The sequence below is a fragment of the Natrix helvetica genome, assembly GCF_964273705.1.
Source record: "Natrix helvetica genome assembly, chromosome: 1".
Taxonomy (NCBI): domain Eukaryota; kingdom Metazoa; phylum Chordata; class Lepidosauria; order Squamata; family Natricidae; genus Natrix; species Natrix helvetica.
This window is the reverse complement of record NC_138548.1, coordinates 239,690,791-239,946,258: the sequence shown is the minus strand read 5'-3', so window position 1 is coordinate 239,946,258 and position 255,468 is coordinate 239,690,791. Positions and strand designations below refer to the sequence as shown.

General features: G+C 42.7%; 5 protein-coding genes and 1 long non-coding RNA gene across 13 annotated transcripts in view; 2 read left to right on the top strand and 4 right to left on the bottom strand.

Moving 5' to 3' along the window:
• Positions 1 to 9,692, bottom strand: part of AATK (apoptosis associated tyrosine kinase) — a 103,840-nt gene extending 94,148 nt beyond the window's left edge. Inside the window, exon 1 of the mRNA XM_081935621.1 lies at positions 9,570 to 9,692. Within this exon, the coding sequence (XP_081791747.1) occupies positions 9,570 to 9,657 (88 nt within the window). The 5' untranslated portion in view covers positions 9,658 to 9,692. The remainder of the gene's footprint in view (positions 1 to 9,569) is intronic.
• A 31,269-nt stretch (positions 9,693 to 40,961) lies between these two features.
• Positions 40,962 to 48,843, top strand: PVALEF (parvalbumin like EF-hand containing; the record flags this gene model as incomplete). The annotated part of the gene is made up of 4 exons (XM_081936579.1): positions 40,962 to 41,067; positions 42,166 to 42,301; positions 47,070 to 47,185; positions 48,784 to 48,843. 4 exons carry the CDS (start codon positions 40,962 to 40,964, stop codon positions 48,828 to 48,830), a joined length of 405 nt encoding a protein of 134 aa, XP_081792705.1. The 3' UTR covers positions 48,831 to 48,843.
• An 11,000-nt stretch (positions 48,844 to 59,843) lies between these two features.
• Positions 59,844 to 95,874, bottom strand: CEP131 (centrosomal protein 131). Of its 5 annotated transcripts, none has more exons than XM_081968107.1 (27): positions 95,472 to 95,874; positions 91,888 to 92,084; positions 87,048 to 87,142; positions 86,385 to 86,502; positions 84,864 to 84,967; positions 83,149 to 83,262; positions 82,000 to 82,161; positions 81,391 to 81,508; positions 81,065 to 81,184; positions 80,738 to 80,906; positions 80,174 to 80,274; positions 79,750 to 79,944; positions 79,142 to 79,333; positions 77,707 to 77,844; positions 77,250 to 77,375; positions 76,813 to 76,929; positions 76,116 to 76,145; positions 73,126 to 73,228; positions 72,317 to 72,518; positions 71,386 to 71,493; positions 67,401 to 67,518; positions 66,210 to 66,284; positions 63,867 to 64,009; positions 62,737 to 62,914; positions 62,167 to 62,363; positions 61,263 to 61,323; positions 59,844 to 60,199 (listed from the first exon to the last, which is right to left on the bottom strand). In XM_081968107.1, the coding sequence occupies exons 2-27, from the start codon at positions 92,065 to 92,067 to the stop codon at positions 60,125 to 60,127; spliced, it is 3,339 nt and encodes a 1,112-aa protein (XP_081824233.1). In that variant the 5' UTR covers positions 92,068 to 92,084; positions 95,472 to 95,874; the 3' UTR covers positions 59,844 to 60,124. The 5 variants fall into 5 exon arrangements, with proteins under 5 accessions (XP_081824233.1, XP_081824234.1, XP_081824237.1 ...); XM_081968108.1 differs by having other exon boundaries at positions 86,385 to 86,499; XM_081968111.1 differs by lacking the exon at positions 76,116 to 76,145 and having other exon boundaries at positions 86,385 to 86,499; positions 95,472 to 95,873.
• A 10,325-nt stretch (positions 95,875 to 106,199) lies between these two features.
• On the bottom strand, positions 106,200 to 119,202 carry TEPSIN (TEPSIN adaptor related protein complex 4 accessory protein). 4 transcript variants are annotated; one of them, XM_081935622.1, is made up of 13 exons: positions 119,093 to 119,202; positions 117,814 to 117,886; positions 117,614 to 117,705; positions 117,377 to 117,470; positions 116,174 to 116,241; positions 115,984 to 116,062; positions 115,147 to 115,212; positions 113,778 to 113,981; positions 111,683 to 111,854; positions 111,050 to 111,163; positions 110,492 to 110,570; positions 109,313 to 109,447; positions 106,200 to 107,428 (listed from the first exon to the last, which is right to left on the bottom strand). In XM_081935622.1, the coding sequence occupies exons 1-13, from the start codon at positions 119,135 to 119,137 to the stop codon at positions 106,898 to 106,900; spliced, it is 1,752 nt and encodes a 583-aa protein (XP_081791748.1). In that variant the 5' UTR covers positions 119,138 to 119,202; the 3' UTR covers positions 106,200 to 106,897. The 4 variants fall into 4 exon arrangements, with proteins under 4 accessions (XP_081791748.1, XP_081791749.1, XP_081791750.1 ...); XM_081935623.1 differs by lacking the exon at positions 119,093 to 119,202 and having other exon boundaries at positions 117,614 to 117,714; positions 117,815 to 117,849; XM_081935624.1 differs by lacking the exons at positions 117,377 to 117,470; positions 119,093 to 119,202.
• Positions 119,203 to 119,311: 109 nt separating this feature from the next.
• On the top strand, positions 119,312 to 124,982 carry LOC309399518. The gene is made up of 2 exons (XR_014176537.1): positions 119,312 to 119,631; positions 124,458 to 124,982. It is a non-coding gene; the product is annotated as an uncharacterized lncRNA (long non-coding RNA).
• A 1,185-nt stretch (positions 124,983 to 126,167) lies between these two features.
• Positions 126,168 to 228,696, bottom strand: SLC38A10 (solute carrier family 38 member 10). Its single transcript, XM_081967392.1, has 16 exons — positions 228,456 to 228,696; positions 213,879 to 213,996; positions 207,310 to 207,355; positions 203,891 to 203,984; positions 201,724 to 201,867; positions 198,415 to 198,539; positions 192,618 to 192,720; positions 188,997 to 189,179; positions 187,740 to 187,851; positions 185,733 to 185,839; positions 152,861 to 153,011; positions 134,960 to 135,127; positions 134,335 to 134,751; positions 133,282 to 133,383; positions 129,975 to 130,151; positions 126,168 to 129,579 (listed from the first exon to the last, which is right to left on the bottom strand). The coding sequence occupies exons 1-16, from the start codon at positions 228,558 to 228,560 to the stop codon at positions 128,483 to 128,485; spliced, it is 3,249 nt and encodes a 1,082-aa protein (XP_081823518.1). The 5' UTR covers positions 228,561 to 228,696; the 3' UTR covers positions 126,168 to 128,482.
• Between the last annotated feature and the right edge of the window lie 26,772 nt (positions 228,697 to 255,468).

The following is a 255,468-nucleotide window of genomic DNA, read 5'->3' as shown; positions in this document are numbered from 1 at the left end:
ATAGCATTTTTTGTCAATTTGGGGAAGGTAAGGTTGTAATGCAGTTCATCCCTGTTATCATTATTGGCCATTTCTCTCCACACCAATACACTGAAATTGCAATATTTCTGTATGCAGAGAAACTGTATGAAGATCACTTAATTCTTATCCATATCAAAGACCCTCCTGTAAAGACCTGCTTAAGGTAAGTTGTATGTCAGACATGTTGCTTCAAACCTTTCCTGAGATAATCAACGCATTAGTGACATCCTTGTGTTTCAACTTTTAGCCCCTTCTAAGAATAACAAGGAAGTCTTGAAAAACATTATTTTTAAAGGCCTAAATCAAGCTAGACGGTAAATTTTCAAGGTAATCAAACAGAAAAACACTAAGCAAATCCCATTGCTATTAATACATCAAACTTCCTGCCTGGAAAAAGTACAGACATTGTGTCCTTATCTTAATAAGGACTGTGCAAACTCTCTATAGCTTAAAGCACATAATACAAGTTTTTCCAAGCTTAGTCCATCTCAAGTCTACCACCCGTATTTTAGAAATCTTTCTCAACCTACAATCTTTCTTTTTACCTGTTTTACTAATTGCTCTGGTCCATCTTATCCTATTGTCTCTGGGGAAAAAAAACTCTGATCAGATTTTAAAGACCATACATATAGTCCTCGATTTAAGACCACAATTGAGCCCAAATTTTCCATTGCTAAGCAAGACAGTTGTTAAACCAATTTTTGCCCCATTTTACAGCCTTTCTTGCCACAGCTGTTAAGTGAATCTCTGCAGTTAAGAGTTGTTAAGTTAGCAACGCAGTTGTTTAGTGAATCTGGCTTCCCCATTGACTTTGCTGCTCAGAAAACTGCAAAAAGTGATCACATGATCTCAGGACACTGCAACCGTCATAAATACATGCCACTTCCCAAGCATCCGAATTTTGATCACATGACTGTGGGGATGCTGCAATGGTCCTAAATGTGAAAAATGGTGATAAATTACTTTTTTCCATGCCATCGTAAACTTGGTTGTAAGCCAAGGACTACCTGTAGAACCACAGCACCAACCCTTATAAGTTCATAAAAATCAGTAAGATTGCCTAGCCAACCTATCCAGATCAGAATAATTCCTCCACAATCATCAGAACATCGAATTTGCTAATATTGCCTTTCTGGGCACCACATAACCATGATTCTCTCGAATCATCAGAATCTTTCATCATCTGGTGATTATGAATGAATATGGAATGAATATCGAAAAGACATTTAACTCCTTGGAAAAATGGTTATACAAATAACCAAGAAAATCCTCCAAAGGAATCAACTCTGGTCTGATGCTCTCTAACATTTTAAACCGTAACTCCCATAATCCCCCAAGCATCATAGACATGGAACAATAATTTTAACAGCTGCTTTTCATATATCCAAAAATGTGAAATTCCACATCACTTATTTTTTCACACTAAGCCTTGATAAAGTCTTTCAGTGCTTATACTCTTACTCTGACTTGTCTTTCTCAGGCTTTCATATTCCATGTAAATCAGTAATTTAACAGCAGACATAATTTTGATGTATCATTATTATTATACTATACTGTATGATAAAGATGCATACAGTTTCACAACTGCCTAAGGCAGGTATTACCTTAATATGATTTATTTCTATGGCCAGCCCATGCCCGCCTGTCTCTTACAGAAGACACAACAGGCCTATCATGACAGGCAATATATTAAGCATGCTCAGACTTGTAGGGCCCTTAGGCAATCTGTATCTTAGCCTTCAGTTCTATATTATTGGCCAAATTTGGAGAAAAGTAGGTATTACCTTTCAAAACTATTCTGCATTAGATGTATAGAGATAGAGTCTTTTGTAGCCTCAGTTTGGGACAGAAAACTAATAAGAAACAGAAGACTGCCTTCTGAAGCAATCTTTACCTGACCCCAGGTGGAATTAACATGCTTAAATCAGGGTACACTTTTGCTTGTAAAGTCAAAATTCAGGCAAACTTGAGATGAGGCAGATAATTATATAATATTGTTAAGTTGGTTAAACATCACCTTCCTCCCTCTCCCTCCCCTCCAAAAAAAAACCCTCTGCAAAGAATAACTGCTTTGCATTTGAAGTAAGAAATATGGTTGAGCAACTTTCTCAGCCTTGAGTTCTTAAAATATGTAGAGGCTAGAGTTCTAAATCAAAAGGTAAGCTGGATAGGAAGTCTAGGAGCTTTAGCCTTAACATAACTGCAGGGTTCAATGAGAGGTAGGTTTTGGTGGTGAACTGTCTATAGTCAACTAAAAGGCTACACAAAGGACAAAATGTATAACTTAATGTGATTGGTAGGAGGTAGAGATTCTTTGGTGAGAGACTCATCCATATTGACATGTTAGAAGAAAACAAGACTATGAAAAATGCAATGCATTTGAAATGCAAACATTTGGTTGACTCAGCCTTCCAGCCTTCCAAGGTCGGTAAAATGAGGACCCAGATTGTTGGGGACAATATGCTGACTCTGTAAACTGCTTAGAGAGGGCTGTCAAGTACTGTGAAGTGGTATATAAGTCTAAGTGCCATTGCTATTCCATATCTAAGCATCACAGCACATTGAGGAAAACTACCATTCACGACAAAACAATATCAAAATCCCCTGCCCCCCACCCAAAATCAAAACATCAACAAATTAAGAACACACAGGAGGATGGATAAGTAAAGTTACCCAATATTGAATATCTACTGTGTTGAAATAAGCTCCACCTGTCTAAACTGTTTTCTCATCCGGTCACACTGCCGTTGACTCAATGGTCAAAACCGAAGGGAGCAGAAACTAATGCTACAGACTACAATATGGTAACATTTGAACAATGAGGTTCTCTGAGAATTAACTTCATGAGCAAAGAGAACTTGGTGCCCCTACAACTCCAACTCAGTTCTTAATGGCTCCTAATGAATTAAGGGCTGAAGCTAAAGACCAATTTTGGCAGGTTTCCTCTCACAGGCTCTCACTGGCCAATCAAATCAAGTATTTCTTGGTTCTGGCAGGGATGAAGTGGCATGTAGCAGAAGAGAAGGCTTGTGAATTTTTCCAGAGACACTCCCTTTGCGACAGAAAGAATCCTAAATGAATGACCAGAGAAGGAGCTGATGACTCATGCTGAATCCATTAGTATCCTGTAGTCATCCTGGCCTGTGCAGCAGCTGCCATTATAACTAAAGAAAGAAAACAATCAACTGCCCCTCACCTGGGGGCCTGACAATGCTGCTTGATATAGCTAGTTTGGGAGAAAGAGCAAAATCAACCTCCAGACTTAATCTGCAGGTTTTGAGAATCTTTGCAGTCTTCCAAGTTTAATTCTTTTTTTTTTTACTATTTTCTTAGATACTACTACTGCTGTAGTGTCACATCATTACTGGTTGATGTTACATCACTACTGTTCTGCTCTCCATAAGTGCTCTCTGAAATGACTTAACATGGTTCAGATCTTTCATCCATTGAGTCAATTCAGTTGTCTACATAAACCTTCAGCACCCACAGAAATTGTGAAGAAGTACTATTAACATATAAAATGGTGCCCAGCAGTTTATTCCTTTACTGTGTGCTTGAAAGGGACTCAGGACTCCTGAGTCAGGAGCCTAGATTAAACTGAAACCCTCTCCATATAAGCCAGGTAGTTAAAATATGAAACCTAACCAATAAGGAAATGAATGTTTGGAGTTCACATAAACATGTAGATATGTAGAATTTTTTGTTGTCGTCCCCAAATGGAAAGGTAAACTGTCACAGTTCCTATGACATTAAGGCCACACAATATTCTACCAGGATAAGTTATCATTTAAACGTACCAAAAACAACCACAAGAATCTCCAAAGTCAGTAACTATGGACTACAGTTGCTAAGCAAGACAGTTGTCAAGTGACGGGTTTTTTAACGACTTTTCTTGCCATGATGGTTAAGTAAATCACTTCAGTTATTAAGTTATTGACACAGTTGTTAAGCGAATCTGGATTCCCTATTGACTCTGCTTGTCAGAAGGTCTCAAAAAGTGATCACATGACCCCAAGACACTGCAACCATAATAAATACAGTCTATGCCAGGGGTGTCCAAACTTGGGAACTTTAAGACTTGTGGACTGGGGAATTCTGGGAGTTGAAGTCCACAAGTCTTAAAGTTCCCAAGTTTGGACACCCCTGGTCTATGCCAATTGCCAAGTGTGACCATAGGGATGCTGCAATGGTCATACGAGTAAAGAACGGCCATAAGTCACTTTTTTCAGTGCCACTGTAACTTCAAACAGTCATTAAACGAATGGTTGTAATTTTAGGACTAACTGTACACTGTATAAAGTTGGACACACTATAGAGGCAATTCCATATTTTCATTAAGCAGGTTGATGTTGATTAAATCATGTACTTTCCTCTCCCCTTCCCACATGCTTTTTTCTTTTGACTTGTATCTTTTCCTGTGGTTGTTGTTGGCCTGGCATACTCTCCACTATTGTATGAATCTGGAACCACCAACCAGTATTCCTAATAATAGCATGGACTATGCATTGGGCATATCTATGTATTTCATTGGATTTATGCACACTATATGTGCACAATGGTAACTATTCAGTCCGGTGCAATTATTTTACACTGTTTCCTCTTTTTGTTTCCCTCATGTTACATCACTAATGAGAAGTGGTTGATCACAGCCCCTTAAAAAAACAGCAGCCTTCCAAGAGTGCTATGCCCCTGAAAAAGCATACACAATCAAGGAAAGAATCAACCTAGAACCAAGAAGAAATTTCCTGACAGTGCGAACAATTAATCAGAGGAATGGCTTGCCTGCAGAACCTGTGGATACTCCATCATTGGAGATTTTTAAGAAGAGATTGGACAGCCATTTGTCTGAACTGGTATAGTGTCTCTTGCCTGAACAGAGGGTTGGACTAGAAGACCTCCAAGGTCCATTCCAACTCTATTATTATCTTTCCTATCAATCATCTCTGATTTATCACACATGTGTCCTCCACCCCTTATCTCAATTGAGGGGACTGAAATCCTTTAGGAAATTATTGTGTTGTTCATAAATATATTAACAGTATATGCATGTATGTCTGCAAGGAATCCAGTCACAATTTGGTTCTAGGGTTCTGAAGATTCTTAGATAAAATATTCCTAGTGGTTCCGATCGCAAATTTTCTAAAGCAGTCCCATTTCCCTCCCCACTTCTGTTCACCTGCTTTTCTTTCTGTGGCACCCAACTTATAAAAGTCCTTTAATAAGGAAATTGGGGTTTTATCTTTACTCATTTATTAGAAAGTATAGATGAATCCGTAGAAAGAGAATGAAAAAGAGAAGTAACAGGATCAAAAATTCTAGAATTTAATTTGGGATCCTTTAAGAATCCCAAATCTCATCAAATGCCTCAGTTAGTCCTGATACCAACTTTAACTGGAGATTTATAAGAACATAAACATAATTGCGTTGCATCAAACTAATATGCAAAGGCCAATGTATCTGCCCCAATATCAACCGGAAGTTTTAATGAACCAAGGAAATGGTCCGTGTCTTGCCATACACATCTAGAAAAGATCTACATACAGTTTGCTAATCAGTTCTTTTTACGTACTTTGTAATAAAACTAAACTGTTTACACAGTTTGTGCAAACTTGTCACGGGTTTTTTAAGAGTTAGGGGCACCTAAACGTTCAGTAGTGTTACTATTATTACCATATCCTGCACTAAACCTGTAGAGATTTTGCTCAAGAGTGCTATGAATCCAAAAATCTACCAAGTCTAGCCACTTTTCTATGAAGTGGGCCAATCCACATATCAAGCAATTTTCTTTTCTGGTCCTATCATAATCAAGGTTATATTGTGTGCTATAATCACAGAATAGCAGCTCAGTGAAAAATATATCCAGATGACTCAGGCAAGAAACTCAAATCACACTCAAAAAAAAACAAAAACAGGAATCATTAGCTCAAGATGTTTTCTTAGCAATGAAGACAACTTGTCTACTCCAACGATGGCAATGGGTCAAGTTTGAAGAATGTTACTTACCATATTTCCTTGTATGATATTTAACACAGGAGAAGCGTCAATAGCATTGAAGAACTGTTCCACACATTTGCCCCATATCTCCCCCAATAATGATGAAGCATGGAAAAATACAAGGTAACGCTGTTCATGGTGTTTTATAAAAATCAGGAAAATTATGTTGTCCACAACGTGATACATTTTCTAAAACTGTAAGATAATACAGAACTGATATTACAACTAATCCAGAACACATTACAGTTTCTAATAGGCAGATCACCTGTATGTTGGTGCATGGCCTAAATAAAGTTAATTTGCAGAAAATCCAATACAAACTCAGTCTGGCCATTCAGTTACTAATATTGACTAAATTTTAATATAGAATAGGTTATGCGTTAGGGATAAAGTTCTAAAGTAACTTCTTGACTTATGTTTCTTTGAAGGATTATATATAATTAAGTAATTCTTTCCTATTTTTTTTATTTACGTGTTAAAAAATGAAAACAAGTCTCTTTCTCTCACTTCCTAATATAGTAAACGTTCCATTTTCCAAGGTGATTTTTTTTAAAAGCATCCAAAGTTTTATTTATTATTCAAGAAGCAAGCAGAGATCATACTAAGGGGAAAAGCATAACTAAAGTATCTATTCTTATCGTTTCTATATGGCCTTTCCCCTTTTTTTCTCATCATCCTTACAATGTTTGCCATTTAATGGTTACATACAATGAACAAATGTTTCCTGGATACTTTTTATAAATTATGCCAATATATTTTTCTTCTCCTTGAATATGAAAGTCCACAATATAGAAAAATAATGTAATATAATAATGTTTCTCCTTAACGTGCATCTCCTGTTATGAAAGATTGAATATTTATATTGCTTTTAGCAAAGAGCTCTCCAAAGACATTTTGAAACTCCAGTTGACCCTTATGTTTAGAATTCATGAGAGATGGGAAGCAAAAACATAATTTCACACTCAATTTGTCAACTTCCTTTGGTAGCTAGATGGATGGAGCATAATTCTGAAATGCACTCAGCCGTCGTAATATACGTAAGTAAGGAAAGAGTTCCATTTTTATATGCGGTCCGTTCTACATATTTAACACAAAACCTGAAGTATACAACACAAAGTTTTTCTCTCTTGCCTTCATGATGGACCTGCATACTCTTAGAAGTTCACCCTATATTTTATCCAATGGCCTTCTCACAGATTCTCAGTAAAGATAATACCAAGCAAAGTATGGTTCAAAAGTGGTCAGAGGAAATACATGTTTAATAAACTTAATGACCCCATCAGATCCTGGTTTGGAGGTTAAGGAGGCATTGGAACTGGGACCATCCAACAAGGATGGTGCATCTCCCTTGGAATGTTTGGACAGACCAGGGGCTGAGGATGATGCTGTCCACTGGCCCCTCAGACATTGGGGGAGGTAGTCAACCGGACCTACCCGCAGAGGCACAGGGAAGGATCGGGTGCAGAAGGCAATGGTATTGAGAGGCAGCAGATGCCCTCTGATGAGGAACAGCTGCCTTCCCCGATCCGAGGGCAGGTAGAGTAGAGAGGAGGCAAGCTCAAAGAAGTTCTGTGAGGGAGAAGGACGCCCCACCCCTCCTCACAAGGAACACTTGCCTTGGGTTGACTTAAGCAGAGGCCAGGAGAGATTGTCTTTGTCAGGAACAATTGTTTGCTTTGGCATGCACTCCCCTGGCTTTGGTGGAGGAAAAACAACTCAGCCTTGACTTATGTTTCTGTGGACTTGTCTTTGCCCCATGGACTTGCCTTGCCCTCTGGACTTTGACTCTGGACCTTGCCCAGTGAGCTTGCACCTTGTCTTTGGGTTTCCTCTCTGCCTTTGCAAATTGGTTTTGTTGCTTACTGGCTTTTGTTGTGAGACTTTGGGTGGCTACCTTCATGGAAGTGTGGGGTGGAGGTGTGGGATGAAGCCTTACTCGTCGTTGTGTGCTCTAGAGCCATTCATTGTGGAATTTAACAGAGCAATAAAGGACTCAAATCAAATCAGAACAAAAAAAATCAAAGTCAAATAAAGTGTTATTTGTTTATAATTCCTTCACCCCACCCCCCCAAATATACACCCATTTTTAATACCCAATCAATGACTTTAAGGAGATCTTTCAATCCATAATAGAGCCCAAAACCTCACTCCAGGCCTGCCAGATACAACTGCAATGGAATCTAGAAAAATGTGCCAAAATCTTTTAACCACAGCAGAACAAGGCAGTTTGTTTTCACTTTAAGATTGCACTGGAGGGTAGAAAAGTGACATTTGAGGGTGTTAAAAACCAAATTCATCTTTTATTCACACCCGTTTCTAAGCCAGTTGAACAGTTTATACGGATAAGGTCTATGGAAGCAACGAATCAGTGAAGAGAGATGAAGAGCCAAGGTATGAGGGTGGGAGGCAGTGATATGAAAACCCAGAACCTTGAAGTTTATTTCAACAATCATAAGCAAAAAGAATTCAGACAATAGGTACAAAACCCCTCTAGGAAGAAACTGGGAGATTGAAGAAATTATACGTTTGTACCTTTGAGTATTATCTGGCTAAGGAGAAAGCAGAGAAACCCACCCCCAGAAGATATAAGTCTCTCAGGGACTGCAACACAACTTGGTCTTTGCCAAGACAACATACTGCTTTCCCACAAATCAAGGGCTACCAATTACCCAGCCAAAAGGTTGATGGCTGACTAAGGTAAATCAATCATTCCACCAGGGGGGATATTAATTCAGTCTAACATCCACCACAGAGGAGGCCCAATCCCAGGTGAATAACTACCCTTTTCCTTATTTTTCTTAACTTTATTCAAAGCAATCATTTTGAGAATGCAGAGACACATCTCTGACCTCAAACCTGTCTACAATTCTACCTCTTTGAAATTCAAAGCAACTTTCCAGGCAAGAAAAAGGCAATTCACAGCTTGTTACCCAAAACCATCTATGTTTAAACAGCTGATATGGTCAACATCTTGTTACATACTGCACATCTATCAGGAACAATTAGGACTCCATGTCTACTTACTTCCTACCGAAATGCCCAAGAATTCTTTTTACATACTCTCAATTGCCAAAAAGGCCAGTGAGAAGGAAAGGGTGTAATAGCTGATTATTGGTGATGTAACTTTGCAGGAAGGAGCTGTTCTTCTGGAACCTTTCTAAAATCATTACACCCAAGACAAAAGCAGTGTGTGAGGATTTTGTTGTTTGCTCCCTTTAGTTGCCAGCCTGCCATCAACTATTATATAAGCTGCAACAGTTTCAGCAAAGGGTTAAAACAATGCAAAGAAGTGCCGCAAGGACCAGGGCTTGGGGGGGGGGGGGAGGTAACCTGCAAGACGAGGGAATAACATGCTACAAAATTCAACTCCTTTTTGGTAGCAGAGATGGAAAGCAAGGATAGGAAAACCAAATCCTGAGAGAGAAAAATAGGAAGGCCAGTAGAACATAGTAATTTTGCAAAGTGAAAAAAAGTCATCTGAGCATCTGGGGAGGGGGGGATTTTCTTTTTCTTTTTTATTTTTACTCCAAAGCTCCAAAAGTAAATCAACTTACCAGGGTCGAAGTGCGAACTGAAGGCAAAGCTGGGGTTGAAAAATGAAGCCGACATGACAATAGCCAAGAGATTTGCCACCATTCCCATGGCAAAAGCAGAAAAGTGGGGAGGGAGGTTTGTGGGAAGTACGAAGACCAGAGAACGAAAAGTAGATTTAAAAAAAAACAAATAAATAAATAAATAGCAAAGGCGGTGGGCACAGGCAGCTGAGGGCAGTGGGATGCGGGGATGAGATTAAAAGCTCTCACAACTCCAGAAGTTGCACGGGTGTCACATTAAAAATCACCATCTCCTCTCTTCTTGACAGCACAGGCAGGGTATTCAAGACTGCAGCTCCTCCTCTTCCTCCATGTTATTATCCCGATGCGTCTCCTTCAGGTATCCACGGGATGAAGTGGGCTCGGCTAGATATTGCCACACTTGCAAAGGGTAGCATTAGAGAGAGTCACTTAAAGAACCACCACCACCAACGGCGATAAGCACTGGTGTGTGTGTGTGTGTGTGTGTGTGTGTGTGTTTGAGGGAAAAAACAATGCAGTCACCCTACTATTCGGGGCTGCAGCGCCCAATGAAAACAAAAGGCGATGCCAACAGCAAAATAAAATTGTGCCGGGTCGGACTGCTCGCTGTCACCCGAAGAATGCACACAGCCTCGCCAGCGCCTGCAAGAGCCCAAAATACGGTCTCACACTCCGCTCAACCCCCGTTCCTTCCTCCCCCCCACCAACCCCCAAGGTCCGGCTGCCACAGAGAGGGGAGCTTTGCACCAAAACAGGAGCCCTTCAACACGGTAGCGAAGAAGCTAGAGCGGCGAGACGAAACGACAGCAATAACGCTCGGGCGGGGAAAAAAGAAGCTTCCGAGCGACTGCAGAACTTCAGAGCCGCGGTGGCCGGCGCTAATGGGAAAGCAAAGGCGGGAGCTGTTCCAGTGCTGACCCTGGGAGAAACTGCAACAGCAGCAACGCCATCTTGGTCCAGATCTGCCCTCCCCCCCACAACACTGCAGTAAGCAGCAGGAAAGGAACGGGGCCGGGCGGGCGGTGCGGGGGGGGGGGAGTGTGCGGGAGCGCGAGGAGAGGCGGCCGAGCAGCGCTTGCACAGGTGCCACGGTGTGGCGCGCGCCGGGGCGAAGAAGGGGCGTCCCGGCTGAGCTCTCTCTCTCTCTCTCTCTCTCTCTCTCTCTCTCCCTCTCCCGCGCGCGTGCACGCCTTTCATTCCAACCACGAGCGGGGCCCCGGCAGCGGGCGCACGCTGCCCGATTCACGCCGGGCGGCCAAAGGCAAAGCGAGCCTCACTTCCCCCCATCCCCCCTCACGCGCTCCTCATTCCCGGACGCGATAGCCGCGGCGGTCTTTACGCTTCGTTCGAACCGCCTGGACCGGGGCCACGGCACGTCCGCTTGGGCGCTTTCAGGCGTTTTGGAGCCTGAGTTGGCGCCCTTGACTGAGGATGCTGGACTCGCCCGAACGGGTGGTGGTTTTTTCGGGCAACGTTGGCCTAAGCGGGCGATTTTTAAAAGATATATATACCTGCCTGAAAATATTTGGAACACAGCAGCAGCCATGAGGTGACCACGCTTGCCACTTCTGCACCTCAAAAAGAATAATACTTCGAAAATAAGGCCAAGTGCTTATTTCAGGGGTCAAAAGAAAATAAGACGCTGTCTTATTTTCGGGGGAAACATGGCAGTACACAGTCACTAGGTTGAGGCGGCCCTCTTGCTATTAATTTTTATGGTGTGAGAAACTCCCCCCTCCCCCCAAGCTTTGACCCAATGTACATCCACAGGAGCAAATGGTGTCAGATGGCAATTTTCGCCCTCAGGTCTGGCACACACCAAACCTTTTCCAGACTGATGTATCAGAATCCATCTCCCATTGCTGGCAGCCAACATCGGGTCGAAGCTGGCTAGGGATTATGGGAAGTTCACCAGGTTAAGAAAAGCAGGCATATATGTCCTACTCAGAGTAGGCAGCTCGAGGTTTTAACATGATATCACAATGTAGAATGTTCAGTGATGCTTTAATTGCACTGCTTTTGACACATTTTTAAAATCTTTATCTTATCGGGCATCTTGCATGCCTACTTGGACCGAGAAACAGCATAGTAATGGAATAAATCAATAACAACATAGAGTGTTTAGACCATCAGGATAGCATAAGGAGGGAGAAGAAAGCACACAATACACAGAAAATCCAAAAATAGCATTGAAAAAGACAAGCAATTCCCCTACCCCCAGTGTCCCTGGAAACACTACCCAGGCGCACCAATCAGCACGAGAGTTTTTCAGCAGTAGACAGTTCAAATAATTCCTAGCATTCACACATGCAGCAAAAGGGAGAAGGAGCAGAGATCTGCAGCCTTTCTATTTTGTAACATGAAATTCCTTCCCCTTTACTAACCTCTATGGATGAGCTTCGCCCAGGGACGAAAGTGGAACTGCCTGGAGGCCCAAGGCAAAGTGCTTGTTGGAGTCCTAAGCAGGAAGATGTTAGAAATTTATTCAATGTATCATGTATATTGAAAAGCCGGGCTTATTTTGCACAAAACACTGTCTTCTTCTACAAAGTCCCTTTCCCCATTGTTATTCCCATCAGAAATAGATGGCAGGGAGCAAGTATTACACAATATTATACCAGTGGCCAGGAATTTACGTACAGGTGCTAAGACATGGTATGATAGTGAAGTCCAGCAACCTGGATTCTGATCCAAGTAGGGCAGTTCTGAATTTGTAGGCAATTTAAAAAGAAAACAAAAAGGGTTTCCATGTGAAGTAATTCTATCTTCGCCAATAACCCAGTAATAAGGCTTAGAAATACTGAAGATTGCCAATGACCTTCAAGATAGAAAGGATTTAAACACAAATCACCACATACAGCTGCATCCACTACGTGCTACCATAAGTCAGATTCTGAAATCCAAGGGTTTTTTGTTCCATAAGATGTTAACAATAGGTAAAGGTAAAGTTTCCCCTCACACATATTTGCTAGTCATTCCCAACTCTAGGGGGCGGTGCTCATCTCCGTTTCAAAGCCAAAGAACCAGCGCTGTCAGTAGACGTCTCCGTGGTCATGTGGCCGGTTGGCATGACTAAACACCGAAGGTACAAGGAACGCTATTACCTTCCCACCAAAGGTGGTTTCTATTTTTCTGTTTGTATTTTTATGTGCTTTCGAACTGCTAGGTTGGCAGAAGCTGGGACAAGTAACAGGAGTTTACTCCGTTACACGGCACTAGGGATTCGAACCACTGAACTGCCAACCTTTCTGATCAACAAGCTCAGTGTCTTTTTTTAAAAAAAAAATTCTTTTTGAATAAACATAAATGCAACACAAAGAATCCTCTTTCTTTACATACTATAGAAAGTGTGTCAATTGGTTACAAAAAGCTTTTGTGCATCTCTTCCACAGTCATATCCTATAATACATATCAAATCATATATTTTAAATCAAATATATTTATAGATATTACTATCATCATACCTCAATTTTCATTTGACCACGATTGTTTTAACGTCCTTTTGTATAAAGTATTCCCGAGTTTAAAGCATAACCACATAATGGCATTTTGTTAGCTATTTCCAAGATCATACAATAACATTAAATCCTTATAACCTATTCTAAATAAAAATCAATAATATTTTTTTTTCAGGCAGTCTCTTTTAATACAGTAAAGTTTCCTCACCAGCTGTACACACTTTCTCTTTCCATTTCCTTACGTTCCGGAGCTGTCCCAACTTCATCAGCTTGTGGCTGCGCTTTTGTCGCCGGCTAGAAGAACGTCTCTTAGATCAATCAGGGACTTTGCAGGGTCCCTGAGATCAGCAAGACATATTATTCCTGATCACGATCTCTGTGGGACGGTTTATGTCCATACGGACCGTCCAGCGACAAAAGTATCAACTGCGATCTTGGGACTTCGAGATCGCAGGTCGTGTCATCGCGACATCAGCTCCTCCCTCCTCAGTGTCTTAGCCACTGAGCTACCATGTTCCTTGTTGTTAACATACAACACTTCTAATTTACCAAAGTTTTGAATTTCCCATGAAGAATCTGTCCTAATGGCAGATTCCATGGAAGTTACGATGAACATACATTCTGGCTACTTATCTTTGTGGATGACAGTATTATGTTGATCTAAAAGTAGAATTGCAGAGAACTGGATGTACTCAGATGAAAAGAGAAATGATCAGTACAGAAAATGACGGCTCAATATACACTTAAAATAGTTACAAAAGCTGATTAAGAGTTGTCAGTCTTGAGAGCTACTTTAATTAAAGCCCAATGCCAAAATGTTTTCAGCAAAGTATACATCATATGCTGAAAATGTGATGAAATCTAGCAAGAAAGCTGTATCTTCTCACAGTCTGTTTTAATTTTTAAAGTTTGGGCTCCTAGTATATACTATTAATTTTTCAGAGGATTAGGCTCGCAAAGAACATGATGCTGCCGATGTCATCGTACCATAAATAGATCTTACGTTAGGTGGGGGGAATAAAGGTCTCCTTGTGAACAAATGTTCTCTGAAAGGCTACCCCTGACGCTTTTCAAACTTACTCTTTTTTCCTTCCTGGGGTACAAGATAATATTGCATTGTATGGAGCTACAATTCCCACTTGTAAAAAATCAGAATGCAGAACTCTTAATGGGTGGTTATTGAAGCAGTTTGCTTGAGTGGGAGCAGAAATGCTTAGAACAGAATCTGCTTTTAAATAATATTCCTTTTCATCAGTAAGAAGGCAGCTGCCTCTTCAAAGTTAAGAAAAACAAATTTTATTCTTCTTTGGAGACCCCCAAGGAAAAAAAGGGAGAATGAATCCCAGAAAACTATTGACAACTTCAGAGAAAGCTAGATTCTTAATTTGGTTTATTGAGCTGTCTTCTGTTGTCTATAAGGATTTCTTGAGGGACCTTGAATTCTACAGCCTCCATCTCCAGCTGGTTAATAATGGAACTTTATGTCCCTAAGCCTGTTCCATTGGGGGCGTTTCCAAATAGTGTGGATAAAATAAGGGGTATTCCTTTTCCCCATGCTGGCTGGGGAATTCTGGGAGTTGAAGTCCACAAGTCTTAAAGTTCCCAAGTTTGGACAACCCTGCCTTAGACCATATCAAAGTGCAAAGTTCCAGAAACAAATTATTACTACAATTTGATAAAAGCAATATAAAATGGAATTTGATAAAATACAATTTAAAATGAAATTGGAATACAATACAATAATTTAAGATATGGATAAAATATGATAAAATTATATATAGGTGTCACCCCTGCAATCTACCCCAATGAATCCCACATATGCAGATCTCAACCAAACCATTTTGTTTAAGTACTGTGCTGTGTTAAATGTTATTATCTCCCACTATGGGGGCTGAGGGGGAGGATACAACTTATAACCAAAATTGAGCCCACAATTTCTGTTTTGAGTTTTGTTAAATGAGTTTTGGCACATTTTACAATCTTTCTTGCCACTGTTGTTGAGTAAATCACTGCAGTTGTTAAATTAGTAACACAGTTGTTAAGTGAATCTGGCTTCCCCCATCGACTTTGCTTGTCAGAAGGTCACAAAAGCTGGTGATATGTCCCTCCAGATACTGCAACAGTCACAAATATGAGTCAGTTGCCAAGCATCTGAATTTTGATCACATGACCATGAGGATGCTGCATTGGTCATAAGTGTGAAAATGGTCATAAGTCACTTCTTTCAATGCTGTTGTAACTTTGAATTGTCATTAGATGAACTGTTGTAAATCAAAGACTACCTGTGATGATTCCATGTTCTGTCCTGACAAGCACAATCAACAGCACCTAAAGCTCTTTGTCACACTATCATTATGATTATTATGATTCTTGACGAATGTATCTTGTCTTTTTATGTACCCTGAGAGCATATGCACTAAAGACAAATCCCTTGTGTGTCCAATCACACTTGGCCAATAAAGAATTCTATTCTATTCTACATCTCTCTGAGCATGACCTGAAAATACACCATAAACATGTTTAAATATCATGTCTTTATGACTTTTTCATTTCATCTCCAGGCCATTGCGAAGGTTCATTAGAGTCATTATTTTGCAGTTTGAATTTTAAAGACTAGTTTTCCTATCTCAGCCAACAACATTTTTGCACTTGACATACTCTAGGATAGAGTACTTTGGATGATGATATCTTGATCTATCCAACTTTTATTGGCTACTTTAGGCTAGTCGCGGGGGAACATCCCCTTCGCTTTGGTTGCTGAGCATTTCCTCAACAGCAATTTTGGCTCACACTATAGGAAAGTTGGAATTACTGCATCAGAGGCATCTGCCATGTATCCTTCAATTACCGGTATGCAGGTTTAGCACCATTTTGAAGGAGCACCTAATCTCAAGTCCATTGCAGCAACTGATAGATCAGAGACACAGAAGGAGGAGCTGTGATGGAAAGGAGAGCTATCTTGGTATACACTCCACTCCGAACCCAGCCACCCCCCAAAAATATACTCCACAGATCTCCATCCTGTCAATCAGATTACTTTTGGATTAGGAATGAAGCCAAAAGACTGCAACACATCCCCTGTAGCAGCCCTCGTTCAGGTAAGAAGGGATCAGCACAAGACAAACTATCAGGAAGAAAACAGTAATGAAGGAACCTGCTTCTTCCAATGAAGGAATTGACACCTCCACCAAAACTGGCAGGGGAAGTTACTGCGTATAAAGAGGCAGCAAATCCCTCACTCACTCACACTGATGATGTTACCTACCAGTTGGTTAATACAGATTGATACAGATTATCAGAGTTGGAAGGGACCTTGTAGGTCATCTAGTCCAACCTCCTGCCCAAGCAGGAGATCCTACACCATTGCTGATAAATGGCAGTCCAATCTCTTCTTGAAAGCCTCCAGTGGTGAAGCTCCCACAACTTCCGAAGGAAACATGAAATACTGCAAGAAAAACATCATACTCAGAGAGCACCAAGGTTCCATAGTTAAACCTGAGCTGCAGATAGTTTCTTCTACTGGAGCACCTCCACTGCTTAAGAATTGGTCTGTATATTTTATACAAGCACAAACCCTGTTCTAGATACAGCAGTAGCGTGTCATGTTCTAACAGCAGAGTTGGCTCCCATCCAGCTGAGTAGGCAGCTGTTTCAGGCAGCCTCTTTTGGGTGTCACAAAAAAATGGTGGTTTTAATCCCAGGAAAACAGAGTGTATTTGCATGCATGTTGTCTCCAAATAACCTGAATCCTCTTAGGAATTATGATATGGAAAGGAAAACCTTTTGCTGTTCCGGCTGAGACAGCACCCTCCCCGGGGCATCAGTGCTGCATACAAAAGCAGAGGGCAGGTTGTTGCAAGGGGAAAATATAGTTTCTCTTACGTATATGTGAAGGAAGTGGTGTACTGAATTGGAGCAAGAATTTGGAACCAAGGTGAATAAAATGATCAAATGGTGAGGCACTACTGCAAAGGAAAGTGTGTCTGTTTTTTTTTTTTTCATCTATTCAATCCTGTCCAATTCAAGTCTGCAGGTTTTTTTTTTTGGCAAGGCTTTTTCAAAGTGATTTGCCATTGCTTCCTTTCTAGGGCTGAGAGAAAGTGGCTGGACCAAGAGCACCTAACTGGCTTCATGCCCAGGCAGGACTAGAACTTCTAGTCTCCCAGTTTCTACCCTGATACCTTAACTGCTACAACAAGCTGGTTCTTGCAAAGGAAATCGGTGTAGTTTTAATAACATTTAACTTCTTCGTTTACCTTCTCTTTTCTGCCCTGAAAACAGCTTATAAATATTGTCCCTCTGGATTAGTAGAGAAATAGCCACACAGTCTTTAAGCAAATAATTAATAACATAATAATAATGTTCAAAGTTCACATGTTTTGTCTGAGCAAGTTATTGTCCGTAATACTAATGTAACCCGTATTTCCAATCTCTCCCCAAACCACAAAAAAGACGTGCTAATGGCTTTGGCATCAATATGTTCCCTTTGGTACCCAATTCATTCTCTTGAAGAAAAACGAATGCGTGCATTTTGTCAATACGGCAGGCACAAGCAAAGATAGCCTCTATTTTAGGTTGTTGCCCTGGATATTCGGCATGCCTGTAAAATCTATATCTATCAAGTCTGCATGCATCAATTTACCAGCTTCGCGTGCAACACAGAAAGAGATCTTATATGTGTTTACTTGCAATTTGTTCTGGATTTTACCCACACTCACAGTACACAGGCTGCTTTCCACATGCAAAATACACATCCCCACAAAGGAGAGTTCTGTTTCATATTATGGATACTTCAGCCCCTCCCTTTATTCTATGGGTAGAAAATTGATTCCTTAAAAAAAACAAGCAGAACTGGGAAATTAAATAAGATGGGAAACGAAGCTGGGAAAAGACAAGACTAACATCATTTCATATAGCCTCTGAATAAAGTTTGAACCCGTCAGAAATCTGGAAGACAGCCAGATCATTGATCCAGATGGAACATTGGTTCTCAAGAAAATTATCATTTTAGACCAATAGCTAAAAAGTCTAGCTAGGGATATGTATTAGGATGATTTTCTTTTTCTCAACTATGTGCTGATATGATTCCCTATTTCTCTATATAAATGAGAACATAGGCATTATAATCTGGGCCTTGCATTCCTGACTTCAGGTTGGTGGGGAAAATATTATTCTGGTAGTCTTTAAACTGCAACATTAGGAATGGGAAAGAATGAGAAGAATGGATGTAGAATGAGTTTTTTATGTTCTGTTTTGCAAAAAGCTTAATAAAAAATATTAATCAGGAAAAAGATAAACTGTAACATTGTCTGTCTCTTTTATAACAGACCAGCATCATCCTGTGGCTGGCTTGGATCACAGCAATCTCTTTTTTAAAAAATTTACAGACTTTTATCTCCAATTATATTTTCAAAATAAAATTTGATTTTGTTAACTCTGGTGAGTTTGATCTCTTTTCTATAAGGGCAAGAAGAGCTGAAACTCCTAATCACATACCTATATGCTAATAGCCAGGAAATTGCATTATAGAAATCATCATCATCATCATTATTATATACATAACAAAGTGAAATCAAAACTGCCCGTTCTTTAGCTGGTGTTGGCCTTCATACACATCAAGTTCTTCCCAAGAACCTTGGATGTCATAAAATATGAATGTGGTATATGTGCAGGATCAAAGCAGTATTGCTGTTTGTAATTTACACATTATCTAAGAACCATACAAGATTTTTTTGGTATGGTCCAGTGTACCAATAAACACAGATCAGCAGAGTCAGTTTATGCCATAATCTTTCAATTTCAATTTTTAGATCTTGATACTTTCTGGGTTTTTCTGGTTCTTTCTTTTCTATTCTACTATCTCCTGCTATTGCCCTATCCATTATTTACATTCTTCTCTTAAACCATAGTTACTGTGATGTGTTATGAGCCAAAACTTTATCAGTTTGTATTCAGAAGTCCCACAATATTTTAACCTGTTCACATTTTTAATTACTTTTTCAGCTCCATGTTCCCACTAATTTTTCAATTTATCGGCACATGATAATTTCTACAGAAGTTCCAGAAAATCATTTTGGCAACTGTGTCATGTCATTGTTTATAAACAGTTTGTGAAATTTTCTAGGCTGACCTGAGTACTGTATTTTTTGGACTATAAGACGTACCAGTGTATAAGACGCACCAAGATTTCAAAGAGGTAAGTCAGAAAAAACGGTGTTTGTCCTCCCTGGTCCCCCGGAGCACTCTGAAGACTTCAGCAAGGCTGGGGGAAGGCAAAAAAGCCCCAATTTTTCACCAAAATGGGGGCATTTTTGCCTTCCCCCAGCCCTGCTGAAGCCTGCAGAGTGCTTCTGGGGGGTGGGAGAAGGCAAAAACGCCCCTGTTTTTGTGAAAAATGGCCCGTTTTTCACCCATTTTTCACAAAAATGGGATGTGGAGGTGGGGCTTCAAGAGGCCAAAAATAGCTGTATTTGGTGTATAAGATGCACCAACATTTCCACACTATTTTAGGGGAGGAAAAAGTGTGTCTTATACTCTGAAAAATATGGTATATAATCTACTATGCAAGGGGATTATTATTATTATGGTTTTCACATAATTAGCCAGTTGTTCATATTGGACTTGATACATCCATCCACCCATTGATTCCTTCCCAAGGACATGAAATAGGTAGATGTTTTTGTTTGATGATGTTAAACTGTTCCAAGTAAAAGTGCCTTTTGCGATTGACTGATAGGGATTTTTCATTGCCAGTTCAGACTGGATCTGGCACCCCCATCCACCCACTGAGTCCTTCCCAAAGACATGGACAGTGAAGCTGATCCAAGTAAAACTGATTTTTGCAGTTGACTGATGGGGGTTTTGTCACTGCAAATAGACTTTAAAGTAGTGCTCCAGATGTTTTGGAATTGCATTCAAGACACCATTGATACTATCTTTTCTTTCTATCACCACGGTCATTCTACTTCTTTTTGCAGATATTTGTATTTTCTGATTTTCTCTAATTCTTTCTCTTCTCTCTTGCTGTCTCATATACTACAATTTCCACTATCCAGACTTTTTTGTCTTTCATATCAACATTTGTTGTACATAAATGGCGAAGAGGTGGAGAGGGTTGGCAGTTTTAAATGTCTGGGCATTTATATCTCTAAGGTGACCAACTTTTTTACAATGAAAAAGAGGACAAAACACGTTCTATTGTCCAAAATGTTAAGGTGACCAACTTTTTTACAATGAAAAGGAGGACAAATAAATTGGAAAAAATATATCGTAAATAAAAGAAATATTTTATTCATTGCAACAATAATACACTAAAATATGATATATGCATAATAAAAACATTTGCAACATTTTATATTGTAATTATGCTTACATGCCTGTTAATTATTATTTAAATGAGTACTTTTCCATTGAATTAATATTTTTTGTCAATGTATCATCTTCTAACAATATATTGGAAATATCTGAACAAAAAATATCCTTCATATTGAATTTTACGGCAAGTGCTGCAGCTAGAGTATCAACATTCAATCTCGATTTATCACTTGTCGAAAAATCATTGGCAATTGAAAAAAACTCTTTCAACTGCTGCATTAGTTCCAGGGCAGCACAATGTAAATTGAACAAGTATAAATAAATGTTCACATGGAATATGTTCATTTTTGAAATGGCTGAAAATATCCACCCATCTTTTATCAATTTCAGCATGTTGATTTTCCCATTGTATTAATTTTTCAGAATTTAAATATACATTCAGTCTTCAAATTTCTTCAAAGAGACAATTGTCGTCAATTTTAATGTCTAGCATTTCTTTAGATAAAAATTCAACACAAGATTCAATATCTGTTCAATAACTTTATTCAATTTAACTTAACTTTATTCAATTTCTAGACCGCCCCTCTCTCAGAAGAGACTCGGGGCGGTGTACAGTCATATTAAAACAATAGAACAATAAATATACATAGTATAAATATAGAATAAATATAGGGCTGGAGGAGGTAACGGTAGTTCACTGTACAAATTTAGTTTAAGTTAGATTAGAATTTTAAAAATTTTAAATACATTAACCCTTAAAAACTATCCCAGATAAAATATCCGCCAGGAGGTAAAATGGTCGATGGTATCAAAAGCCGCTGATAGATCTAATAGGACCAGGATAGAGGAACAACCCCTATTTCTGGCCCTCAAGAGATCATCAACCAACGCGACCAAGGCCGTCTCCGTGCTGTGACCGGGTCGGAAACCGGACTGGCGCAGGTCTAGATAGTCGGTTTCTTCCAGGTGTCGTGGGAACTGCTGAGCCACCACATTCTCTACAACCTTCGCTAGAAAGGGAAGGTTGGAGACAGGATGATAATTAGCTAGTTCTGTCGGGTCCAGGGAAGGCCTCTTGAGTAAGGGCCTCACCACCGCCTCTTTCAAGGCGGCCGGTAAGGACCCCTCACCCAATGAAGCGTTCACTAGGCCCAGGAGCCAGCCTCATGTCACTTCCCAGGATGCCAGTACCAGCCAGGAGGGACACGGGTCCAATAAACATGTAGTGGCTCGCAGCCGCCCACGTAACCTGTCCAAATCCTCGGGGGCAACAGAATCAAACTCCTCCCAGAATGGTCTCTCAAGACTCGCTGTTGATGACTCCTCCGGTCCACTGAAGGGGGCCCATCCACTCCGGATCTGAGCGATTTTGTCCTGCAGATATTCCCCAAACTCCTCTGCTCTGCCCTGTAAAGGGGCTTCCCGCGGCCTCTGTGATAAGAGGGAGCGGGTCACCCGAAACAGGGCAGCAGGGCAGTTATCGGCGGATGCAATAAGAGCGGCACAATGTCTACGTTTGGCCGCTCTTAATGCTACAAGGTAGGTCCGTGAATAGGCTCTTGCCTGTGTTCGATCAGATTCGGAGCGCGAGGACCTCCACCTGTTCTCTAGGAGTCTCCTATGGCGCTTCATCACCCTTAGGTCCTCGGTAAACCAAGGAGCCAGGGTGGTTCGCTGCCGTAGGAGAGGCCGCAAAGGCACAACCCGGTCCAAGGCCCCAGCAGCCGCCCTATTCCAGGCGGCCACTAGGTCCTCCGACCGAGAGCGGGTCAGGGCTACAGGAAGTGGCCCAAGCTCCATCTGGAATCTATCCGGTTCCATCAGGCGCCTGGGGCGGTACCAACTTGGACAGTCTGGTTCCGCCTCCCCGCGGTGGGGGGTAGCGCCAGGGAAGTCGAGCCGGAGAGATGAGTGATCTGACCATGACAGGGGGGTAACAACCAAATCCCCAATATACTTGCGATGAAGTAAAAAAAAACACCATTAAAAACTGTTTAATAAAACGTGAATTGTACTTACCTCTGTATAATTGAATATTCACTGAGAAAGAAATAATTACCATGAGTCATGCAATTGCCGACGTGCCGTGAGTCTACTGCGTGCGTATGTGCCGTGTTGTGTTTCGGTAAGAAGTAAACAAAGCCACTTGCACGCGGCGCTCTCTCTCAAGGTCTCCCGTGCATCTCCTAATCGCGTCTTATACCACACTATACCGAGTCTTGACGAATTGTCATGTCAAATACAAATGCGTCACATAACGCGCAACAGATTAGTCTTCAAATATCGAAAAAGAGCACATGTAGGAGGACACTTTTCGAGGGAGGACAGAACTTACAAAAGAAGGACTGTCTTCCCTAAAGGAGGACGGTTGGTCACCTTAATATCTCGGAGGACCTCTCGTGGACCATGAATGCTAACATGGTTGTGAAGAAGGCACAGAAGAGGCTGTACTTCCTGAGAATACTAAGGAAGATAAATCTATCTCAGCATCTACTTCTGTCCTACTATCGCAGCACTATGAGAGCGTCCTGACATACGGCATTCTTGCATGGTATGGGAGCAGCTCTGCAGCAGAGAAAAAAGCTCTACAGAGAATCATTAAAACTGCCCAGAATATCACCGGGCTCCAGCTACCAGCCCTGGATGACATCTTCGCATCTCACTGTTTGAGGAAGTTGCACAACATTCTCAGAGACTCCTCCCATCCTGCTTACAATCTTTTTAGATTGTTGCCTTCTGGCAGAAGATACAGAACAATTAAAACTAGGACCACACGTCTTCTGAATAGCTTTTATCCCAGGCCTATAATTGCACTCAACAATGAACTACTTGGTCTGTTGTGTGGATGCGTGGGAGGTTTAGGGGCAGGGGATTTTTTGGGGTGGGTGGGGGGGTGTTTGGGGATTGTTATGTCTGTTGGGCCTGGTCTCTGGGTGTTATGTGAATTTCGTTGTATGTGTAAACTGTGTATCCACGTACAATGACAATAAAGTAAAGTAAAGTCTAGATTGTTATGTGCCTGTTTGAATTCTAAATACCCAGAGTACTTTAGTTTTCTTCATTTTCTATTACTTTGTCCACTTCAGGGGTGTCAAACTCACATCATCACGGTGGCATCATATGACATATCAGGACTTTCCCCCCCCCCCCCTTTCGCTAAACTGGGCATGGGCGTGGCCAGTCCGTGATGCATCTGGCCCACCGGCCAGAAGTTTGATAGCCCTGGTCTACGTTATAGTTCTAGCAGTTCTTGCTTGCAGGCAAGCAGTATTCCTTACAGATATTCCAATGCTACTTTGCATGCAGTTTCTTGTCATATATCATTGTTGTTACTTTGTCATTTCGCTGTTTGTAGTCAGACTGTGCAGTTCTTGCAGCAACTAGGTGATCTATTGTTTCTTCAGCTTCTTTACAAAGGTAGCATTTACTATCTGTTATTGCATTCTCAGTTCTCGTCTTGTATGCATGTTCTCAAGCCTTGGTCTTAAGAACAGACCAAGTCAGAAGGGCTAATTCTGATCAGCCCGTCTTTTTTAAAAAAAAACTTTCCTGCTCTTAGCCATTGCCAGATCTTATTATCTGCTTTGCCTACTAGATTTTTTTTAATGTACTAGCCATGTAATACTTTGCCTTGCCATGTTTCTTTTCTAGTCTTCATTTAGTCTTTCTTGTAGGCCAGTTTGGTCTCTTCAGCATTCAGTAAGCCTTCCTGATATACTAGCTTCAGTGCATCTTCTTCACTGTCCTCCTGACATTCTTCCAAGCCCTTTTTTCCTTCTTCAAGTGTCTGATGTACTCGCAATATTCCACTCTCACCTATTTTTCCTTGATAAGTAAAATCTGTCAACGTTGCTACATAGATACATTTATTTTTATCATTATTTATATGCCACCCAGCTCCCAATGACTCTTATCATTCAATAGGCATGTCAAGGCCAACACTGCTGGGCAAATCAAGAAAGCAAAGACCACTTACACTTCGTTAAGGTGTTTTTAATGACAGCCATAAGATAAATAAAACAAAAATCTCGGAAACTGTAGGAGATAACTCCAACCTTCACTTATAGACAAATTCTATTTTATTTATTTATATTTATTTATTTATTTATTTTATCAAGCATGTATTAGATAACATATATAGGTATCAACATGATTTTGGATACATGAAATGAATACGAATAAAAAGAAACATTAGGACAGGGACGGTAGGCACATTGGTGCACTTATGCACGCCCCCTTACAGACCTCTTAGGAATGGGGTGAGGTCAACAGTAGACAGTCTAAGGTTAAAGTTTTGGGGGTTTGGGGAAGAAACCACAGAGTCAGGTAGTGCATTCCAGGCATTGACCACTCTGTTGCTGAAGTCATATGTGTGCTGGTGTATTGTGGTTGAAGCTGAAGTAGTCATTGACAGGTAGGACATTGTAGCAGATAATTTTATGTGCTACGCTTAGGTCAGACCAAAGGCAGCGTAGTTCTAAGTTGTCTAATCCCAAAATTTCAAGTCTGGTGGTATAAGGTATTCTGTTGTGAGCAGAGGAGTGGAGGACTTTTCTCGTGAAATATCTCTGGACTTGCTCAATTGTATTAATGTCCAATATGCAGTGCTGGTTCCAGACAGATGAGCTGTATTCAAGAATTGGTCTAGCAAATGTTTTGTATGCTCTGGTTAACAGAGTGAATGATTTGAAATGTTTCTACTCAGGTACCGTGTTTTCCCGAAAATACGACATGTCCTCATAATACAGCCATGCAACATTTTTCTGTTGGGCAAAAATATAAGCCACCCCCTGCATATAAGCCCCCTAGACAACCTCCCACCTCCAGCCAGGCAGAGCACCGCTCACCAACCTAGCAGTATCCCGAAGGTGCCAAGCCGCAGGAACCTGGGGGAGGCAAAGGTGATTGCGTTGCTTGGCGCCTTTGGGATACCACTAGGTTGGTGAGCACCGCTGTGCCGAGCTGAAGAGGGGGGTTTGCCGGGCGGCTGCTCTCTTGCGAGCGGACCCCCAAAGAGCCGGGCACAGCTTCATGGGCGAATGGCTGTGTTGTGCTGTCGCAGCAGCGCAACACAACAGCCATGAAGCGACCACGCTCACACGCAGCCACTTGGCAAACCCCCTTTGCAGCCTGGCACAGCACCATTCACTGACATAGGGGTATCGCCAAGTCACCTGAGCGCCTATTCGTTGCCGCCCGGCTCCTGTGGCTTGGCACCTTCGAAATGCCAGTGAATGGTGCTCTGCATGGCTGGAGAGGGAGGGTGCATGAGCAGATCTTCACCTTCCCATGTCCGCTTCAGACATAGCCCCTATCCTAGCCTACGCTATTAACGCTGTCCGCCGGGGATGGCCTTCCTCCTCCAGTGAGCCCCAATTCCTGCCCTATTTCCTCCGCCGCATGGAGCTGTCAGTCCTTCAGGACTGTCTTCTCTGGGGCAACCGTGTTGTTATCCCTGCTTCCCTTCGCCATGCTGTCCTGACTCGCCTCCATGACAGCCACCCAGGCATCATCCGGATGAAAAGCCTGGGCCGTGGCTATGTCTGGTGGCCGTCCATGGATGCTGACATCACTGCCTGGGTGCAGCGTTGCCTGCCCTGTCAAACCGCACGGCCAGCGCCTCCCGCCACACCGTCCAGGGACTGGGAACGGCCCATGGCCCCATGGAGTCGTCTCCACATCGACTTCATAGGCCCCATGGCCGGTCTCACCTTCTTCATCGTCGTTGACACATGGTCCAAGTGGGTCGAGCTTTTCCCTATGAAAAGCACGACCTCAGGGGCCACCATCCAGGTGCTTGACTCCCTATTCACCACCCACGGCCTTCTGGACGTGCTTGTGTCCGACAACGGCCCTCAATTCACCTCTGTGGAATTTCAACAATACCTCTCTGAATCGGGCATTCGCCATGCCCCCGTCTCCCCCTTCCACCCTGCGGGGAACGGCTTGGCTGAACGTGCTGTCTGTTCTGCCAAGGAGGCCCTCACCCGAATGCCCCCCCTTCCCTGGCCCTCCTGGCTGTCCACCTACCTACGTTCTCAGCACACCACTCCTTGCCCTGTCTTGGGGAAAAGCCCTGCAAAATTGTTGATGGGCAGGAGGCTCCATACCACCCTTGACCGTCTTCACCCTCTCTACACCCCCGCTTCCTTTCAGCCTTCTCGACCCCTTAGGTCCTTTCTTTTTGGGAAGGGGGTCCTTGCCCGCAATTTCGCGGATGACCCAAAATGGGTACCCGGGCACGTTACTGAGATAACAGGGCCCTGTTCCTACAGGGTCCTCCTCGACGATGGGAGATATTGGCGGCGGCATATAGACCAGCTGCGACGGCGACCACCGGAGAGGCCTGTGGACAGACCAACCGTTCCAGAACAACCAGGCCCTACCAACACCGCCTGCCGGCCCAACAACCACAACCCCACTATCCAATTCCAGTTAGAAAGATTGGAGCTTGAAGTGGTTAAGGTAGAAGGACAGGTTCTCCTACTTAAGTCTACAAAACAATAGTGTGTGTGTGTTTGTGTACATAATAGGAATAGCAGTAACATCTCAATTAGATCAATCCAATTTTCAAAAATATTTCATCAGCCATATCTTTGTTGACTGTCTGAGGTCATTCTCGGTTTACTGTATTTTTCTCAAGACATGAAACTTCCTTGTTTAAAAAGACAATCTTTTCATATAGATTTCTATTATTATTTAGCTTAGTCCTTTACAGTCAGTATACTTTTAATATACACATAGAACTGAACCAATAAATTAATAGTACTAAAAATCTATTAAACATACAGCTAAAATAACAATAAAAAATGCAGATTATAAATTCATGAGATAGATCTATATGATGGGTTGGGATGGTTTTATATCTATCTATTTCTATCTTTCTCTATGTCATAGGTAGGCAAGCATATTTTATCTATCTATCTATCATCTATCTATCTATCTATCTATCTATCTATCTATCTATCAGTGACGTGCAGTCAGGGGAGGCAGGGGAGGCGGAACCTCACCACTCTCGTCATGAAAATAAAAAAGAATTACTCCAGGAAGCCGTGAAAGTGGCTGGGAGAGGTGCGCGGCTTGGTTTAGCCTCCCTGGACATCTCAGCAGCAGCCCCAAGTGTGCCGATCTCGCCATTTTTTACATCGGGCGAGCCCAGGATCCTTGCAAGGGGAATGGGACGTGTGCAGGAGGCTCCTCAGCTCCAGCCTCAATCAGCGCAGCCGTGGTCCCCTTCATCTTGCCTCAGGAAGGAGGGGAATGGGACCACGTGTGCAGGGGAAGGGGATCGCGGCTCTGCTAATCTGAGGCTGTGTGCTGAGGAGCCGCCTGCACACGTGGTCCCATTCCCCTTGCAAGGATCCCGGGCTCACCCAATGCAAAAAATGCCTAGGTACCATGTTTCCCCGAAAATACAACCTGTCCCGCGCTCACTGACCTAGCGTTATCCCGAAAGCACCAAGTTACAGGAGCCAGGGGTGGGGGGAGCGCTCATGTTGCTTGCCGCCTTCAGTATACCGCTAGGTTGGGGAGTGGCGTTCTGTCCGGCCAGAGGGGAGAGTTGCCGGGCGGCTGCTCTCTTGTGAACTGGCTCCCGAAGAGCCGGGCACAGCCTCAGGGGTGAAGCAGCCATGAGGTAACTATGCTCACGAGCAGCCGCCCGGAAAATCCCCTCTCCAGCCGGGAAAAGCGCCATTCACTGACCTCAGCAGCAGCCCCGCAAATCCCCTCTCCAGCCGGGAAAAGCGCCATTCACCAAGCCCTTGCGCAGCTCTCCCAGGCCACCGCCGCTGGCTGCTGCTGCCCGCCGCCGCCCGCTGCCACCCCGCTCCGCTCGGCGCATAACTTCCAAACTCCAAAACTTCCAGCATCGGCCGCTCTAGGAGTGCTCTCTATGGTGGGCCGGCTGCTGGAAGACTGTCCGGAAAACTCTCTGTCCAGCAGCCGGCCCACCATAGAGAGCACTCCTAGAGCGGCTGATGCTGGAAGTTTTGGAGTTTGGAAGTTATGCACGGAGCGGAGCGGAGCGGCGGCGGCGGGCGGCGGCGGGCAGCAGCAGCCAGCGGCGGTGGCCTGGAAGAGCTGCGCAAGGGCTTGGTGAATGGCGCTTTTCCCGGCTGGAGAGGGGATTTGCGGGGCGGCTGCTCAGGTCAGTGAATGGCGCTTTTCCCGGCTGGAGAGGGGATTTGCGGGGCGGCTGCTGAGGTCAGTGAATGGCGCTTTTCCCAGCTGGAGAGGGGATTTGCGGGGCGGCTGCTCAGGTCAGTGAATGGCGCTTTTCCCGGCTGGAGAGGGGATTTGCGGGGCGGCTGCTGAGGTCAGTGAATGCCGCTTTTCCCGGCTGGAGAGGGGATTTGCGGGGCGGCTGCTCAGGTCAGTGAATGGCGCTTTTCCTGGCTGGAGAGTTTCCCGGCAACTCTCCCCTCTGGCCGGACAGAACGCCACTCCCCAACCTAGCGGTATACCGAAGGCGGCAAGCAACGTGAGCGCTCCCCCCACCCCCGGCTCCTGTAACTTGGCGCTTTCGGGATAACACTAGGTCAGTGAGCACAGGACAGGTTGTATTTTTGGGGAAACATGGTACCCAGGCATTTTTTGCATCGGGCAAGCCCGGGATCCTTGCAAGGGGAATGGGACCACGTGTGCAGGTGGCTCCTCAGCGCACAGCCTCAGATTAGCAGAGCCGCAATCCCCTTCCCCTGCACATGTGGTCCCATTCCCATCCTTCCTGAGGCAAGATGAAGGGGACCACGGCTGCGCTGATTGAGGCTGGAGCTGAAGAAACTTCTCCGTTTGGGCTGCGCCCCTGCGATTGGAGCAACCACGTGGTTTGATGACGTCACCAGCCTCACCAGTCATAAACATCACCGCACGTCACTGCTATCTGTCTATCTATCTATCTATCTATCTATCTATCTATCTATCTATCTATCTATCTATCTATCTATCAGACCGTTTTGAACTCATATAAATTTACATAGGCTTCAATGCTATTTCAACCTATTTGACTCTGAGCAGTTAGTAATTCCCCTGTGTAGTATTTAAGATAAGAAAAAACATGTACAATATCACACAAACTCAATATTCCATACAACAATGAACCCGCATCAATTCAATCTTTCATGTTCCTATATAAAAAGGCATGAAAGTGGCTCGTAATTTTGACAAGCTGCAAGTTTTTAAAAATTTGCTTGCTTTCAGAAGCAATGATAAGGCACATCCTTTAATATATATTTTATGATGCTTGTCTTTAGTGAAATAGGCCCGACATGTATGAATATGTGGCTGAGCCTGTGAAACCCAAAATTTCTATTGGGTTCTTCCCAAATAGAAGAATGGAAATATTCCCAAATTCTAAGAATATTTTTCCAGAAAATGCCTTTAACATTAATAAGGGAGGATTTTTGTTCTGAATCTAGAGCTGTTTCATCATGCTTACCTATTGTCACATATTAAATAGTGAAGCCCAACAACTAGTGTCAACTTTCCAACTTGGGAAACTTTGGAATATACATATATAGCACCTTTGGTTGGATAGCTAATATTAGGGCTAAAATACCCTAGAACTCTCATATCTCATAATTACACCAGTCTTTAAAAAAAACCCACAGAATGTAATGCCTAATAAAAGAAGATTTGACCTCTTTTCCCATGCTAAATTGATTTTATGAGGAAACCCAATTTTAAATTTAGGAAACAGATGGTGATATGGAAAAAAATGGATGGAGTTGGATATATTAACCTTGGACCAACTGATAAGACAATAAAGATGAATTTTAACATATGCTGTGTTAAGAGATGAGTATCATCCATCAGATGTAACCCAATGGGAATATTTATAGCTACAACATTTGTCAACAATATTGTGTGGACCAGCAACAATTTCAACATAAGATATCCAAGATACTGGAACAACTTGTTAAATCCTTTAAAACTCAAAAAAGCATACTATTTTTTTGACTACTGTTTGGACCATTGATAGATGTTTGCTATCAATAAATCAATTTGATATGCAGATGCTAGGAAATGAGTGGAATAAAGAATTAGAGGTTCCTTATTGCTTAGACAATGAGAGCATCTTAATTTCAATGGCAATAATGGACCTCAATCTACCCTGTTTCCTTGAAAATAAGACCTTCCCAGATAATAAACCCAATTGGGCTTTTGAGCACATGTGCTAAAATAAGCCTCCCTCAAAAATAAGTCCTCCTGAAAATATTGCAACACAGTAGCAGCCATGAAGTGATCACACTCACCACCTCCTGCACCTCAAAAATAATAAGACCTCCCCGAAAATAAGGCCAAGTGCTTATTTCAGGGGTCAAAAGAAAATAAGACCCTGTCTTATTTTTGGGGAAACACGGTACAACTTCTACAACAAAAAATACTTAGCATTAATTGAACTCCATATAAAAAAGGACTAAGATAGCATTATGTTGGAAGTGTAATAAGGATAATACTTCTTCTTTACTTCCTCTTTTATCACATCAGGTGTCAAGGGATTTTTAAATATATTAAAATTTAAATTAATTTTGAAATTAAATCCTTCTTCAAAATATGTATTTTTACAATTTTCTGTAGTTACTAGGTTTTAGTAGTGGACAATATAAATATAGAGATTCCCAGACTTTTTCCTTCCTTATCCAAAACTGCTTATCAGAAAGTCTTATTAAACTTAAGGAACTGCTTATAAATTCCTTCCTTCATTACTGTTGTAACTTCAAACAGTTGATGAACGAATGGCTGTAACTTGAGGATTACCTATATAATAAAAATAATATCATCAAATGATCTTTATGTCATTTCAACAAATACATTTTTGTCTTAATACGAATACTTTGGGAGATATTCGAATACGTTTTATTACCCGTTACCGGGTAGTTATATAAATGTATTAGGAATAAATATATAGCACTTCAATAATATTTGCATTAGATAAATATATAGAGAAATGTATATGTTAACTGTTAATGATATGGTATACTTTTGGGGGGATTTCACTCTTTTGAAGCACTTTTGTGCAGTTTTTCTTGTTAATACTGTATATGTATTTTTCTATGTCTTGTTTTTTTTACTACATAATTAAAAATAAAAAGATAAAAATGGATACTATTCAGTTGAATAAGATTACTATTCAGAAGGAGAAGGAAAAGAAAAAGAGGAGGAGGAGGAGGAAGAGGAGGAGGAGGAGGAGAGGAGGAGGAGGAGGAAGAGAAGAAGGAGAAGGAGGAGAAGAAGAAGAAGAAGAAGAAGAAGAAGAAGAAGAAGAAGAAGAAGAAGAAGAAGAAGAAGGGGAGGAGGAGGAGGAGGAGGAGGCCCATATTTTTCTCGGATGCTCAGAACTCCTTTTATTTCTACTGCAGGCCTAGAACACAAATCAAGACAAGGAAGAAATCCTACGCTCTAATTATGCTGAGGATGTAACATCTGCCATTTCACCCAGCCTCAAGAAAGTGCCGAGAAACACTCCCGTGCAAGGGATAGGCTGCTTGAATTGCTGTGCTGGAATAGCACTGTGCAGGCAAACAGGCATCACTGCAGAGATAACAACAAGGCATCTCTTGATTTGTAGGACTGCATCCTGAAGTGAGTTTAGGATCTGCTGTCCTGGAACAGCTGCTCAGTGGGGCAGAATCATTGTGCTGTTGTACATCAAATTCTGAGATGTGCCCTATCAAGGGTAATTATTTCTAATTAAAGCAAGGTTCACTTGCTTTATGTGACTCATGAAAAAGCCACCCATGTGCCAATTCAAATAATACATTTAAGTTTACCCTTAAGGCGCTTTGAATATGCACAGGAAAGGTATAGCAAGACTCTGGTAGATATTTTTGCCACCTGGCAGCAGAGATTTCTTTAGAATTTGTACCGAGTTTTGCCTTAGCAAAAGAAATAGTTTAAACAGAAAAAGATGGGGACGCTCGACTCATCTCTGAAATTTATATAACATTTTCAGTTCTGAATATTTCCCCCCAGAAACCCTATACTTACATAACAATTATGTCCTACTTACATTATTATTTCAAACTCCATGGCTGCAATATAAGGCAAGAAACAGGTCTCTCTAATGTATAGATTTAGAAATGATGTCTAGTTATTCAAGGTGACTTGCCTGAAGGGGAAGAAGTGAAACAAGCATCCTTTTAATATTCTGACAAGGAGGGAAATATCCAGGCATATTTAACCTGGTCAAGGAATGAATCTACTCTCCTGATGCACACAATACTTTGACCCATATTAACTAAAGAGGCTGGATTCACACAACTAACCTAATGCACATAAATCCAAATCAAGGTGAGCTCTACGGAAACTTAGCATGTTTTATAAATTCAGTCATTAGATTTCCAACTGACCTAATTTAAGCGTGTTGCATGAACACAATCATAACTGATTTGGGGAAGATTACATGAAAGGTTCAAGGAGGTAGAAAGTAGACATAAGCAACCTTCAAAGATTGGATTCAGTAGATTAAGGAAGCTCCAGGAACAGAGAATGATGAAGAACAGGAAGTCTCGTACTGATTTTAACTTGCCCACCTCTATATCTCACAAGTTATTATCCATTAACGCTTTGAGAACATTGGCTGGAATCTAAGATCACTCCTTTGGCATTATTTTACTCTTTCAAATTTCAAATACAAAATTGAGTAAAGATTTCCCTAAATAAAATTAATATTTAACCGTCCTTTGGCAAAACAGGTCAGGTAAAAAACAAATTACCAAACAGCAATATACGTAGAAGACTTTTAAAGCCAGGATGAATACCGGTTTCAGAAAGAAAATGAAAAACGGAGAAAAAGATCTGTTAATAGATCACAGTTAAGGGTTGTTTGTTGATTCCTTAAATTAAAGAAACAGAAATCTGGCATGGTGCAGAGCAAAACTTTAGTCTTAAGCACAGAGAGCTTAAGCACAATATGGTGTAGTGGTGAAGGTGCTGGCCTAGAAGCCAGGAGACTGTGAGTTCTAGTCCTGCTTTAGGCATGAAATCTGGTTGGGTAAACTTGAGTCAGTCACAATCTCTTAGCCAAACTCCCCTCGCAGAGTAGTGGTTGTGGGGAAATAGGAGGAAGAAGCAGTTGTTATGGAGATTTATTGTCTTAATTTAGTCATAAAGGAGTAAAGGAGGAATGAAAAATCGAATAAATAATATTCTGCATTTCCCAGCCCATTTCAGTGCCCAAAGTATTCTTAGAAAGAAAAATAAGGGGGGAAGTAACTCAACAATTTTGTTTTCTGTTAAATAGATTTTGCTCCATGCTTATCATGGCAGCTGCTTAATAACCCAAAGTCGCCCCCCCCCCTCATTCTAAAGGACAGGCAGCTCTAGCATAGGTCATATTCAAACCTCTGTTTTTATTTTTGTGTGACTGATATTACATTTTCTATTGCAGACCCTTTGAGAATGACTAAAGATAAAGATGAAACACACATGCAGGAAAATAACACTATTTGAAACAAACATTTGCAACAGGAGACTTGTCTGCTCTTTCATTTTGAAATTGGCCCACCTGAAAAAAACACGAGTGGAAACAAAAAAAAAAGGAAATAAATACAAGGATGATAAACAGAAGGATGACACATATATCTGTCCGTCTTCCCATTTTGGGGGAAGAGGCTCCATCGCATAACATAACAGAGAAAGGCCTTCTCTTTTTTTCTTTTTTTTTTGTATCATATGGAGTCCATGCTAAAGATTTTGCCTTGCCCAAGATGATATTCGATGCTGGGTATCCAAGTGCCAGTGACAACTGATAACACCACAACCCACCAAGATGATCCAATGGTGTCTTGAAAGGACTCAGGAGAATTGCAGAATGTATTCCTGACAGGTGCACCTTCCCTTAAATAGCAAAGCTGAGCAAAGGGCCATATAAAAGCCAGAGACATGGTTTAGGTCTTCAACAAGAATCTTGCCAGCTTCAAGCAGACGATATCTGGGGCAGGTAAGTACCTGCTGGGATATGCAGTTCCTAAAAAAAAGAGACAACCTGAATGGGGTTGTCACCAAGAGAAGAAGTCCAGTGCAGTTGAGTTTCTCCCAAAGCACTGAAGTCATAACCAGGGAATGTTCTGATCATTGAAAAAGGGGACTTCTGAACAGGCCTGAGGAGATGGGATGCAGCTGGTACATTGTTCCGGGGCCCATGAAGCTCAAAGGGGACCCATGAAGGGGAATTTTTTTTTTTAAAAAAAAGAAAAACAATATTAGATATATATTTCATACCCCATACTTTGTGTGTATAGCAAAACCACCTCGCAGCTTGTTTGACAGAACCTTTATTAATCTGAAACTCCTCGAACAGTTATTTCTGCAATTTATTGAATTTTAATTTCATTACTTATTAATTTAAGTTTGCAAGTTTAGTTTCATTTCACTTAGGAATATATTTTATATTTCATTTCAGTTTATGAATGGTGATGAAATATCATCTCAAAAATCTGGAGCTCAAAAATGCAAGGAAAAACAGAAATGTGTGTCCATGTGTAGATGAGGGGATTCATATTAGTCTTGTTCCAGCACTTAATAATCCTCTTGGCAGCCCCGTTTCTGAAACTAGGGAACCAAGTCATTCTGTTAAGTTCTAGAAGAAATGTATGGTCCTTAGTTAACAGGTTAGGGGGCGCAATCCTAGTGATGTTTCAGAAGCAAAAAAAGAGATGTTTGATGGGTTGAAATCAGTGGTGTTGGATATAATTAAATCAGTAATATTTACATCCGTAGCTTCACTGTGTGGCAACAATTCTGACAAGGCTATGGACAACTAGAAGCTAACCTTCCTAGGAAGGTCAGTGAGCAGAAAACAAGCTATTACTTAAAGCCAAAACCATTGTCTGAAAGCTATATTTCATGCGTTAACAGTAGCATCGCCATTGGAAGGAAAGGCATGAAGAGGTAGTGATTAATTCATATTGAATTTTTTAATTCTCAAATTTTGAGCAGGTTATTATACTGTATGTCCTATTCTTTGAATCCAGCTTTCCCCAACTGCGCTTTCTGGGATGATGGGAGTTGTAATCCAACCCATTTTGAAGCAACCAGGTTAGGGAAGGCTAGATTATACATATCCATGAGTTCATAACTCCAGATCTGTCTTTTCTTTTAGCTTACTGCAGCTCTGGCTGCTACTTCTGGTGATCCTGTGCCAACAGCTTGCTAAGTGCAGTTTTTTAATTAAGACAGAATAAATCAAGGCTGGCGAGGGGGTGGAAAATACTATTTTATATTTATTGTGCAGATAAATGTCAATGCTGCCTCGGAAAGAATTTTGGGAGAGAGTGATTTGCAAAAATGTGGGTGTGGAGAAAACACAGCAAAAATGCTTATGATAATGAAGGAAAAGTTTGACGAAGCGAAAGGACAAGGAGAGTACAATCCAACCAAGCGGTGGGTTGGGGGGGGGGGTCTGTTGAAAGCCAACAGATCCAAACAAAATTGGGTTTTTGACGGGCCTAAAGCCAATACCCCCCCCCCCAAAGGATAGGAAATGTAGAATTATTGGGAGGGAAATGCATATTAGATACGATGACACACAATACCATGTTTTCCCGAAAAGAAGAGAGGATCTTATTTTCTTTTGACCCCAAAATAAGCACTTGGCCTTATTTTTGGGGAGGTCTTATTATTTTTGAGGTGCAGGAGGCAGCGAGCGTGGTTACCTCATGGTTGCTGCTGTGTTGCAATATTTTCAGGGAGGGCTTATTTTAGTGTATGCGCTCAAAAGCTCGATTGGGCTTATTATCTGTGGCAGTCTTATTTTCAGGGAAACAGGGTATCTAATGGAGCCTTGGCCTCGTACACATAATCATGAGAAGAGGGAACAATACTTTCAGCAGAGTGTCTTATTCTGATGACCAGGATTGGTGATTTTTGTTTAAACATTGGAACCAAATAACATCTTACATATCCCCGTCTTATGCTTTCACCTGGGTTGTTTCCCTCTGCTGTTCTCCGAGCGGTGAGCAGCCCAGCTTCCAAGCCAAACACCTCCTCGGAGAATGCCTGTTCTTTCCAAATTCAGGAAGAGAAGAATTGCTTTCCTAAATAAACTCTTGGCAGGCAGATCAGGGGGGTCCATGGGGAAAGCTGAGTTATTTAGACTGAGTGTAATCCTAGAACAGGTTCACATCACAAGTTGTTGCCTTATGAATATAAGACTCCCTTAGAGGATGGAATGGAAGGGTCACAATGTAATGTAGAGAAGAGGGCCAGCGTTCTTCAGAGCACATTGAGCTCCAGGACCAAACAACACTCTTGCCAACAAAGAGCACTAGACACCACAGCTCATGTTATTTGGCATTAAAATAAGACAGTAAACTTGAGACAGGGCTTCAGTCTTCTCCATCCCCATTTTATAATTACAGATTTGGAGGAGTGGATGCTAGGCTGATGGCGCAATAGTTAAAGTTAGTGCAGTATTGCAGGCAAATTCTGCCCACAGCCTGGAGTTCATGCCTGACGAGGCACAAGGTTGACTCAGCCTTCCATCCTTCCGAGGTGGGTAAAATGAGGACCCAGATTTTGGGGGGCAATAGGCTGACTCTGTAAACCACTTAGAGAGGGCTGTAAAAGAATGTGGGGTGGTATATAAACCTAAATGCTATTACTATTCCTAAGTTCACATCATATACACACAGGCTCGTGGTCCACACTACATTATAATTAAGTGATGACTGTCCAGGGGCTGCTTGTTCCCAGTCTCCAATTATCTCACCATCCTGAAGGACAGCTCTGGGGGTGGAGGGGACAATTGAGACAGGCAAGCATTGGGTAATCTTTCTCCCCAATGGCTCTCGAAAGAGCTTGTGTAGAAGGTTTACTCTGTAAAGGTCGCTTGTAAACAAACCAACTGATCTCATTGCCATTATGAACACCTCGGTGCCCTTTAAGGAGCGGCCTGGGGACAGCTGCCATGGTTGCGCCCGCTTGGCAGCCTCTCACCACAATGTCTTTTGATTGCCAGACTGAATCACTGTTTTTCTGATTTTTCCATCTGAGAAGCCACAATGGATGCAGCTCAGTTTCTGATCCGGCTGTGTAGGTGCATTTCCTGGTCTGTTGCTGTTCCAACCTCTTCTTTTAGGGGCCTGGCAAGATGTTTGCAACCAGCCATTATTGGCTTTTGATTGCTACCAACCATTACTCCTAGTTGCATTTGCAACCCGCAGAGTCTTCTTTGAAAGCTGAATGATCTTGGTGGCTGAAAACGCAACTTAGAAAAGTTTGGAAGGAAGATTGGATGGCTGGGTTTGCCTGAGAAATAGATACCGTTGTGTTTAGAATGTTAATTTCTCCAATTATTCATAAATAGGAATTTGAAAGGGCTTTTTAAATGACGTCCGTGCAATCTAGAATAAGAATGACTTAGAAGGACTGCCAGAAAATACGAATTACTTACAGAGTAGTTCATTTTGTGGAAAAGGGAGAAGGCACTTCTAAATCACAATATTAATTCCTTGAATTAATCAATGAAGAGAATACTGGAGTGGAGACCTAACACTAGCTTGCCTATCCTTAAGAAGGAACAGAATTTTAGAATTTTCTTAGATACGTGCCACTTTGGTTATCAGATATCCTTGCATTTAAACTGAGAGTGATTGATTGATGGATGGATGGCATGGCTAGCTGACAGCGTGTGAATCTGAATGGCTCATCATCATCAGGCCTCCAAAGAACAAGGCAGAGATGTGACATGATACCATTGTACTTGAAAGAGAACTTTAGCAATATTAAGGGACTTTCCACATTGATATGCGTAAATGATTTTTCCTGCTGACAAAGGAGAATATTTATAGCTCAGTGTTGAAATGAGGGGTCCTTGGTGCTCTCTGAGTTTGGTTGTTTTCTTGCAGACGTTTCATAACCCAAACTCACATCATCGGTGTATTAAGGATACCCCACCCTGATTTTTCTGCTCTACAATAGCCCAAAATATTCCAATATTAGATATACCTCTTTCATAATTTTTGATTGTGAGAGAGACTACCCCTTTGAGACATGGCCTTCCTAGACCCCCTGTCCCACCACACAGATTAGGCCACCACCTAGTCGTTTACCTCTTTCTCCAGAAATATTATTAGCACTCTCTCCTTTGATCATTCATGCCCCTTTGCCATACAACCATTCGGTAGGGATTTCCATTTGCGTTATTAAATGAAGAATACGATGCAAAGTGTGGGAAGTAAGCGTGACTCACATCAAAGTTCACCTCGGCTATCAGACACTTGGCTGCTGGCGATAGGGAAGGAGCCAGGGAGAATGAACTGCTGACAGCGTCATTGGCAAGATCAGTAGCTAGCTCAGTGCAACAGGATTTACTGGAATTTGAAATCTGCCTTTGGTTTTAGCAGGCAATCGAAAGCTTCTTTCTTTTGGATTAAACGGAAGATAATCGCAGTAACCAATACTGTCTCTTCACTTAGGACTGAAATCTACTTTGGATTAATGGATTTCATTTGTGAAATTGGTAGGAATTGCTGTTGTGCATGGGAATGAAAGCCAAAGGGCACAGTGCAAGATCTTCCAGTCTCTCCCCCCAACTCTGCTCGGCTATCTACAGCTTCAGCAGAGTCTCGTCCCACAGTTCTGTCACTTCAGGTTGGAAAAATCCTTCTCAGTAGTTACTCCCAGTTTCCAGAACTTCCTATCAAGGGAGGCAATCTATCTCTATAGCAAAAATATTTGTATTTGGGCAGGACATTATTGTAAAAACAGACTTCTAGCTGTTGAAGTTGGGGCCACCGTATTGGAGCCAGGGATGGGGGGGGGGTTAGGGTGCATTTTTAGAATTTCTATAACTGCTTTTTAAAATGAATTTGGTGGCTACCTTGATACCATCCATTGGTGGGGAAAATAGATTCCATAAATAAGTAACAAATACATGTTAATCCCAGCAAGCCACCAAACCAAAAAGATAAGTTGGGAAGGCTGACCTAGGCAATTGTCATAGGAAGACACAAATAGGTCTGAACAGGGTTTTAAATATATAACCTGACTTGAGGCAAGCAAACATGGGCAGCCTCTGCATTCCTCATAAATGCAATCAGTGACAGAAATCATGCCCCTTGTCTAAAAAACAGAATTCAGCTCCCTTATTATGCTTGAAAGCAAGATGCTCAAATCTCTGTAGTTCTAGCACCTTGTCCTCTGGGGTATTATAACCCTAGCGCTAAATCGAAAAGATAGTCTATGTGACTTTTTGTCCCAAAAAAAATCTTGATATGTTTATAAGAATATGAAAACAACACTAGAAACCCTGGCAATAGCAATGGCGAGAGCGTCACTCGGAATGCTTAGTTATGAATTAACATTACAAGAAGGAATTATTCTCTTCCTTCTCATCAGGATGGTTGAAATTAAAAGGTTGGAAGCTTTTCTGTTCAGGATTTACCAGGATTTTGCATGAAGTCCAAAACTGGAGATGCTCATTAAATCATCATGCTATAATTCACACTCATTTGGCTTCCGTGATAAGAATTCCATTAGGACACAGCTATGTAGTTCCTGAACGTAATCACAGTGATACATGTTGAAATGTGTTGTGCTCCAGGGTTCTAGTCAACAAGCCTTCCCTTCTTCTCTGCTACTCTTCCCCCCCCCCCCCAGCCCGATTTATTTTTCTCACTCTTGCTTTGCTCATTTCCTACCAGTATTATGTGTCCCCACCCTCTGGGCAAACTTATTTCTCTTTGGATTGTTTTAGGAAGTTTTGCACAACAAGATTTTTTTCCCCCTTAAATTATTCGAATGTCTATAAATGGCTATATCTCTTGTTAGGATGGATAATATCACCTGATTACTTTAGAGGGGTGCTACCAATAAAATTGAGCTGGAACAGTATCTTTTGGAAGTACAGGTAGTCCTTGACTTATGATCACAATTGAGCCCAAGATTTCTGTTGTTAAGTGAGACCTTTGTTCAATGAGCTTTGCCCCATTTTACGATTTTTCTTACCACAGTTGTTAAATGAATCGTTGCAGTTGTTAAGCTAGGAACACGGTTGTTAAGTGAAACTGTCAGAAGGTCACAAAAGGGGATCACATGACCCCAGGACATTGCAACCGTCATAAATATGAACCAGCTGCCAAGAGTCTGAATTTTGATCAAGTAATCGTGTTGGGGATGATGCCGTCGGTCGTAAGTGTGAAAAATGGTCACAAGAAGTCATTTTTTTCAGTGTTGTTGTAACTTTGAACAGTCACTGAACAAACTGTTGTAAGTCAAGAGCTACCCGTACTGTTTTAAAAGAATCTTGTTTAGAATTGGTTAGGACATGGGTCGGCAACATTAAACACTGAAAGAGCCACAAAGGTCCTAACCAGAAGCCCCCCGGAAGTCCCCCACCATAGAGTCTCCTCCTAGCGTGGCGTCCTTTTTCCTCTACCTGTCCTAACCGAAAGCCCTATCAATGGTGGAGCCGACCGGTGACAGGGAGCTGCAGCAGAGGGATGAAAGAGCCACATGCGGATCCAGAGCCGTAGTTTGCTGACCCCTGGGTTAGGATGTGTCAGACTGCCGCTGCTAATGTGCACGAGAAGAACTGCCGCGTTTTTTAATACTCACATAAATTCTTTCTCTTTTTTTTGCAATCAATAGCATCATGGAAGATGATTTTGCTTGCCAACTGAAAAAAATTGCCTTGGCCATGGGTGCATCCCTGACGGACAAAGATCTTGACCTGTTGCCCTCAGAAATGAGGCACCACGGTAAGGAACGAAAGAAACCAAAATTGCTGAATTTGCAGTAGATTCCTAAAGGATATCAGATATCACATTCAGATTAACTGATAACCTGCATTTGCAAATGCAGGTAGTCTATGAACTACAACCACAACGGAGCCCAAACTTTCTCTTTCTAAGCAAGACAGTTGTTAAGTGAGTTTCGCCCCATTTTTATGACCTTTCTTGCCACACTAGTTAAATCAATCTCTGCAGTTGTTGAGTTAGTAACATGGTTGTTAAGTGAATCTGGCTTCCCCCTTGACTTTGATCATCAGAAAATGATCACATGGATGCCAGGACACACAACCATCATAAATTGCCAGTTGTCAAGTGTCCGAATTTTGATCATGTCACCATGGGGATGCTGCAAGAGTCATCAGTGCGAAGAAGTCATAATTCACTTTTTAAAGCGCTGTTGTACTATCAAATGATCTAAATCAGGGGTGTCCAAACTTGGGAACTTTAAGACTTGTGGACTTCAACTCCCAGAATTCCCCAGCCAGCCATGCTGAAGTTGAAGTCCACAAGTCTTAAAGTTCCCAAGTTTGGACACCCCTGATCTAAACGAATCAAAGGTGGTATTCAGCAGGCTCTGACCAGATCTGGAGAACCAGTAGAGGAAATTTTGAGTAGTTCAGAGAACCAGTAAATACCATCTCTGACTGGCCCCACCCCCATCTATTCTCTGCCTCCCGAGTCCCAGCTGATTGGGAGGAAATGGGGATTTTACAGTATCCTTCCCCTGCCACGCCCACCAAGCCACACCCATCAAGCCACACCCACAGAACCAGTAGTAAAAAAAATTGAATCCCACCATGGAAATGAATGGTTGTTCCATAGAAATAGAGAAGCTCCATAGATATTTAAATGAATGGTTCTGGGTCACCGACTACCAGTACTATAGTTTTCAATGTTAAATCTGGGCTTGTTTCTATCTGAGATGGGAAGTGAGCCATAGTTATGTTCTACATATGAAAATAAGAGTTTCCACATAGAGTGTCGATAATGTTCTGCAGACTATATTTACAGTATATCATGCTAACATTATAATTCATCAATTAAAAATTGCCCGTTCTGTTGCAGCCTCATTCAATTATACCAAGTTCCTTGAATACATGCAGAAGTTTCTGACATCAGACGAGAGGGAGACTCACCTGCGTAAAGCCTTCAAATTGCTTGACAAGGATGACAGTGGTTTCATTGAATGGAATGAAATCAAGTAAGATAATGTTGCTGTCTATTGCTACGAAACACAGGGGGAAAGTTAATAAGGGCAGTCGTGGCTGATTGTTTTATTTGCAGATGGAGAGGTAGAAAACATTGGAGTGGAGTCACCTCATCATTCACAAGCTAAAGTTGTTAATTTCTCAGGAACTAGGTTCATCTGGATTCAGCTGACCTATGGACTTAACCAGTGTTTAGAAACTACTACAGTCATGTCAAGAGTGCTGAAGCGCTTCCATATTGAAAGGATTAACCAGTGACATTACCATTGCCCAGAGGACACCCAGTTGGGGACATCTTTCATGTCCCCACTAAGCTGCCCAACGATGTGGTACCCATCTATCTACTCATGGTTGCTCGCTTTAGAACTGCTGGGTTGGCAGGAGTTAGAGCTAGTGACTGGAACTCAAACTCAGACACCAGCCAGCCAATCATCACACCAGCATCCTAAGCATATGAGTGACCACGCTCCTTCTCTTCAAGGTTATTTACAGGAGTTTTGAGCCATTTTTTGGCATCTTGCTTCAATGTTTCAGAACCTATCTTTTCCAGCTTTTTTTAAAGGATTCTTGAAGCCATTTTTCCAGAACTGGTCTGGTTTCTTCAGATGATGAGAGGCTTTCTAGAGATCCTTGAAGCCATTGTAATATATTTTGCACATGTCCTTTGATTCTTGAGGTCTTCTATTGATTTTTCAAGCCAGCCATTATACTTAGGGCAGCTCAAAACTCTAGACTTCTGCAGATCCTTTAATACATGCTTTAAGCCATGTTTAATAGGGACGCGGTGGCTCAGTGGCTAAGACGCTGAGCTTGTCGATCAGAAAGGTCGGCAGTTTGGCGGTTCGAATCCCTAGCGCCGCATAACGGAGTGAGCTCCCATTACTTGTCCCAGCTTCTGCCAAAGTAGTAGTTTGAAAGCATGTAAAAATGCAAGTAGAAAAATAGGGACCGCCTTTGGTGGGAAGGTAACAGTGCTCCGTGTGCCTTTGGTGTTTAGTCATGCCAGCCACATGAACACGGAGACGTCTTCAGACAGTGCTGGCTCTTCGGCTTTAAAACAGAGATAAGCACTGCCCTCCAGAGATGGGAATGACTGGCACATATGTACGAGAGGAACCTTTAAATTTACCTTAAAGCCATGTTTATAAATTAGATGATTACCATTATTATATGAGTGATTAGAAATGGTCTGGCAACAGAAATGACCATTATCTATCTATATCTTTCTCTCCCCCGCCCCCAACTTTTGAAATCACATCAGTAGCTACATAAAATTAGTCTGAGTCATAATTTGACAGCTTTGCCAGAGATTATACAGCTAGTGCATATAAAGACAGTGCCTTTAGGGTTGAGAAGAGAGTTGACGTCGCGACAGCACAACGTGCGATCTTGGTGCTCCGATATCGCAGTCAGATTTTTGACGCTGGATGGTCCATTTGGACCTAAACCATCCCGCAAAGACAGTGATTGAGAAGGGCACCTCCTGTTGATCTCAGGGACACCGCAAAGTCCCTGAAAGATCCAGGAATAGCCTTTTTTTCCGGCGACAGAAACGCAGCTAATGAAGCTGCTGAAGTTGGGACAGCTCCGGAATGGGAAGAAAGCGGAAAGAGAAAGTGTGTTGAATTGGTGAGGAAATTTTATTATTAGAGGAAGAGACTACCCAAGAAAAAAATTTAAATTAAGATTGAAGACAAAAGACTGTAGGCGGTGAGATTGATCTGCATTGAACTTAGTGTGTGATCCAGTTTCTAATTTCTTTTTTTTTTCACGGAGGGAACTTTTGCAGGGGCTCCCTATTTTTTAAACTGAATGGATTAATACTTTCTTCTTCTTTTTTTCACTTTTGCTTATACCTATGGATTAAAATTCTCCTTTTTTTATAATGCTTGATTTGATTGATTTAATTGTTTTTTATCTTCATTTAAGGGTTTTTTTTCTTTCTAAAGATTGGAATATAAAGAAGAAAATAAGAAGGATTATAACGAGAGTTGTAACAACAGGAGGAAAAGCAGTTACACTGCCACTTAGAGACTGGAGGCTGGATACATTGTTTTTTTTCTTCTTTCTCTTTGATCATTTGAGATTTGAGGTTCTTTCAGCTTGTTTACTGACAGTGATAGTAAGAAGAGCACAAGTTGTTTATACAGGTGCCTTTTGGAAGTTCTATCACTAGCTATTTGAGGGAAGACAACATTTTGACTTGAAAGATAATAAATGAACCTGTTTGAAGTTTATTAAAATAGCCTGGAACTCTATAGTGGCAGTGTCTGCAAAATTGAAAGAATAGCCCAGCAGAAAAAATAAACTGTAACATTGCAAGTGATTATGTTTGAAATTAAAAATCTATTAATTGTGACAGAGAGAATTGAAAAGAGATTGGAGAATATGGAATACAAAACAGAAAAATCTGATGGAGAAACTGAGGAAGTTTACCAAATGAAGAAAGTGGAGGACAGAGTTCAAAAGATGGAAGAAAAAAAATGAGCAAAGAGATAAGAAAACTGTGGATACTGACAACAAAGTTAGCGTGGTTGGTAATGGCAAGAGCGGAATATGGAAAGGGGAGATGGATGGACTGGAACTCTACCCCAGACTTCAAAGCACAGAAGAAGAAAAGAGAGAAAAATTGATGGAGATAAGGAGAGAAATCTTGATAGAAGCACTAGCGATAACCAAAGATAAGCTGATGGAAAGAGCAGATGTTGGGTATCAAACTTTTGTGAGATACGAAAGGAACAGCATGTTGCCAAGGGAGGTTTATACAAGATTTATTAAGAAAGTAACTAGAACATTAATGCTACAAATGGCAAGAGATATAAGACCGTACTATTGCTGGAGGGATACCTGATTGATGCAATGAAAATGTATAATAAAAATTAAGTTAAATTTAGTTTACTAGTAGTATGTATAAAATGAAGCAACAATAGCTATAGTTAAATAATGATTAATAATGATAACAATACATATAGATATAGTAGTTTGATAATATGAAATTTTATATAAACGATATATGGAGATTATGAGAGGAGGTTTAAAAGCTTTATCTAGAATATGTTATAAAGATGTATTGTGATTGGATGATTTTAGGATGATTTAATGGAATGTTAGCATATAAATCCTATTCTAGATTTTGAATATTATATATAAAAGGATGCAAAAACAATTATAGTCAAATTAAGGTTGAGATATAATAATTGTGATAAACATGAATATAGGTGAATTTAAAATATGCAATTTGATATGAAAAACAAGTGGTGACTAAGGAAGAGATGCATGGAAATACTGTAACCAACTGACACACTTTCTACAATTTGTAATGGAAGATGGGTTTTTTCATTTTTATTTTTATGTTTGTTTGTCCTTGTTCAAAAACAAATAATTTTTTTTAAAAAAAGACAGTGCATTTAGCATAAAGGTTAATCCTTATATTAAGTAATTGATACGACCAATCCTGTTTTCTATGGATTCTCTTATATTTCTTACCCCAGAATTAAGTGGATTGAATAGTAGAATAGGAACTTCCTATCAAGACTGTTCCTACCTCCTGTGTTAGAGTCGATTAAATGGAACAGAATTCTGGCTGTAACAATTACGGAGAAAAGGTTAACAGATGCAACCTTTGCCAACTCATCATGTGCACTGCGTGTGCCGAATCCCGTTACACATGCCTGTTCAAATGTTGTCTTCTGTTGCATCTGATTACTTTACACAGGACTAGTTTCAACGTGATTTTTCAGCTAAGAAAGTGCCTTGTGTCTCATCATTATACTCTTGTTATATTTTTAGTTCATCTATCAATCGCAATCTTAATTTCATATGACTAGATGTATTTTCAAAAGCCCAGTCTATCCAGATTTGTGACAATTTAGTTTTCCCATTTTTGCTTAAATTCTTCCCCGAGGTCAAAAGGAAAAGATAAATAAGGTGAGCAGAAATCCAGGGCAGGGAGAATAGCATATCCCTGTGAAAGACAATGCAGCATTCCTCAAACACAAGCTCCTTGTGATTATAGTTCCTGTCATCACACCAACCCATATAGTTGGGGGCAACAAGAGTCATCATTCAACCCTTAGATGACATCAGGTTAGAAAAAAAATGAAGTTAGATTATCAGCCTTCCATCCTTCCAAGGTGGGTAAAATGAGGACTCAGATTGTTGGGGGCAATTGGCTGACTCTGTAAACCGCTTAGAGAAGGCTGTAAAAGCACTGTGAAGCAGTATATAAGTCTAAGTGCTATTGCTATCCAGCCAAGTCAGAAATTTATTTTTGCAACTGCTTTGCTCCTGGCTGGTCTCAGTAAAAATGGGAGAAAAAAGTGATGGGAGGAGGAGAAGGCAAAGATTGTGCATGGGGGTTACTAAGCCCAATGTACCTCTCCTTAAAGGTAAAGATAAAAGTTCCTCTTGCACATATGTGCTATTCATTCCCGACTCTAGGGGGTGGTGCTCATCTTGATTTCAAAGTCGAAGAGCCAATGCTGTCCGAAGACATCTCCATGGTCATGTGGCCGGCATGACTAAACATCGAAGGCGCGTGGAAAGCTGTTACCTTCCTATTTTTCTACTTGCATTTTTATGTGCTTTCGAACTGCTAGGTTGGCAGAAGCTGGGACAAGTAATGGGAGTTCACTCTGTTATGCGGCGCTAGGGATTCAAACCGCCAAACTGCCAACTTTTCTGATCGACAAGCTCAACGTCTTAGCTACTAAGCCACTGCGTCGCTTGCTGTGCCTCAATTTCCACCTCTTTCACCCACAGGTACATCCTAGACACAGTGCCCAGTAACATGCCAATTGTCCCCTTGTCAGACGAAGAAGCAGAAGCCATGATCCAGGCAGCAGATACAGATGGCGATGGGAGGATTGATTTTCAAGGTGGGCGGAAACAGAGCTTAAGAACAAAACTGGCACCTTTTTCATGGAAAAGACACACTCTTTCTTCTTAAACAGAAATCCACACAGAAAGCAGCCACACAAAAGCCAAATTTGACTTAGCTTGAAATTAAACAAATTAAATATTATCTGTGAAATTGTTCCCCATAGCAGAAACACAAAAATGCAGCTTTGTCATGTTACAAAGAATAATGTATACTTTTAGACAGATTCCATAAGATGTGCCCAACTTTTCCGAGACCATTTTGGCCTTCAATTGCTGCAACAAGCTTTTAAAGGAAAATAAGGCTACTTAGAGGCAAATAAGTTTCAGAGTAGCCACTATTATGCAAAGCTCACCTCTAGGACACTTGTGAGGACAATATTAGAACCAGAAAATCAGAAGACCTTGTAACAAAGTTGGTTCAATTAAAAAGCAAGGATCATGGGAGCAGCATGCCCGCAGAAGAGATGGAGACTCTGGCTAGCCCTAGCATCGCTGGGGCCTGCCGCTCTTTTTGCGGCCGCCACTAAGAGAAGGGGTGTGGTAGCTAGGGTTTGCAGGAGTGGCCTCTGCGGGGCCATTCCGCGTGGATGGCAGGTCCAAGCGGGGTGCATGGTGCATGTTTCCCCCTTACTTCCCCCGGGAACTGGCTGTGCATGCATTTAAATATTTTAGGGGAGGGTTTATTTTAGCACATGTACTCAAAAGCCCGACTGGGCTTATTATCCACGGAGGTCTTATTTTCAGGGAAACAGGGTAGATGTGACTGGCTACAGAAAGAAAGAAATGAGGCATTCACACCACCTCCCAGAAAATACCCTAAGTTCCCATGAAACAAATGGAGCTTGGAGCTGCAGCATAACGCAGGCCTTCCTAGTGGCATGGCTACATTAATACTCACTTTGAATGATCAGCTACTGCATATGTTACGTTTTTAGATTAGAGCCAGTTGTTTATTGCTTGGCACATTTTAATCCAATTGACTTAAAACAGGGGTGTCAAACTGGCGGCCTGTGGGCCAGATGCATCACGCGCAGGCCACCCCCACCCCGGCTCCTCAAAAGGCAAAAAAATGTCACAATATATCACGTGACGTCATGTGATGCAATGGAGTTTGAAAAGAAAAGAACCACACGCAAGCTAGACTTTCTGTACCTACAAAGCAAGTGTAGCCCAGATTGAGGGCTGCTATACTATACTAATAGTGTAACACTATTATTTGCTTAAAACCATTGAAACACCTGTGTGGAATTATTAACATCCGGTGGTAAAATTGCCACAATTGGAGTCATTTTCTGTAGAAATAAAGTGTTGTAAGGTCCCTGGTGCTCTCTGAACTTGGTTCTTTGCTAGCAGACATTTAATGACCCAACTATGACACATTATCAGTACAAGTGAATGAGGACTTTGCTTCCTGTTTATACAAGCAGCTTGCCCTGCCAGCTTTGGGGGTAGTGGTGGGCAAATAAAACATGCCACACCATAACAGGTTTGTTCTTATATTTGGGGTGAGATAGAAGAAAGCTGGGAATGACTGCCTTGCATAATTTGTTTTAATGCAAAACCTACTCACTCTGATTATCTTATTGCATTGCAGAGTTTTCTGATATGATCACCAAGGAGAAGATTCCAAAGAAAAAATAGAGAAAAATAAAACCACCTCTTGCTTCTGTACTCAAAAGTAGTGTGCTGGGCTGGGATGGTTGTTGGAATCTGCTGGTACTTGTATCTCTGATCATTCCCCCTTCGAAGTACCTTTTTTTTTTTTGCAGGAAGATTTTTGGAGGGGGGTGGGCGCACATCTTCAGCTTGCTGAATGACTTCTGTAGTGCCCCAGAAACAGTTCAAAGCATTCATTATATTTCTCTTTTCTCTTACAAAATGCCCCGCCCAATCTTTTGAATAGGTTTTTTTTCCTGGCTGTGGTACACGAGAACGGGAATCATTTGAGCCACGGTGGCGCAGTGTGCAATACTGCAGGCTACCTCTGCTGCCTGCTGGCTGCCTGCAATTGGGCAGTTCAAATCTCACTGGCACAAGGTTGACTCAGCCTTCCATCCTTCCGAGGTGGGTAAAATGAGATTGTTGGGGGCAATAGGCTGACTCTGTAAACCGCTTAGAGAGGGCTGTAAAAGCACTGTGAAGCGGTATATACGTAAGTCTAAATGCTATTGCTATTTTCTTAGCCTATTCTAGCCCAGTGGAAGACATGTAGTTGTGGTACAGAATGAGACCAGCTTTTTTCAGAACAGGTCTATCCTTCCCTATTCTTTGCTGCAACCTGCCCTCCTCTTCCCTAGCCTTTATTCATTAAATTTACCAGTGCCCTGACTGCTCCCTTTGCATCGAGGATTAAATCCTGTTTTCCTTGGCTCTGCTCCTTGGGGAAGTGGGGACCTGTCAGTGTGCAAAATATGCAGTGGGGACATTTCCGGTTACAGAGAACATGGGACTGAATGATATTCTGGTTGAACATGTTCTGAAACCGCACCTCCTCCTAATGCTGTGTTTTCCTCTCCTCTAAATCCTTTGCTGGCCTTGCAATACGGAACTAAAAATGCTTGCTTGGGTTTTATGTCACGAAAACAAAAATGCTCCTGAGGCAAGTAAATATGTTTTCACATTGGCTGTAGCATACCTTTCTTTGACGAGGGATTTGAGCACAGTGAAAAAGAGGGAAAAGGGGAAAACTGAAGATAGATGAGCGCATGAAACCCCCCCAATGGGCCAAAGATCTATTCTATCACAAAAAAAGTCCTGAAATGGTGATCCTTGTTTTCCTTTGCAAACCAAGTGTCAACAAGGGGCATCAAAGACTCACTACCAGAGCTGCTATTGAACTTAGCAACCAGGGAGAGGAGGGATCGTTCCAATACCCAGCACTCATTCAGAGAAAGATATTTCTTGAGGACTGAAGCAGAGGTGGGTTCCTACCGGCTCGGACTGGTTTGACCAAACCGGTAGTGGTATGGCAGCCTGGGTTGCTGGAACCAGCAGCAACCTAGGCCTGCCACACCCCTGAACCAGTTCCCTGGTCGCCGCTGTCTCCATCTTGTTTTTGAGTTTTGCGCATGTGCAGAACAATTTTAATTGAACTGCGCATGCACGCACGAGCGAACTGAGCACACGAACGAACTGGCAGTAAAGCCATCCAGAACCCACCTCTGGACTGCAGTATGGGAGGAAAGCTTTCTGCACCTGGGTTTGTCCCAATGGGCTAACTAAGTCCTTCTAGATTCTGGTCACCACTATGTCACTCAAGGAAGCCCATCTGCCTGCAAACACCACCCACAGCATCTACCAAGAGTCTTTATTTTTTAAATATTCACCTTTTATTTGCAAAATGAGGAGCTTACAAAGAGGCAAGGAAAACTTAACTCTCGTGCATAAATTGCATTTCCCAAAATGTCTCTGTGCCCACATTCATTTCATAGGCATGTTTAGAAAGCAAGGAGGGGGCCTGTACCCCCATGTTTTATTTGGATAGGTGCCCTTTGTACAGGGGGAAAAAGACCGTGGGAAGATGGGGGGGGGGTAAGACAGCAACCTGGTGGCTGTAATTCTTTGACTGGCCATGCCAACTGTGGCAGCCTTGTGAGTGCGACTCAGCTCCAGAAATCATAAATTTTCCAACCCTGGAGGTTTTTAAGGAGAGATTAGACAACCCTTTGTTTGAAATAGTATAGGCTTTCCTGCTTGAGCAAGGGATTAGTGCAGAAGACCTCCAAAGGTCCCTTCCAGCTGTTATTCTATTAAGTACCCATCAGGGGTGGGTTGCTGCTGGCATTACTGCCGGTTTGGTGCGTGATTTGGAACCCACTTCTGGTATCAAACTTTGAGCTCAAAATTCCAAGTCTGCACACAGGTTCTCTCCCCTTCCCCACTTTTAGTTCCTGAATTTAAGGAGTAGCTTTAGAAACCTGTATAAATTGTTTCCTTTGGAAAGCACAGAATGGACCTCTGTTTCCCCAAGCTCCATGCTTTAACACAGCACCAATATAGTCCAATATGAGGTGGCAGGCAGCAAAGCCAGTTGCCCATTTAAAAGAACAAAACCTTTGAACCTGTGCAGTTTTATACTTGACTTAAATCAAAACATTTTAAGAATGAGCCACTCTTAACATTAAACTATTTGGCTAGGAATTAGCATTCTGTTCCTGCATAAAAAGGTAATACAGCATATAAAAAGTATAATATATGCATACCAGGGAAAGCAACTATCCTAAAATATTCAAAAGGTTTCTGATACTTAAAAAAAGAGTAGCAGTCAACTCTCACCTGACCGCATCACTATTTTCCATTGTTTCAATCTCTTGTTGCTGTCTAGATAATTTTAGAGAGCTCCATGGGTTCTGTAACTCCTCAAATGACATCATCTGGCCACGTTCAAGCTGGGAAACTAAACACTGGTTGATCAGGGTTAATCTATGGATGGGAAACGTCTAGGAAATACCAAGTTTGTAGGTTAGACTGGGAAGTTTTTTTTTTTAAGTTAGATAACAATGACAGATCCTTTCAGAGCAAAAAGCTACAGGGATGGCAGAGGGCTTTGGCCTTTAATCTGGAAGGAGAGCCAGACCTAACATTTCCCCCTTATAATCACTTCCTGCAGCTGATGCAATTTGCATTTGTAAAAAGCTTCCAGTGCTGAATACAACTTTGCATTCACTTTTCTACACTTCAGTATTGCTTCGAAAATGTTGGGCTACAATTTCCAGAATTCTAGTATAGGCAGTCCTTGCTTAGTAACCACAGTTGGGACCGACAACTCCATTGCAAAGTGCTGCGGCCCCTAAGTGAAGCATCACGTGACCACAGCTTAGGATTTTACTTCTGCCTTCTCTATTAATTCTGCTTCTTGTGAAGCACCCCAACAGTGAACCTATGCCTGTGGGACGCTGCAATGGTCAGAAATGCAAGGATTGTTCGCAAAGCTTTCTTCTTTTTACATCATCATCACTTTGAATGGTCATTAAATGAGGCAGTCACGTTATGTGAAGGCTATCTGTATCTACCGTAGGCCTATCTTGGTTCTGGGAGCCACAGTTCCAATATATTGTATTTGGAGGATACCAGGTTGGAGAAGACTCATTGTCATGTCTTTTCACTGAAAGTAAAAGATGTCTTTTAGCCCATTTCAGCACAGCCTTTTATTACAACAAAGCTGGTACAACAGTATTGCCAAGTTCACTTCCTAGTAGGACAGGGATGTCAAACTCATGATGTGACACGACTCTCCCCACCCACCCCCCGTTGCTAAACCAGGGGTGGGCGTGGCCAGGGGTGATACATCCGGCTCATGGGCTGCGAGTTTGACAGTGGGTATCTCCCTACAGTGGGAGATACCATTTCTGGGTAGAACCCACTTCTGGGAAGAACCTAACATTAAAGAGCCAGGCCAACACCATTTGCAACCAGGGACACATTACAGTGCTCCCAAACTATTTATTGCCCTGCAATTCCTTCCTCTAAGCCCTTTGCAGCTGAGGATTATGGAGTTAAAGCACCTCTGCAGGAGAACAGGATGGGGAAAGAGTGTGCCCCATCTCACATTAATTTGTTAGAAGAGTTTGAGCTTCCTGTTCAGAAAAAAAAACCTCAAGGAGGTGATCTCATGGTGGTTTTAAGAGCAGCAAGCTGCAACTGAAGCAGCTGAAGTTGTCCGTTCAGGTAGAGGCTCCTGTCAAGCTGAGATAGAGGTATAATTGCTACAGGAGGTGCGGGGGGGGGGGGAATGATTAAATAAAAGAACTGCCATGAGTGTGCAAAGCCAAATGAGTGGCACAGCCAAAGAAATAATCCAGCTTCGGCAATACACAGAACAGCGTCACCTGCTGCCACCTAGACTACAGCAGGCTTAGAAATAGTCCAAGCACAAGCACAAAAAAAATATTGGCAGGGTCATTGATCGCATACTGGATCTCTTCAGAAAATGCTTAATAACATACAGGAAGACTTACAACAGTTCATTTACTGACTGTTCGAAGTTACAATGGGAAGTTAAGTGAAATCAGTCCCTACCGCCTTAAAGTCACTTTGTCGCTGAGCCTCACTGTTCGGGTGAGTTCGGCTTTCCTGGCAGGTGCAATTCGCTACATGTAGCGCAATTGCTGTCCTGCTCACAGAGCAGCAGTTGCTGGCGCGGCTGTGGCTGCCGCGAGGGAGAGAGTTTCGAGTCCCTCGTCAAAATTGCAACGGCAGCCATTTTGGAAGCCCTTTTTGAAAGTCCGCGCCATTGCGAAAGGACAAAAAGGGCGGTCAATCTGTTCGCACCCAGACACGTGACATCAGATCACCCGAGGGCGGTACTAATGGCAGCCTGACACTGACTGCCATTGCGCACGAGGACTCATTCAGTGCAGCAGCAACTTGCGTTTCTTGACCTGTGCTCTCCTTTGCAAAGCACGATTGTGGAACAAACCTTCGTTTCTCAAATCGGCTGATTATTCTGAGTGAGCTCATATTCTAACGATGGCTGATCGCTTGGCAACTGGGAACAACTCGGGGGCAGAAACCTCCCCCTCACTGCCTTCCATCCAGTCCAGGGCCAGCGATAGGGTTGGGAGGACAGACACCAGGACCTCCTGCAGGACCAGATCAGGCGCCTCATCTGCGGCTGCAGATAAGGCCGCAGGGCGCAAAGAACAAGGAGGGAACTAGGCCCACGGCTGCTTCCACTTCCAGCAGGTCCCCACCAGCCCTCACCTTGCAAGCCTGTCAACCAGGCTCCCCACCCAGACTGGCAGGAATTCAGGGATGGTCCCCGGATATTCCCCTGCCACAGGGCCTCCCTGGTGGGGACATAGGATTGGGACCCCATTCATTGTCTGAGGCCTCAGACATGTCGGAGGCTCAGGTGCCCGTGCCCAGACGCTCAGAACCGTCGACCACCTTTACCCCCACCGCAGCAGGGTTGAGGCCCGATGAAACACCTATTATCAGTATTCCTCCGGAGCTCAGAGACACTCAGATACATGATTTCTGTGGCCATAACTCAGGGTGTAGATGCTGAACTCCAGCGAAAGGGGCAATGTCCCAAACATTCGACCTTGCCCAGGGAACTCTCTGTTTCGCAAGGGGATCCTCCATCCCCATTACCCTCAATCCACAGTGAGGGTTCCATGCTGGGTGATGAGGAAGGCCTGGGCGGGTTGGAGCTCTCTGATGATGACGGTCCAGCGCAGGACAAGCCTTCCTTCTCCAGGCTGTTTCGCCCTACATTATTTAAGTCATTATTATATAAGGCAAAGACCACCACCAACATGGGCAGCACTATCACACAGGCCAGTGCAGCAGTGGGACTCGACTCCACGGACCGGTTCTTTGCTGAACAGGTTCAGGAGCAGGATGCTATCCCTTTCCCTAAACTATTTGTTGATGTAGTGCAGAGACAGTGGACGGAGCCTGTTGCAATTCCACCTCCCACCAACGGTGACAGGAAGTTATATGGTTCTACCCCGGAGGTGGATGGGATCCTTCAGTTTCCCACCATAGATCCCCCAATTGCTGCTTTAGCTTCCCCAGCCCTGCTGCCATCCAAACTGTCGGAAGGCCTCAAGGGAGAGGATCGCAAAGCCAAATTGATGATTTGCAAAACACACCAGGCTGCCACCTGGGCTTTACGTTCCGCGGCTGTGGCTTTGTTTTTCAATTGAACATCCCTGGTATGGCTGAAACAGCTCCAAGCCAGAGTGGCTCCAGAGGATATGTGACTGCACCAGGATATTAACAAACTGTTCGCAGCTTTGGAATATTCCTCTGATGCTATTCTTAAAACAACCAATTCGCGTCTCAGGCTATAGCATCCAATGTCACCTCCCACCACCTCCTATGGCTCTGCCATTGGCAGGCGGATATAAAATCTAAATGGCGCCTAGCTCTGACCCCGTTCAAGGACGGCGCTTTGTTTGGGACCACCTTGGATCCCATCTTGATAGAAACAAGAGATAAATGCAAGGTACTCCCATCCACCATCAGGCGTTTGGTAAGATTCACAACAGCACCTTATGTTCCCCAGTATAATAGGTCATACACACAGGGGCAGGACCGTGCTCAGGACTGGTCGGGGGCCCGGGACAGAAATAGACAAGAGAACCAGCACCAGTCACAGGCCTGGTGGCCATTTCGTGGTGCCAACAACCAGTCCTTTCGCTGGTATAGCAAAACCTGGTCATCTCCATCGCCCTTTGTCAGACATTATAAGTTAAACGTGTTTGCCTCGGCTGAGGCCTCATTTGGGTGGCAGGTTCTTCAGAAGGTTATATCGGCATCTCAGACCCCTGACCAGCCTGGCTCCCGCCCTTGAGTATCATTGTTTTGGCATGTCCCATGCTTGGATTCTCCAAGCAGCTCACAGGAAAACGACCGTTGACTTACCTGAACGGTCCTTCTATGTGCGCTGCGAGAACCTACCCCACCCTCGCTTCGGCTGGTCCAGGGAACTTCGGGACTTGTATTTCTGGTCTGCCCTGTTCAGAGTTTGACTTGAGGATCGGACTGTTTCAATTCTGGACTATTTCTATTATATTATGACCTGACAGCAAAATCTACATCTCTTAGTTCAGCTGAGCCTTCGTACAAAACTGAACTCTTCCAGTCAGAGGAGGCGTGGTCAACAATTTCATAACTCAGTCTCTAGGCTAATGGACAAAGTTAACCCATGCTTGGATTCTCCTCGCAGCGCACATAGTTCAGATACGTCAACGGTCGTTTTGCAACTTTCTGACAATCAAAGTCATTGGGGAAGCCAGATAAAAACAGAGCTACCATCTTAACAACTACCAGTGCTGCCACTTAACATCTCTGGCAAGAAAGGTCATAAAATGGGGTTATAACTCACTTTAACAAATGTCTCACTTAGCAACAGAAATGTTGGGTTCAATTGTGGTCGTAAGTCGAGGATTACCTGTATAGCAATGGCTCTTTGTAAACCATGCACTGAGCTGATCACCTTGTGGCTAAAGCAGGGGTGTTAAACTGGATGCATCACGCATAGGCCACGCCCACCCCACCCCCGCAAAGGGGAAAGAAACATCGCGAAACGTCACGTGACACTGCGAGTTTGACACCCATGGGCTAAAGGCTCGAGGAGGCTTTCCAGAATGCAGTGACCACATGATGGCAATGTAAGTCAATCCATTATGATGATGATGATGAATAACCAATAACCTCCAAGGGACAGTGGAGAAAGAAATCAGGGACAAGCCCACATCCCCTTTCTCCACCTTTCCACCAGTTCCTGAGGCTCCGGGAAATATTCCGTTTGCATTCTAGCTGTGGGATGTTTGTTTCAGCTTGAGAAACAGCATGCATTTGGAATAGACTAAAAATACTTTCAACATTGCTACTGGAGCAGCCTCTTCTTTTTAGCCTTCCAAAGTCACGTGAACAGTTTGTTGCCATGGAAATTTGCTACCCTCAAAATTACCAAAACCAACTAATGTTCTGTGAAGTACTGTAACTTTGCATCGTGCATGTAAATGCCAGACAATTACAGATCACCAGATCTCTGGGTGATAAATAACAAAACATTTGAGATGAATTTGTTGTTCAGCATCACTTGATCTAGGATTATAGTGGATAATGTGAATCCCAACTCAAGCTTTAATCAGTTATAGGTTCTGGGCTACTGCCCAAGATAAACTCTGTATAATTGATTATATAACACACAAGTCATGTTATTTGGGGGGAGATTAAGCCTTGTTGTCTAGAGCTGAAGCAGCCGAGGCTGTTTTGAAGGCCAAATTAGAAAACACTGTGGGAAAAGGCAATAATGCTGTCTTAAGAATACCTCAGAAACTTTTAGTTAGGTGTTGGATTGGAAGCTGCTGCTGTGTCTGACTGATCCAGTTTAAGGAGTTCTGTGCTGCCTTGCCAGTTTTTAATACAGCTCTGCCTTTAAAAAAAGTATTTCTGAGGTTGCAGATGGGGAAATTCATCAGATGGCCTATACTTTGTCCTTGTAGAATTGACCACTGAGGCGGGCTTTGAGGACATATTTTTTGTTGTTGTTTAAGGATGAAGATACAACTGTACCTCCATGGTTATAATACTGTAAGATAGGGACACGGTGGTTCAGTGGCGAAGACGCTGAGCTTGTTGATCAGAAAGGTTGGCGGTTCGGCAGTTCGAATCCCTAGCACTGCATAATGGAGTGAGCTCCCATTACTTGTCCCAGCTTCTGCCAACCTAGCAGTTTGAAAGCACGTAAAAATGCAAGTAGAAAAATAGGGACCACCTTTGGTGGGAAGGTAACAGTGTTCTGTATGCCTTCGACATTTAGTCATGCTGGCCACATGACCAGATGTCTTTGGACAGTGCTGGCTCTTTGGCCTTGAAACGGAGATGAGCATCGCCCCTAAGAGTTGGGAACGACTAGTACATATGTGCGATGGGAACCTTTACTTTAGGGATGAAGTTACAACTGTAGGTCCGTGGAGTTGTTTGGGTTGGATTGTACTGATATCAGACTTCCCTTCCTGAGTAAATCTTCCTTTTCTTCCAGGACCTTATCTGCCTATCTTCCCTCCTACTTTGCTGAACTGAGTAGTAGTAGAAAAGGAAGAATCACAGAATCATACAATTGAGTGAATCCATTAAGATAATCAGGGTAGAATCCAAATTAAAGCATATCACAGAAGATGAAAAGTAGATTGCATAATGGGTCTTATTTCCATTTCCCATTATTTTCCTTTTTGTGTGCACATTTTAAAAAGTTCTCTGTTCTCCAGGTTAAAACTGAGGTTAAAAGCCCTCTGGTATGTGGCCTCTCTTGAAGAGGAAGTTAGCGTCAAAGTTCCTCTGATCTTCCATTTGTGAGAGGCTTGGTACAAGACAGCTGGCAAAGCCAATCAGCCCATGTAAGCCGCCCTCCTCCTCCTCCTCGGATGAATCACTATGGTTACTACTTCTGTAGAATTCCTTAGTGACTTAAGTTAAAAGTAATCTAAAATAATACATGATGGAATTTAAAGTGGTTGGAGAATTTAAGAATAAAATATTCACCAGTTAGGAATCGGGAATCCTCCCAAAGGACAAGAGTGTGGTGAACAAATTTGCAAAACCTTATTTGGGTTCTTTCTTCATGTTCCTTTACCCAGAACAATTTTTCCTTTGCTTCAGATCTTATTCACCATTTGGTGAGCCAAAAATAGAAATGGAATTTACGTCTTGCAAATCTCAGCTATTTCATTTTAATTCCATTTAAGCAGCAGCTTCTAGCTCTTGTGTTTTCTCCTTCTGGAATCTCGAAGAGAGAATTGCTAAGCAGGACATTCAGTTAATGCTTTGATGCAAAATATTCTGTAGCATATCTCCATAGTGTCTAGAAAATAGTATCCTATTTTTGTGAGCTGTTCAAAATATGAAATAGAATATTCATTTAATTCCCTCGCTCCTTACATAATGTGTAAATTATGGAGATCATAGCGTCACTGGAATACCCTATACAACATTCATGTTACTGTATTTCTTATTTTATTTCAATTATTTTTATAAGAGATGACTAGGCTGAGCCGGAGGGCAGGGACAAACACACCATCAGTTTAGAATCCCCATGCCCATAATGGTGAACCTATGGCACGTGTGCCACAAGTGGCACCTGGAATTATATCTGCCGGCACGCAAGCCATCAACTCCAGCGTGATTTTTTTGCCGGCCAGCTGATTTTCGGCCTTCCAGAGGTCCGGGAGAGGCTGTTTTTGCCCTCCCCGGGCTTCAGGAAAGCCTCTGGAGCCTGGGGAGGGCGAAAAATAGGCCCAATGGGCCTACTGGAGTTTTTCAAAAAAAAAAAAAAAACAGACTCCGGAGGCTTTCCTGAAGCCTGGGAAGGGTGAAAATGGACTCCTTTGACCCCTTGGAGAAAATACCAAGGTCAGCTTGAAGGTGAGCAGTGCAGCATGCATGGGGGGGGGAGCGTGGGGGGGTGTATGCGCATGCACATGTGGGGGCATGCTTTGCAATATGGGTGCCGGCACACGCTATCGGGTGCGCGTCCTCTCATTTTTGGCAGCCAACAACAAAAAAGTTAGCATTCACTGCCCTATGCCCTTCTGTAAGAGACCTAAGTCCCCTTGCAGTCAGTTGCCAATTTGCCTTTAGCGTTGTGTATAGATAGCATGAAATAAACTCATACTGCTTTTGAACTCTTTTCTGGCTCCTGATTTTTCACACCTGACATTTTTCATAATACCAAATCGGAGTGTCTACAATTGGAATCCGTGTCAAAAAGTTGTATGTTATGGTTCTAAACCATCACGTAAACAAACTTATGTTGTATCCAAAAAGAACACATATAGTACATAGGTAAACAAAAAACAAGCAACTTGTATTTCAAAGGCTAGGGATATCTTAAATATCAATATTTGAACTCTTTTGAATTTTCAGTATTTCTGCCTAAATGAGCTAAAATGTGGTCTGTTCTCCACACAAGCCCTAAAACTAGACATAGCTACTCCTCGACTTGTCTGGTTGTTTAATTACTATTATAAGGATGATATCGTCTTTTATAGGGGCTTTGAATAAAAATGAAAAAAAAATGGCCTTCTGATTTATGACTTTCATGGTTAGGCAGGAAAGTTTATAAAAAAAAAATAGATGAGTATTAAGAAGTATTAAAAAGATACTATTATATTCTGACCAAAGGAGAGAAAAACACAGTCGTTTTACAAATTAGCTGTATTTTACTGTTAAAATACAATGTCAAGAAATGGAGTATCATCTTTTTCCAGATATATTTTCTTCAGGACAGATCTCAGAACAAGTTAAAAAAATAATCAGGGGGGGGGGGGGAAACCTTACCCCTATCCCCACCAACAAACAGACTAGTGTTCATTTTGACTTCATATTTTCAGAACTGCAACAAGCCATTTTCTTTTGCTATCTTGCACCATCATTTGGCTCTACCCTTACAGGGCCACTGGTTAGGGTTGGTTCAGTTGCTACTTGGTGGCTAGCAACTGCTTACGCTGCTGCTCCAAGAGGGATTCCAGATGATCTGCCCTCTTCATGGCTGCCTGCAATGAGAAGATAACTCACTTAAAAGGTCATAAGTCTGAGAGCTCTACTATATCTAAAGAGCCCTACGCCTCAGAAAAGAAGGTGTTGCAATAAAGACTTTCTAAGGCAGGGGGGGTGTCAAACTCTATTTCATTGAGGGACGCATTAGGGTTATATTTGACCTTGGAGAGCTGGGGTGGCCAGCTTGACGTCCGTTTTCGGCCGCGATGGTCTCATGCAGCCCTCTGCCAGCAAAAACGGAGCTTGAGAGGTTGTGCATAGCCCTCTGGGGCTCCGTTTTCAGCCGCGACAGCCTCCTGCAGCCCTCTGCCAGCAAAAACAAAGCTCAGGGTGGCCATGTGCGACCCTCCCGAGCTCTGTTTTCACTGGCAGAGGCCTCACGGGCCAGTCCTTCGCTGTTTCCAGGGCGGCCTCGTGAGCCAAATCTAAGCACCCTGCATGCCAGATCTGGGCCACTGGCCTTGAGTTTGATACTCCTGTTCTAAGATGTCCTTTCCAAAGCTGACACTTTTAATAATTATTAGTGACAAGATAGACTGAGGTAGCTGTATCCTTCCCTGACATTTACACTCCTTGGCAAATAAAGACGACCTAAGTTTGCATTCCTTCTTCCGATGATCTCAAACTATATTTTGTGGGATTAAAACTCTTTTGTGACCAGGCTTGTCTGGAATCTTATAAAATTTACAAGATATAGTAAAATTAAAACAATCAAATCAAATCTCGTGAGAGCATAACAGAAAGTTTTTCAACTATATTTGCATCAGCAATATAGGATTATAATCTGACTGAACCTTAACATTCATAATCAGGAATATGAAAACACTGGTATAAACTTTGGTGGGGTGGAGGAAAAAAAAACACTGGATGGCCATCAAAACAAAACAGTGAAGGGGGGGGGGAACCTCCAATTCATCCCATTTCTGCCTTTCTGTAATGAGCCAGTTTCGCGAGCTTGTTTCTCCTCATGGAACGCTCTCCGTTTGTTTTCTTGGAATTCTCCTACCTTCAAACCATTATTCTTCTTCACAAGAACTGGCAGGTCTCAAAGAACCTCACCTCACACTGCTTTCGAAAGCTGTTCACAGCCTCCTCTTTCTTCACAATTGCTGTCTTCACTCTACATGGAAGGTCAAAGTAGATGACACTTGGATAACCGAACAACAACAACAGCATAATCATTAAATGTATACTCCACCTTCCTGCTTACATAAGGACGACATGTAGCTTTACAAGAACAAGCAAAAAACTAACCGTCTATTATATCCCTGGGCAGATTTTTTTTCTTTTCTTTTTGGCTGGACATATTTCTCAGAACAGCATAAAGGTTGGAATCTTTGGTCAAAACCAGGACTGGAGACACTCCAGATAGGACTCTTGCAATTCAGCTCTCTTCAGTTTGGGCTGTTTTGTGTCTTTCTTCTTTGGGAAGAAAGTACAAGGAGGCTTAAATAGGACTGTGCTTGGAAGTGTTCCATCTGGGACACATAACAATAGGCTTTCAGAAGAAATGCCTTCACCTCAGATCCTGCAGGCCAGAGGATCTCCATTCAAGCCCTACAGTTTTCATATTCCTCCTAAATCTATGAATGAATCACTCCTATATAAATTTAATAGGGTGCATTCACACATGAGGGGCGATAAATCCCCAAATTAAAATACGAGTTAAGCTGTTAGCCTTGTCCTTTGCTTTGACTAAAAGTTCAATAAGCAAGGGAAACAAGACACGTTTGATTTTAAATTGATTGGGAAGCTTTAATTCTCTATTTTGCACACAAACACACCTCATTTGTTAAAACTGCATCTTGGCACACAGCTTGCCAAATGCACTAGGCCACCATTTATGCTTTGTGCATTCGGCTTGGGAATGTAACTCAGGTGGCATAGACCAGTGATAGACTCCAGTAGGATCTTGGGTCAGAACTGAATTTCTGTACAGAAGATATAGCAGAGCTGTTGTTACCTTTTATGCACCTCTTCCAGCTCCTCCTCTTTGTCTCGCATCACTCTGTCCAGCTCCAAGCGCTGACGGGCACGAAGTTCAGCCATTTCTATCTTGAGACGTTTGTTATCTTCTTCTGTGGTCACCAGTCGGTCTGCAAACTCTTGCCGAATAACCTCAGAGAGGCTGCTGCGCTCCTGAGCTAACTGGTCCTTCACCTATTACAGTAAGCATATGAAAAGCAGTAGCACTTATACCGCTTCACAGTGCTTTTACAGTCCTCTCTAAGCGGTTTGCAGAGTCAGCCTGTTGCCCCCAACAATCTGGGTCCTCATTTGACCGACTTCGAAAAGGCTGATTATTGCTGTAAGAACGCTTAAAATCAGCATGCATGCTATCTTCATTCAGTTCTGGCATTTCTTTCTACCCTTAGGGTATGGACCAATGTTAATCAATGTCAGTTATCCAGAAAGGTATATCATGGGATTCACAGGTTCTGAAGCTTTATCTAAAAGTTAAGAATACTGGGCGAAAGGGAGTTCGTCGGAACAAAAATACAGTTAGAAGTCTTCTTTCCTGTGATCAACTCACCTTCCGTATGTCCTCAACTTCCTGTTCCTTCTGGCGTAGAAGACCTTGGAGATGAACAGTCTCACTTTCTGCTTCCAGCAAACGTCCCTTCAGCTCATTGCAGCGTTCTTGAAACTTACGTTCCGACAGCTCCAATTCCCGCAGCTCCAGTTCATATTTGTCCCGCATTCTCTTTATTCTGAATAGAGAAAGGAATATTATTTGATGAATTACTCTATAGGGCAATAGAGGTATGGAGTCCAAGTTCTTTTTTTATGTGCAGCGTGGTTTTGAACACCATTTTTCTGAATTTACAAATTGTGAAGAATATAGTGGCATGATGGCAAATTGTTCAACTGCCGGGATCAGATCCAGGCTGCAGTATGAGTTCAGACAATTTTCTCTTTATTGGAATTACCATGGCATGAAAAATTAGGCATGGAAAATGAGAGGCTTCATTTAAAGTTGCAGTCACCATTTGCATATTTTTTAAATCCTGAAAATGTTGTCCGTATTAAGGTAGACCAGGAACAGGAAAACAATTCCACAGAAAGCCTAAAACTATTCAATGAGACAACAATCCTGCCATTCTGATTGTGCTCTTCCTGCTTTTCCTTCATACACTTCGATGAATCAGGGAGGTGACTGCCTGAACCACTTCCAAGAGTGATCTTGGACTACCGTATGCCCATTGCTTACAATTAATTTCTTTACAGTTTTATAGCAAGGAGCTCAAGATGTTCATGCGCATCCATGCCATGATTCAAGTACAAAAAGTATATCACCGCCATCAGATTCCCGTTAAGAACTTTACAAAACATAACCCCATTACAGTGCTTTTCTACAAATTCTACCGAATGCCATTCTGAGTAGTCACTCTCAGAATAGCAATAGCACTTAGATGGATATACTGCTTCACAGTGCTTTCCAGCACTTTCTAAGTAGTTTCCAGAGTCAGCATACAGCTCCCAACAATCTGGGTCCTCATTTTACCGACTTCGGAAGGATAGTCAATCCTGAGTCCGTCAGGATCGAACTGCTGACAGTGGAAGGAACAATTAGCCTGCAATACTGCATTCCAACCACTGCGCTACAAGTTTCTTGATGGTTCTTTGGCCATCATCTCTGACTTTCATCTACTTGCATCTTACCTGTTCTCTGCAATCCTCTCACATTCATCCTTGGCAGAGGACATGTCAGCTTCTAGCTTCTGGATGACTAGCTCAATCTCCTTGTCCCTTTCTTTCCGGACTTCTTCTCTAAGCTCCCGTTCTCGAGTTAGCAACCAGGCCTCCTGAAGAGGACACAAAGAAGCCCCATACATCCTTTTGTTAAAACAGTCTTCTGTTGAAAGACATTCTACTTTGACAAAAGGTGCAACTGGATCTCAGGCAAGACACATATCAAGCAGAATTATGTATGTCCCCAAGCTTCTGCCAGCACCTTTGATGGGTTACCTTGCCTTACTTCAATGCTTCCACAATCCCCTATAAATTCCACTGAAATGGCAGACACTGCTTAAGGGCAAAGAAATAGAAATAGCATCAAGTTATATTTATGCTGACTCGAACTTTCTTATTTAAGCCAAAAAGGAGAGATGGGTTGTTTTGTTGTGCGTAAGCATCAATTTGTGCCAGTGCAGCTTTATTTTTCTGATCTTATATTTGAAAGAAAGACTAAATCAGTTCACATCCTGCTGATGTAGCCACATCTGGTTGCCTCAATAAAACACTTTGTTTAGGATTATCTTTGAGGTATCCTGTCTCTTGCAGGTTGAAGTTGAATACATTGTATGAAATTAATATCTAAAATATTCTTGAGGTTTGTGGTTTATTGGACTTATATGCCGCCCTTCTCCCGGCGTACAACATAAAAACACATATTACAAAAGTTAAAAGAAAGATTAAATAGAATATCCAAAAAACCCAATAGACATTTACAACGAGATTTAAAAATTAAATTAAAATTAACAATTAAAATTAATAATTTATTTTATTCTTGCTCTTTCTCCTTTCTCCACTCCAAAAGAAAAGCTATTTCCTTCTCTTCTTTCTGCTTGCACGTTTTCATCCTTTCTCCATAAATGCTAAGCCAACTTCCACAGAGTGGAGAACATGCATTCCCCCACCCCCAATTACTCCTATTCCTTTCAATTAATCTTCAATAAACTAAATGACATCTTCTCTGTGTATCTTTTCAAAGGGTTTCTTTTTTGTTCCACAAATACAATCTATGCAAGGCATCTTAAAACTTGCATTCAATATTCATATTTAGCACTTTTCCTTGGGAATTCTTTCCAAATCTGCTTTTAGGTCACTCCTATTCTTCCTATCTCAGCCCTCCCCCGCCCCAAAATTCTGCAATTCTTATCCTTGCTATTTTCTATTTTCCTATTTTCTATTTCTATTTTCCTAGAGTCGGGAACGGCTAGCAGATATGTGCAAGGGGAACCTTTACCTTTACCTTGTTGTAATCCTTTCCTTTCCAAAAACAGTATTGAAAGAAATGATATAGATTATACCGTAATATTCCCTCAGTTAAAAATAGTGTATTCATTGGCTCTTCCTGTATTACAGGAAGTCCTTGACTCACAACCATTCAAAGTTACAATGACACTGACTTATGACCATTTCTCACACTTAAGACCACTGCAACGTCCCCATGGTTACATGATCAAAATTGGGAGGCTTGGCAACTGGCATCTTTTTATGAAGGTTGCAGTGTCCCAGGGTCATGTGATTCCCCCTTTTGTGACTTTCTGTCAAGCAAAGTCAATGGAGAAGCCAGATTCATTTAACTTAACAATTGCAGTGATTCACTTAACAACCGTGGTAAAAAAAAATTGAAAAATGGGGCAAAACTCTTGCTTAGCAACAGAAATGCTGGGCTCAATTGTGGTCTTGGTCAAGGACCACTTGTAGTGCTTTTTTCATGTTTATTGTATATTGTTAAACTGTTTTCTAATCAGTATGATTTGTGATTCCCCGATACACGTATTTTGAACTTGTTTTAGTTCTGTAATGAACCATACTAACTTTTTTAAAGCTTTGTCTTTGGTCTCACATTTCCTATAAGCAATCATTAAAAAGTTTCACAAGCCCTTGCAGATGAGAGATCAATTTGTAAATCAATATTTAACAAGTGTGCATGTATGTTGTTGGGAATATTTTGTCAACACCAGGAAAGTTCTCCTGAGCCACTGATGGATGATGAGCGTGTGGCTTAGCAATAGCAATAGCACTCAAATTTATATACCGCTTCACAGTGCTTTTACAGCCCTCTCTAAGCGGTTTACAGAGTCAGCCTATTGCCCGCAACAATCTGGGCCAACATTTTACCCACCTCAGGAAGGTTGAAATGCTGAGTCAACCTTGAGCCTGGTGAGATTCGATCTGCCATATTGCAGGCAGCCGGCAGGCAGCAGAAGTAGCCTGCAGTACCGCACTCTAACCACTGTGCCACCGAGGTTTAGGAAAGGAAGCTACGAATATTACCTCTTTTTTCAGGTAATTGGCCTCCCAGGCCTGCTTCTCCATATCCAGTTGCATCTTCAAGGTCTGTATTTCTACCTTGAGGAGGAAGGAAAAAAGTATAAAGAAAAGAAAGGGACTCTTTCCAATCTCCAGGACACAAAGTCTGTCCGACCTAAGGAATCCAGGTTGCAAGTCTGAGGAAGATGTTACCAGATTACCCACTAAGAGGGCACATAGTGAATTGGGATCACTCTGCAACAGTCATGAATCTGAGAATAGCCTTGGTCTGTAGCTAGGTGGAAGCAGAGCGCAACGTTAAAGTTTCCTAAATCTTGTTCTGGTTAGAAAGAATAAGTGAGAATAAACCAAAGGAAGCAAGAAATCTCTCACTGTAACGTCAAATAGCTTAAAGCTGTATCTCCAGCTTCACCTTTCTAGTTCCATAGTCTTCAAAGTCACATGGTCAAGCTGATGAGATAATATGCCGCTTCATCATTGCAATTCCCTCCCTCAAGAAGAAAAGGGCCGGAGCACTTTTTTTTTTAGGGGAGGGGGGGACCAGCCAAAACCTCAAAACAATTAATATGGATTCAAATTTCAATCACAATTATGAAAATAGTATCCTGTGGCCTTCAGTGATACATGAATTATGTTTTTCAAACTCCCTACCCCCCCCCCCCGTAAAAGCTTGACATGATCTAGTTCTATCTTGCTTGCCTTCCACATCCCTCTTCTATTCTATCCATCTAATATGTGCTGAAGTAATGAGAATAAGCCCAGGTTACATAACCTTTCTGAATAACACATTACTTCAGAGAGCAGCCCTACATGACCAACAAGACCTCAGGATACCGTGAAAAAACAACCACTCTGATCATCAGCTACAAATGACACAAACCAGAGATTAAACTAGAACCTTGCAATAATGCAGAAAAAATAATTTATACACATAACAAGCATTGCACTTATGTGCAATAAGGGTAATGATGCACATATGTAAAAAGGGGGCCCAGCCTGCTCAAATAACACTTTTTCCAAAGTTCCCACAAGAGTTCATATAAGAACATACATATTCTTATATGTATGACAGATATTTCAATGTGGCTGCTCAGGCTGAAAAAGGCCGTGTGACCCCCAATGTAAATTTACCTCAAATGCTAGCAATGAAGAAGACAGCAAAATTATGTAGAAAGTCTAGAAATAAACCCAGACCTGATGCCGTCGCTCCTGTTCTTCCTTCCCTTTCTCATATTCTTCCTTTAAGGCCTTGGTAACAATTGAATTGTTCTCTTCCAATTGCCTTCGCAAATCCTCCAGTTCAGCTCTTTGCCTGCGAATCAGAGACGAATGCCATAGAATAGGACGGTCCAAATTCAGGCACCATTGCATACATTTCCCACAGTCTTAATGTGGCTCCCACCAACCCTCTAAAGTTATTGATTGGAATATTTCCCATACACTGGAAGTACTGCATTTTTAGGAGTATAAGACGCACCAAGGTTTTGAAGAGGCAATTTTTTATAAAAAAAAGTAGGTAGGTAGATAGAGGGATAGAGAGGGAGAGAAAGAGAGAGAAATACAATAGGTAGGAAGGGAGAGAGAGAGACAGAGAGAAATACAGTAGGTAGATAAGGGGAGAGAGAGTGTAGATAGGTAGAGGGAGAGAGGGAAGGAGGGAGGGACAGGGAGAGAGAGAGATATACGGTAGGTAGGTAGATGTTTCCAGGTGTATTTATCCATGTGCTGGAGAAGGAAATCCCTGACCTTCTGCAGCACCTAAGACCTTGTTTCTGCTGGGACAGCACTTGATCAATGTAATTCTCATCAATCAGTTAAAGAGCTTTCCAAAAGGAAAAAGAAGTTTTTGCACTCTGCAAACCTCCCAAAAACGTCCCGTTTTTCACGAAAACGGTCCCGTTTTTTTTTAAAGGCATGAATAGCTTTGGGGAGGCTTGCAGAGTGCTCCTAGGGGGTGGTGGTGAATGAAAACAGGCGTTTTTTGTCAAAAAAAATTGAATGCATAGCCTTATGGAGACTTATAGAGTGCTGCTGGGGGCTAAAAAAAACAGCCCATTTTTTGCTCATTTCTGCCCTCCCCAGCCCCCAGGAACTCTCTGAAAGCCTCCATAAGGCTTTGCACGGCCATTTTGGTGAAGGGGCGGGGCTTCGGGAGGCAAAAAATGCTGCATTCGATGTATAAGACGCACCCAGATTTTCAGCCTCTTTTTTGAGGAAAAAAAGTGTGTCTTATACTCTGAAAAATACAGTAATCAAGTTCACAGTATTGTTTCAGTTTAAGCTTTTTCCAATAAATTATTCTTTGTGCATTAGCCACTTGGTGTGTAGCTCTATGCATGCTAGAATAACTGCAGCCTTTAGACCAGTGGTTCCCAAAGTGGGCAGTACCTCCCCCTCTGGTGGGCGGTGGGATGACTTAGGGGGGCGCTTAGAGGCAAGGGAGGGTGGCAGGGGGCGCTAAGAGGGCGAGGAAAAAAAGATCATGTATTGTGTTGGCTGCAGAAGGCGTCGCTCCTAGATTGGTAGCTTCCCCTTAGCTAATTCTCAGATGGAAAGGAGAAACTTACTGAGCAGAAGATGGACTGTAAGCCCATCGGTGCGGGCAGAAGGACGAAATTACCCAAACAAACCTGGAAATAGCTGCGGGTTTCCCTTTAAGCAATGTCACCACCCTTCCCTCCAATCACTGCCTTCCTTTCAGGAGAGGGGCGCGTGCCGTTTCAATCGCCCGCCCCCCAACAACGCCAGCATCTTAACCAACTGGCTTAGCTTGTGAAAAGGTTTTTTTTTTAACAGTCAGTGGGTGCGGAGATCGTGCACGGTGTTGTTGTTGTTGGGGGGGAAATCCCACCAATCGAATTCTAGTTGAGCTTGCTAGAGAGCTCTTTGCCACTGGTTTAAAAAACGGTCACATATTTCGTGTCATCCTTTTCCTTTGCATGGAGACGCTGCTGGGTAAAAGTAACTGGGGGGAGGGGGTGATGAGCGGAAGTGCGGTCGCTCCCTTTTGGTGGTGTGGATTTGGGTTAGGGAGGTTTGGATTACCAGCAGGAGGGAGCTCGCATTGCAATCTTCTGTTTCTAGCCTTGGAAATACGGGTGTTGTTAAACTCATGGGAACTTTCTTTGATATAGGTATAGTATACTATATGTATATACTACTATAGTATAGGTCAGGAATCCCCAAACTTGGCAACTTTAAGACTTGTGGACTTCAACTCCCAGAATTCTCCAGCCAGCATAGCTGGGAGTTGAAGTCCATAGCTGTCTGGAGAATTCTGGGAGTTGAAGTCCACAAGTCTTAAAGTTGCCAAGTTTGAAGACCTCTGGTATAGTTCTCCTGCTTGAGCAGTGGGCTGGATCAGACGACCTCCAAGGTCCCTTCCAGCTCATTTATTCTAAGTTTATAAAAACTCCACTCAATGCTGGTCGCGGGTGGATTTTCTTTTAGGATATGTGTTTTAGTTTTTGAAATATCCCCATTTCCATCCTCTCTCCTTGCGGAATTATTGGTTTTGAATAGTTGGTTCGGCGAGCAGAAGTTTAGCCATTGAAACCACGTAAGCATTTAAAGGCAGAATGTTTGTGTCATGCAAAATAATTGGCAATCTGAAGGAGATAAGATTATATTGTATGCCTTTATATGTGTGGATATGTGCACACATAAATTTTGCAGCAGGGTTAACAATGACCAGAGCACCTCTTGGTTAGCATAGCCAATAAGAAACTTGGCCAATAATATTAAGGCAAGTATGAGCAATTATCTGTCCATGGTTGCTTAAAAAAATGACACCAGAGTTTCTTGCCATTTTTGGATGGGAACTGATGAAAACAGTAATACAAATCTTAAAATTGAGATTTTTTTTTTAAAAAAGGAAAAATAGATTGTACTTCAGTTTTGCTTAGATGTGTGATGTGAGTCAACCGTTTTTGATATTTAGACCACCAAATCTTAAAGACTATGCAGATGGTTTGGAAGGGGTTAGTAGCAAAGCTAGTGTTGATATTGTGGAAATTAATGAAACTAAAAATTATAATGATGTTATTGCAGGGATGTGACTATCCAGCTAAAGTTCTGACATTCTAAGACTTAGATGTCTGAGTGATATCAGGATTTTCTTTTGATGGAAATTCCAGATTGAGTGATAAATCCATGTTCAGATACTGAGGAAGATGGGATAGTGGAGGAACAACTCATAGAGCTGCAAAATGACATTGAGCTGAAGCCAAAGTTTAAGAAATCGTACCAAGAGTTTTGGTTATAGAAAGAAATTTCTGATCGCTATCTTGCACTTTGGACAGTGGTTAAGAAGCTCCTTGTTGCATTTCCAGCATCATATTTAGTGGAACGTGGCTTCAGTGTGGTCATCCAACTTCTCTCCAAGCAAAGAAATCGACTCCAGATTACTGAACGTGGTGATTTAAGACTCCTGCTAAGTGACTTAAAACCAGACATTGGGAAACTGGTATCACTTCATCAAGCCCCTCCATCACATTAAGAATTTACTGAACAGTGAAGTAGTTACTAAATTTTATTGAGTTTACTAAGTTATTAATTACTAAGGTTCTTGATAAATGACTATCACTTTGAAAATCTGGTATCACTGGATCATGTTCAACAATTTTGTTGAATTAACATTAACTAAAAAGGGTTTTTAAATTGGATTTTGAATAAATGTGCAATTAATTGTTGCAGTTTTGAATTTTACTGTTACTATCTTCCTTCCGTCGTGCAAACCGCCCAGTCACACGACCCTCCAGCCACGCCCACCAAGCCACGCCCACAGAACTGGTAGTAAAAAAAAATTGAATTCCACCACTGGGTGGGGGCACTGAGGATCAGTTTGTAGCACCAAGGGGGCGATGGACTGAAAAGGTTTGGGAACCACTGCTTTAGACTGAAAAAAATGCTACATGCAACGTGGTGGGGAAAAAAATACCCTTGAAACAGGCTATAAAATTCATGCAGCACTGCCACCTGAATTGGTCATCTGCAAATTCTCCAGGCCCCAGTACTAGAGAAGATGATGTATGTGGGAACAATATATGTGCTTTTTACCTTTGGGATTTCAAGATGTGGTAGTTCTTTTTTCCTGAACACTGCCCTTGTCGGTGCAAATGGTCAATACCTACTTGCTCAGCATGCCCACCAGTTCTGAACCCGACAAGCCTCCTCTCACCTGGCAGCCTGTTGGTTTAGCCTCTCCTTCTCCTCGGCCACTTCACTGTAGAGCCGACGCCGTTGTTGGTGTAGAGACTGCTCCTCCTGCTCCAGCTGCTTCTCATACCTGTTCAGAGGGAGTCTTTCAAAGGAGGTCTTAGCAAGTCATCCGTATCCTTGCCTTGACCCAACACTACAGGAAGCATAAAGCCAAAGATTTCCTCAAGTGGGAGGGAAAAAATAATGATACCTTTGAGGAATGCAAAACCATTATTTTAAAAAACTCCAAAGACTTCAAAAAGGAGAAACCAAATTTTTCGTAAGAGATGTGGAAGTTGCAAAATGGAAAAACCTTACAACAGAGAGGATGGAATAAACGGGCATAAAGGCTCAATTATAAATGCATGAGCCAGCACATAAAATATATTTCAGAGAATGGTACCCAAACTGCACTGTTTGCCTATTACTTTCCTCCCACTATATTAGGTACCTGCTTAAGCCCTCTGACGTCAGCAGTTTGCAATCAAGACTGCACAATATTCTGGTTTCTAAACTGAGAAAACAAATACAACTTTATGATGCCTCTCTGTGGGCATGTGAACTCTCCTATCTCTCCATTCTGTCCTTAGAATACCAATGACATACACTCAGTATTTTCAAGCAAATCCTGATGTCAGGATTTGGCAAGACTGCTACCTTTTCTAACCGAATGGACAAAGTCATCTTGTTATCAGGTATGAAGGCACATTCTGTGCCTCACTTTCTTCTAATCTAGGCCATCATAGTGTTCCTTCCCTAAACAATATTACACAAGGTCCCCCCCCCTCTTGTTGTGTGCCCCCCCCCCAGTAATTTTGTCCCTTTTTCTTCCTCTTTGCACATCTTCTATAGCCTTTTCCAGATCCTCATTCTCCTGCTGGACATCTTTCTATTTGCTTCTCCCTTCGTACCGCTGCCTTGCCAGGTCTCTCTCTCGCTGCCCTTGCTCTTCTTTCTCGTGCTCCAGCATCTCTCTCAGTTCTTCTGTCTGTCGAATGTAGCGCTGAGCTGCACGCTCATCCGACTGCAGTAGTTCTACTTCATGCAGCGATTTCAGCTTTTTGATCTCTAGCTTATGTTTAGCAATGAGCTTCTGGATTTCAGGCTCCAGGCCTGAATGGGGAAGAAAGCAAATGGGAGGTTACAGACTACAAATGCCTGCGTGAAAGCAAGAATTTCCACTCTGTACACCCACCTCTCCTTCCTGCAGATTCAGTTGTTGTAATAATCAAAGATGACAAAAGGTGAATGGAGCTAGTAAAATATATTAAAAGCATTGTACAGTCCTGACTTATAGCACATAGTCATCACATTACTAGGAGCCAAGCTTAAATTGGAATGAAATTGTATCTTTATCATTAGTAAAATAGACCAGAGAGCATGTAACGTAAATGTCTGACTACATTTAATGAAAAAGAACTACTGTAAATTGTTTTCTGCCATAACTGGTTATAAAAATGTTGCCACTTGAAAGCATATTTGCCTTTAATAATGAACCCATAAAAATAAAAATGGAGGGGGGGGGGGGGGGAGACAGTTCAGGTATCTGAACCGAAGCAAAGAAAGGGAACCGGAAAGAATAATCAGATCTACAATCCTGCCTAGAAGGTCAAAGCAAAGACAACATGCTTATGAAAATAGTTCTACCTGGGGGAGATTCCACTAAAAAGTCTGCTTATTGGGACAAGAACCTGAACAAATAACCAAAGCTCAACCGTACCTTTAACAGTGATCTCTTTGATCTTCTTGGTCTTTTCATCAATCCATTTCTCTCGGCGGATTTTTTCTGTGGCCGTCATCAGTTGTTTCAGCTTCTTTATTTCCTTCATGTGAATTAAAAAGGGAAAAAAGCAAGAGGTATATCAGATTTTCATTAAATTCCATCTTGTATCTATGAAAGAACAAAGCAATTCTTCAATAAATCTGCAATGCATCAGAATTGCTTTAGAAGAGGAGAATTCTTTGCAAGGGATAAAAAGAACCCAGTAAGATAGCCAACTGAACTTCCTGGAATTTTCTGAAATTGAATTTCAAGGCATGCAATGTATGAGTTGACATTACTTACAAATAATTCACTATAGATCCCTAACCCTAACACATCACACAATACACACAGGTGGTTTATATAGCAATAGCACTTAGACTTATATACCGCTTCACAGTGCTTTGCAGTCCTCTCTAAGCAGTTTACAGAATCAGCATATTGCCCCCAACAATCTGGCTCCTCATTTTACCCACCTCGGAAGGGTGGAAGGCTGGTACTTTATATTCTGTGTGTAATTTATACACTTGATTATTTATATTATGCATCCATATAATAAATAAAACCATTCATTCATTCATCTTATTTATTTAAAATAAATGTATTTGGCATAAAAACCTAATTCAGGATATCATTTTTTATAATGCCACATAAATGGTATTTTTTCCGGCTCCAATTTTAGAAGACAAATTTCAAGATATGAATTCCAAATAACAACTAAAATGTTTTAGCTCTAAGTTTATATACCCAAAACGATTAAACAACAGAGTAAATCTCCTTTCTCCATTGCAATAGTTTGGACCAAGAAAATTAAGAGAATCTAAGCTTTTTATTCCTAAAATTTGGGAGGCAAAGAATACTGAACAAACCACAACAGCCTCAAATGATTGTGCCCAGCCTTTTATTTTGTAAGGGTCAATCTATTCGAAGCTCTGCAAAAGATCAAGTCTGATCTGCATCACTCTGGAGAGATAATCAATGTTCAGATTAGGAGCAAGATAGGAAAATGAAGCTCCATTATCTTGCAGACTAATCTTAAAAACAAAGAAAAATGTAATTTTTAAAAAAGCTGAGGAAAATGGGACATTTCTGAAGAGATGGAATGTGCCAAATTCAGTGCAGCTGGTTGTTTTCTCAAGAGCTGTTTTGGAAAAGAATGTGATACGTATCCTGCAGCAGCATTAAATGAAGGGTGTGTGTGCAAAGGGAACAGGCACGCATAAGGAATTCTAATGTGTTTTCCTATCAGTTTATCAGTTCTTTTTGAGACTGATGAAGAAATAAACAGATCTTCTCTGTAAATAATTATTAGATCAGGTAAACTAACAAGATAATATTGTTAGAAGACTTAAAAGAAGACTGGAAGTCAAGAAAGTGAAACAACAGGCAAAACTAATGCAAAACAGACAAGATACCTCTGCCCGTAACATTACTATGGGAGTAGCAAAAATTGTAGTTCTTGATTTATCACAAATGAACCTGAATTTCAGTTGCTGAGCAAGGCATTCATAAAGTGCAAAACCACATGACCATATCGCTTAGCAACAGCAGTCCCGGCACTCCTCAGTGGCAGTCACAAACTCCCCAAACCATCACTGCGCTTTAGGCTGCCCTGTACTATGCCTTATGGGATGGCAAGCATCTCCAGAAGTGTACAGCACTTCTGAGGCTGTAAGAAGCTCCTGAGCCACCACACAGTGTGAAGCCCCGGCTATATGCCTCAGGAAGTCCAAACAGCTTGAGTCAGCAAGAGTCGAGGAGTGCTGGAGGCAAAAAGGGCAGAGATGGGGGAAGATAGATGAGTTGCAGCACCCCTACAGTTGTAAGTATGGATGGGCTGCCAAACACTCAAATTTTGGTCACAATGCAATGGTCATAACTTGGGGAACAGATTGTAAATCCCTTCATCCAGCAACACAATAACTTTGAACAGTTGATGAATAAAAAGTTGACTAGCTGTATCTGAAGACCAATGTTATTATTTTGCTCCAAAAGGTTATATAGTGCCACATAGAACAAGTATTTGTACTTTTCTATAATGCAGTGTTATTTTATCCCTTTTACAAGCCATCTTCCATACCTTTCAAAATTATTTATTTACAAAATTTATTGGCCGCTCATCTTACCATACGTTAACTCTGGGCAGCTTACAGTCATTAAAATGTACATGTACAATTAAAGCATAGATAATTAAAATCAACATTAAAGCCTAAGGACACATGGGGAGGGCAGGGACGGAGTAGAGGGAGGTGGGATCTTTTGTTACTCGATCAACAACCTTCACTCGGTTGTTCCCCAACTGGCACAGCCACATCTTTAGGCCCTTATAAAAGGACAGGAGGATTGGGGCCAACCTTCCATTGGGGGAGGAGGGGGGGCGCAAGATGTTCCGGAGGGCAGGAGCAACAGCAGAGAAGGTCCTCCTCCTGGACCCCGTCAGCTGGAACAATTGGGCTGACGAGACCCACATCATGCCTCCTCTGCCAGCGTGGATGGGATGGGCCAATCCGAGTGGGGTGAAATGATCCCTCAAGTAACCTGGACCTATGTGATGATAAGAATATCTATAATCTACCTCTACATCTATACACTGAAATTTAAAAAGAGGCGAGTATGTGATGCTGGATCTATCCACTTTCCTACACCAATCAAAACAATGTGCATGTCGGTAATAATGTATTGCTAAAGCATTTAGGAAATGTTGCCTTTGATTCATAAACACCAGAGCCTGTTCAGCTGAGTATTAGGTATGGAAGCTGAAGAGGGCATTATTATCAAAGTCAAGGAATAGCACTTTGCACCAAATTGCAATGTTTGCCATACCTATACCCCAAGAGAGATATAGGCACAGCACCATCTAAGAAATTCATGGGGAAAAAATCACATTTAAAGGATCTAGACCAGCAAAAAGGACAAAAGCGGAAGTTAACAGCATGCACAAAGTTTACCTCACAGAGGGGGCCCAGAGTGCGCCAGACCTAAACAGAAAGAGGAAAGATGAGAGAAATGGAGAAATAGAAGGAGTGTGAAATAAGAGAGTTGGAGGGGGGGGGGAAAGCAAGGATACACCTTAAGCAGAGCGTAGATTACTTCTTAGCACAGGGATCAAAACAATTGACTAAGGGAAAGAGCTAACATTTTGGGAATATTGCATCTGTGTGAAAGTGCTTTTCAAGGCAGGAATAATCCTAACATACCTCTAATTTTACTGAGGTCAAATTTTAAAAAAAATCTACCACCCTTCTCAGTACCTGCTAGTTTAGGTTGCTTGGCCCAAATTAATATTTATAGCAAGTCCTAGCTGAAGTTGTCTGTCTATCCATCCACCCATCTCAATCTTGGCAATCTTAAAACACATGGATTTGAACTTCTGGGAGTTGAAATTCATGTATGTCAAAGTTAACAAAGTTGAGAAATATTGAGAGATGATAGAAGTAAAACCATAATGATATAGAAGATTGTATTTCAGTCTTCTCATGTTACTAACATTCAAGTGGCTTCCAACATTCTCTTGGTTGATGTTCTCCAGAGTGGATGAAACACTGCTTTCTTTATACAAAATTCACTTCAACTTAAGTCCAATCATATGTTTTATCTAATTGCTCTGCTGCTCATCCAACCCTTATATCAATGTCATTTCCTCACCAACTCATGCTGTTCTTGCATCTGGGCAATTTTCTTTGTGTATTTCTGATCCACAAGCTTCAATTCAGATACCACTGCTTCACATTTCTGATTCAGAGCTCTTTTATCATCGATGAGCTGTAGAGATGCAGGCAAGATAGTATTACTAACAGTACAACATTGTTTGTACTAATGTGACGCATTAGCTTGCTAGCGGAAAGTACCTGGAATCTAGCTGCCCTCTTATTCAGGTACAAATGGATTCAAAACTCCCCCCTCCCAACAGAGTATTTCAACTTAGAATGCTAGCTGCTCTAGCTGATGCCCACGGAAACGTCTGAAGAGATATGCCAGCAATACAAGTGATGTTAGGTAGAAGGCGAAAGATAGGGAAGCAATATATTGATATTCTCAAGTCCTGTATGGAAAGGAAAGGAAAAGGAAAAAGAAAATATTACCTGGTCAATGAAGGCCAGGTGCCGTTGGATTGCACCTTCATACTGCTCCCTCTGCATGGTCAGTTGGTGAGTCAGCTCTTTCTGTACATCTTTAACATGCTGCCCAGTTAACTCCTGTTGCTGAGCCTGCCAGGACAAAGAGCAAAACCAGGGCAATTAAGGAAACCTAAAAGCTGTACTATCTGCTCAAGTAAACAAGCCAAAAAAAAAGAGGAAAAGAAAGGGCATATAAATATAGCCATTGGGATTCCTAAACAGATCATTTGCTGATATGGATTGTTCATCACCAACACCACTGCTGAAACCTGAAAAGCCAGATAAAGACAGACCCTGCCCCTTTGGCAGTTCAGGTTTCATTCTTCCACACGGCAGAGCAAAAGATTGGGTTGTGTAACATAGACTTCCCACCTTCCTGTAGCATATACAGACCCATAAGAATCCGGTTCTGGTCACCCACCAGTGCTCTTTGTAGAAAAGCAACGGCTCTCTTCTTCTCTTCTACTTCCAACTTCAGCTTCTGGATAGAGCTGGTGACTTCTGTGGCAACTGCTGAGACCTGATCCAAGTGGGCAAGTTCTTCTTCTGGCAATAATCCCTAGCAGGTGCAATAAGCAGCAAAGGATTAATCAAACTGAGGTACAACTTCAGTGTGTACTAATATACCAGTACTGAAAGCTTTGCTTGTCATAAGAAACATCCATCATAGCACTTGGAGGTGGAGCTGACGTCGCGGCAGTTCAACGTGCGATCTTGCAGCTCCAAGATCGGTGTCGATATCTCTGCCGCTGGATGGTCCTTTTGGACCTAAACCATCATAAAATTGCCATTTTACTACCCTGTTTCCCTGAAGATAAGACCTCCCTGTATAATAAGCCCAATCGGGCTTTTGAACCCATGTGCTAAAGTAAGCCCTGCCCCGAAAATAAGCCCTCCCCCAAAATATGGCAACACAGCAGCAGCCATGAGGTGACCATGCTTGCCGCCTCCTGCACCTCAAAAATAATAAGAACTCTCTGAAAACAAGGCCAAGTGTTTTTTTTTGGGGGGGGGGTCAAAAGAAAATAAGACCCTGTCTTATTTTCGGGGAAACACGGTATGTTCTTCATTTCCTGCGGCAGATCCAACTATCTGAAGCTTCTCAACTCTATCTTAAGAATAGATTATTGGAAGCCATAATGCCAATACCAACTTAACGGCTTTTAACCGCAGATACTTTTTGTTTCAATCAGCTACGGCAAATGCTCATTGTTTTGTGGCCCACTGGCTGCCAGTGCAACTGGACATTGAGGAGGTTGTGGAGGAACATGTGCCACTCCTAGAGGTTGAGGAAAGCTCAGATGAGGGCTCTGCATCGGAGGCACAGAGGGACAGCAGCGAGGCAGAGGAACAGCTGGAGGCTGTTCCCAGTGTGCGCATGCGCAGAGATGCCAGAAGACAAGAACAACTAAGAAAGCAGGTAAAGCCACATCTTGGAGGTGATTGGCCCCACCCATAGGAAACAAAAAGAGGAATGAACAGTGAGTGGGCTTTTACAGGAAACAATACATTCATTCGGTTGTGTCGAGAGGAAAGTTCTGTTTGTAACTATAAGGGACTCTGCCAAGTTTTTCCTTGCCCTGCGTTTGGAAGTAGTTATTTGGCAGCTCGCCAAATGAGATAATGTTTGTATTTGATAAACAACCCTCTGAAAGACTGTTTGCTAAGCCTTCTGGTCTGTGAATTAAAGGAATTCACAGTCGTGTAAATAAAAGGGGTTTTGCCGGGACCAAGATTCCACTTCTTGCTTGTTAAGGAAGCCTGGGTCAGAACACATTGCTTGAAACAGCCATCTGCCCTGCCCCCCCCCCCAACCCCTCCGCCCCATCAATAAAATTTAAATGTGCCATATTCACCTCTTGCTGTGAAGCTGAGGCAACAGACCTGGGTCGTTCCTGCTCAGACTTTTCCATCTCATCCAAAAAGCTCATTATATTCTGAAGTTTTGTTTCTGACAATAATGTTCCTTCTTCGGGGGCTCCCAGCGAGCAGTTCAATTTTCCAAACTTCTCTAGGTTGTCAGTGGTTAGAGAAATTGAGTCCAAGTCCTGTGTTGCAGGGAAAAATTTTCGGGATCAATAGATATAGACTACTGTGGCAATACTAAACAGAATGATTTCAACCTGCAACAGTTGGGGGGGGATTGAATTTAATCATTTCCATTGATTAAAAATAATATTTTGATAGGTTTTCTCTTGGGGGATTAACTGTGAATGTTTGAGAAACAATTACAAATGTCTTGAGTTTGTAAAAAATATTCCAGCTCACAACTCTCAAAAGTTCGCTCTAAGCAGAGTATGGAATGTAAAGCAAGAAGCAATGGTTGCTATGTGCTTCTCATTTCCAGGATTTCTTCCCTAAACCACTTTCACACCAGCTCAAACAAATTCTGTACAATTTCATCCAAAACCGTAAAAAAGGATCTACAGAGAAAAGACCATCACAACATCGTATTTCATATTACCCCATCTATCCAAGCGTATTTGTAATCCTTGAAAAACTTTGATTGATACGGTAGTGGTGGCAGAAATTCTGGATCCGCTTCCAAAAGCTTTAGAGTGTCTAGTAGGTCATGAAAGGTTATTTTGGAATGCATCCTACTGGCTGCGCTCATCATACCATCCAAATCTTCACTGGGCACTTTTCCCAAACTCCCATCCTGAGAAACAGAAAATCCATGTGATGAAATTTTGTGAAGAATTCTAAATAGACATTATCAGTATATTTCACTGACGTATCCACCTCAGCTCTAAGGTTTGCAAGACCTTTTACTTCCCAACCAATAAAAACATTTAAAGGTACAGAAATTGGGAACTCTACAAATCATGAGGGAAGAGTAAAAGAAAAAAAGTATTTAGGCTTTCAGGAACATCAGAAGGCGGCAACACCTGTGGCTGTTCTTCAGGTCCTTTGTTTTGTGTTGAGCGACAAAGAGATGCCATGGCAGAAGCTTCTTCTATATCTATTCCCGCAAAGTGGAAGTTGGCACCTGCAGTAGCAACAAAAGGCATTTGATTCAGTAAGAATAAGAATTCAGTATTGGCCTTTTTGTTAAACGAGAACGAGTATGTTTTTCATATCAAGAACAGGAGTATAAGACTTTAAGATGTCAAGTCCAAGTCTGTTTTTGAAATAATTTTTCTGGATTTTCCAAGCAATTCTAAAGTGTAGCAAATCAGCTTGACTACGAAAAGCTGCCCATATTTTCCCCTTATCATCATTTGCCTAGGTGCAAGTTAAATATTTCTGAACTTGCTCCTTATTTTCAGCATGTTATTTGTTGCTCCTCGTTGCCTTGTACGACCAAATAATACCATGTTGCCATGGGTTTTAATGCCATAGAAATATTTTGTATTGAAACAGATTCAGTGCATGTGTGCTGAATTTAGAGAAATGCAGTTCAGTTCAGGAGACCCCCTAGGCCAAATGTCCCAAGACCCATTATTTCTCACCTGCATTGTTGGCTTTGATGATGCTGTTAGCAGGACTGCTATTTTTCAAAGAGCTGGCTTTCTCACTTTTCCTTCTCCTGGCTTTCTTGCCTTCTTTAATAACTGCCAGCTCCTCCTCCACCAAACGCTGTGTCTCTAAAGCTTTTTGGGTTCGTTTTTGTTGCAGCTCCTAAAATGAAACACCAACTCGCATTTCTGTTCTGCTAGGGCCCACTTCCTCGTCCACCAGTAAACATACTTGGCCTAACTTCTAACCCAAATAAATCAAGCAAGACAAGCCTGTCTTTTAACGCCCAGGACTGGCAATATCAATAAGCAAATGGCTACCTGGATGGCTGCTCTTCTGGCAAGGCGAGCTTTCTCCTCTCGTATTTTTTTCCTCTCCTCATCTCGTCTCTGCTGCAAATCCAAGATGCTGCCCTCATCTGTGAGCTGCTGCTGTTTTTCCTTACAAACATACAACACAAGCATTATAAAACTACACGATCGAGATCCTGTCTCTAGGACAAAAAAATAAATCCAACTAACTTCCCAAAAATCTAACTAGAACCACACCTCATGCATTTAAAGCTTATGGAAAACAAAACACACGAAACAAAATATTATTTCAGCATGTTCAGAAGTTTTGTATACAATATAGAAATAAGACAAACCTCTCTTTTGGAAGCTAACAATCGCTCAAGCTGAGCTACGCCTTCCTTGTGCCTCTGAGAATGCCGCCGGTACCAACGCTGGATTGTCACAGCAGCCGAATTGACTTGGTTAACAAATCTAAAACAAGGAGGGGGGAGAAATCATGCAAGTTGACTATGTTTTCCAACTACCATGTCAAGCAAAACAGTTCCTGATGTTAAGAAAAGCACAGGAAAAACATCCCTGAAAACCAGATCTTGACCACGGGGCTTCTATATTGAAACAAACACTCCTCTCTCCATTTTTTAGAAGTCCAGAAGCACAGTTCTAAGGAGGTGTGAAAATACACCATTTAGTAACTGCAAATAACTGTCTGTAATTCATAGTCTAACTAAATTGCTTCTGTCATCCTTCAGAGCGCTGGGAGCCAAGTTGCAACTTTTACTGCCCAAAATTTACCTGGTTGCTATAAAAGAACCAGGCTATTAACTGGAAATTGCCAAATCAGATATGGCAATTAACTAGTAACTTCATTTCTATATGCCCTAATTTCCTTTCCTCTGATTTTTCTGCATAATTTGTAACTTCTTGCTATCATCTTTCTTCCTGTCAGTTTTTCTCAGGCTTACCGCTCAGCCTCCTCCTCAGACACTTCTTGTATCCTAGTCGGGGGACTGCTACTACTGGTATTATTGTTCCAAGCCAGGATGTTACTGCTGGAAAAGTTCTTCTGAGATTTCATGTAACTGCTGCTGTCTGTGTCTTCATTAGAGGTAGCTTTGATGATGTTGCTAAGGAAAGAGACAATAATATGCTGCTCAATGGGATCCTATGGAATGCTGCAAGTCTCTTTAATTTAGGATACACTAAAGAATGTTTCCCATTTTTCATATAAGCTTGTACTGTGATTTCTCAGGGATTGCTGTCCTTGAGAACTACTTTTAGATACTATACTCTAGCACAGTGATGACTAACCTTTTTGTCCTCACGTGCCGAAAGTGCACATGTGCCATAATGCGGGCGCATGTGCCCACACCCATAATGCAATGCATGCACGACCCCACCCGCACTTTCCTGTGCATGCGATCCCCTTGCCTGTACTTCCCCCATCCCCCACCCCACTTTGGGCATAGCAGGTCTCTCTGAAGCCTCCTGGGACCAAAAATGGGCCCGGGGGGAGTGGGGTGCGCCGCACATACACCCCTGTGGCTCATTTTGGGCCTAGCAGGCCTCCCCAAAACCTTCTGGACCAAAAATGGGGCGTGAGTTGAGCACTGCCCCGCCGTGCTCCCCCCCGCATGCACGTGCGACCCCCCACACACACACGCATGTGTCTCCCGCATGCGCCCCGCTCCTGCACAGCAGAGACCTGACAATCAGCCTGACGGCGGGAGGTGCACACGCAGGCGCGCTGGAGCTGAGGTGGGGTGACAGCTCACATGCCCGCATAGAGGGCTCTGTGTGCCACCTGCGGCACACGTCCATAGGTTCGCCATCACAGCTGGGGCAATCTCTATTTGCTCACATTTAGTCCAGTGACTGCTGATATGAGACACTGTATTAACATGAAAAAAAGGACTAAAAGTGCAACTTTGTTATTAAATTAAGCATGAGATAGTTCAGGAGCTCTGGGCGTGTGGTCTATTTATGCTTTTCTTCTTGAAAACAATCCTTTTCCCTCCCATCTCCAGCATCTTATTCATGCATGAAACGTTGAGCAAAATGCTCCTAATTCACCTCTGAAGGAAAGCTGTCACAGGAATGTACAAGAGACTTACTTGAGTGAAGTTGTAGCTTGATTGGAGCTCTTTGGCACAGATATTTTGTCCGTAGTGGAGTAATTGTTATGCACCATAGTGGTGACGCAGTTGCCCATGGCACCTTTGTTACTCCTCATAAAATAGAAGGAAAATGTGTCAGCATGCTTTCAGAATAATTTCTCCAATCTATTATCAAAACAGTCCAGACTTCTGGAGCCTCATCATTTAATAACTGTCTCATATTCAATAAGCTAGCCAGATTTTTGGAATCAGCTGCATTCTGGATACTGTCCTAGATGATGACCTAGATGCCGTTCCCCTCAGATAATGAAAACCAAAATGAACTTTAAAAGGATGTGTTAAAAGAAATGTCCTTCTGGGTTCGGCTCCAAGTGGGGAAAAAGACACTGGAGGCATGGAGGCTGCTTGGAAAGATGGTTTAATGGTGGACAGGACCACATGGCTTGAGTCCTGAACAGAAAAGGTGATCACATGCTTCAGTGTTGGTGGAGAAGAAGAGAAGGAAGGGCTGAGATGCTGAAAGTCCCTGGTTTTATGCCCTCTCTGGCCTTTGATCTTGAGCTTGTCTTCTAATTGGTTGTCAGACTCCCATGGGGCCATGCAGGGGCAACTCTCTAGGCTGCGTTTTGAATCCAGGTTTGGTTGAGTTCTCAGAAGCCATGTGGGGAGTTGGGTAAAGGGCCAACATTATCATGCCTTAATCCCATCCCCCTGGAGCTGAAGGAGAGAACTCTTTATTATGTAAAGGGACTGGCTTGGCCATCTTAATGGCCCATTGACAAAGTGGGTGAAGGAAGGAAGCTACAGGGAGCTATTCTCAATGTAAAACATGTTTCTTCCTTTTCACATCCAGGGAAATATAATACCTCTCTGCCTTTTCAATATGCCCTAGGATATTTCATTTTTCTGGGAGAGGGCTGGGTGATAACTTTCCACAGATGGAAGTTCTCAAATTTCAGAATTCACAATTCTGCCAATAATATACCCTTTTTTAGGTTATAGCAGTATTTGCTGTTCAAGACCTGGTATTGTTACGTGTTCCCAGGTTCAATTTATGGCCACTCACTCATACACTCACGGCCCTGGAAAAAAACACTCAAATCACTTTCAACAGAACACTTGGTTACAATAGATCTATATATGCTGTTTCTCACATGTATAACCCCCCCCCACACACACACACACACACACTCATCTATGCTTACTCACGTCTTTCTGCCAGGTTCTGGCTGGAGGGATGGAAGTCTAGATCCAAGGAGAACTCCAAGAATGGGCAAGCTTAAGGAGGCTGTTTATCCCTCCACAGTCCTTGCTTGCTTTGTGGCAGCTATTCTTCTCTTGTTAATTTACAAATCTAGTAGCTGGTGGTGAAATTTGGGGAGGGGTTTCTCATGTGCTCAGGCCCAACTTCTTTTGTCTGGCTCATTCTTCCTTTTGTGTCCTTAACGACTTAGTTCCTCCTTATCTACTTCCCCCAAGGGATCTTTTAAACAAGATTTCTGGCTTTTGTTCACCTAGTTTATGTGCCTTCCTGCCTGCTTCACCTTTAGATATGGCAGTTTCAGCCTACTCTCAAAGTATCATCCATATTCAACAATTAAGTCAAAGTGTTACTATCAAAGCTATGGGAATTTTTCTGCAACTTATGGTAATGCCAGCACTTTAGCTGAATGTCCAGACATTAAGCTCTACTGCTTACTAATATTTCTTACCTATTATTAGCAGTGAAATTAGCTGCAAGGGGTACACAGATTTCTTTCTTCCTCATGCTTCCAGGAGTGCTGGATGAGGCAGGAAATATCCTGGGCTGCTCATCCTGGCCAAATAACCAAAAATAAGTATACATGGAAATAACAGTACATAGATCTTCACTACATATATTTTAGCAAGAATTCTTAATTCCTCCTCAAGCAAAAAAAAAAAAAGTTCAATATCAAGAGTTTTTACTATAAACCAGTGAAATAAATGTAACATATTTCAAAACTTCGGAGATAGATGCTAGGATTTTTATCCAATTACCATATTTTTCGGAGTAGAAGATGCACTTTTTTCCCTCAAAAAAGAGGCTGAAAATCTGGGTGCATCTTACACACTGAATACAGCATTTTTTGCCTCCCAAAACTCCGACCCTTCACCAAAATGGCTGTGCAGAGCCTTTAGAAGCATTGCAGAGTGCTCCTGGGGGCTGGGGAGGGCAGAAAAGAGCAAAAAACTAGCCTTTTTTGCTCAAATTTGCCCCCCCCAGCCCCCCGTGAATCCTCTGTAAGGCCTCCTAAAGGCTATGCATGCCCTTTTGTTTTGACAAAAAAAATGGGCCCATTTTTGCGAAAAATGGGCTGTTTTGGGGAGATCTGCAGAGTGCAAAAACTTTTTTTTTAATTTGCCTCTTCAAAATCTTGGTGTGTCTTATACTCCGGTGCGTCTCATACTCCGAAAAATACAGTAAGAGTGCTTGAAAATGAACAGATTGGTGCTGAGTGTGGAAGTTTCTGAAGAGAGTCCTGGATATGCCTAAATCAGAACAGAGTCAATGGAACTTCAAAAGCAAAAATAGGAATCAAAAGCCCCCATACCATAACCCCTATGTAGCTTTTGGGGAATTGCTGTGCTGACGACAGCTAAACCAGATACAAAGCAAAGCATAGTAAGATGCTGAAAGTGTAAAAAGAGTTTAAAATTTTCTTGTCAACAGGAAAGCTTTGGAAAAAGCCTGTTCATCTGTGGTATAATAAAATCTTTCCTGGATTTTAACCCAGGTTTGACTCTTTCTAGCACTTAGCTCCATAAAGCCTATGAAAAAGTAATGGCAGAAATCTTTTCGTAGAGTGCAGCTTTTCCACCGCTATTTTTCTTTTTTTTTATGGAGAGAAGTATATTCCTGCCCAGAAGGAAGTGCAAATCTTACTTAACAGCTGTGATAGTCATTTAGGCATATTATATACATTGCTCATTACTTTGGCATGTGTGATAAGTACATTATAGGGGTATCTTGCATTTTCTCAACAGTCAAAAGGCAATGTTCTTGTCCTAAGGGAAAAATAATTTTAACACAGATGATGAGCTAACAATTTGGGATTATTATTTTTTTGGAACAATGGATTTTTGACATAACAAATCTAGACAAATCCTGAATGCATTTACAGAAGAATTATCAGGCTTAACAACATAAAGCTAAGTTTTGGGACTGGCTTCGGAAGCTTTTCTAATGAATGCGCATGCACTTCAGCCCTTACTAGAATGTTCCAGGTAGTTTTCTTTTCTGGGGAATCTTTGCTTAGACTTGCTAGTTTTTTTCTTCCAGTTGAGCTGCTATTAAACAATGTGAGGAAGTCGTCATGGTGATCTGCACTGCTAAAAAGGAAAATGACAAGATTAATTTGGAATCTTGCAGAAGTCTACACATAGCATTGCTTTGAGCTTTTCTGAAAGATATTTCATTCCTATAAACTACTCCAGTATTTTATGTTCAGTCTAAAGTCATGATGGCGAACCTATGGCTTGCGTGCCCGAGGTGCCAAGCGGCGCCCTCTCTGTGGGCACATGAGCCGTTGCCAGCTGCTCTTCTGGTTTCCGGTGTGTGCATGCGGGCCGGCCAGCTTATCTTCGCACATGCCGGAGCCCCGGAAACCCAAAGGCATGCGTGTTCTGGAAACCCAAAGACCAGGTGGCCGGTGTGCACATGCGCACCAGCCAGTTGATCTTTTGAGTTTCCAGGGCTCCAGCACGCATGCACATTCCGGTTTGGGCACTCGGTGCCAAAAAGGTTCGCCATCACTGGTCTAAAGGATATATCCCAAAACAAAGATACTCAGCTTTCCCAGCGTACTCAAAGGAAGAGGTTCTAAGACACCTCCCTAGGCTAGTTTATTTTTCAGTAAGAAGTGTTTAATGCTCACATGATGGCATCATTCATTTGCTGATTAACCTGCGTTGTACTGTTGGATCTTCGTAAATTGTTCATAGCTCTAGAGGCGGCAAGCCCTGCGTCTTCCTGAAAGACAATGTATAACAAAGCAAAGTAACACATACACCTTGTATTTTATCAAGACAAAAATTATCTTAATTCTGCCTCATTTCTATCATTCTAGCAGAGTTAACTACAAATGACAGAACGGCATTGTCTTCAGGTAAGAATTCATTTGGAGGAACATGTCACCAGCCCTTTAAAAAACTAAAACGCCGACTACACAAAGAATTGTACCCATACAACTGCATTTAGCCAAATTCTGTTCAGACATGCACATTGAGAAAAATGCCATCTTGTATTTGATTATTTTTTCTACTATACATCTTAAGAGTTTACTGTACATTTGAATATCAGAAGGAGCACCTTTCAGACTAATAATTTAATTAAAAGGCATAGGTTTGGTGAATTACAGCACATTTCATCAACTACAATATATGGTTACATTGATATAGGATTTTAAATGAGATGAGGAGGGAAGAAGGGAAATACAGATTGATTATGCAGATGCAAATTACACAAGGACTTTTTCAATTGTAACAATTGTGAAGTGTTAAACATCCATTGTTTGCTGAAGCCTTCAGAGCAATTTCTTGCACAATTATACTGGCAACGTTTCTTTGTTCCCCAAATGGCTACTCTGGGATTTGTAATGGAATGTCCTAGAACGCTGAAATGTTCTAATATTACTTTGCCCTTATTCTGAGTCCCAATGTCATACTAGTTGTATTGTTTCCCATTCCCTTGAGAATCTGTTTTGCTGTGCAAGCACTTGGGGCACAGATTCTCTACCCATGGCCCCCTTCTAGGTTTCATTTACCTCTATGACTCTTTTCATTGTCCCTGTTAGCTATTCAAAAAAAGGTACTTAAACTTTTTAAATGTTCATTAATCAAAACTACATCGTGTAGAGACTATTGGCTCCTAGAAATATTTTATGATACCTTTTGGGGGCGGAGGGAGTGGCCTTATGATCCATGTTGTTAGCGTGAAGATGATATGTTTGGTGGTTTGTTCTAAATGGAAGGCAGAAGCATAAGGGCATTGATAATGGTCTATAGTCGTGATGGCAAACCTATGGCACACGTGCCAGAGGTGGCACACAGAGCCCTCTCTGTGGGCGGGCACTCTGTCGGCAGCTGCTCTTCTGGTTTCTGGCACACACATGCACGCTGGCCAGCTAGTCTCCACAGGTGCTGGAGCACCAGAAAACAGCCCCAAAAAACGGCCTGAAAATGACCAATAAACACCCTGAAAAGGGCCAGAAAAACAGCCCGAAAGCCATTTTCAGCCATTTTCCAGGCAGTTTTCAGGCCCTTTTGGGAGGTTGTTCTTGGCCTGAAAAACAGACCAAAATGGCCTGAAAACAGCCCAAAAAACAGTAACTTTCATCCAATCACCTAGTTTTGTCTAACGTACTGCCATTTGGCTATGAAGATAAAAGCTAGTACAAGATGCCTTGGATGTCTGTCTCTCACTTTTCTTGAAATAATCCAGTTTATTCATAATAACAAATGATTCTTTATCAGCTTGCTAATATTGCTGTTCTTGAGATCGTGGATGGCATCTTGTTCTGCCCTACTAGCAATATTGCTTTATCCATTTTTATTGGTAAGTAGAATAAGTAAAAATTTGCTGACAAGCTTATGGTCAAGAACATTCAATATAATGATCTGATTCAGGGTTACATCTACCTGGGAGATGTTCTTGTAGTGTTATTTTTATGCATCTGGAATGCGGTATAATCTACAGTATTGTGTAGATTGAATTAATGACTAAATGTGTTGTTTTGCCTTGAAAGTATTCCTTAAGTTTTAAGCAGCAAAAAAAAAAGTTTTTAAAGTTTCCACAGAGTTGTATATTTTGTGTAGATTTAGTGAGGCAAAAAGCTCAGTCAATAGGCTGGCAATTCACAACATTGGTCAAGGCTGGGGAAGAAGGGATTGTTTATGTAGGATTAATTAGATTGTTCTTGTGGTCAATGATATTTTCAGTAACCATCTTCAGGTCAACAATTTAAATGACTCTCTTTTTCTCACTCTTTTTCAGTATCTGTATTTGTCAACTTTTTTATTTGGTTTTTAATATCTTTTATCTTTGCAAACATTTATATCATTCTGTAATCCTATTTAAACACTTTCAGTATTGTTTTGTTTAACCCAATTTGCCTGTTACTAGACTCCTGTAATAATTATTCAATATTCCCACGTTAGCTATAGATTTTCCCATATTTTCTTTATTCTTTTAAACTATATCTTCTCATTTTCCTCTATTTGTCAATTTCCTTGGGTTGTTTGATTTTTGCCTGTCTCTGGAAATCTATGTTCAGCTGTCATGCTTTCTTCTTGCTGTACAACCCTTTCATTCCCTTTCATTCTTTCTTTGACTATCATGACAGCTTCTTCTGAAAGCTGTTAGATCCTTTCAATTTTGAAATTTTGGAAAATTTCCCCACTGATGGCCATGAAGTGTGCCCCATAGTTTCTTCTGTACTCTTTTGCATGAATGGCAAAGGTTTTAATATAGTTTAAAAAAAAAGAATTGTCACACATCCCTATAAACTCTGCATAATCCCTATCAATTGTAGAGCAGACCAACAGAGTGCATTATGACACTGATGGCTTATTTCTCAATACATTTCTTTCTTTTATGAGTTTCCTGTGTGTTAGTATCTCACAATTCCATCAAATGACTTTACTAACTTACAGCTAGGGGTTTGCTCTACCCCAAACCAATTTACAGGTCTAATTGATTGAATTTGTTAGTACATTGTTGTAATCCAAAATAATATGTTACTGCAACTTCCCTTGGCTATACAGTACATGAATGAAACATTTTCTATAGAGTCATAATGGCAAACCTATGGCACGCAGAGCCATCTCTCCAGGCACGCAAGCCATCCCATTGGCTCTTCTGGGTTCCAGCGTGCCGGCCAGGTGGTTTTCACAGGAGCACCAGAAATCGGTAGATCAGCCGCCCGATGCACATGTGCATGCCAGGAAGATCATCTTATGGTTCGTGCATGCACACCCAGCCAGCTGGTCTTCGCACGTGCATGAGAAAACCAGGTGGTTGGTGCACATGCACATGCCAGAAACCGGAAGAGCATTTTCTTGGCATGCACATGCACACCGGGCAGCCGCTCTTCCAGTTTCCAGCACACACGTGCATGCATGCTCCCATTTCAGCACTTGGGTGTCGAAAATGTCTGCCAACACTGCTGTAGAGGGATGCTGCAAATTCTCTTGTGACCTCTCATGATTCTGCAGTTTTCTATCACACTGATATTTTCAAAGTGAGTTACAGACTTCTCTATGGGAGACATGTGGGGTGAGAGAAGGATCTTAAATGTATCTACCATCTGCTCCTGGCTTCAGCACTGAAATTCAGGTTTGTCTTTCTACAGTAGAAATGTTAATTTTGCATTTTCTTTTCATTTTATTGCCAATTTTCTGTCAATAGTGCTTTGCCTCTTAAGGGAGGAGGGGAGGGGAAGGATAACATAAAGATAGATAAATGATTATTATTGAGCTATTTTCTGCCCTTGGAAATGTTTGAAAACTAGACTGTCCAGGATTCGGGGATTTGCCAGTCTCTGAAGGATTGTTCATTTCAAGGGAGATCTGAGGAAAGCACCATCTTCAAAGTGTTTGTGAAACATGGCCTTCTTGCATCTTAAAGAGAAAAGAGCAACCATGCTACTTCACCTTCTTCTGCTTCACAGATCTCCCCCAGCATCCTGTAAAATCTGCAAAAAGCAGGAACTTCCCCATGTGTAAAACCCCTGGAGGGACGCATCTTCTGGTTCTGATTAGTGCTGGGGGAAACTAAGCAAAGATTGGAAGGCAATGCTTTCTGCACATTCTCCAGCATTTCTAAGAGAAGCTTCTTTTGCCTTTTGTGACAAGAGGCAAGAGAGACTAAGGATGTTTCTAGACAATGTGAAGTATTTTGTCAAGGCAACTATTGTTCCTTTTGTTGGATGTAGATCCTGCCTTTCATTTGGTAGCTCCAAATGTTATGCAAAGCAAGGTAATCCCAAAAGGTGCTTTTTCAGGAGGCAACAGGACTTTTTTTTCTTTTGAAGACTTTTTAGCTTCTCCTTCAAGAAGCTTCTTCAGCTCTGACAGGACAGTGGCAAATGGAAGGATTTATATTCCTTGCAGGCAGCTGGCAATTTGCTTCCTTTAGAGGGCCGGGTCCTTGAAGCACTTGGAGGTTTATCTGTGTCCTCAGGGTCACCTGAGTAGTGCACCTGGTTCCTGTAGTCTGCAATTTGAAACCCATTCCTACTCCCACACTGTACAGTTCATCTCAAACTGTACAGTTAAACGTATGTAGAGATGCTCGGTCATCCAGGTCATGCTTGTTCCAAACATGCTTTTGGAGACAACCAAGGCAAGGTACATAATGCTTCCTTCTTTGTTCGCCACAAAAACAATACTAGTGAGATAGGTGGGGCTGGGACAACGACTGGCCCCAAGTTACAGCTTCTGAGGTTGAAAGTGAAGAGAATCTGGGTTTCTCACTGCTAATACAACCTCTTATCTGCTGTATCACTGGCTCTTCTCTCTCTCTCTCTCTCTCTCATCTGACCAAAAGAATAACAGGGCCCAAAGCTCTTCATCTAAACAAATTGAAGACACATTATTACTTTGTACATCAATAGAAGTTAAAGAATGCATTTAAACCAAATCTATTCTTCTAGGAGTGAAATGAATATAAGCCATAAGCTTTAGAAGAAGAATGCTTGTTACAACATCAGTACTCACCAGGATATTCCTCTTGGGTTTGTTTTCCGTAATGACAGAAATGGAACGAGCAATGTGTTTGCCTGGGGAGGCACTGCTAGGGCGTTGAAGCACCTGCATAGGCAGCCCTGTAAGAATGAGGTCCACACCATTGACACCGTTTCCCTGAAAGGAAGAACTGCTGCCACGGGCACTCTTCATTTTGTATTAGAGAAGCTCTGTATATAAAGGAAAAACAATGAGTAAATTGATCCATATGTCTTGCTTATTCCATTTGTTTAAATGCATTATTCCACACTGTAGTAAGAATTTCCTCATGCCTTGTAATTACTCAAATCTCTTGCCACTGGTCATAGTGGCTGGATCTAATGGGAGTTAGTAAAAAAAAAAATGTGCAGGGTGGCAACATCAAATTCTCACCCTTTGAATTATATTAACCATTTGCTAAGCCCATACAGAAGAGATCAATCCCAATACCTAAAGGTCAAACTCAATAAAGCATGGGCACTTTGCAATGATTGCTGGAGGCAATTCATCTTGAATTTGTTGCAATACAGCATCAGAAAGTATGATTGGCAAAATGTTTTGTTTTCCTAATTGAAAAGGGGAATAGGCATGGATTTTGCACCCAGTTCTTTGCAGACAAAAAAGTTCCATCCATGTAATTTTGAGTGAATAAAGTGGACAAAAAAAAAAAAAGAAAATAGTTACCAGAAATAGATTTATTAGTAAAACTCGCAAAATGAAATCTGAATGTTGGAATGTAGGGTCACCCAGTTTTACCCTGAAGTTCACTCATCCAATGCTAAGCAAATCATCCTTGTTCAATGAGACTAACCTTTTCTTGAGTCAGAATTCTTAAGAGTACAAATTAGACAAGTACAGTACTACCTCAGCAGCTCTTCCTTTTGCTTGACAGTTCCAATTATCTGAAAAATCTATACAATTAAAGGGAACTGACCACCTTTACGCCAAACTGTTTTTCAAAAGAGCGACCATAGTATCAGACTTAAACAGTTTTTGTACTGAACCCCAGCTCTCATGCATTAATCCCAAACTGTTGTTTATTTATTGTAAACAATCTGTTCAGACTTTAGAGAGAAGCTATTTATTCCATTTAGGAGCTTAAAAGAAAAATATCAGGAGAAAAAAATATTTCACATTTAACTTCAGCTCTGCCACCCCTTCAATTTTGCCCACCATGTCTTTCTTCAAAAAGAAAGGGAATGATGCTCTCAATAGAAAAAAGATTAAAGTTACAATCTTAAGTGTTTTTTCTTTTAAGTTCAGCTATTCTGGGGGCACGTTGACATTTTTTGAAAAATATGTTTCTAATTCTATTTAGCGGCTAAGCTTTTTTTAAAAAAATAAGACTGAAACTGTCCATCCATAGTAACTGCCCTATACTTTCAATTAGCTAAAAAATATAAGCATGTAGTCTAAGAAAAATTCAGACATTCACTGCAATGTGTTACCTGATTGTATCATGGAGAATGAAATCCCACCATTATGTTTTAAAGATGGTACTAAAATTACAAATAAGCAAATTACAAATATTTATCTTGCATTTGATATTTGAGGTATTTTTTACGTTTTATGAGATAAAGAATGAATTTGACATACTATATCATTTATCCAATAAAGCTGTCATGAACTTGTGGCACGTATGTCAGAGGTGGCACGCAGAGCCCTCGCTGTAGGCATGTGTGACGTCGCCAGCTGCTCTTCTGGTTTCTGGCATGTACATGTGCACCGGCAAGCTGGTCTTTGCAGGTGCCAGAGCACCAGAAAACAGCCTGAAAATGGCCTAAAAAACCAGCCAAAAAACAGGCGATTTTCCAGGCCATTTTGGGGATGTCTTTTTGGACCATTTTCTGGCCTGTTTTTCAGGCCATTTTCAAACCATTTTCAGGCCATTTCTGACCCGAAAAAACACCTGAAAATGGTAAAAAAAAACAGGCATTGCATGCCGGCCAGCTGGTCTTTGGATTTCTGGCACACTGGTATGCATACATGGACGCGAGTTCCAGTTTGGACACTCAGTGCCAAAAAGTTTCGCCATCACTGCCACAAAGTGTGTAAAAAGTACCTCAAATATCAAAGGCAAGAGGGAATATTTTCACCCGACAGAAAGATTACACTGTTAGAACTGTCTCTTCTTTTAACATATTTGCCACCAGAATAATGTAGCTTTTAAACTTTTGAGATAAGTGTTTTCAAACAAGACAATCTCTTATTTGAAGTTATCAGGTCACAAGAGCAACATACACTGAACTGGCTTTGAGACACATATTGTATTTACCAGAAAAAAACGAATCATCCTTGAAATTCCACAAATACATAAACATAGATTCAGCCACCATACATAGGTAAAATCTCTGAAATCTACAGACATTTATTACTACTGTGGTTGATTCTGTGACCCCAATCACATCAAGTGTGAAACCCACATATCAATAAGTATTATATGTTTACTAGGCCTAGGCTGCAAAAATTGCTGCCCCAAATTGCTGCCATATGATGGCCATCTGGATTTTTGCAACCCAAAGATTTTTGGACCAGTGCACACACTTATGACCAAATTTATGCATCTGACAATACATACAAGAACAAGAGGTATGTCTCTCTCACTCTCAATTATGTGTTTACTTACTGACCATATCGCTTCCAACTTGTTTGCTAAATGGGGAAACTGCTACATTTAATGTAGCAAAACATTGAAAGGATGTACTTTATGTATTGTTTTAATTTGGCAGAATGATTTGCGCCTGTTGGGACAGAAAAATAAAAGCACAGTGCTTGAACAAAAAAGAAAATACAAAGGATTCTTAAAATATTAGCATGCCTTTTCCCCCAAGCCTGCCAATATACATATTTAACAAATTACTGTAAGGATTCATACAATAGCCTTTTTTTAAAAAAAAATAGTGTGGAAGCCAATACTATACTTCAATACAGATTCTTGAGCAGTGTAATTATGAGGACTATCAAAGTAGCATTAGAAAAAACATTAACAGCATTTAAAAAAAAATGATCACAGTCCACTTTATCATAGGACTGTGTCCTGTATGATTGGTAAAGTTCTGCACAAATAAAATTAGCCATCTTTCAAATGTTGGGTCAGGAGCAAAAGCCGCCTCTTTAATTAATATATATGGTCTTTGGGGACACCAACAAAAAAGCAGCTTGAAGCAAAGCTTTTAAACTTCCCGAATTTCTCAAACTGCTGAAAGGAGGCCAGGGAGAAGAGTAAAATGGGAAAAGTAAGGCAGGACCCTTCCCTCTTTTAATAAGACTTGTCTAATCGTGGAGGGGGAGAGAGAGCAAAGAGCCCCCCACTTCCACCGCTTCCTGGGTCCCCGTTAAAAGAATGAGCCCTTGCAATGAAAGCTCTGCAAAAAGCTTCGCTGAAACAAGGAGACGACCCTGCAGTAGCCAGGGGGGGGAAAGTGGGAAACCCCCCCCCCCGCTCCCCACAAGCACCAATGGGGGAAGCGGGTGGGCTTCCCCTCCATATCGCAGATAGAGGGAATTAGGAAGGGGGCATCTATTATGCCCTTCACCTTGCACACACACGTATATACACCCACCAGCTCTTCACTTACCTGAGACGGACACGCGTGGTTCCTTCCCCCACGGACCTTTTGGGCGGTTCAAGGGATGGGGGGATGGGAGGGGTTTTATCTTTCTTCTCGGGCTTTGGCGTGGAAGTGGGGAGAGGGCTCCTGGGTTAAGCTCGGAGCCCACGTCCACCAGAGACAGCTCCCCTCTCCTTCCCGAGCAAGGAGGCTTAGCGCCTATGGGGAAAGGGGGGTCATTCCTCCTTCCTCTCCCTCCCCCAACAAAATCAAAACCGGGGAGGAGGTGCGTGTGTGGAGGGGGGGGGGTCGCTGCTGCTGCCGACACCGCAGCTCCCTCTTTCTCCTTCGCTCCGAGCCACAACAAAAGTGAGCAGGGAGGGGGAAGCGCCTCTAGCAACCATCCGCACGCGCACTTGACTCTGGCCGAGCTTCCCGCCCCTCCTCCATGCTCTTATTGGCCGGCTTTGGGGAGAAGCGGCCTCCCCATCGGCTAATCTTCGTGTCCTTCAGTTGACAGAGCTAGGTTGACAGAGCAAGGGAGAGAGAGTGGGGGTGGGAGGGACGGTGACGGAGAAGGTGCGGGGGGGGGCAGCGGTGCGAGCCGAAAGCGCGTGCCGAGGAGGAGCCTTCCTCTCCCCCAAACCCCGCCTCTTCTCCCGCCCGGACCCCCCTTCCTTTTAGCTTGCAAAAAAATCTGAGGGACGTTTGTTTCGGAGCCCCAGTTGGGGGGGGAGGGCGGCGCTAAGCAGAAGGTCCTCCGGGGTGGTCTTGCATCTCCGCTCCTCCCCCCCCCATTTGCTACGTTACCCTTTGGGGAGAAATATTAGTTCAAACGCAATTCAAAGCAAAACTCCCCCCTCCCCCCCCCAAGTACTGGAGATGGCGGGGTGGGAATGGATGGGCTGAGATAACACCCTGCAGGCATGCTGGCGCCTCCTTCCCCCATCCCCCCCCAATGGTCTCCTACTAGTATTTGAGCGCTGCACCGAAACTTACGTAGCTGGGTCCTAACCGAGTAACTAAACCGGCTTTGCTGCACCCATTGATTTAGCCGGTGGTTTTATTTCGCAATGGGCTTATAGTCGTAATTGCAAACAAAGGTGTTGAAGGGCAAGGAAGGAATCAGTTGTAAGTTCCACAGAAACCGGCGTAAGGTATGATCAGGAAACATAAATATGAAATATTCTTTCCAGTTTTGATACACGAGACAACGCTCGGCACTTTATCTGTTCTGCTATCGGCTGTTCCGGCTAGCCCGACTTCAACCATTATATTTATATAACAATAATTATTCTTTGTTGTCAGGGCACACAACATGTGTACAATGAGATTGTTTGAGCTCCCTCAGTGCACCTCCCCAACACAATACAACTCACAGTGAGGACAAAGAAAAAAAAATATCCCAAACCCAATAAATCATATTAACACTCAGTCCCATTACACCAATGTGAACGTGTTACACGTTGTGCCGGCCCTACAAGTCCGTTGTACTACTTAGTTATGTTATTTCGCATTCAGGAATCTGACAGCCCATGGATAAAAACTATTCTTCAGCCTGTTTGTGCTGCTATATCTTCTTCCCGATGGTAGGAGGGTAAAGAAGTGCCATCCAGGGTGTGAGTCGTCCCTGAGGATTTTCCTCACTCTTTTACGTTACCCAGTCACTGTTGTGGCAATACAGTATCAAGGCTATTCTCTTTCTCTACACAGCAGTGCATTTGCATCAGTGATTAATAGTGTACTGTGAATTGCAAAAAAAAAAAAAAATCCTCCACAAAGAAAGTATCTCAACAGCCATACAACCAGCCATGCTGGAAATGAAGAAATAGGTGTCATTTGTTTGCAGTAACCATTTGTTCATTAGCCACCAATAGGAAGCTGCCTGTACTAAGGGTCACAAGAAATAGCTGTAAATGTGAAAATACATGGTGACACCACAGAGCAAAAAAACAAAAGCCAAGCAACCCACCTCAAATGATAGGATTTAAATACAGAAAAATAAAATGTTCTGTAATTTTAATCAGATTTATGCTGGGTTACTTTTTACTGAAGTAGCAGATAGAAGTCTATCAGATCTGGCTCTCAGATTTGGGTTGTAAAAATCCAAAAAGAAAAAAACACCAAATACTAGAATAAAAGAAATAACCAAGACATTACATATGAGAAATATACATTCACCCCAATTTTAAACAAACAAAGCTAGATGCGAAATAACATAAAGGTAAAGGTTCCCCTCACACATATGTGCTAGTCATTCCCAACTCTAGGGGGCGGTTCTCATCTCCCTTTCAAAGCTGAAGAGCCAGTGCTGTCGGAAGACATCTCCATGGTCATGCGGTCGCCTCTTGACTAAATGTCAGAGGTGCACAGAACATTGTTATCTTCCCACCAAAAGTGGTTCCTATTTTTCTACTTGCATTTTTACATACTTTTGAACTGCTAGGTTGGCAGAAGCTGGGACAAGTAATGGGAGCTCACTCTGTTATGTGGCGCTAGGGATTTGAACCGCCGAACTGCTGACCTTTCTGATCGACAAGCTCAGCGTCTTAGCTACTGAGCCACCGCATCACCATTGATTATAAAGGCTATCCCATAAACAAAATATCTGTCATCCAAAACTAATTGGGGTAGCTCTATATTTTCAAGATCAATTTTCCTTTAGTAAATCCATAGTTTCGTTTGTAGCTATAAGTTCCATGTTTTGGGAGCATAATATACCAGAATACAGAATAACAAGAGTTGGAAGGGACGTTAGAGGTCATAAATTTAAAAATACTTTTGAATACATGCAATAATGTTTGTCATTCCATATTAACATCTAAGGCACTGCTTCCCAAACCTTTGTAAATTACCCCAAATTGGATAAAAGTGGTTTATCTTTGGGTAAAGACACAGGAACCCATTACCCAATCACAACAGGGTGTGGAAGAACAAGCTGCTGAGAAAATTGCAGGCACCTGGAATGCTTTCCTTCCCTCCTATTTAAGCCTTTTGGCCCAGTGTCAGCACTGCAAAATTGCTTATGAAAGCTGCAACCTTGAAACAGATGGAGGAGGGACGTGTGGGTTTGGAAGAGCCATAGCTATAAAAAGTAGACAAATAAAAGAAGGAATTTTCTTCACAGAGATTGAAGGATCTGGGGAAGTGGGGAGAAGAAGAGGTGCAACCAAGGCCAACCTTGGGAAAGTGCCAGTGGTTTATTATCTGCCCACTAATATAGAAGAAAATAGCAATAGAAGGAAATCCCAAAGAAGGAGTGGGAAGGGATTTAAAAGACAGACCAAGTTCTATAAGTGTTGAAACTCTCTTATATACTAATAGTGGAGGAAATTTTACTTAGAAGAAAAAGTTGGACAAATTTTAATAATCAGTAATAATTATAAATGATTCTTTCCTCCACTGCCTCATGAAGACTTGAAATTATGTTGCAATCAAATGTTGTTGTTAGTTGCAAAGTCCTGTCTGATTCATCGCGACCCCATGGACCACGTTCCTCCAGGCCTCTACCATCCTCTGGAGTACATTTAAGCTCACACCTATTGCTTCTGTTGTCCTTCTTTTGCCCTCAATCTTTCCCAGCATTAGGTTCTTCTCCAGTGAGCCCTTCCTTCTCATTAGGTGGCCAAAGTATTTGAGTTTCATCATCAGGATCTGGCCGCCTAAGGAGCAGTCAGGGTTGATCTCCTGTAGGACTGAGCGGTTTGATTGCCTTGCAGTCCAAGGGACTCACAGGAGTCTTCTCCAGCACCATAGTCCAAAAGCCTCCATTATTTGGCACTCAGCCTTCCTTATGGTCCAACTTTCACAGCCACACATTGCAACTGAGAAAACCATAGCCTTGACTATATGCACTTTTGTTGGCAGGGTGATGTCTCTGCTTTTTAGTATGCTGTCTAGCTTTGCCATAGCCTTCCTCCCCAGGAGCAAGTGTCTTTTAATTTATTGGCTGCAATCCCCATCTGTGGTGATCTTGGAGCCCAGGAAAGTAAAATCTGTCACTACCTTCATTTCTTCCCCATCTATTTGCCAGGAATTGAGAGGCCTGGATGCCATGATCTTAGTTTTCTTAATGTAACTTTTGCACTCTCCTCCTTCACCTGCATCAAGAGGTTCTTTAGTTCCTCTTCACTTTCTGCCATTAGAGTGGTATCATCTGCATATCTGAGGTTGTTGATATTTCTCCCGGCAATCTTAATTCCAATTTTAGATTTATCTAGCCCCCTCTTTCTCATGATGTGCTCTGCATATAAGTTAAATAGGCAGGGAGACAATATACAGCCTTGCAGGACTCCTTTCCCAATCAAATAGGTACATTTTAACAAAGATTGGCTTCTACGATTGCTCAATCAACTGATAAATAGTAAAACCAATTACATGAACAAGAATAATTACCCAGACAGAGAACCCATTCATACCTACTTCCCCAAAACCACAAATAGGCTGCCCAGACACCATCTACACAACAAAGACAAGCCAAAAGACACAAGGACAATTAAGATTGACCTTTTGACAGAGGTACACACACAAACCAACAGAAACACACACACACACACACACATCCCTCAAGCCCATACCAATGGGGACTTTTACAATGGCCTGTAGAATCAAACATGTTTCTAAAACATGAGATTAGAATCCCAGTCCACTAGTCCAGGATTAAGGCCAAGCCTTAATACTTGGCAAGGCGCACTACAGGTAGTCCTCGAATTACGACCACAATTGAGCCCAAAATTTAGGTTGCTAAGTGAAACAATTGTTCAGTGAGTGTGGCCTCATTTTACAACCATTCTTGCCTCAGTTGTTAAGTGAATCACTGCAGTTAAGTAAGTTACACTGTTATTAAGTGAATCTGGCTTCCCAATTGACGTTGCTTTTCAGGTCACAAAAACTGATGCTGGGACATTGCAACGATCATAAATATGAACCAGCTGCCAAGCATCTGAATTTAGATCATGTGACCATAGGGATGGTGTAATGGCCATAAGTGTGAAAACGGTCATAAGTCACTTTTTTCAGTGCTGTTGTGTAGGAAGTTATCACCTAGCCCTCTCCCAGAAAAATGAAATATCCTAGGAAATATTGATAAGGCAGAATATTATATTTTCCTGGATGTGAAAAAGGGAGAAAGACATTTTAAAAACTAAGTAAATTCCTGCAGCTTCCTGCCATCCTCACTTTATCAATGGGCCATTAAGAAGGCCAAGCTAGTCACACTTTACATAATAAAGAGTTCTCCCCTTCAGCTCCAGGGGGATGGGTGTAGAGTTCTGGCAGTGACAATGAAGGCATGATAATATAAGCCTTTACTCAACTGACCACATGGCATCTGAACTCAATCAAACCTGGATTCAAAACTCAGCCTAGAGGGTTGCCCCTGCATGGGCCCATGTGAGTCTGACAGCCAATCAGAATACATTTCTTACACAGGAAGAAAGGTGGGACTGAACAGGTTATAAAAAGCCTAGCAAGCCCCTCCATCTTCCCTTCTCTTCTTCTCCACCAACATTGAAGCATGTGATCACCTTTTCTGTTCAGGGCTCAAGCCATGTGGTCCTGTCCACCATTAAAACCATCTTTCCAAGCAGCCTCCATGTCTCCAGTCTTTTTCCCCACTTGGAGCTGAACCCAGAAGGACATTTCTTTCAACAGTTGTAACTTTGAACAGTCACTAAATGAACTGTTGTAACTTCAAGGACTACCTTTAGGGCATTAAATATTTAGGATTATGTAAAGTGTATTCCAAAACTGATAATAACTAAGGAGTTTTAATATATCCCCTAATATATCCTGGTCAATTTGAACAATAAGATGGTTAGTTGAACCCATTTTACAATTGTAGGCAATGCGGATTCCTCCTACAATAAAAAGTTTGAATGCTTGATTGGCATAAAGGCGAATTAAAGTATTAAATCACCCTTCCTGATGCCAGTGGAGCAGATGATGAGCAGAATAATGGATGGATTTCTTAGCTTTGCTGTCCTTTCTGATCTGCACATCATCAGTCAATAGGAAAAACATCATCCAATCACAGGGCTGCAGGGGGAGGAACATAAGGTTGCAGAACTTGGTCCTGCTTGAATCATTACATTCCACAATATATAAGCACAATAAATATGATGGAAAAGTATGTTTTTTAAAAAACCATGCAGGTAAAAAGAAACAAATATTCCTCAACATAATGCAGCTCCTTGGTTTCATGTTTGCTTGCTTGATAGTTTAAGAGGCATTTTCTAAAAAACCTGAATTGTTTCTGACTTAAAATAAACATCTCATGTAACGTGGCAATTCTTGAAACCAGGTTGCTAGGCAAAGTACAGATGTGTTACTGCTCCAAATCTGAAAAATGCTCTGATTTTATGTGATTGCCAGATTGATCATATTATTCAATCACTAGAGAGAGAGAAAAACAGATCCCAAACATGACTATGTTCTGAAATGCTTTTCAGCTTTGAACAGAACTCAATCGTAAAACTTTGTTTTGTCCGGGAACCATTTAAAGGGGCATGCACATGCTGGCCAGCTGAGTTCACCCTTTTTAAAAGCCATTTTTTGCCCTCCCCAGGCTCCAGAGGCTTTATAGGAGCCTGAGGAGGGTGAAAAGACATCCCCCCCCCCCCGAGGCCCTCCAGAGGCTTCATAAGCTTCCATTAAGCCTCCAGAGCGCAAAAAACTGGCCCTACGGGCAAACCAGTTTCAACCGTAATTTTTCTCACTCCTCCTGACTGTCTTTTTAAATTTTAAATTTTAATTGTACATTGGGTTTTTTACAATTGGGGCATTTTAATGGTGATTTTTAACTGTCTAAATGTTGTAATTTGTTACCTCCTCCGTGCATGTGTGTCTTTGTATATATGTATGTTTGTGTGTTTGTACACATGTTTTATGTTTTATATGCCCATTGTACGCCGCCCCGAGTCCTGCCTGGAAAGGGAGTGGCTAATAAATTCAAATTTATTATTATTATTATTTATTAAACCGGAAGTTCAGGAACGGACTTCCTGTTTGCTCGGAGGGTCGTTTTGACTGCTCCGGAGGCTTCAGGAAAGCCTCCTGATGGTCCCTGAAGCCTTCAGAGCACTCAAAACGATCCTCTGAGCAAACCGGAAGTGACTTAGCAAGTGACTTCCGGTTTGCTCGGAGGGTCGTTTTGAGCGCTCCGAAGGCGTCAGGGAAGCCTCCTGACGGTCTCTGAAGCCTCTGGAGGGTGTCCGGGGGGCGGGGGAGGCTGTTTTCGCCCTCCCCCGCCTCCCGCCCTCCCCAGGCTCCTATAAAGCATGTAAAAATGGGGGGGGGGGAATCGCTGTAGTGCGCGCATGCACACTGGGGGTCCCGCATTGCATTATGGGTGTGGCACGCCTGCACACAACCCCCCTGTGCTCCCCCCACTTATGGCACGTGAGCCAAAAAAGGTTTGCCATCGCTGGACTTGATTGTTTTGAAAAAATAAAGACTAATTCATTTCTGGTGTGAACTAAAGTCCAAGGTCCTTGATTTCAGACAATAAATGTGTCTAGGCAGATTGCACAGCCATCAAAACTCCATGGCAACACCACAGTTACAGAAACTGTTCTCAGAAACCCAGCCCCCCCCCCTGCGAAAAATAATTAATATTAGACATTTACTGGGAAATTAATTCCTTGATACAGCAGGCATATTTTTCTATATGAAGGTCAACTGCCTCAAAGTCATGAGCATCCATTTACCGTAGACATACCAAGCAACCATATTACAGATAGTCCTCGACTTATAACCAAAGTTACAGCTGCACTGAAAAGTGACTTATGACCATTTTTCACATGACCGTTGCAGCATCCCTGTGGCCACATAATCAAAATCCAGATACTTGGTAATCTATTGGTAATGTATTCTGGTTGCAGTGTCCCGGGTTCATGTAAGTCACCTTTTGTGATCTTCTGAAAATTAAAGTCAATGGGGAAGCCAGATTAACTTTTCAACCAGGTTACTAACTTAACAATCACAGCGTGGCAAGAAGTGTCATAAAATGAGGAAGACTTCGTTTAACAGCTGTCTTGCTTAGCACTGGAAATATTGGGCTCAATTGTAGTCCTAAACCGAGGACTACCTGTGCCATTCTCTCTTGCTATACTGTGTTGGGTTAGAAATGGCCAGAAGAAAATATCGTAGGGTCCTACAAAGGCAGTAGAACTATACTGAATATAAGTATTTTAGCATTAACAATTACCATTGTTCTTTACCAACTGCACTTGTTCAATTTATTGGAATTACAATTCTCATCACCCTCAACATAGAAGTGCTTGGTGATGGATGATGGGAGCTGTGGTCCATCACATCCAAAGGGGTGCCGAAGAAACTATCAATGAAACACAGTTTCAGTAGTGTTGGCTACTAACATTATATGTAGGCACCAGTGGTGGGATTCAAATTTTTTTACTACCGGTTCTGTGGGCATGGTTTGATGGGCATGGCAGTGGAAGGATACTGTAAAATCTCCATTCCCTCCCCACTCCAAGGGAAGGTTACTGCAAAATCCCCATTTCCTCCTCACTCCAGGGGAAGGATACTGCAAAATCTCCATTCCCTCCCCACTCCAGGGGAAGGTTACTGCAAAATCCCCATTTCCTCCTCACTCCAAGGGAAGGATACTGTAAAATCTCCATTCCCTCCACACTGCAGGGGAAGGATACTGCAAAATCTCAATTCCCTCCCCACTCCAAGGGAAGGATACTGTAAAATCTCCATTCCCTCCCCCATTCCAAGGGAAGGATACTGTAAAATCTCCATTTCCTCCCCACTCCAGGGGAAGGATACTGCAAAATCCTCATTCCCTCCCCACTCCAGGGGAAGGATACTGCAAAATCTCCATTCCCTCCCCACTCCAGGGGAAGGATACTGCAAAATCCCCATTCCCTCCCCACTCCTGGGGAAGGATACTGCAAAATCTCCATTCCCTCCCCACTCCAGGGGAGGTTACTGCAAAATCCCCATCTCCTCCTTACTCCAGGGGAAGGATACTGCAAAATCTTCATTCCCTCCCCATTCCAGGGGAAGGATACTGTAAAATCTCCATTCCCTCACCACTCCAGGGGAAGGATACTGTAAAATCCCAATTTCCTCCTGATCAGCTGGGACTTTGGAGCAGAGAATAGATAGGGGCAGGGACAGTCAGAAGTTGTATTTACTGGTTCTCTAAACTACTCAAAATTTCTCCAGAACTGGTCAGAACCTGCTGAATACCACCTCTGCTAGGCATTATGTAACTAGTAGGGCAACCATCATATTTCAGGGACTGAGTTCAGTCCTATACTATAATGTACAAATAAGTAATGTTTGAAAATGCAGGAGTATTCTCTCAGCACTGAGTAACTAACACATTTAAATCCAACAAATTCTCAGTTATTAGACCAGGTTCTGAACTTTGACAGCTTGAAGATATGTGCAACACACAAAATTCCTGTCAGCTATCGGAGTTGAAAGTCCACACATCTTCAAGCTGTCAAGGTTTAGAAACATTGCAACTAAACAAATAATTTGTATTAGCTTGTATCAGATTTGTGGCAAGATTCCCAGTATATTTTTTAAATCTAAGAACCCTTAAATAAAAAAATGAATGCAAGACCTCCAGAGAAGCAGCGTAATTTAGAGTACCACACTGTCTGTCTGTCTGTTTTTTTGCAACAAAAAATGCAGTCATAGGCTCTGGGACGCTTGTAGAGTGCTCCTAGGGACTGGGTGGGGAGGAAATGAGCAAAGAATGGTCCATGTTTTGCTCATTTTTGCCCTCCCCGCCCCCCAGGAGCCCTTTGCAGGCCTCCCAAACCCTCTGCACTTCCATTTTTGCAAAGGGAGCAGGGTTTCGGGAGGCCAAAAATGCTGTATTAATTGTATAAGACACACCCAGATTTTCACCCTCTTTTTTGGAGGAAAAAGGTGCATTTTATACTCTGAAAAATACGGTTATTTATCTATCTAATCTGCCAGTATCCCTTTAAGTCTTGTATGCTATCTTCCACGCCATGATAACATACGTCGTTTTGGAGGGCTGTCAGTGCTATTTGGGGGACAACAGGTACCATGGTGCTCACAAGTCCTGTGTTTGGATTTCCTGCCACCCTGCCCAATCAAGAGCTTTTACTTCTTCTGGTCAAAGTTTTAGAGTCTGTGGGCTACCAGACAAAATCAAATCTTGATATTGACCCACATTAATACCATTTATAATTTTCTGTTGATCTGAGTGTTGGAAACTCCACCTAAGCTTCTGACAACAACTTTATTCTAGCCTTCCTGTTTGCGGAGGGAATGGTTAGAGAAGACAAGGGAAGGCTGGGGGCAAAGCAGGGCTACCTGTGTTTCAAGCAGCAGTGGGATCATACAGTTCACAAAGTCACCCAACTAAGCAACTTGTGAGGATGTTTAAGAACTACAGTGGTTTTATGTGGACCATAATTAGCTTTCCTTCCCAGAGTGCGTAGAAGAGGTCACTAACACAGTCAGTAACCTTTATTCTTCTAGACCTTCTTCTCTTATTTGTTACAAGCAGAATTTCAAACAATGGCCTTTGACACATGATTTAGGCAAGAAGTGTTAATATGTTGTGTGAACATGTTAATGCTAGCTAATAGAGGGAAGGTTGGAAGGAATGAACTAATTGTCCTGTTAGCTATGTTGCCTAAGGATGACAGCACTGACAAATATTGTCCCCTTGTTCAGTTGCTGGAACTGTCACAAAGTCCCACAGAAGGAAAATGGGGCTTCCTTGATATTTTGTCCCTGTTTTGCTTTATTTCATACTTTAGCGGCATGTGCTGAGACGAACAAGGAACAGAAAATGGTAGGGAGTAAGCAAACACCCCCCCCCCCAGTTCATTTCCAATTCATTTTAATTTTTTTCAGCTTTAAGAATTTTGACAGCCTTAACACCTCAAGTGAGGAGCTGCCTCTGTCAAAGGGAATGGAGTCAGATAAGAGGGGGGGATGCGGCCTGAATAACAAAATCTGCAGGAAGAAATAATATAAAATGGAACTCAATTTTCGTAATGGAAGAGAGTAACATTTTTCATAAGAACCAATTATATTGTTCTTCACGAGAAGAAATGATTGTCTTTATTCTCCACTCAATAAAAAATAACCCGTTTTAAGAGGCAGCAGCGAGGATTCAAGTCTTCTCTCTCATTCTCACGGATGATTCAGTAAGAATATAAATTAGTGGGACATATCAACTGAAACCCTTTTCAGGATAGAATGACAAGAATCCAGCCTTCCCCCCGCCCCCTCTTGATCGGTCAAGAATAAAGATGATAAAATTCCTGTTAAGATCAGACAAACTACTGTACTCTATTGCAGCCCCTAACTAGACCAAATCCTACCAGAAAACCTCTCTCCCTGGAATGAAAAGAGCTAGAAAGATAGTTGGTTTGTTGCTTATTCTCCCCGCCTCCACACACAACTAAAATTGCATCCGGGGGGGAGTGCTATACATGAAGGAAGGGGAAAGCAGAGAGTTGCTGGTTGTCCTCACTATCTCTAGTATTCCCTGGGAAGGATGCTGTCTCTGGCCCTGGAGAAATACAATCCTGCCCAGATGCTGCTAGTGCCATGCTTGAAGGTGCGATCAGTTCCATGCCAGCGAATAAAGAAACGGTGCCATCTGGATCACCCCTTGGGGGCCTTTCTTCTTGGGGGTCAGAGTCTGGCAGCCTGCCTTCTGCCCTCTGCTGGCTGAGATCAGGTGGCAGGATATCCAGTTGGCCACAGGACAGAGATTCCGGCATCTGTCCTGCTGGTTGGAACGTGTTGCTGGTGAGGAGCTGAGGGGCTTGGGAGGGCTGCAGCGACAGGTTAATGGGCTTCAGGAAGGAGTCTTCTGAGAATGGCACCGTGTTTGTCAGCAGGTCATCGGCATGCTCCAAGGTTGTCTTGGCAGGTGAACAGGAGGCAGCCACGGGCGGTGGGTTTTTGGACATGGAATGGCTTTGGCAGAGGGCTTCAAACTGACGCAATATCTGTTTAAGTGGGATGGAAGAGAGAAAAAAAAAGATCTTGACATGAACAACAAGGCAGTAGGTCCACGATGGACAACCTATGGCATGCGTGCCGGAAGTGGCACGCAGAGCCATCTCTCCGGGCACACGAGCCATCATCAGTTGCTCTTCTAGGTTCCGGCATACCGGCCAGTTGGTCTTTACATGTGCGGGAGCACCCAGAACCCGGAAGAGCAGCCGCACGGTGCGCATGCAGGTGTCGGGAAGATGGTCTTCCGCTTTCCAGTGCGTGCATGCACTCAGGCCAGCTGGTCTTTGTGTGAGCATGCACACAAGAAACCGGGAGACCAGGTGGCTGGTGTGCATGCGCGCACCAGAAACTGGAAGATCATCTTCCCAGTGCACGCATGAGCTGCTCTTCCGGTTTCTGGCGCACGCGCGCACACACACACACCTTTTTGGTACTTGGTGCTGAAATGGTTCACCAACACTGCAGTAGGTAGTAAGAAGAGCAGTCACATTCAAGGAACTTATAGAGACACTTTCCCACACTAGATTCATTTTCACTTGTCGCTGTTGTTCCGTTGCTAAGTCAGGTCTGCTGTCGCAACCCCACGGCCCCATAGCAACCCAGATTCCCCCTGTCCTCCATTGCCTCCTGGAGTTTCCCCAAATTCATGTACCTTGTATCAATAACACTATCTAATCATCTCACCCTCTACTATCTTCTTCTTTTGCATTCAATCTTTCCCAACATCAGGACCTTTTTCGATGAGTCCTCTCTTGTGGCCAAAGTATTTGAGCTTCAGTTTCAGTATCTTTCCTTCCACACAAAAGACAGGGCTGATTTCCTTTAGGACAGCATGATCGACATTATTTTATTTTCAGTTTGAGCATCTAGCTTGAAAAGTGCATGCATCAGTAGACTCCCATCCAGGGACTATGCAATCCATCCCTATTTAGTTGCAACAAAGCTACAGTACTAGATGTTCTCATTTACTCATTGAAGGCAAGCACTGTCTATGATGCCCTTGTCTTGGGGGCGGGGGGGTTGCGTGTGTGTCTGAAACTCAGAGCATCATTTGTAGTGAATGCTGTTGCTTCTATTAAATCTTTAGGATGCTTGCACCTCCCAAGCAATTTTCTCCTCGAGTATATTAAATATATATAGAGAGATAGAAGATCTACAGGTTTTTTGTTTCCTTGTCTCAAGTCAATCTTGACTTCTGGTAGCTAGATGCTTGCTGTTTTTGGCAACATTTTCCAAAGTTTTGCTCTTGACTTCTTCCTAGAGCTAAGAAAGAGTGTCTGGCCCAAGGCCATCGTGCTGGCTTCTGCGCCTAAGGCAAGGTTGGAACTCAGGTTTTTCTGCAGCTGGTCCAGTGTACCAGGACCAAACTGGCTTTTTATTCTATTCCTTTCCCGCTGAAAACAAAGGTACACACACACACACAATCACACACAGCCGCCTGATCTTCTGGTTTCTGGCACCCATGCGTGTGCAAAGACCTGCTGGCTGGTGCGCATGCTAGAAACAGGAAGATAATCTTCCCAGCGTGCGCATGCGCACCAGGCAACTGCTCTCCTGGTTTCCGGCAAGTGCATGTACACTGGCACCTGCTCTTCCGATTTCTAGTATGCATGCATGCGCGAAGACCAGCTGGCCAGCGCACATGCCAGAAACCGGAAGATCCTCTTCCCGGCCTGCGCATGCACACCGGGCGGCTGCTCTTCCGGTTTATGCCACGCGCGCTCCCGTTTCAGTGATCAGTGCTGAAACGCTTCACCAACACTGCTACATGTCAAGCCACACAGGCCTATTCAGCATGCAGAAATGCCATAGAATGCCAAAGTACAAGGGGACATACAGCCTGATGTCCTAGGAAGTGGACAACCAGGATTTACCTTTGTTGCTTTGTTGGCTACACACCCTGGGCTCCCTTCACTAAGCTCCTGTAAGTGTTTCTGGGTAACGGCAAAGATATGATCCTGGGAGAGCAAGTCGGAACACATAAGGGAAGAGATGGCACACATTGCCCTCTGTGGAAGGATAAGGAAAAAAGGCAGATGGTTAGGGAGACAAATGGTTGGTATGTTCCAAAAGTACATAGCCACAATGGCAGAATGTGTGTGTGTGTGTGTGTGTGTGTGTGTGTGTGTGTCTATCTGTCTGTCTGCTGCCTTCTGAGATTTATTTATTTTCTACTTCAGTCTAGCCTGCAAGCCTTAGCACTGAATCAGTCAAGTATTACAAGTATTTTGAGATCAGCTCAATTGTTTAACTTTTCAGTAATCAGCTAAAGACGGACAGATGCTGCCACCTGTTGTGATAGTATTAAAAGGCTTGCTATGAGGAACACAAGTCTGAGCCTTTTCTTAACACGTTGCCCTAAAAATGAATAAGCCCAGGCAGCTGTTGTTCCCCATTACACTATTATGAGTGTACTGATAAAATGAGAAGAAGAAAGAAATCCTACCCTTTTGCTGTTAGCCCTAAAGGAGACAGCTGGAGAAAAATGGAGTTCTATGGCTGCAGTTTCAGAAAAAGACCATTGGTTCTAACTGAACGGTAGTTCTCTGGGCACTGCAGGAGACTCCGGTCATGGGTATAACTTCTGTCTATCTGCCCAGAGACTGAGTTCAAATTGTTTGGACACGCCTCCTTGCCTTGACTGGTTTCAGTTTCTTAACGAAGGCGATTCAATGAGTCGTGATGTCTTCAGAATGATTCCAGTCGGATGCTGGACCTGTATTCACAAGGTGGGAATGGAGTCTCCTGCAGCTTGAAAACTCCTTGCAATTCTTGAGATTTGTTGAAGAATAATTCTGTTATCTGCTCAGAATACCTGGAGAGAAGAAGGATGCATCTCTTTGGGCTAGACTGAGTTAAGAAACTGAAACCAGTCAAGCCAAGGAGGCGTGTCCAAACAATTTAAAACTCAATCTCTGGGCAGATAGACAGAAGTTATACCCATGCATGGAGTCTCCAAGCAGAACACAGGAGAATGTCGCTTATCAGCCAAACTGAAGAGGGATTTAATGCAACCTGCTGAAGTAGATAAGTTTTCCTAGGAGTTTCCTCACCATACAGATGCACTCACTGGGCTCCTTCAGAGTTCGGTTAAGCAAAGCCAAGACAACTTCACAGTTCAGCACTCCGCACCTGTGGAGAGAGAGAATGAGAGAGAGAGAGAGATGGCATAGAGCCATTCAACCAGGGGGAGAAGGAAACAATTTTATGGGGCAAGGAAGAAGGCCAGCCGCTTTCTCCCAGGTCTCTGGAGATGCCCAAGCAACGCCATCTGTTCGCCATCACGGATATATGGCAAGAAAAGTTGTAAAATGGGGCAAAACTCACTTAACAAATGTTTCACTTTTGCAACGTAAATTTTGGGCTCAATTTAAGTTGAGGACTATTTGTACGTCTAATAAACAGAGGACAAGGTCCATTGGGATTTTCTGCTTCAGCCTTAGCGCCGAAAACAAGGACTAAGTTACAACAATTTACAAAACGTGATGCAGTGTTGTTGAAAGATAAGGGTAAGTATATGGATACCCTACGCTATCCAGTAATGCAGAAAAGGTGGGAATGAACAGGGATGAGCCCTATTTTGGGACATGGAGAGCCTGTGGGGTTCTTACTCTTTGATGAAGTGCTGGGTTTCCTCACGAGTCAGGAAGACTTTGGAGCCCTTGGTCAATCCAGTGACAAGACTCATTTCTTGAAGACAATCATTCAGGTTTTCAGCTTCCATCCTAAAAAGAAATGGGGAGAAATTAACATTGAGACATCTTTTCCTTCCCTTCCCTTCCCTTCCTCTGCCTCACAAGAGATCCCAGCACACGTGTGAACATGTGTGTATTTATTAATTGCATAACATGCTTGTCCTCTGGAAACTCCCAAGAGGGGGAGGGGGTGTCTCCCTTCATGTTGCCCCCCCCCTGGGTGAGTACTGGGCTGAGAGATAATGACTAGCCCAAAGTTCTCCAACAAGCTCTGTAGTCAAGACAGAGGTGGGTTGCTTTTTTTTTTTACTACCGGTTCGGGCGTGCTCTCACGCGCGACGCTTCTGCACATGTGCAGAAGCATCTGGGCGGAGCCTCCTGCCACCGCTACTACTGGTTTGCCCGATCTGGGCTGAATCGGCAGCAACCCACCTCTGGACCTGTACCAGACTCTTCCACAGTCCAAATCAAAAATTCACTTCTCTCTCTCTCAGCTATCTTCCCCTTGGCTTAGGCCCAGCCGTTAGCTCCCCCAGTTTCTTCTCTTACCTGTCAACAGCACTGCCTGGCTCCAAGGCCCCGGAGTGATTATCACTGCTTGCTTTGCTGCCGGATTCCGAAGTTCTGCTTGGGTCGCTATTCTCTTGCAAGGAATTCTGGGAGCTGAGCCCCGTGTCCAGGTCCTCCCACCCACCTCCTGCTTGCCCAGGCTGGTGGTTCACTGCGAGAGGATTTGCAAAGGAAACGGGTGATAGGACCAAATGACTTCTTCAAAAGCCAAGGAAGGCATTCGTTCATCACTACAGACAGTCCTCCACTAACAACAGTTCATTTAGTGACCGTTCAAAGTTACAAAGGCACTGAAAAATGTGACGTGACAGTTTTTCGTAGTTACCACCTTTGCAGCATCCCTAGGATCATGTGATCAAAATTCAGGTGCCTGGCAACTGGTCCATATTTATGACCATGTCTGTGTCCCAAGGTCACGTGATCACCTTTTACGACTTTCTGACAAGCAAAGTCAATGGGGGAGCCAGATTCACTTAACAATCGGGTTACTAACTTACCAGCTGCAGTGATTCACTTAACAACTGTGGCAAGAAAGGTTATAAAATGAGGCAAAACTCACTTAACAAATGTCTCACTTAATAACAGAAATGTGCGGCTCAATTGTGGTCGTAAGTCGAGGAATACCTGTTTTGCTATGCCTCAAAATCTAGGAGGAGTCGGGCAACCTTAATTGGTGCCTCAAGGTTGGTTTGAGTTTAGGAAATATGTTCAACAACATTTCCTGTACTTCAGGAGCAAAAGGCCACCAGCTGGCGACAGACTCGGTCAACAAGGAGGTTGGGGAGGAACTTGAACCGATTCTGGAGTCTGGGGAAGGCTCTGATAGATGCTCTGTGTCAGATGCAGAGATAGAGCCAGGGCTGTCTGACATTTCCCAACCACCAGAGAGGCAGTTGCCTTTGAAGTCTGATATGAGTGAGGAGGAAGAACAGCTGGGGCCTGTTCCAGATGCACATATGTGCAGAGCAGTTAGGAGAGGTGAACAACGGAAGACAAGGAGTCAACTCAGGAAGCAAAGCACGCATGGATACTGAATGGCCCCTCCCTGGCTGGGGAATAAATAGAAGGAAAGGAGAGTGGTTGTTGTAGGAGACAACAGTTTGTATTTCTGAAGGTTTCGCTCATCGTGTTTTGTGCCACAAAGACTGCTTGCCAGAACTTAATTTGCAGCCTTTCAGATGGGAGCTTATGGCCTTGCAATTATTTCAAAGAATTGATAAGGTCTGTTACTGCAGTTAACTCCATGAAGGACTCTTGCCTGGATTTTTCGGTGGGTGAATGCAATTAATTCACAAGAGGTAACTAAAGAGGGGGTTTTCGTGACAAGGAGTCTGTTTCTTGCTTCTGCTAAGGCTGGGTCAGAACACCACCAAATGATAGTGGGGTGTTACTCAGAAAGCAGGCAGGGCCAGCCAGAAAACCCCCTGTGTCCAAGGCAACCTATGACTATAGTTATGGCATTAAAAAACAGCCGAAATTACCCTCAACTCCCGAACAAAATACAAAGAAATTGGTTTAAAAGTACCACTAAACACTGGAAAATGTGTGGATGTTGACTTAGGGGTTTGCCAAGGAGCACTTAAGTGACGAACGTATATAGAACGTATCATGAGATGCTCCCCTCTCTTTGCACTTATGGTAATTATCTACAGGTAGTCCTTGACTTACATCAGTTTGTTTAGTGACCGTTTAAAATTACAATGGCACTGAATAAAAACCCTTATGACCATTTTTCACCCTTAGGAGTGTTGCAGTCATCTCCATGGTCACATGGTCAAAATTTAGATGCTTGGCAACTGGTTCATATTTATTCAAGTGATCACCTTTTGTGATCTTTTGGTAATCAAAGTCAACGAGGAAGCCAGATTTACTTAACAAAGATTTACTTAACAACCGTGGCAAGAAATGTCATACAATGGGGCAAAACTCACTTAGCAACTGTCTCGCTTAGCAATGGAAATTGGGGGCTCAATTGTGGTCGTAAGCCAAGGACTACCTGTATACCTTTTCTTTTTCTCAAAAACAGCAAAATACAACAAGGTTGAACATCTACAGAATTGAAGGTGTCTCCTACCTCGCATCTTCTTGGCTAGGGTTGCTGGTGGCTTAGTGAGTAAGGCGGGGCTTTTGCCAGGGGAAGGTGCCATCACTGGCTCGTAGACATTGTCTGCCATCTCCCTCCGAGGGGGACATGTCAGTTCCTGATCAGGGAGCACCACATTGGCAACCACCTCAGCTGCCTTCTGGATGGTAGCCAGCAGGCTTTTGCCAGGGGATACTGAAAAAGCAATAAAAGGAAACCATTTCTACCAATCCGATGTTTGTTGTGTTACATTTAGGGAAGTAACTATGGGGGAGAAAAACGCCATACGCAAAAAATAACTTCTAATGGGCATGAATTTATATCCATCTGTTTGGAAAAGAGATGGGCTAAGCCAGAGTCCAAAATAACAAGCATCTTGACTAGAGATGAGAAGGTTGGGAAAAAAAACCCAGAAAAATTGGTGGGTGGGGTGGGGTGGCAGGTTTCCCCCCATTTTTTTCCAAACAGCTTTGGAAAAAATGGGGTGGGGTTGGGGATGAAAAAAAAAACCTGTTTTCCCCCCAATTTTTCCATTCCCCCCCCCCAGGCATTCCCCTCTCTAGCCTTGACATTATGTCCTATATAGCTATATCTCCATTGAAATATGCCAGTGATGGCTAACCTTTTTCCCATCGCGTGCCAAAAGCGGGGGAGCGCAGGGGAGTTGTGCGTGGGCATGCCCACACCCATAATTCTATGCGCGTGACCCCCCCGCCCTTCCCCCTGCTTTTGACACGCAATGGACCTGTTTTTCACACACACACCCCAGGCTCCAGAGGCTTTCTAGGACCTGGGGAGGGTGAAAATGACCTCCCCAGCCCCCTCTGGGGGCTTCAGGAGGCTTCCCTGAAGCCTCTGAAGGGCGAAAAACGGCCAAAAATGAAGGCTGAAGTCAGCTGGCCAGCACGTGCATGCGCACTGGAGCTGACAGGGCAATGTCTTGCGTGCCCTAACACATGGCTCCGCATGCCATCTGTGGCACGTGTGCCATAGGTTCGCCATCACGGGCATATGCTAACTGCTGAAATTCCTATGCTTCATAACGAAACAAACTGAACCTCCCCAAGTACAAAATTTTCAGGTGAAACCACAGGATCTCTTCTCTGGCAATGTATTCAATTGATTTCTTCTGTACAGCTCAACTTGGTTTAGTGCTCAGATTGGCTTTGAGCCCCAAGCAAGTACTGCTGGATACTGCTAGGAATCCGGAGAGGAAAAATCCTGAATATGATAAATAGCAAAATTCGGGAGGTCAAGTGGAAGAAGCAGAAGACTAGGAGGCAGGCAGAAGGTTCTTGCCCAAAGAGCTGGGGGGTATCGTAGAAGTCACATCCCTTCAGCTCTTGAGCCAAACGCTTACCAGAGCTGTTCTTTTCAAAACCGAAGCCTTCGAGTGAGCCATGGGGACCGGACCTATTTCCCATACCTAGGAAGAGAAGACACGAAAGGAACTTTACAAAAGAAGTCTGAATCCAGCAGCTCACAGATGTTTTTCTCCACTTTATCAGCATCAGGTGAAAATAACTTTATCAGCACTTATTTCTATCCTACCAAAGATGTGAACTGTTTTTATAAACAAGGCAGTGAACATACCTAATATTCCTTCCTCCTTTGAGAGAGAGAGAGAGAGAGAGAGAGAGAGAGAGAGGGAGGGAGAGAGAGAGAGAGGGAGGGAGGGGGGGGAACTGGCCCCAAAGTCATCCAGCTACCTTTCCTGCTTAAGGTAGGACTAGAACTCACAGTCTCCTGGTTTCTAGGCCAGCACCTTAACCACTACCCCAAACTAGAAATGGAAAAAGCATATCCATTCTTACTCTCAACAGTTGTTCCTTCTACTCAGTTGAAGCTTTGCTGCAAGTAGCTTCACAGTGAAATTATTCTCACCTGGCCACAATAATTGGGCCTAGAGTTATAATTCTGCTATAGCTCTAATGCCAGGTTTAATTCTGGAATATTTGAAAAAGGCAAAATAGATGGTTCAACACCCCCAACCAGAAGTAATTGGACAGTATCATTCTCAAAAGTAGTATTCTCTTCCCTCTGTTATTGAGGGCCAGGAAGTCATGCTCACTACAGCATGGAAGGAAAAGAGTAAAAACGAGAAAAAGGAAAATAAAATTATATATTTTTAACTGAAAAAGGTAATACAGGAGAACTGCACAGACACTAGGGTCTTATCTTGGCAGTATTGGTTTACCTGATGAAGGCAGCTCTTTAGGTGGCTGAGTAACACATTGAGGCAACAGCACATCTGAAAATAAAGTGCCTGCCAGATCCTACAAGGAGAGGCAAGCAAAGGGCAATGTGATGAATGGTCATACAGAAAGCCCTTCTACACAGTAAGCTTTGAGAGCATCAAGATCTCATGACTGGGTCTTGTCACTCACCTGTGCAGTCAGCCGCACCTTCTGATACAAGCTGTTGCCATGGAGAGGATCAGGAGGCCCTGTGAATCCTACAAGGTAGAGGAGAGAGATGGTGAGGCAGCAAAAGAGCAGAATGCTTGTGTGCTTTGCATAGGTTTCACTCCTTATAGACCGCTAAAAACATAATCAGCCAAAGCAGCTGAGCCTGTTTTGCAGCAATGAAAAACATCCTATGCAACAAGTTCCATATCAACAATCCTAGTACAAAACATGTCCCCAACAGAGAAAGTAATAGCAATAGCACTTGGACTTATCTACCACTTCATAATGCTTTACAAGACTCTCTAGATAGTTTACCTAGATATGTCAGCATATTGCCCCCAACAATCTGGGTCCTTATTTTACTGAAGAATGGAAGGTTGAGTCAATCATGAGCCAATCAGGCTCAAACTCCTGGTGGTGGGTAGAGTTAGCCCGCAATACTGCATTCTAACCACTGCGCTACCAAGGCTCCTAAGTTCCACAATCACAAAGAGTTATGTAATAAAGATCACTTGTGATTTTCATATTGATGCAGAATAATCAATGAGGTTTTATGCAGGCAAATGTGCGCGGAAATTACAATATTGGCAACAGTTCCCAATCCATCTCCACCTCCCTCTTCCCTATGCCACAGAAAATAAAGTGAGCACAAGAAATATCTCGAGTCAGAGTTGTCCACTAGGAGCAACACCTTCAACTTATTTGAAAAATTAAAGTAATTAAAATGTTTGTTTTATTGGAGCCATCTTCTTGGCAGGGCTTTCCTAAAGTATCTTTATACTTTAGAACTGCTAGTACAATGACAGCTAAGTTCTCCTCACGGACTACTGATGACAAAATCTGGAGAAGGGAAAATTGTTTTCTCCCATTTGCTTCTAGTGTAGTGTCAAGGGGTATTTTTCCATGTATCCCTAACCCAGGAGATCAGTGGGACCTATTCCCCGATGGTTATATAACTAATAGTTTGCATCTGAGCTATTTTCTGACCAAAACTTACTAACTAGCTTTAGGCAAACCTATCTTCTCTTAGTATCAAGTCCTTCAGTGTAATGTATGACAATAACATTAACTCTGCTGCTGTTTTCATCAGTTTGTGTAAAAGAGATCACATAGGTGCTGAATGAACATTATATAACTATTATTAGGAAGACATAGTTATTCTTGTTGGAATCTCTGACCTACCTATGGCTTCCTGAATGAATGAAGAATTCCTCTTAAGCTGCAGAAGGAAAGGTGACGAGCCATGGGTACACATATAGAGCAGGATCTTAAGCACCTAAGAATGCAGAAGCTAAGTTGGGATTGTGAAAATAGATTTAAAAGTATAAATCTTTGCTTTTGTTTCAAAGTTAAGGATGCCTACTCCAAAGACCAACTCTAGTTTTGGCCACATTCTTTCAAGCCACTTTTTTTTTTTACCTTTAGCTTGATATGGCATGAGTTGCTCTGAAGACGATTGAGGAGGTATTCAAGGAGGCAGTGACTGCTTCCTGTTGATTCATGGGAGATCTCTGGAAGTTTATGTTAAAGAGTTAGCAAAGTAAAGGAATTGATAGACAAGCATCACTCAAACTTTTGTGCTGATCTGCTTTTCAACTGTTCTAAAGATCAAAGGATACTGGCAATCTCTTCAAGCAGATAACCTGGGCATGGAACTTCATCATCTGAGGTGCCTTTGATTAGTGTGGGTAGCTGAAGAAAAGAACACACATATACAAAAAAAAAAGTCACTTTCCCTTAATATATAATTGTTAGTATCAACAATCAATGGCACTATGAGGCAACAGAAATTAAAAAGAGCATACATAGCAATGAGAACATACAGGCAGCCTAAGAGTATCATTTCATGAATAAGGAAGCATTACTATTGGAGTTCATTCACCCTGATAGTAGACAAAAGTATTGTATGTTTTGTATGTAAATATTGTATGTTTTACAATATTTACAAATATCTTTTACAAATTATAGTTGGTATAAGAAAAAGAATGAAACCTGCATTTTCTCTGGCCGAAAAGGGCAAAAAGAAACAAAAAAAACACCCCATCTCCAAATGCAGATGGAAGAAAAATGATCTTCTTTGCTTCCAAATGCTTGAATGGTTATTTCATTTCAAGAAAACTTAACCTAATACAATGTTACTTCCCTGCACACTGGCTGACATGTCTTCGAGTTATCACTGGTTACTTTTGAGGCAGCTGGTAACACCTCTTTTTACAAGTAGGTGTCATCCTATGTTTGCGTTGCTAAGTGGAACTTGAATATCATCACTTATGGTTTGTGCCTTGCTGGACTTACTATCTGGCTAGTATAATTTATCCAGCTTCAACAATCTTTGTAAAATGCTTATTTCAATTAAATTCTCTGGTGGAATCAGACTGCTGTAAGCCACTATTACTGTATCACTGACATACAGCATAGCAACTGTAAAAGTAAATGCTGGGATGAAAACAATTGGTGTCTTCATTTTTTTTATCCCAATTCATATATGCTACTGGTCTCATAGCCCTTTACAGACTGCATTACTTCAGTGTTAGTAAATATATTGCATGCTTTACAATTGATCAAGGCCTGATGTTATTGTAAACAAAGAAACAAGAGAATGATTCTGCAAGCCTTTTCAATGGCGCAGCATGCAACATGCAAGCTCCACGTCTACACCTTGCACGGATAAAATAGTCCATAATCCATCTTTATTTTCTTCTCTGCCCTTATGCTGCTAAAGTATCGAGGTATCAAAAGAACTGAAGCATCTAATACATCTCTAACGGGGAAAAAATCCATAACTCCATCTGGCATCTTGACCTCCACCCTACTGCAGAGATTTTAGGGTAAATTAATACGCTAAATCTCCACACGTCCCGTCCCTAAGCAAAGTATCGTATTATTATCCACGCTAACCCGAGTCAAGAAACTCAGCCGATCTCGCAAAGGGACAGCCGCCATGATGACTTCCGGGTTCAGCCATACGCTTCAACACCCCGCCTCCTGGGACGCCAAGTACTCCAATCGAATGGCGACCCTATCCCGATCCAGCCAATCACATGCTTCGGCAAACAGCTGCCTCTGTCGTCATCAGACGCCGCCAGCGAACGGCGAGAGCCACGATCCCGCGGCCTTCCATTTCTCGCCCAATCGGAAGCTTCTGGCGCAGAACGGGACCCAATCAGAGGAGAGGGAGCGTGGAGCCGTTCCCCCTGCAGGAAAGCGGGGTCGGGTTTAAGGCTCGGCTCCAGGCCGACGGTGGAGAGGCGAAGGGCGGTTGAAAAAGCGCTGCTTCTTGAAAGAAGCTGCTTCGGGGCCTAGTTATGGCCGCGTCTAGCCGATAGCTGGGAAGGCTGGCTTTTACTTTTCCGGTTATGTCCAGTCGAGCAGTCTGGGAACGCGTCCGAGCGAGGATGCAGCGCTTCCCTGAGCTGCTGGCGAGTTGTGGGGAGCAGGTAGGGGGTCCGGAAGGGACAGGTTGCAGGGGCAGCAGTATCCGCGTCACCTCATCCCACTCACCCAGCATTTAGGGGAAGCCGTCCTGGAGAAAATCTGTTCGATGATGATGATGATGATGATAATTAATAATAATATACTATTTTAAGAAGGTACTTGGATGCTGGCAGCAACCCGTATCAACCATTAGCACCAGTCAATGGTATTTGTGACGCATTTTTAAATGTTCAGTTGACTGAGTTTCATGTTTAATGAACAAGAGATAATAATAATAATGTAATGATAATAATCATTAATAATAATAGTATTCATCCTGTAACACCGTCAAAAGTCCAAATCAGCCTATCCCAGGTCCTAACCAGTTGATAGGTAAACAAACATGCCAAACCCAGTCTGAACATCTGGCTGACTCTGCGATGATCAATAATAACAACAGCAACAGTAATATAGGAAAGGGAAGCTAGATTAGTTGTGCTCTTCCTGGCGGGAAGGAGTAAAGAGTTTTAGGTAGTGTTGATCACCTATTTAAACATCCCAGTGTTTTTCAAACTTGTCACCTTTTGAGACGTGGACTTCAGCTCCCAGAATTCTCCAGCTATGGAGCCCCATAATTTCCCATAATGTCCAGAGAATTCTGGGAGTTGAAGCCCACACATCTTAAAATTTGACAAGTTTAACCAATAAAGGAGAATGTTTGTTGACAAGTTTGAAAAACATTGACTTATAGATTTAAGCTGCATGAGGCTTGGGAGCATCAATATGCTGTTCATACACAATTCTTCTCTTCCATGCTAGGCAAGTGAGGCTGTTCAGAGGGTAGCTCAGTGCCCTAGAAGCTGTAAGGTCCTGGATGGGAAGGACTGCAACTTGACCCTAGCAAGACAGAAGGGTTGTGGGTCTTTGTGTTCCTCCACCTTGACCCACTGAACCAGAGTTGACATTTCTGACATTTAGGGGCCCTCCTGGAAGAGCAGGTGGCAGCTGTGCTGGAGGGGGAGGACTTTGCACAAATTAATCTAGTGGTGGGTTCCTACCGTTTCGGATCCGTTCTCCTGAACCGGTAGTGCTGCCTTCAAGCAGAGAGCGAACCAGTTTTCTGTTCCCTTGAAAGTGGGCCTGCTCACCCGCCCCTGGTTATACTTACCTTTATTTCAGCTTCTGAAGCCGAGCTGATCCGGGGCAGCAGCTTGAATTGCTGCTCCTCACTTGTTTTCCATTTTTTCTCAGTATTTTTCGTTTAATTGCGCACGCGCTCGCTCGCTCACCGAACTGGTAGTAACGCTGGTAGGAACCCACCACTGACCCGCTCATACTTTAGTCACTTCCCATTTGGATAACTTCAACACACTTTATATGGGGCTGCACATGAAGACCATTTGGAAGTTGCAACTGGTTCAGAATGCAGGGGCACACAGTTTAAGGTGCCCTGCATCTGATTAACACCACGGTTGTGTGATCTGCAGTAGCTCCCAGTTACTTTCTGGATGCAATTTAAAGTGCTGGTTATCATCATCTTTAATACCCTGTATATGGACCAAAGCTGGATGATTGGCAGAACTGCTTCTCGCTGCCCATCTTACTAGGATAAATTGATTGATAGATGATAGATAGATAGATCCATTCTAGATTCCCTCTCTTAAATGTTGTCAGTTGATGGGCCCTCAAAGATACACCTCAGAGGCCACTACATTGGAATAGCCTCCTATATGAGATATTCCCATCCTTTTAGCCTTCCAGAGGGTCATGAAGAGCTTACTATTGCTGTGACAGTTGGACCAAGATGGGGTTGAATTGGGAGGCTCTTTTGGTCGGGAACCTGAAGGGAGAGGTACTTTTGTTTTATCAGTGTTTTTATGGATTGTGAGTTGCCTGAAGTCATTATGTGAGGCAGCCATATAATAAGTCCCCAAAGTAAGGAAATAAATAAATGTCAGAAAGAAAGACACAGAGCGAGAAAGATGTGACTGCTATCTGTTCAGGATCCTGTCCCTTTCTGAACTGTGGGCACGCAGGCCTGTATTTGTATGTATTCCATTTTTTTAAAGGAAGAGCAGTACAGCATTTCCCTTTGCTGTGCTGGGGAACGTTTCCTCCTATCAGGTTAAATTGTCTTGTAAGACAGAACAGTATGAGTTAATCCTATTCCTTTGAGTAAAGTTTGGCAGAGGTTAGAAATCTCTAGGTGGCTTAAAAGTCAAAGTGGAACAAATTGGAAAAGCCAAATACATACCCATACAAGAATAGTACATTATTATGTCCATGGTATCTCATAAACACAGTGCCTAAGGACTACTAAATCTTTGTTGTTTATGAACATATTTTAAGCTACAAACAAAAAAACCCCAAAACCAGGACATGTGAAAAGTAACAGTAAAATAAAATTCCACATATCCTAAAATTGAGATAATATTTATTACATATCTACTTACTTCACTAACTGCTTGTAACTTGCTGAAGAATATAGGTCTCTGGTTATACCTTTGTACTCTTAAGCACCTGGATTATTACTGCAGTAAAGGCCTAAAAAGATAAAACTTGCTTAGGGTCTACCAAAGTTTTAATGTCCCTTGCAGTCTGCATCTAATTAGAGCTGATATTTGCAGGCCTCAGTTTATGGCAAATGTATTGCGTCCAATACTACCGAACATGGAAACTTGAAAAAGGATGTGTGTGCCAAGGAATTTGCAATGCTGATGGATTGCTTCACAGAGGCTGTGAGTTGTTTGCCTTTTGTTTTTCATTTCACAGGGTTAACTTTTCATTTGGGATCTGGTTAGGAACAAAACATGCTATAAATACGGAGGTATATAAATATACAATAAAAATGTGCTGTTGTCCTCTTTTCTATTTTTGGTTGCTGGAAATGTAGAATGCTGATCAAGAAATCATGGAAACAATCCTAGTTTACAGGCATAGGACATTAAAGTTCTCTCCATTCCCCCCTCCCCCCCTTTTTAAAGAGAAGTTCAGTCTTGCTGCAAAGAATTTACAGCACCTACAAATTGAAAGGAAGTTCAGTAGTAAATGACATCAGCAGCTCTAGAACTTTTCTTTTCTTTTAGGATTACCACACTGAATTGTTCTTTCTTGTCTGTTGTACATTTTTACAGCTTTTAGGCTGTAGTGTGTCCAAAAACTTCATACTTGTAAGAAGGCATCTGTTTATGCAGATAGTCCTTGGATTACGACCATAATTGACCCATTTATTGACTTTTCTTGCCACAGTTGTTAAGTGAAGCACAGCAGATGTTAAGTTAGTTACACGGTGAACCTGGCTCCCCATTGACTTTGCTTGTCAGAAGGTCGCAAAAGGGGATCACATGACCCCGGGAGACTGCGATCGTCATAAATACATGTCAGTTGCTACGCATCCAGATTTTAATCATGTGACCATGGGGAGGCTGCAATGGTCGTAAAGGTTAAAAACAGTCAAGTCACTTTTTTTCAGTGCCAGTGCAACTTCAAACAGTCATTAAGTGAGCCGTCAGTAATTCAAGGGCTGCCTGTATTTTAAATTCAAGGGTTGGTAAGAGGTCTGCTAATCAGTCCTGCTGCTAGAAAACCATATTACACAACAGAATCATGTGAACTTATCTGAAATTTACTGGAGCTATCATGGGATTTTGTTCATTTCATTGTAGCTTAGTTCAGTGACGGCTGACCTTTTTGTCGTCACTTGCCAAAAGCGAGCCTGCACCCACAATGCAATGCATGTGCGACGCTCCCATGCATGTACCACGCCTCCACACATGCATGCGTGACACCCCCGCGCTCCCCCATGTATGAGCCACACATATCCTTGCCCATTTTTGGCTTCCAGGTTGGTGCAGGAGGCTTTCCAGGCCAAAACAGGGTGCGGGGGGGGGGGGCGTGGTGCCCCGTGCCCCGTTTTGGGCCTGCAATGCCTCCTGCACCAACCTGGAAGCCAAAACGGAACACGGGGGCGCTGCATGAGGCCCCAAAATGCAATGCAAGTGCCCCCCCATGCATGCACCCCGCCCCGTGCATGTACATGTGTATCCCCCACATGCGCCCCTCGGCAGAGACCTGAAGACCAGCTGGCCAGTGGGAGGCGCACGCGCATGTGTGGTGGAGCTGGGCTGGGGCAATAGCTGCAGTGCCCGCAGAGGGATGTGCTTGCCACCTGTGGCACGCGTCCCATAGATTTGCCATCATGGGCTTAGTTTGGCCAAAGAAACTTCTGAAAGAAACTACTATGATAAAAAAAAAAAACACCTGTGATTTTCTTTGGGACAAGCGTACCTCTCTTAATATGGAAGTTAAGAGAATCTATATATTTAGATATAGAGGTAGTCTGTGACCTATAACCACCATTGCTAAGCATGACAGTTTTTAAGTGAGTTGCTCCCATTTGGCAACATTTTTTTTTGCCATGATTGTTAAGCAAATCACTGCAGTTGTTAAATGAATCTGATTCCCCCCCCCCATTGACTTTGCTTGTCGGAAGCCAGCTGGGAAGGTTACATGACCCCGGGACACTGCAACTGTCATATATACATGCCAGTTGCCAAGTGCTCCAATTTTGATCACATGACTAGGGGGACGCTGCAACGATTCTAAGTGTGGAAACTGGTCAGAAGCTGCTTTTTTCCAATGCCATTATAACTTAGAACGGTCATTAAATGAATGGTTGTAAGTCAAGGACTACCTGTACCATATTTGCTTTGCATGTTAATTGACTGTTATAAGAATGATAGCAGACAACTGATCCATTTCAAAATCTCATTGGCCTTATGCTACAGGATATATTGATATGAATATATTTACATAATTCTTAATATTCTTTCCTGATCTTTCTTTGCAGGCAAAAAAGAATGTAAAGACTTGAAATGGATACTGATGGCAAATCTGGGATTTATAGTTGTTTTCAGCCCAGAAGAGTAAAGAACTTTTCCATCTGTCGTTATATTGAGGTCCAGAAATGGAATATTTCCCAATGTGCCAAGAGCTAATGGCTTTTCAATTTATCCATGTGTGTACTGTAAGCACATTCTGGGAAACTTTTTTTTAAATGTAAAACTCAGTGTGTGTGGGTTTTAATTTAAACATGGGATGGGTGGTATAATTTTTCAGAGTGGCAAGAGGCAAAGATCAAGGCCGAGAAGTATAAAGCCAGAAAATATATAAATACTATTTAATTCAGTTTTTTGTAATGTTAGTTTCTATTAGCAAATATGTCAGGTTTCTTTTGGTAAAATATGACATTAATATACCAGCGGCCTTTTCCTATCAGTGGAATGTCTGTTAAATTAGCTACTTGTACCAATTTTGCCCTGAGGATTTACTAATTCCCTTCTTATTTACAGGAATAAAATAAGATACTCCTGTAGATCTTGCTTAAGCTACTTTATATTGCTAATTCCAGCTCCTGAAAATCTGGGGCAAAGAAAGCCCAGCGTGGCCAACTCCCTAACAGTCATTGGTCATTTACCCAAAAATATCCAGTTATGGTATATAAAAAATCCTGATATTTGCAACTTTGAATATTTGATTTCCCTTCGGAATATGAATTTCCTCACTAAAGCTTTGGGGAAAAAAATCTAATCAGTGAAATTGCCTAAGGACCAAAATGTGTTTGCATATATGTGCCAAGGTTCCACGGAACAGCTCAAAATCTGACTAGTAACAACATGAAGATTGGGACAGAACTGTACCTCTTGGTTGGCTAGGAACACTAGGCCTCCAAGGTTCCAGAATTTCTAAAACTCCTAAGGGATTTGTTGGACTCTGATCAGATCTAGAGACAAATATCAACTAAGTGTATTTCTAGAACGCAACTTTGGTCACAAAACACAAATTTTATCTTTGTATGAATGAATGTTTGTGAAAATATTACATGGAAGCAGTTTGGTCTAGTGATTAAGGCCCCAGACTAGAAAGCTAGAAACTCTGAATTCTAGTCCTGCCTTAGACATGAAAACCAGCTGGCTGATCTTGGGCCAGTCACTCTCGTCTCATGTCAGGCTCAGGCAACAAGCTGGTTCATTGGTCAATTCCTGGGGAAGTTGGGGAACACTGCCCATGCGGGGGAAAAGTTTATGAAAGTACCCTGTTTTGCTGAAAATAAGACCTCCCCAGATAATAAGCCCAACTGGGCTTTTGAGCACATGCGCTAAAATAAGCCCTCCCCGAAAATAAGGCCAAGCGCTTATTTTGGGATTCAAAAGAAAATAAGACCCTGTCTTATTTTCAGAGAAACACGGTATTAAATATCATATATTGGTATCTTTTATAAATCTGTCAATTCATTATGATCATGTCTTAGAAAATAATTGGATTGTACTCTGGCTGGGAACAAGTACAGTCGTTTTCATGAGAATGATTAATAATATTACTTGAAGCTAATAGTGAGTTTTGTTGATGGATCCAAAATCAAACTTGCGTGTAAAAGCTAGAAAATGCATCGGGATCAATAGGTATTTCCTCAACTGTGTATATTGTCTGCAACTGAGCAGTCTTGGTGTCCTGTGTTATGTAAACCAGCTATTTCCAATAAGAAAAAAAGAGGCTCTGGTAAAATGCTTCAGGTTTTTTTATTATTGATTTGTGCAGGTTAGCTATAATCCCTGGGACTGGTCATTGTACAACACTGCAAATTGGACATTTTGCTGTGGCAGCAAGTGAGGAATTCCAGATGAAATCCAGGGCTGCCGCCTTCCATCTTGTGTCTTTCTTTGTAATTGCTTGGAGATGGGATTGTTTAAAAAAAAAACTTGAGTCGTTCTATGGAGGAATGCCAGAAGTATCTTTGGTCCTTCAATTATAGCAGTCACACTGTGGCCAGAGAAACCATGACAGGGCGTTCATAACCCCACGTATTAAAGCAATTTGGCTGATATTTACAAAAAAAATAATAAAATAAATATTTACATACTGAAGTTAACAGCGATCCAACCACAAACTATCGTAATTGTGCTTTGGGCAGCTCTGTTGAATGGTCGTGTGGAATGTCATACTAAATCTGTCTTTCCCCAACCAACACCAACTCCCCCTCTCTGGCCTCTTTAATTCCAAGATGCCCAGCCAACTCAGAACAGCAAAACATCTGGGGATTTTGGGTTAGGAAACCTTGCTCTAAACCCAGCAATAAACGAACTGATGTCTTGCCAGCTTTTTTGGACTATAACACCTGTAATAATTGGTCATGCTGATTGAGTCTATGGGTTTTGTAGTCCAAAATGACTAAAACAGCTTGGCTATTCCTGGTTTAGCACGATGATAATGAATCCACCACGTACATATCATTCTCAAATATGGCTTGCAAAGAATTTGAAATCTCTCGTTTTCATTTAGCCATCACTTCCACTGAGCCATGACAGCGCTAACCATAGTTTGATACACAAAGACTATAATTTTTGGGGGAAATTAAATTGACCAAACAGAAGCTCAGGCTTCAAACACCATGTGGCCTTTGATGGAGGAGGCTTGGGAGGGGATTAGGTAAACTGAAGGCCCTTTCTACTTTATTACAATCACCTAAAATCACAGTTTAATATGATGGTCAGACAGGACCAATAAGATGCCCGAGGAAAAGTTATTAGAGTAACAATGTAACAAGGAAAAATGCCCCTTGCAACAAGTGGTACCAGCCACATTTCTGTCTCCCTGAATGGAAATACAGCAAATACCCTTGACAGAAAAGATACGACAATGGCATTGCCCTCACACCTGTCCCCCAATCTCAGTTTCATGTTGCAGGCCAAGCTACACTCGAGAAGCAACATCCACTTTAACTTTCCCTTCTTGTTCTAGGAATATAAACTGATAACTGACTTCGATAATTAACTGTTTCTGGCCAAATTCCAAATATCCTTGGATATTAGTGACAATCAAATGTCAAGAGCTTAAATTTGGTGTATCATTTGTTAACACAATCTTTGGGACTGTTAAGGACACCTAAAACAAATCAATTGTGTTCAAATGTCGAAGCTTGCCAATTCTAGGACACGACTAACAGATTTCACATACGAGAGTCTCCTGAAAAAGTAGGGATATAGGGGGACAAGCTTTAAGTTACCCTATATGCATTCATAAAATGGAGGGAAGAGGTAGATGGCCTACTCTGATAGCGCCCCCTTGAAATAATTTCAGTTAAGCATCTTGCAAAGCTTATGGTTTCATAATGCACTTAAGACAGGTATGTTTTTTAAAAAGACATATTTTGATCAAAAATGAAAAAAAATAGGTTACTTTTATTATTGCTAATACTGGACCTGGTTGAAGATCAGAGTAGTTTGTAAGTCGCTGTCAAAATGCACTTGTTAGCAATCAAGTCCATATTAAGAATTTATCTTTGAAGAGATGCTCTCTTTTCAGACGTTTACAGAACTACTTTCATCTTCTTAAAACCATTTCCAAAAGCCAAATCAACCCATTTAGCAAACGGCAGAACACAAATTTCCAAACATTAATTTAAGGGAGGGTAACGTCCACATACCTGATAAAAGGGATTTTCCAACAAGATAAAATAACAGATAAGGCAACAGACTAATCCTAGACACAGAAATTAAACGAATTAAAAACGTACATGCTTCTTTGGAAAGATGGCGAGCGTAAAAGAGTTTTGGAACCCAGAAAATAGATGACCTTGGGTTTTGCACACAAGCTACCAGCAGCGTGAGGCGAGACCATTTTGAAGAATGAAATTGGCTGGCAGCATGGGAATTCCTCTTTCCCCCAGAGCGAACATTGCTCAGTCACCGGAGTTCAGTTCAGATGGAGCCAGTTGACCTGGGTTGCCAACGGTTAAACACCAATGGCAGTTAGCCACGTAACAGACACCTTTAAGCAGCTGGTAGATTCCTACGTTTCCTCAGAGTGCGGAGACTTTCACGCCTCCTCTTCACCCACTGGTATCTGTTTAATCTGTCGGCTGTGAAGGGCTTGCTGGGCCCCTTCTGCCTGATTGAACCTAGTGTCTAATGCACCACGGAGGTCATTGACTTTCACATCTGGGACGGGGTTAAGTCCAAATATTACACCTCCCACCTCTTCTTCCAGATCTCGCCTTTTGCGGCGCAGGTCCAGGTCCGCTTGTAGCTTGAGATCTCTGTTGGGTTTGGCCTTTTCATAATCCCTGGACTCGGGCCTAATTACGTCTGCCTGTAAGATATGGTCACTGTCAGCTTCTTGCAAGCTCTCTGGGATCCTTTGCTCTCTCTTTGAATCATGCCCTTGATCATTGGCATTACTCAACTGTGGATGATGAGCTCCAGTGGCCGTCCTCTCTTTACTCTTGGCCCCTTGGCCCTGTAATCTGTCAACCTGGTCCAAAGGTAAGCTCTGTCTTCCCCCACCTTTCACAGTTTCCTGGACCTCCAATTTCCCTGGTATGTTATCATCAATCTTTGGTTTAAGTGGAACGTCTGGATCATGGAAGTCTTTTTTGACCTCCTTGGCAAGGGACTCGCTGTCAGAAGCTCTACGAGGAGCCTTTCCCTCAACACCATGGATGTTGGCTACCTCTGGTCTCTCTCTTTGGCTTTCAGCCCTTTTCACAGCCTCTTTTCTCTTCTCAACGTTGTCTGCCCCTTGAATTTTCTGTCCTATCAAATCTTCAGACTTGGCTTGCTTTTCCTGGTGGGGTCCATCAGGCCTAGCTATCTGTGAATCACTCCTGACTGGCTCCAACTTCTCTTTGTGGTTTGCATTAGCTTGGTGTTGTACGATTTTCTCATCGTTTATTTGAGCCATAAGATTTTTAGGAGGAATTTCAGTTAACTTGTTTCGTATAGGCTTTAAGTCTCCTGGACCAGTGTCCTCCTGCCTTTTAATTTCCTCAGGATCTTGGGGCTGGTTCTCTGGCAGATGCAAAGGATGACCCAGGTTTTCGCTTGGTATATTCTTGGGAGCATTTTCAATTTTGTTGTCAAGGTGATCTCTCTCTTTACCCTTGATCAAACCAAGGCCATGTTCCAGCTGGATTTCTATTGCAAAGAGAAGTGGAGAGCTCTCTGTTACTGTATACACAATTTAGCAAGCTAGAAAACTCTTTTATCACCAACAAAACAGTTTACCCAGAGCCTTTGGAGAGTCACTCAGTACCCTCCCCACTACATCTGACTGCCAAAATTACTGCATTAATTGTGAAATTATAAATAAGATGTAAGCATGTGTCTTAAGCGGTACCTTCTGTTTTATAGTTTATAGTCTTCCTATAGTTTTGAAACAAGGGCTGGGATGTGTGGAGAAACAGAGCCTTTAATCTATTGCTTGGAGAGGGCACTGGAGAAGGGATATTTCTCTGAGCAGATTTTGTAACAGCTCCACAAGCAACTTTCTACAATACTTATGTATTGGGGGTGGGGTGGGGGGGGTTTACCTTGCTTTGGCTTTTCCTCGCCTCCGTCCTCTTGCCTTTGCTGGTGGATCTCTTTGTGTTGTTCCTCAATCACTGCTAACAATTTTGCCTGCTGATCTAAGAGTTGCTTTTGCTGAACCTGCTGTTCCTTTATCACTTGCAACAGGACGGCATGGTCCAGCTGCTTCTCCTCATCTCCTGGGGGGGGGGAGGAAGAAACTGAGGCTAGAAGGAATCTATCCATGGGATCTTCAAGGAGAAAAATCAGGAAGCACACACACACACACCCTGGTGCTTATTATGGTCTCTGCCACATTTGCATATACACTGTGCTTCTTTAATCTAGAGGTAACACGCTCATTCTTAAGCACGGGCCTCAAGAAATCGGATTTCTCAATCACCTTCTAGAAAGGTGGCTAGAAAGGATAATTATTATGGCATTCCTGATTCGTCTTGAACGACGCCATGAAGATCAACTGCATACTAGGCAAATAAGCAAAAAAGGAACTCTTGTCCCAAAGGGAAATCAAGTAATAATCCCAGAAAACTACACATCCTGGCATGATGCAAAGTAAAAACCGGCAAAGTGGGAATTTAAAAACAAAGGATTCTCACAGTCACATAGTCAAAAGAATTGGGCTTAGAAAGAAATATGCCTTTAAGTAAAACGTTCCTATACGGTTATAATGACACCCACATCTATAGAGGCATGGGGAGCCCTACGTTTCATTATTACAGTATGGTGTCATTTTTTTTTTCTTTTTGTTATTTTATAATGTTACTTTTTAGTATCTGTTCTGATTTATTAAAAAGTAAAGCAAGAATAGGGAAAGAAGTAGACTTAAAAGGGACAGTCTTGCCCTCCCAAGCAGTCTAGGAATATTTCCTGTTTCACTTGGGTATTATTTAGAGCAATTTTCCATTCTTAGATAATGTGGTCACTGCTGTTTCAGAGGAAGCAAGTGAGAACATATATAAATATCCTAAGCAGCTTTCTATACAGCAGCTTTCCCCCAAATTGCTGTCCTCCATGAGTTAGGATCACAGCTCCTAGAATTCTCACTAACCATGATGAAAGGGGAGAATCATCCTGGAAGCCAGAAAAGTGTGAATCCTGCTTTAGGCACAAAACCAGCTGAGTGACCTTGGGCCAGTCTCTCTCTCTCAGCCTTAGGAAGAAGGCAAGCCGCTTCCCAAAAAGTTGCCAAGAAAACTACATGGAGGTTTCCAGGTGTGGCACAAATCAAAACTGTCTTGAAGGCAAAATGTCTATGGAGATACTCAATCGTCCAGGTCATGGTTGTCCCAAAGGTGCTTCCTCCCCCCCCCCCCCACACACACACACCAAAAAGAGACGAATGGCCATTCTTGTTTGTTTTTTCCCCTTGGAAAACTTTTTGCTTCTCATCCAAGAAGCTTCTTTGGTTTTAACTGGTGGGGAATGGAAGGATTTGTATCCTTAGCACTCTGAGAGTTGGTTGTTAGCACTCTGAAACTCCTTGGGGCCATTTGGAGGTTCGTCTGTATCCCGAGTCACCTGAATCAGAGTGGAAACAGGTGTGGAAACTCCTTGCCGAAAAGACTGCATTTTAAACAGGAAACAGGTGGGATCTTGAAGGCATCGGAAAAACACAAAAGGCTAGGAATTCTAGGAACTATCACTCCAGCATCATTTGGGGGAAAGTTGCCCTCTTGCTTTCATCAGGTTTTCGCATCTTTTAAATGCAGCTTTTTCTCTTTACTACAGGGGCATCTGCTTCTTTTTTAATCTTTCTTTTCTCCTCAGAGTTCACAGCCACTTCATTCTTACTCCACGCATAAGATACAATGCATCCAAGAGTTCTTACAACCCACTGGAAGAGCCCTGGTTGTTACCTACACTAAAACTAAATAAGAAATGCTTACTTTAGAATTCAAGGGCTGCTCCACTGAACATCATAGGCCTTACTAGGCTCAGAACAGTTTTGGGCCCCACAAGACAGTTCAGAAAGAACTATTCTCTTCCAGAACAAGCAAATGGATTTTGGAACAACCAGTTATATATCAGCAACCTGGCAATCTCTTGCTAGCAACTTATAAACACATTAAATTTATCGAGACAATGGGGAAGAAATTAATGTAAAGTTAATTGCCGGGAGGGGTGCAGATGAGAGAAAAGGGATATAGGGTAATAATCAGTTTGTCTTAGCATTAACCCCATTGGCAAACAGTCTAGGGAAATCAGGAGATTGCGACTGGCAAGGGGAGAAAATCATTTTCATATGCCTGGAGGATTGCTGAACAAAATGTATATAGGAGTGTTCAAAACACAAGAGAACTGGCAAGACCAAAACTATTTTTAGGAAAACTACTGCTATGGCCTTCACAGTCATACAGTATATATAAAACAAGAATCTGAGGGCGTCTAACAGGAGCCTGCTTTGAAGTTATGTTTTGAAGTTGTCAGACTGGCAGGCACTGCGTTTTGACTGACAAGGGAAGAGCTTCTGAAGCCCAACAACTCTCCTAATGCTGCCGACTTTTGAAGAGGGGGAAAAGAAAGAGAAAAAAAGAAGAAGAGAAACTGCTCCGTTTTAAAATATTGCCTATTCAGATGCACCCCCAATACAATCCCAACTATTTTGAGGAACTGGGGACTCTGGTTGAGGAGGCTCTGCTGTAGTTTTAGGGGCTCAGTGACGAAGACACGGAGCTTGTCGATCAGAAATCCCTAGCGCCTCGTAATGGAGTGAGCTCCCGTTACTTGTCCCAGCTTCTGCCAACCTAGCAGTTTGAAAGCATGTACAAATGCAAGTAGAAAAACAGGGACCACCTTTGGTGGGAAGATAACAGTGTTCTGTGCACCTTCGGCGTTTAGTCATGCCGGCCACATGACCACGGAGACGTCTTTGGACAGTGCTGGCCCTTTGGCTTTGAAAAGGAGATGAGCACCGCCCCCTAGAGTCGGGAACAACTAGCACTAGGGGGAGGGAACCTGTAGTTTTAAATGGATTGTGGCTCCGTTACAAGCAAATGACTCTACGAGAGCTGCTTACTTGCCCTTCACCAACATGACAGGATTGCACTGGTGCTTTGGTGCTTGTAGCCTCACATTACACCTTCTGAGATTATCTCAAGGCAAGATTGCCTGGCCTTGCAGTCTAGCTTTTATCTAGTTCCCCCTTCATAGTACGATTAAAGAATTTGGCCTAGGCGTCTACAGTATAACACCCGCACACCAAAGGCTTTCAGGGAAGCAGATGGTAACCTCAGTTTGTGTGTGTGTGTGTGTGTGCGCGTGCGCATATGTGTACACATCTGCTCTCTGTGGAGGAAGGACAATGCTTACCCTCGAGCTTGCTCTCAGACTTCTCTTCTGCATTTCGAACCTCTCTCGCCTCAGTCTGGGCTGGACCAAACTTCTCTGAAGAAACGACCTCTTTTTTATCTTCTGAAAAGAAGAAATACACAGATATTTCCTGGGTGGAGCAAAGAAAATGACAGATGTTCTCTGCCCCTGTCCCTGCCCAACCCCCTCCATTCTCTTTGCAGTTTCTATCCAACTTGATTGCCGAAGGAAAAGTCATTAAAAAAAAAAAGATTTAACAGTGTTATAGCCTGCTGGCAAGAGACGACTGCTAACTGCCTAAGCCTATTAAAATGCAAGCCCCGGCCCTGGAGAGCAATGCAATGGGACACTTATGCAATGAGGCACCTGTCAAGATCTGGCCCTGAATCCCCAATGACCAGAATGGTCATCAGCACCTGATGCTTAGCAAAGAAGGGAAGAACTGCACAAGAGCCAAGCCACAGGATCTCCCATGGCCAACAATTCAGCACAACCCCTTTCCCAAAACAATGGCTGAAATGGCTCTTCCATGGTACCCCCACCAAAGAAAAATTGTGGTTTTTAGGTCAGGGCAAGCAGGAACTTGGGAATTCATTGGTATAAGATTTTACATTTCTTCCTACACATAAGTATTTTTTTTTAAGTGCAAGCAAAGCAATTCATAGTTATTTTTCTTGGGATATAAAATCCACTCCTTTTTTTTTAATTGCAGAAGTAGACTTCTTTCTTTTAGTAAAAGCTAGGATGAAGGAGGAAACACTGGCACAAGGCAGACGTTGTAAATAAAAAAGATAGAAGCCTTGTGGCAAAGAAACAGCTGTGAACAGGGCTGGTCGATATGGAGTAGGAATTTTGGGGGAAAAAATGCCTGAAAAGCCCAGCTCAGACTTTAGCAGTTTAGGCTGGGTGTGGCTTTGCAGTTCTTCCAGGCGTTCCGTGGCACAAATCAATTTCTGTAATAATTTATGTCAAGTGTATAAATGCTAAATCTCAGAAGACCAAATAATACATTAAACTTCCCTGGAACCAAAAGAAGCAGAGAAAAGTACATACGTGGTTCATTTTCCTTCTCCATGGATTTTACTCTTTCTTTGCCATGTTCGGCTGCTTGCAAATTGGCACCGTTCTTCCCACCCAGGGCCTTGTCTCTCTTCTCATTCTGCTTCTCTAGCTCACCCTCTCTGTGAGGAGACTGATCGTCCTTGTGTGCCACCCCCTCTGGCGCTGGCTTGGGGTCTTTTATGGGCTGGTCTTCTGGCTTTTTCTGTCCATTCTCTTCATCGGCTTGTTTAGGAACAATTTTAAGGTCTTCCTTCTCCACCACAGCATTGTTCTCTACTAGGACATCCTTGTCTGCTGGTGGCCGATTCTGTTCAGATTCCTCCCGGTCCTGACCCTCATCCACTGCTACCCCATCACGTGGCACTGGTGGCTCATGGCGATGGGCTTCTCCCACAGGTTGTGCAATGCCTGCATGAAAAGAAACACAGGCTCTCAATCAAGAATGGCACAGAAAGCAACACGTTTGGTGAAGTACAATTCACACATATTTATAAAGTGACGTCTACAGTGATCTCTGACCAAATAAATGGGAACCGAAAATTGGAACAAGTTGTGGATCTGTTGCTTCTCTGAATTCAATATTTCCAGCCTCTTTCCAGTTCTAATTCTACGCTACCTTGATCAGGCCGGTCCAGTTGTACCTCCTCCTTTGGTTTCTCCTTGTCTTCTCTCTTAGGCACATCCATGGGGACTTTGATCTGCGGTTGTTCCACCTCTTCTTTCTCATTCACCAATTTGGGTCTGTCACGGTTATCAGCCACTTCTTGAACTGCAGGGTCTTGATCTGAAAAGCGTGGTTAGAAATGATTAAGGAAACAAATTCCCCATCTGGCATACAAACAAGCTCCCCCTTCTCGCTTGTGGCTATAATATCTTCTGTTGTGTTCAGTTTTAATAAAGGGCAACTACTGTGGAAAACGGATTGTTAGTTTGATGGTACCAGTTATGCTTGGGAAGAGGCAACCTTCCCTTTTACCCCGTGCCATCTTCCCCTTCTATACACTACCTTGCTGCCATTTTCTTCCACAAGGAAAAGGAGAAAAATGAGTCTGAGAGCAAATGCAAGAGACTCTTTAGGTGTAAGAAGTGATACTAATCAATACAATACCATAACAGAGTTTGAAAGGACCTTGGAGGTCTTCTAGTCCAACCCCCTGCCTAGGCAGGAAATCCTATACCGTTTCAGACAAATGGCTATCCAACATCTTCTTAAAAACTTCCAGTGTTGGGGCATTCACAACTTCTGGAGGCAAGCTGTTCCACTGATTAATTGTTCTAACTGTCAGGAAGTTTCTCCTCAGTTCTAAGTTGCTTCTATCCTTGATTAGTTTCCACCCATTGCTTCTTGTTCTACCCTCAGGTACCTTGGAAAATAGTTTGACTCCCTCTTCTTTGTGGCAACCCCTGAGATATTGGAACACTGCTATCATGTCTCCCCTAGTCCTTCTTTCTATTCAATTAGACATACCCAGTTCCTGCAACCATTTTTTCATGTTTTAGTCTCCAGTCCCTTAATCATCTTTGTTGCTCTTTCTAATCAAATTCATTCTCTCTCTCTCTCTCTCTCTCTCTCTTTTTACACACACACACACACACACACACACAAATAATTGTGCTGGATTGTTAGAACAAAATGCTGCTGTTTGGGATGAGTGGACACTAGATGGCAGCATTGCTCTTGCTCATTTACATGCTATGCATGACAAGCAGTGTGTGAAGATGCTAGGCATGGCCAAGGGAAGTTACCTGCTGGAATTAGCAAACCTAGAAGAAACATACTAAGGGGTTGGTTTACAACCGAAGCGAAAGAGGTAGAGAGCAAAGAGAAATCCCCAGAAGGGAGAAAACCAAGAAAGAAAGGCAGAGTGAAGAAAGGAGGCAGCTGAAGGCTGTCTGGGGCCTGTTTATTCAGGCCTCTTGCTGTAGGAATTGCCAGCATCTCTCCCTGCTTGCAGATACAGGCAGGCACTCTCTGCTAAAACCAGAATTAACAGGAGGCAGGGTGTCACAGAAGAGGCTTCAGGCTTTCCCGATTATGCCTCCAGTTTAAAAGCCTGACACTGCTCTCCGCAGGAAAGCAGCCCGCAGCAAGGAGGAAGAGTGACAGTCCTACTCCTGGGCTTTGAAATTCTGCAGGTGGATGGGGCAGAGCCTTCTCACCTCCAGCTGCTTCACTGACTAAACAGTTAAGAATACATCTAACCTCTCCCCCATCCAATCAAAACCATAGATGTTCACCTTGAAAGTCTTTTTTTTTTAAAGTGAGTAACTGAGAAGAGGAAGACTAAATCTCCCATTATCAGGGGCCTAAAAGAGCCTGAGGAGTTAGCTCTACACACACGCGCACACACATGCAGGGCAGTTCAGAGTGTTCCCTCACTTCTGGCAGCTGAAGTCACGCCAAGCATTTCCTGCAGAGTCGAAGTCTGAAATAGTCATTCTCACACTTTACGTGAACATTCTTCTCCACCCTGTCCCATTTTCATTTTCGGCTCCTTGTGAACATTAACTTTCCCTCCACCCACACACCTTCCAACTGGGGCAGATGATCTTCAGCAGGTACACGGGTGCCAGGAACAGAACATGGGGAGGTGGAGAGAGAAGACAGGAGGGCTTGGCTTCATGCAGCTGCCTCAGCATTGTCAGGGAGACCAAATGCAAGAGAGAGCAAAGCAGCTGAGGAATTGCAGCCAACGTCCTCCTTCCAAGCCAAGCTGGCTCCATGTTCCACAGACAGAGCCCTCGGGAAAGATGTTCTCCATTCAAGCTGCATCCTCCTCATTCCTCTCTCTCTCTCTCTCTCTCTCTCTCGTTCACAACTTAGTCTAAAAGAACACAGTTCCTCCATTTGGGGGAGAGGGGAGCCCACCTTCTCTAACCCGGGGGCTCTTGCTATGCGCCTGGATTCCAACCCCCAGAATTTTCGCCAACGGTTTCCCTGGCTGGAAATTTTTTGAAATCCATACTTCTGGAGAGAACCCAGATTAGGGAAGGCTGGTTTAGTCATTGGAGGCTCAGATTAGCTAGAGACCAACAGGCAACAAGGAGCAAATGAATGAGGAAAGTATAGCCCTGTTTCTGGTTTTTTGTTTGTTTGTTTGTTTGTTCAAAGGAACCTATCGGGGAAAGAGGATGGGTAGAAGGAAACATTACCTGTGATTAGCAACCTTTGGGTTTCTAAAACTGTTTGAACATTGTCAGGGACCACAATTAAACTAGAACCCGTAAGTCCTTTGGAACCTGGCAGATGAGCAAAGCACCAGCACAGGGCACAATTAGAATGACTTCAGAGACCTTTTCTGATGCTTGCAAGTTAATAGAAACTGACTGACTTGCAAGCAGCTGTATTTGGACAATATGAATGTCTGGCAGTCATGATATAAGAAAGGTAACCAGTATTTCCAGAAATGCAAGAAGCAGCAAATACAAACCAAAGTCTGTAGCTACAACAATTCCCCAACGTCTTCTGCTGAAATTAGCGTGACTGGCTGTCCCTGGGTCCCAGAATATGTTGGGGACGTTGTGATTTCAATGGCAAGTAATGTAGAGCGAAAGGGGAGCATGATGGCTCAGTGGTTAAAAATGTTGCGCTTGTCTGCTGGAAAGCTGACAGCCCGGGTTCGAGACCCGACCACTACATGACAGGGTGAGCTCCCACTATTTGCCCCAACTCCTGCTGACCTGGCAGTTCGAAAGCATGCAAATGCAAGTAGATAAATGGGTACCACTTTGGTGGGAAGGTAACAGTGTTCCATGCGCCTCGGTGTACACTCATGCTGGCCACATGATTATGGAAAACGTCTTTGGACAACGCTAGCTCCCACGGCTAAGAAATAGAGATCAGCACCGCTCCCTAGACATGACTGGACATAGGAAACCTTGAACTTTACAATCAGGACTAGAAGTGGGCCAAAGATCAGCCCTTTGGCTGTCCCTGTTTGGCTCACTTGGATTGTTTTTATTTTGAAAATGACTACTTTTTTCTCTCAATTTCTGTATGTAAGATAACTATTATTGTCATCTTTTTACTGTGAGCACTGGCCCACATTAAAAATGAAATTCTGTTGCCTGCTCTCAAGAGAAAGTGTATATCTACCCAGACACATACACAAACACACATAAACATATGCTATATACATACATAAATATATACCATGCATGCGTGTGTGTGTCAATGTACCTTCACAGCCCTGTTGGTTCGGCCCTCCACAACAGTCCCAGTTTCTCATGGGGTGCCTTGAGAAAATGAATTGCCCATTCCTGATTTAGATAAATTGAAAACCAGAAGTAAGACAATGTAGGCTTAAGGCCTGGTATGGCTCGTTGTCCAAATAATTTGGGAAACTTTTCCCTAAAGCACAGTGGCTTTTCCCTAAAGGAATGCTGGATCTGATGCTAAATATATGTTGAATCTGTCATTTCTCAAGGCAAGACCACTCTTTACCTACTGCAACATTCAACAAAGCAAGTAAGAGCAGCTGTCTCACACATCCACTCACCAGGATAGCAAGTGCCAAGAGTCAGATCTCTTCCCGCCTTAAGCTCGAGATTCTTCAGAGAAAATGTAGACAGAATCCTGTAGGGCTCTGCTTAATGTCCTTAAACCGGGAAGCTCTTAGGCGACACATTAGGATATAATACATTTTGTTTTAAATATGAAATCCTTGTGTTTCCATTATCCTTGCTAGATAGGCTGCTGAGTTCTATCCATACCATTTAGGGACCATATAGGAGTGGGCACCCTACAGCCCTTGGGCCACTTATGAAATATTTTTGCAGTTCCCAGAACTCAGCAACATCAGCAATAAAATGGTAATTTTCAACAGGGCAATGTCTACCTCTTTTACAATTCTCTGCGAAAGGCAAATGCAGTAAAGTCACCTGTCACACCTATTTCCCCAACCCTAAAAAGAAAATTGAAAACATGCTCAAGTTTCATTTGCTTCAGCTTCATATGCCCCAATGGCAGCACCCAGCTAAAAAAGTTGCCTGCATCTGGACCTTGGGAATAGAAAGAAAAGAAGAAGAAAAAAGGATGGGGACAAATATTAATGGGCAATAAGACTGGCACTCAGTGTTGAAATTTACTACTAGTTCTGTGGTCGTGGCTTGGTTTGGTGGCCGTGGCAGGGGAAGGATATTGCAAAATCTCCATTCCCACCCTACTCTGGGGCCAGCCAGAAGTAACATTTGCCGGCCCTCCGAACTACTCAAAATTTCTCCAGAACCTGTCAGAACCTGCTGGATTTCACCCCTGCTGGCAGTGCTTAGCATAAGATTGAAAAGTTGCTCTCTGACCCGAGAAGTCCAACCCAGACTAAGAAGGCTAAACCACACATGGGATTGGGGGGGGAGGAAACCACGCACATCAATCTTCCCCAAGTTGGTACTTTCCAAATATACATTGGGTCTAGATAAGTGGTGTGCTGGTAAATGTTTAGCAACTGCCTCTCCAGATCCATTGCCGCCACAGTGTTTGCGCTACTAGCCACTGAACATCTAATCAGCCTGCTCCATTGTGACTCAGCTCTGCTCTCAAGTGGCTCGCAGAATTCCAGCAAATTTAACAATCAGCTCTTGCAAGCCTGTATGAGCTGGCTCCAGCATACTACTGGGTCTACAGTTCCCAGAAAATCAAGCTAGCATGGCCTTTGCGAACAGCCAATTGAAACCCTACCTTGAAAACCCCACTTTTCGAACCATATATGTAGATTTGGATGCTGCTGGGAACACTGTTGTTTCGTAACTCAGATCTTCGTAGCATGCAATTTTCAACCCCAGTAGCATACGCTTTCCCTTCGATGGGCCACGTAGGAAAACAAAACCAAACCCAGAGTGAAGCAGTTTTGAGCCATTACAATGCATTGCATGCAAACCTCCAAGTTTTCTTCACCCCCACTATGTCTAAAGGAACTGGCTTTAAACAGAAATAGTGGATTTGATGTAATACGTGTCAAAATTTGTAGTTGTGCAGATTTTACAAGGACAATTCTCTCTCCCCAAAACCCTGATTACCAATAATTCAGGGGGGGGGGAAACACAGCTGCAAAGCCAGAAGTTTAGATACTAGTTGCATTCCACACTGGAAAACCCCAGGGTTGAAGCATTTAAGGAATTAATGCCAGAGACTCCCACCTGAGCAGAGGGGAATAGAAAGCCGAAAGGAACAGGGAATGGACACTATCTTTCCCGTTTTTTTCACAGCATGACTGCTCTGCAGCCAAATGACCTGGAGCAGCTTTCAGGCACAGTCAGTGAGTTGCCGATTTAAAAAGGGAACACACGTTACATGTATGTTTCCCCTTTTAAATTCAGGGCAAGCCCTGGATTAATCTTCATTTCAGCAGCTTCTGAAATAACCTGGCAGCTTCTATCAGGAATTTAACTTTTATCACCTGGACCGTGATCCTTTCACCTGGCCTAGAATGTTGGTCTGTCACAAGCTGATTTTTCTCCAGGTCATTTGACTAAACGGCAGATACAACACGTATTCCTTGTTTATTTCAGCTTTCTATTCCCCTCTGATAAGGTGGAGGGGTTTTGGCATTAATTTATTAATGCTCCAGTTGTGTTCAACAGTGTGGAACGTAACTAGTAAGCTTGATTCTAAACCTCTGGCTTTGCATATAGAACACACACAAACACACACACTCACACAGATGTGTGCAGCGCAGACACTCAGAGCAAAACAAAAGGGGAAAAAAAAAGAGATTAAAAAAAAAAAGGTCTCCACTCTGTAATAAGACAAAGTTGCCTCAAAGCCGTCATTTTCTCAGCAGGAAGCAAAATTAAGTTCATCATCAGGGCGTGAATTAACGGCCTCTCATGCTGCTCGGAAATCTATAAGGGGCTATATGTGGTTTGGAGAGAAACATTTTGCCCAGGATGTGTAATAATCACTGAAACTGTAGAGTCGCCCTTGTGGTCCCTTTGGATAATGTTACAGTAATGTTGTGCCTCTTAATGTTTTATGAGGGGTGCTGGGCTTGACAGGAAAAAAGGCAGAGAGGCTGTAAAAGCTTCTTAGCTTACAAAAACAGCAGGGGGGATAAAAAAGATCTTGGGTCTCAGGAAGAGTTAGGTAGAAAGAGAGTGGGAGGGGGGGCGGGAAGAGATGAAAACCCCCAAATGTTGGGAGTGCACCCAAGGACCGGTGGCTGAACGATAGCTCCCACACCGAGCCAACCCCAGCTATTCCTCTGACTGCATTAGGGCAGGGTGAGGGAAGGACTTTTCCCACGGGGTTTTTGGAAGCATCCACTTTTATTTTAATGGCCCACCAACCCCATCCCTCTCGGCTGCAATAAAACCTCATCATGAGTGAGCAACCCTAAAAGCTTTTCCAATCCTCTCTCCAAGAATTTGACAAAGGGGAGCAGCTCTGCTCCTGGGGAAGATGAGGATTGCGCTACCTGGCATTGCAATCGATTCAGATCTGCAGGAGAGAAAAAAAAAATCTTAGGATGCTCTTTGCGGCCTCCAAAGCCACAATGGCAGCTGACTTTATTTTGGAATATCCCGCGTAAAGAGCTCCCTGTGAGAAAAATATAACCGCTATGCTTTGGGCTCCTTGCAATTTATCCCGGCATAATTCCAATAAAGTTCAAAGACAAACCTCTTCCTGTTCTTCAGTACAGGTAGTCCTCAACTTACAACCACAATTGAGCCTGACATTTCCTTTGCTAAGCGGAGCAGTTGTTAAGTGAGTTTTGGCCTGTTTTACGACCTTTCTTGCCACAGTTGTTAAATGAATCACTGCCGTTGTTAAGCTAGCAACACGGTTGTGAAGTGATTCTGGCTTCCCAATGGACTTTGCATATCAGTAGGTCGCAAAAGGTGATTGATCACATGACCCCGGGACACTGCAACTGTCATAAATACAAGCCAGCTGCCAAATTGATCCGGATTTTGATTGCGTGACCATCGGGATATTGAAACAGTTGTAAGTGTGAAAAACGGTCATAGGTCACTTTGTTCGGTGCCGTTGTAACTTTGAATACTCACATGGCTGTAACTTGAGGACTACCTGTAAGCTGGAGAATAGAAATGGAACACTGGGGTGAAAGGCTTTTCACCAAATGTGTAATTTAAAGAAACAGTTAACTAAAAAAACAACGCAACTGGGTTGAGCTCAGAAATTATCTTTTGTTGTAAAGCAAGGGAAATTAGGCTGGCCTGTAGAAGCAGAGGTTTATCGTTTGCACTTGAAAAGATGTTAAGGACAAGATAAGGCGAGGAGTAAGAAAATTTACAGCTCCTTTCTCACAATCAATCCCCTACAAAACATGTTTTTACTGCTTTAATTTTTTTGGGGTATTTTTACTTGTAATATATTTTTGAATTGTAAGCCACCCAGTCATTGACTGAGAGGGGTGCCTATAGAAATAGAATGAATGAATGAAGCAAAACTGCAGCTTAATGTGCCAGAGATGAAGGCAATTATCCCACAATATCAATCGACATCGCCTCTTCTCTGACATTATCAATGCTCTGATTTCTATGAAAGGAGAGAAACATATTAAGAAGGTTTTTACTCTTTTCATATTTTGAGGAAAGAAAAAAAAAACAAGAGGGGATACACAGCAATTGTTAATTGGAAAATGTATGTATGCTTATTTTTAACTAGCAAAGGGAAAGAAGTAGCACCATTTTTGATGCTTGTCTATTGGGAAAAGATGCTGCGGTAAACACCAATGAAGTTTATTGTTTGCTCTAGGTGTGCATACATGTATTTTCTGCAATCTGTTGCCACTATTGGTCTGGTGATAATTTTTAGAGTTAAAATTGAAGACATAACGTATTTTTCGGAGTATAAGACATACCCTTTTCCCCTCAAAAAAGAGGCTAAAAATCTGGGTGCATCTTACACACTGAATACAGCATTTTTGGCCTCCTGAAACCGTGCCCCCTTCACCAAAATGGCCGTGCATAGCCTTTAGGAGGTTTCCAGAGAACTCCTGGGGGCTGGGGAGGGCAAAAATGAGTGAAAAAAAGGGTGATGTTTGCCCCCAAGCCCCCCCCCCCAGGAGCACTCTATAAGCTCCCAAAGGCTATGCATGCCCTTTTAACAAAAAATGGGCCTGTTTTAGCAAAAAAAAACCAGGCCATTGTTTGCTCGTTTGTGCCCCCCCCCCCAACCCTCAGGAGCACTCTACAAGCCTCCTAAAGGCTATGCATGCCCTTTTTTTGACAAAAGGGCCTATTTTTGCAAAAAAACAGGCTGTTTTTGGGAGGTCTGCAGAGTGCAAAACTTTTTTTAAAAAAGTTTGCCTCTTCAAAATCTTGGTGCGTCTTATACTCCAAAAAATACAGTACATTCCTCCAGCTTTCCCCAAGCTGGTGTCTTTTGAATTTGGTGGACTCTTTACCTGTCCTGGCATTATTTTCCAATTCATGAAGAATACAATAAATTAAGAAAACCTCAATATCAATCATAGGATATATAACTTGATATATTTGGATGGCATAAAGTTGGGAAACATTGTCCTAGGCCAGGTGTGTCAAAATCAAGGCCCACAGGTCTGACCTGCGGGCTGCTTAAATCCAGCCTGCGGGGCCGGCCTAGAAATATTGAAGTACCAGTCTGCGGTGCCTCTGCTGGCCAAAATGCCCTGGGGGGAGGCTGTGTGCATCCCCCACAGAGTCTGTTTTTGGCTGTCCTGGCCTCCTGCAGCACTCTGCCGGCTGAAAACGGATCGTGAGGGACCTCCACACAGCTCGTTTTCGGCCGGCAGAGTGCTGCAGGAGGACTGGATTGGACTAGATTACAATTATGGGGCCTCAAATAAGTGCCTGATGTGGACAGAAAACAAGCAACATCTGATGTTATTACTACAGTTTAATGCCAGATTTTATATACTGTAGGTCCATTTAATCTACAAACCACAATCTATAAATGGCAGCTATTTCTATTTACTATTCTGGAAATTTACCTCTGTTAGATCTTGTATTACTAGTTGAATAATAAAAACACAATAGTATAAATTTACTATTAAACAATGGGGTATAAATTTAGAAATAAAAAGTTTAGTGGCGTATGAAGAATAAGTAATGAACGTTTGCCAGTAATATTTGTTAGAAGAGATAGGAAAATGGTTATAGTAAAGAACTATGGAAAGAAAGAAGGGGAAAAATGCATCTTGAGCCTGTGTGTCAAACGCCCACCATGGCCACGCCCACCCCGGCCACGCCCACCCCAGCCACGCCCACCCCCGGCCCTCCAAGGTCAAACACAACCCTGATGGGGTCCTCAATGAAATGGAGTTTGACACCCCTGTTCTAGGCCAACCTATTATACACCCTGTTTCATTACTCTTGCCATACTTCCAAAGTTCATGAAAGAAGAAAACCCAACCATTTAAAAAGAATGGATTGTTTTAAGGTAGCAAAATCTGTGGTAATGGACAAATATGAGGCTGTTGACATTTAGTAAAGAAACAATTAAAGTAAAATTTCAGCAGCATGCACAATGCCAACTGGTAATCACTTGTGCTATTAGACAATAAATACAGAGTTATAGCTAAGGACATGAAGATAATGGCGTAATTATTGGTAGAGAGAAGGAATTAATTCATCTGATGTTACCCCAGGCTTCTGAACTAATATATCTCACAGTATCTAAAAAAGATGGTCTTGACATGATCACCAACACAAATCTCTCGCCACGACAAGAGAAATCCATAAGAAGTTAGAAAATCCATAGGTACCACATCATCTGTTACTTCTGTCATTCCAAATGGGAACAAGTTCAGGGAGAAGATTGCTGCTCAGCTCCTATCTCAACTCTGGAAGGAGGCAGTCATGTGGCAGGCATTTAAAAAAAAGGGGGGGAGGGAATGTTCCCAATTCTTCCCTAATGTATGCAGAAATGTCATCATATAGGACCATGATGGTGAACCTATGGCACGCGTGACAGAGGTGGCACGCAGCACCCTCTCTAATGGCACACGAGCCGTCACCCCAGTTCAGCTCCACCGCGCATGCCACATGCGCCTCCTGCCAGCCAGTTGGACTTTGGGTCTCTGCTGCGCATGTGCATGATGGCGCGTGCAAGGGGGTCTGCACACACATGCATGGCAGAGGAGCGCATGTGGGGGACACGTGCAGGTACGGGGAGGCATGTGCAGGGAAGGCATGCACAGGGCGCATGCAGGAGACTGCGCGCACATTGCATTTTGGGGGGGTTGTCTGTGTGCGCCTTTGTGCACATGCATGCTTTGGCCATTTGGTTCATATAAGGTTAGCCATCACTGATACAGGATATTTAGCTGACCCAAATTCTTGATTCGGTACAGGTATATAGTTTGAGCCCAAACCCAAGGACAACAAAAAAAGGGGGGGGCAGTAGATAAGTCTGTAAAGGCTTGCCCAGTGAGAGGGAGGGGAGGGAGAGGGGAACGGAGGGGGAGGGGGAGAGAGTGAGCATACTTTCACCAAGAACATCTGTAAATGGTAACTATTAACACTTTTACAAGGTGACTGAATGGCATCGGGGAAACTAGTTCACTGTTTTCTCCTGACATGCAGACTGTAAAACAGAACAAAAAATGACAGCAGGGCAATAGCTCCTTTTTCTGTGTCATAGGAGCTATTAAAAGATTGTTCTCCCAAAGCACCAGGGAGTGCTCCAACAAGCCAAGCTGTTCCAGCAGTTATTAGAAGCTAAGGGAGGAATGGGGGGTAATCCATTTCACACAGAGCTCCGGCTTCTTCTCTGCATAGCCAACAAGCTGGCGGGGTGGGGGAAGGAGGAGGAGAAGGCAGAGCGAGACAGGAATGACAAAGTAAGTGCATCCAAAACGCCTATTACAGGTGTAACCTTTGAAGCTCTCACGGCCTCCCTACGCTTCCCCCCCCCCCAAATCCCTCGCCTGTAACACAGATGTCAGAACGGTGGGCTTTTGCATACGATGGCCGTAAGTGGAACAGACTGACAGTGCACACCAGACACCAAGACGCAGCCACATCTCATCAGAGGCCCAAAATGGTAAATCCGAATGGATATATATATATATATATACATATATGATGGCAACGGTGAATCATGGGGACCAAACAGTTTTCATTTCTGGACTAGCTGGGAAGAAGGTGGAGAAACGGCGAATCAGACCTTTGATATGGAAAAACCACTGAGGAATGGAACAGGAAGAAGGCTCCGAGCAACGATTTGAAAGCAGGGAGCTGCAAAATATTTTTTTAAAAAACCATAATCCACCCAGGGAGACCCTCGGGAGAGGGGGAGGGAGTGAGTGGTATCTTTCAAAAGGAAAAAAGAAATTGAATCTTAATTAGATTTTTTTTTTCAAATGGATAATTGCCTTCATGTGCTTTCAAAGGCAGCTTAGCAACCTCTTAACATCCGCATGCCCTGTAATAGCAACCTTGCTCTGGAAGGGGCTTTCTATACCTTCGCCAGCAGTGGCTGACAGAAAACACCTATCGATACGGATGGCGGGGGAGGGGAGGAGTAATGGGCGCTTGGGAGTCGTTAATAAAAGCGTGATTCAAAATTTCCTGGTCAATATGTGTTCACATAAAAGAGCAGCATTCTAATATCCATAATCTTCAAACCCAGGGGGCAGAGTTTAATGAAAGCCTGTACAATTCAGGGCTCTATATCCTCAAAGGCCGCTGTTCTAAAAAACAAACAAACAAACAAACAAGCATCCTAGCATCTGCTGATGGGCAAGTGGTGTATGGTAAAGGCAGAAATCCGAAATGCTCAGTGTAGCGATAAAGACGGCCTTAACAAGCCAAACACGAATTAAAAGTTGCTGGTGGTTTGGGGGAGTGGGGTGGGGGGGTGGGACTGGGACAAATTCAGAAACAAGCTGGGAAAAGGGTCCCTCTGCACGCTGCCTGAAGAGGAAAGCCATGTGTTTCCGCAAGAGGCTCGTGCAAGAAATGAGAAACAGATGTGGGCTGAAAGAGAGGGTATTGGTGACAGCCAAGTAACCCAGAAGCCCCATCCGTGGTTTGAATGACAGAATGCAGCTCCCTGGGAAGCAGGTTCTTTTTGCAAAATTATTCCCAACAGAGAGAGGGAAGATGGTGCATTGAGCACAGAAGCACCCCCTAAAAGATAACCTTATAAGGCAGTGATGGGCTAAACTTTTTGTCGTTGCTTGCCAAAAGCGTGTGCCTGCAGCCATAATACAATGCGTATACGAACATCCCCCTCCCCTGCGCATGCGTGCATGACATCCCCCACGCGGGGCCCCCTGCACATGCACAATCCCTGGTGCGACCCCCCCCCATGCGTGCATGACACACATCCCCATGCCCTGTTTTGGGCCCAGTAGGCCTCTCTGCAGCCTCCTGGGAGCAAAATTGGGATGTGGGGCCGTGCGCTGCAGCCTCTGCACCCCGCTTTGGGTCTAGCAGGCCTCCCTGCAAGCTCTTGGGATCAAAAACAAGTTACACGGGGGGCTGCCGCACCCATGCTCCCCCTGCCCCCATGCATGTGCACATGACCCCCTGTGCATGCGCTGGTGACCCCCGTGCATACCTGCCCGACCTCCTCCCCCTCTGCACATACACAATTATCTCCCACATGCACCCGCCCACTGTGCATGTGTGCCAGAGACCCGAAAATCAGCTGTCTGACGGGAGGCGCACGTGCATGCATGGTGGAGTTGAGCTCGGGGGACGGCTCACATGCCCACAGAGTGGGCTCTGCGTGCCATCATGGTTATAAGGTGTGAAAGAAAGATGGCAGGCTCTGACATCGTAGCAAGGAGATTGGAAAGACATTCCTTCTAGAGTGCCCCAAGAATGGATTTCCTTGCGGTCTTTGGGAACATTTTTCATTCGTACCCAGCTGAAGGCTTCAATGGATTGTGCTTTCTTATGCCTGGCTTAAATAGAGCTGTGCTTTCAATGGCTAGGATACGGCCCATGGACCCCACTTGCCAAAAGGCTGCAATCTTTCCAATCAGAAAAGCTTTCATGACTTGAATACCTCAACACCTGTGCTTTGGGATATGGTTAATATAGCTACCTTCTAATAAGGACAGATTGCCAAAATACATTACAACAATACTCTGCAGTTCTCTGAACTATTCTGGACTCCCCTCGTTTATCTCTTATGATCTTCAAGTTTCACCAAAGATCCCTTAAACCAGTGGGTCTCAACCTTCCTAATGCCGCGACCCTTTAATACAGTTCCTCATGTTGAGGTGACCCCCAACCATAAAATTATTTTATGTTTTCTGTATTTTTTCAAAAATATGTGTTTTCCAATTCTTAAGCGACCCCTGTGAAAGGGTCGTTCGACCCCGAAAGGGGTCTCGACCCACAGGTTGAGAACCACTGCCTTAAACGTTACCTTCTGTGGCTCTCAGATTGCCTCCGTAAAAGCAGAGAGAGAAACATGTTTGGCTACTTCCCACCTGTTACAGCCCTTCATTTTGCTAAGCCCTGGCATCACCTGAGATCGCTCTACTTAAATAGAATTCCAGAAAAGCCAGAAAAAGAGGGGGCTGGTTCTTTTTCCTAGACTCGCATTTGGAAGATTAGCATTTATAGATCTGCAGATGATTTGCAGTAGATTGGGAAAGGTTCCCAACACTCAAACAACTAAGAATAGGAACAAAAATATTTTCCACTTAAAATTGCACAACCGAAAGAGAATGTTTGGGAGAGAAAACCAGGAGAGGAAAGAATTACGGTATATGGAATAATATGGAAAAGGGAAATATGGGAAATATCCTTTTCCGTTCATAACCTGTCTCTCTGTTCCTCTGTAATCCTTAGGAAATTTTGTTTTTTTTAACAAGAAACAAAATAAAGGTGCATTTATTTTTCTCAAGAGATGTCACTCCCTTTATACTAGCTGGAATAATCATGATGGAATGCTTTTTATATGGCTGCTTTGTCCATTAACACAAAGTCTCCTTTTTATAATTTCAGTATCGTGAATGTTTGGGGGGAAACCAGGAGAGAAAACAACTTTGAGGCTTGGTTTTTTCTAGATCACAAACTGCCTAAACTGAGCATGTGCTCAAAGGCCTCCCACTTCTTAATGTGTAGCCTATGTCTAACCCCATGAGTATGAAAAATACTTTTTCACCAAGCTCTGTTTCACACTGCTAATCTAGACAACAACTGAATGAATTTATCCGCCAGTCTGAATTATCGATTAACTAATACAAAATCTACATTGACTCACGTGAGCTCCTATGTTCTGATAAACACGTATGCATGGCATTAGTAATGTGAGAGAGATTCAAAATCTCCCCCCCCCCATCCCGTTTTACTGGACTGTTTGTTTTCAGAACTGACAAATGCTTGTTTTAACAGTTAGCTGGTGATGGCCCAGAAATATGGCTGATAAACAAGCTTTTGGGACTAAAAGGCATATCAGTGTATAAAAGAGGCAGCAGAAGAGTTACATAGCTCCTTCAGCAAAGGAAAAACTATGATTGGCTGTTTTCCAAGACAGCAAGGTTTCTTAATCCAAAAAAATGTATAAAAAGTTCAGATCTGAGGCCGTACCATAAATTGGGTATGATATAGAACCATGATAGCAAACAGCATGCCAGCTGTTGCCCCAGCCCAGCTCCACTGCGCGTGTGTGCGTGCATGCCTCCTTCCAGCCAGCTGGTCTTTGGGTCTCTGCCACGCATGCATCAGGGGCAGGATGCATGCGAGGGACACGGGTGCGCGGCGCATGCATGGGGGCACTCACATTGCTTTTGGGGGGCTCACACAGCATCCCTGCGCCCCGTTTTGGCTTCCAGGTTGGTGCACGAGGCCTTCCAGGCCCAAAACGGGGAGCGGGGGTGAGGTGTATGTGGGGGTGGGGGTGGTGTCACGCACACATTGCATTATGGGTGCGGGGAGGGCAGGCACATTGTTGTGCGTGCATGCATGTGTTTTTGGCATGCAACAACAAAAAGGTTAGCCATCACTGATCTGGAATAACTATTATTTGCACACTTGCACTTTGTTGACAATGTGCATTTTATATTCTTTTATCAACCTGAAAACATCAAACTGTCAGGTGTATAAGCCAAATACTAATTTGGATACATTATTTGCCACTTTTGACCAAAATATTGAAAATCACTATACATACATTTTGTGGAGGGATTTGTACATTTGTTTATTTAAATAAAGCTAAACCTTTACAATTTTTTTTACAATAAACGTATTAAAGTTTACAAACACAGAGATAAAAGCCTAACACAAAGTAAGAAAAATATAAAAAGGAAAAGAAAAGGAAAAGAAAAAGAAAAAAAGAAAAGGCCTTCTGGGAACAGCAATGACAGGCTGATCACTACCCTGCTGTTTGCAGAGCCCACAAACATGGTGGAAATAGAAGCCAAAGAATAGATCAGCTCCTTGGAATTCCTCTTCAGATTAAGGAGAAGACAAGGATGACCCATAAGTCATCCTTGTCCTCTCCCTGCAAAATTGCAAGCTCCAGCAGGTTTGAGAACTCTGGATACTTGAGGGAAGGGAGGGAGGAATCATCCTCTCTTAAGCTATGGTATGTGGAACCAAAGAGGCACCAAAGAGACACACGGTTTGCCTAATTCCTCTTTGCTACTTTAGGAAGCTGCTTAATATTAACTTCTTTCAAGTTAAGAGCCTTCTGAGGGGCAAGGTTTACACCATTGTGAGGAAAATCTACTTCTACCATGGATGAACAAAACTCCAATGTAAGTTTATGGTTTATAAAGAAAAGCTTTGCTCTCTCTTTTTTTTTTTTTTTTGGAAAACAGGGACTAGAAAGTGGATTTTAGAAAACTAAGAGGCCCAAGGAAATTGAAAGAATATTCCTGTGGGCTCTTAAAAAAAACTATTAAAGAATATATGAAGATTTTGAAATTCATATGTAAGCAATGTGGGAAAGTTTGTTGATTGGAAAATAAACAGATGATAAGTGGGGAAATAAACAGATGATAAGGCTGACTAGAGGGAACCAGAGAGAACAAACAATTTCATTTAAAGGAGAAGAGACCCATTAATACAATGCAGCAACACTGTTTTACTATTAAAAGAAATTAAGACTGATTGGGAATGATGTGCTCAAAAATTACTTACAATTTTTTTTTTGATAATACTGCAAAGGATACAGACAAACACCAGATTTCATTGGATAAAACAGACTGATTTGAATGTGGATTTGGAGTTTTAAAAATGTTGGGTTACAAAAGCTATATGGAAAAAGTTGCTGTGAATCTGAAAATAGTTTTTAAAATGTCAAGAGTTGAAAAATAATGTGGAAAAAGATGCTAAAATAGATTCATAGATGAAACCAGTTGATTTCTTAAAAATTAAAGGGGACATACAAATAATAATTAAAAGAGTGATTTGGAAAGCCTTCTTAGCTAGGATTTACAAAAATAATGAGTGAAACCAAGGACATTATTCCTGAGAGGAGACAAAGAGAAAACGATAAGAAGTCAACTTATGGACATTTGACATGTCAGGATTAAAGCTTTTGCAAAGTAAACAAGTGGTCTATGAAATGAATCTATATCGTCAGAGTTGAAATATGTATGTTTTGGTTTCTGCTAACTACCCTGTTTCCCTGATAATAAGAGAGGGCCTTTTTTTTTTTGACCCCCGAAATAAGCACTTGGCCTTATTTTCAGGGAGGTATTATTACTTTTGAGGTAAAGGAGGCTGCGAGCATGGTCACCTCATGGCTGCTGCTGTGTTGCAATATATTTGGGGAGGGCTTATTTTAGCACATGTGCTCAAAAGCCCGATTGGGCTTATTATCCAGGGAGGTTTTATTTTTCAGGGAAACAGGGTACTAATGGGATTTCTTTTTGACCAGAACTGTTTGGAACAGTTTTAAGAATCTGTTTTACAAGCTGGGCGAGAATTCTTTTGCTTTATTTCTTAAAGAAAGTGATGAGTTTGGATTACAAATAGATTTTTTAAAATTAAGATTAAAATACAGTATGTGTGTTAATATTTCAGGTAGCTCTTAGTAGACGTTTGCTGATTAGGACTGAGTGATAGGTTTTTATAATTTGATTATTGATGAGGGATGAGAAAAAGGTATTTTTTAAAAAAATGAAATATAAGAGACGCCGTCAAGTCAATGTAGTTGTTTGTACCTTTCTGGAGGGAGGACGGGAGTCATCTTTTATATACCTTATTTATTTTAAAATATACTTATTGCATTGTTATATAACAGGCGAGATCAAGGTTCAGTTACTATGGCTACACATTTGCTCTTGGGTTTTCAAAAACAGAAAAAGAAAGATTACTGGCATATTCCAACAGATATTTAACCATTTAAAGGTTGGAGATGATATAATATATATTGACTCCTGTACTAAAAATCTGCCTCCTAAGAAAAAGAATGTTCTAGCTCGTTAACTTTAAAAACAAACATGAGGAAAACAAGAGATTATAGTCATTACATTATCTTTCCTAAAATTATGATTTCTACTGTTTCAGCACTGTGATCCTCTGAGTGGATTGGAGTGCAGCTATATTTAATGGAATTGATGCAGCATTTTGCCGCATAGTTTTCCAAGAATATGTCACATACCTGAAATTTTAGCCGAGTCCTGTTCCTTATTTATTTCTCTAGGCACATTGTCTGGTTCCACGGCTTCCACTTTTGCCGGAGTCTCTTGAGTTGCTGATAAAGTTGTGTAGGTGCTGACAATTAACACTCCCAAACCAATCCATAGTATGATCTGTGCAACAAAAGTTCAGAATCTTGAATGCAGAGATGGACAATTCCTAGCCCCTAGGCCCCACACAACCCCTAAAACTCTTTTGGGAGCCTCAGACCCTTCCCTGACTATTATCACCAAATAGTGTTACTATATATGGGGTTTTTTAAAAAAACATTTTGAAGAGGCAACAATTCTCCACTTCGTTGAATAGTAAATATTATATAGTTAAAAAGAAACTTCTCCAAGCAATCGTACAAATCAAGGAAACACGTTTGCGTGTGTATGTGTGTATATGTGTACATGAAAACCTATGTGTTAACATTCTTCCAAACATTCTGCGTCATTACCCTACTAAACATGGCCCACAGTCTATCAATTCTTTGATGCCAAATACAAAGGAAAGCCGAGTGCAAAATTGGGAGAGGAGAGAGGAAACAAAGGGGCTTTGAGATATGTTAGAGGCTTGTTTATGGGGAACAACTGGCATCTATTGTATACGGTTCTTATCTCTCAACTTCTTCAGTCTTTCAGCTCTTGACAACATGCACTGTTCCTCTTTTATCTCTCAGTCTTCTTCCCTATATTTTCTTTGATCTTTCTTCCTTGCCCTCATTTCTTTCCCTCAAAACTATTTTCTCCTATCCCCAACTGGTTTGTATTCCACTTTTTACTTCCTTCCTTCTTTTCATTTCTTAAAGTTCTATTACTTCTATCAGCAATTTCCCTCCTATCTCCCTTATCATTTACTGTTACCTACGTAATTCGGCCAGCAGCTGCTGGAGACCATTTTTTCCCCCTGTCCTGCAACATCTTTGTGATATTAAGGCAACCCAATCAATTGTATCACAGTTAGAGGATTCATCAATGCCAGCCAAAAACACCTAGTGCATTATAGCACATATTGCATCTAAATTAAATTATGCTTTACGTGCAACACACTAACTGCATGATCCAGTAAAAATAAATAGGGTAAGTGCTTTAATATCAACAGGGTTGAAACTCAGTGAGATTGGACTGATACTGAAAGAACTCAAAAAGCTAGTCCTGGATTGTACTGAGCTGCATTGTAAGGAATATACCGTATTTTTGGGAAGATAAGACGCACCAAGATTTCCAAGAGGTAAGTAAGAAAAAAAAGTTTTTGTCCTCCCTGGCCCCACTCTGCAGGCTTCAGCAGGGCTGTGGGAAGGAAAAAACACCCCCGTTTTTGCAAAAAACGACCAGAAAACAGGCCAGCTTTCACAAAAACGGAGGCATTTTTGCCTTCCCCCAGCCCTGCTGAAGCCTGCAGAGTGCTGCTGGGGACTGGGGGAAAAGCAAAAACGCCTCCATTTTTGCAAAAAAATGGCCCATTTTTGCCTGTTTTTCACAAAAATGAATGTAAGGACAGGTCTTTGGGAGGCCAAAAAATGGGTGTATTTGGTCTATAAGACACACCAACATTTCCATGCTCTTTTAGGGGGGGAAAAGGTACTCCAAAATATGGAATATTGTATGATACTAAAACAATTATGAAAACATGCTGTGAACTCTAAGCAAGCACAGCATCTATATACTATTTATTAAAGTATAACCATCTTTTTCAGGCTTGTACTACTGTAATAAGTCAATTAATACAGGTTAATATAATTGGTAGTGGAAGTTGTCTCTCACATGCTTTAATGAGCTACATTTATACAAAATCCAAAGCACATCTGCATCATATATGAAGCATGTGGAATTTTAAAACCCAGTGTTATCCATTTGTCAGTAGGGGGGAAACATTTGCAGAACTGTCTTTTTGCCATTCGTTGCTGTCAGCTATTTATTAAACAAAATCATTTAATCTGCTATAAAGGTTTTGCAAACTTTGTGATTCTCATTTGAGTCTAGGACTCATACACATCAGGACAGATATAGCAACATCTGGTTAGATTTTTAAGAAAATGGAAATTCTACCTAAAAGAGAAGACTGAAAAGGAATCCATTCTTCTTTAGTGACAAAGAAACAATATGAGATGCAAACAAAGATTTTAAGGAAACATATTTATAACAATAAGGCCAACATTGCATACATATAGAGACACAGTCCCTGGTTTATGAAGACAACCTTTAGATATGAATGGAGCTAGATAGATAGGAATGAAAATCGAATTAAAAGATGGAGGAAGGAGACCATTGAGCAAGGAATAACATTAAAGGAGGATATGGCTGAAGGATCTGACCTCCCTTATATTACTTGGAGGACCCTGAATAATTTGAGGGTTGGAATGCCTAACTATAAAACCAATATGCTCAAGTGGAGGCTCTTAGATGATGATAACATGCTGTGTGAATATGGAGACACACAAAATTCGGCCCATCTGCTGATATGTCAGCTACTACCAGAAACAGGTACCGATAATGACTTATTTTTGGCCAATGACAAAGGCAGGGAGATGGCTTCATTCTGGCAGTTTAAAGTTTGATTTAGACAGAAGATTTAGACCTCTAAGCAAAGTCATATTCTGGCACCCTTTATGATTATACAGTATTTAATCCTCAAGCGGGTGTGCTACTGCACCAAGTGGGCCATTTCCGCTTCTCCAGATATAACTTTGATAAGTTGACAGTCGTGCAACTTGTTCACTCAGTATCTTCCTATTAGGACATTGTTTTGCTTTGATAATATTTTCAGTTTCCTGAGGTCCATAGCTGTACAGTAATAATTTCTTTTTCATGACTTGAACTCTTGGTTAGTATGCTTGTTCACGATCACTCAACTGACTTTGTGGGTGTTTTTTTAAGCGTGTTTTTTAAAAGCGTGGAAAGAAAAAGCAATGAGGAAAGATCATCAGATTTTACATTCGTATTGTATACTTCAGAAGCGTTTTTAGTTTTGGCACCTCCTAAAATTTAGTGCTCTAGGTGACTGTCTCAGTTGCTTAGTCTTAGAAGCAGCTCTAATTATAGCATTTCAATTCCATTTTTGACATTGCTATCATTTGTACAGATTTCTAATATGTTCCTTCCAGCATTCCCCTCACTTCAGTTTCATCCCACATCATGTCATCATTTTTATTTTTAATTTCACCTACTCTGCTACAGGGTCCTTGTTTGGCCCTTTTCATCTACTTCTAAGACAATATTTGAATTTCCGTCAAAATTGCTCTGCATGCTCTCCACTTCTTTTAGCCTTAATTGTATCTTTCTCTTTAACAAGATTCTTTGCAACTATCTTTCTCTCTGTGGACATTAGATATAACTTTTATCATTCTCTCTCAATGCATTTTTCTCACATACAGCCTCTTTCACTTCATCACTCCACAAAGCATGTTTTAAAAAATTTTCAATACCATAACTCCACATATTCTAGCTTGTAACATGACACTTTTCATACTGTTCCAAGCAGCTTACTCGTCTTCTTTCTTTATCACTGTTTTTCATTAATTATATTCGAAGATTAATTTATTGCGTAATATTTTTCATACAGGACTTGTACTTTCTTTCTAATCGTTTTAACTTTCCTCTGATTTCTTTTACTTTTTTCATTCTCTCGCCCATCCTAAACAAACCAGTAATGAATCTGGATGTATATTTATTATGTTGCCATGTGTATTTATGAACAGACTCACCACATATTTGAAGCAGAGATTTTTCTAAGCAAAAACTGATTAAACAATTATCATTCTCTTTCATTCTTGGGTATCAGAATGGCTCGATAACTTTTTTAAAAAAAACTCTCTTGTCTCGTTCCCACCCATCCATTCATGTCACCTAATTTTTTTCTCCAAATTGAATTCATTCAGAATAACGCACATTTTTGCCCAAACACGTTTTTGTTCTTTCCATTATCAATATTCAATGAAGTGTAACATGTAACTTTCACCACCCTGTTGATTCCTATTTCCATATGTAACCATGATAACCTACATGACATTGAGTCATACTTTCTAGTATGCTTTTCAGCCCATTTCACCCTTTCATTCATAATGAAACCCATCCCTTCACTCCCCTGCATTTATTCAATTACCCACACAAAATCAGACAATCTTCATTCAGATCTATTACACATCCTGCCCTTTATTCTGGGTTTCTTTCCTTTTCTTTACATTTCAATCATCAGTTTAGGTTCTTTATCATTCATTTCTTTTGTATTACAAACTGCAATCTTCCATACGCTACGGCCATCACTAAATAGGTCCACAGATATCAGGTTTTCACAGGACACATGAAAACTGCAAATTAGATTAAGTCATCATCTATCAGTTTTGGTATATTTTTACTACAATGCCACAATCACAACCAATGTTCCTATGTACCATAAGATTGATGACACCGATCAATGAAAAAGTATTCAATAAGTGTAAGATATTTATGGAACCACTAAATAAATATTAGATGACAAAATATGTATATATATATTAAAGACATGTCTATTGATAAGTAACTATTTTAGGCAGGAAACCAGAAAAATTGACGCTAATAGAGGTAAAGAGGGAAGTTCTAGATCTTATTAACAAATTGGAAACAAAACAAGCTTGTCAGGTCCAGACAACATACATCAAACAGGACTTTTAAAAATTCAAATGTGCAGCAATTAATCTGACACTCAAAAATGTACAAATGTTCATATAATCCTACAAATTAAAAAGGGGACCAATGTAAGAGTTTTATAAAATCGGGGTCCAGGTAAATCCAATAAATTACAGTTTAAAATCTGTTCCAACTAATTTGGTGGAAAATATCATCAAATACAATATGAACAAATATTGTATTGAAGGCACATTTTGCCAGCAAAACAGTACCACAGCTTTGGCAAAGCTAAGGTTTAATTTGAATTACCTAGAATTCTTTGAGTGCATCAGCAAACATGAAACTAAGAGGAGAGCTATGGCAGGTATCGTTTAGCTCCGTGATGGCGAACCTATGGCACATGTACCATAGGTGGCACATGGAGCCCTCTCTGCGGGTACACAAGCCATTGCCCAGCTCAGCTCCACCGCGCATGTGTGTGTGCCTCCCGCCAGCCAGCTGATGTTTGGGTCTCTGACACACATGTGGGAGACATGCATGCATGATGGGGGGCGGGGGCACATGTGTGGGGGCAGGGGGAGGGAGGACTGCTAGCCCCAAAATGGGTTGTGGGGTTGTGCGTGCATGAGTGGGGGGTGGGGGAGCACGAGGGGTCATGTGTGCACGGGGAGTTGTTGCGCACCCGTTGCATTATGGTTGTTGGCACGCGCATGCTCTTGGTACGCAAGGACAAAAAGGTTAGCCATCACTGGTTTAGTTGATCTTGAAGAATTAGACTTCTTGAAAACATAAGTTATTTGATATGTTTTCTTGTGGTTCATAACTACTTAGTTAACATAAAACTGAGTAGGACAGAAGAATATTTCTTGCAATGGGTTTGGAAGAAAACTGAGCTATCCTAAAAGATCTTATCCAGACCAAACCTTTTTAAATGACCTGGAATTAAGGATGAGGAGTGAGGCATCTTTATTTGCAAATTATTTGGGATGCTTTAAAACAAGGGCTCATGAAAAGCCCCTCAAAAGACACCTCCAAGTTGGAGATACAGGTTTACAAAAAGCAAGTATGGTTCACATCACACAGGTACTGATTAGGTCTGAAAGAGACGACTGACAAGGAGAGAAGATAGGGAGGTTATTTTTTTGCTTTCCAAAGGAGAGGCTTTTATGTAGCATTGCTGTTCTATGGAATGAACTCACTGGGCACTTTCATGTAGATGTTAAAGAGGAGAGACGATAGGCTCAAACCCTGAGGCACCCCGCATTGCAGGGATTGACAATTCCTCCTGCCCCAACACCAACTGAACCCAGTCATGGAGAATGGGGCGTTGGTTCTTACCTGATACGCCCCTTCTCGAGGTAGGTGGAGACAGCGGTCATGCATGGGTTAACTCAGTCAGTAGCCAATAGAACTGAGTCTACCAAAGTGATGTCATCACCTCAAGAGGAGTGTCCTCCCGCTTTTGTGAAGAAGGAGATAAGTAGACTTCTGGGCGTCAGCCGACTGCTTTCAATCCTCCAAAACTCTAGCCTAGCTCCAGAACTCCCTCAGCGAACTAGGCTAGGAACCAAAGGATGGGGATGAACGCTGTCTCCACCTGCCTCGAGAAGGGGCGTATCAGGTAAGAACCAACGCCCCATTCTCCAACGTTGGTGGAGACAGCGGTCATGCATGCGACATACCAAAGCTGGACGTGTCCCAGGGTGGGAATGAGACTGGGCTAGGAGCTTGAAGAGGGAAGAACTTGTTGAAGCACCCGCCGTCCGAATGCCGCATCCGCCGACGCGTATCTTTCCATCTTATAATGGCAAATAAAGGAATTGAGGGTCGCCCAGGTGGCCGCCTTGCAGATCTCTTCCACTGAGGCCTTCCTTGTCCACGCTGCTAATGTAGCCGTGCTGTGTGTGGAATGCGCCGTGATGTTGGATGGAGGCGTGAAATGACTCACCGGGTAAACTCTAGTTATGGTTGACCGGATCCAGCGCCCAACCATAGATGGGGAAGTCTTTAGACCGTTGTTTGTGGGATGGAAAGATACAAAGAGTGCTTCAGTGCGCCTAAAGACGGCTGCCTTGGCAATATAGATCTTAAGAGCCCGTCTAACCTGTGCCATTTGCGCCCGAGACTGTGAGAGGGATTAGGGCAAATGTTTGGTAGAGTGAGATCCAGAGACCGATGAAAGGCCAAATTGATCTTTGGAACAAGTCGAAGGACCACGCGGTCTGAGTATAAGGTACACAAGTCGGAACGGATGGAAAGGGCCACCAATTCTGAGACCCGTCGTGCAGACATGATAGCCACCAGAAAGGTTGTTTTCAATGTGAGGTGATGCAGGGAGGCCGACCTGAGAGGCTTGAGAGGCCAGTGAGAAAGTCAAGGACTTTGGTTAGATCCCACGAGGGGAAGCAGTGAATGACAGGAGGGCAGAGATTAGATGCGCCCTTAATGAAACGGCGTACATGAGGGTGCAAGGACAGAGGCTCATCCCGGTGAAGAGAGAGAACCGAAGAGACAGCCGACACCTGCCTCCGTAAGGTGTTAGGCGCAAGTCCTTTATCTAGTCCTTGTTGCAGGAACTCCAAAACTGTGGAACCGAGGCCTCCAGGGGCGAAACCTCTCTAGAAAGGCACCATGTGCTGAAAGTCTGCCACATTGATTCGTAGATCCTATTAGTGGCCGGGCGTCGAGAAGCCTGAATAGTTTGAATTAAAGTCTCAGAAAGGTTTGCCGCCCTCAAGACCTCCCTCTCAGCCTCCATGCAGTTAGGCGGAGCCAAGATAAGTCGGGATGGTAGATGAATCTCTGGTGAAGAAGGGATGGTATCAGGGGAAGATGCCACTCTGGGCCCACTGAGAGGTTGACTAGGTCCGCGAACTATGGACAGCGCAGCCAATGGGGGGCGAGTAGGATGAGCTTGGCCTCTTCCTCTATCATTTTCTGAATGACCCTCTGTATCAGGGGGAAGGGAGGGAAGATGTACAGTAGACCATGGGGCCACCTGCACCTTAAGGCGTACGTCCCTTCCGCCCCTGGTGTCGTGTAGCGAGACAGGTACCTGGGCAGTTGATTGTTGGATGCCGTTGCGAAGAGATCTAGCACTGGGGTCCCGTACCTGGTTGACAGCTGTTTGAAGATGCGATGGTTGAGGGTCCACTCCTTTTCCACCTTAGGCAGGATGAAGAGGGGGTCAGTAGTGTCCGCCTTGTCTGCTTCCGTTCCTTGAGATGCTTTAGGAGAAGGGATACCAGCGATTCTCTTGGCCTTAAAGAGGAGAGAGCGAAAGAAAGCAGGTTTGAACAAATCGACAAATGCAGGTTGGTCAGGGGGAAGACCCTCGTCTTCCGAGAGATCTGAATCTCTTGCCAGACATTCCTCTTCGCCAAAAACCGAAGGGTGACTGGATGTGCCAGGGAGTTCATGCGATGAAGAAGCCGAGAGATCACCATCCCTGTGTCTGGAACCAGAGGAAGAAGCAGACCTGCGTGGAGTAGAGTGGTTAGAAGACCTATGTTTAAGGGCAGCTGCTACGCCACGTTCAATGGCCTCAGATATCATGTCTGCCATACCAGGTGAGTAAGAGCAGCGGCAGCAGGGAGGAGGGAAAATTTTCTCCTGGTAGAGGGGCTCCTCATCCGGAGTGATGCTCCTGTCACCCTCAGATTCATCCCCACTGCAGGCGAGATTGCCTGAGCCCCTGGCATCCTCAAGTTGAATGATGGATGCAGCAGGGGAGAGGTCATCCTCCGAATTACAGGATAAGTCAGGAGGAGGACTAGGCTGAGAAGGCCTCTGGGCCTGAAATAGATGGGATTCAGTGTGGTTGGTCTTGGCCTTGGCCTTGCTGGGAAGAACCTGGGTGGCACTATCCTTTGCCTGTGGCTTGGCTACACCCCTATGGGACTCTCTGGGGGCCTTGGGAGAGGGCTCCATGGGGGAGGCTTCTGGGGCAGGCCTGCATTTGCGGGTCCCAGAAGAAGGGGTCTTGTTGGTGGGTAGAGGCACTTGTGGCTCAGGGGCAGGAGATGAGGCCATGGTCTGTACTCACGACTCCTTGAAGTGCCCAAAATGGTCACCAGAGATCTTCGTGCCAAAACAAAATGGTCACTGAGGCTACAGAGCCTATGGGCCGGGCGCCATGAGGTAGCCGAGGCCGCAGAGCAAGGGAGGGCGTTGAAGGGCCTGAGGAGAGGCTGCAGAGGTCGAAGGGAGCAGCAATGGCGATCTGGTGAGGCGGGAGCGCTGAGGGGCGGTGGTAGCGTGTAGCAGCGGTGGCTGACGGCTTTTTTTCAGCTGCTGGCGGCTTTGGCAGCGCTTGGAAGAGGCTGCGGGCTTGGCGGCACGAGGGAAAGGCCCGGAGGCCAACAGAGGCAACAGCGCTGAGCGGAACCTCCAACAGCCATTGCTGAGAGGCGCTGCTTGCAGGAAAGCCTCTGAATTGCCGATAAGCTCAGGAGGCAGAAGCCTCGAAGAAGCCCTGGTGAGTCTCTCCAAGAAGCCGGGGGGCTAATTGAGAGACTTAGCTCTGAGGAGCTATCCACTGATTCCTTCCAATTTGGATGTAATTTAGGTGACATTTAGAAAAATATCCAATTAAAGATAATTATAATATCTACTAAAATTGAGGAGAAAGCAGTTAGCATAGCCAGTTCGGATCGAACTGAGTCTAAAAAAAAGGGAGGACACTCTGAGGCGATGACATCACTTTGGTAGACTCAGTTCTATTGGTTACTGACTGAGTTAACCCATGCATGACCGCTATCTCCACCAACATCGGAGAAAGGAGGATAATGACTGCAAAATAGTGCTTCCCATTCCCAACCCGTGGAGGTGGTTCAGAAGAATTTGATGGTATCAAAAACCATGAAGAGATTCAGGAGAGCCAGGATAGTTGCATCATCCCCATTGTAGTCCTCCAAAGGTCATCAGCAAACGCAACCAATGCTGTCTCGGTGGTAAACCCTGGTCTGAATGCACACTGAAAAGAGTCCAGGTAATCCACTTCATCCAGAGTTGGGATTGCATGCCAACCACCCTCTCAATAACCTTCCCCAAAACTGGAAGATTGGAGACTTCACAAGAGTTATCTAATCCAGCTGGGTCTAAGGATGGCCTCTTGAGAAGGGAGGGGCACCACAACCTATTTTAAGTCAGGTACTACCACCGCTTTCTGCAAACACGCATTAATCATCACTTGCCATATTCCGGCAGACCTTACCCAACGAGGAGGGGCATGCGTCCAAAATAAAGGAGGCCAAACTTATAGCCACAATTTAATTTAAAAGAATTTAGCTATAGCTCCTATTTCAACTAGGAGGAAGAATCAAGCTGGTTTCTTACTTTCAGGGAAGGAAAGGCAAAGGAGGGGAAAGGAAGATAGCACAGTCCACTTTGGACTCCATCCCACCTGGCCAATTTGCACAACATCTCATGTGGCTTGTGAAAGGCCTGAAAAACCCTCTAATCGCACCATCAAACAACAGGAAGTTTCCAGTAGTCATGTTTACCGAGGGCTTGAAAACAAGGGAACAATATTTGCAAAACAGATTGCAAAATTAAGCTGCAGAAATACAATGAGTTTGATGCTTCTTAGATGTTAGAATCCAAGCATCCTGGTTATTATTACACAGCTTTACTGCTTGCGGTGAACACACCTACAGAGAGAGAGAGAACACTTTGATTTAAGCTATCCTTTGAAGTTTCTGTAATTTATGAGATGTGGGTTGGGCTGATGAACTAAGCAGATACACAATCACAACTGATAAACAATATGGGCATCAAGAATTTTAGCCTCGCTTGAACAGCAGAGCTGCCAAGCTCCAAATGAAAAAATGTACTGAAGGAGAGAGAAAGACAAGTAGATGGCTTATTGGCTGATAGTGAAGGAGATTTAATTAAACTCTAATGCATTATTTTTACATAGTTAATCACTGTATTTAATCACTGTATTTGTCACTGCAAGGGTTTGACATGGAACCTGGTCTGCATGTCAACCACGCCACTATTACAGGTGCAGGGAAAACCGAGAAAGCATGTTTTTTTTTAAAAAAAGAAATTGCCAATAATGCTAGCCAGAACAAAGTAGTCAGTGGGATGGAGAAAGAGGGGTCAATTAAGGCATAATGAATTTTCTATATTTTATCCTCTCCCTTTTCAAAGAATTATTAGATCAAGCAGGGTAATGGTATTCCAATCAAAAAACGTCATTTTGGGATTTGGGGAAAACAAGTTATTTGCAAGAGGTGCTAAGAAGCAGAACTGATGATCAGCACAAGACAATGGCAGCAGCCAAGATCCTTCTCTACGACATCTGTCTCTGAACAATCATCTTTTTCACTTACTCGTGAAAAGTCGCCCATAAAGATTTGTTGCCTTCCTTCATGGATCCAAGTAGAATCTTGACAGGAGAAATCTACTTTTTTATGACTGCTGCTACTGCTTCACATTCATTGTGTGGGTCATAAACTAGTCGATGTGTATTTTTTTTAACATTTGTGTAGCAACTGTCTGATTTTATAAAGCATCCAGAGATCACTAATTAATTACTATTTTTATCTATTTTTTTAGATTTGTATCCATTTTTTCTCTAGAGGCTCAAGGCAATGTTCTCCTTCTGCCCTGTACCCACAACAGTAATCTTGGGAATTAGCTTGGTTGAAGAAAGGACAGGATCAAAACTTATTTCTAGAAATCAGTGTGCACATAAACTATATCTCGCCACTCCTAGTCCAACACCTTAACTACCACCCAATCTTATCTGAGGTACAGTTTGCAGAGAACAATACATTATTTTATGTTTTCCATTTCACTCATGGGTTCTCATTACAAACTAAACCCACATTCTGTCTGATATTCTGCGGTGGTGTGGTGGCGCAGTGGTTAGAATTCAGTACTGCAAGCTACTTCTGCTGCCTGCTGGCTGCCTGCAATTTGGCAGTTCAAATCTTACTAGGCTCAAAGTTGACTCAGCCTTCCATCCTTCCAAGGTCAGTCAAATGAGGACTGAGATTGTTGTGGGTAATATGCTGACTCTGTAAACCGCTTAGAGAGGGCTGTAAAGCACTGTAAAGTGGTATATGAATCTAAGTGCTATTGCTATTCACTGTCTAACATTCACAAGTGTTTTGTGCTGCTTTCTAAAGAGAAAACACTATCAATTTATAGTATTACAAGCAACTGTAACAAAGAAAACATTGCTAGACTTGTAAGAAACTGCATAAGCTAGGGAAGAACAGCACAAAGTCACAAAAAGTGTTAGAGGCCAGCCTAGTGCAAAACCAGCTGGCAATCACTTCTAGACATGTCACATAACTTTTTTCAACAAGCAATTTCGCACAGATTTCGTATGAAGAAAGATCTGGAGGGCTTTACACAAGGGAGGGCATATAATGCATTTTAAAATTAGCTGGTCCCTATCCAAGGGTTAAGTGAAAGCCACTCTAAGACAGGAATTAGCAACATTTGCTTATGAAAAACAATTCTCAGACCTAAACATACAGAATGAAAAGTTCAAGCCTTTGGACTACCACACAGGACTGAAAGTGAAGAAGAGGGGGAATGGCAAATTGAACTGAATGTGTGAACAAATAATTTGGCCATTTTATAAAGCATGATTGATATTGGAAAAAATCAATCAATCTCACACTAGTAAGAGAGATGTGTAAGAACCACTAATATTTTGACAGATTCCCTATATCTACAATGTCTGTCCTCAGCCTTCATCTTGACTATTTAACGCTGGTTCCAAATTCTATACTCTCTAAATGGGGTATAAATGAAAACAGAATCTAAGCCACCTGGTAACAACAACAAAAAATTGCTTCTGTATAATTTCTGTGGGTTTTTGGGGGAGAGGCGAAGGGATGTTTCTTATTATGCGGTTATTTTTTAAAAACAAAATTCAGACTTTATTGAGTTTTTTGAATGTTTTTTTTTTAAAAACCTTAAGCAACAAAGAATAATATGAAGAGAAAAAGAGAGTATTTGCATTTGGATCCCTAGGCACCAAAATGCCTTAAGGAAAAGCAATACTATACTATTTTTTTTTCCTTAGGAAATAAAAAGTTTGTACTTCTTTACACAAATGGTAAACCAGGATGAGCTGGATAGTTTTCAATATTTGAGATAATGTCTGCCAGAGACCTGGAATTCTTTATGCTTGGTGAGTAAAGGAGGCTTTTACAGTTCATACAGTAATTCCATTTGCAAGATCACTAAGATGTGCCAATTTAGGATAATAGGATAAAAACTACAAATACATGGATTTGAGTCACATTTTGAGTCAAATTGGACTATTTTTGGATTAATTCCACAGATTTAACCAGACCCCCAATGACTAGAGCCAAATCCGGGGTTACCTGGCAGCTTTCTAAATGAACATCTTTTTAGAAATAGTAATTTTATTAAAGAATACAACTGTAACGTAACGTATAATACAAACTAAAATATAAAAGAATAAAAAGAAAAAATAGAAGGTGCAGAAGAAAAAATAGAATGAGAAACAGAAAAAAGGTTTAACAATACAGTAAAGAAAAAGAAAAGAAACATATAAAGTGACTTTCCTATTCACTGAAGTATAAACAATTTTAGTATCTTATTATCTTCTCTTAAAATTCAATAAATGATCTCTTCTCATATTCCATCTCTCTAAATAAATTAATGAAGCCTCCTCATTGCAATCCTGATGTCAATAAAAGTCAGTTAAGATAAAAAATGTATATTTTAACTGTGATCAATTAAACCAACTTTGTATTCCTTTCTTTTCTTCTAAGTACAGGTAGTCCTTGACTTACAACTGTTGATGTAGTGATGGTTCATCAAAGTTACTGAAAAAAGTGACTTAGGACCGTTTTTCACACACAACTATTGTAGCATCCCAATGGCAACTGAGTCATATTTATGATGGTTACAGTATCCCGGGGTCACGTGATCACCTTTTGCAACCTTCTGACAAGCAAAGTCAATGGGGAAGCCAGATTCACTTAAGAACCATATTACCAAGTTAACAACTGCAGTGATTCACTTAACAACTGTGGCAAGAAAGATCGTAAAATGGGGCAAAATTCATTTAACAGCTCCTCTAGCAACAGAAATTTTGGGCTCAATTGTGGCCATAACTCAAGGACTATTGTATCTGACTCTTTAGCTCCTTCAAACAATGTCCTATATCAAATATCAAATAACATGATATTTTTTTCATTTATTCTTTGTCCCTTTTCACAAAATTCTTCAAAATTTTAATGTCTGTTTTATAAATCCAAATAGGAAAATTATCCAGGTGGTTTTTTAGTTTGTTATTTGTACTTCCTTTTTAATTATTAAGATATCAACTGGTTTCTTCTGCTTATCGTTATATCTGTCATTTTTTTAAAAATCCACTTTCAAATCAGTCTTGATTTTGTCAGATATAACTTGTTCCATTACATCTTTTAAACACAGTCTATTTATAGAGGCAGACACAAATATGTAAAATTAACTTCTGGGTCCATTGTTCAATAATATCCTTCAATATGTCCAATGTTAAAATATTTTCATTCAATTCATTCTCTTTTAATTATAATCTTTATCAGTCATTCTAATTTCCTCAAGTATCAATTTTTTAAAATTTTCCTTATGTTCTCTTTAAAAAAAAAACCACATTCAAAACAAGTGGATTTTCCCAGGGGAAGGTGTTTTTATAAATAATTCCAAAATTTTACTTCAAATTTATCTGCATCTTTACTATTTATGACATTCTAAAACCAAACTTTTAAGCTTATTTTTGCTTTAAAAAATTCTGAAACAAAAAACTACAGTACTTAAAAATGTAATTAAAATGTCTTTCATTAAGGATTGAAGAAAATTCACCAACTGTAAAACACATTGATCCTAATACTGTATTATTAACAAGAAATTTCTGAAAATGATTAAAAAAGGAACTTTGCAAACTTGGTATCCTTTTGAAAGCACAAATATGTTTTGAGCAAGATGGCAGAACCCTCATCTTCAAAGCTCTAAATCAGGAGTCTTCAAAAAGGGGACCAATTCACTGTCCCTCAGACTGTTGGGGGGGGGGGGCACACCAACCGGGTGGACATGGCTAGGTCTTGTGACTATGTGGGCATGGCCAATTTTAACAGTCCACTGAACAATGCACACTTTAATTTGTTTTGCTCCCGGGGGTGTTTTATTTGCTTTTGTTTACATGTTGCTCTTTTGGTTGAGTTTTCTGTTTACTAGATCATTTTTTCAGTTGTTTAGGAGTCTAGTGGTCCACTTCAGGAAACTCAGTTTTGCAGCAATTCTTCTCAGCCCCAAGAAGCTTGAGAAATCTCTCTCTGCCTCTCTTTCTCTCTCCCCCCTCTCTTTCTCTCTCTCTTTCTCTCCCTCTCTTTCTTTTTCTCTCCCCCTCTTTCTCCCTCCCTCTTTCTTTCCCTCTCTCTATCTCCCTCTTTCTCACTCCCCCCCTCTTTCTCTTTCCCCTCTTTCTTTATCTCTCTCTCACTTTCTTTTCTCTTTCTATCTCCCTCTCTCCCTTTCTCCCCTTCTCTCTCTCTCTCTCTCTCTCTCTCTCTCTCTCCTCGAAGTGGGAAGTGAAGAATGGTCCATTTCCGCCTGTTTTGTGGCCTCCTAGAGTGTCTGTTCACCCCATTTTTCACCTCCCACCTCCAGAAGCATTCTGTACGCCAGAAGCAGGCAAAACCGGCTCATTTTGTGGTCAAAAGTGGGCCATTTCACCCATTTTTGGCTTCCTGGGGTGTCTATGAGCTTCGTTTTTCACACCCATCCACCTCCAGAAGCATTCTAGAGGCCAAAAAACGGGCAAAAATGGGCCATTTTTCACCCATTTGTTGGCCTCCTGGGGCATCTGTGTGCCACATTTTTCACCTTCCCTGCCTCCAGAACATCTCTGCAGGCCAAAATTGTTGGCCTTACCTTTTGGTTTCAGCCCGTGGGCCTCCCGAAGTTAAGTCCTACACTCAGCCGAAGGGTGGGCGGGGCAATGTGGGCAGGGCAGCATCATGGTCCTGAGTGGGCCGAATTAATGGCTTTGGTGGGCCACATGCAGTCCGCGAGCCATAGTTTTAGGACTCATGCTCTAACTCCACCAGAGACCACTGTCTTGCTATCTCCTCACAAGGAGCAGCTATCTGCAGAACCTGTGGGCGATCTGAGGTCGTCTCCTTGTCCAGAGGGAAATTATAAAGAGCTGGTCTACTTGCTGGCTTGTATCATTTTGCTGCAGCCATTGAATCCACTGTCTTCATTATTTCTTCCCCGGAAGTCAAAGGTTTGATTATATTTCTATTTCCTGTGCTTAAGCTTCTTTCTCCACACTTGTGCCTTTAAGAATCTGTAGCAATACCAGCAGCACTGAAATCGTTTTATTCTTCTGTTTTCAGCTTTTTCTCTACCACCTTGCATAGTTTCAAACCGGTGTTCCAAATCTATTTTTTTTTGCTTACACAACAGCAGACAGAAGTGCCAGAATTTCTATTGCTAAGAATGTGTTCACATGATATCACAATTTACAGCTGTGTTGCATAGTGATAGAAATTCTGGTCCCAATTACTATGATTAACTGAGCCGTACCACTATAAGACTGGGCTTCACAGGCAGAATGTTGTCAATTCGAAACCCAGCAGAACTTTTAAAAATATCATTTTTCTTTCCTTGAGTTACTTACTTTTCCTCTGGGCCTTTGTTTTATTACTATTTTAATAAATACAGTTGGGCACTATTTTATTAATTCTCTAGTTACTTGAAGTAGAAACATTTCATCCGCAGCTCCCATGAGGGAAAGCTGGAAAAATACAAGAAAGGATTTTTTTTTACTTTAAACTTGGTTGCATGCTTCCTGATATGTGTGCTTTGATGCTTTTACTGTATATATAAATTCAAGTTCGCACACATATTACAAACATACACAAATGTATATGTGTGTTTGCACGCAAAAAGGGGGGGGGGGAGAAAAGAAAAAAATCTTGACAATTGTTTTTCCTGGCATGGAAAGTAAAGAGGGCACAGAACAGCAGGGGAATTGTCTAATGGCCATAGCAGCTTGTAGTCTGGACTGATTTTTTTTTTAATAAGGCTGCCAAAGCATCTCAGTTCAGACAAGAATTTCCTTATGCTACCTGAGAATAAAACAGCATCAGCACAGGATAGGAGCAGATATGTTCTTAGATGAGCAGATCTATTATAAATTCTATTGTAACCGGCTTTATATTAATCACTACAATCAACTCTACTTTCCGAGGCTAACATAACCTTACAGAGCTCCTTGGAGGGAAAGCAAAGTACAGATTTAATCCAAAGCAAATTTAAAATATTGTTTTAATTGCTTGTTCGTACATGCGTTCGCAAGTATGAATAGCTCCAGGAGCATGCTACCTTTCCAAATTAATTTGGTTTTAATTGCTGTATTCTGATTGTTTGGCTTTATAATACTGTTTTATCCAACCTTGTTTAAATTAAAGATTGCTTTTATTGCTTGTTCGGTATACCATTCTGGTTCTGGTTTGGAAAGATGAGAATTATAAAAATAAAATAAGACAAAAGAATACAATATGCGACACGAGGAGTTACAGATCTGCCCAGATCGCTATTATGGATTAATTAGGCTATCCGCTTTTAAAACACAGGAATCAGAATCTTGCTCTAATGGATCTAGAATCATTTTTGTACTGGCAGGGGATCTGCACAGGTCTCAAGTCAGAGGACCTTTCCATTACGCACTCCTTAAAGCTTTTAACCTGAGTGCCACATATAAACCCTGAGAGTTCTCCAATTATGCAAACTATGCGCACTATCACAGAGTCATCATACTTCCTTATTTTAAAAGAAATTTCAAAAACTGAAAATGAATTAGGCTGCTAGACTGTTGAGTTTAAGCTTTTAATTATATCAGGAATTAAAGCTAGGCATTTGGGATTTTATACTTTGGGAGAGTGGGCTTCCTGGTTAATAAAACCGATACACTGGAGATGCCAAATAAAATTAGCTTTCCTATTTGGACTGGAGTTTAAATTGCATTTTCTACCTAAAGTACAAAGAAGGAAAAACAAGCAAATGCACACCTCTACAGGATGCAAGCTTTATTAGGAACCATTTAAAGAGGCATTATGAATAGGCAGAAGGGAATTGCATATTAACAACTAGAATTTTACTTTATATTTTTTGTGTTTGCCATCACCATCATGGATACAATAATACAATAGCAGAGTTGGAAGAGACCTTGGAGGTCTTCTAGTCCAACATAGGCCTAGGCAGGAAACCCTATACCGTTTCAGACAAATGGCTATCCAGCATCTTCTTAAAGACTTCCAGTGTTGGGGCATTCACAACTTCTGGAGGCAAGCTATTCCACTGATTAATTGTTCTAACTGTCAGGAAGTTTCTCCTCAATTCTAAGTTGCTTCTCTCCTTGATTAGTTTCCACCCATTGCTTCTTGTTCTGCCCTCAGGTGCCTTAGAGAATAGCTTGACTCTCTCTTCTTTGTGGCAACCCCTGAGATGAGGTAAGTTACTTCTCTGTTCGAAAAGCAGAAGGAGCAACTGCAGCAAAACAAAAACCAGAACTCTGGAAGCACATGCCATTCTCCTCCATGCATATATACGTTGTCCTCTGTGAAAAATCAATTTGATTTGGCTTGTTCCATGTATCAATCCCATTAATTGCAAAGCCAGCATGTGCAAATCAATAAGGTCCCAATGCTTAGCTTTATTTCAATGTAATTAAAGCTGGAAATCCAGTGATCTTTGCTATGATCAAGATTTCCACCTTTTGCTTTTCAGAATGCCTTTGCTATTTTCTTGGCCTTGGTCAGAAATCTAAGTAAGTCTATTTAACACGACTAGAGCTTTCCAAGCAAGAGATTCAGCCTAAAATAGGAACATTAACCTAACATTAACCTACTTCACATGCTTTTGAACTTTGCCATGAAACTGCCATTTTTCCCTCTCCATTTCTCCACTCTTAATTTCTTTTCCCTCCCTCTTAGTATTTAATTTACTTTCTGAATCAATCTCAATCTTCTTTGCATAGCTTCATTTTCCTCTGTGTTTTGTCTTGCTTAGGACCTTGTACTGCCCACGATCCTTGTGCCGTTTAATAGCCGTTCAACCAATGGCAAGCAGAATCCTGAGATCAAAACAGCCCATTCAATAATCATCAAAGGCCCTGCTAACTGATCAGAAACTCTTCTGACAAATCAAACAATTACTACGCCGACCAGCATAGAGCCGTATTACCATCACAAAACTCCTTAGCATATTATTTATCTGTAAAGGACACCGCTACTATGATCTTTTAGAACTGTTTTCAAGCTACATTCAAGCAAGGTTTAATATTCTCCCTCTCCAAAGTAATTTTATTTTGGGGGGAACAGTATAGTATTTTTTAAAACTTCCTTTTCCATTTAGAAGTGACACTCCATTAAATGCAAGGGAGATGACAAGGCATCTGTATGCAGTAAGCAAGAGTGATTTCATTTGAATTTTTTATTTTAAAAAACTATGCTTTTTTAAGCTTCGCATAATAACAAGAAGGCAGCAAAAACATTTAAGTAGAAAAAAAGAAAAGAAAAAGTAACTTTGTGCATTATAGAGGAGAAATTGTCGCAAAATTATAATGAACCAAAGGAGATGCTTTTCTAGACATGTATTACCTGACTTACAGCCATCCATTTAGTGACCATTCAAAGTTACAACACTGAAAAAAAATGACTTATGACCTTTTTACACATTTGCAACCATTGCAGCATCCCCATGGTCACGTAATCAAAATTCAAAACTGGGCATCTGGCTCATATTTATGATCGTTGCAGTGTCCCAGAGTCACGTGATCAACTTTTGGGAGCTTCTGATAAGCAAAGCCAGCGGGGAAGCCAGGTTTACCTATCAACCATGTTACTCAGTTAACAACTGCAGTGATTCACTTAACAACCGGGTTACAAAACTGGTAAAATGATATAAGCTGATTGAAAATATTTTTTTTAGAATTAATATGCTGATTTTATATGATCATGTACTAATGTTTTATACTTAAATGTATTTTATGAGTTTGGAGGGAGGGGGCGTCTGCCACACTTGCAACTGCCAAAATTTGTACACCATTCCACCTACCCTTTTCCTTATAAATGTTTTAAAAAACCAATAAAATTTTCTGGAAAAAAAAAAACTGGTAAAATGGCTTTTTTATTAGCAATAAAAACTTTGGGCTCAATTGTGGTCGTAAGTTGAGGACTGCCTGTATGCCAGGCATTTGGGCTGGGGAAGGTAGGCCGGCTCCTTGGGAGTTTTGGAATAGATCAGCAGTCCTGAAGGTGTGCTGGTGCAAAGCATGAAAAGGGAAGAAAAGGGAAGAAAAAGACTTTGGAGATTAAGGAATTAGAAACCAACTGAAAGGTAGTAAAAAAATAAATAAATCTCTCAATAGAGGCTGACCGCAAAAAGCTTTTTCTTTTGTACAAGTGATATTGAAGCAACTGTTCCAGCTTTAGGATTGGAAGCAGACACACTCCTCCCTATGCAGTATGGGCCCTAACCAATATCCCGTTCTGAACATTTTTCAGACCTGATTGAGTTGTTTCGTCCAGACTGGCACCCATACTTTGCCCATATAGAGCCAAGACTATGCAACCTTTATGGGTGCTGGCCTCTTCTGAATGCAAAACCCGCTGCTAAGAAAATGTTAAACAGGCAAGAATCCCTGCAGCCACATGAATAAACACCCACACGCATGAGAAACAAGCATCTATTTTCTTTGAAGGGAAAAGTGAATCTAGCTTGAAACAAAAATGGTCGTCTCCCACAATGAACTAAGGCAACATATGCCAAAAGGGGTGGGGGAAATAAAGTGCACAGAAGCCTCACAGGTATGCAGGTGACAGATGTGCAGGTGTGGTCAGCTGCACAGAGATTTGTACATAATGCGACTAGAACAACAACTATGAATATTCCAGAAGGTTCACAAGTTCACCTATGGAACAGAAATGAGTAAGGCAGATTTTCCATTCCAGGCTCAACAATGAAACACAATTAGACTTAGCAATGAGTAGGCTTAATAAACACTATGAGTAGACTTAACCATCCAGCCCAAAATTTTCGTTGCTAAGCAAGACAATTGTAAAACTTGGTTTTACCATTTTATGACCTTTCTTGCCACAGTTGTTACATGAATCACTGCAGTTGTTAAGTAGATCATTCATTCATTAAGTGAAGCTGACTTTCCCCAATGACTTTGCTTTGTCGGAAACTAAGTAAAGTAATTGGGGGAAGCCAGATGATGATCACTTGACCCCAGGACAATGCAACTGTCATAAATACATGCCAGTTGCCAAGCATCAAAAATTTGATGACATGACCAATGGGATGCTGCAAGAGTCAAAAATGTGACGTGGTGTGTGTGTGTGTGTGTGTATTTCAATGCCACTGTAACTTTAAATAGTCACTAAATGAATGGTTTTAAGTTGAGGACTACTTGTAATCTGTCAGTATAGACTCTTTGCCAAAAAAAATCTACCGTATTTTTCAGAGTATAAGACACACCTTTTCCCCCCAAAAAAGAGGGTGAAAATCTGGGTGCATCTTATAGACAGAATATAGTATTTTTGGCCTCGCGAAACCTTGCCCCGCGCATCCAGTTTTTGGCAAAAATGGACACGCAGAGAGTTTGGGAGGCCTGCAAAGTGCTCCTGGGGGCTAGGGAGGGCAAAAACGAGCCTGTTTTTTCAGAAAAATGGGCCCATTTTTCGCACAAAACGAGGCATGCAGAGGTTTTGGGAGGCCTGTAGAGTTCTCCTGGGGGCTGGAGAGGGCAAAAACAAGTGAAAACGGGCCCCTTTTCGATAAAAATGGGGGTGTTTTTGCCCTCCCAAGCCCCCAGGGGCACTCTGCAGGCCTTCCAAGCTCTCTGCATGCCCCGTTTTTTTGCAACAAACAAGCCTGTTTCTGCAAAAAACAGGCCGTTTTTCTCTCATTTTTGCCCTCCCCAGCCCCAGGAGCACTCTGTAGGCCTCTTAAACCCTCTGCACACCCAGTTTTTGCAAAAACTGGGCCCGTTTTTGTGAAAAATGGACCCATTTTTCACCTCCCAACACCCCCCCCCCATTGCGTTTTTGCCCTCCCCAGTCCCCAGGAGCACTTTGCAGGCCTCCCAAACTCTCTGCATGCCCTGTTTTTCCCCAAAAAACAGGGCATGCAAAGGGTTTGGGAGGCCTGCAGAGTGCTCCTAGGGGCCAAGGAGGGCAAAAAAAAAAATTCTTTTTTTAATTAACCTCTTCAAAATCTTGGTGCGTCTTATAGTCCGAAATATACAGTATGTCAACTTCAAGAATATGAGAAGGAATTCTTGAGGAATCTCTTCAAAGATAAAAAATGTAGCAAATCATTTTTCCATCATTAAAGGCAGAATGACAGCTGTGCCAAACTTCTTCATGCCCATGAGAACCGAATTGGTTCAGAGAATCCACAGAAGAAACTCCAGAGTTCTGACAGAAAACTGTCTTGAGAAATACAATAAATATATTAAAAAAGGTAAACGAGTCCCTGTGGATTTTACTCCGCTAGTTGTTGCTGACTCTAAGGGGCGGTGCTCATCTCCGTTTCAAGACTATTGAGCCAGCGCTATCCGAGGACATTTCTGCCGTCATGTGGCCAGCATGACATCATAGAGCGCTGTTACACTCCTGGGCGGTGACTCAGTGGTTAAGGCTTGTTGCCTGGAAATCTGACAGCCCAAATTTGAGATCTGAGAGCTACGCAGTAGGGTGAGTTCCCATCCTTGCCCCAGTTCCTGCCAACCTAGCCGTTCAAAAGAATGCACATGCAAGTAGGTAGATAAATAGGTACCACTTTGGTAAGAAGGTAACACTCAATATATAAAAGCGGTTAAAAAAAAGAGAAACTTGATTCTGGTAATTATTTGGAAAAGGCTTGGATAAAAGCTGCAATATAACATGCATTAACCCTCTTGGAACATTATGACTCAGAAATGGTACCAATTGGGGAGTTCAAGAGTGAAAAACAGATCCAATTAGAATGTTTTAGTCTAGATTTCTAAGACTCATCTTAATTCCATAAATATTCCAAGTGGGACCAGCTGCAAAATTATGTGTCATAGATCAGGGTTACCCAATCTATGGGCCTAGTAGGCTGTATCCTATTCGCAACTGGGCTACGTGAGTGGCCAGCTGGCGCTCGTGCACGCTCAGCTCCATTTGTGCGAGCGTTGAGGGCACTCGTGGACCCACTCACATGAGCGCCTGCCACCCCGCTTGTGTGAGCAACAGGTGCATGCGCCTGCCCCTCCCACAAAACCATCCCATATGTCCTTCCCCCACAACCCTGCTCCAGACCACCAACTTGGAAAGGTTGGTGAACTCTATGATAGAAATGTAGAAAAATTTAAATTAGCAAAATAAACCTCAATGGAAGTTCCAAATACACATTTAGAAGAATATTTGGATTAAGGGAACAGAAGATATAAGTGTAGTGAAACTTTAATTTAGTTTTAGCTTAGTTTAATTTCATAACTTAGAGGCTGCCTCATCAAAACCATAAAAAAGCTAAAGTTGGAATGTTTTTGGACACGTGATGCGACAGCCAGAAAAATACGGCATACTTCATACTTAATCCTACAAGGAAAGATTGAAGGCAAACAAGGTCCAGGCAGAAGAAGAACATCGTGGCTTCAAAATCTAAAGGACTGGTTGGGGCAAAACTCAAGAGCACATTTTCGTGCAGCTGTTGATAAAAATAGGATCGCCAACATCCGATGATGGATATGGCACAAGAAGAAGAAGAGGCTGCCTGCTTATAAAAACTCTGGGTCGGTTAGAACTTTAAAAAGAAATAATTACAATGGCAGCCACAAACAGATTTGTCCAGACAACAATACAGAACAGTTACAAATCCAAAGGGGTTCAATACCCACCCCTACCTCAAAGCATGGGAGAATAGCCATGTTTTCAGGGACTTTCTGAACGTCCCCCAGGGGAGGAGCCCTATGGGAGTCTGGAGGGATCGTATTCTAGAGGACAGGCCCTGTGGCTTTCTAGGTCTTGCTAGGCGACACTGCTTAATTGAAGGGTCCAGATGAACATCCATTCTGCCCAATCTTACAGGATGGGCAGAAATTACCAGATAAAGCAGTCCCCTTAAACAATCAGGCCACGGAGGGCTTTATAGCTGTAACTAGCCCTGTTCATTGCACATGAAAGCCGACTGGTAACCAGTGCAGCTCATGGAGCAGGACTGTGACATAGCCATGCGCCAGCACATCCATTACTGCCCATATCACTGCATTCTGGGCTAGCTGTAGTTTCCAAGTGATCCAAAGGTATCTCCGTGTACAATGTACTGCAACGATCCGTTCATGAGGACATTCCTTCTTTTTCTCTTCCTTCTAATTCCCCAAAGAGTCAAGGCAGGTCTAACTTCAATTTCTCCCTTGTCCCCTCCCGTCTTTCTGGGCTATGCTGACGCTTTTATAACAGCTGGATGATACGTTCTTCAAAGCTACATTTGTAGTCCTCTACATCAGCTGCGCCATGGTGGCGCAGTGATCAGAATGCAGGCAAACTCTGCCCACAGCCAGGAGTTCAATCCTGACCAGCTCGAAGATTGACTCAGCCTTTCACGCACACCAGGATTGTTGGGGGCAATATGCTGACTCTATAAACCACTCCGAGAGGGATGTAAAGAGCTATGAAGTGGTATATAAATGCTACTGCTATCTTCCCCATTAGATTCCATCTCCCACCCTAAACGAAAAAAACATGGGCATTGTGGTAAGAAGCACAGAATCCTCTTCATCCTGTGGTTTACTATCTGGTTTCAGTGGTGGGAGATCGGGGGGGAGGAGTGGGGGGGTTGTATGTGTGCAAGAATTTAAAATGAAAGTGAAGCACAGGGCTTCAGGCCAGGACATACAGTATGTTGTGGTTTCCCACAATCTTTATGATTCAGGGTAGCCTTTCCAGTGAATCAGATATTTCACTTTTCCTCTTCTTCTTGCATCTAGAATGCTTTCTACTCAAACTCAGACCCATCTTCCCAAAAGGCAGGGATGGGGGGGGGGGGAGGAACAGTTTTAGAATGCCAGAGGCGGGAAGATCTTCTAGCACAGGGGTGTCAAACTTGATTTCATTGAGGGCTACATCAGGGTTGTGTTTGATCTCAGAGGGCCAAGATGGGTGTGAGCAGGTGGGCATGGCCAGCTCAACATCACTCCTGTCGGGGGCGCCTGTGGTGGCCCGAGCGCTCTGCCAGTGAAAACGGGCTCCTGAGCTCCGTTTTCACCTGCGATGGCCTCCTGCAACCCTCTGCCAGCGAAAACAGAGCTCGGGAGGGAGAGCTGTTTTCGCTGGCAGAGGCACCGCAGGCGATCCTTCGCTGTTTCCAGGGAGGCCCCACAGGCCATATATAAGCACCCTGCGGGCTGCGTCCAGCCCCCGGCCTTGAACTTGACACCCCTTCTCTAGTACAAGTCGTGGCCAATGAAGAACTTCCATAGAAGCAGGCATTTGCAACTAAAAGCCACTGGAATAATCTGTTGGGTAATCAGAGAGACGCCTTCCAAAATCTTACGACAAACAACCTTCCAAAATCTGACCATCAATTGAAGACCATGGTTTGAGATCACATCACCAACTGAGATCCTGTACCTACAAATGTGGTCTAGACTAAGTTGCACAGTTGTGCTGAGGAAAGGGCCTCACAAAGAATGAAATGAGCAATCTCAGTAAACAAATCCACCACCACAAAAAGTGTTTATTTAACCCTGAAAAGTCAGTAATAAAATCTCACGGTGCTCTACTGGTGAAGGAGAACTGAAGCGAAACAGCTTTCCAGGAGTATCTTGGACCAGCAACAAATATGACAAGACCAAACAAGCATCTCATCTTCAGCCAAAATAGCTCTTCCCTGCCCGATGCAAAATTTTAAGTGAACCCCTACATTTTGTCCAGCATTTCTGTTGTCATGGCAGAGTTGCGACACATACAACACCTCATCCCTTAAAGAAAGATGGAACACCTGCTCATCGTTCATAGATAAAGATTAAGACTTGGCTTATGAGGGTCAGTGGAAATCTGCATATGCAACCTATTACTGTTGCATTCTAATCCATCCTAGCAGTTTACGCCCTGTATCCTTACCTCCAATATTTCTGGAAGATCTAATCTCTGGGGAGGTTAGAGTTGCTTGGTTGCATGTAATAATAATAATAATAATAATAATAATAATAATAATACATTTAAATTTATTAGCCGCTCCCTTTCCAAACAGGACTCAGGGCGGCGTACAATAGAGCATATAAAACATAAAACACATGTACAAACACATAAACATACATATATACAAAGACATACATGCACGGAGGAGGTAACAAATTACATCACATTAGACAGTTAAAAATCACCATTAAAATGCCCCAATTGTAAAAACACAATTTAAAATTTAAAAATTTAAAAGGACTGTCAGGAGGAGTAAGAAAAATTACGGTTGAGCCAGGCCAGATAATTGAAAGAGGTGGGTCTTCAGCTGTACACGGAAGGAGCGGAGATCGGAAGTAATCCTGATGTCACGGGGGAGGTCATTCCACAGGGCTGGGCCCATCACAGAGAAGGCTCTGCTCCTGGGTGTCGCCCCCCGACACTGTTTAGCGGACGGCACCCGGAGAAGTCCCTCTCTGTGTGAGCGGATTGGTCGTAGGGATGTATGGGGCAGGATGCGATCCTGCATGTAACTAGGCCCTGTGCCATGAAGCGCTTTAAAGATCATAATCAAAACCTTGAAACGCACTCGGTAGACTACAGGAAGCCAGTGCAGGTCGCGCAGGAGAGGTGTTACAGGGGAGTACCTAGTCCTCCCCATAATCACCCGCGCGGCCGCGTTCTGGACCAACTGCAGTCTCCGAGTGCATCTCAAGGGAAGCCCCATGTAGAGAGCATTGCAGTAGTCCAGGCGAGACGTCACTAGCGCATGAGTGACTGTGCGTAGGGCATCCCGGTCCAATAAGGGGCGCAATTGGCGCATCAGGCGGACCTGATGGAACGCCCCCCTTGCCACGGCTGTTACATGGTCATCCATGGACAGCCGGGCATCTAGGAGGACGCCCAAATTGCGCACCTGTTCCATGGGGGCCAGTTGCACGCCCCCAATGGCCAGAGATGGAAGCAACTGGTTGAACCGGGAGGCCGGAAGCCACAGCCACTCCGTCTTGGAAGGGTTGAGTTTTAGTCGGTTGCCATCCATCCAGACATATGAGCATGGAACATTACATTCAGAAATGTGAGCACGTAAGCAATGTCCTATTACAGTGATGGCAAACCTATGGCAAGCATGCCACAAGCGGCACGCAGAGCCATTTGTCAGGGCAAGCGAGGCGCTGCCCTGTTAGCTGGCCAGCGCGCATGCGCATGCTGGCCAGCTGAATTCACCCTTTTTTAAAGCCATTTTTTGCCCTTCCCAGGCTCCAGAGGCTTTATAGGAGCCTGGGGAGGGCGAAAAGAGCCCCCCTGCCCCCCTGGAGGCCCTCCGGAGGCTTCATGAGCTTCCCTGAAGCCTCATGAGCACAAAAAAACGGCGCTATGGGCAAACCGGAAGTTCGGGAATGGACTTCCTGTTTGCTCGGAGGGTTGTTTTGACTGCTCCGGAGGCTACAGGGAAGCCTCTTGAAGGTCCCCTGAAGCCTTCGGAGCGCTTCTGGGGGGGCGGGGGAGGCTGTTTTCGCCCTCTCCATGCTTCTTTAAAGCCTCTGGAGCCTGGGGAGGGCGAAAAAAGCATGCAAAAATGGGGGGGTCGTGCCTGTAGTGTGCGCATGTGCACTGGGGGGGTCGCGCATTGCATTATGGTGCAGCATGCCTGTACACGACCCCCTGCGCTCCCCCCACTTATGGCACGCGAGCCAAAAAAGGTTCGCCATCGCTGTCCTATTGGGTTGGATTCCTAGCTAACCAGTCCAACTCTCTGTTTGTCATAGAGGCCAACCAACTGTTCAAGGAAGCCCATTACTTTCTCAGCAATGGCCTTCAGAGAAAGTCATACTGCTACCAGGGTTAATAAGTGACAGTGTCTCTGATCATTTGTTCTATGAGCCAGGAATATGGGTAATATTTAAAACCTGTGTCCACCTAATGCAGGGGTCCCCAAACCTGGCAACTTTAAGACTTGTGGACTTCAACTTCCAGAATTCTGGGAGTTGAAGTCCACAAGTCTCAAAGTTGCCAAGTTTGAAGGTGTCTGACCTAACGTGACAAGGTGTAAAGATATTGTGCTTCTTGGCAGAATTTCCAATTCTAGTGATCTGTGTGCACCTATAAAGGTAATCCTCGACTTACAACAGTTCATTCAGTGACCGTTCAAAGTTACAGCAGCACTTTTTTAAAAAATGACTTATGACCGTTTTTCACACTTATGACTGTTACAATGTCATCAAAGTTTAAATCCTTGTCAACGGACTCATATTTATAATGCCTGCAGTGTCCTGTGTGATCGCCATTTGCAACCTTCTGACAAGCAAAGTCAATGGGGAAGTCAGATCCATGTAACAACCATGTTACTCACTTAACAATTGCAGTGGTTCATTTAACAACTATGGCAAGAACAGCGATAAAACCCACTTAACAAATGTATCGCTTAAAATTATGGGTTCAATTGTGGTCGTACGTCAAGGGTTACCTGTACTGAATAAATCGTCCAGTGTAGAAGTAGCCCCAAATGCATGTTGCTAAGTGGGACTTGAGTTTTGCCTCCTTTTACGACCTTTCTTGCCACAGCTGTTAAGTGAATCAGTGCAGTTGCTAAGTTAGTAACACGGTTGTTAAGTGAATATGGCTTCCCCATTGACTTTGCTTGTCAGAAGGGGGCAAAGGGGGATCCCATGACCCCGAGACACAGCAACCGTCCTGAATATGAACCAGCACCTGAATTTTGATCACCTGACCGTAGGGATGCTACAACAGTCGTAAGTGTGAAAAATGGTAATAAGTCACCTTTTTCAGTGCCGTTGTAACTTTGAACAGTCACTAAACAGTTGTTAGTTGGCAGATTTCTCTCCCTCCCCACTCCACACCTTTTTTTCACTGTATGGAGAAGAATGGGCTCTTAATGCAAAATCTGAAGGATCTGTTTCCACCACAAGGGGGCAGGAGGGGTCTAGATGTTTCAGCAATGGCTGTGAAAAGGATTTGCAATTATTGAAATGCTGCTTGCTCTTGAGTAGACAATCTAAATTACTGTCCTTTGTTTAAGAGTTGAGACAGCAGTCTTGTAAACCCTGCAAAGTGAGAGATGACTTTTTAAAATGCACATTCACAAAGCTTTGAAAATGCATGGCGTCCTTCACACATTTCTAGGTTCTTGGCTATAAGCTGTGTTTTTGTAGGCTCCTGTGCCCTAAATAGTCCAACCGGGGAAGATTGAATGTACATTTTTCCAACCAAATAAAATGTCTGTGTTCATGGGATTGTTCTAAGGCATCTTTCATGTAAAGACAGTGTTTTTGAAAAGATCAGTATATCATCCAGTAAACCACAACATATATCCACCACCACCCCCAAAAAAATCAGGAAATATTTAATGGAGAAGACTACCCTATAATTAACCAAGCCAAAAGTATTACTGTGTATTCAAATTCGTCATGTCTGTTGCCGAATGGTGTTAAATATGTGTGTCTCTCTTTCATTCTTGATCAAAGGGTACGTGCCTCTCAAATCCAACTTCATGACATAGCATGCCTTCTGAAGGCCGTTCAAGAGATATGAAATAAGAAGCAATGGGTAGAGATCGCTAATGGTTACACTGTTCAGGATCCCATAAGGATATAAAAATGTTGGCACAGATGTAAAGGACCCCCCCCCCCCAAAAAAAAAAAAAACCTTTCTTCCCATTGTTAGGCAGAAATTTCTTTAAAGAGGATAACTCTTGAATAGATATATACTACCTCTTAGTTGGGATCTGAACTCCTGGCTTCAAGTTCATTGTACAGTCACATGCCTGATGAGGAGACTATACAGGGTTCCTCACCTAATAAAGTCCATTCCCCAAATGGAGAAATTGTTGTGGCCCACCAGCAGAGCTGGCAGCAGAGCTGGCAGCAGAGCTGGCAGCAGATTCGGACAGTGAGGAGGTTAGGGAGGAACGTGGGCCAGTCCTGCAGTCTGGGGAAGGCTCTGATGAGGGCTCTGTGTCGGAGGCAGAGAGGGGGCCAGAGCCATCTGGGAGTTATCAGCTGCCTTCAGAGTCAGACATCAGTGAGGCAGATGAACAGCTGGAGCCTATTCCCAGTGTGCGCAGGCGCAGAGTTGCCAGATGAAGGGAACAGCTAAAGGACAGGGGTCGACTTGGACGTAAGGCCACAGATGGATGATGAATGGCCCCTCCCAGAGGAAATAAAAGAGGAGTGAAAGGGGAATGGAGTTTGAAGGAGACAATTAGTTTGCTTAATTGGTTCGTGACTCTCCAATACTCCTTGCCAAGTTTTGCAGATATTGGCCCCTCATCTCTATAGATGAGGTCTGTGACTGTAAATCCTCCCTTGAAAGACTTTGCTGGATGTGAATGAACAGAATTCACAGTAAATTAATAAAAGGGGGTTTTGTTGGGACAAGGAGTTTGCTTCATGCTCTTGGGAAGCCTAGGTCAGAACAGAAATGCTAGTAAATATCAGCGTTCTGAAAGGCTCAGAATTGAGGGGTTTGCTAATGTTTTGGCCAGATTTGAGGTCCAGTTACTCTAGTGCACTAGGAGATTTCTTCCAGGATTCTCCCCAGTTGAGCAAAGAGAGGGGCCAGCTCCCAGATGTGGTGGGAAACTCATCCCCTCTCCCTGTCCATTTAATGGCCCAAACAGCTGCCTAAGGACCACAACTGAGAGAGCTAAGATCGTGGTCGTTGAATGAAGCACTCATATAGCACTTTGATGAACAATCACTTCATTCAACGACCGCTATTCTAGGCACAACTGTGGTTGTAATTGGAGGACTACCTTGATAACTAAAACTGGGTAATTCATATCAAAGACAGATAGTTTCTCAAAACCAAATACCACATCTTGGAAAACTATTGATAATTACTGCAAATAGCATGTTGGAGTCAAGATGTCATGTGCCTGTTAGCAATCCAAAATCTCACATTTTGCACAAAGTAGAGCTTCTGGACATTCCTCAAAGGTAGCTCCCTATAAAGTGCAATACGGTAGTCAAACAAGCCCAATATCTTTTTGAGCATCTTTGTCATAAACAGCACGCTAGCCAATAAAAGATCCACTAAGTTAGTCAAGAGTATCTCGGGGTTCTTCCTCTTATATGTTAAATGTAGAATATTCAGAGACTTCTCCCTTCTTTGAGAAATCATTTGAGAGAGCACATGCAAGCTTTCTGCATCAGAAAAACCATACCAAGATAATATATAGTCTTACAAATGAAACCACAGGAAGGGGAACGATTCCCAAGTCATCAGCACTTCCACAAGTCTGGCAGAATTCTTAGCCCTTCCCCCAGTTGCTCAATTATTGAATCAACTTTCCAGCATTCAAAGCTTGTAAGAGAACTACCCACATTGTTTAATCCAAGCTGCCTTCCGGGGCTCTGGCTCCCTGCCAACTATTGACTGACCAGCTGTCTGCAACAATTAACTGTGGTTGGTGGCATTAGATACCCAACCAACAAAAACATCTGGGGATGCATTTCCCCCTCCTCCTCATGGGAATGATTCTGTTCAAGAAGAATTGGGAGGAGTACATGTTTGATTCAGCTTTTCAAAGCTGCACCTTAAACTATGACCCTTATACCCTCACCCAGCACAAGTCAGTCAACAGGCCATTCAATTACATCATTGCAGCAGAACTGGCAACTGACCCCAATCTTGACAATGATCTGTGTGAGTTAAAAAGAAATTATCTTCAATTGAGGAGTGGTTTGCAAACGCATGTAAATGCACACTCACAAACATCCACAGCCATATCCATTCTAGGCAGACAGATAAAAGACACACTAGCCATTTTAAAGATACTAAGGATGGTTTGGAAGATGACAACAACAACAACAACAACACACACACACACCCTGCAATCAAAGACAACAAACATCTATGAAAACTAACTTGAAAGTGAATTGGACATGCAAGGATACAGGAGGTAATGAAATAGTGCCAAAAAGCCTTGTGAGGGAGTGGGAAGGCCTGGAATACAACAGCATCCAATTGAAATCAAATTTTACTTTGCTGCCTTTGTTCCACTGCCTGCCCCACATGCTGCAAGTGTCAAGAGTGGAGAAGAAGGACGCAACACGAGGTTCCATCCTAAAATAGGGATGGCTGTTTCATTGGTCTTGTGAGGCCAGTCTGCTGTGCCTAACATCGCTTGGGCTTGCTTCACAAAATAACAGCAAAGACTGAACCCAACAAGTTGCCTGAAAACTCCCAATCCCTTTCCCTTTTTAAAAAAAAACAACGGCATGCCATGAAAAAGGATGCTACCAGTCTACATTTCAAAGAGAAAACACAGTGAATAAGCAGCGGAAAAAACATTATCACCCACTTCTTCTCAGAGAAAGGCTGAATTTCCCTGAAAATGTCAATTTCCTACACTGAGGTCAGAAGGAGTAGCAAATACCTTAATTTCAACTCCATTTAAAAATTAGTGGCTGCAGTAAATCAGGAAGTAGAACCAGCCCTATCTTTGGGAGGCGGGGGGGGGGAGGGGGGGGAACAAGGACGCTTGAGTCCTTGTTTTTTAAACAGTTTCTACAATGGAAAGTCTATTTCTATAACAATGAGCGTGTGCGCATGTGTAATATGCATGCTCCTTTTTTGCAGTTGTTATTTTGGGGATGCAACCCCCCCAAAAATAACACCCCATGAACAAGGCCCACAGTGCCAAAATGTATTTGCTTCAGCCACAGTCTCAAAGCAGCAGATGAGTTATAAGAAATTTAAAATGCTTCCCGCACTCTCCCATGTTGGGGACACAATAGCAAGGAGCAGGCTGAGGCAGCATCGGGAATCAGCTGTTAATGTATTGCGGTCTGCCAGACATACAAGGAGGGGCATTCCAAGGTTAGAAGATGCAGGTATACCGCCCACAAGCGCTGAATTCTTGATCATGAAGTGTTCGAGTTAGAACCCTTGCCCTGCCTTCCATGTCTGCCATCCATCTGGAACAAGAGAGTTGATTGGGTTCCTTGTCGTCATAGAAATTAACCCGATGCCCAAACTCTACTGTAAACGGGAGATGGAGTAAGGGTTAATTACAATTGGCACTGACCTGTGAGCAAAGGGCATTCTTGTGGGTTTTCTTGTAAATAAGAGCTGGGCAGATAAAACAGATGAGACTTCCCATCGTTGCACCTGTTAGGCCCAAGATGGTCTCCACTAGCAGAGAAGAGGAAGAGGAAAATTATTAGAAGTTCCAGTTAATGGCATATGAATAAACTCTTCCATTCAAATGATTCAGAGGAAAACTAGAGGCAGGTGCTCAAAGTCACATCATACGTATTAGATCCCTTTGGCCACTCTTGGTCTAGACCAATGATGGCGAACCTTTTAGGCGCAGTGCCCAAACTGGAAGCCGTGCACAACCATCTGGCGTGTCAGAAACCCAATGACCAGCTGGCCAGCATGCATGCGCACATCGGAAACCCAAAGACCAGCTGGATCAGCCCACAGAGAGGGCTCTGCATGTCACCTCTGGCACGCGAGCCATAGGTTCGCCACCACAGGTCTAGACTGTGAAGAACGAACTTTTTCTGTTTTCTGCTCTGGGACTATTGGTGAAGCAGAGGCTGTAATCTACGTGACTGACTGCGATAAAATAAACACATCAGCACATAATTAGTTCATGAAGTGATGAACTAACATCTTTAGCTCCATACTTACCATAAATACAGTAGATTAGGATACTACTTCATCCTTAAGTATGCATTAAAATAGAGTGAAAAGCATACACTTGTCACAATACTTCTGTTTGATAACAAATAATGCTTAAGTGGATACTGAAACTATTTTATTTTTAAAAAAATTATTTATATTTCCTATGTCTAAACCACCTCACTCCCTCAGATATGGATTTATGGGTACTCTAGTTCTAGTACGGATCCAGATATTTATTCTTGTGCAAATATAGGATAAGAATAAGCAAAGTGATGCCCTCAGATGATTTCAAATTCCTTAAGTCCTTCCATACTGGCTAGGCCTTATGGGAACTGAAATTAAAATCATTTGGAAGGTACAAAACAATTGGAAGGCATTTTACTCTGGAGTTCTAACATAGCAGAACCTCGTGACTGAGAGCAAGCAGAAAAATATTTTCCCTCCCCCCCCCCCCACTTTTCTTTCCATAGCTCTGGCACTGGTATCCTCCAGAAAAGTTATTAAGTGTTATACCTAAAATAATACCATTAACGCAGTACACTGTAATATATTCACTTCTCTATTTGAACCAGTTCATTGATGAAAAATACCAATATCCCTGCCCCAGACTGCAGGCAATCCATGACTTACGACCCCAGTTAGGACCGTAAATTGCTACAGCCATCAGTTGAGGCACCCATATGACTGGACTTGATTTTTTTGACATTTTTGCAGTGGTCATTAAGCAAATGCCACAGCCATAAGTATGAATCAGAATGAGTGTTTTTTGCCAATAACTGGCAAAAACCATTGCAAATTACAGTCACATGATTATGGGATGCAACAATCAGAAAGCCTTCAAAATGCAATCACATGACTGTGGGGATGGAGACACAATATTTTACAATGGTCGGGAGTATTATATAGGCTGTAAAGCAGTTGTCTGTGCCCATCGTAATTTCAAGTGGTCGTTAAGCAACTGGATGTAAGTCAAGGACTACCTGTATTGTACAGAACTCCTAAAAAGATAATGTATCTTGTCTTTCTAAATAGGTTAGCCATTAGCACCATATACGTATTAAGATATTTACAAGCATCTCAGAAAGGGAATGTGTAACCAGGAATATTTTTATCTAGAGATACTTAAATTCAAGACAACATATACAAGATCATACATATTACTGGGAACAAGAAGCAAAAGGAAATTTGAAAATAAACAGGGAATACCATACTTAATATATTACATGGTATAAGTATGATCATTCTAAATGTATTCACTGTAGGTATAAGTTTGTACATTTAATGGAAGTTGATTGCAGACACATATTGGGCTTATTCTAATAAATGCTAGTATACAGCAAATACACGTGAGCTTTTTAAAACCAGGGATTAAAGAGTCCAAAAATTCCAAAATTTCCCTTACCATTTGGGATCATGATGCCACCAACCATGGTCCCAAACACAATTGCCAGAGTCAGAGCTTTAAATCGGAGAGGTGGCATATAACCTCCTGCAGCAAATGTTCCATCCTTTTGCTGTTTAAAAAGAAAGGATTAATAAAACAAGCATATGAACAGATCCCCCCCTCCACACCTGCAAATTCTCAGGTATCTCTTTGGGGACCCCATAAATTAGAAACTCTTTCCAATGCATTCTCTTGACCAACCATTTTATTACTATTCAGAAATTATTCACAGAAGCTTTAGACTTAAAACTGTAAAATAATCCAACCAGCATGATTTAATGACGGCTGAAAAATCATCTAGTATGGAAGATAACAGTCCAGTATAACTAATGAAAAGCATATTTCCCATTTGTCTTTTTCTTGTTAATTGTAACTCTCATAACTGTTTAAAAATTGTCTTTAAAACTTTGCCTCAAAATAGCACAGAGCGAATGCTAAGGCAATTATATTTCAAAGCAATGTCAACTATATCATAAATCTGTGGAGTAGTGGACAAGATTCATCATAGCTTCAGCAGGCCAAAGATTGTACTTGATGAGCTTACACAGTGATAATGTCCATAGTAAAAAATGGATTACCACTCTGCATTTGAATGGCAGAAGAGTCACTGACCAGAGACTGAGCTTCTTAGAAAAGTGATTACATTTGGAGGAACAATATGGTAAGATAAAAGAAAGGAGATAATTACCACTTGCCTAGGGCGTGGTTGTAACAACTGACTGCTGGGCTGAAGGTTTTTTTAAAATTTCTTGGGATGTTATGAAGCTTTAGACTAAAGTCTACTTCCTACCTAGCAATGGCTACTGTCTTCACAGGCCTAAAACTCATGCACAGGAAGGCCTAACCAACGTAGGTTACAGAGTATCCTAAACATTACTTCCGGTTCTTTTTCCAGGCATTCGAACAAAGTTTTTGCTTAGTCTTCCTCAGCAAACCCCAGCAAAATTGATTCTATGCAAGAGCAAATACAGCTAACTGTTTTGTTAACCTTTTTTAAAAAAAATAAAAATAAAGCAACCACGGGAAATCAGATGGAGGCACCACCAAAGTGAATGCAATCTCCAAACCTAAAATGTTGGGGGAAATCCACTTGTTCCTTTTGCACGAGATATAAAGAGTGAAGGAGAGGGCAGGGTGAGCACAGAATTCTTCAGTTTAGGATAAACTATGGAGAAAAGCCTGAAATCTATTTCATGCCAGTTTATACCATTTTACCTGCTGCTCAAAAAGAAGCGTATTCAAAGCCTGCCGGCATGGCAGAATCATCATCGGAAATCCAACTGCAACAGACATCATGAACCCCACACGTATCACCTCCGTCACTACGTTGGAAGGGAAGTTTATAAGTACATTGCCTTCAATGGCTTCAGTATAACTCACATAGCCAAAGAACCCAACCTGTGCAAACAAAAAACAGAAATTAGTTTTGGAGGATATAGATACATATATTTTTTGGGAAATAAAATTTTAGGCAATCCTTGGGCCTGTTCTCTAGTCCAAGAGAGCAGCTACCTTTTTCTCTAACTGTTTAATAATTGTATCCTTCATATTCCTCATCTCTGAATGAAACGCCTATCACCCATTCAAATCTGTCTCTTAAGAAAACTGTCAGGAATACCACATTCTATTTTTTTAAAATAATTTTTATTGAACGTATTTAAACATTAAAAACAAAACACAAATTTCCACTCATTACAGCGTTTCCGTATCGGTATCATTAATATCATTCATATTTACATAAGCTCTATTTCTATATTCTTTAATACAATCTATATTATATCATCGCTTAGAATATAATATTTACAGATATATGCAGTGTTATATTTGTTGTAGATAATTCTTAATTCTTATACAGTATTTTGCGTCTATCGTCCAGCAATTTATGCAATCTACTCTACACTTTATAATACTCCGATTCTTCTCTATCCTTCTGTCCTCCATGATCAACCTATCCATCTCTACACATTCACGTAGCTTTCTTATTAGCATTACATCTGAAGGGACATTATCCTGTTTCCAATTTTGAACGAATACAATTCTTGTTGCAGTTAGTATATTTAACATTATATATTGAGAATTTTTACCCATTTTTTCTCCTAATATGCCCAATAAGAATAGTTCCGGTTTAAATTCGATCTTTTGTTCTGTAATTTGTTCCAGCCATTCCTTTATTTTAAGCCAATACTCTCTGGCTTTAGGAACACCACATTATCTATAGTGGATTTCCTTCTGTATTTCCAAATTCCAGGCGATGTTTTACAGATGGAGTGGGCAATATTTAAAGGAACAGATGTATGTATGTAGGTAAATCATGGAACAGGTTTGTGAGTAAAACATAAAGTGCCAAATATGATAGGAAGATGAGAGTGCTATTAAGTCATTCTGAGCACTTGGCAATGACAATTTCCAGCAATGCTTTCCCGAAGGTAAAAATGTTACAGTAACTTCCATTTTATTTTATTCCATCATCTTAAATGCATTTTTATGACATCATCACACATTATCAGGATGGAAATAGAGAAAACAAAGAATTCGTCAAGCTTTTTCCAATCTAGTTCTATCACAGAAGGCAAGATAGCAGCCCGAACTCTAAAGTTCATCCTTTTAAAAAAAGGCAGGTATAGTAATGGACCTGTGATGAAATTCATTTTTTTTTTACTACCGGTTCTGTGGGCGTGGCTTGGTGGGCGTGGCAGTGGAAGGATATTGCAAAATCTCCATTCCCACCCTACTCTGGGCCAGCCAGAGGTGGCATTTGCCAGTTCTCTGAACTATTCAAAATTTCCATTACCAGTTCTCCAGAACCTGTCAGAACCTGCTGGATTTCACCCCTGTGATGGACCCAGCAATATGAGCTGATCATGCCTGTCAGGATAAGCTATATATTTAACTGGGTTTCATAATGCAATGTGGATAGCAAAAAATTTTCTGGTTATTTTCTTATCAGAAAATAATGTCATTCATTTCACAATGTAGCACTGGGAGAGTTACAAGCAAAGCTTATTGTTCCTCCCCTGCCCCCAAGTATGAATAGCTCAATGGTACTGAGACATGGCTACAACTGCGAAATGTAATAACTGCCAAGCATTGCCCAGACAGGCACAAATTTAGAATGCAGCTCCTATAATCCCTTCAAATGTCATTGCTGAATGTATCAAGTGGGGAACTTATTAAACTTTAGATGGAATAATCACATACATTGCCTTTAAGACTTTTAATAATAACTCAAGTTACCCACTTTTTGGGGTAAAACATTTGACACATTACTGAAAAATCAGACAGTGCGCACCTCTAGTTTAGAGGCAATACACTGTCAGTTTGGTGTAAGGGTTAAGGGGCTGGCCTAGAAACCAGGAGACTGTGAGTTCTAGTATTGCCTTAGGCTTCACGCCTAAGCCAGCTGGTTGATTTTGAGCAAGTCACTCACTCTGGGTCCAACCCACCTCAAAGGATTATTAATTATGTTTGCTGCCTTGAGTTAGGAAGGAAGGAAGGAGGGAAGGAAGGAAGGAAGGGCTTTCCTTTTTTGGCTCTATCAGAGACAAGTACTTCAACTAAGGGCAAGATATAGATGCTTAGTTGCTGAAGCAGACCCTGTTGTGATCCCTTCCAGTATTTTTGTTTTATACAGATAGTTCTGGTAGCATCTGCTAATCCATCTTATCAAAATAGTTGCTTAGTTAAGATGTAGGGAAATTTGAGCACCATATATGGCAGGGGTGGCGAACACGCGGCTCGCAAGCCGCATGCGGCTCGCGGCCAAAATAAATGAGGCTCTTTGCCTCTTACCATTATTTAGTTTACTGTGGCTCGGATCGCACGCTAAACCCGGAAGTACGGTCGACGCGACAACGCTTGCCTGCACTCCACCAGCTCTCCACCAGTACTTCCGGGTGTAGCTCAACAGCGCCCTCTGCTGAGCCCCAAAAAATAATGCTTCAAAGTCTAGCACAGTTGCTGCAGGATTCCGGTGAGGTTCTAATGATTGCTCAAATTAATAATAATGGTTGCATATTGAAGCTCTGGGTTCAGGAGCAGCAGAGTTTTAAATAGGAGAAAACATTTAATTGAATTTCCATGGTTAGTATATTTCCCAAAATTCTACGAGTGTTTTTTTCACAGCCTGTAATTGTAATAGATATCAAAGATAATCCAAACTCATATATATATATTATAATACATATATTAGGTTAAAGGAAGATAATATTAGGACCAGGCTTTACCCATGTATAGGTTGTACTCGATTTACAATCACAATCTCGTCACTGAGCAAAGCAGTCATTAAGCGAGATATGTGACTGCTTTGTTTAATGACTGCAAGTGTGGCATTCCTGGTTGTGGTCATCAAGTAATCTTGTAGGTTGTTAGGTGGACAGAGATTCCACTTATTTATGGATTTAAAAGTTATACAGCAGCTCTAATGGGTTTATAAAAATTTATAACAAAAAACACCTGACTGAGCATGTTATATTATGTGTTTAATATATTATTGTTAAAATTATATGCTTTTGTGTGAGTGTTTGTCTGTTTTGGCAGGTCACTGCGTGGTGTGGCTCTCTGACTCTCACAGTTTAAAATTTTGGCTCTTTTTGTCGAACTTGTTCGCCACCCCTGATATATGGGCACTAATCACACGTACCATGTTCCAGCCCTGCTTAATGGAATTTAGGGTTTGCAAATTCTGAATTGGCAGAATAGTTTATAGTTCCTTACAGTTAATTCCTTAGGAACTCCCCCCCCCCAAGACATTTTTTAAATGGTTTTGGTTTTTTTTTAATGTAGCAAAAGGAACAGGGAAGGAAAGAGTTCAAAAAAATAAAAATAAAAAATTCTCACCATAACATAAAAGGCAGTGACCACCTTTAGCGAGGCGGCAAAAATGGAGCTCATGATTTTGACTGATGGCTCATCCAGACTGTCGTAAGTTGGAAAGACTTGGCTGCAAGACACAGTCAAATATTGGTTAGAACATGTTGTCAGGAAGAGAAACATTCAATCCAGCGTGCAGTTGCCACTATCAAGGTAATCCCAGCATCTCCCCACAAGACTCCTGTCACGCTAGAGTGGTTTAGATTGCCAACATCAGGAGATTTCAAACATTCCCAAGTTTTAAAGTGTTACACAAATAACGCCCGCTCTCCTCCTCTGTGCCACTGCCACGTGTACAATGTAAATATTTCACATTTCGGAAAAAAAGAAGCAAGGAAAGAAGGTGGGGTGGGGGAAAGTGACGTTGCAACTGGAATGACCACTTGTTTGAGTCAAACAACAGTGGCAAAGCTCCAAACAGCACTCTGGGGATTATTGCTCTTGAAGCATCCTAGGTTGATAATTAAAGCAATACGGTGTTTACAGAATAAGAAGCAGGGAAGGAGCGAAAGCATCGGATTGTCAAAGAGAAAAGTTAAACAACCAAAACTAAACACTGTGCCTGTCATATTTCAGCGCTAATGCTTGAGCCCAAGCTCCCAGAAAACTGAAGGAGCCAATTACACGGGGTTTGGGCGCTTATATAAGCTTGTTCCCAACATCAGGTATATAATTTACTACAGCAGCTGGAGGTTGCATAGATATAATTCGGAGGCTGGCAAGGTTTGAATGGTCGGGGGGGGGGGTTGGGGGGGGGAGGCAGCAAAAAAAAACCACCATCACACACACAAACAAAACAAAACCAAGAAAATATATATCCAGTAATGTCTAAGTATCATCCCTGGAAGGGGTGTGGCTAAAATTGTTTTGGCCATTTTTGGCTTTGTGGGAAGGTTAAGGATAGCAATGGGAGGGGAAGTTTCCCAGAAGCAAACTACTCCCAGACCAACTCATAAAACTTCAAATCCACCCCCCAAATAAATATGTTCCAGGGTTTTTTTAAAAGAGGATTTTAGATGTGGGAGTGGAAACGGGAGCCTGTGAAACACAACCTACTCTTATTCCCACCTCTAAAACTACCCCAGATCAGAATTATGAACTGGGGTGGGGTGGGGGGGATATCATTTAAAATCCGACTGACAGACCTCTCTTTCTACACATTCTCCTATGAAGGCAGTATGAACCTTGGGCCGGTTTAGGCTAGTGGTTAAAACGCCAGGCTAGAAAGTGGGAAACGGTGAGCTCAAGGCCCACTTTAGCCCCCCCAAAAGGCAAAGCTGGGTGACCTTGGGCTGGTCATTCTCTCTCAGTCCAGCTCACCTCACAGGTTTATTGTTGAGGAGAAAATAGGAAGAGGAAGGTGGTATGGGCTCCAATAGCAACAGCAATAGCACTTAAGGCTTATATACCGCTTCACAGTGCTTTGCAGCCCTCTCTAAGCAGTTTACATAGTCAACATATTGCCCACAACAATTTGGGTCCAAAATGCCACCTTGAATTATTTGTACATAAAGGGTGGAGGGGGGTGTCTATAAATAAAATCAATCTACTTGAGTTGCTCTTGACAATCCTACTAGGGCTTCAGGAAAAATAAAAAGGACAAAACCTTGTATCTTTCTGCTGCAAGCCCAGAATAATGGAGCAAATGACACACTATTCCTGAAACACAGCCTGTACCCAAGCAGCTTTGCACGTGGGGAAGGTGTTAATGAAAATTTCCCTTTTTAAGCCTATGAACCAAATCAGATATTTTGCATTTTAAACATGTTAATAGCAAGCATTGTCCCCTGATTAAGAAGTTGGTTTTTAATTCCTGCATTTTCTTGATTAAAACCATCCCCACCAATATGACGGATGCAGAATTTATTAAGGAGAACCATTTCAGAGAATGGGGGAACCTGGAGAATGAGTGCCTCTTCTTGAGCTCTTTAGTGTCTACCTCACTTTTTTTTTTAAAGTAAAACATGAATGTTCATGAATCTCCTTGATCCGACTTGTTCATTCATTCTGAGGCTGGACCAGTAGTATGAAAGCATTCTATGAAATTCTGGGGATGCAGTAAAAGATGAAAATGAAAACTTTCCTCAAAACACTGGCAAAAGACTTCTGACTGCCTAATCCCAAAGAACCAATCATAAAATTATTGTTGCCACCATATTCTCCTTGTGAACTTCCCCATGGCATTTGCCTGGATACTGTTGGGAGACAGGCGGCTGGATTAGAAGAGCTTTTGGTCTGATCTAACAAGGAAACTCTTGAGTTTTTAAAAAAGATGGTAGTTCAAAGAGACAGAAGATCAGAAGTCCCTCACCACCCCTGCTTTGTATAAATAAGCCCCAAGACATTTTGGCTTTCCAGGCACAGAAGTAAAAGAGACTCTCAAACCCATCAGATGTGCAAGTCAAACCTTCTCTGCCAATCAAGACTCCAAGATGCATAACAAGCAGTGTATCTTGCTGTGCACAGATTTTATTTTTAAGCTGAAATGTCCACCCGGAAGGCCAGGTCAAGATCAAGGTATCTGGGAGCAGACACCTCTGTCTGATAAACATTTCCTTATGCTACAGGGATTCTTTGCCACACTTGTAATCACAGAACGCTGCCCTCAGGGTGAACTGAAGAAGAGCATTTAGTCCAAATGCCTTTACATGTATCTCTCTATTTCCAAAATGAGCACAAGGAGAAAAACAGCACAAGAAAGCAGCTTCAAAGCCTGAAATAGTTCTTGGTGAGGGGGGGGGGAGTTTTGGGTGGGTGTGTGACGACGTTTCCATTTCATTAAACATAAACATCCATTGCCTGTGGAACTTTGAAAAGATAAAATTGCAGGGTTTTTGGTTTTTTAGATTTTTCTAGGCAGGAGAGAATGCTGCTCAGAGAAAAGTCCTAATTCGGCAAAATGCAGAAGTCTCAGGACAAAAACAGTCAGAATATTTGACCAGGGTTAGGTAGCATCTTGCTTCATCTGACATAGGCTTACTCCTCCAACATTACAATTCAATTGTAAAGGGGAATGTGTCCCTTGTAATTCCCTGAGAGAAGTGCGTATATTTATGTACTACAATATCTAAGGTTGTCCACCAGCCAATGACTCTTCAGTGTACCTACAATGCTATGAAAGAAGATGCGAGGAATTGATTTTTTGTAAATCTTAATAAAAACTGCTCTCCCCCCCCCCATCTCCGAATGATGCATATGGCAAAAAAATTCTCTAACAAATGTTGCTCTTTCCATTTTTCTAATGTCTACATCACATCTACTACGCTATTGCTCTGTAGCTCTGTTTTTCTCTCTCTCTCTCAATTTCTACATTCACTGTATGTTAAGTAAAAGAACATATATGTAATGAAAGAAAAATAGATTTAGAAAGCAAATTGAAATGCACTTCTACTACTGTTTTAAAGATCCTTGATTCACGGAGGAATTGGGCCAAACAATCATAAATGTGGGTAGCTACATGTAAAAGGGAGGCAGAGCATAAACAGAGTCTTCATTCCCAGTTCTTCAAAATGTCATTCATGTTGAACCAGCAACGACACCAAACTACGAACGATGGTAGTTGGTTCACATCTATAACGTTGACTGAAATGTCTGATTCCAAGCTTGCACCAGTATAGCTCGTATTACAAAAGAGTTAACGACAGGGACACTATCCTGAGGTCGTACAGGAAGGCTGCAGCAGAGCTAATGTTATATTTCCAGGCTTCCTGGCTTCCAGCCTCATGTGCAGTCTGTTAAACCATATGCTGCACACACAAGGGGCGGGGGGCGCAGAGGCATTTCTCTTTGAATTTGGCAATGACAACAAACCTTATTGCCAGAGACAGCCAACTCTACGAGCAAAGCATACTTGTGCATTCAGAAGCCATAGCAAGTGGCCAATCAATAATGCATGTTACTTCTTTGCTTCTATCTAACACTTCTTAAAGTTTTTTTTTGGGGGGGGGCAAATCGACTGAAAGGTCAGTTATTACAAGCCTGACAACCCCGGGTTCCATCCGTACGTGACGTCACACAGGCCAAGAAACGTGTGTTATTCTTGCCCTTGGGAAAATTGATAGGATTTAACTTTCAGTTTGGCTTGCCACACCAGTGGTGTAGTAATCTATATTTAGAGAGATATGTGAATACGCTAGTTCAGAACATATAATTTTCCTGTGTTTCCAACTCCCACCAAATGAAAGTTGGTTGCTGAACGGCCACCACAAGAAAAAGGACAAATTTGGATTTTATAAACCCCTACTGTGGTAACTAGGTAGCTATAAAAGAATGAATCAACCCTTCTGTCACCAATTATAGCAGAGACACTTAAAACTGAGTGAAGCACATTAAATCTGAGAAGCATAATTGGGGGAGTGGGCAGAGGGGGAGAAGGAGAGCCCAGCTGTATCAAAGCTAATGCTAACGGTCCATTTTGGGTCCTCAGCTGAACACACACACACACTTCTATGGTTTCACTGGGCCACTTTTCAGTCCAGCCACAAATGAAAGGGTGGTAGAAGTATTGCTACTGGAATGGAAATGGGAATTATCTATGGATGAAAGCTTACATCTGCCACAAGAACGAGTATGACAACTAAGGGCAGGCATGCGTTTTACCCAAAAAAGAATAAAAATATTTTAAGTTCTTCATCCAAAATAAACTATGCCAGCATGCAGCATGGATTTCCATTATTTCTTTTTTATTGACAGACTCTGAGGGATTGCGGGGGAGGGGGAAGAATGGCAGAATCAGAAAATGGAAGGAGGGGATGGTGAAGAACAGAACAGGAGAGAGCATAAGGTGCAAAAATATCATTTCTAATGTTGGGTTTTCTGAATGGGAAGCTGTCAGCAAGACATGAAGAGAAATTTCTACCCCTCTAGTCGGAAACGGGATAGTTTTAAAAATTGTGTGTTTGTGTATGGGGTGTGTGTATGTGTTAAATGAGAACTGAAAGACTTGAACCCAATTCTGGAATAGGCTTTGCATTGTGCAACGCACAGAAAGAGAGGCTGGAGCCAACCCCTGTCCTACGTCTATAAGGGTAAATTGGATTTTGCAATCCAGAAGGTCGAACTGACTTAAGAACAGTTGCCTTTTCCTTAAATATCTGTGAAAACATGTTGCTTAACAAAGATGTTCACAAAAATCATTTTAAGCCAACATTGGAAGCCCACTATGGTAGTACCCTGTTTCCCCGAAAATAAGGCCTCCCCAGATAATAAGCCCAATCGGGCTTTTGGGCGCATGCGCTAAAATAAGCCCTCCCCGAAAATATTGCAACACAGTAGCAGCCATGAGGTAACCATGCTCACCACCTCCTGCACCTAAAGAATAACAAGACCTCCCGGAAAATAAGGCCAAGCGCTTATTTCGGGGGTCAAAAGAAAATAAGACCCTGTCTTATTTTCGGGGAAACACGGTAACTACCTCGGCTTAAGTTATTCTTACATCTCAAGAACAGGGCTTGGTACTGTCCCAAGTACCAGACATTAAAGCCAATGGAAAATTACACCGGAGATGTATCTGCCTCCTATGAATAAGAAGCTTTTTAAGTACAATGAGTCCAGAGTGAAATATAACTCCCTCTCCCAGCTAGGTAACAAAAGGGTCACAACCCAGTCAGATGCTATACCTCAGTGGGCTGTAAAATATTTTGATTAAAATCAAGACAAGGGGACCAGATGGTATCTATCCCATACAGGCCATCCTGACCCTTTGCCCTTAACAAAACTCATTCCACCCCACAATCTCCAAGCAGCCAGGATTGCTGATACTTACGACTGACAGGCAAACGACATGGCAAAGATAGGAATGCAGCGAAAAATGCCCTCCCAGCGTGCATAGCTGACCCGCTGCAGCCACTGCCCATCAAAGAGGCCATGTTTGAAAGCAGAGAGCACGATCTGCAGCCAAGGAAAAGAAAAGAGAGGTTACAGTCTAGACAACAGAGACACCATACCAACCCAGTAACTGACAACCCAGGTCGCCTCAGCTTTCTCGGCAACTGAGAAACAGCAAAGGGGCAGTAGAAGCTCACAGGCAGAGATTTCACCAAGCCAGATTTCCTGGGTCTGCATCCCCAGTGCACGAGATGTGTGGGAAATCTGGGGTTTCTGGGTCCTGAGTAAATTACAGCAACCTGCATCGCAAGGAAGGGGTGGTGCAAAAATTGCTTAACCGTCTACTGAATGTTCTCAACTGGATGCTTGATATATGCAAATCCCTTCATTGGCATTCAATCCCTTCCATTTCTAGCAATAAGTCCTTTCAACATCTTTATCCATTTCCATCTCCTAACCCACCACCCTTTTTCAGGGGGCTTTCTGTATTCTAGCTTTTCGTAATGAGCTCTCCCAACTTTAGCAGCCAACAGCCTCCCAAATACACACACTGTGTCCTAAAACCCCAGCACTGGTTGTTGCAATGAAGGAACTGTACTGCACGTTGCTCTTCCTCTAGACACCTGCCGCCTCCTTCTCCTCCTCCTCTCCTTTAAATCTGCTACTTCCGGCAAGGATATTACAGTATATGCCCTAATTTGAACTGCTAACTCCAAATGCAACTATTGTATGGAAGAAAATTGTTTTTCTATGTTGGTCTCTCCCTCCCTCGTTTCCTTATCTTTCTTCCTTCCCTGGCCTCCCATCCCCATCTTACCACAAGCTGCCTGGTGGGAGGAACCAGTATTCTTTTTTGGGGGGGGAGGGGGAATTATAATTTAATACCCAACTGAGCAACTTTTGGGGGGGGGGGGGACAAAAAAAGTGTTTTGTTATGAGCTTTGTACAAGGCACCATTTTTAAATGTGGCTTACTATCTAGGTAATCCAAGATCATTACATGGTGAATGATGGTTGTGGTAATGGAAATGACAATATGTGTGTCATGGCACAAATAATGTGACTAACCTACCTGCATAAGATGTCAGCCTCTAGTACAGAACTGTATCAGTTGGATGCCAATATCATGATGCCTGGGTCATTATTTTGGGGTTACTGTAACTTGTTAAGGATGCTTCTGCTTATAAACTGTAAGAAAATATGGCTCTATATCCCGTATCCCGTACCAGCTTGGCTGATGTACCAGCTGCACAAGAATTTACAACAGGGAATCAATGAAGATGGCTATTATGTGGCTCAAGGAATGCCTACCAAAGGTCCCCACCTATCAGCAAGTATGGGGAAGAGGGAGACCCAAAACTGGCATTCCCTGGCCCCGTTCCCCTCCTGTGAACAGTGAGCCACTCTGAGAGCCTTCAGGACATTTCTTAAAAAGCCCCTGAGTTCTAATTGATGAAAACAATTGGTGCCGTATGTCTATATGTATAATCATTACATGTAATCAAACACAACTTGGGTATGATTATAGTCTACTGTATGCAGGGCATTAATGCTGGTTCAGCCCTGATCAGGCAAACCGGTAGTGGTGGCAGCGGGAGGCTACGCCCACCTGCCCACAGTTGCACGATCGAGCACGCATGTGCACAAGCAAACCAGTAGTAAAACAAATAGCAACCCACCACTGATACAGGGTGTCAAACTCGATTTCATTGAGGGCCACATCAGGATTGTTTGACTTCAGGGGGACCACTGGGAACGTGGCCAGGATGGGTGTGTGCAGCTTGACATCATTTGTGTTGGGTGTGTGTGTGTGTGCCTGTGGTGGCCTGAGTGCTCTGCCAGAGAAAATGAATGTCAGGCCTGTAGTTATGTTTCTTTTAGGATCTTTGGCCTGCCACACTTTCTATTAATTTCTTACGCTGTTTCATTAGTGGAGTAGTTGGGAGCGGGGAATAGAAAGGAGTAGAATTGTGGAATGTGTTGTTTGTCATTCTTTTTAGAAGCTCAAGGTCATCTTTTGTCTCCGCACCTCGACACCTGACCGGAAGCAGAGGGGTGTAGATGCCAGCGTGGAAGAAGGAGATTGGACCATGTGATGGATTATGGGCGTGGGGATAAGATCATGAACTTTCAACTGGGTGGAATCCCAGGAAGCAAATCAGATTTGGGATTTCATAGCACAATGCCAACATGTCTGTCTTATTAAATTGGAACTTTAAGGATAGCTCTGCCTTGAATTCTGATTTAATTCTGCATGATATTTGGAACGCTGACAATGAACTCCTGAGCTCCATTTTCGGCTGCGACAGCCTCCTGCAATCCTCTGCCAGCGAAAACAGAGCGGCCCTCCTGAGTTCCGTTTTCACTGGCAGAGGCACCGCAGGCCAGTGAATCGTTATTTCCAGGCCAGCCCCGTGGGCCAGATCTAAGCACCCCACAGGCTGGATCCGACCCCCAGGCCTTGGGTTTGACACCCCTAATCGTATGTGTTTATTCTAAGGCTGTGGCTCAGCTATCACTTTTTGCCTACCACTTAAAAGAGTCTTTTAAGCCTTTTAAAGTCTTTTAAAGTCTTTAAGCCTGAGGCCATTTTAAATGTTCATCAATAAAATAAATAAATAAATGGTATCCCAAGATGAAAATGGCCGGAGAGATAAGATAAAGCAAGGGATGCCTAGGAGCAACATTAGAGATGAGACGTTAAAAGAAACTGAGGAAGGAGTCTTACTGCAGGCAAATTTGTTAGCGGTCTCTCTGGCAAATCCTCAATGAGAAAGCTTTGAAGGAAGCATTTGATTAAACAGAAAGTGAAGGAGGCATTCAGGGGTTCCTCTGACAATCTGTGTGGCCTAAGTTCCTATTGTATACAATACTATAAAAATGCTGACTTGCTGGAAGATGAGGACATGGCAGGATCTCCCTGGAAGAATGTATAACTTTGAGCAGCATATGAGAGACACATTCCTGGGCCTGTGGTTTGCACAGAAGAGCAAATAGCATCCCTGTTACTGCTAGTGGTCTTCCCTTACTAGGTAGTGCCAATAATCGAGAAAGTTTTTTCAAACTAAACCCTAAAAGTATGTGTTGTTGCCAACAAGCACACCAGGCCTCCTGTTTAAAGGTCCTCGGAGCGCCCACCCACGTGAAGAGTTTGGGTACCTTGGAATTTAAGGATGCATTGTGGTTTCCCTCAAAGGAATTAACCGCCCAATTGAAGAAAACAAAAGCTTCCCATCATTAATACTGACCACAAACATAAACACCGTATAGAAAATCAGAGCCATTGCACTGAAGGACTGTATGGAAGCCATCATGTTTCTCTGGAGACTCAGCGGGAGGACAATGCAGAGGGAGATGAAAAAAAGCATGAGGATCCGGAATAAGCCGCTCACCTGAAAGATGAACATGAGGAACGGTTACATCACCCTTCTTCAATCAGATGCCATTCACATGTGTTGCACTTTTGACTACCACACATCGAGAAAGGGAGAGTTACACAGGGAGCAGCTCCCAGAGGGAGAAAGCAGATTCAGAATTAACATTCTAAGCCCATCCACTCTGCTGTAGACCGAGGTTAAGACTCACTCTGAAAACAAATAAAAGGGGTGTGGGGGGGGGGGGGGAGGAAAGCTGCTTCTCACACAGCGTCTGTGATGAGACCACACAGACACTGGGTGCCACTATTGCTCCACTAAGTACTTATCCAAACCATTTTACAGCAAAGGCTCGCTGCCTGCTTTAAATGGTAATCCAAACACAACGTTATTTGAATATCTTTTATGTACTTCCAACAAATAAAATGAAAACTAACTTTGCCGCAAAAAAAAAGGGGGGGGGGGAACGATGAGAGTCTTGGAAATTCTGACCCAGAAAATTAACCAGCAGCTTTTTATATTTATTATAGCAGGAAGCTTGGAAATGCCTCAAAATATTTAATACCTAATTTGGCTTTGCTTATGATGCATTTTTTTTTAGCTGCTTAGGTCCTTAATCAGAGCTTAACTACATCAGGCCGGAGCAGATAAAAACCATGCCTGAATGCTACTGAATGTCCATTGTAGCTTTCCTAGTTTGTCTCTGCTCCTACGGGGACTTCTTTGGTTCCTATTTATCCATTGGGAATTAAATTGCTCCTGCATGGAAAACAGCAAACAAGCAGATATGCTATCAATGCTGCACTTTCTTGACCTGGCTTGGCAGGTTATTCACCATTGTGCCATATATTCCAATTTGGCAGTTTGAGATTAACAAGTGAGCCAATGGATCCTAAGGTATAAATCTACAAAACCCTATTCATTTACCCAATTCCGTCCCCCGAGTATTTGATACTACAAACTTTAGCATCTCAAACTGGGAGTTCCCGGTTGACTGCTTCAGCCTACAGTAATAGGTCCAGTTCTGCCTTGCCTTGTCTCACATCTACGTCAAGTTAAAAAAAACATGATAAATCTTAGGACAGGTGTGAGATGCTTCCATAACTGGGAAGGGTTGGTAGGTGAGAGCAGACATATACATGTAACAGCTATATAAGCTAAAAGCAGAGACTATCTTGTTGATAAATTATGAGAGACATACAACAGAGTTAAGCAAATTTCTGTTTTGCAGAAGCTACTTTGTTTTTATTAAACAACTATAATACTGAAATTTGAAATCAGTTTTAAATACCACGTCTGAATAATCTCACTTCTGCTACAAAAGAAAAAGCATCTTGAACTTCTTGGAATTCTTAATTTGCCAGCATAATCTAATGTGCAAGGCCTTGTCACATTAATACTGCCATTGTTAAAGATTTGAAGTTATTGCTAACATACTGTAAGTCGGTATGATTTACACACATGATCCTGGTCTACCTTCGCTCCCACCTTGATAGATAGGAAATACAAACATTTGGGGAAGGAAGGAAGGAAGGAAGGAAGGAAGGAAGGAAGGAAGGAAGGAAGGAAGGAAGGAAGGAAGGAAGGAAGGAAGGAAGTGTGCGTGTGTGTGAGAGAGAGAGAGAAAGACAGAGACAGACAGACACCTTACCAATGAATCTTTATCACTAAATGCACCTTGTTTGCCTTAAATCTGGTTTTTGTGGGGTAGGCTGGTCTGCAGTTTGTATACTGGCTATTAATTTTGAAAAAGGCAGGCTGCTTGCATATACTAGCACAAGACCATTCAGACAAGCTTTCAAATATGCCCTATGTTATCAATAATAGAGAATATTTGTAGCTCAAGTTTGGACTGAGTGGAGTCCCCGATACTGTCTGAGATTGATTGTTTTCTTGCAGACATTTCATTACCCATCTAGGTAACATCTTCAGTGCTAGCAGCGAAATCGAGATTCCACGTCCTGTGTTTTCCTATGTATAGATATGAAAGAGGCACTGATCTAATTTGCTATTGATAAAGTCATTGAAAAAGCAAGTTTACCTGGAATCCAAGTGATCGAGCAAAGAAGTTTGATCCCAAGTCTCCAATAACCACATAGAAAGCTATGCAGGTCCCCAGCATCAGTCCAATCATACTGCAAAGACAAAATGGAGTGGTCATTCTAGAAAAATGTGAAATAAAACTGTTGTCATTTACCTGTGTGCTAAGTGCTGAGTTCAAGTGGGATTTATGTTCAGAAATTCTCTGAATAGAGCCACCTTTACTGCCAATGCCCTAGATCAGTGTTTTTCAACCTTGGCAACTTGAAGATGTCTGGACTTCAACTCCCAGAATTCCCCAGCCAGCATTCGCTGGCTGGGGAATTCTGGGAGTTGAAGTCCAGACATCTTCAAGTTGCCAAGGTTGAAAAACACTGCCCTAGATGACAGCAGCCTTCTCACCCTCTTGCAAATAGGACAGTTTTAGAATAAGTATTAATTAGGTTTGCTGAAGAGTAATTCTCTCCCCCGCCCCCTCCACACGAAGGTACTGTTCTTCATGCGGGCTCTATTCTGACCCAGGCTTCCTTAGAAAGCAAGAAGCAAAGTCTTGGTCCCTGCAAAACCTCTTTTATTTACACGACTGTGGATTCCTTTCATTCACAGACAGCAAGGCTTAGTAAACCGTCCTTCAGAGGAATGTTTATCCCCAAGCTCGTTTGCAAGGCGAACTTGGCACAGAGTCTCTTAAAGTCGCACACAGAACTTTCCACTCTTGAACTGACCGAATGAACTGTTTCCTGCAAAACCCCACTCCCTGTTCGTTCCTCTTTTGTTTCCTATGGGAGGGGGGCGATCACCTCCAAGGTGTGGCTTTACTCCTAAGTCGACCCTGCTTTCTTAGTTGTTCTTGTCTTCTGGCAGCTCTGCACCTGTGCACAATGGCAACAGGCTCCAGCTGTTCTTGACGCAGAGCCCTCGTCTGAGCTTTCCTCAACTCCCAGGACTGGCCCATGTTCCTCCTCAACCTCCTCACTGTCGGACACTGCTGCCAGATCCGCTGGCCAGTGGCAGGCCACAACAGGCTCTTGCAAAGTGGAGAGAAATGTACTGGAAAGCATGGGCCAGTTCACACTCATATGAACCACACAAGCTTTCAATATCACAGGATCTAAGGAACATGTATCTCAAGGGAGGCAACTAGCCACAGAGACACGACAGGACTGCAGGAGAACTATATTTACTAATGGCTGCTGGATGTTGTACCGTCTATGGAGATTCTCAGTCATCCAGGTCATGGTTGTCCCAAAGGTGCTTTTTCAAGAGGCAACTGGACTTTCTGGTTTTTCTTTGAAGACATTTCGCTTCTATTCCAAGAAGAGCTGAAGAAGCTCTTTGCATGAGAAGCGAAACGTCTTCAATGAAAAAGCAGAAAGACCAGTTGCCTCTTGAAAAAGCACCTTTGGTACAGATAAACATGTTAAAAAATTTCCCTAGCCACCAAAGTAATGCTATTTTTAATGTATGTTTGTTTTCTCTTTCTATTTCTGTTTGAACTTCTTTGGGCTATATTATACACTTTCAGAGTAATAAGCAAATTGAGTAGCCCTCCTCCTTCCTTTCCTCCCTTCTTCCCTCTCTTTCCTTCCCTCCCTCCTTCCTTCCTCGTACAGACATCAAGATACATACAACTGTTTTTTCTGCAACGAAACTGTTTTATTCAACAGTTTCAATCTGTCCACGAGTCTAACACTATGGAGAGGGCCAGAAAGGAAACACAAGGCATTCGCTGAATCAGTCTTTAATAGACAATACCCAATACCGGGTCAGCAAGGAGATTGCTGCATATCAGAAATGTATGCTTTCCAGTTATAAGATGGAAGATTTGTTTTGGGAGAAACATATTACTCATTCGTTTACTTTCAATTTCAATATTTATTTATTTATTCGATAAAGGAAAGTCTGTATGCGCAAAGGGGGGGGGGAAATGTCCATGCGCGTATGCATGTATGTGAGTGAGAAACATATTTAGAATAGTCTTGGGAATTCCATTGAGCACACAAGCAGGAGTGGGGGTGAAGGTCCCAGACAGAAGCCGATACCTGCTCAGTGAAGAGTGGAATAGGCCTCACAATTTGCAGGAAGTCAGACAGCAGTTTAATTAGGACATCATTCCGTGAGCTCCTGCACCTTTCCCTGTCACAAAAGCACGAATCACTTCCCCTCTCTTTTCTGACTGCCTAGGACCCCAGTGGCAATTACAGCAATTGCTAGCATGCGAGAGTAATGGCAATGAAGTCCTGAGAATACTTTGAGGCATCTCTCAAAACAGTTCAAAGCTGGGTGGGTAAAGAAGCAAGCCAGGATCACATGACCAGGCATCTCATGACAGATCACAGATTGAGAATCTCAGTCATAAAAGGCAACGCTGTGATGCCGTTCATATCAAGCTCTCCTCCAACTCAATGCCGTCTTCTTATTTTGAAAAGCATAATACACGGGGAAAGCCTTAGTTGCTCTTTTAAAATTCAAGCTTGTGGTGAACGAATGTTAAAAATCCTGTTAGGGACATTTTCCTTTACAAATGAAAAATTATCATTAGAAGAAGTAGGGGGGTCTTCAAATGATGGCAGGAGCATCATGCCATATTATTGTCAGCAAACCCATTAACGTGGACCAGTGTTATTCGTGTTCTACAGAGATGGAAATAACCACAAGCAAGATAAAAAGACACTGCTGAATTATTCACAGCTCTCTCCTCCGACTGAAGTGGGACCACTCAACTGTTTTCCCCATGTGGAAAACCAGTTCACAACATGATTTATAGACTCGGATGGGCAGCAAAGATGTTTATGCATCCTGAGCTTTTCAAGTGTAATACCCTCTTCAGCATGAAAATACTGAGGCTGAAAATACAGCTCTTTATGCCAATCACCTTAAACCAAATTTGTGAGAAAAAAAAGGTGGAAATGAAAGATTAAGAACATCTTTTAACAAATGTAGGGAACTGTCGCAAGATTTCAAGGGAACAACTGTACATGAACTATATTGTCACAGTTGAAATGGCTAACTGGATACGCAGAAGATGGAGGGCCTACGTATCTATAATGCAGACAACTCATTCTCGGGTGTAAATATCTTCTGCCAATCAGAAGGATTGTACTATAATGTTTTGCCTGAACCTTTAAGTAAGCTTCTCTCCCAGCTTTCCTGGCAATTGAGCGCTGAGGGCTAGAGAATCAAAAATCCTAGGAAGAGTTTTTAAAATTGGACTTGGGGATATACATTACATGTCTTCCCTAACATGCTTAACCCTAGCTGGATAAATAGGCTAAGTTCACAGAGAGATTAAGTAGGGGGAAAAAACATGAAACTATAGACAAAACATCAGGGGTAAAAACAACCTGCATATCAAACAGTTAATAAAAATCTGAAATACTTGAATCTTGAACAGCAAAAGGGGACCAAAAAATAAAATACCTGGTTTCCATAAGCATTTTACCAGATTTTCCATAGGCGTGGAAGGCTAGAAGGAAAAAAAAAAAAGTAAGGAGGGGAAAAGGCATTATCACAATTGTTATTCAAACATGTGTTCAAAACATGGCCTGTATAAAATGAATATCGCTCACCAGAGGCCACTCAGAAGGGCAGGGATTGCTAGTTTGGTCCCATCCCACCACCACGTTAGGGCTCCCTCCCTTCCTTGACATACCATTCACAAATCAGAAGCCACATGAAAACAAATTTGGAAGAAAGATTCAAAACAGGTTCTTCTTCCCTCCCTCCCCTCCCTTCCCCCCCCTCCTCCAACCCAATAGCACTAAGTAGGACTTACACATGGTAACCATTAAAAGAAGAAAGGCAGCACTGAAAATATGCGAGCCTTAAGAGAGATTGTGTGGCTAAAAGTTACTGCAGTGCAAAATTTCAGTGGGGTTCCTGATTTTATTCCTTCCTGCCCCACTGCAGATGAACCACTTTGTGCCGCTGAGGGGAGGACCAAGATGGGTGCCCAGAAAGCTCAACCACCCTGACCGTATCCGTGATTCACCACCACACCAAAGGGATTTAACCGATAGAATTTTTTATTCTTCTTTCATTTCATACACTGATCGCTGCTTGCCACACAAAACAATTCGCATCCTTGAAATCGCTGCTGCTCTGGAAAGCTCAGCTTGCATTTTCAAAAGCCATTTGACTATGAGGGTAAGAGGAAAATTACCACCTCCAATTCTGAGAGAGAACCTTTTTAACTGGAACCATTACTAATGCCACATTCATGTGAAATGTTTACAAAGGGCAGCTGGCTTTCAACCTCACTTTGCAGAATGTACTTATTCTCTTGGGGAAATCTGTGTTGTTGGGTTTATTTTTTTAAAAAAAAAACACAACCTAGTGCAGGAATGTAGCAGAAGAAGGATGAAGGCAAGAGAAAGCAGCCCTCTCCACAACGGTAAAGGCCAAGGATAAAATCTCCTTAGAAATCAATTTCTCAATTGAAAAAGAATCACTGGTTTTCAATTAAAACAAGTAAGAATACAGAATACAACAAAGGCAGGCCCATTGATGAAAATGTCCTTGATGGCTCATCCTCAGTAAATCTGTGGGGAGGGAGGACAGAAAAGTCATTCAAATTTATCTCAAAAGAGAATTTTGACGCAAAGCCCAGTTTAGCAGAGGGTGGCAAATTGGCTGGCCATCACAGACCTAGATGCTCGGTTACGCTTTCACTTTTCATCTGCTACCGTGTTCCAGTTCTACACATTTCAGCCTCAACAACAGGCTTTCCAAGGAAAGTACTTGTGAATATCAGTTTCCTATGTTCTTGTTTGCTTTAAAAATGTTTGTGGGCCTATACAGTTAAGTACAAAGCAGACTTACTTCCCTGGCTCCAATATAGAATAGCCGGAGAAAAATTAGTCCCAAGGGCAAACTTGTAAGTGAAGCCTTAAGATAAATTTTAATGATTTGTTTCCCCAGATTATTGGGGTGGGGGGCTCATATTGCAAACATTTTAGGTTCTTTCTTTCTCTGGCTTTATAAAAGTCTAAACATACAATCCAGAAGGGATTAGCAACTACATTGATCTGAGAATCTTATCTTCATGTGCTTTCATGGAAGAAAGTTAAAAGAGCCAAAATAACCAAATGCTGGCAGGGAAAGAAGTTTGCCCAAATCTCCCTGTCTCTCTCCAAAAAAGACAAAAAAAAACCCTGACAGAGAGAGTCATTCATTTAATATTCAATGTAGAGAAGCTTTAGAAAGGCGATTAGGAAATTTGGAGAGTAATACTAACAGTTTTGAGTAAGTCACATACTCAGAGGTAGTTCATACATTATCTGATTATGGAAATTGTTGCTTGCATGGGTGGTCAATTTGCATGCTCAGCACAACTTCATGGGAGGTCTTTCCAGAAGATCACAGTAGCTACTTGAGTTAAATGGGTGTGCTGGAAATGAGAAATCTGGGTTTTATTCTTCGTGGAAGTAGCCACTGGGTTTGTCTATAAGAATGTTCTCTAGCATTCTATTGTTCACATGAAGGGGAAAAAAAGCTGCTTGTGAGCAGTTATTTAAACATGTAAGCCAGACCATATAGCCTCCCACTGATGTTTAGGAATAAATGCCTGCTTTTGTCACTAGAAAAGGAAGAACCTACTTGACCAAATCTTTAGAAATAACCCAGCTGTGTGCTCAAGATTATCATCATTTCAGATTTTCATTGGGCATCTCGTAAGTGTCAGATGAAAACCAACTGATTAGGCAATAGCATGAGAAATAGCAACCTTTCAGAAGAGAATTTGGAGTTTCTGGAGTAAAGTTAGGTGAAAAATTCTTAACTGGAAAAGTGGATAGAATAAACAGAAGGGTTTTTCTGTCAGAAACTGGAAATGACTAAGGGGATTAATGTACTAGGACAGGGGTCGGGAACGATGGCCCTTTTGTGACTTGTGGACTTCAACTCCCAGAATTCCTGAACCAGCTCAGAATTCTGGGAGTTGAAGTCCATAAGTCATAAAAGGGTCATAGTTCCCCATACCTGTTCTAGGATGCAAGTTATCCCTATTGGTTAGCAAGTGATCATTAGAATCAAGATTCAACACTAGGGATGATATCCTTTAGATCATGGGTGTCAAACGCCCAGTGTCACATTGCCATCACGTGATGTTTTTCCCATTTGTGGAGCTGGGGTGGACATGTCCTGTGCATGATGCATCTGGCCCACGGACTGCCAGTTTGACACCCCTGCGTATTGGGCTACCACTCAGACCATCCCTAGCCACTGTAACTATAATAGCATATTCTGGTTACTGAAGGTTGGTAAGGACTATAGTCCAACCCTCTTAAAAGGTATCAAGTTGGAAGAGGCTGTCCTTTAGTTTATGCAGCTGTGGACACAACATCTTTTTGCATTTATATCACACCTTTCCTCTGAAAGTTCAAGTTAGGATATGAGGGTCTCTCTCGTTATATCTCCATAGCATCAATCTTATATGGTACACTAGCTGGATACCCATGCTTTGCTATGAAACTATGTGATTGGGATTGATAATTAATGAGTAGTTACAATTGGGCTTGATACAGTGACACTTAAAACTTGAAAATCAGTGTAGAATGTGTAACTCCTTAGCATCAGAGCATGTTAATATCAGGCAATGGGCAGTTGGAACAGAGTTCTTTTCAGGTGGGGTGGGGAGTAGAATGGTTAAACTCCTAGCCCGCAGGCCGGATGAGGCACGCGCTGGCAATGCTCATATAAGGCAACTGGCAGTTGGAATGGAGTTCCATTCAAGTGGGGAGGGGAAGTAGAATGTCTAGCTCCTTAACATCGACACATGTTAATAGAATACTGCATAAGAAATACTGATGATCTGATGGTCATTTCGAAAAAATCCTTTCTTAGCGAGCACCTAGAGCCAAGAGGAACAAACGTGCCGAATTTAACAATTTCAGTCATGCTGAATTCTTTAGTCATTACTATTGGTTCCAGGTAAATAATAGTTTTATGTGATTTTTTAAAAACTGCTGAAACTGCTAGTTAGCTGTACCCCAAGTTAAATATATAAATAAAAGTAAATAAAATATCTTCCAAATCTCCCAACACCTACTTTTAACATATAATCTAAAATACTTTCAGTCAAAGTAAAATATATTCGTTATAGATATTCTTCACAAATGAGCCCAACATTTCCATTGCCTAAGCAAGACTGGTGTTTTACGAACTTCCTTGCCTCAGCTGTTAAGTGAATCGTTGCAGTTATTAAAGTAATAACGGCTGTTAAGTGAATCTCGCTTCCCCAATGACTGTGCTTGTCAGAAGGTTGCAAAAGTGTGATCTCATGATCCCTGGGACGCTGCAAAGGTCATAAAGACATGCCAGTTGCCAAGCATCCAAATTTTGATCATGTAACCATGGGGATGCTACAACAGTTGTGTGAAAAATAGTCATGTCACTTATTTCAATGCTGTTATAACTTCAAACAACCACTAAATGAATGGTTGTAAGCTGAGGACTAGCTGTATCACTAATCTATGTGTTAGATATTATACATATTTATACCTTGCCTGTTTTACTTCATGCACCTTTAAGGGAGGGTACCCAAAGCAGTGTGCCTATCTTTTTCCACTGAGGTGCTAACAAGTCTGTTTAAATTCAAATAGCCAAAAATGAGAAAAGTATAAAGCAAGGTCCAAATCTGTGTTTAAATAAATGACTCTTTTAACTTTGTTCAAGATGTTAAATTCCAGTTTTGCTGTACCATTTAGAAGAGCAAGTAGAACTGCAAACACAGGGAGCCCCGTTTCTTGAAATGGACTTGTCTTTGAACTTGGCAGTGTGTGAGGAATTGTTAAGCAAATGGTGTTCTCTATCTCCAGAATTTTGATGGTGTACAAGGTTATTTCTATATCTGCAAGAACTGTTCTAGAGTATTAATCAAATCTTTGTTCTGCTCACAGACCAGCATAGTTTTAGAATAAGGACATGCTGGTGTTCACATATACAGGAGAACCTGGAGTCACAAAGATAACTTGAGGTTGGACACTTTGGGTATTACTTCTGCATCTATGCCTAGAAAATATACAGGCAACCCTAAAGGATAAGTTATTTTAAATTATCCTTTCATAGCTCCACAATGGTTTAAAAATAAATATAAAGCGCACCGTTCTTAGTTTCTAACAGACAAACACTACTGATTTGTTGGACTCATAACAAATGTTCCTTCACCCTTGCACCCCCTTCCAAATAATGTTTAGAGGTGTTTTGTTTATTCCTATTGTTTCTTGGCTGCTTTGGCTCTTGTAGCCAAAGCTTTGAATGTTCTTCCGGAAGACGTAGCTTAAATTAAGTTAATTTGTAAACCATTCATGCATCCTTCAAAGCTGCCAAAGCCTCCCACAGAATCAGCTTAGGTTCTGCCAGGATCGCTTGCAGCTGGACCGGTGTAGAAGAAAGGCAATGACAAAGGCTGCTGTGTGTAGTTGCTCAACCTTGATGCATCAGGACGACTCTAGCAGTAAAGCCTTCCCTTGGGCTAAGGATGCCTTTTTCCCAGGCATTCTCCCCACTTTGGCTGATGGCATCTCTCCCAGGGCAAAGGCAGGCAAAAAAAAAAAAGGGGGGGGGAAGCTATTTCTTTCCGCACCAATGTTTATGTGCCAGAAAGTTTGGAAGCATTTACTGACCCTTCTGTGTTTCTAAGCTGCTTAGTTTTAGAAAGTGAAGGGAACCTCTTATTCCTGGCAGACAACCCAAGGTAAACAGGACTTAATGTATTCAGTCAAAAGGGGAAGCGTATAAAGACTTATTGTGACACAGAAGGGGAAATCAATGATTATGGGCATCTGGTGTTAAGGAGGAAGAGCTACATTTGATCCCCCTCTTCCTCTCCCTCAAGAGAAAAAGAGTTATAATTAAGCATATATTTTGCCGTTAAGGTTTAACCTTCAAGACCACAGGTCTTGTTGGTTTTTTTCTTTTTTTCCTTGCTGCCAATGGACATATTTTGCAATGCTTACACTGTGCAGCTAAATGAGGTAGCCTCGGGCAACGGAGGAACTGGGGGTAGCCGTCTTTCAGCAGTCACTAAGGAGACTGCACACTGCTTTAAATCCTCTTTTCAGCAGAGAAACCAGCCAATTCCCCACTCTGACTCCCCAAGAGGCACCTCAGGAAACACATGATGGGGTTACAGCTGTGGGAGGCCAGAAAACAGCATATCCTGTCATGAGAATCTTTCACCTCTGCCACCCCCAGGGACAAACTCCACCTTCTGCAATGAGCAAACTTTAAATGGGTAAAGGCATTCGCCCTGCTGGAGCAGCCGCCTAAGAGAAAGTTCGGGAGAGACTATCCCGGCCCTGCTCGTGACTTGTTTCCCAGCAAAGAGAATGCATACCAAGCAGAAATGTTTGCATCCTCAAGGCCTGGCCACGTATCTGCTCTGCTGGGCTCTGCTCCGCCGTTCCACCCACTCACCCACCCCTCAATCTTTGGGAATCAGAGGAGAGGTCAAAAATAGATGGTGATCCTGGTGCCAAGACACAACAGCGAACTAAGAGGAAGAGGACTGCTGGTTCTTGCCAAAAAACCACACACATGAATCTTGCAGATGTTTCAGTGTTCTTGGCTGCTTGAAACTTGGAACACTGTTTTCCCTTAACCTTCCCCCTTAAGCTGCCATAAGCACACACTCCAAAGAAGACCATACTAGGGTCTCTACTGGCAGAACCCAACATCCTCAACACCATGCTGAGCAGGGGACGTGAGTGGGTTTGAGCAGAGAGCAACACTGTAGAGCAGACACGAAGAACCTCTGCTTAGGCTCTTCCCTTCTTTTCTAATCCACTGAATTGAAGCACTCTGACGAATTAAATCTGTACACTAAGAATGTTTGCTATATGTAAGGGAGAAGAGAACTATTTGGTGGGGTAGGGAAGGGGCACAGTTTATATACTGGGAATAATTCAGCCATGCTAATATGAAGTTGTAAAATAGGAAAGGGCAAGAAAAGGCTGGGATGAAACCACCCTCAGGTTGAGCATGCTCACCTAGTCCAGGATAGGTCCTGCGTTTGCTGAGATTGGCTGATTTCACTAGGAACATACAGGATTGATGAGTCATCCAGGAGCAGAAAATAAGCAGCACGGCTCCCAGAAAGATGCCACACTACAATAGGAAGGGGAAATGGTATAAATACTAGACGAATCATCACCATCTCCTCCCGCAAAACAGTTCTTCTTTTATGTATTCTTACTGCCATTCCATGTTACCTAAAAGATGCCAGACTTTTTATTTGCAAGCACACATTGGCCTCTTAAAGGTGATTCCCTTGCTTCTGAGCAACAATCAGCCAAAATGGGATGTATGAATTCATTCATTCTCTCTCTCTCTCTCTCTCTCTCTCTCTCTCTCTCTCTCTCTCTCTTTCTTTCTTTCTTTCTCTTTCCTTCCCTCTCTCCCTCTCCCTCAGTAGTCAAATTCAAAATTCTTTTAATACCAGTTCTGTGGACGTGGCTTGGTGGGTGTGGCAGGGGAAGGATACTGCAAAATCTCAATTCCCTCCCACTCCAGGGGAAGGATACTGCAAAATCTCCATTCCCTCCCACTCCAGGGGAAGGATACTGCAAAATCTCCATTCCCTCCCACTCCAGGGGAAGGATACTGCAAAATCTCCATTCCCTCCCACTCCAGGGGAAGGATACTGCAAAATCTCCATTCCCTCCCACTCCAGGGGAAGGATACTGCAAAATCTCCATTCCCTCCCACTCCAGGGGAAGGATACTGCAAAATCTCCATTCCCTCCCCATTCCAGGGGAAGGATACTGCAAAATCTCCATTCCCTCCCACTCCAGGGAAAGGATACTGCAAAATCTCCGTTCCCTCCCCATTCCAGGGGAAGGATACTGCAAAATCTCCATTCCCTCCCCATTCCAGGGGAAGGATACTGCAAAATCTCCATTCCCTCCCACTCCAGGGGAAGGATACTGCAAAATCTCCATTCCCTCCCCATTCCAGGGGAAGGATACTGCAAAATCTCCATTCCCTCCCACTCCAGGGGAAGGATACTGCAAAACCTCCATTTCCTCCCACTCCAGGGGAAGGATACTGCAAAATCTCCATTTCCTCCCACTCCAGGGGAAGGATACTGCAAAGTCTCCATTCCCTCCCACTCCAGGGGAAGGATACTGCAAAATCTCCATTCCCCTCCCACTCTGGGGCCAGCCAGAGGTGGTATTAGCTGGTTCTCCGAACTACTCAAAATTTCCCCTTCCGGTTCTCCAGAATTGGTCAGAACCTGCTGAATTTCATCCCTCCCCTCTCACACACACACGTATAGCAAAGACACAGAGCAGCCACCTATTTACTAAATGGTTCAGTTGCAATACCTCCTTACTTCGAAAGAGAAGCCAAAGCAATTTATGGAAGAGAAAAACCTTCCTGCCCTGCTGTTGTGACAGGTTTTGGGCTTATTCCAGAACGGTGATCTGTCTTTAGCTACTACCAGATTCATGTTAAACAAGTTAGCATGCTGTTGATCCAGGGGTTTGAACTCCTCTGCACAAGTGAAACTGGCTGTTCTATCCACTTACAGCATAAACATAAATTACCCTGTTAGCTACCTGTCCTGAAAGCATTGTGCCGGTTTGCTCTCTGGACACATTTGCAGAGGAAGTGGAAGGAGTTTGGGGGGGAGAGAGAAGAGGGGGGAGAGAACCTGAATGGCTGAACATTTATGAAAACAATGCATGACACTGGACAGGAACAAGTGGTGCTACATTTTAATCACAGCTGCTATTTGTCCTGTTTTAATCAAAGGAGTTGCAGCTTTTGAAGCTTTAGGCAACTGTATGCATAACAAACCAATGACCTATTCCAAGGACCCTTTAAATCCAAAGAGCTGCAAAAGCCTTTTTCTCCAAGGGAAGGTTTATTGACATCAGTTAGTAGCTCCGGTATTGAAACAACCAAAGTCTTCTAAAGGTTCCTTAAAGAAAATGCCCGGGCACATTCCCCACCTCCCACCCCAACACACAAAATGAAGATTATCACAGCCATTTCCAGATATAGCAAAATAGGACCTGTTCATAGAAAGGCTACATTAATGCAATCTTACTGGGCAAAAGTTGTAAAGGAATTAGCATTCTACTACCGTCATCTTCCACCAAACCATTCATGCAAGCAAAGACCACAGCATCTATTATCAGCATCTGGTAACAAGTGTTGCCATGCATTTGGAAAGCATCTGTGACCAGATGTTCGTGTGTATAACCACATATCACTGGTGGTAAGTATTTTTTATAACCACAAGCACTTAATTACTAACAGCAGTCCATCTCCTGTTAAGTCCAACCCAGGAAAATCAACTGTGCCCGTGAATAATAATAATAATAATAATAATAAATTTGAATTTATTAGCCGCTCCCTTTCCAGGCAGGATTCGGGGCGGCGTACACTAAGACATATATAAACATGCATATATACAAAGACATACCTGCACGGAGGAGGTAATAGATTAAAACATTTAGACAAATTAAAACCATTAACATACCCCGTTTAATAAAAACCCAATATACAATAAAAATTTAAAATTTAAAAAAGACAGTCAGGAGGAATATGAAAAAATTACGGTTGAGCCAGGCCGGATAATTGAAAGAGGTGGGTCTTCAACTGTACACGGAAGGAGCGGAGATCGGAAATAATCCTGATGTCACGGGGGAGGTCATTCCACAGGGCTGGGCCCATCACAGAGAAGGCTCTGCTCCTGGATGTCGCCCCCCGACACTGTTTGGCGGACGGCACCCGGAGAAGTCCCTCTCTGTGTGAGCGAATTGGTCGTAGGGATGTGTGGGGCAGGATGCGATCCTGCATGTAACTAGGTCCTATGCCATGAAGCGCTTTAAAGATCATAATCAAAACCTTGAAACGCACTCGGTAGACCACAGGAAGCCAGTGCAGCTCGCGCAGGAGAGGTGTTACAGGGGAGTATCTAGACCTCCCCATAATCACCCGCGCGGCCGTGTTCTGGACCAACTGTAGTCTCCGAGTGCATCTCAAGGGAAGCCCCATGTAGAGAGCATTGCAGTAGTCCAGGCGAGACGTCACTAGCGCATGGGTGACTGTGCGTAGGGCATCCCGGTCCAATAAGGGGCGCAATTGGCGCATCAGGCGGACCTGATGGAACGCCCCCCTTGCCACGGCTGTTACATGGTCATCCATGGACAGCCGGGCATCTAGGAGGACGCCCAAATTGCGCACCTGTTCCATGGGGGCTAGTTGCACGCCCCCAATGGCCAGAGATGGAAGCACCTGGTTGAACCGGGGGGCCGGAAGCCACAGCCACTCCGTCTTGGAAGGGTTGAGTTTTAGTCGGTTGCCATCCATCCAGACCCGTACGGCCTCCAAACACCGGGACATCATTTCGACGGCCTCATTGGGGTGGTTCAGGGTGGAAATGTATAGCTGAGTGTCATCAGCATACAGATGATATCCCACCCCAAAGCCACGGATGATCTCGCCCAGCGGTTTCATGTATGTGTTGAACAGGAGAGGCGAGAGCACCGATCCCTGTGGCACTCCACATGTGAGTGACCTCCGGGTCGAACTCTGCTCCCCTGCCAACACACGTTGCGTCCGGTCAGAGAGGTAGGAGCCAAACCACCGTAAGACGGTGCCCCTGACTCCCAGCCCCTCTAGCCGGTGCAACAGGATACCATGGTCGATGGTATCGAACGCCGCCGAGAGATCTAATAGGACCAGGATAGAGGAACAACCCCTATCTCTGGCCCTCCAGAGATCATCAACCAATGCGACCAAGGCCGTCTCCGTGCTGTGCCCGGGTCGGAAGCCAGACTGGCGCGGGTCTAGATAATCATTTTCCTCCAGGTGACGTGGGAACTGCTGTACCAATGTCCCACGCAATGGACGGGCCCTTGTTTAATTATCAGTGGGGACACTCATCTCCACGGCCTAAAACAGAGACATAAGGGGCTCTTTGCTGCAACAGCAATATCAGAATTGGAAGTATACAGGCAGATGAAGAAGAGTTGATGCCAAACAAGGCAGTGCCACGTAGAGATATTCTGCAACGTCAACAGGTATAATCCCCTTCCAATGTCCCAGTTACCTTACACAATAACTCTTTCAACATCTCCACACACTTTCTCTAGGATTATGTAATTTTCATGTTTACATTTGTAGTTGCAGAACAAGCCCTGTTAAACGCAATAGCATTCTCTGAAATTATATGTAAGATTGCACTGGCATTAATTTTATATTGCAAGAACTTCTTAAGGAAGGGCAACAGCAAAAGCTGAATGGGATATGTGTATCCTGGAGCATTCAGATCACTCTGGATATTTTTATCTCCTTCCCTATAAAGAATGCACAAAATCAATGGATGCTTGAAAGTGTTGGAAGAAATGTCCTTCTGGGTTCATTTCCAAGTGGAGGAAACAGACACTGGAAACATGGAGGCTGCTTGGAAAGATGGTTTTAATGGTGGACAGGACCACATGGATTGAGGTCCTGGGGAAAAGGGGGATCACATGACTCAAAGTTGTTGAAGAAGAAGCGGGGATTGTAGGAAGTGAAAGCCCACTCCTCTACTAGAAAATGAAATATTTTAGGAAATGTTAAAAGGGAAGAATATTTCCTCTAAAAGGGAGGCAGAAACTCAGCTCCCCCCCCCCCTTTGTCAATGGGCCATTAAGGCCTGAGCCAGTCTATTCTACATAACAAAGATCTACCCCCTTCAGGCAGACCTATCTAGCAAATAGAAACTCACCACAAGGCACCTGGGAAAATTGCATCAGCCAGCAAAGCAAACAATCTTGGGTCTCAGGACAGCCTACAAGTTAGCTAAGACACACACACACACACACACACACCCTGGGAGTCTGACAACCAATCAGAATGCATTTCTTACACAGGAACAGGAAGCTCTGGGGTGGGACCCAGAGAGGGCAAAAAACCCAGGGACTCTCAGCAAGCCAGCCCCTTTATTTTTCTTCTTCAACATCTTCTAGGGATGTGATTCCCCCCCTTTCCCCAGGACCAAACTCCAAGTCGGCAGGGGTGGCCCGAGAAATCCTTTTGAAAAAAGTCCACCCATCTGGAAGGGGTTTATTGGAGGAAATGGCGGCACGGCAGTAGCTCACAGCGGCCGCTCCGTATCCAAAAAGTGGTGCTATTTTTATGTTGTATCCTCTCCCATGAAACATGGATGTCAGAACAACCGGCATTTATGTGTACCTTCGGCAGACACTATGGAAATACAGAAACAACTCCAACACCATTAATGATGATTTGCTGAAGAAGCTGCGTAACCTTGGCTTGCTCCGAGGTCCAGGCCCTCAGACCCCGGCATCGCCAGAAGCCAACGGATGGAGGAGGGGGCATCGGAAGTGGTGCGAGAGGAAGCGGAAGCGCGGAAAGCGAGCAGGGTTTAACGCTAGGCTAAAGGCAAACCCTAGCCGGCCTGCTCTACCATCCATCCTGCTAGCAAATGTCTGCTCCCTGGACAATAAATTAGATTACATCAGACTCCAGCAAGCTACACGGTGTGAGTACAGACACTGCTGCATCTTTGTTTTCACTGAGACATGGCTGAGTGATAGAGTTCAGGATGCTGCTATTCAGCTGGATAGGTTAACTGCGTTTAGTGCTGACAGAAATGCAGCTCTGTGCGGTAAGACTCGTGGCGGCGGACTGTGTGTATACATCAACAGAGAATGGTGTAAAAACTCTGTCCTTGTTTCCATCTACTGCTCACCGCTTGTGGAGTTTATGGTTGTGAGATGTAGACCTTTTTATTTCACCAGGGAATTCACCACTGCTATTATACTCGGCATGTATATTCCACCTAGCGCTAATGCTAAGGAAGCGCTCTGTATACTTCACTGGGCCATCAACGGACTGCAGAATACACACCCTGATGGATTGTTTATTGTTGCCGGATATTTCAATCATGCAAATCTCAGGACTGTGCTCCTTAAATTTCATCAGAATGTAGACTTTGCAACCAGAGGGGAAAACACGCTGGATGTTGTTTATACAAACATCCCGGTGCATACCGGGTGAAGCCCCGCTCCTACCTTGGCTACTCAGACCACATCTCTGTTATGCTAATTCCAACATACAGACCACTCATCAGGCGTTCAAGACCAGTTCGGAAGCAGGTGAGGACCTGGCCAGCAGGAGCCATCTCTGCTCTTCAGGACTGCTTTGATTGCACTGACTAGGACATGTTCAGGGAGTCTGCAACCAACAGTGACTCCATTGACTTGGAGGAGCACACATCGTCAGTGACTGGCTACATCAGTAAGTGCATTGATGATGCCACAGTCTCCAAGAAAATTATCTCACACCTCAACCAGAAGCCGTGGATAACTGGAGAGGTGCATGCTCTACTAAAAACCAGAGATTCTGCATTCAGGGCAGGTGATAAGGCAGCCCTAAGGACAGCGAGAGGCAATCTGTCCCGAGCCATCAGAGAAGCTAAGCGTACACATATCCAGAGCATCCACCAACACTTCACGAACAGCGGCGACACACGGCGTATGTGGCAGGGCATCTAAGCCATCACTAAATACAGAACATCACCACCTGCCTGTGAGAGTGATGGCTCACTTCCAGATGTGTTAAACAGCTTCTACGCCTGTTTCAAAGCACAGAACGACGTGACAGCGAGGAAGATCACACCTCCTTCCAACGACCAGTTACTTTGTCTCTCCGCTACTGAGGTGAGGAAAGCTCTAAGCAGAGTCAACCCACGGAAAGCTGCGGGACCAGACAATATTTCTGGTAGAATGCTCAGAGGATGTGCAGACCAACTGGCAAATGTTTTCATTGACATCTTCAACATCTCTCTGACACCACTGTTGTCCCAAAGTGCTTCAAGACAACGACTATCGTCCCCATACCAAAGAAACCATCAGTGTCCTGCCTCAATGACTACCATCCCATTTCACTTACTCCCATCATCATGAAGTGCTTTGAGAGGCTCGTCATGAGGCATATAAAGACCCTGTTGCCCGTAACATTGGATCCACTGCAGTTTGCATACCGCTCGAATCGCTCTACCGAAGACGCCATCTCCACTACAATCCATCTAGCCCTCACTCACCTAGAAAACAAAGACTCATACGTATGAATGCTGTTCATAGGCTTTAGATCAGCATTCAACGCTATCATTCCTCAACACCTGATGAGGAAGCTGACGCTATTGGGCCTGAGCACGTCCCTCTATAACTGGATCCTGGACTTTTTGACTGGAAGACCTCAGACAGTCCGGATCGCGAACAACACTTCTAATACCATCATACTGAGTACTGGAAGCACTCAGGGCTGTGTGCTCAGTCCTCTGCTGTTCACCCTGCTGACGCACGACTGTGTAGCAATGCACAGTTCGAATCACATCATAAAGTTCGCTGATGACATGACCGTGGTGGGTCTTATGAGCAAGAACGGTGAGACAGCATACAGAAAGGAGGTAGAGAAGTTAATGAACTGGTGTAAAGCCAACAACCTGTCTCTGAATGTAAACAAAACAAAAGAGATGGTTGTTGACTTCAGGAAGACACAACACGTCCGCTCCCCGCTGAACATCAATGGCTCCTCCGTGGAGATTGTAGAGAGCACCAAATTCCTTGGTGTTCACCTGACGGAGAATCTCACCTGGTCCCTCAACACCAGTTCCATAACAAGGAAGGCCCAGCAGCGTCTTTACTTTCTTAGGAAACTGAGGAAGGCACAGCTTCCACCACGCATCCTCACAACCTTCTACAGAGGGACCATCGAGAGCACCCTGAGCAGCTGCATCACCTCCTGGTTTGAGAATTGCACCGTTTCAGATTGCAAGACCCTAAAGCGAATAGTGAGGACGGCAGAGAAGATCATCTTCCCTCTGTCATGGACATATACACCACACGCTGCATTCATAAAGCCAGAAACATTGTGGCTGACCACACAGACCCCTCATACACGCTTTTTTAGTCTCTTGCCATCTGGAAAAAGGTACAGAAGCATTCGGGCCCGCACAAACAGACTGTGTAACAGTTTCTTTCCACAAGCCATCAGACTCCTCAACGCAAAGAAACTGGAACCATAAATACTTGTGTATTTAGTTTGTGTATATATTTTTTTAGCTTGTGTATTTTTTCTCTCTTTTTAGTTCTTAGATTTAGAGCTATATGTAGCTCTGTGTCCTGTTTTGTCTGACGTAGCACCTTGGTCCTGGGAAAACGTCGTTTCGTTCCACTGTGTATGGTATTGTATATTGTTGACATGACAATAAAACTTGACTTGACTTGACCTCAAACCATGTGGTCCTGTCCACCATTAAAACCATCTTTCCAAGCAATCTCCATGTTTCCAGTGTTTTCCCCCCCTACTGAACCCAGAAGGACATTTCTTCCAACAAAGGATAGGTATCTTACAAGGAAACGTGGTCTAAGCTAACACTTGTTTGCAGGATATAATCCATATTCAACAAACAGCTAACTGCAAACAGCAGATATCGAGGATGATAAGCATCTAGGAATCAGGCGCTAGTCTGTCTTCTATCTTAGTTTATCGATAGTTTAGTTTGGTGGTTAAGGCACCAGGCCAGAAAGTAGGGGACACTGAGTTCCAGGGCCACCTTACCCATGAAAGCCAGCTGGGCCAGTCCCTGTCTCTCAGCCCAATCCACCTCACCAGTTGTTGTTGTTGTGGGGAAAACAGAAGGAGGAAGGAGTGTTGGCTGTGTCTGTTGCCTTGAGTCTTTTGTAAAAATAATAAAGGAAGGATACAAAAAAACAAATAAATATATCTAAATTATCCCAAAGTTAAAGCTGATAATAGTAGGCTGTTTGATGTACACATTTGATCAAATAACTATGTTCATTTTTTTACTAATCATCTATTCCATCAAGAAATACCTTGATGTAGATCTACACGTGAACAATACAACTGCATCCTGGTGCCATCTGTTAGCAGGCCTACTTAAATGACTCACGTGTTTTGCTTTGCTTCATGGTAATGCCATCTGTTGGGAAAAAGATGGAACTAACCGACAGCTAACATCTTGATTGGTTGGAATCCTCTGATAATAACAATTTTAACTATTTGCAATAATTGTTTTCCAATCTTTTAAAGTTTATTGGGTAAAAAACCAATGTCAGGCTACCTATTTTCTTAGCAACTTAAAAAATGAAGTCAACAAGTTTAGCTTCTTTCTTGAAGCCTGTATTTATCAGGACTAAAAACAATAAAGATATTTGCGGCACAAAATTTTAATAGACCACCATTATACACAAGGAATATTAACCTGAATGAAAATGATAATGTCAGAATGAGGAGTATGGGTCAATCATATACATACACGATTAGATGATAGGGGGAAATAGTAAGGTCAGGAGGAGATAAAATGCAGAAGCTGCAGATAGAGTTAATAACTTACTGAAATTGAAATTCACAAAACTGTTGCTGGGATCTGACATAAAAACATTCTTGCATTGCTGATATGTGTGATGTGACAAGGACCTTCTTTTCTCTCTGTTCAGTCTTTGTGTAATAAACACAAATCATGAACCAGACCTTGGTTGAGCCTGAAAAAACTAAGCAGACTTAGTCAGTAACTAAGATTAGACTGAGAAGTCAAGCAAGATCCCAGAAGAAGGGAAGGGCAAACTTTCATTAATGTTGCCGAGAGAATAACATGGATGTACATTTCAGAACAAGCTGACATTTAATAGGAATTATTAACTAGATAGTCATTATCTATATTGTAGTAATTATTAACTAGCTAAGCAGTAGCATCTACCCGATCCTGGCTGTTTTTGAAAAGTAAAGCAAGGTTGAACCTAATGGAGCTTGGATAGAAAATCCCAAGGTTTTAGGCTAGATTGGGAAATATATATATAAAAAAAAGCTCACAAGAATTCAGAATCTTTACAGAATAACAAAGGGCTCTCAAAGTTCTTCTAATCCAAAGATTAAGAAGGAGACCCTATGCCCGGGATGGCGAACCTATGGCATGCGTGCCACAGGTGGCATGCAGAGCCATTTGTCAGGGCACGCAAGGTGTTGCCCGGTCAGCTGGCCAGTATGCATTCGTGCAATGGCCAGCTGACTTCAGCCTTTTTTTGAGGCCATTTTTCACCCTCCCTAGGCTCCAGAGGCTTTATAGAAACTTGGGGAGGGTGAAAACAGCCTCCCCCGCAGCCCTCCAGAGGCTTCTGAAGCTCCCCTGAAGCCTCTGGAGCGCAAAAAACAGGCCCTACAGGCAAACTGGTAGTTTGGGAAATGACTTCTGGTTTGCTTGTAGCATCGTTTTTTGCCCTCCGCAGCCTTCAGGGAAGCTCCTGAAGCCTCCGGAGGGACTCCGGGGGCCGGGGAAGGCTGTTTTCGCTCTCACCAGGCTCCTATAAAGCCTCTGGAGCCTGGGGAGTGCAAAAAAAGCATGCAAAAAATGGGGGGAGTGCTGGTCATGCACACATGAGCGCTGGGGTCATGCGTTGATTTATGGGTGTGGCATGCCCACGCACGACCCCCCTGCGCTCCCCCCGCTTTTGGCATGCGAGCCAAAAAAGGTTCGCCATCGCTGCCCTATACCATTCCAGATGTGGCTGTCTTTACTCTTTCTGAAGGCAAGCCATTCCAGTAGTTAATGGTTCTCATTGTTAGGAAATTTCTCTTTAGTTTCAGGTTGCTTCTCTCCTTGGTTAGTTCCCACCCATTGTTTCTTGTCTTGCCTCCTGGTACTTTGGAAAATAGATTGACTTTGTCTTCTTTGTGGCAGCCCCTCAAATATTGGAACACTGCTATTATGTCACTCCAGTCCTTCTTTTCACTAGACTAGACAAACTCAATTCCTGCAACTGTTCTTCATATGTTTTAATCTCCAGCCCCTTAATCATCTTTGTTGCTCCTTTGTACACCTTGCCAGAGTCTCTAAATCTTTTTTATAATATGGTAACCAAAACTGGATGCAGTATTCTTACGTTTGGTCTTACTAAGGCTTTATAAAGTGGGACTAATACTAAACGTGGTCTTGATTCTATCCCTCTGTTAATGCACCTAGGACTGCATTGGCTTTTTTGGCTGCTGCCGCATATTCATGGTTCATATTTAAGTGATTGTGCACTAGGGCTCCAAGATCCTTCCCACAGTTACTGCTATTGAGCAAGGTTTCATCTAATTTATACATGTATGCTTGTTTTTTTTCTTGCCTAAGTGTAATCCTGTACTTTTTTCTACATTGAATTTCATTTTGTTAGATAGGACCCAAATCCATAGAATTCAAGTCTATAGAGTTCCATCTGGATCTTGAGCCTATTTTCTGGGGTGTTGGCTATTCCTGCCAGTTTAGTATCGTCCGCAAATTTGATTATTTCCCCTTCTATTCCCTTATCTAAATCGTTTATTAGGATGTTGAAGAGTACTATGCATAAATTGGAGCTTTGGGGTACCCCATTGCTTACTTCCTTTCATGTAGATGTAGTTCCATTGAGGACTACACATTGAGTGCGATTGTCAATTATATCAACAGATATATAATGAACTATTCTGAGTTTTCCTATTATCTTCATTTATATGGTATGTATTGTAATGCACAATATGTTGAGAAACCTTGCATTGAAAAATGTGACAGAATTGGGAACTCCAGATGACATGCTATGGGATAGTAATTGAAGAATGCAGCACTGGTATAGACGATTTACCTCATGTCCTATTTACAGACTATTCCTTGGCATTTGGCTAACGCAATGGAAAGTAGTATTCTGGAGTAAATAAATCTTTTATAAAAGCCACTAGAGGCCTTTGTAAGTTTATCTCCTAGGGGAGCAATGATATAATGACACCCTTGAAATGTATTGGGCTACAGCTTCTATTATCTCCAATGTTATATCTAATGGTTGCAATGGCTGGGAATTTCAGAATTAGATTCCAACACATTTAGAGGGTGCCTTCACTTCTGTGTATGTCAGTGTTTCTCAACGTTAGCCACTTTCAGTTATGTGGACTTCAGCTCCAAGAATTTTCCAGCCAACCATGCTGGTGTATGTGATGCACTTATAATATAGTCCATATTAAGCAAAAAGGGGTATATATTTTTCTTAATTACTGAAAAAAAAAATTCTAGGGCTCTTTATTCTCTAAAGCCACGTAATGCAAACTTTATCTTTTGTGTGTGCCTTCAAGTCAATCCTGACATCTTCCTGGAAACATCCCTGCAGTTTTCTTGGCAAGATTTCAGAAGGGATTTGCCACTGCCTTCTTCCTAGGTCTACAGAGTGTGAGACTGGCACAAGGTCACCCAGCTGGTTTGGGGCCTAAAGTGGGAGTACAGTAAGGTGGGACTACAATTCAAAGTCTCCTGGTTTCTAGCCTGATGCTTTAACCACTACACCAAAATGGCTCCTAAGAAATGTATCTGGAACTTAGACACGTAGGTGATTTCTTAATATGAAACAACCTGGGGCATATGTTTCTAAAATCTGCTTTACATTGGATTCCACAATCTGAAAGCCTCTCAACATCCAGGAAAGTAATACATGGCAATGGTGAGAGGGAAGGAAAAATACAAAAAAAGGAAAAGATTTATATGACTCTCATATAGATATATGTTTACTTTTAATGATGAACAAAAATACTTTGTCATTTTTCAATTTATAAAACATAAAGCTTAATCCCAAATTTTATATTTTTGTGCCTGTGAGGCAAGTCACACAGATGGGCATGTGTCTAAGCACCAAGTTATAACAAACATGACCGGACAATATAAGAGAGAGAAAGCATTAAAGAATGAACAAACCTTGGAATTCATGTATCAAGAGAACTCTTACTTTTACATACTATCCCTTTTTATAATAAATCAGGATAGATGTTCTAAAAACAGACAATATAACTCAATCTAAAAAGAATACGAAGTAAGAATAAAAAGATGAAACATAAACCTTGAGCAATATAACAAGCAAGCCATTCTACTGCTCCTAAGGTGAATATTCAACCTGTATATTTTATATAATAACCATTAATGCAAGATAACAGCAAGCAGTTTGGAAGTGGCTTAAAATATTTTCCCCCAAAATATAGAATTAATCCCTGACCAAGAGAAAAGGAAGTAGAATAATGTCAGTTTCAATGTACAAAATTGGAACCATGCAAATATGCAGAACATCTGACACACATGGAGAAATATGTCCCTCAGACTTAGTGCTGATACCTGGCTTAGTGCCTGGTTTGGTCCCTGCAGTTTTCTTGGCAAAAAGTTCTGAAGTGTGTTGCCATTGCTTCTTTCGTAGGACTGAGCGGTAAAGACTGACCCAAGGTCAACCGTCTGGCTTTGTGCCTCAGGGTTTCTAGCCTGGTCCTTAACCACTATATACCAAACTGGCTCTTTAGAATTGATATTTACGGGATATATTTAAAAGTGAAGGCAAATAATAAAGGGCAGAAAGCTTAGCATAAAAGAAAAAAGGGCAAAAGGTGACCGTAAGGACCAGTTTTAAATGGGTAAGAACCAACCTGATCTTTAAACTGACAACAAAATTAATACACTAATTTCAACTTCTACCCTCAAAACCACGCTATAGGGCACTGCACACCAGAATAACTAGACACAAGAACAGTTTTTTTCCTAAACGCCATCACTCTGCCGAACAAATAATTCTCACAACACTGTCAATAATTTACTAAGACTGTATTACTATTATTATTCTCTTCCTTCCTAGTATCTTATCTCTCCTCTCTTATGACTATAACCATGTTGCTTGTATCTTTCAATTTATATTGTTCCTATTTGTTTCCTAGTACGATTTGATTAGTAACTTTGACTATCACTAAGTGTTGTATCTTTTTATTCTTGATGAATGTATTTTTATTCTCCTTATGTACACTGAGAGCATGTGCACCAAAGACAAATTCCTTGTGTGTCCAATCACACTTGGCCAATAAAGAATTATATAAAAAGAGTAGTGTTAATACTCTTCCTCTGGGCTTCCCATGGTCCGTCCACTAACTGAATACGACACTCTAGGGCACTGAACACCAAGACAACTAGACACAAGAACAGTTTTTTCACGAATGCCATCGCTCTGCTAAACAAATAATTCCCTCACCACTGTCAAACTATTCACTAAGGTTGCATTACTATTACTATTAGTCTTCTCATGGTTCCTATCACCCATCTCCTCCCACTTATGACTGCAGGACTGTAACTTTCTTGCTTATATCCTTATGATTTATATTGATATTGATTGTTTCCTGATTGCTTATTTGTACCCTATGACTATCATTAAGTGTTGTACCTTATGATTCTTGGCGAATATATCTTGTCTTTTTATGTACCCTGAGAGCATATGCACCAAAGACAAATCCCTTGTGTGTCCACTCACATTTGGCCAATAAAGAATTGAAATGAATTGAATTCTATTCAATATACTAGGAGCAACTTTTCTAACACAAATATGCTCAAGAAAGGAAAGGCAGTTACTGAAAAGTCTACCTTGCCACGCAGACCGACAAAGCCGGGACAGGGTGAGGTGGCTGGAAGGGAACCCCGGACAGGCAGGAAGTCCTGTCATTCACGCCATTAGCCCTTTAAACCAGGGAAGGGACCCACGCGCAAAAGCCAGACTGACCTGTCGGAAACAGAAGGGCATCGTCAGCACGCTGACCCCGACGATGCTGTTTACAATGTTCGTGATCAGGCCCCAGTTGGAGCCCGAAGGACCCAAGGAAGCCATCGCCGAAAGATAAAAAGGGAGGCGAGGGAGAGCCCCCGGCAGGTTTAAAGGGGGAAGGGAGCCTGGGAAGAGGGAGGAGGGCAAGGACGGCTCTCCACGGCCGGCACGGAGCGCCACAGACTACGGCGGGGGTCAGCGGGCCGCTGCCAGCACCGGCCTCCCACCAAAACAAACTCTCCTCCGGCAAGCCGGCTCCAACCGCACACGTCGCACGCACTTCCTCATTTCCCTGCTCTGTTGGCGCTTCCGGGATGCAAAACCACAGAGGAGGAGCTTGTCTAGAGCGGCAGGCTGGAACAAGCGTCGGAGGACTGAAGCTGAGGCGGGGGGGGGGGATGAAGCGAAGTTGCTATAACAACTCCTCGTGACGCCAGCAGTCGCCGCCTACTAGGCAGCGGCGGAGAGGGAGGGATGCTTTCCTTTGCTGCTGCTGCTGCTAGCTAGCGATGGTGGAGAAAACGGATTTCACTCCGCGTGGGTCGCCGGGGAAGACCAAGGCGAAGGCGAACGGGAACGGTTCCACGTAGGTGGCAGGAACTTCTCTCGAATTGGCTTTGAATAACGGCGCCTAGTCTCGAGCCACGGTGAATTTCTACATCAAGACGGTCACGTAATACTATGGGAGATGAATGCGGCAGGAGGGGTCGTCTGCTGACAGAGAAGCAGCAAGGGCGCATCCAACGACCACTAAAGCCTTGAACAAAAATCACACAAGGATCCAACCCCCACCAAAGGCTTGAACAAAAGTTACACAAGCTAGTCCTGGACAATCCCAGTCGAGTCCAAAATTTCTCTTGCTAAGTGAAACATCTGTGGAAGTGGGTTTCCCACACACACACACACACACACTTTACGACTTTCCTTGCCACAGTTGTTAAGTGGACCACCGCAGTTGACCTCCCCAGATAATAAGCCCTATTGGGTTTTTGAGTGCATGCGCTAAAATAAGCCCTTCTCCAACAATTTTTAAACACATGCACAGCCTGTGTCCTCCATTTCTGGGGGGAGGGGGGGGACATGCTCCACGTGTCCCACATGCATCTGTCATCCATGCGGAAGAGCCTCGCGGAGGCCACTCCTGCAAATCCTAGCTACCGCGCCCCTTCTCTTAGTGGCGGCCACAAAAAGAGCGGCAGGCTCAGCAACACTAGGGCTGGCAAGAGTGTGCCGGAAACAGAGACAGAACTTCTGACCCCCTTTGGATCAGCTGATCTGTGGGCCATAAGCCAATGTTAAGGGGCCTCCTGCACCTCAAAAATAATAAGTCCTCCCCCAAAATAAGGCCAAGCACTTATTTCGGGGGTCAAAAGAAAATAAGGCCCTGTCTTATTTTCAGGGGGAAACGGTAGTAACGCGGTTCTTAAATGCGTCTGGCTTCCCCCATTGACTTTGCCTCTCAGAAGGTTGCAAAAGAAGATGATTACATGACTCCGGGACACTGCGACTGTCATTAATATGAATCAGTTGCCGAGCATCTGAATTTTAATCACGTGACCATGGAAATGCTGCAGCGGTCGTAAGTGTGAAAAAGGGTCATAAGTTTTTTTTTCACTGCTGTTATAATTTCGGTTAATAAACAAACTGCTGTAAGTTGAGGACTACCTGTAGTAGGAGAGCACTCTTGACTAATTGCCATACTCCATCACTTTTTCTTTCTCAGTTCCTGCATCTGATGAGGACACATTAACTGTCAGGTGTGAAAGTGAATTTCAAGGCTAAACATGAAAGGAGACAGAGTATCCATGTGGATACCTTTCAGTTGCATTTGCAGAACATGCTTAACCTGGGTAGGTAAGGTTAACATGCTTAACCTTAGCCCATTGTTTCACACGGTAAAGGGTGACCAATTGGATTGGGTTTATGTAAGAAAACAAAGCCACAAAAACAGCTTAAACAAGGTTAAAGGTAAAAAGGTAAAGGTTTCCCTCGCACATATATGCTAGTTATTCCCGACTCTAGGGGGCAGTGCTCATCTCCATTTCAAAGCTGAAGAGCCAGTGCTGTCTGAAGACATCTCCGTGATCATGTGGCCAGCATGGCTAAATGCTGAAGGTACACAGAACACTGTTACCTTCCCACCAAAGGTGGTTCCTATTTTTCTACTTGCATTTTTACCTGCTTTTGAACTGCTAGGTTGGCAGAAGCTGGGACAAGTAATGGGAGCTCACTCCGTTACGCACCACTAGGGATTCGAACCACTGAACTGCTATCCTTTCTGATCGACAAGCTCAGCGACTTAGCCACTGAGCCACCGCGTCCCTTTAAACAAGGTTAATCTTGCCCAAAGTTGGCATGCTGTGCAAAAGCAGCTTCTAAATCTTTACTTGACATGGTTGAATGTGCCTTGGAAGCCACAGCTTGGTAACAGCTGACTAGAACATATGCAGCGGTAGAGAAGAAATTCCATTGCAAAATAATCATTTTTGGGGGGGAAAAGATGGGTAGCTCCATTTCTTGTCCTAGGTTCCTTCTTTCTACAGGACTGGTTAGGAAAAAGATAATAATCAACCCCCAAAATATCAAAATCTGGATAAGAGTTCAGTAAATTGTCCAATCATCTAGGTATCAGTGGATCTATATATGATATAAATTTATATTTCATATACTGGTAGTCCTCGAGTTACAATAGTTTAATGACCATTCGAAATTACAACAACACTGAGAAAAGTGAACATTTTTCACATTTATAAGTGTTACGGCATCTCCATGGTCACATGATTGCTAAGTGAGACAGTTGTTAAGTGAGTTTTGCCCCACTTGCCCCAGTTGCTAAGTGAATCACTGCAGTTAAGTTAGTAACATGGTGGTTAAGTGAATTGGGTTTCCCCATTGACGTTGCTTGTCGAAAGGTTGCAAAAGGTGATCACATGACTCCAGGATACGGCAACCGTCATAAATATGAACCACTTGCCAAGCATCCAAATTTTGATCATGTGACCAGAGAGATGCTGCAACAGTTGCAAATGTGAAAAACGGTCGTAAGTCACTTTTTCAATGCTGTTGTAACTTCAAATAGTCACTAAACTATTGAGGACTACCTGTACTCCATTCAGAGGTGGGTTGCTCCCTGTTCGGCTTGGTAACTGGTAGTGGAATTCAGGACTGGGTCGCAGAACCAGCAGTAACCCAGGCCTGCCACACCCCCGAACTGGTTCCCTCACCGTCGCTGGGCCTCCGCCATTTTGTATTTCAGTGACTGCATGTGCACAGTTCACTGTAAATTGTTCTGTGCATGCATGAAGAACAATTTATGTTGAACAGTGCATGCTCACGACTGATGTGCGCAGGTTGCAAACCGGTAGTAAAACCGGCAGCAACCCACCCCTGACTCCATTCCTTCGGGAAGTACAGAGCAGCCTTTCCAAATTTGTCCCATCTCCATTCTTAGAATAACATGAGCCAGGGTAGGCTCATGTGACTGACACAACATTACACAGCGAATATTCACCTAGATATTTGAATTGGATTTTGCGATTTCACTTTGTCATGCTAACTAGTACACCACAGGGGCTCTCACTGTACTACTCTGGATATCCATAATGTCTGTAGTTCGGCCTTTGAGTGGAACATCACAAGAATGCTATTATGATAGGTTTAATAGTGATCATTTTCTGAAGCAAAAAAAAGATGACATACAGGTCACATTTTGGGCACTTGCCAATAGGCCCACATTTATAATCATTTGCAGTGCCTCCCAGTCACATGAATGCAATTTACATGTTTCTTGCCATAAACCAGAGTTTGTTTCCTGCCTCTGGCAAAACACACCCTTTGGGTACAACGGATTCACTTAATAGCTATGGCATTTGCTTAATGACTGCTGCAAAAAAGGTTATAAAATTGGGTATGGTCATGTGATCCACTGGCACAACTTACAACTTAAGAACACCCCCACCCCCCAGTGCAATTATAGTTGTAAGTCTAGGATTACCTATAGCACATGACAAGGGATATAGCCAGGAATACCCAAGAAGGAAGAAGGCTATATCTTGGCTGTAGGAATTATGTTCACCTGATCACCGCCTGGTGCTATAGATGTAAGTTTTGGGGTACAGCACAAATACTTTTTTCTATCCAAACTATTAAGGTTTACCAGATGGACATTTGAGAAGCCTACAAAATTGGACAAAGATCCTTTAAGAAATTGAAAGGACAATGGAGCACCTGTGGATTACTCTAGGGATCTGAGCTCAAGGTTGTGGAATTAATTAGCAGTGAGAAGAGGGGAATTAATACATGCCCCACAAACATTGAGTTAGCCCCAAAGCTATTACATGACAATGGCAAACTTTCGCATTTGGAGAAATCTTTCATCCTTGAAGCTCCCCAATACCTATTGTACAGTATGCAGGAATCTATAGACTAATTAAGTTTATACAATCATCAATCAGATAGAAACACTTTTATTGCAGTGCGCCACTTCAGGTGGCAGGTGGGAGGTTGCATACTTGAATGCTCACTTATGGGGGGGTTGAACTCCCCACAGGGAGACCCTGCATTTAGCAAACAAGCAATCAGGGAGAAAGCTAGATTGAACTCTTCTCTATGATATGCCTATTTACCTACTCACCAGTGATAATTCATGCTAAGTGATATATTTTGCTGTATAAATGCATAGAGCAAAACTCATTTTCATTTGACTTGTGTAGAATAACTTCTAGAAAGATTACATCCTGTGCAGACTAATTTGAAGAAGGGCTATCAGGATTTTATATTTAGCTACTAAAATATCCCAGGATCAGATAGAGATGGTCTTATTTCCTGAGCTGATTCCACTGCTATTTACACCAATAGATAGTGTATTGTGTTGCTACACATATCACAAGCTTTAAAGTCATGAGAACATGATGCATACCACAAGAGTAAGCATGATCAAATGACTGAATCCTGGAACAGCAGGTGGGAAAAATTTATAACTAAGACCAAATCTTCCTGCTATTGCTGAACAAAAAAACAGCAATAATTTATGCTGCATTGTTGTTCCCATTAATTGTATAGATAAGCAATGCAGGCTTCTTGCAAACTGAAATCACTTCCTCTTCTGTTTTCAAAATTACCTGTGAAGATAAGGGTTTAAAGAGAAAGACAAATGTAAATAACACTAGGAATTATTTTCCAGTCTTGGGGGGAAAAGTCTTATATAATTTCACCAAGGGTTAATCCTTTTTTGAATATTGCATCAAGAAGTTCTATCTTAAACAATTTCACCTTACTATCCATGCCAGTTGCTTTTCCATCACCATTATACTGTATGTGTGTATTTGTTTCTTCATCTGTTTTATTGGTAGTTTAACTAAGTTTACAATGACAGCATGGCTAAACTATATTGACTTTACTCATGCCAGATTGGCTCCACATTGTAGGCCACATCTACGCCCCTGTGAATAAAGACAGGCAATGTTATTTTATTCATTGAATTCTCAGTGAGCAATGGACAAGAAGACTGACTAATTGTTCAACACTACATAAATATCTCAGCCTGAAGATCCTCCCCTGACGATTGCAATGTACCTATAGAGTTATTCAAACTCCAACCACTTCTCAGCTTTCTTCAACAGCAAGTGTGGTTCTTCGTGCCAAATTGCTTACTTCACCCAAGTGAACTGTGTCATCACAAGCATTTTGTATAAGGAGGGGGGGGAAATCTGAGCAAGAACAAAGAACGCTAACCTGATTTTTATTAGAATCTGTCTGTAAGCATGCACAGTATGTGCTGTATGCATGTGTGTACACAATTTCCTATAATCTAAACATTCTGCTTCTCTGCTGTAGCCTGTGACTTAGGAACCCCACCCTGTTATTTCACTTTATCGTTTCTGACACAAGCCAACAGCTGTTTGAATTTGCCTCTTGTACTACACTTCAACAAGATTTGTGTTCCAGCCAAGGACTGATACTGAGTGTGATTTTTGTAAACTAACCAGAATTTTTAAACATTCAAAATTGGGAAAGGAGTTTGGCACCATGGGTTAGTCCTTTGACTGCTTGCCTGACTTTCCCTTGCTCCTGTTTTCCCCATTCGCCTTTTATGTAACCCCCCAAAGTCATAAAAATGACAACACATCCAATAGAGGGGGATGGATCTAATTTACTGCCAGCAGCCCTATAAAATCACAGATGGGCTGTAGCCTGGGATTTCTCAATTAGATTATATGCTAAAATGAAATTCCGTGGATACTGTCCCAGGACTGATGGTTAGGATTAAACCTGGAGTTCTAAAAATACATATAATTCCAGAAAGCTCTGTTTAGTTTGAGGGCTCTAACAAGAGGACACTTCTATTTTTCCCTTATACTAAAATTAGGGTATGTCAATTTTTACAACTTTCAATTTCCAAACATTAGGGGTGCTCAAAAGTCGTGACATGCCTTGGGGATTGTAAAGATATTTAGGTTACTTTAATACAATTTAGATGTGTTTGATAAGTAACTACATAAATATTATTTTTAATCTTTTGTTTATTTCATTACTATCATTCTAGCAAGACAAATTATGCTAAAGGATGGGCGTCAAACTCGATTGTGTCATGGGCCGGATTGTGACGTATTACAACGTTGTTTGCTTTGGCGGAGCCTGTGTGGGCGTGGCCTGTGTGTGATGTATCCGGCCCGCAGGCCACCTGTGCTAAAGGATCTGGCCAGTAAATACACCAGCGTCCATGACTTCGTCAGATGGACAGACATACCTATTCTGCATCTAGAAAATGTGACTTCTGCAATGGGTACCATTATGCCCATTAGGAAAGTCTACATATAGTTGCATAAGCTACATAATTCATTTTGCTGCTCCTTGAGTGAAGAGGCAAGGAATTATGCAAGGATTTGAGAACCTGAATTCTGAAATTCTTCTGAATTCTAGAGATCTCAGAAGACATTACCAGTGTATTATAATACCCATCTCCACAGTCTTAAGAACTGTCAAATTGTTTCTAAAAGCATATTTTCATGATAATGTATTCCACACTGTGTGTTAAATTCTATACTTCTGTAGGGTACCTGGGTATGGCAGTGCTGATATAAGTCCATTTAGTTCTTTGTTATCAACACCAAGAATAAGCAACATGATGTTTTGGACTACAACCACAAAACTTCATAGTCTTCCTATTCTGGTGCATTTAATTACTGGGTTGAGATAAATGATCTCATGTAGTGAACCACTACACTGGATCTACAGTTTGAGAATCAATCATGCGGATGGCCTTTCTGGCATTAGGGCTGGCATTGGATCCATGCAGCAGTTCAATTGCAAAATAGTAGAGTAGCACAAATCAGCATTTTTACTGACCTGCCAAGATATTTATTCCAGCTTCTGATAAGGATTCATGGTGAACTAGACATTCTTGGAGTAGTGGCAACAGTATTGTGGTAGAGATCAGTAGTCAGATGAACTCTTGGCTGATGAAGCCTCTTCAAAAAAAGGAAAAATTGTGAAATTGGCCATTTGTACTCAGGACAGCTTTTTATCAATAAACTGCAGGAACTGAAGTTTTTTTGTGTTGACTTGGAAGTTGAGCAGCTGGGAGTAGAAGGTTTCAATCAAGCTCCTAACCATAATATATTTTTTTATGGACAAAAGATTGGTCAAGGCTCATTTTAAAATCATTTTCAGAAATTGCTTCTTTTCAATTATTAGGAACCTTTGGACCAACAAGTTTGATAGCATTGAACAAGTTTCCTTTAATACTTGATGAAAGAAGCTTTAAAGAAAAGATATTACACGCCAGACTGAATATTCAAATGAAATCAGCTGATGTCTCCATAAATAAACGTATTTTCAAATGGCAAGCCAAAAGAATGACCTCAATGCTTTTCTTATATTGGTTTTATAAAGAGACCTGTTAAAATTTGGAAGGTGTTTTTGAGAAAAGAAAAAAAATGGGGGGTGGAAACAAGTTCTAAGGCATTATCTGAAGGGATTAAAGTTCAAGATTTTCAAAACTAAAGGAAGGAATATAAGGTTGGTTTATTTGATCAATATTAAAGTAAATATGTTGTTATCTCTGGTAACCTATAATGGATTTTTGCTCACTAAATAATGAGATTTTAAGGATGTATTTGTAGATAAGAGATGAGATATGGGAAGTAGAGATTGTTTGTTGTATTTTAATAGATACATTATTAAAATTGTTCATAGTGATGAAGTCATTCTTTATATTTTCTTTTTCTTTACTATATTCTTATTTTTTATTTTAGTATTTTTTTTACCCTGCACCATCTCATTTTTCCTTTTTATTCTTTAATTTTTTGTAGTTTATATTATCTTTTATGTTTTCTAATTGTAATGTTCAGTCAAATTATTATAAAACAACCTAAGAAGTTTACTTTGCTAATTGTCAGGAGTAAAAGAAGGACAGTTAGAAGTTCTGGCCAGGGTTTTTTATTTTATTTTATTGAGTACTTAAAATGCATCTGTATCCAAAGGAGGTGTACAAAGACTCATCTGGAAGAACCTGATGGAAAGAACCTGACTCTCCACTTTTTCCACAGATAGAGCTTTTAACAAAATCTTCAGGGCTTTTTTATACCTAGAAAAATCAGTATCTGGGAAGTAACAGTGGAGTATAGCATGTTTGTTATTTTTTGTAATACCCTTTCCTTATTTTAATGGATTAAACATTTCTGTGGGGCTTCTGTAGCTCATGTATGGAAATATGTTTATACATGGCAATAAGATTTCCTAACACCTAACAGAATAACATTGGAAGGTCTTTTAGTCCAACCTCATGCTCAAAAAGGAAGCCCTATACCAGGGGTGTCAAGGCCCACAGGGTGCTTAAATCCAGGCCTCGGGGCCAGCCTGGAAATATCAAAGGATCAGCCCTCGGGGCTTCTGGTGGCTAAAATGGGCTGCGTGCACACACATACACCACATCTCATTTTCACCCTCATGGCAAATTTAGCAATTTGGGTGGTGAGCTTGCTGTTTTTGAAATCGAAATATGGTTGGACTACAAAATGTATAGAAATATGTTGTTTATGCTAGATCAGTGATGGTGAACCTATGGCACGCGTGCCACAGGTGGCACGCAGAGCCATTTGTCAGGGCACGCGAGGCTCTGCCCTGTCAGCTGGCCAGCACGCATGCGCGCGCTGGCCAGCTGAGTTCACCCTTTTTAAAAACCAATTTTTCATCCTCCCCAGGCTCCAGAGGCTTTATAGGAGCCTGGGGAGGGCGAAAAGAGCCTTCCCCCCCTGGAGGCCCTCCAGAGGCTTCATGAGCTTCCGTTAAGCCTCCGGAGCGCAAAAAACCGGCCCTACGGGCAAACCGAAAGTTCGGGAACGGATTTCCTGTTTGCTCGGAGGGTCATTTTGACTGTTCCGGAGGCTTCAGGGAAGCCTCCTGAAGGTCCCTGAAGCCTCTGGAGGGCTTCCAGGGGGCGGGGGGAGGCTGTTTTCGCCCTCCCCAGGCTCCTATAAAGCCTCTGGAGCCTGGGGAGGGCGAAAAAAGCATGCAAAAATGGGGGGGTTGCGTCTGTATTGCACGCATGCGCGCTGGGGGGACTCGCACATTGCATTATGGGTGCGGCACGCCTGTACACGACCCCCCTGCGCTCCCCCCACTTATGGCATGCGAGCCAAAAAAGGTTCGCCATCGCTGTGCTAGACAAAGGTTATTGTGTTTCTCAGGATTCTGATAACCGATTTCTCTGCTTGTTTCAATCCCCTTGGCCGTGAGCAAGATCTTGGTGAACAGTTTGTGTGTGTGTGCGTGCATGCATAAACACACATCCACATATGATCTCAGATTAGCTCTATTTGAGCCAAGTGCACCTTCCCATTGGAACAAATTCCCACTGGAACAAACTCCACGCTGGTTGTATAATTTGCTATAGTTGCATTGGCTAGCCACCAGACTTTGTTCTTCGCAGGCCTGCAAGGAGGTAGGCAATTTCTGCCTAATTTCCTCCAGGTGCCACTTAAATTCTTGCATCTCAAAATCAGCAGGTTTCTTGATTTTTCCCTGCCCATTTAGAGCAGGAAAAAAATCAGTACTCTGAAATGGACATGCCACTAAATGATTTTTTAAAAACTCATTCTTGAATAATTCCTTTTGTTTCCATCATTCAGGCTGCAAATGACAAAATGATGAGATAGAGAAGATGATAGATAGATAGATAGATAGATAGATAGATAGATAGATAGATAGATGATAGATGGATAGATGATAGATAGATTAGAAAGACAGACAGACAGACAGATGACAGATAACTTTTACTGTGATTTTTTTTTTCTGTGAAGACATTGGAACACACTTAAAAATGAAATTCTGAATTTCAGAATTTCTTCTCTCAAAAGAAAATGCACACACACACACAGAGAGAGAGAGAGAGAGAGAGAGAGAGAGAGAGTTTAGGATTACAATTCTGCTTTCTTGCCACAATTCTTATAGAACCACTCAATCAGTGGTGGGTTTCTGCCGGTTCGCACCGGCTCGGGAGTACCGGATGGTGAAAGTTACCGATCCGGTGAGGTGAGGTTCGACCGGTGGACCCGGAAGTAACTTCCGGAACGCCTGCCCCAGCCCTGTTGCTCGCTCCCCGCCCCGCCCGTCCACACTATCCTAGCCCAATTCGGTGTCAAGTCCAATACCTGGGAGTGGAGGTGGTGAACTGAGAAGCATGGAGAGGTCCAGCGACACAATCCACCAGACAGCAGCGGCAAGCTCAGGAGTTTTCTCCTGGATTCCCCTCTGTCCTCTGATCTCCCAAGGTTCTTTCCCCAAGTTTCTTTCCCCAGCGTGCGATAGCTTTCTACTGGATTCTTCTCTGTCCTGCCTTCTCTGATCTCCCTAATTTCGGCTCTTAATCCACCAATTGTCTATTTTTGGGAGGTTTTCCCCTCTCTTTCTCCCCCACCCCTTCATAGGAGTCCCAAAAATTTTTGCCACATGGCTTGGGGGTGGTGGTGTGGTCATGTGACTGAGTGTGCATGAGTGATGTCAAGTTGGCCATACCCGCCCGGTCACATGACTGCCAAACCCACAGAAAAGGTTCTAAAAAAAATTGAAACCCACCACTGCACTCAATCCAGATGGCTCTTTCATCTCAAAAACCCTAACACTTTTGAAAACCGAAGCAGCTGCAACCAAGCAAGGCGCCGCCATCTTGACCAAAATGACACTGCACAGATGGAAGGTGACAGCAGTGTTGGGGGAAATGTCCCTTTGGAGAAGTGTTTCTCGATGTTTGTCTAGGTTTCAGTATTCTTTCTATTTCTATAATCCATAGAAACCCAATATTTTGTGGTAATCCTATGCACTGTCCTGTTTGGAAAAAAAGTCTTCTGTTGTTAACAGTGCAGGGAAGAATATTAATTTTTAAATTTTGTTCAAGGGGGGGGGGTTGATGGTACTTAGGGCCTTAAATTGGTGCCTTAAGTCTGATGAAAGAAGAATGCACCTATATGACCCCTTAATTTCTGCCCCAGTGTAAGTTGTCATGCCACCAAGTTTTAGAAAAACTGTCTAAGGGCAGAGAAAATGGGATATGCTGCTGCATATAGCTTCTGGGACCAGAGTTGCCCACTGTGACTTTAATCCCACCAGGCTGAAAATTCACCCATCCATGTTCTGCTTAAATCTCTTTCCCACTGAGTCTTTCCCTCGAACCACCTTTGGCATCCCAGAGTTCTTTTTGGTTTCTTTTTATTTCTGTAGCGTTAGCTTGTGTTCTCCGTGCTTTGTCTCTTGTGTTGTTGAAACATTGCAGCGACTTCACACCAGGTAGCCAGCTCATACTTTTCCTTTTTGTCCATTGAAACATAAATGGTGTTTCCAGGGAAAGTCTACCAGCCCAAAAACATTGTGCAGGCATTCTTTCTCTTCTCCTCTTTTTTTTCAAGAGTGCTGGTAGTAAGAAAAAAAGATAGGCAAAGCCATGTTAAAAAAAAAGAAAGAAAGGTTACAAGTCAGGGGTGAAATTCAGCAGGTTCTGACAGGTTCTGGAGAACCAGTAGCAGAAATTTTGAGTAGTTTGGAGAACCAGCAAATATCACCTCTGACTGGCCCCAAAGTGGAATGGGAATGGAGATTTTGCACTATCCTTCCCCTGCCACATCCACCAAGCCATGCCCACAGAACCAGTAGTAAAAAAAAATTGAATTTCACTACTGTGCAACTGGAAAATGACATGATCTGGATTTTCCGAAATTCTAGAGGGGGTGCTGCAGTTGCTTTGAAAATCTCAGTGGCAAAAAAGATAGCCCAATTTTCCCTTGTTAATTATTAAAAAAAACAGAATCCCCAAATATTGCATAGTCCTACAGCCTTCTTCTTCTTCTTCTTCTTCTTCTTCTTCTTCTTCTTCTTCTTCTTCTTCTTCTTCTTCTTCTTCTTCTTCTTCTTCTTCTTCTTCTTCTTCTTCTTCTTGATTTTTTCACATTCAAAAGTGTTTACATTTGGCAATTGCCTGGACTAATTCCTGCAATCTTTTGGCACGTTTTTAGAAGCAGTTTGCCATTGCCTTCTTCCTAGGGCTGAGGATGAGTGACTGGCCCAACGTCACCTACTGGGCTTTGTGCTTCAGGCAGGACTAGAATATTTTACAAAATAGAAAATAATGAGGGCTGCACTGAGAAGAGGACTCCTTAAAATCTGACCAGGAATAGTGGGAAGAAAATATAAAAAGAAAAAGCAGAGGTATACAGGAAAATAGAATATGTTTATTTCAGAATGAAAGAGAGAGTTATAATAAAGCAGTGGAAATGGTGGGGTTAGGTATCTTTGTAATTTTTTTTAAAGAACCATTTAAAAGATATTAAAAGGTAACATATAGATGTTCTGCAGGCAATTTCAGGCACAAGGGGCAGTAAGACAATGGGCCTCAGGCAGGGGTGGCTTCCTGCCAGTTCTAACCTCTTCTATAGAAGAGGTTCCACAAATCTACAGTGCCGTTTAGAACTGGTTCCAGCTCCCTCCCCTCGCCTGTCCGCACATCATCAAGATGAAGAGCGAGAGGAGGACTTCTGGGAGTTGAAGTCCACAAGTCTTAAAGCTGTCAAGTTTGAACACCTCTGGGTTATTTTTTCTAAAGGGTTAGGGGTTGTTAAGTGAGTTTCACCACATTTTACAAGTTGGCCACGCCCTCCCAGTCACATGACTGTCAAGCCACTCCCGCTCGGTTACATGGCTGGCAAACCACTCCCACCCGGTCACATGGCTGGCAAACCACTCCCAACCAGTCACATGGCTGGCAAGCTACTTCCACAAAGCAGGCCACACCTACAGAAGAGGTTCTAAAAAAATTTGAATCCCACCACTGGCCTCAGGTGAAGTAATAGAAGACATAGAAATACATAGAAATGAGAGTAGCTGACGTGGAAGAAGGGAAGTCCACATGAAAAATGCTCAGACAGTGGGAGCCGAAAGATAAGGGAAAACAAGAATGCAGACAAGAACCAGGTGTCAAAAAGAAATCCGTGTTACCTCTGTCACTTAGATTCATGCTTCTATAATCTCCTTCATGATTTGAAGACAACCGTCTTGGTTATGTCCTTAAGACGTGCTACTGGCTGAATGAAGTTAGGGTTATGCATTTTTGCCTCAGAGGAAACCTGGCACCATTTCCTGAAAAGAGACTCACAACCTCTTATCTGGAATAGATCAGATAAATCTAGAACATCTATAGGTGTCTCCAAAGCCCAGTTAAGCATTTGGGTTTTTTCACTTTGACTTTTACATCTGTTATATTCCAAACATTCAGAACTAGTGGGATGAAGCCTCACGACCCTCTTTCAGCCTCCATTTGAACATGCAGAAAGCTTGAAGCTTTCTAAGACTCCCGTCCCGTGGCTGAGGAGGAGACTGAATCCATGATCTGTAAAGGAAGGAGCTTTACATGCAAGTGAACATAGATGACCGTCAGGAACTTTGCCATTTCTCTCTCCCTTTACCAATGAAAATGGGAAGCTTAACCAGAATTGTCAGCTATATATATATCTTGAGGGAAGAAGTTTAAAACTCTAGCAGGGGGGAGGGGGAGAAGAACTAATACGACCTTTGGACTTCAACTCCCAGAATTCCTTAGCAAGGTAGCTACCTGGCCATTTGGGGTTATTTAAAAGAGTGCAGCTTTTTTATGACTTTTGCAAGCCTTCTATTAGATCAACTGCCTTGAATTGCATTTCATCTTGTCAGATCTGTGGCTAAATTATCAGTTTGTTGCATCCTCTCCTCTCCCCTCCTCTCCTCTTCCAAGTTCATGGTACTTCTTTTTCTGGATTCTGTAACTGAAGTACCACCTCTCAAGGACCTCTTCTCTAAAATGGCCTATTTGACTCCCAGTCAAGGTTTCCTTTCCACCACTGAAACAACCCGTCAGTTCAACAAATTTTCTGGAGCCCTAATCTGCCCATCACCTGATTTCTGACAAAAACTCACAATTCATACCATGTTTTTGGCAGGTCCTGTTTCAACTATTGGATGTAACGTCCTGCCTGTGCTCAGATGGAGAAAGCAAAAAGACAAATGTCACCTTATAATATTTGTTTTGTGTTGACAGAGGGCAATCAACTGTTTTGAGTGGCTTCATCCTATTTCAGCACAAGGAAGAGTTTTATCTAGTACTGTGACGAGTAACTGGGAAACTTCTGTCAAGTTCAAGGCAGGGAGCCTGATACCTCCAAATGGTACTGCCAAATTTTTAATGTGACAGAAAGGAGAAATAGTTAATTTCATGATTAAAATTCATGATTGGAAAGCAGCTATATTATCAGTGCTTAATATATTTAGTTACTGTACATGAAAATTTAAATCAGATTTACATTTTGTTTGGTCTAACTACTGCTTTTGTTGTACAGCTATTAGCATGCCACTCAAAGGTAAAGTGCAACTTTGGATCTGGGGAAAAAAATTAGCCTCTGTGCTGCAAAATAGGCAAGAATTTCACCCAGTATGTTTTCTTTTCCTATTCTACAAGGCAGAAATGTGCAGACATCAAGCACAAATAGGTCTGAAACCCATTAAATCCAGAGGACACCAATCTGATTGAGACTCATTTCTATCTGACTTCAGGCCTGGTTTTGATCTGAAACAGCCTTGGTCCCATTTAGGGATTTATTTTAATGCTAAATCTTAAGAACAATGTCTCAAGCACGACCCATAAAGGTGATGTTTTGCATTGTCACCATTCCTTACTGCAGGATTAGTTCCAGAAAGGTTATTTTGTATGAAACCAATGGGTCAGAACAGGAAATTTGGAATGAAACAATTATAAAATTATATTCATATTTACACTCATATGCACGCGCATGCACGCACACACACTACTTCTTGTGCGAAAGCATTATGAGGTAGTTGAATTCCATTAATCAGTCACTGATAGTCTTTTCTCTCTTTTCCAATGGAATTTGGGGAAACTGTGATAGAACAGGTAGTCCTCAACTTACGACCACAGTTGAGCCCAAAATTTATGTTGCTAAGCGATAAATTTGTTGAGTGAAGTTTTACGACTTTCCTTGCCACATTAGTTAAGTCAATCACTGCAGTTGTTAAATTAGTTTGACCCTGTTGTCATCGAAGATTTGGACAGGTTGCGCGGGCGACTGCGGGCCACCACATGTTTACTGGTGAGCGCCTCACTGAGTGAGGGATACTTACCAACCGCCTTGAAAGAGGCGGTGGTGAGACCCTTGCTCAAGAGGCCTGCGCTCGACCCAATGGAGCTAGCTAACTATCGTCCAGTCTCCAACCTCCCCTTTCTGGCGAAGGTTGTCGAGAATGTGGTGGCGCAGCAGCTCCCGCGACACCTAGACGAATCCGACTATCTAGACCCACGCCAGTCCGGCTTCCGACCCGGGCACAGCACTGAGACAGCCTTGGTCGCGTTGGTCGATGATCTCTGGAGGGCCAGAGATAGGGGTTGCTCCTCTATCCTGGTCCTATTAGACCTCTCGGCGGCTTTTGATACCATCGACCATGGTATCCTATTGCGCCGGTTGGAGGGGATGGGAGTCGGAGGCACCGTTTTGCGGTGGTTCGGCTCCTACCTCTCCGACCGGAAGCAATGTGTGTTGACAGGGGGGCAGAGATCGTCCCTGAGGCCACTCACTTGTGGGGTGCCACAGGGGTCGGTCCTCTCGCCTCTCCTGTTCAACGCATATGTGAAGCCGCTGGGTGAGATCATCCGTGGTTTTGGGGTTGAGTACCATCTTTACGCTGATGATACTCAGCTGTATATTTCAACCCCAAACCACCCCAACGAGGCTGTCGAAGTGATGTCCCGGTGTTTGGAAGCCGTCGGGGTCTGGATGGGGGACAACAGACTTAAACTCAACCCCTCCAAGACCGAGTGGCTGTGGTTACCGGCGCCTCGGTTCAGCCAGCTGACTCCATCGCTGGCCATAGGGGGCGAACAATTGTCCCCTGTGGAGCGGGCGCGCAATTTGGGCGTCCTCCTTGATGCCCGGCTGTCAATGGAGGACCATGTGGCAGCCGTGGCAAGGGGGGCGTTCCACCAGGTTCGCCTGGTGCGCCAATTGCGCCCCCTACTGGACCGGAGTGCCCTGCGCACGGTCACTCATGCGCTGGTGACGTCTCGCCTGGACTACTGCAATGCTCTCTACATGGGGCTTCCCTTGGGACGCGTCCGGAGACTGCAGCTAGTTCAGAACGCAGCCGCGCGGGTTATTATGGGAAGTACACGTTACTCCCACGTAACACCTCTCCTGCGCGAGCTGCACTGGCTACCTGTGGCCTTTCGGGTGCGTTTCAAGGTATTGATCACCATCTTTAAAGCGCTCCATGGCAGTGGACCTAGTTACCTGCAGGATCGCATCCTACCACACACGTCCCTGCGACCTATCCGCTCACACAGAGAGGGGCTCCTCCTGGTGCCGTCTGCTAGTCAATGCCAGCGGGCGACACCTAGGAGTAGATCCTTCTCTGTGATGGGCCCAACCCTCTGGAATGACCTCCCCCCTGACATTCGAACTACCACCGACCTCCGTTCCTTCCGGCAAAAGTTAAAGACTCACCTATTTCAATCAGCTGGCCTGGCACTTTCTTAGTTCTACCTCCCGGGGATTTATTCATTTTAATTGGGTTTGGGGTTTTAAAAAGTTTTTAATACACTATATACTATATTTAATATTTATTATTCTATGTACAGTCTTGCAACCTCCTCCACCTACGTATTTAATTATTTAACTGTTTTGTATGTATTTTATAACGTATTTTAGTGACTGTACACCGCCCCGAGTCCCTTTCGGGAGAGGGGGCGGTCTATAAATATGAATAATAAATAAATAAATAAATAAATACTGGACCCGTGTCCCTCCTGGTTGGTGCTGGCCTCCTGGGAGGGCTCACGAGGCTGGCTACTGGGACTGGTGAACGCTTCGTTGGGGGAGGGCCTGATGCCGGCCGCCTTGAAAGAGGCGGTGGTCAGGCCCCTGCTCAAGAAGCCTTCTCTGGACCCAAAGGAGCTAGCAAATTATCGTCCTGTCTCCAACCTTCCTTTCTTAGCGAAGGTTGTTGAGAGTGTGGTGGCTCAGCAGTTTCCGCGCCACCTGGAGGAAGCTGATTATCTAGACCCGCGCCAGTCCAGCTTCCGACCCGGTCACAGCACGGAGACGGCCTTGGTCGCGTTGGTGGATGATCTCTGGAGGGCAAAGGATGGGGGTTGTTCCTCCATCCTTGTCCTATTAGATCTCTCGGCGGCCTTCGATACCATCGACCATGGTATCCTATTGCGCCGGCTGGAGGGGTTGGGGGTTGGAGGCACCGTGCTACGGTGGTTCCGCTCCTACCTCTCTGGCCGGACGCAATGTGTGTTGACGGGGGAGCAGAGGTCGACCGCAAGGCCCCTCATTTGTGGGGTCCCTCAGGGGTCGATCCTCTCGCCTCTCCTGTTCAACATATATATGAAGCCCCTGGGCGAGATCATCCGTGGTTTTGGGGTGAGTTACCATCTGTACGCTGATGATACTCAGTTGTACATTTCCACCCCAAACCACCCCAACGAGGCTGTCGAAGTGATGGCCCGGTGTCTGGAAGCCGTACGGGTCTGGATGGATGACAACAGGCTCAGGCTCAACCCCTCCAAGACAGAGTGGCTGTGGTTCCCGGCTTCCCGATTCAATCAGCATACTCCATCGCTGACCATCGGGGATGAGCAATTAGCCCCGGTGGAAGGGGCGCGCAACTTGGGCGTCCTCCTTGATGATCGGCTGACCTTAGAAGAGCACGTGGCGGCCGTGGCAAGGGGGGCGTTCCACCAGGTTCGCCTGGTGCGCCAGTTGCGGCCCCTTTTGGACCGGGAGGCCTTGCGCACAGTCACTCACGCGCTGGTGACGTCCCGCCTGGACTACTGCAACGCTCTCTACATGGGGCTCCCCTTGAGGTGCGCCCGGAGACTGCAGTTGGTCCAGAATGCAGCCGCGCGGGTTATTATGGGGAGATCGAGATTCTCCCATATAACACCTATCCTGCGCGAGCTGCACTGGCTTCCTGTGGCCTACCGGGTGCGCTTCAAGGTACTGGTTACCATCTTCAAAGCGCTCCATGGCACGGCCCAGTTACCTGCGGGATCGCGTCCTGCCCCATACATCCCTGCGACCCATTCGCTCACACAGAGAGGGGCTACTCCGGGTGCCGTCCTCTAGAGAGTGCCAGAGGGCGGTGCCCAGGAGTAGGGCCTTCTCTGTGGTGGGCCCTACCCTTTGGAATGACCTCCCCCCAGACATCCGGACAACAACCGACCTTCGCTCCTTCCGTATGAAGCTGAAGACCTACCTGTTTTGTCAAGCCGGCCTGGCATAACGTTACAATCTTGCCACCCCAGGTCATTTTATAATGGGAAATTTTGTTTTTTAAAGTTTTTAGAGTTTAATATTTTTGGGGTTTTAAATTTTGTAAGTATGCTTATTTATGGACTTATTTTTACCTCCTCCGCACGATATATGGTGCTATCTTGATTATTGCTCTGTACGTCGCCCCGAGTCCCTGTGGGGAGAGGGGGCGACTAATAAGTTCAATAAAATAAATAAATAAATAAATAATTAGTAAAACAGTTCTTAAGTGAATCTGTCTTCCCCATTGACTCAGCTTGTAAGAAGGTCACAAAAGGCTTGTAAGATGGTCACATCACATGACCTCGGGACGCTGTGACTGTCAAAAATATGAACCACTTGCCAAGCATCTGAGTGTAAATCACATGACTGTGATGATGATGTGATGGTCATAAGTATGAAAAACGGTCATAAGTCACTTTTTTCAGTGCCGTTGTAACTTTGGTAACTAAGAGAACTGTTGTAAGTCGAGGCTTACCCATACTTGTTTAAAACCTAGACGAGGAGTAATTTGAATAAAAAGCAATAAAATTAAATTGCCTGGAGATATGGAAATAGAGTGTGGTCTGTTGATTCCAGGAAGGACTGCTTCCTCTGGGCAGAGCAGTAGAGTAAGCCCATCGCTTGGAAATATTCCTTCCTGGCTGATGGGAGGTTAACTCTGTTGCAGAAGTATTGCCATGCCTACTTCCAGTTGCAGTTGTTTGCAGTAAATATGCTCTGTTATGGTAGTGCACAAGTACTGCTATTAAAGAAAGTTTGGAAACTGTAGCTGGTACACAACTCAATGATTTGGCTGCTGACTTATAGTGAAAGATCTCATTGCAATGATCCCTAAAGACCATATTAGCAGGCATTGACTGGATTCACATTTCGCATTGAGCCATCAAGCAGTTTATATTCAACTTTGGTTTAGGAGGTTGTACAAAGCTAGCCACTGCAATTTATAAACCGGTGTAACATTTAATGTGTGTGTGAATCCAGCCAATAGTGGTTGATTTTAGGGCTGTCAATCCTCGCCTGTGGGCCGAATGCTTCATGCGCTGGCCACTGCCACACCTGATTTAGCGAAGAGGAGGAAAGAACCAATACATCACGTGATGCCCCCGTGATGACGTAAGTTTGACGCTCCTGGTTCATTTAGTAAACTATGACTATATAAATCATGACACAATTCTTTGTGTGAATTTAGTCTGTTTGTCATTGAATCTGATTCACCATGTTAGCTTTGATATATAAAAAGTTAAGACCGAATATTATTCTGCTCATGCATTGAAATCTCCTGGGAGTCACTTTTGCTGATAAGGTAATCAAACAGAACTTCTGGACTCATATGGCACCCTCTGAATAATGGCATGCCTGCCGTGGGATGTGCAATATATTTCTCCTGGAGATTAGATTGTATCTGCATCAGCTAGCTTTTGCCATTAGGTGAAGGTGAAGCTTTTCTGTCAATCCCTTGATTAAGAATTGGCCCTTTTGCATTAATATAAAACATGATTATGAATTTTATTGATGTTTAAAAATATTATTTAGGGCAACATTAAAAATAAAAGTATGGTTTTCTGCCTGCATGGTCTTCTGTGATGAGCCGAAGGACAGAAAGAGGGAGTAGTGACCTTCCTCCCATATTTAGGCATACCAGGGGTTGTAACACAAATACATACCTATTTCCCTGGCTCAACTGATAAGGAGGAGAGCCTGTGGCTTAGTGGCTAAGACTCCTGCCTAAGATATAATACAGCCCAGGTTCAAATCCCAGTAAGGGTATGGCTAGCTGATGAGAGCTAATTAGCTCGAAATAGATCTATACTAGTCTCCCTTTATTTATCAGTACAAATACAACACATATATGTATATATGTATACACACACACACACACACACACACACACACACACACACACGTACTATGATTGTCCTGGGAGTTTGTGCTAAAGGGAGAGATATAAGAAATGATTCAAATAAATATATAATATATTTAGGTCCAGTAATTTTTCTTTCTCAGTTGTCAGACAGGAAAACAATGCTGACCAATCATTAAATGGTTCTTGCTTCCTCTTAGCAACTCTCTTTGAAGCTGCTCCCGCAAGAGCAACTGAGGTCTCTTCTTTCTCCACAGTTATTTTTTCCGGCTTTCCAAGTGCTTCAATGCTAGTGGCTAAGATAAACATACTGGGGTTTCTGTGCACTTCCAGAGTAATGAGTGAACAAAAGCCCAGGATGGAGAAGGAATTAAGTCCTTGCACATGAATAACTAGAACAAGAGCTTCAAAGGAAGGCATTAATTGTCTTTGGGAGAATGGAAGGGTGACATTCCTGTTATTGTCACAGCTTCCTCTTTATTCTTTGCTATTTATTTTGGTCTCTCCTCCGAAGAGTTTGGACTCCTTCCATAGGCTGCACTCTGGAGTAAAGGATATGGTAATAGGCTTTTCCAGTAACTTCCCCCATATTTTATTACCCCCCGCCCCCCCCCAAAAAGACCCAAAATCCTATGGCTAATAGGGTACCTGCACAACATCACTATGGGTTATGTTCAGGGGTGGGTTGTTGCCGGAGTTACTGCCAGTTTGCAACCTGCGCGCAACGCATGCTGCGCGTGTATGCACTATTCAATTTAAATTGCTCTGCACGCATGCACAATTTACAGTGAACTGCACACGCGCAGTCACTAAAATCCAAAATGGCGGCACCCAAGCGGCAGTGAAGGAACCAGTTCGGGGTGTGTGTCAGGCCTGAGTTGCTGCCGGTCCTGCGCCCCAGGCCTCAATTCCACTACCGGTTCGGTTGAACCGGGCCGAACCGGCAGCAGCCCACCTGTGATTACGTTGCAGCTTCGGAAGTTGCTGTACAGGTGCTCATTGACTTGTGATCCCAATTGAAGCCGACATTTATGTTGCTAAGCAAGACATTTGTTTTGTCCCGTTTTACAACCTTTCTTGCCACAGTGAAGTGAATCACGGCAGTTGTTAAGTTAGTAATGCGGCTGTTAATGGAATCTGGCTTCCCCATTGACTTTGCTTGTCAGGCTGCAAAAGTGGATCAAATGACCCCAGGACAATTCAACCAGCATAAATAGGAGTCAGATGCCAAGCATCTGAATTTTGATTTATGTGACCATGGGGATGCTGCAACAGTCATGTGAAAAACAGCCGTAAGTCACTTTTTTCAGTGCCGTCGTAAGTTCGAATGGTTGCTAAATGAATGATTATAAGTTGCGGACCACCTGTACTTTTGTAACAAAATGGAAGGCTGTCCTTGTAGACTTCTTAATTCAACTCACTTGCTAAGCGTGCACATCAATACAATACAATACAATAGCAGAGTTGGAAGGTACCTTGGAGGTCTTCTAGTCCAACCCCCTGCCTAGGCAGGAAACCCTATACCGTTTCAGACAGATGGCTATGCAACATCTTCTTAAAGAATTCCAGTGTTGGGGCATTCACAACTTCTGGAGGCAAGCTGTTCCACTGATTAATTGTTCTAACTGTCAGGAAATTTCTCCTCAGTTCTAAGTTGCTTCTCTCCTTGATTAGTTTCCACCCATTGCTTGTCCTACCCTCAGGTGCCTTGGAGAATAGTTTGACTCCCTCTTCTTTGTGGAGAGGGACACTGAATTAGGTCTCTAAATTTCTGACACAATCTCCTGAAATGATCATTTTATGACTGACTTCTACTACGGTAGGCATACAGTTAGGATTATTAGACAAAAATGGTTTAGTCGTTTTTCAAAACTCACTGGAAGTTTCCTGTCCACTGCGATTGCCCAGGTAAGGCTGGAACAAGCTTTTGACAAAATTCCTGGTTTCCATGTTTTGCTCACAGGAAGAGACCTGGTCAGAACTCCCTTTTGGGCTTCTCTCCTTGCTTTGCACATTCAAAACTCATTCTAGGTTTTGCTTCCTTCTTCTCAACATGTTACCCTTTCCTTAAAACTTGCTAGAAATTTACTCCTTTTCCTTAGTGAAGCATCTGCCAGATCCCTGAGGCAAAGTACGGTAGCTACATCTTAGCATGTCTTGTTGCAGTTTCTCTGTATCCTCCTTAAAGCGTGATGCCCAAAAGTTGAAATGAAGTCAGCTTCTTTTCCCCCACAATCAGTTTGCGGCTGAAAGCCGTGACAGATGTGTGAAGAATGTTTTGGCAAAACGCCAAAGACTTCATGGCCCTGGAAAGTCTCTCTTCCTTTCATCCTTGGCCCTACTTCCCTTCTTTATTCCACCAGCCTCCTGTTGTCATCGACCTAACAATTTCAGTTGTTGATATAGTGGCCCAAACAAGAAACTTGCTGCTCTTTTTAAGTTTGCAGATATTCTTCCTTTAATCCCTGCTTGTAGCTGCCTGGGCGATTTTCCCCAAGAGACTTGTGAGTCTTAAGTGAAAAAGAAAAAAAAAAGTATGCACCATTAGGAAAAGGCACTTTTCCTGAGGAAGCTGAAGATCAGCTTGTACCATTAGAGGAAGCCAAGTTGCTCCCTTCAACATGCAATCTTACTTCTCTCCTCCTACCTATCAAGTTGGTGCAGACTTGTACATTTTGACCACCGGTTTTCACCACCACTTCTTAAAGTGTTGCTGTGTTGGCTGATTGGTTCCAATGCGCCAGGCAACAGGTGCGCTTAACACAGCCTCGGATTGGCCGGCTGCCTGACAGCTGTCATATAAATAGCTGTCAGGAGGCCCCTGTTGATGTTCGTAGTTCTAATGTTAGCTTTGTTAATAAATGGTTCAACTGCATCTCGGCGTCTGTGTTGCCTCAGATAGCGAACAAAGCATTGGCGATGAAGGTGGGATTCTCGACCACACATTTGTTCGCTGAGTACAGCCCTGACCGCGAGTCATGGGACGCTTTTTTAGAGCGTTTTGAATGCTTTGTTCGCTGGCTATACTTGCGCTCTGTCCTCGATAAGGTGCGGGAATAAAACGCGATAGGAGCCTCGAGACCGTTGGGCAAAATGTGGCTCAACACCGCACCCACTCCAAAAGGCGAAGCGTCACAGGTCAATACTAAAGGGAGCCGTTCGCTGTATTGCACCAGCACAGCGGAAGAGGTCAGCAAGTTCTTGACAGCCGCAAATGCCTGGGATTCGCGGTCCGTCCAGACCCCGGGGCCGAGCTATCCAGTAGCCGGTGCAAGGGTTCTGCGACAGTGGCTTTATGGGGAAAAAATATGGAATAGAAATTAAGCAACCCCAGGAATGCCTGGAGGTCAGATTTACAGGTGGGAACAGGAGCCACTACAATAGCGTCAACCTTGGAGGGAGTCGGATGAATGCCCCGGCTGTCAATCAAGAAGCCAAGGAACTCAACCGATGGCACTCCAAGGTGACACTTTGATCATTTAAGCTTCAGACCAGCCTGTTGGAATCATAGGAAAACCTGGCGTAACTTGTGGGCAAGCTCTGAGCTGTCAGCCGCTGCGACAAGAACGTTGTCGAAATACAGGACGATACCATTGATGCCATGGAGCAACCGCTCCATGAGGCTCTGGAACAAACCGGGGGCCACGCAGAATCCGAATTGGAGGCGCTTAAATTAAAATTCCCCGCGGTAACAATTGTCTGTGCAGCTGCGGTGGCGTCGGCGACCAGCAGCTGTTGGTAAGCCTGCGCCAAATCGAGCTTTGCAAAGACCTTTCCCTTAGATAGCGAACAAAGCAGGTAGCAGAAATTTGAGTAGTTCAGAGAACCAGCAAATACCACCTCTGGCTGGCCCTGCCCCCATCTATTCTCTGCCTCCCGAGTCCCAGCTGATCAGGAGGAAATGGGGATTTTGCAGTAACCTTCCCCTGCCACACCCACCAAGCCACGCCCACAGAACCGGTAGTAAAAAATTTGAATCCCACCACTGGTGCTAACGAAGCCAGGAAACCTCCCTCTGCCACTAAATACAAATGGTAGAAGACCTTAGGTTTGTTGGCTACTTAAAAGATAAAATGGCTCTTGTAGATGGTTGCTTCATCTTAGTTTAACTGTTCGCCATCCTGCAGTGACAGCCAAGATTGTCATCCTCCCACCTCCCTCACCACACTTAGGCAGTGCTTTTTGTTTTAACATGAAACTATCCATCTCACGATAAGGCAATACTAAAGGAAAGTTTAGTATTGCTTTTCTGCTAAGTATTGCTATTGCTTTTCTGCTAACTGTGGAGTTGTCAGAAATATAAAAGCTATTATTTCTTAAAATTCGCACAAAAGAATTCCGCTTTGTCTCGTCAACCAAGTCCAGACAGTCCTTTCTCATCTCTCTATTTGAATCAAACAAATATTCCATAGTTATTCAATCTGGGAAAATACTGGACAACCGATGACCCCCGTTGGGCCATCATTTCTGTGATATATTGTTACCAGGTTTCTCAATGGCTTTAACAATAATGTACTTGAAAAGTTCTTTAAAATTCAGAGAGTTTCAAAGACGTATTTGCCCTGAAAGTAGCCCATGTTGAGCTCTATAGCACAGTCAAACATCAGGAGTTGACCACAGGCAGTGTTTTACCTTGTGAGATAAAATCCTTTGATAATTATGTTACAAATTACTATATAACATTTGTCAAATTTCAATTCCACAGGAGCCACAGGTCATAGTTTTTTGAATGCATTCTGTAAGTTAGCCTATTTGAGGTATCTTGATTGAAAAAGTTTTGCCCTACGATGCACCATTTTGCCCAATTAAAGGTTACAGACACAAGAGTTTTAAATAATATATAGCAATTAATTCCTGATGCCAAATCTGGACTATACGTAGCAGATGGGTTAGGACAATGATATCCAACTTCACAGTTGCCTTGAGTGACTGTCAGGCTGCAGCAAAAGTTCCCTTTTCTTCTGAAAACCGGTGAATTCTTCTTCCAAAGTAGAAGAGGTGAAAAGGAACATCAGGATGTGATGAGATAGAAGCAGGTTTTTTTTTCATGATGGCTTTAAGAAGCTTGTATGTTTTGGAAGAAGCATGTACTAAAGGGGGGTGATTATGTAGAGAAGTAAATACAGGTAGCAAAAGAGCTCACTTCAAAAATTATTTTCCTGTTCCTTATTAAAATAGCCCTTAACTAAAATCATGAAGCGGGAGGCATTTTCAAGCCTTACATGATTCTGTTTCAGGAGGATCCTGACGTGTCATGAATACAGATCATCTCCCCCCCCCCTCGATTGCGCAATCGAGCTGTGTATGCGTCGGCCCACCACTCGTGCAACCCAGTTGCAAATAGGCTATGACCCGGTAGTGGGCCATGGCCCAGGGATGAGGTTGAGGATTCCTGCTCTAATACATTTGTTTTGTTAGTTTGCAGGTATATTCCACTTGCTGTTCAAAAGTAATAGTTCAGGTTGCAATTTCTCATAGATCTATCTTTAAGGATGAGTTACATATTTATAGAGGAACAGAATAATTTCATTTAGATTGAGAGGTAGATATTTAAAGCCCCACCCACAAATAGGAAAAATTTTAAAGCATTATGAGTCATGCATTCATCAAATTTGCTAATCTAATATGCTGCAAGGAACACTCACAGAATGGGTAATGAATTTTTGTGTGATCTCCATGACCTGAACATTATGCTTTATTATAAGAATGGTGAGTGTATGGCCTCCTGGATGGTACTGGATCACAGAACTCCCATCAATCTTTATAACTCACCTTGCCAACTAAGATGATGGGTGTTGGGAGTTCAACATCTGGAGAATCGTATTCCTCACCTTTATCATATAGCTTGCTTGACATAAACCTAAGCGTTCACAGCTACTGCCTCCTCCCCCTGAAACTACTGATCCATGATTGTTCAGAGGTGTCATCCAGATGCAGGACACTGACTACATCAGACGTTCCGGTTACGCGTGCCGCAACTTGTATCCAGGCAAGCTTAATTCTGAACAAACTTTGAACAGATGACTTGCCTGGAGTGAGAGAAAACCAGTTGTCACAAGTAAGTGCATTTGCACTCAGCCTCATAATGTAGGATGGCATGTATATTGGTTGCATGTAATTCTGCTCCCACAGGGAGACGGTGCCTAGTAAACCAATGCGTAATAGCCGCATTCTAATGGGGAGGGGGGTGGGAAGCTCATGCAAAACTCCCGTTGTAATAAGTTAGAGTTGCTCACACCAGCTGATATTTGTGAGAATG

Bases quoted from the DNA above. Each gene is read 5' to 3' on its own strand.
- SLC38A10 (XM_081967392.1), bottom strand. From the start codon at position 228,560: ATGGCTTCCTTGGGTCCTTCGGGCTCCAACTGGGGCCTGATCACGAAC. The intron at 189,180-192,617 runs GTGAGAATTTTT...TTGTTTGCACAG, and splicing joins TCACTGCCTTTTATGTTATG to GTTGGGTTCTTTGGCTATGT. The intron at 133,384-134,334 runs GTATGTACTTTT...TCTTCTTTTCAG, and splicing joins GGAGAAGGAAAATGAACCAC to AAGATAAAAAAGAGGTCGTT.
- CEP131 (XM_081968107.1), bottom strand. From the start codon at position 92,067: ATGAAGAGTGCCCGTGGCAGCAGTTCTTCCTTTCAGGGAAACGGTGTC. The intron at 83,263-84,863 runs GTAAGAAATATT...CTATTTTATGAG, and splicing joins AATTTCACTGCTAATAATAG to GAGTAACAAAGGTGCCATGG. The intron at 71,494-72,316 runs GTACGAAGGGAG...CCCTCTGAACAG, and splicing joins AGAGACCTGGCAAGGCAGCG to GTATGAGAAGCAGCTGGAGC.
- TEPSIN (XM_081935622.1), bottom strand. From the start codon at position 119,137: ATGGCGGCTGTCCCTTTGCGAGATCGGCTGAGTTTCTTGACTCGG. The intron at 117,471-117,613 runs GTAAAAAAAAAA...CTGCATTCTTAG, and splicing joins CATGCCATATCAAGCTAAAG to GTGCTTAAGATCCTGCTCTA. The intron at 109,448-110,491 runs GTGAGGAAACTC...ATCCTTCCACAG, and splicing joins CCAGTGAGTGCATCTGTATG to AGGGCAATGTGTGCCATCTC.